General features: G+C 38.0%; 5 protein-coding genes across 6 annotated transcripts; all 5 read left to right on the top strand.

Moving 5' to 3' along the window:
- The first annotated feature begins 3,951 nt into the window (after nt 1-3,951).
- On the top strand, nt 3,952-5,004 carry LOC112541958 (putative G protein-coupled receptor 148). Its single transcript, XM_025173471.2, has one exon. The coding sequence runs from the start codon at nt 3,952-3,954 to the stop codon at nt 4,915-4,917; it is 966 nt and encodes a 321-aa protein (XP_025029239.2). The 3' UTR covers nt 4,918-5,004.
- Nucleotides 5,005-39,813: 34,809 nt separating this feature from the next.
- Nucleotides 39,814-61,637, top strand: ZBTB38 (zinc finger and BTB domain containing 38). The gene is made up of 2 exons (XM_088132285.1): nt 39,814-39,936; nt 57,426-61,637. Exons 1-2 carry the CDS (start codon nt 39,919-39,921, stop codon nt 61,020-61,022), a joined length of 3,615 nt encoding a protein of 1,204 aa, XP_087988411.1. The 5' UTR covers nt 39,814-39,918; the 3' UTR covers nt 61,023-61,637.
- Nucleotides 61,638-71,444: 9,807 nt separating this feature from the next.
- Nucleotides 71,445-138,907, top strand: RASA2 (RAS p21 protein activator 2). The gene is made up of 24 exons (XM_088132632.1): nt 71,445-71,617; nt 78,937-79,054; nt 83,212-83,315; nt 83,779-83,873; nt 91,068-91,144; nt 95,413-95,496; nt 96,964-97,036; nt 99,635-99,711; nt 100,897-100,995; nt 103,096-103,252; nt 104,876-105,024; nt 105,993-106,107; nt 115,411-115,485; nt 118,173-118,296; nt 119,224-119,330; nt 121,035-121,121; nt 121,201-121,278; nt 121,669-121,742; nt 122,958-123,064; nt 123,745-123,827; nt 127,745-127,953; nt 129,382-129,485; nt 130,638-130,827; nt 131,686-138,907. Exons 1-24 carry the CDS (start codon nt 71,554-71,556, stop codon nt 131,714-131,716), a joined length of 2,481 nt encoding a protein of 826 aa, XP_087988758.1. The 5' UTR covers nt 71,445-71,553; the 3' UTR covers nt 131,717-138,907.
- A 14,780-nt stretch (nt 138,908-153,687) lies between these two features.
- On the top strand, nt 153,688-158,547 carry RNF7 (ring finger protein 7). Of its 2 annotated transcripts, none has more exons than XM_007434303.4 (3): nt 153,688-154,026; nt 156,412-156,459; nt 157,837-158,547. In XM_007434303.4, exons 1-3 carry the CDS (start codon nt 153,856-153,858, stop codon nt 157,891-157,893), a joined length of 276 nt encoding a protein of 91 aa, XP_007434365.1. In that variant the 5' UTR covers nt 153,688-153,855; the 3' UTR covers nt 157,894-158,547. The 2 variants fall into 2 exon arrangements, with proteins under 2 accessions (XP_007434365.1, XP_007434364.1); XM_007434302.4 differs by having other exon boundaries at nt 153,688-154,033.
- A 142-nt stretch (nt 158,548-158,689) lies between these two features.
- On the top strand, nt 158,690-200,866 carry GRK7 (G protein-coupled receptor kinase 7). Its single transcript, XM_007434301.3, has 4 exons — nt 158,690-166,186; nt 166,751-167,188; nt 187,864-188,135; nt 198,296-200,866. Exons 1-4 carry the CDS (start codon nt 165,584-165,586, stop codon nt 198,618-198,620), a joined length of 1,638 nt encoding a protein of 545 aa, XP_007434363.1. The 5' UTR covers nt 158,690-165,583; the 3' UTR covers nt 198,621-200,866.
- Nucleotides 200,867-215,067: the final 14,201 nt, after the last annotated feature.

Genomic DNA, 215,067 nt, shown 5'->3' with positions numbered 1-215,067 from the left:
TCCAGACTCAAATGACTGAGTGAACAGCTAGATATTTAATGCCTTGCAAAAGGTCAACAATTTGTACTTACTCTTCTTGTAGCCCTTCTACTTTTTCTTGTACTCCCACTTCTTTCTTTTTCTTCTATATCCATCATTTCCCACAATCTATATCAAAAAATGGTCTCTCCCATATTCATAACCCCTCATCATCTTTGTATTCTTCACTAATTTGTTTCATTTTTCATTATGAACATTCGGATCAATCATGCTTTTTCATTTATATTCTCTTCTTTTGCCATATGTACATATGAATAGACATAGTTAAACCACATATTCAAAATTAAAAGAACTTCTTGAAAGCAGATACTCACTAGCCACCAATCTCATTAATTCTTGGATCTCTAAATGGCTCAGTAACCTTTTCTGTAATCTTTTGTTTTGCTCCAACCGATCCATTTATGTCACTTAACAGAATTACTTTTTTCTAGTCATGTTCTTTGAAAATGCTACATTGTTTTTCCCAAAATTCATCCCTGATTCCTTCATTGGCATTCACTGGAGCATAACATGCAATTATTATCAATAAATTAATTTCTATTTTCACGCACACTTGCAACAGTGTAGTACACTAACTCATACTTTATGACAATGACATACATTTGAGCCCTTTCATTCATAATGAAACCTACATTTTCATCTCCATATATGTATTAAAAAACTTAAATTCTCTGATCACCTTCACTCCCTTTTATTACATCCTTCTCTTTTGTCTCAGTTTCACAAACACACAACATACCTATTTTCTTCTCTTTCATTAGATTTGTTCATTCATCCTGTTCATTCATTTACTCCTCTTACATTCTAAGTTACAGTCTTCCATATACATGTTTGTTATTAGGTGAGCCCATAAAAATTGATCTTCGCTGCCCATCATTACTTTGGTCAACTGAGGCTTTCGCATAACTTTTTTAGTAATAAAAGAAAGAGTACACTAAACTAGCAGCTTTAGTCATATCCATATAATGTTCCATGCTAATGAGAAGAACACAATACAATAAGCTTTCAACACATTTTTTCAGTATTGTATTTCACATTTTTCCATATGCCACAAGTGTAACTAAGGCCCAGGTTTACCCTAAGCAGCATGCTCACTCTATTCTATGCATGCTAGGATCTTTAATCTAAGGTCTACCTTCAAACCAATGTACTGTTGACCATACCCCACCATCTAAGAGGTATATGCAGTGTATTGACACACAGGAATTTTCCATGTTTTTAGAGAAGGATCTTTAACTTGCATGCAATTAATAGTTGAAGAATCAGTGACACCCTGAACTGATATGAATGAGCTAAATAGCACATAGCATTGATGTCACCTGGTAGATAAAAGTTCCTTCTTCTTCTTCTTTTTTTTTTTTTTGCTGTGGTATTTTAGTACTCTGCTATAGAGAAGGAGAAACAATGTGTCTTACTTTCTGATGAAGTGAGCTGCAGCTCATGAAAGCTTATGCCTTTTAACAAAATTTGTTAGTCAGAAAAGTGCTACCTGACTCCTGATTTTTTGCTACCATAGAATAACATGGCTCTCCCCTTACAATAAGAGCAAAGAAGGTAAGTTTATATTTTGAATGCATTGCTTTTAACTTTTAAAAAAATGTTATTATGTTAGTGTCATTGCAATCAGCATAGTGTGAAAATACAATTTTAAAAACCTTTTTAAAATTTAATCTGACATTGTCACAAAGCTTAATTCAACATGGTAAATATGGTAACATAACTTAAAAATCCTAAGTTTTAAACCTGAGACCATGAATTTTTGGGGGGAGAGCAAATAAAGAAAAGGTATATGTGACATGAGTAGCAGAAAAAGGTAAGTATTTGCTCCTCAGAGATCATATGGAGGCAATTATGGGGATCAGCTGAAGTTCTGAATGTAAAGAAATACAATGTACATCATATTGCCCTAGTCAGTTGTAATGCGGATAAGGCAGTAAGTAATCAGATTCTAGGAGTGGACAAATGTATCCAATCGGAATCATTACTGAACTATGATGGGGCGGGGGGAGGTTGGCAAGGGAGGAAAAGAGACAGAGACAGAGAAAGGAAGAATTAAATGTAAGAATTAAGAATTAAGAGGAAGAAGAAGAAGGAACTTTTATCTACCAGGTTACATCAATTAAGTGTAAGAATTAATTGCCAACCCCAAATATCAAATTTCTGGGCAATCTCTTCTAGTGGTTTTGTATAGATTTGGCTTGAATATTGTCTTTATTCAAAAGATCTATGAATATTGGGGAATAAGCCATTTTTCTGTGCTGGCTGAGCTTCCATGAAAACAAGTTTGAATCTCTGTAAGTTCAAGTCTCTTCAAATCAAGCTCAGGTCCTGATGACTATATGTCTGTCTAGTTTTCTTGCAATGATGCAGAAGACAATACGATGCAGAAGTAGTTTACTACTACTTTCTTTCAGCCCTTACTAAATTTGCTATCAGTAGGCTTGAATCAATGATGGCAAAGCAACAACAGTTGTACATTTAGTTATCAGTACAACCATCATGTGTAAAGATTCTTAGCTTTTCAATTGATCCTTTTTTCCCCTTTTCTATTTGGGGGGAGGGGGTTCCACATTTGTAAATATATTATTTGCCTTCAAGATAAGCATGGCATTAAACGTTCCTATATAATCAGGATTCTGTACCATTTATTTTCAGTTAAGAATCTACTACAGCAAGTCCAGAGACAAGGTAAGATCTGAATCTCAGACATCATGTCAGATGGATTAAGAGTGATCAACTGGCTCAAAGCTATCCAGTGAATTTCCATGGCAGAAGGTGAACTTAAACCTGAGTTTCTGCTGCTTTAGTCAATACCTTAAACATTACACCATACTAGTTCTCTCAAGCTGAGAACTAAATATTTCCTTTGAAGGCATTAATAAAACTGCTGCTTTCACTTCACATCAAAGTTGGGTGTTGCAGTTTCCTCTTTCTGTTGTACAAAAATATTGAGCTTTTTTTAAAAGAAAGAAAGGAGTCCTAAAAGATGCATGTATTTTCTTTCTGACTGAAATGATAAGATCACTTGCTTTTTCCAAACACATTATATTGACTGTATTTTTAATAAATACTGAAATAATGCAAGCTGATTATACCAAAGGCCTGAGATAACTTATCAAAACTTTTCCCTTAACAGTTAGAAGGTTCATGAATATTGTATGACATCAGAGTAGTTAAACCATGAAGAAAGTATTGGCAAAAATAGTAAAAAAAAAAAAAAAAAACCTCTTTTCTGAATGAAATTTAGAAGTAATTTGTGTAATTTTCTAGGTAGAAAAGAAGGTTTTGTGTGCTTTCCTTGGATTTTTTAAATTCCCCTAGTAGCATTGCAAATCCTAGTACTATAGACTGATAGTGGTTTCTTTATTTGGAAAAAAAAATGGTGTATCTGAAGTTGGTTATTAAGTGTTAGCTCGAAGCATTTTTCTTCCTTTTTAGTTTTCCACATGTGACACAAAACTTGATTACTAATTGCTGATTCTTTCTATAGAGAGAAAGGGAGGAGAAGTTGATAAACCATTACATAACAAACAGGCAGAAAGATGTTAGCCAGGACAGTGTGGTGGTTCCAATGTTAGATTTAGGTTTGAGGACATTCAACTTTTAGTGTACCTTCACCCATGGAATTTACTAGGTGACTTTGGGTCACTCACTCTTTCTTAGTCCAACCTACCTCTTGGGTTTTTGTGGGGATAAAAGGAAGCGAGATGGCCATGTAACTACTTTGATTTCCTGAAGAAATGGTGGCATATATTTCTAGCAAATAAATAAAATAAGCAGCAATGAATGCATATTATAATCCTGTTCATATAACTCACTTGTTTGCCAGCAGGGTGCATACAAATAGCTGATTTTGATACCATTATTAATCTAATGCTTGTGTGCTTTCAGGCAAGAAAACATTTGTTGATTATGAATTCATCTAACCATTCTTCATGGAACAAATCTCATTTAATACAAACACTAATAGCAGTAAAAATAGGCCTTTATTTAGTTAATTTCATCTTCATTACCACTATGAGTATATTAATAATTAATATTGTAAGACAGAACTACAAAATGAAGGAAGAAGTCAGATATTTCTTTCTTTGCCATCATCTTATCAGTTCTTCTTTATTCTGTGCTTTTGGCATTATAAGCAATGCAGTACAAACATTTCAAGTGAAAATATTCTGGGTCTGGATCATCTTCAGAATACAAGCAGCAACTGGAGAATCAGTCCTCATAACTTTAGCTTTGATGGCCCTCAATACGTCCCTTGCAGTCTGTTGGCCTTTGAGATACTTGGCATTTGCGCACTCAGTGAAACACAAAGTGGCAGCTTCTATTTGGATTGGGACTATACTCAAATCTGCATTCTTGATCATTATTGAAGGTACAGATCAGAATCCAGAGGAAATTTTTGAAGAGGAGCCCTCTTGTCCTACTATGCTAGGTGGCAGTTTTGCAAAAATATCTGCTCTTCTTCTCATTTCACTTCTTGCGGCTGCCATAATGACTGGCTACATCTTCCTGTGCAGAGAAGGAAAGCTTGCTGGACATTTTAATTCTTCAAATAAGAAAGCCAGAAAAACAATCATGATTCACGGTTTTCAGATGAGTTTTCATATTCTTCCACCTTTGATTATTGCAGCCATTGGAAAAGGAACAGAGCATACAGAGATAAAATTTGGAGCCTTTGTTGTTTTCTTATTTGCACAAAGCTTTAGTCCTGTGGTTTATGGACTTCGTAATAAGGAACTGCAGGACAAGCTATGCATCAGACAAGAAGGAAGTCGAGACAGTAACGACTTGGTAAACAATAATAGCCGCCCACTGCAGCTTCAAATGACTGAAAGATCAGTCAGTGGAAAAACAACTTCTCCATGTACTGTATAAATGTCTCAAAGGTGAGTAATATTACATACAATAAACTGGATCTTTAGGTTTCTAAATATGTTTCTGAATTATAACCTGTTTCTGAATTATAACCCTTGGATACTTCAAAATTATAGAAAACATATACAGTGATTCAACTCAGCTGAATATACAAAATTTTAAAAAATTATATCCAGCCTTTCAAGGCCAATATAATAGCCTGTTCACAACTTGATAGAGATTCAGGACAGAGTTGGGAAAACAACAGCCATCTGCAAATTTCTCACTTATCCAGGAAGAGAAAAGCCAATTTGTTGGTTCACAGAAAATCTGTTACTAAGAAACTGAAAAAGTCTCTGTCTTAAGTCAGTTTCTAAAGTGAAAGTAATTCAGTTGCTGAACATTCTGTATCCTTATCTCATTCCTTTTCAATTCTACTTTTAATTGAGTATCAAGGGCTTGACAGCCAGACCCAGCTGGAATCTTGGAGTGCTACATTTTTACTTTAAAGAAGGGTTGGGCACAGATCCGGGTTCACAGAGTCCCAAGTCTCATTTTTTAGCCTCCAAACACTCCCAGATCACACTGCTCAAATTTGATGGTACAGTATTTGGGGCAACAGTATTTTTCATATTGTAGCTGGAGCAATATCTTCTTTCCCTTGGACAGTTTGTATATCCAGCCCTCCAATCTGATGTCTGTAAATCTCAGTGTGCCTTTGGGTACCTACAATATGTTGGCATCCACTAGGCTCTTTATTCCATCATGACTTTTTCTAAAGATTCTTTTACTGGCCTCATATATCCCCCATAAGCATTCTTAGAAAATATGGTGATCCAGGGCTTTGCTGAGAAGTGATGGGCAAGCTGAGGGTAACAGGGTCTTCTGGAGCTTGGAGCCTGGCTACCCTACAGGGCAGCTATTTGTGAGAGGGCCTACAACATGCTCTCAAAGTTCCAACAGTGCCTTCCATTTAAAAGTATTGTGGTCCCCTAACACAGATGGATCAGTAATTGGAACAATTCTTAGTTAAGCTATGCTTATGTCTTATCCTAGTTAAGTTCCCCCCCACCCCCGGGTGGTTCCCAGTGAATAGAGAGATACATTAAATAGTGATAGATGTTCTTTTTAAAGATGTGTATGCTGCCATTTCTTCATAGACAGTAACTACTGTATTTGATAAGATGCTCTTTTATTTTTGTCTTGTCTTTTGAGATCAATAGCTAGACTGCAATACCAGATAAGAAGAAGTATTTCATAATAGTTCACTCCCTTTCTCGGTATGATATCTTTCTTTAGGGCTGATAACACTCTCTCCTGCTTTGCCTTCTTTCTGTTTTCTCTGGCTTTTACATTAACCTCCAATTGTATTAGCATTGCAACTCTTAGAAGTCCATGCTAGAATACATATGTACTTTACCCAATTCTATCATTGTTAGATTTAGATTGTTAGAAGTCATAAGTCTGAGGACCTCAATCTGATTTGTATTTCTACATACTGGTTAATTAAAAATAACTGGGTGATTGCCATGTTGTAAAATAAATGCCAGTATCTAGTACTTCATTATTTCCAAGGAAGCTTCTGAATCCTACAAGATCCAGCAAGTAAAAACGGCAGCAGGCTGTACCCTAGTACTTTGTTTTGAAGCACATCAGATATCCAAGGGGTTTGGGGTGGGGAAAGAGAGAGAATTTTTTTTAAAAAATTATTATTTATTTATTTATTAAATTTGTATGCCACTCATCTCCCTCAGAGGGTGACTCTGCGTGGCTTACAATTAGAATAAATCCCAAAAACGATTTAAAAAATAAATACGCACATTAATTAATTAAAAATTCAGACTATATATTAAAAAAACCCTAAGCATAAAAAGACTAAAAACATTCAAGATGACGGGGGGTAGAATAAATTACCCCACAAGCCACTTCCACTGGTGCGAGCACCCATCTGGCCCCCAGGCCATCTGGCATAGCCAAGATTTCATGCTCTTCCTGAAGGCCATGAGAGTGGGGGCACACTGCACCTTGGGTGGTAAGTTGTTCCACAGAGTGGGGGCCATGACAGAAAAGGCCCTCTTCCTAGATCCCACCAATCGAAATACCTTGGCTGGTGGGGTCCGCAACATGCCCCTTCTGCCAGACCAAGTGGGGCAGGCTGATATAATGGGGGCAAGATTATAACCTGGTCCTGTGCCATGAAAGGCTTCAAAGGTGATAGCCAACACCTTGAATAGGACCCGGAAGCAAACCAGCAATCAATGCAGCTCACATAACAGAGGTGTTATATGGGCTCCCCTGAGGGCATTCAGAACTGTCCATGCTGCTACATTCTGCACCAGCTGTAGCTTCCAGATACTCTTCAAAGGTAGCCCCATGTAGAACACATTGCAGTAATCCAACTGGGAGGTGACCAGGGCATGAGTGACCATGCGGAGAGCCTCCTGACTGAGGAAGGGGCATAGCTGATGGACAACACGAAGTTGTGCAAAGGCCCTCCTAGCCACAACTGCCACCTGCTCTTCAAACAGGAGTCATGAGTCTAGGAGGACCCCCAGATTACACACCGGGTCTGTCTGGGGTAGTGCAACCCTGTCAAGAACCAAAGATGATAAACTCCTAGATCTTGAGGCTCCCCATGCCCATAGCCACTCCATCTTACCAGGGTTCAGATGAAGCCTGGTGTCCCCCATCCAGACCCCTACAGCCTCCAGGCACCGCGAAAGGGTAGCCAAAGCATGAATTGTCACCCAGGATGGAAATGTATAGTTGAGTATCATCAGCATACTGATGATTCCTCCTCCCATGGTGCTGGATGATCTCACCCAACGGTTTCATGTAGATGTTAAATAGGAGCAGCAAGAGCACCAAGCCCTGAGGCATCCCACAAAGTAGGGGCTGTGGGTTGGACCTCTCACTCCTTATCAACACCGATTGGGTTCAGCCCTGGAGAAAGGAGCTGAACCAGCACAGAACTGTACCACCCAGCCCCAGCTCCTGCAGCCGACCCAAAAGGATACCATGGTCGATGGTATCGAAAGCGACCAAGAGGTCAAGAAGAGCAAGGATGGATGCACTACTCCTATCCCCCTCTCACCAGAGATCATCTAAAAGTGCAACCAATGTTGTTTCCGTCCCGTAACTGGGCCTGAAACCTGACTGATAGGGGTCCAGATAATCTGTTGCCTCCAGGATCCTCTGAAGCTGCTGTGCGACTACCTTTTCCACCACCTTTCCTAAAAAGGGGAGGTGGGAAACCGGACAAAAATTGTCCAGAAGGGTGGGATCTAACAATGGTTTCTTGAAGACGGGGCAGACCAAAGCCTCCTTAAAAGGCTTCGGGAACATCCCCTCCTGCAAGGATGAATTGACCACCACCAGAACCCACCCTAAAGTCACCTCCTTGGTGGCTTTAACCAATCAGGAGGGACAGGGATCTAAAATACAGGTAGCCGCACTAACAGCCCCGAGGACCCTGTCCACTTCCTCAGGGCCAACAGGATCAAACCGTTCCCAGATAACTGGGTAAGTCTGCTCCCCAGGCATCTCCACTGGACCCACCTCATGCTTGGCCTCCAACTGAGAATGGATCTGAGCAATTTTATCCATCAGATATTCAGCAAATTCCTCTACACGGGCCTCTAGATAGTCCTCCGAGCCCTCCCTACCCAGGAGGGACTGAGTGACCCTGAACAGGTGCCAGGTAACACTCTGAGGATACAATAAGAATGGAGAAATAATGGTGTTTCGCTGCTCTTACCGCCACAAGGTAGGCCTTAATAGCGGCTCTAACCTGTGTTCGGTCAGACTCATCTCTAGTTTTCCACCAGTGGTGCTCAAGATATCTCTTGGCCTTTTTCAGCAACCTTAACTCCTCTGTAAACCAGAGGAGGTGATGGGCCAAGAGAAGCCACACAGGTGCGATCCTGTCCAAGGCCCCAGCCGCCTCCTTATTCCAGGCTGCAGCCAGGGCCTCCACTGGACCGTGCAGCAAGGCCTCAGGAACAGTCCCCAGCTTCCTCTGGAGCCCTTGCAGGTCCATCAGTCACTGGGGGCAGACCGTTTGAATAGGTCCCACCTCCCTACAGAGGGGGGCAGCATAGGAGAATCTCAAGGCCACAAGGGAGTGGTCTGAGCATTACAGAGGGAATAATATCAAATCCCCCACCAGATCACTCTGCCACTGCTCTGACAAGAAAACCATGTCTGGAATGTGACCACTGTCCTGATTTGGGCCATAGATGACCTGGGATAGGCCCACGGCTGCCATGGTAGCCATGAACTCCCAAGCCGCCATCGAGGCCAACCCCAGGGATGGCATAAAGTCCCCCAAGACCATAATCCTGGGGATTGCCACTGCCAACCCTGAGATGGCCTCCAGCAGCTCAGACAGGGAGGTTGCTATGCAGGAGGGAGGCTGGTACAGAAGCAAAACTCCTAACTGATCCCGTATGCCTAACCTCAGGAACAGGGTCTCACATCCAGCATCTTGTGGAGCAGAGCTCCAGAAGGCCAACAGAGATTCCCAGATGACCACTGCCTCCCCCCCTCCCCTGCCTTCGGGTCTCAGCTGGTGCCAAATCCTAAACCCAGCTGGACACAATTCCGAAAGGGCAGCAGCCCTTCTGGTGTCAGCCAGGACTCAGTAATGCATGACAGGTCGGCCTCCTCCTCCCCAATAAGGTCATGAATAAGGGGGGCCTTATTATGACTGACCTGGCATTCATCAGCAGCAGCTGAAAGCCCAGGCCTTTGTAGGTCTGCTGACCAGGGTCTGGGCTGGAGCCCAGAGGACCAGAACACGCCACCAGCATAACACATTGGGTGCGTCTTCCTCTGGAATGGCCTGCCCTCTGGCTCCCATCATAATGTCCCATGCCTGTCACTACCTGAATACCCAACCTGAATTGCCCAAGGTGATCCCCCCCCCCTTCTGGCCTCCAACCTAAGGGGCCTGCCATACGATAAAACATACAGGGCAAGAGGGTAATATGGGGGGGGAATGGGCCCCTTGGCACTTCAGCTATCTGCTGTCAGCACCAACAGGGGCTTAATCACCCCACTCCCCCTTCCCTAACATACTCCCTCTCTCAACCGGCCTCTCTTACTAGCCAGTGAGAAGAGGGCTACATCCACTCCTACCCTCTTCCTGCCTCACATCCGGGAATAGGGTAGCACATTCATCCAACATCCACACACCCCTTACTGACACAAGCCGCAACCACTCCAGTCCCCCCAGCCTCTTCCCTGGGGGAGGGGAAGTCCCCTTGCCACGTGAGGGGGCTAGAGCTCAGAACCCCCAAGATCCTAATGTCTCTATGGGTTTTGGGTACTGTGGGCCCTTGGGCTCTGGCCTCTACTCCACTGTTGCAGTCTGGTCTGCCTCAGCCTCGCCCTTGGTGCTTTCATCGCTGCCATCCCGCCACTGCTGGCAGTACTGTAACTGCCGGTGCTGTTGCCGAAATTGTGTTGGGCTTGGGCCTTGGCCCCACAGACATTCCCGGCCCAGCTGGACCAACTCTCGAATCTGTCGTCACCACACGTGGGCCCGGGCATCACTTCCGGCCTAGGCGGTGCAGCCTCGGCAGCCACCACCAGCACTCTCCCGCCACCGCAACCATCACAGCCACCATCATCCCCCTGGGTCAAAGCGCTGCCCACTGCCACACTCACCCCCATTGCCCACGTCCTTTCCTCACTGTCCTCATCCCAGACGCTGCCACCTCAACTCTCCTCCCCACCGCAACAGCTAGCATTGGACAGAGGTAACCCCACATTCACATTCAAATTCCATATCTCCAAATTTTATTTTATTTTATTTATTTATTTATCAAACTTATCCCCACCCATCTCCCCCCAATGGGGGACTCTGGGCGGTTTACAACAAATTAAAACAAATAAATACATAATTAAAATTTATAAAAAAGAAAAACATATTCACACAAAATGGAAGGAAGAGAAAAAATCCAAGAGGCAGATGGAAGCAACACCAGGCCTCTAGGGGGCTAGCCAACCCCATTTCAGATGACCTCCCTCCCCGCCCCAGGCCAGATGGCAGAGCCAGGTCTTCAAATCCTTCCGAAAGGCTGGGAGTGAGGGGGCCTGTCTCACCTCCGGGAGCAAGATGTTCCAAAGGGTGGGGGCTACCGCAGAGAAGGCCCGCCTTCTGGACCCCGCTAGTCGGAGTTCTTTTGCTGAGGGGGCCCAGAGCATGCCCTCTCTGTGAGATCGGGTGGGATGGGCTGAAATCATGGGGGCAAGGTGGTCCCTCAGGTAGCCTGGCCCCATGCCATGTAGGGCTTTAAAGGTGATAACCAACACCTTGAATTGGACCCGGAAGCAAACCGGTATCCAATGCAGCTCACAGAGCAAAGGTGTTATATGGGTCCTTCTTCAGATCCCAAAAATAGCTCGCACGGCTACATTCTGGACCAGATGAAGCTTCCGGATACTCTTCAAGGATAGCCCCATGTAGAGCACATTGCAATAGTCTATCTGGGAGATAACAAGGGCATGTCTGACTGTTTGAAGGGCATCCCGATCCAGGAAAGGGCATAACTGGCGCACAACCCGGAGCTGTGCAAAAGCCCTCCTGGCCGTGGCTTATAGTTAAAATTATATAGTTAAAGTTATAGTTATATATAGTTAAAATTTATAAATCCCATAACCCCCATGCTGGTCGTGGCTGGGAGCTACGTACTGGGCGTCTGCTCCCTGACACCATCTTGGATGTAATGTAAAATTATGTTGGAAACATCCTAAGGAATCTGAGTAGTAGAAAAGCATCCTTGAGGGGAGCAAGATACTTTGTCTGTGTTATCGTGCTTTTGATTTACATTTGTATTTGTTTTGCTTAATAAAGTTTTTGCTTAAAATAAAAATGTTTCGTTTGGCTGCTTTGTTACACGTCTCTCTCTCTCGGGGGGGGGAGGGGGTGTCACCTGGTCTGGCTTTTTGAATTGTTTCTGAAGAGCAAGTGTGTCTTTTGCTTGAGAGATGAATGTTCTTCTAAATGTCACTAGTTACTTGTCTCTCAACTGTTGTTTTCTGCACTGAAACAGAAAATGATAGGTTAAACAGTGCTTCTGTTTTATTTCATTTAATTTATTATCTTAATTCTTGGATAAGCTATTTTCTTTGCTGCCTCATCAGTTTGCTTTTTTGGAAATCTGCTTTTTAATGATAGGGCATGCTTCTCATGGCGGCTATTTTATGAAAGCACTTATGCTACCCACCATTCCAGATGTGTTTGTAGGCCCCAAAGATTTGGGAACCAGGCATCCAAAAGAACATTCCAAAATACATACTCATATGTAGCTCTGCAATTGAGGCATCCTTCAACCTCCTCTTTAGAAACATGCTTCAAGCAATCTTGCATTCAGTCACTGTTACTTGCACTGGAAGGGAAGGCAGATAGATGCCATAGAGATGATTTAGATTTCTTTATCCTTGGCCCTCAATATCCGTCCTGGGCAGGATATACTTGAGGAAATGAGTCATTTGCAGCGAGTGATGGACATTCAGAAAGCATTAGGAATTGATCTTCATACAATTAATTATAACATTAAGGTAGAATTGGAACATTTGGTGTAATTATAGATGAGGGACCTATTTACTGAGAATCTGGTCGTCTGGTATTCAATTCATTGGGTTTTTTTTTTTTTGTTCCTCCTTCATAAAATGCACGCCTAACATTTGTCACCAGAGGGCTCAGAAACACTATTCAGCAGGAAACTAAGAGAGATAGTAAGAGTTTGTGCATTACATGCAGTCTGGACTCAAAATAGTAACATGCAGTTAGCTTGCCTGCTGCTCATTCTCTTGCAGAGCAGCCATTCTTTGAAGCACTGAGTTTACGTGGAATTGATTTGCTGAAATTTAATGAAACACACAGCTGTTTGCATGGTACAAGTATAATTAGGAGAAAGGATGTAAATCACCTTTCTCTGTCTCCTCATTCAAATCAAGGTTAACCCAAGTCATGCAGATTCTGAGAGCCTGAGTTTTCTTCTCTTGTTTTTAAGCACAAGATGCTTTAAACAGTTCTTTGGTGCGTGTATTCCATAAGCATAATAGGCATTATTAGAATACGTAAAAGATAGGGTGGAATGGTTTATTTAGATCTCTTCCAGTCAGGGTTCAGGCCAAGCGTAGGACAAAAACTGCACTGGTCCCTCTGGTGAACGGCTTACACCTTGCCCTGGGTGGAGTGCACTCCTGTTGGTCTTGTTAGATCACCAGGTGGTATTCAGTACCATTACACACACACACAAATGTATCTGATCAACAGTAAAGAGTTGGGCAGCAAAATTACAATAGTATAGCAGAATAAAATGTAATAAAATTACAATAAAATAGTATAGCAGAATAAAAATTTTAAACATATGTAAAAGAAAATGAAACAAAAAGGATAGATCCACCAGTGGACAGGTAGACAGGTTAAAACACACATAAACACAAGAACAAGTTTGCCATTTCATTGGTCCAACAGTCCTGGACAAAATGGCCACGGAGGGCAGCAACTAAGGACTGGATGGAGAGAGGAGTGCTCACCCAGTACACCCTAGCTAACTGGAGTGGAGGCATTGCTTACAATGAAATGAAGCACAGCAGACAGACTGCACAGCATTGTTTGTTTCAGAAGAGGTTGGAAAACATTATTTTTGACACAGATCAAGAAAAGGCAGGAGGAGTTTGATTCACAGCAGGCCTGGGGTGGGTTGAAGACAATGTCATACATTCATGACTTCCAGAATTAGTAACTGGGCCATCCTTGCACCAGGGCAAGCAGGATGTGCAGATGAAGCCTTAAACTATTGTAAGATACTCTACATGAGGCTGCCTTTGAAAATGACCCAGAAACTACAGTTGGTACAGATGCAGCCTGCTGATGGAACAAAGCCACTTTCACAGTCTAGTTCCAATCTTTCGGTTGCTGCATTGATTGCCGGTAGGTTTCTGAGTTCAATTCACAGTGCTGGTTTTAAACTATTACGCTCTTTATGGCTTGGTATCTTAGGACCATATTCTCCAAATAGATTCTGTTCACCCTATATGTTTGTTTGGGGAAGAGATGCTTACAGTCCCAACTCTTTGTAAAGTGAGAGGGTCATGGACCTGGAAATAACCCTATGTGATCTCTCTGAGTCTTGTGAACACCTCGACTCTCTTTCAGTTTTTTGCAAAGCACTTAAAACCATTATTTTTAAATGGTGTTTAATTCCTGATTTTTTAACTTTGAACTATTAACTTTTAATCCTGAGATTGGACTCATTGTTTTGATTGCTAATTCTTCATTTTGATTGTTATACTGAGGCTGAGAAGAATGAGTGGGTATGGGTTTTAGAAGATGATTTACATGTTTTGGGATAGAGGAGTCTTGCAATGCCTGGAGTCTTGGGATAGAATGTAAAAATGAATGTCATAAATAAATATGGAAAGAAATATGTGAATGTTGGAGGGGGGCTTTCTCCATTTCATAACATAATTAACCTGGGCCATCTGGTGGTTCTATCTTTTATTCTGAAAATCAATCACTTTGCAGAATGGGAAGTTTTCTTTTCTTTCTGTCTCTGTTGCTGTCTCTCGTGGGTAGGGGAGGAGTTCTCATAATACTGTTATGCCCAATCTAATTGAATAAATGATAAAATGTTGCAGGGGTCAGAGTTATGTGGATTTTTCCCCTTATGATGCTGACAGGTGCTTACTAACATTTTAAATATGTGTCAATTTATGACTCTGCAGGTTGGGCATAATATTCAAATACTCCAAAAATCAAGGAAAATCGACTACAACACATGTCAGATCTCTAGCCAGCACCTCAACAGCCTTTTGTCTTTCAAGATACATGCCTTAGTTCTTCTTATCAGTGCATTCCTAAGGTTCTGTTATCTTGGCTCACCAGACATCAGATTCACAGAGTTCTGAAGTTTTAAGTAAAATCATGCTAAAGATGTTGCTTATAGGAATTGCAGTAACTTAAAATGTTATGCTTCTCTCTGAAATATAGAAGACAATTAAGAAGTAGCCTTGCTTTGACTATTGTGACCAAGTTAGGTAGATTATGTGTATAGGAGACATAATGTTGGGTGAGCCACCAGGACTCAGAGAAGCAACTCTGCCATAGCTTGTGCATGAGAGATAAGAAATTCGATAAGCAAAGCCAAAGTGGGAAGAAGGGAATGGAGGACAAATTGTGCAGATGGATTTGGGACTTCTAGAAAAATGAAAGAATAGATACAGGTGTCTGGGAGGAAGAACACAGACCAACATATGGCATGCTGAATGACAGAGATGGCTGATTCCAGGTTCCATAGGAGAGCCAAAGCCTAGGATAAGCAATTCCTCCAAAGTCATAAATAAATCCAAGTTCTCTGAAGTGAAAAACAGGAGAAAAAAATCTACAGAAAATGCAGCATGCATGGTCAATGAATAGAGTCCACCCTATGGAGGAGTGCCATGGTGCAGACATCATGGAACAGTTTAAAGAGGAATTGAGACCTCTCTTCAGAGGAAACAGATATTCATTGATTTGGTTCAGACCTACACATTTGTAAAGCTATTCTTAGCTGGACTTGCAAGATCATCATTAGTTATTCAAACTTGACCAGCCTCAAAGTTCAGTAGGTTACAGGCCTAGCACTTGGTCTAAATTCCTATAAAGTTAATAAGTGTTAAATAACAATACTTTGGCATAGACTGGGATTGTAGGTATTTTCTCCAATTCTTCTTGATATTTGCCTGAGTACAGTATTTTTGCTTGGGTCACAAAATGATGGCTACTAATGCAAGTATGCGCCTGCTATATTCAATAAAACGGTGTTGAGTTCCAAAATAAACTATGTCATAATAATCCACTCATGGATTTCTGGAGCAATGTTCAGAGATTACCTTCTTTTGAACAACGTTCTTGCTTTTCTATTTTAAAGCTTGCAGAATTGAAATCTGTTGACCATGTAATTTGTTTCTGCTAAATGTTTGATTGTAACTCTCCTTAGCCTCTTCTTACCATTGAGTTGATCATGGCGGGCTATATATAGTATTTTACTATTGATTTATGTATTTAACACACCCAGCTCATTACCTCTTTTCTTTATTGCTCTGAACACAATGAATTTGTGTGTATGTGTGTTAGTACTTCATAGACACTATTTTTATTTAAAATTCTTTAAATTTATATGTAAATTTACATTTATATTTATATGCTAGTACAGAGGCATGCAGTTTTGGGGAACTAAAGACAGCACTTTATCTTTAAGAGTCATGCCAGGAATGATACTCCAGGATATAAAAGTAGACAGGGCCAGGACAAAAACTGCATTTGGTTGAATTTAATTGAATTATTGATGTTTAAACAATTGTAATTATACACATTCCATAGTTAAGATGTTTATTTCCCATAGATTTGACAGTTTCACCTTTCTGACAAACCAAAAATACAGTTTGAGGGTTTGGGCCCCCAATTAAGGTTTTGTGTGCTAGAAGTTCTGCTGTCCTCAGAATCAACTTAACAAATGGCATACAGAGGTAGTGATTTAGAAAATCTGTGCATTTGTAGATAAGTTGCCCAACTTCATACATAAACTTGGGGTGGGGATAGGGAATACTTTTATATTGAAAGTAAAAGATGGAAAAATAGGCATAGTAAGGCACTGAGCTAGTTTCAAAATGGCATTTTGGTAATTCTGGTATTAAAAGGAATTAAGGGGTTCACACAGATATAGCAAGCATTTGCATTACAACTCAAGTATTTAAGGGAGAGACAAGAGGAAGAGATAAGACTAATACAATGCCTTTGGAAATGTGTCCTTCTGTTCCATTTTTATGTTTAAATGGCTTAACCAAAAAAGAATCAGATGAAAAGAAGGTAAATGTAATTTTATTTATTTCCTGCTTTTATTTTGTACAACTCAAGACAGTGTACCTAATGGTCCCTCTACTGTTTTCCCCACAACAGCCCTGTCCGTAGTTTGGGATGAAAGAGAATGACTGGCTCACAACTGATCATTTTGCTTCCATGTCTAAAGGAAGACTAGAATTCACAGTCTTCCAGTTTCTAGTCCAGGACCTTAACCATTGTACTAAACGGGCTCTCAGTTTGTTAATACCAAAAAGACCTCAATGTTGTTCAGGTGCTGTGTGAATGTATCCTAACAAACCATACATGTTGCACATTAAAAGGGCCATCTGGAAGCCAACTAAATCCCAGTCTCTGATATTGCAGTTTCCCTTTTTCTTTCACATGGCTATTTTGCTAGAAGGAAAGGATTCTTCATCAGCCATCTCTTCAGAGCAGGACATCTCTCTGACAGGGATGTAAGTAGACCTCTCTGGGCCCAAGGTAAAGACCTCAAGTGGGAGGGATGAGCTGTTGAGCCTGCTCTCTAATCAAAAGCATCAGCCACGGATAGCGGAAAGAGAAAGGGAAGAGGAAAATCATATGTTTATTCCTTCCCTGCTGTCACTGCAGCAACAGTCGGTCTGAGATGTGTGAGGGTCTCCCTGTCAACCAAAATACCCCTTGCGTCTCATTAAATTCCAGGGGACTCCTCTCCCCCCCCCCCCCCACATTCAGAGGACCCTCTTCCCAGCTGGCGGAAAGTCTTTCTTTCTTAGGCATACTGTTATCTGAGCAGAAAAATGTGGACAACCACCAGATAATCAAGAGGTTAAGTTTTCTGTATCTTGCTTATGCCATCTAGTGCTCTGAGTTCCTGCATCCCAGGAGGAGGAAGGAGCGCTTGCTGGGGAAGTTGTTATGGCTACCAAGGGTTCTGCTTTCAGTGCATGTGGTGCTGCTCAAGGGTTGGCTGATTCAGGAGTGCCATCAGAGGCAGAAGTAGTAACAGGAGCAGCGGTGGTTGCTCTTCTCTCATTCACATTCTCCTTTGTACTGTGCATTATTGCTTCTTTTGGGGTCCCATTACTAGGCTACCATATTCAGGCTGCAAAAATCAGGTATAAGTATTAGACGTACTGTATCAACAGCTGCAGAAAACTCTCTTGCTGCCATCTAGTGGTAAAGTAGAGTTTGCAGCCCAGATATGGTTGTATCATGCTTCTGAAGGTGCGGAAAAAGGAATGGGCAGGGAGGGCAAGCGTGGTGGGGATCCCTGTGGATGCAGGCCCTAAGGCAGTAGTCTTCATTATATTTATGCCACTGAGTTCAGGGAATCAAGATGAGTCATTTCTTCAGACTATCATCTAACCTCTTTGGATTATCTTGGCTCACATGAACACACATTACTTGAATACTATGAACTCTTTCATTAAGTCACAGGATAGGTATTTCACTGAAGGCCCATGCCACTGAAATCTGATAGAAACTTGAACAATCATTTTCTGGTCATTCTCTTCATAGCACTTGCTCCACTGTCAAAGCTTCATAATCGAGTCCAGCCAAGACATCTTGCAGTCCCAAGAACACACAGGAAGGTTAAATAAATAAATTTATTGCAGACAGTTAGGTAACCAAAAATACAGAGACATTCTTCATCTAACAACACCTCAGAACTCTGCCCTTTAAACATAGGCTGCTTCTTCTTCCTACCTTTTCAGATCAATGACCATATAGCTCCTTGTTTCCCAGTCTTGAAAACTGATGCATATTTATCTTGCTTGCAAAATGGCTTTCTCTGTTGTGAGAATCAGAGATTCCATGCTCACTAGCTCCAGCCTTTACACATACCAAGATTATCCATATGTGGGGAAGAAATATAGTGATCCTCAACCTGTATGCAAGAGAAAGTTCCCAGACTGATACAGATTAAAGAGACCATCATGTAAACAACCAGTTGCAAACTTTCCTATTACCAGCAAAGATATCCATCTCCTCACTGGTTCATGGAAGGCTGTTAGAAAAAGAATCAGAAAGTCTTTGCCCTAATGTACATGGGGATATATTGTTTTAAATTGAAAATAATTGTTTAACACCATCCCACCATCTCAATAAACCTTGCTAAAGAGAACACGTGTGAGAATCATGCCAGAAAATAATCACTTTTGGGTTAGGCAGCTACCAAAGAGCCTGACGCTACAGAGAAAAAATGCCAGGGGCTGGTGGGGCAGGGGGGATGCTCACAGGGACACAGACTAAGCTCGTTTACAGAGTACAAAAATAATGTGTAAAGGTTATACACAGATCAGTATGAATTTCCAAATGCAAAATGTCTCTGCTAGCCCAAGTGCTAAAATAAACCTTGGCTCTTTGTTGTATATATGTAATGTTGCATAAGGTATACATTTAAATAACTGTAGTTTAGTTTTATTGATGAACTGAAGTAAGAACATTAGTTCTCTCTATTTTAGAGGCCATGTAAGTAGCAAGTATGATTTTGAACGAAATGCTCGCAATACCTGTTGCTTATAACATACTCTGAGAAGCTACATAGCTAAACAGATGCATTTGAGTTTATTTTCTATAGCCATCAACCTCAAGGCCTGCCAAATGAGTTTCGGTACATCTGTTCTTGCAAGAGCCGCCCATGAGATGGCACACATCCTGCTAAGAAGGGTTAGCTTTATTTTAAGAATTATGTTGCTACCCAGAAAAAAATCATGCCATTATCTATATTTGATTACTTTGCAAAGACCAAGCAGAAGAAAATAAGTAATTTTTTTTACAATATAAATATACTCCATCCGACTTTCATTTTTTAAAAATATTATTTTCATTAAAAATAAACAATGAGAAGCTGGTATGTTGCAAAGCAACAATCAGCCATTATGCTGATTGTCCTTATTTAAAATAATGCCTATAGGTTCCATATGGGTCCCATAGGCATTCTTAGAAAACAAACATTATGTATCTATCTACAAATGCCCCACCTACACAGAAAATAGGCAGAGGTAAGTGCGGGGGGGGGGTACTGGAAGTGGTGGTGAGCAATCTTATCACTTTGCCTTGTGTAAATGGATGTGTTGTCATTGGCCACACCATTCTGAGCAACAATTTTGTGACAGCAGCCATGACCTGCTCTCAAAATTCCATTTGTACCTACCAAACCCCAAAAGTTCCTTATCTTTGGTTTAAATCTCTTGCTTCCCAACACTATGATCTATTCCTGTGAGCAAGGCTTGACTACTATACTATGGACTAGAGAAAAACTGTTCAGTCTCTATTCTCCATCCTGAGATGTCTTATTGGCTGGCAAAAAGGAAAGGTTCTGATGTCCTCCTTTCCCATTTCAACTATAAAAGCTAACCAGACTTGCAGCTGACTTTTATTAGGGGCAAAAAGGCAGGGTATAAATAATCATTATAATTCCACACTGGGCATTGGACATTTTCTTCCACAGTATCTAAAGACAGCAGGCTAGCTGAGGTATAGAGAACATTCTGTGTGACTCACACAATTGTGTCCTCCAGTATTTTATTGCTGTTAGGTAACCAACTCACTACGCCTAATGTTTTGCCAATCTTACGAGTCTCAGTTGGAGCTAGTCTTCAGAGACAGAGAATATTAATTGGGCAAGATACAGACATAACGAACCAGAATGTGTCTGATGTCAGCTGAGCATCACATAGTGATGTGAATTATTCAAGAAAAAACATTGAAAATGTTAGGTTTGCTGAACTGATCTGATTTGGCACATTTCATTTAAAACTTTCTATTCGATGCATGTTAACTTTATGTGCTGTATAAATATCTCATTGAGTTGAAATGGTTTATCAAGAAAATAGAAACCAATAAAGCAAATTTAATGGGGATAAACTATTATATTCAAACAACTTTAGAGCTCTATTTTGACTTTTTAAATAATAGTTTAGCGACATGACAGCTTGTTGACAGGCAATTACCTTAGTTTGATTAAGAAGGAAAATGAAAGCACTAAAAACTACTAATATAGCAACTGCTTCTAGAATACTCCTGGTAAGTGGCCTTAGGACAGCAACAACCAAGGAGAAAGCCTTAGAATGGTGCTGCTTGTGACCTGATTTTTCTGGAAAGAAGGACAAACAACAATACCGTTGTTATTCAGAGACAAGTATGTGCCTTGCTCCTTTAGACTTTTTAAGCTTGTTCCATTAGGTCTGTTTTGATACTTAAAAGTAGCAAATGATTGTATTGCTCCCATATCATTGTGAATTTTACATTATATTATAGTACTGTATTGCTTAAGTTTTGTAAGCCACTTGCATTTTCTACTTTTCTTTAATAGAAACATGGCTTGATATGTTTTTAATAATAAATATATTGACTTTGAGAGCCAGCTTGGTGTAGTGGCTAAAGATACCAGGCTAGAAATCCAGAAACTGTCTATTCTAGTCCTGTCTTCAACACAAAGCCATTCGGATGACTTTGGGCCTTCTCTCAATACTAGGAAGAAGGCAACAGCAAGCCACTCCTGAAAAGGTTGCCTAAAAACTACATGGATTTATCCATGGAGCATTCAGAAATCAAGACTGACTTGAAAGCACAAAAAAACCTCTCCTAACTTTAGCATATTGTATAATACGCTCATTTTATAATATGCTCATTTTATGATATTTAGTGACAGTCGCATATTATATAATTGTTCAATTATTTATTAAATAAATATTTTAATGATAATTAAATAATAAGTAATTTAACTATTAAATAACTTTGGTGCTTATATTTGAACAATAATAGCATACTGAAGAATTAAAACAGTAACCAACAGTGCCGGATTTAGGCATCAGCTAAACAAGCTATGGCTTAGCGCCTTGCAAGCCGCAGGGCCTCACGAAATTTCAGATTTTTTTTTTTTTTGGCTTTTAGAATTTTATGTGGCTTTTAACATGTACTGTGGTTTTTAAAATCTTGTGCAGCAAATTTTTATGTGTATTTTTAAACTGGCTTCATATGTAATTAATATAATGTGCATAGAAAGTGATAAGCTGTGTAGCATATCATTTGAGTGCATAATTCAGGATTTTGCTTTTGAGAAATCAAGAAAGAAAATGCTTTAAGTTGTATCTAATCTCAGTTTTCTGATTTTGCCAGTGAGTTCATTATTACTTATATTAATAAAAGTGATCCTGATTACTTATTTTGTCAGCATTTTGTATATACATTAATGTATCTTAAAATTATTTTTAAAATTACATTTAAGTATTGTTTCCAGGGTATACTATATTATAATCTATGAGAGAGATCAAGCCAGCCAAATGATAAATATATAATCAGTAAATGCATTCACTCGAAAATAATTTGTATTTTTTCACTTTAAATAGTTTGCTATTAAATAATTAAAAGGCATATATACATTTTCAATTCTTTTGTGCCGACCCATGGTCCTGTTTGGTACATACCTTTGTATAACTTTTCAACAAGTGGCCTCCAAATTTTATGTCGCTTAAGGCCTCACCAAGTCTAAATCCGGCACTGGTAACCACAGATTTTAGAGTTTTTAGGCAAATCCATTTAGTGGATATTATAAAAATGTACAGCACTAATGTCTAGGTAGCTGTGGTTTCATGGTGTGCTTGATGGTCTCATGTAATATGATTGATACTTGCCTAGTCAATAGAAGACTAGATTTTAAAGAAATTGTAAAATTGTAGACAGTTGTTTTCTTTAAAGTTCTGCTCTTCTGTTTAACTAGCTTTTGTGAATACCATGTTCCATCGGTGAATTATGTTCCTTTAATAAAATATTGCAACAGCCTAACATTTTAAGTATATAGGTGTTGCATATATAAAATTTGAGAGGCAGTTTGGTGTCGTGGTTAAGGCTAGAAACCAGGAGACTGTGAGCTGTAGTTCCACCTGAGGCACAAAGCCAACTGGGTGACCTTGGGCCAGTCACCTTGTCGCAGCCCTAGGAAGGAGGCAATGGCAAACCACTTCTGAAAACGTTGCCAAGAAACCTGCAGGGACTTGTCCAGACAGTTGCCAGGAGTCAAGACTGACTCAAAGGCACAAATATACATACACACACCCCTACATACACACATTATATATATGTTCTTCTGCATTATATTAGAAAATATTGGCATTATAGAATATTGGCATTATTTATCTACATTAAATATTATACTTTATATTTTTATTACTGTGCATTCCTGTCACATTGGTTCCAATTCTACTGCAACTCTTTCAGCAACTGTTTTAGGGTTTAATGCTACAGGTGATATATACCACTTGAAAATAATTTATACTGCATTTTCATTTTTGTTGAATTATTAAAATTTTCTTTTTGATTTTTTAAAAATGCTAAATAAGTTCCAACTCTTTTGACTCAGTTAATGAAATAATGTATTTTTAGAAACTGCTCCCTTTGTCTAGAACCTCTTCATGACATTACTAATTCATGTCATAAAATAAAACTTTTTTTGAAGAAAAAAATTAGGTGAAATATATGGAAGCGAAATGGTTTATAGAAAATCTTCTATTATGTAAAAAGTTTTGTTCTTTACTACTGGCTCCATAAATTTAAATGTGTAGTTATCCTAATTTGTAGTTCCCATGATCAACGAATAGCATTTCATTGTACAGAGGAAGGAACCATATTTCATGGTAGAGCAAATGCAAGAGATTCATGATTCAGTTCCTGCCAGTTTCAGTCAGATTCATATGATATGAAAGGTTTCTGTTTGAGTCTGGAGAGATGCTGGCAGTCTATTCCTGATGCTGGGCAATTCTAAGCTACAGTATGTAGAGAAGTAACCTGTCTCAATGTAAGGCTGCTTCCTATGTTTCCTACATACTGTACGTTAATCCTATGTAAACTGATCTATTTCTATTACTGCATCAAATACCAAACAAGAGAGTTTGGGTTGTTTGTTTTGAAAAAAAGGAGGCTTTGTACTGTTCTGCTTCTAAATTAAAAGGTGTATTGTAATACGTGAATTCTGCTGCTGCAAGCTGATATGGCAATATGTCCTATATAGTTTTATTTTGCTCAACCCATTCAATTTTGTCACTGGACCTAAAATAAATTTCCTCATTTTAAAACATGAACTATCTGCTGTGCTCAGTCTGCAATTGTCAACATGACCCTGGGAAAATTTTATTTATTGTACATAATATTTTGGTGTCACCAGATTATGAGTTATGAATCTTGCCTCTTCTTCATACACTTGAAATGCTTCCAGTGGTGATGTCAGAATTTTAAGTAGAGATGGCATATAATGAAAAAGCTGGATTTTGTGGAGTTTGATGTTCAAGTCAGGACGTTGAGGACAATAACAAAAGTTCAGTACAGAGCTCCTTAAAAGAGGCAGGGAATCAGAAACTTAAAAGGCAATCTTACAATCTTTTCTGTAGGATTGGAGATGATACTGTAAACAAGGCCTCGAACTGACAAATATTTATATGCCTGTGCTATGATTTCTATTTTAAACAGCAATAAAGAAAAAAAAATTAGGATCCTTTACATCTTTCCCCTCTATCACAATCTTTACTTGTTTAAGTAGAATTATTCTTCATTTACAGTGTAAGTGGAAAGCTGTGGCTGTTCTTATTTAATTCATGAACAAATGTGCTGAGGATGTAGCAAATATTTAATGTTAATGTTTCTTTTTGGAGACAGGCATTTGTACCAAAAAGGCATTTCCAAATCAACTGTTCAAGTGGCATAAACACATTGGTATCTGATGTAATATTCAGTGGATCTGAAACATTCAAAGACTATCTTGTAATGAATTAGAAATATGAGCACTTTCGAAAGATTCCAGCAGGCTTCTGTTTTGTGAGTGGCGAGAGAACAAAGCAAAAACTGTGACCCTCTGTAATCCTTTGTAATGGAAAGGGTTTCGTTCTTCTATAGTCAGGTAGGATTTAGAGTTATTTTTTTCCTCTCCTTAATACTTCAGTCTTAAGGGACCACAGCAGTGGTCATCATAAGCTGTTCTACTCCTCCCTATTTCCCCTGTGAGGAAATTCTGGCAATAAATAGAAAGCAAGACATGTTCCCATTCCAGACAGTTAAAAAAACATACTTATTTTTTTTCTCCTCTTTTTCCACCTTATATATTTAATGCAACGTGTACGTTTCTTTTTAACAAAATGGGAAGATTTGTTTTAAAACTCTTTGTCTTTATCTTTGTTTCAAAAAATCTGATCCTGCAGCCTCCGTTGAAAATCCATTCAGTGTCCCTAACGCAGTGAAACAAGATAACCTTCTATTAATGTCAAACGCAAGAGAAAAGCTCTTTGAACATGGTTTGTGACAGTGATTGCCGTTAGTGTTTGGGGTTTAGTTTAATTTAAAAAAAAAAAAAAAAGTTGGATCTGGGTCACTAAAACTGAGCATTTGTTGATGCTGCACTGCACTGACCTCTGTGATCCCAAAATGTCAGAGTACAACAATAGCAGAGGCAGTCTGTGAATAAAAAGAGTGTCAGAAACAACAGCAACAACAAACAAGAAGCAGTCTTATGTCTACTTCTTAACCTAAGATGGGTGCATGAACTCTGCCTTCAGCCTGATTATGGTCAATCTGCTTTTCTTTTCCTCTTCTGGTACAAGGATCACGTATCAGGGTATGCCACTTAAGTCATCTTAGCTTTTTATAGGTCACTGTGTTTAGGAGTGACATTTATGGTCTTTCTCCATGGCACAGAACAATGCAGAAGACTGTGATTCTTCATTTTCTAACAGGCACTCATTTCAGGAACTCTTTAAGGATGGACAGGCATTTTGAAACATAAGCTGTATCACAAAAGGGCTTCCGTTTAAGCCTTGCAGATATATTTAGCTGCAACTTTGCTTGTGGTTAAGCAGGGTGCAACACAGATGCAGACAGCTGATTCTGCAGTCAGACCTGATGCGCCTGTGATTTTGTCAATAAGCTCAGCGTTTCAGTAATCCACTGCAGAATTAGTGCTTTCGCAGCGGTGGTCTCGCCTTTTACATGCTTCACAACAACAGCCACAACCAGAGTAAATGATATGGCATAAAGAAAATAGGAAAACAGAACAATAGTTCCATACAGCTAGGACCTAATACGTACTATGTGAAATCTTCATTCGTCAAGAAGAGTATTGTTGCAGATTTTCTTTCCAATCCTCCCCTCCAAAGAGGTTTGGGCTTTTTTAAAAAAAGGAATCTTCTGTTTTTCTCAATAGAAGGAGATGGCTGCGGTTAGTAGAAAGAGATCTGCAGACAGGTTTTTGCCAGAGAATCTGCCATACTTAAAGGCTGCACTGATGAAGAAACTGGAGCTTTGCTGAACGCAGCACAGTGCAAATCACCTTGCATCATCAGTTGATGGCAGGTTTTTTTCCCCTTCTTCTTCTCCTTTGTTCCCTCCCACACAGTTGCTCTAAGACAGAGCATATTTGCAATGTCACTTAACAACATTAATCAGAAACTGCATTTAAGGTGAGCGGTCCCTTGCCTTTTCTCGTACTGGATCGGTGCTGCTGCTGCTGCTGTCTCTGCCTCATTCTGTTGCAAGCCTAAAATGGCAGGCAGGATTAATGCTGCTTGCGCTGCCTGCATGGTCTCGAGACTGAATTCATTATGCCCTGCCTAGTATTTCTAAAGGGAGCATGTAAAGGCTCTGTGTGCCATATCATGCCACAGTAAGGGCTTGGTCTTCCTAATGGACATCGCTCTATAAGCAGGCACTTTAGAATTCAATTTTCGGTGCAGTTAGTTATTAGCTCATCATTGCGCTCCAAAACCAGCATTTGGTCTATTTTTATTACTATTATATTATTTTAAAAAGAATTAAGCGAACGCTGCTTCCAGTTGGTGTCACTCTTTTTCCCCTTTGCCTTAGCTGCTCTTTAAATAATATATGTTGTATTGCTAATTAATGGCAATATCAAATTAAACCCTTTGAAACTGACGTATTTCTTATAAAGCCCATGCAATCTATTTTTAACTCTTACTGCGTAAGAGGTGTGCATAGGGCTTTGGTTGCTGAGTTTTTCTTTTCAGCAGGGGCAATCATCCTGGGCTGATGTTCAAGCAGATGTGACAAGGGGCCTTTGCAGTCAGTGGTCATCTTCAAGCCTTGAACCTTCAGAAAGGGAGAGGACAGTCCTGTGCTGCAGCTTTAAAATCAACCACCACCTTTCACCACCACCTTGGACGAGAAGATCTCTCCGCAGTCTACATCTCTCCTTCCCATTGATAAATTCAGCTATCTTGGTCACAGTCTATTCAAGCAAGGTGTTTTTGAAAACAGCTTCTTTTTTCCTCCAGTTTTTTTTTCTTTTTGAAATAGCCAAGCTTTCACAGTCTCTCCATTGCTTTAAACAGGAATGGCTGAGTACATTGCCATGCTAAGACTTAATTAAGCCACATAAACAGGTAGGTGAAGATTTGCATGCTTTTACCAATTGTTATTCCACAATGGAAGAATATGAAAATATAGACATTGACTCTGAGCTAGGAATCTATTAAATAAGTATATTTTGTAATGATGTACTTCTAAAATACTCTCTTTGTGTATGTGTACATTCAAGAGACAATTCTATCAGTTTAAAAACATATACCTCTTCTAAAATTGAAAATAGTATTTCTGCTAGATAATCAGGGCGTGGCACCGCTTATGCAACAGAAGACTTTTTAAAAAGCTCAACCATTTTAGAGGATTTGGAAGTCAACTATGAAAATGAATAGGCTTTTTGCGAAGATACAAAAGTCTAAGTTGTGAATATAGCTGTGAAAAAAATAAAAATATTCAAATTTTGTGCTAGAAAGCGGTCTTTTGGTATTTATTATAAAACTAACTTAATATTTATTGTTCTTTTATTAAGATTGTTGACATAAAGTAAGGATACATTTAAACACTGTATTTTTTTTTCCTTTTGAGATGTCAGATATTTTAAAAAGATTAGCATCTAAATTTATTCATGTCCCCTTGAAATGAATGCGAATTAGAATTAGACTTACTTAGCAAATTAAAACAAAACGTATAGACATAATCTGAGTTAATTTTTGAGTCATTGTATGGACATATAACATACACTAGATAGCTGCTTGATAATATAGTTGCTTCACATCAATATTGGGCCAACCTGTTACCTTGGCAACCAAATTCTGTTAAAGGATGCAATAACAGAGCTGCAAAGGCATTTAGTATTGTTTATTATTCCTCCATGCAGATGACTATCTCATAACATTTTTGCACGGCTATAATTTTTTAACTGATAGGAGATTTTAGCCCTGTAACTGTAATCTTTTTTGTTATCTTAACTTGATTACTTAAGCAATGCAACTACGCTGTTTATTTTCTCACTAAAACAAACACCATAGTATGAAGTACTTCATCATTACACAAATGTAGGATATTTATTTATACTTAAAACATGTTCAGCACTGTAGAAGCAGAACTAAGTTAAATTTAAAGACAGCTGAAATCTATACATTGGTTTAAAGCTTTCTTCTGTCCATCGTTTCTTTTAGCCAACAATTTTAGAGATTTTTATTACCTACCCATAACTTAATCTGACATTTTAACCAAACTGAACATGTTCTAAAATGAAGGATATGAGGAGAAAGCTGTGATGATACAGTTTGTGGTTTATTGTTACACTAATGCAAGATGAAGTGTATAACAATGTAACATCTAATGAAAAGCAGCTTATCTGATATTTTTAATTGTGTCTGTAAAAATTAAACCTAAGGGTGAAAGGTATTACTTGTAGTGTAAAATATTTGTCCACTTTTGATGCAGCTTCTTTAGAACACGGATTCTAGATGAAGCACAGCTCTTTGTAAAGATATTTTCAGCATAGAAGCCATCTTCTTTTCAAATGCTTAACTTCAAAATAATCAAAGATTGTCACGAACAGCAGTTAGTATAAATATTTAGTGGCAATATTAAGAAATATAGTTCCACTGGGCACAGGCACTTACAGCAAATATAAACAGCAAATAACAATATTAATTTTCTCTTGATAAGATAGCTTACAGTAAACATAATATATTTGTTCCAGGAAAACACTAATAAAACTTGTTTTAAAATGAAGTTGTAGAATAGGCATATTACTCTAAATGGTGTTAATGGAGAAATGCACAAAAATCAGGCATTTTTTAATTCATTTTTTAATAAGTTCCTTCAAATGCTATTTTTCAGTACAAGGATCATGATAAGATTGATTACATTTTTTTCAGGATGAACGATTTTATATACTTTAGGAAATACAATGTAAATATCAAGTCCTTGATACTGTTAGGAACATTATTATTCATTTTATTCACAGACTTTTCCTTTTTAAAAATCTTACACATCGCTCCAGTGTTCTATGTTTTAGGTCATTGTATTAAGCATTTCTAAAGGAGAACTTTATAAAGCACTTCTTGGCTTTCATTGTGCTTCCATCATGTTTCAGCATGACTAATATTGATGGAAGTCTTATTTCCAGTCACACCAAAGGAAGATTCTGTGTCTCGTTTCTCCTTGAAGATCAAATGATGGTGTCAGGAAAAAATGCAATTCTCTTCAGAAGTTTTCACAGGGCTACCAGCTCCAGGCTGCAGAAATCCAGATGATCATTAGATGGCAACACAAGTTTTCTGTATCTCTTTGCTGCCATATCTAATGGTTATCCCTGATTTTTGCAGTCTAGATAGGTTTTTTAACATGCGCTGCTGATTCTCATTTTTTAAGTATTACCAGCCAGCTACTATCCATCTTCCCATCCGTCCCTTTTTTCCTCAGCCATTTTAGCCTACAGTAATACCCAACGACTATGTTATGTCATAATGTGATTTGATTATTTGTGGCTTTGCATGCTGTTGTGTGAACCCGGCTACTGTAGAACCACAGCTTATGACTTAGTGTGAGGTGTGAATCATGTAGCTTATACAACAGACCGCAGTAAACAAAATTGTGGCAAGGTGTGATGGGTGAACCAGAGTATTGGAATGTACTGTTTTCCTCCAAATAGGCTATAAATATCTATTTGTTTTCTAAATAGCCATTCGTGTTGCATGCATCATCCCCATCTACCAAACTGTTTTCTTTAAGAGGCAGAAAAGAGGAGAGATCAGGTGATGTCCCACTTTCCATCTCCATTCTGCTGCTCCTTGTATTTAAAAGGGTTAATGATGGAATAATCAAAAGCACTCCCTTTGGGACTGTCCATGCTAATTACCCACAGTATTGTTTCAGTAGCTCTAGAATCTTCTATCCTTTTTGATATCATATAGATAATGTAAATTCTGACTTATTGTTTACATCTCTCTCTCTCCCTGCTTTTTTTCCTACATTTTACCCAGTTTTGCTAGTAAACTATTTTGATGTTTGCTGATGTTTACTAAATAAACATCAAAATATATATTTTTGCTGGCTGAACTGAGCGTCATGTGTGCTTCCTTTGATCTGAATATAGGAATTGACTGGGAGTGTGCTGGGCGCAAACTAAACTGGAAATTGCCCACAGTAATTTTCCAACAGAAGGGTTATGGTCCCAGGAGGGAGCCAGAACTAAACACTTATCACCCTGAGCATGCAGAGCACCCCAGTCACAAAAACATCCCAAGTTATTTCCAGGCTCTTAGTCAAGCATACAGCTGAACCAACGCTCAGAGCCATGTATTATGGATGATCATTAGGACTTAATACATCCTAACTGAGGAGCATTTATTTCATACTGTCAAAGCTTGCAAAAGTTTTTGAAAATGGCAGTGTCATCAGGACTGGAAAATCTCAGGCCTGAAGATGGGAAAGAATATAGCATACAGAGCATGAAAATAGAGGCACTATTTGAAAAGCTGAACCTCTCAGAATTTTTGGAGATGCCATGAACAAAAGAAGCCCAAGGCAGGGCAGCTTGGATGAAAAAGTGTAGATTACTGAAATCTGAAATAATTAATTCAATGAACTGTAAGTTGATTGAAAAGTGGGATTCAGGAAAAGAGACTTGGAACAAGCTAAGGTAGACATATGCATCCTCAGGAATGACCAATAATGCATTAATATTCAGAAAACTAGTACATCTGAAATTATCAGTGCATGGAAGTTTAATGGAAGATGGGTCAGAGTATCTCTCTATTCAGAAGACACTAAAATAAAATAGTATGAACCTTTCTGATGATTTGATCAAGGAACTGTTATTAAGATCATTACCAGAAAAGTATACATATATGGTAATTGCCAAATTGGAGATATACTAGCATGGTTTGAACAATGCAACTGAAGGGAATTCTCTAAACAAGATAAATGTAATCCGTTATTTCTGTAATGAAAGAGGACATATTAAAAAAAGAAAGCATGCTTGAAAGCATATTAAAAAAGAAAGCAGATTTTACAGGAGTATGGACCTATACAACAGAGAGAGATAATGAGATTGAATGTCCGAAACGAAAAGTCAACAGGGTTGCAAAAACAATGAGATACAGATAAACAATATTTATATGAGCAAATAAATGCTTATTTGAAATTAGACATGATTGTGAAAGGAAATTTTTTAATGTGTAGTGGTGCATCGTCAATAATCTGCAACAAAGACTGATGAATCTTATGAGAGAAAGACTAATTTAGTAAATGTGTAAAAGGCAGCATTATTTATTTATTTGTTTATTTATTTATTTATTTATTTTTCAAGTTTAGTCACCACCCATCTCACTCAGAGAGCTGAACTGAAATGCATATTAAATCATAATGAAATTAGGAATATTTATTTATTTTAATTTCTATAGCCTCCCATCTCAACCAAGTGACTCTGGGCAGTGAACAATCATAAAAACAATTAAAACAATTGCAATACAGTACAAAATAAATATATATGGCAGCTGAGAAAAATTATCCCATAATTATCAGTTTAGCTGGAAATGGGGCCCTTAACGTAATCTATTGTGTTCAATATATTATTGAATTCATGCTTCATGAAATATAGTAATATATTTCAAGAAGCATATTATGTAGCTTAATGTAGTCTGCATCCAATTCAGCTACATAATATGCTTCTTGAAATATATTACTATGTTATCTTATGCAACATGGCTGTAAAATTCTGATTAAAAATAGACTTTGCACTGTTACAATAAACTACCAATAATGTTAACAGGAAATTACAATAAAGCTAATTTGCTGGATCTTATGCTGGGGAAAAGCACAACTACTTATCTACCAACAAAAGATCTAGCTAAAACCCCATAAACAAAACCCTATTTTGTTTATTATTTTTTAAAATCTTTTTATTGTTTTAATGATATTTATACACTTTTGATTCTTATTATGTATTCTGCCCAGAATCACTATGTGAGATGGGTGCTATACAAATGTGATTAAATAAATAAACATAAATAAATAAGAGTTATAGAATGGGAGCAAACCCAAACTGTCACACCTAAAGATATTTGGATGCAAAGCTTATGTGTATATATCCCTAAAGAAAAAGTAATAAATTAAAGTGCAGAACCCAATTAGGAATGATGCTGGCTTATCAAATAGGAACAAAAGGCTACAGGATTTTGGACTTAAAAACCGGGAAAGTAAACATGTGCAATGTTGTTCCTTTCAATAAAGAACAAAGGATAAAAGAGTTGCAATATTTAAATACTAGTACAAGCCAACCTATTTTATCAATAGCATCACTACCCAGGAAGTTCACAAAGGGAAGCAGTGAATAAGAATAAGACCCAGAATTAGGGTTAAGAAGATCTCCAATATCTAATAAAGGAATCCCACTTGAGAGAATCTGCTGCACAGCTAAAGCAAAGGATGGGCCTGATCCCAAGTCATGGAAAGAAGTACAGTGATTGCCAGCAGCACAGAGGGCACAGAAATGGAGGGAAGCTGCATGAGAAGCAAAGGAATCCTTGCACAGAAACAAAACATGGATTTTAGCAGAGCTACCAAAGGGCAAGAAAGCCATAGACTATAAGCAGGCTTTCAAAAGAAAGCATGATGCTCATGAAATATGCAATGCCATAAAGCTAGATTATGATGAAGTTTTTGCACTAGTAGTTAAAGATGCAAGCATTAGAATTCTAAGTTTAGCAGCATTTCAGATATTACATGTGGAGCATTTAAGACAGCATGGTGATCTGAAAGAGGAGAGTTACATACACCAACCACCAAATTTTGAAGAGCCAAATAAAAACTGGTGTGTAAATTGCAAAAATTCATATACTGGCTAAAGCTGGCAGCCAAAGCATGGTCTGATAAACTTAATCAAATGTTGAAAACATGGACTTTGACTAGGGAAATGCTGATCCATGTTTATATACAACAGTTCAAAATGGAAGACACATGTACTGTATATTCTCTGTTACGTTGATTTAATTGTATGTGCAGATGATAAAAGAGACAGCTTGGAGATAGTGAGTAATTTAAATAAGGAAGTAGAAATAAAACATCTTGGGGATATTAGCCATTATCTTGAATTGAAATAAGAAAGGACAAAAGTGAAGCACACTCGCTTAATCAAAAATAAAAGAGAATATAGCTAAGCAAAGAAGTATCCCCATGGAAGTTGGATACCTAAACAAAGGTGGAAAGCAAAACAAGTTGGCATGTATAAGGCAGCCAAAGAAAAACTACTGTGCATTGCAACTTTGACTAGACCTGACATAGCCAGTGCAGTTGGACTGCTACGTAGAAAGGTCAGTGAGCCAACACAACAGAACTAGACAGCAGTAAAACAGTTAGGCAGATACTTAAAATGAATTTTTCATCTTTATTTAAAACTGGCTATAACTAATAATCTAAAATTTACTGAATATACAGGTTCAGATTGGTATGGAGATAAATCTGGCAGGAACTCAACTATGGAACACTTATTCTTTTATAGGGGCGTGCCCACCACCTGGCATAGCATGAAACAAAGCATTGTAGCCCTACGATCTATAGAAGCTGAATACTGTACTGCAGAACAAACTTGTAGGAAACGTATGTGACTGCCCAAAGGATTGCTAAACTTCAAAATAAAAGAACCAATCCCAGCCATGTTATTTGAGGACAACATGGGATATATCAGAACTGCAACCATACAGACCCAATATCAAACACATAGACATTAAATTTATTATGTGAAGGACATGCAAGAAAAGGGGCAAATAAAACTGATGTACTGCCCAGATGACACTAAGGTGGCAGTGGCTGTCAAACTTGAGGCTAGGAATAGCTGTACATCCTTCCTTTCCAAAAATTCAAGCCCACACTTAAAACTACATAAGAGCAAGAGCTGCTGTTAGAAAAGGTGCTTTATTGCAGAGCAGGAAAGAAGTCATATGTATGCAGAAGGTCCATCTACTGTAGAATGTAGAGATAAGTCCTCTATGCAGATGTCAACCCATGGGTTTTAAATCCTAAATTTCTTCTCCTCCCTTTCCTTGTCAGCAGACTTTTGGCTGTTCTTATCCTAATCCCTGTTCATGTAACAATTTTGTCTGGGATGATAATTATTGCTTCATCTCTTACTAGCTTCAGACTTTACAGTAGCTACTCATCTTTACTCTTTACTTTTAAGAAGGTGAGAGATCAGAAAGACTTTCTTCTACCTTGTGTCTGTGGTGACAGGTAAACTAAAATCTTTTCCATAGCAAGATTCTTAATGGGACACCATCCAGCTCATTGCTCTATAAATAAGCCACAGGACGCCAGAAGCTGCGTCAGACTAAATCAGATCATTGGCCAGTCTAGTTAATTAATACTAGATTGGCAGTAGCTCTAACAGAAGGCAAGGACAACTGAACCTGGGATCTTCTCTATGCAAAGCAAGTATTCTGCTGCAGAGCTACATCTCCTCATACAGATGTTTATTTTCCCAAATGGCCATTGCAAAGCATTTGGCTATGTGAATAAATCATATCAGGTTTCTACAAGTAAGGCTAATGGTGTATGGTACTGTGAAGCCCTTGACCACCATTGACAAAAGTGTGGATGTTTTGTAACATAATCCCCATATCAGGAGGAGGTAACCAGGAGCCCTCCAAAAGTTTTGGATTACAGCTTCAGGAGCCCAGCCAGCATAGCCAGTGGTGAGGACTGAGGGACTTATAGTTCAAAGTGGAGGAGATAAAGCAGCCACACATTGCTCTAAACTGTAATCTGGCTAACTTGGTTTCTGGCTAGTATAATCTGTGTTTATGGCTTGTAAACAATGGGTATAGTTGACTATGATTTGCAGATCAAACTTCTGTAGTTTGTTGAATAAAGCTATGGTTAGGACAAATCATTATTTTGTGCTATGTGTGAACCCAGCCAAAGACTTGGTTTGGGTTTTGTAATCATATTAGAATGTTAACTGCATCCCTGGAGACCTGGTGTGAGAGCAATGGCCTTGGTAGTCTTCTGGAGTATTGTGGTATGTTCAGTCTATATATTTATGAACAAATACAAATAGTATAAAATGCCAATCAGCTTCCAGTGGCTTCCTTCCAAAAGAAATTATACCCAGCTAGGAGCTGAGTATACCCTGAAACTTTATAGTGCAGTAGCAATAATAATACAGATCATTTCTCCCAATGTATCTCAATAACTAGAAGAGCCAGCAGTGAATCATAAAATCTCAGAATAAGCTGGCATCATTTATGCCATCACTCCAACATATTCTTTGTTGCAAGAATTCAAATTAAAGCCTCCCCAAAAAGTGGCCGTGCACCTGCTACTTGAACACATCCAAAGAGGAGGACGCTGTCTCCAGAGGTAATTGGTTCCATTCTCAAACTGCTCTTTCCATGTGGGCGTTTGTCCTGATCATCAAGTGAAATTTGCCTTCCTGCAACAACCTATTAATAACTGATGGCAGCAACTCAGAAGACAAGATTACAACCTATCCCTATATGGGTGTGTGAGATGTAGAATTCATTGGTATAGAAAATATTCACTTCAAGGCCTCCATCATGAAGACACCATTCTCTCAATTTCAGTCCTCCCCCACTCAGATCATAATATTGGGGGAATTACCACCTTACAAGTTTGTCTGTGAACACACAGGAAGAAAGTTGTAGGTATGCTCCACTTTAACTCGTATGATGGCAGAAGAGATAGAGGTGGTTATAAGTAAGGTTTTATCTATCCAGGAATCTCTGTATTTTAGTGGTCTTCCACAATTCTTTTAAATTTGATTATTTAGGAATGGTTTCTAAGCAACATACACTACATAAGAAACTCATCATCACAGTTTAAAAGACAACGGCATTCAGACTGAGCTTCCCTCTGAACATTCATAGAATTGCATTGCCAGGGTCACTTTTTTTTAGCATTTTCCTCTGAGTTGTGTGGGTGCAAAATCCTCAATATCAGATCGAGTTAATTGTTTTATTGTCTTAAAAAACATCCTGAAGAGGTCTCAGGAGCAGGATGCTATCTTGTAGTATTTAGCATCTGTCATTATTCCAGACTGATTAATTACCAAGGCAAAATGAAATCTGGATGAGTGGATAATTTTGACTTCAGTCGAGAGAGAGAGAATGAGAGAGAGAGAAATTACAGAAATAGTTTAAAAGGCAGCAGACAAGCAGGAAAAGGAATTGTGGCAAGTTTAAGAAAAGACATTGTACTGTTAAAAGCTTGCGCAACTTTTTTTGAAATAATTGTTCTCCATCAGTTTTCGTTTGTTTTGTTTTTAATGCAGGGACACTTCATGAACAGGGCAGTACTACTGATCGTTCTTGGAGGAGGGTGTCTAGAGTCCACATACCATTCATTGCCTTTAAAACTGAGGTACGTTGTTTATCTTGCCTCTTTTTAGTCATATAAAACAGGGGTGGGAAGCCCACAGTCCCCCCAACCTTTTTCAGCTATTAGAACACACAATATGGTGCTGCTGAAATTCTACAGTTTGGCAGTAGGAAACAATTAAAAAGCTGTGTAGTTTAGTTATAACATAGAAAACCATATATACACAACCTTCTTCCAAACATTATTCATTAGAAATTCTGTCTCTAACCAGCTCCGTGACATCACCAAATGCTCACCTGCCCACAGTTTGACAAAGATGCAAGGATAAATTCATTCAGAAATAACCGGTCATTAATGTTCATACATCCAGCAGAATTCACCACTTTAAAGCTGAATAAAAAATGTAAACAGGGCTGCAAAGGTTGAGCTATCTGACACCCAGAGGTGTTGCAAAGGTTCCTGGGGGCTGCTCCCGAAATGCCAAGGGATGTATTTTAGGGCAGTTCTGCTCAAAGGGATTCCTGCTTGTTGATGACATCTTCCATCTGAAAGCTGAGTGTGTGGTTTGTCCTAGCAGAGGTTCTGCTGTGCCTGGGATCCCCAGCTACAGACCCCTTGGCATGTGCACAAAAGCTCTCTGGGTAGAGCAGGGTTGCATCTAAATGATTAGACTTGCCTGCTGTACTGCCCTGGAAGAAAATGGTCATTCAACCACTACTCCCTCTCCACCATGCTGGCTGACCTCCAAAAGACTGTACTCCCCAAATCATCAAAGATGTTTTTGGGGAGCTTTTGTGGCAGCCACTGCAGTTTTGTATAAGCTCCTCTAAGCTTGCCACCAAGGCTGCAGCAGTAGAGAGATATCCCGCATTCCTCTGGAATTCCTTGGTCCAGCTGCAGACAGCACCATCTCCCTGTAGAGAGGCACCAGGGAGCAACTTTTGCTGAAAAAAAATATAAGCACCCCCGAAGTTCTCTTCCTTGACCAGGGGAACAAGATGGCTAAGCAACCTAGCTTTCAGGGAAGGAATCAGCCCAGGACAGGAGACGTATTCCACTCTCAGACCCTGGTGGTTCAGGGTGCCTCTCAACTGGTCTTGCTTCCTTTAATGGGAATTCCAAGTAAAAATACTGAGAAAATGGCTGCCTTATTTCCAGGCTGAAGAATGTTTGGTAGGTCTACTCTGTTTCTGCTGTTCTTAGAGGTACAGCATAGCAATTTAGTAACTAGTTAATTGCACAAACTGGACTGAACTTGCTAAATAATATTCCCGGAAGGAGACTAGCACATACTGAAGGAACGGAAAACCTGTGGCCCTGAACTACATCTCCCATTATTCATCACTATTGACTTGCTGACTGAGTCTGTTTGGAAATGTAATCTCCTACCCATATAGTAGCATATACAGCTGTCATGATGTGCTTTATATGTGCTTCATCTCCCAGAATTCCCAGAGAGCATATCAAAAGGCTGGTAATTTAGGCAGATGAATTCCCACAGATCCAGAAGGCACCCAATTTGGGAAGGTTGATGTAGAAGATGCATTGTTGGATCGAGGAAGCTCGCATTTAAAAACCTATCCAGAAAATAAATTCACAGAATAACCTTTACTTTAGCATGACTCAGTTCACTGGTTTGATATGCACTGGAAAATATTTTACAAATTTCTGGAATTAATTAATACTTAAGCACAATAGTGATTATTCATTTCCTATTTTATTTTCCAGCTGAAATTACCTTCTTCCCATTCGATGACTAAAAGCAGAGGGTGGATTCACATATTATGCGAAATCATGTTTTTTAAACATTGAAAAATCATAGTGGCTTAGTTCATACACTCTACACAAGGTTGCTGGTTCACACATTACTCTAAACTAAGACTATAAGATCTGGGCTGCAAAACTACAGAAGTTCATTAGATGGCACCAGTTACTTTTCTGTATCCCACTGCTGCCATCTAGTGGATGTGCAGATTTTTCCAGTCCAGATCATATAGGCCTAGTGTAGGGTTTTTTATGAACATTACCCTTGAAAGCTATGCATTTTTGAGATTTGTCATAATGTGGTCCAGGATGTGACTTGACTATGCTGGGCTTTTACATTCAGCCATTTCATTAGTGTGAAGATGCATGCTGTCTTCTTACCTCCATTTAATGCGGCTCCTTAACCATGATTGGCAGCTCCTCCCTACTTTAACATGACATGGGTGATAACTAATAATGGCAGAGCAGCCATTTATGATCAGCACTAACTGCAATTTAAATCCATGATTGGTTTCAATTTCTGGTTATTATTAACTTGGAAGTGAAGACTGTTCTGTTTTCACAGGTCACTTTAAATCAGTATGTAGAACTACATACTCTCAGAGACATAGAAAATTAGCTGAAGGCCAAATAAAGCTTGGTTTTCTTGGTTTCTAAAGTGGGATACAGGACTTACTACCTGCTAAGTATGCTCTGTTTGTCTATACATACACTCCACTTGTGTATGTGTAAATTAATGCTGTGTCAAAATTGCCTTGCAATTTCTTGAAAGGTTTATTCTCCTATGAAATAGGCTTCTATTTAGTTTTGTTGTTGTTGTTTGTTCTAGAATGCTTGAAATTATCTTTTGACTTTCTTTGGTGGTGATTTAGAATGTGTTTTATTGTTGAGCTGGTCAGCGGTGCCTCCGTGGGTGTCTGGTTTCTCTTACAAGTCTTTCCATAACGCTGAAGCCTCTCTCACTACCCACATGTTCCACTCTGAAAGATCCTAATAGGAACAGTTTCTTCATAATGTCTTTCCATGGATTTAGTTGAAGCAGCATCAGAAGCCAAGGAGGCTACAGACAATGAGAGAGATTCATGTGTAGGATACTCACACAGACACCTTGGCCACTTCCTAATTAAGTGCAAAAATACCAAACTCAACCTTTGAGAATTCTCTTCTTTTTTGAAAGAAATTTCAAAAACAATTTCTCTTTATTCAAACCAAGAGAGAACTGGTAGAAACAATGCAGATTTTTTTTTTTTTCAACACAGCAGTAAAGCTGTAGCAACCTTTCCTTAATACAGTATATTCTGATAACACAGACCTTGAACTTCTTACCCACTGGAGGAAGTAGAAAATATGTAAAACTATGCTGCAATTTGCTCACCAAAAAAAACTCTAAATAGACTTAAAATCTGGACAGTGTCTGACTATGAAGGAAATTATTGTTGCCAGACCTTTGGAAATAGTCTTTCCTATGCATTTTATGAGGGTATTATTTATATGATGTTAAATAAGAAAAAGTAGTTTCAGTTGTGAGGAGGGTTTTAAAAACATGTAATATATAAAAGTAGAACTGATACAACATGGAATGGCATACAATTTATAAAAGAAAACTGCAGGAAGATAAATCTTTGCAACTTTACTTTTTTTCAGGTTAGCAATGATTGAAATCTGAAGAACATGGCAAGAGGCAGCAATGACAGGAGGATCAGGGACTAGACCAGGAAGTTCTGCTGCTCACCTGTGACACTCTGCTGAGTCCCAGGCCCTGGCAGATGATGCCAACCCCTGAGGTACCCATGTATTCCCAATGTATTATACCTTTGCAATGAGGATTTTAATCCTAAACAATTTGGGGAGCTGATCTGGGCTGTGAAGCAGAATATAAATATAACATAAAATCAAGCATATAGACATGATTTTAGGTTTTGAAACAATCCCAAGCAAAGTCAGTACTAGGAACACATCTTGTGCCAAGACATAATACAGGTTTGTTGATTTATGGCTGACTTTGTTATTTATGAATAAGTAAGTTGCTAAGGTTTATTCAACAAATAATGGGTAAAATAAACTACAAAATAAACCATGTTTGATGTCTGAACTCAGTTGAAATACATGGAGATCTTTGTCCACTAACATGTTTTAATACTACTTATCCATCCTTGATTTGGCAGAAAATTATACAAGCATGAAATTTTCTGTCCCTGTCGCAAACCCTATCTTGGTTTTATTGTGAGTAAAATTATTGTGAGTGCCAGTCATCCAACTTCTCTCAAGGTAATGAGTGACCAAGCTTATTCAATTTTACACACTCTAAAAATGACTTTGGGTGGTGTTGGTTTAGGAGAGAAAATAGCTGAGTTTTTTCTGTTCAAACATCAACTCACCCAAGAGGGCAAATTCCTCAAAATTCCTGAGTGGTCTTGCTGACTACTTCATTTTCAAGAAGGTTAAATCAAGGGCATCAGCTGTCCTAGATTTGATCCAATTAACAGCTGCTTGAAGAGGTAAAAACAGAAAGGGAAAGTGGAGCATAGTTGTCAGTCCTTCAATGTAGGCCTGTTTTTAAGAGTTAAAAGGAGCATGTACAGGAACTGGAAGCTGGGTGATACACCAAGGAAGTGTATCACTGATAGTTAATATCTGCAGTAAGAAAATCAGAAAGGCTAAAGCTTTAAAGGAACTTAGGCTTGCAAGGGAAACTAAAGCAACAAAACAGGTGTGTGTTTTTTCTATGTCATAGTAAGGGAAAGAAAAAGATGAGGTAGGCCAACTGCCTTAAGTAACCTGAAGAGAAGGCATTGCTCCTTAACTCCTACTTTGTTTCAGTTTTCATCCCCAATGGGAAACTCTGTTCAAATGTTTGTGAGCATTTGGAAAATAATGTGTTGTTTGGCAGAAGCCAGCATGGATTTATCAAGAATAAACTAACCCTTTTTATTCTTTCCAACACAATGGAATGTTGAAAGAAATTATGTAAACAGAGTCAGGAATCTGTCTGTTTGTGAGCAGGATAACTCTCCACAGAACAGGGCCAAATTTGGTCAGGCGAGTGAAGCTAGCAAAAGAACAAGTTAAAAATCAGCCCGATCAGGTTCCAGTCTGTGGAGAAAAACATTGCCAAACCAAAAAAAAAATCCCCATTGTAACCCAATGGCAGAAGCAGTGGTGGAGCAAGTTGGAATGCTGCTGGCTGCTCCCTTCTAAGCCCCATTCCTCCTCTTCCTAGTCATGTGACCCAGAGCAGAGCATATGCAAACCATCTGTATTTCTCAATGCACACATATACAGGAAAGCACAGATGCAACACGAGGTGAGAGCAGAAACACACAGAAAGAGCAACATGTACGCAAACACACCCAGTCTGAAAAAAAAGTGCACATGCACAGACACGCACACATTACTTTGCTTCACAGAAGAAAATAGAAATGCCTCCCAGAAATCAGACACTGTGCTTGTGGGCTCACAAGCTGAACATGCAATCCAAGTGCAAAAAACAAGCAAGCACAATCCTATGCTGCATCAGCAGAAGTAGTGTTAAGTTCAAGAGTACTTATCATTCCTGTCTATTCTGCATTCGTTTGACCACACTTAGAAAATTGCATTCAATTCTGGGCAGCACATTTTAAGAAGGACACTGAAAAACTGGAACATGCCCATAGAACAAGCAGCCAAGATGATAGGAGGTCTGAAAGAAAAACACTTCTGATGAATGGATGGAAGCGTAGGGTATGTGCAGCCTAGAGAATAGAGAACTGCAAGCAGACACGATCATTGTCTTTAAGTATCTGAAAGCCATCATAGCAACAAGAGATGTGTTCCATGTTGTTCCAGGAAAAAAAAACCAGTCGGTTTAAATTATGAGAAAACAGATTTTGCTTGGGCATCAGGAAGAAATTTCAAACGACAAGGGCTGTTGGACAGTGGAACAGATTATCTTGGGAAGTGGTGAACTTTCCTTCCCTGGAAGTTTTTAAACTGAAGCTGGATGCCTTCTGTCGGGGATAGCATAGTTGAGGAATCCTGCACTAGGCAGAGTTTTGGACTACATGAGATGCAAAGTCCCTTCCAATACTAGTTTAACACCAGTACAGCTAAGGACCATCTAAGCCCCTTTTACTCATAGGATGGCAATGTGACGTAGACAACAGGAGAAAAAAAATGTAGCCAGGATTTGTTCATGCTATGGTTAGGTGCAAGTGAGGACACAGTTTTTGTCAGCTGAAGCAATGACTAATTGTGTGAAAATGTTGTATTAAAAATACGGTGGTTAGAATGCATAAATACAACTTCATAACTGTCAGTGGTGTTAGCTGGAAAATAACTTTGCAAAGATGAAAATAATATTGAAACTTCTACATCTACCATGGAAACAGCAAGATATATTCTTGGCATTGGAACTATAGGCCACATGGATTAATATTTTCATGTTGTACTTTGTTGCATGTAAATTAGTGTACTTGTCTAAGTTTCTTTCTCAAGTGTAGTGTTGGGGGAGACAAAAAAGGAAGCTGAGTGTATTAAGCTACATTTTTCTGAAATCAGTTGTCTATGCCTTCTGACTAATTTCAGTTAATATTGTAGAACCTTAAAAACCATAGATAAGTTTCCTTTTGATTCATTTCTAAAAGTAACATATTTGGTTATGAACAGCACATAGAGAAGAAAATATGCTCATAAGAACATAAACATTGCTTTGGTTGAATAAAAAACCAACCATTTAATCCAATGTTATTTTAGTGGCCAAGAAGATATTCAGGAAGCTGATAGAGAGATCATGCTATTTCTAAAATGTACCATTGTCCTCAGTAATCAAAAGAACACTGACTTTTGGCAAGGAAATTTGATTTATTATGTTCCTTGAATGTACCCAGTCTCCTTTTTGTTTAACTTTACTTATTGTAATGGTTCCCAGATTCATTGTGTGCAAAACTACTTTCCCAAATCAAGCTCATAAGGTGATTCCAAATTCTAGTGTTGTTGGACATGATAAAAAATTCCTTTTGACACATTTCACACCATTCATATGCCCATATTCTTTTATCCATTGATATATCCAATTAGAAATTAATTTTAGCAAACATCGCAAAAGTTTTAAAAGGCATTCCTCAAAGGCATTTTCTTTTATCTGATCAGAATGAAGTCTGCTGCGTATTTATAATTTGATAAGATAAAATTCACCCTTTGGTTGTTCTCAGTTTCTATCAGAGTGAGAATGTATTGAACATGTGATGTTCTCTGATATACAAATCTATCCTTGCCACATTTTGTTCAATAACACCTGAGCCTTTAATTGGGAGCTAAACCTGAAAGCTTGTTTATACAAATCTTGTCTTCTAGCAAACTATAGACCCTTGCCTAATTCTGTGACCCTTTGAATAATGCACCTGTTCTAGGGCTCATATGTTTTATTCCGATTCCAAAATACAAATATTGCATTAAATATGCATCCCCATTCTTGACCGTATTTATGTGTCACCCACTTCCTTAACAGCTTTGAGTTACTTATAAAGATATAATAAAAACATATTTTAAAATGTGACAGGTTTAAAACTAGAACAGTAGCATTAAAAGGCCTGGATAAAGGCCTGAATAAATATACATGATTTGTACCCCCTCCTAAGCTGTATTAAGGATGAAATTTTCTTCAACTCCAGGGGCTGTTGTTTATCAAATAATATAGTCCCATCATGGAAAATATCAGCAGCATTGATATGATTGTCTTCCTTGTAAATGTGGTTCACAGGTGGTAAGTGCAGGATGCTTTTGTATTGTCTTAGTTAATAATCAAGCCTGTTTTCTCAAATATTATTATATAGAGATATTTTAAATATTCTAGTTATAACTAGGTAGCTGGTGGGGAGGTTCTATGTCTAATTTTTATTTTTCCAGTTAGAATGAAAGAGTGCAATCATGATACCTATATGCCTGTTCATCCTCTCATTATGAAAGGCTGGAGGGGTTCTGAATATGAGCCTCTTGAGTTCATCCTCAAAAAAACAATAGTAATGAAGCATCTTGCGCTCTCTTAAATAATTATATTACTCCAAAAAACCTATGTCAAAATGTCCTAAATGTATTTTGTCTTTACTCCTGAATATAGCAGAAATGGAGATTTAGGTAGGTTGCAAATGGCAGAATGAGAAAACTTAGATAAATTATTCAGTTCAAGCAGGTTCCTCAGACAACAAAAACAAAAAACCAGTCGAATCTGTATTATACTTTTGTACAGCTATCTGTAACATCATAACTTTGTCCAAAGTCTTCTATGCCTTGGCATTATCTATGCCTTCATTTCCTTCTGACTTGATTATGCCAATGTGCTCTACGTGGGGCTATTCTTGAAGAGGTGCCTACCATAAGCTCTTATAAATACCATAAAATCAACAGGGTGCTCAGACTGCTTTTACATACAGTTAAGCACCAGTGTTTTCAAAAAGACCTCTGGGACCTATTGCTGTATCCTTGGCCACAAAGTCTGATGGTCAGTCAAATTTCCACTTGTTATTATGTGTCATCATCCTTGAAAAAGGCCTAAAGCGGGGTTCCTCAACCTTGGCAACTTTAAGACGGGTGGACTTCAACTCCCAGAATTCCCCAGCAAGCAAAGCTGGGGAATTCTGGAAGTTGAAGTCCACCCGTCTTAAAGTTGCCAAGGTTGAGGAACCCTGGCCTAAAGCATTCAGAAATCTAGTGACCTCATCACCATTCAAATTCATTCCTATAATAGTCTGGTACACCTCATAAATCCAACCCAAAAGATCACCTTTAGATGAGCCTACAATTTCAGCCAAGATGCTATAGGAGTTACTTCAGGCAATTTTAAAACTGGACTCTTGCTAAATAGCTTTTTTAAAAGTGTCAAGAGTCTGTTGGTGCTTATCTCTCCACTTTCATTTGGCATTTTTCCTTAAGAGTTTCCATAAAACCCTGGTAATGTCAGCAAATGTGATTACGTGTGAAATGAAAAGCTCCTGAATTTTTAATTGCTTCACGTTCCTTGGTGGAAGGATAGCATACAAGGCTTTTATCTAAATCAATTTTCCTTCCTCCTGGCTCCAATGTTACATTGCAGTATTTAACCTTTTGTTTTACTAGCTGTATTTTTTCCCACGATTTACCTTAAACCTAGAGTCAATACCTTCAAAGTCCTATTAAATACTTCCTATTCATTATTTCCAGACACTAATACAGTACAAGTAATCCTTGTTTAGCAACTGCCTCGTTTAGCAACCATTTGCAATTATGATGGTGTTGAAAAGAAACTTTGCAACCAGTCCTCGCATTTACAATCTTTGCACATCTGTAAAGCAAAGATTTTACTTACTTCAAGCTGAAGTAAGATCATAAAATTATGATGTTTCACTTAGCAACTACTTCGCTTAATGACCGAGATGTTGATCCCAATTGTGGTCACTAAATGAGGACTACCTGTATGATACCAATGTAATACAATCACAGTCTGCATTGTAGGGCAAGAGCTTAATCGCTTATAATCCCAGCCAACATGGCTAAAGAAATGCTGGCTGGGGAATTTGAAATCTACCAAATCTGGAAGATACTAAATTGGGGAAGGTTGGAACATAAGTTCCTCTTATGCATAGCAAGTTCTAATGCCCCAACTGCAGATTATTTATTAGAATGCAAAAGAATTGAAGGAAATGCCACTAGCCTTTACAATGGTACTAGTTTTGTCCATTAGAAAGCAATTGTCTATTGCCTTAAAGTAGGTATCAGTCCCAGAACCTCTCACAAGTCTTTCTAATGGAAAGAAACGGAAATTGCAAAAGTGGGTGGTAGGACAAGAATTAGAATAGGAAATTACCAAATTATCATAAAACTCAACTTTGAGAATTTTGTTTTAACTTAAGTATTAGCCTACAGACAGGATAGGAAACTATTTGCTAATCACAGACTTGGGTTTGGACATCTATCAGACCTGCCCCCATGCAAGCTCCTTTGATCAGCAGGCTTCTGCAGTGTGGAGTTTTGAAAGAGTGCTGATCCTGCATGGGTCAAGCTGCATGTCAAAACCCATTACTTCCCAGAGCTTGTGAATCAGCAAGCAGGTGGGGATGACAGCCAAAGCTCTCCTGTTTTAATCTGCTATTTCAAATCCATTGTCTGCTAGAGCCTGTTGGACAATTGATCTGCAGGTTATGGTTGGTGATGGGGACACTGAGGGAGCCCATTTCAAAGACCCAAACTCTCCCTTTCCCTAAAATAGAATGTCCTTGGAAGAGAGTGTCCAGGGGTTAGAATAGATGGGACCTGCTGAAGAACAGCATGAAGTAGGCAATAGGATGCTTGGTTGATACCTCCCATGTGGGACAGCTGACTGCCTCTGAGGTAATGGGTGGTAAAGCATAACAGATTTTACATAACTTACAACTGCTTCAAGGGGAAAACACCATTTTAATATGGAACAACTAAGGATGAGTTAAGGCTGTTTAGCTATGGATTAGGGATGAGATGAAGGCAAAAACATGAAGATATAAAAAAGAGTGTGTAGATGCAAGTGGGGAAAGGCGTTCTGTCCGCTTTTGTGTCTCCACCTCAGCTTCATATCATGACATACTGCATCTACGGCCTTATGATTCCCTCCACATTTGTCCAGTTAAAACTTCGGATTCCAATGAAATAATTCTATAGCTTCTTGCTAACTTGCTATACACCTGACCTCTTTTTTGGCCTTAGGTGTTATTTTGGTTTATTGCCATCTGGCCTTTTATTACTTCTGCTTATCTGCCCCCTCCCTTCCTCTAGAATTATTTAGACTTAGATCTACAAGGGTTTTTATCTTCCCTTTGCTCTTGTGGTCACAGTTTACTGTGTTCAGGCAATATCTTGTTTGTGGCTATCTTCCAGCATTTCATCACTTTAGATTGTCTGTGTGCTGGATATGGACTTTGACTTTTAACTAGCGTTCCCTTGAGGCATGAAAGGTAGCTGTTTTAGTATTTTATTCCTGTAGAATGCACATCTATATCTAGTTATAGTTTCATTGGCCTTATTATGATGATTATTAGGCAGTTTAGGGCCATTAGGACTTCTTTGTCACAAGAAAGTAAATATAAGTCATCAGAATTAAGTTTAGAATAAATAAATATATTCATTATTTTAAGGCAGCAGGGAAAATCTTTCTATCCAATACTGCTATAATATCCTAAGATTATACCTATTCTTATAGATACGATAAAGATTATATCTATGAAATATGAAATGAAATAATCAGAATGAAAACATTTTTATTAAATATAAAATGTAATAAATATTTTATTTTCATTTTGATTATTTTATTTTATTTTCATTATCCTTATATTTGCCTGTGTGCTTTATTGGGTACACAAATTGCCAGCAAATGGGCATAGTGTTCATACATATATTTTGAAGCTGGGGTCTCCAACCAAAGACTACAACTAAGGAGCAATTTATAGGAAAAACTGCTTAAATTAATTTCCTACAAGGGATTTAAGTATGCTTAACTTTTGTACTGAAATGAATGAAGCTTCAAAGCATTTGAGTCAAATTCTAAAAGCCAAGATGTTATCTTCAGCTGTTTTGTTTGCATGCTTCATAATGTTCATGTGGATTCTGTTAGGTCCTTCTTGTAAGAGGAACATAAGATCAGAATTCTACCCCTTCCAAGAGAGTTGCTCCGATGCTGTGCCTTATCAGAGAGGAAGGAAAATATGGTCCATCCTCGTCTAACTTTAAAACTGTGTATCTTCAGAGATAATACAAGTGTCTCAGTCAATTGTAGAACAATAACTGTTACACACTTGCTGAATCTCAGTCCCGTGATGACTATCATGACTCAAACAGTATGCAAATCAGTACCCTCAGATTTGTCACTGTTCTATCAGCCCATTATCCACATGTCTAATGAATATGACTACTAGATCTTCTTGTTTCATCAGGACCATTTTTCTAGCAGTACATTCTGCAGACAAGTATATGGATTATGATAATCTGTGGATAATTTTGATAAATGCCAGTATCTGATATTGGCATCTAATCAGTTATGAGTAAATAGAAAATATATTGATATGTGCTCATAATTTCTGGTGGCATAAGACAAATTCAGTCCATAGGAGGTGGTGGTGTTACAGTAAATAAAGCAGGATTTGTTAGTTACAGATAACTAATAAATAGTTTTGTCATCCTTGAAATAGCTTACTCATGTTACCAAAATTATATTTGCTATTTCCTTTTTCCCAGTAGTCTGATGTAGTCTTCTTTGAACTGAGCTCCATCTTGTGGTCACATATACAAGACAAAGAAAATGCAAGTATGAGAGACAGAATGAGGAAGTAGGGGCATAACAGGAAAAATCCCATTTAGAGATTCATAGAATAAATTCTGTTTCATATAAATTTAAGGCATTAATTACCCCAGTGATTAAGCTGGTGCAGACATGCACAAAACATGTGTGGTCAAACATGTGACCTGTTTTCTAGATTGAGTTTGGGGGGAGTCTGTTTTTCTACTGTGTAAGGAAGAGGCTGTGTGCAGAATTGATTACTTGGCTGTTAGGTCAATGAGGAAGCTAGCTCCTTCTTTCACAGAGTACGGTTTTTTGAAATATTTAAAAAAAAACTGGGGGAAGGAGAGAACAAAGAAATAAGAGGATTACTCTATGTGTAAACACACTATGCTATAGTGTAATAAAAAATAAATAATGCTTGTGGTTTTGAAAAGGGAAGTTGGGTAAAATGGTACAGAGGTACAGTGTGATGTTCTGAGTTTTAGCAGCTCTTTCAGAATTTTACTATTGATAAGAGAAATTAAATATGATAGCTTTTCAACAGCTGCTTCCCAAGGATACAGAATTGATAACAGAATAATAACTATTTTAACTAATAAATACATTTTACACAGAGAGCCAAACAAACTCTTATTAGTTTCAATATAAAGATTACTCAAATATTAAAGAAAGATGAGTGTCCTATATTAAAAGCAAAACAGATGCACAGGAATTCAAACACTTCCCCTGTATCTAACACCTGGGCATGTAAAGGAAAATCCTTTTCTCCAGTTCATCAGTACCATGAGGCTTCTCCCTTGCTCACACCTCTTCCTGAGCTACCTGTGCTGGCTAAAATAAGATAAGGACATCACTCCCACCAGCAATTTAAGTTCAGGGCTTTGCTTCTTGAACCAATTCATATATACTGTATCTAGTGATACTAATTTTCATGTGACATCTTTGGTGTGCACAGAAAGTTACTGGCTGAAATATTCTTTAAGGGAAACTACAGATTCCATTTCTAGACTTAGTGGATATTTTCAAAAGGAAGAAAAGGATCTAGATGTACATTTTTAAACATGTGCACAAAAAAGGGAGAGAAAAAGCCAAAAATATATGCTCCAACAAGGTCATAAGAATTGCAGCTACTGAAGTCAAACAATGAAGCCTGAACCTTGGAAACAGAAGGTTACATATAACACAACAAATGCCCTTTGACATAATACTTGCTGATGATCATATTTGGAGACAGAAGAGGAAAACAAATTTGTGAAGGAGAGACATCCTTGCAAGTCAAAAAAGGCCAGGCAGACATCAAATGAAGAGGTGTTTCTGTTGATAAACCATCAGCATCACTTCATCATGAAAAATCAGAGAAAACCCTTCAGACTGCAAGGAGTTCCACAAGCAATATTCTCATGACTATAATCCATACTATATTTGTTTGTATAGAGTTATGCTTTGTTGGATCATTTAGTGCCTTTCAGAGTTAGCTAACCACTATGTATTGTTAGTCGTACTCCTTACATTTTATAGTTTGTAATATTTTGTTCAAAGTTCTTTTGAAATGCTGGTGATAGTATAAAATAGAAAATGCAAATATGCAGCGAAAAATATTTTGCCTACAGAAGTTCCAGCAATCACAGCATTTTTTAAAAGTGAAAAATAGTTGCTAAAATGCAGGTTTATACATTTTGTGAATGTAGGTGTCAATGTAAAAAGAAAGTTATATCCAGGAAAGTCATTCAACATTCCTTGAAGATTGCTTATGGAGTTTATTAGTGAAATATATAGCAAATAATTTTGACTGTGAAAATAATAATATGCAGTTATTCCCAATAATGATATATAGTTACTTCAATGAAAATAGAAACTGATTTATTTAGAAAATTAAAGATATCTAAAGATATCAGACAATTATGACCTGAACATAACTATTTCCCCCAATCCTCCTTCCTATTCATTGTTCATTAGTCAACTGAAAAAAATAGTTTTGGCATGCTTAGAAATATTAAGTCAAATTAAATTATCAATCCTTTGAAAACAATGGAGCCCTGTTGTATTGTCAGCGAGCTATGGAAAGAATGGGAAGGGAAAGAATCTGTAAATTTTGTTAGTTTATATGTCAGAAGACAAAGTTATACTTTCCAGTTCCAAAGCTTGCTCAGATAGATAGATAGATAGATAGATAGATAGATAGATAGATAGATAGATAGATAGAAACTAATATAAAGTAAGAAAAAGTAAGAAGAAGAAAAGAAGAAGAAAGAATTCAAAGAGAAAGCTAAAAGAGCAAGAAAGGAAAAAAAAAAGAAAAATAGAAAAAATACAAAGAAGTAGCTTCTGGTCTTCTTTACAGCAGTTATAAGTACAATTATAAATTTATCTCTTACTCTATGGTTACAAAATAACTCTCTCTTTCTATAATCTATCCTGTCTAATCATCGAAACCATAAATCATAAGGTTTTTTTTTGTTTTATGCAAAAAGTCCATAAGGAGTTTCCAGTCAGCACTAAACATAGATATTGTCTTTTCCCTGATCAAAGAGGTCAATTTAGCCATCTCAGCAAGTTCCATCATCTTCACCAACCAATCCTCCTGCTGCAAAACCTGATCCCTTGTCTTCTTCCTGACAGGGTGCACTAAAACATCCCTTGGAACATTTCTTATTCTCACAAATTTGTATTTATTCTATATACTTATCAGTTTCTGCCTCTGTATCCTCCTCATCCCAGTCCAAAAAATTTGCTAAAGCTTTAATACCATTTTTCTAATATCACCCGGATTTGTTCCCAGTTGGAGGCCAAGCGTGGTGCAGGTCCTTTGGAGATGCCTGGGGAACGGACTTGCCCAGTTATCTGGGAAGAGTTTGATCCTGTTGGGCCCAAGGAAGTGGACAGGGTCCTCAGGTCTGTAAGCCCAGCCACCTGTGCAGTAGATCCACGCCCTTCCTGGTTGGTCAAGGGCACCTGGGAAGTGACATGTGGGTGGGTTCAAATGATGGTTAATTCATCCTCTGGCTCCTTTTAAAGAGGCGCTGGTCATCCTCTCCTCAGGAAGCTGTTGCTGGACCCCACCTTTCTAGACAATTTTTGTCCAGTCTCTCACCTCCCCTTTTTGGGGAAAATGGTAGAAAGGGTGGTGGCACTGCAGCTCCAGAGGATCCTGGATGAAATAGATTATCTGAACCCCTTCCAGTCGAGTTTCAGGCCTGGATATGGGACAGAAACGGCATTAGTTGCACTTTTAAATGATCTCTGGCAGGAGTGGAATGGGGGTAGTGTATCCATCCTGGCTCTTCTTGAACTCTCTGAGGTTTTCAATGACATCGATTGTGGTATCCTTTCGAGTAAGCTACTGTATGGGAGTTGCGGGTGGGGGGCACAGTTTTGTGTTGGTTTACCTCCTTCCTCCAAGGCTGGTCCCAATTGGTGTTGATAGGGAGCAAGAGGTCCAGCCCACGGCCCCTGCTTTGTGAGGTGTCATAGGGCTTGGTGCTCTCTCTGCTCCTTTTTAACATCTACATGAAGCCACTGGGTGATCATCCGTCACCACGGGTTGAGCTATCATCAATATGCGGATGATACTCAATTATACATCTCTATCCCAGGTGAATTAATTGATGCTGTGGATGTTCTTTCGTGGTGCTTGGAGGCTGTGGGGGTCTGGATGGGGAGCAACAGGTTCAACTGAACCCTGATAAGACAGACTGGCTGTGGGTTGAGGGCTATTCCATAACTGGGGGCTTACCATCTTGGTCCTGGATGGGATTGCACTGCCCCAGATGGACCCAGTACATTATCTGGAGGTCCTCCTGGACTCACAACTGCTAGGAGGGCCTTTGCTCAACTCCATGTTGTGTGCTAGTTGTGTCCTTTCTTGGATCGGGAAGCCCTTCTGTCAGTCACTCATGCCCTAGTCATCTCCCATATTGACTACTACAATGAGTTCTACATGGGGCTACCCTTGAAAAGTATCTGGAAGCTGCAGCTGGTGCACAATGTGGCAGCTGTGGCAGTTATGGGTGCCTCTAGGGCTGCACATGTAACACCTCTGTTGCATGAGCTGCATTATGGCTGTGAGCTTGATTGAAATCCCTTGACTCCCAGTCGCTCAACTCACAAGCTAACCATAAAAACCTTGGTTCCTGTGGTCTACTCATGAGGAGCAACTGTCTGGAGTGCAAGTGGGCAATCTCATAATCTCTCCTTCTTGGGGTGAGGGTGCTCCAGCCAGAATTCACTGTCTGGTCACTAATCTCTGCCATAATACCATCCTTGCTCCTTCAGGGATATCTAGTTCACCATGAATCCTCACCAGAAGCTCCCCAAATTACCACTTATCAACTTATAATCAACTTGTGAATATAGTAGTTTTGCTGATTTTTAAAAATGATTTAATGGCTGACATTCTAATCTAGAAATGACCATTTATAGAACGTAGGTCAGTTCTTTTTATACTTTCTAGTTCCAAAGCTTGCTCCTGAATTAATTTGCCCCATGAGTATTCTTTATGTTTTATAATTAGCATTCCTGTATTCCATACTTATAATACCTTTTTAAATAGAATGTAACAGACTTTGCTGTATCTGTTTAATTGAAATCATATGGGGTAAATTCTAAGCGATATGCACGTTTTATTGCAGAATTAATAGAGAAGTAGAGTTACAAAACAGTCCTACCAGAAGACTATAGTAAACAGTATCTCCGAATTACAGCAATTGATCACTGATGGTTTTCTGGTGTGTGGGATACTTTTGTGTGTGTTTCGGGGGGGGAATCATTGTAACATATTGAGGTCATTTTTTCCCAGCAAAAATAATCCAATAACGGTAATATTGAGTTTCTTTTCAGAAATCCAAAGAAGCCTGAACCAACCAACCCAAATCTATTGATTGTTTCCTCTGAGCTGATATATTTACTTAAACCCTCACAATCCAAAGAGGAATTAAAGGCTGTACTTTTGCATACAGCTGTGGCTTTGTTTCTAATACATTTTACTATTCAAATTAGATTTGGACAGGCAGGCATTTTGTGAATGGTCAGGGCTCCCCCCCCCACTCCCTTGGCAGCCATTTTGTGAAAAATCCCATCACATTCAAAATTCCAAACAATTCCTGACTTGTTACACAGTTTCTTTGTTCATGGTATTTCCATTCTGCTATCTAATGTATTTTCCAGGATCAATCTATTTTCTCTTATCACTTCCTGAAAGCATTTTTGCCTATCAAAGTAGAATTCAATAGCTCAGGCTACAGTCCTATGCACCTTTAACTAAAATAAATGTCAAATGTCTACAGTATTTCAGCAAAGTTGGTTGGAGGCAAATGGTCAAAGATTAGTGATATTTATTAACAAAGAAATCCAAAGTAACAGAGGAATTCTGATGTGTAACTTTTCCTTTCAAATGAGAATCTATATAACTACTATTCGAACATCTAAAATCTTGCTTACTTTCTCACGCACTGCAGAAATCTGTCTCTGGGGAGGGGGGCCTAGCCTGGACCTGCAAAAATGTTTGGCAGACAGTCTTACCACTATCTGAAACAACTCTTACAACAAGTCCCATTCAGCTAAATTGGACTTACTTCTGAATAGAAATGCATAAGATTGTATTGACAGTATCTAGCCTTTTACAACAGAAAGCATATACATCTCAGCCCAAATTATCATATTTATAATATAATATTCATGGAGTACCTCCAGCTACCCACATTCTAATATTGAATGTGCTTCCTTTTTCTGACTGAATTTCATAACTGAAGTTCCATTTAGAATACTTCTTGTTTTCATTGGATCTGCCTCTTAAGAACCTTCTCCCATTTGATGACTCAGCTATTTCAATTAGCTCACTGTGACATTCGGCCCTTTAACTGGAATAGATTCGCTTCATCCTTCAGAAGGATTTTTGGTATACTCTTAGCAGCCATAAAGACTAAGAAGGATTTTTTTTTCCAAAGAAAATATTCATTCACTTTTAGTTTTCCATCTGCTTCCAGCCAGCGCTTTTATTTAGGCTTGTAAACAGATTTTGACTGATAAAATTGGGAGCAAAATAAATGTTTTTGTTCTGATAGCTTTTTAAAATATAGCTTTAATTACTTTTGTAATGGGGTTTAAATTATGCTGCTATATTTATTTTTCTTTTGTTGGCCATCTTGAGCTCCCTTTGTTGGTAGAAAGGTTGAATATATATATACATGAAAAAACAAATAAAATTAACAGTACAAGCCAAGTTTCTTTATTTCAGTTATCGACCAGCAAAACAGCTTTAATAAAAGTACATTCCTACTCATCAGAGTTGGACAAATGCATTTGAACTGAGGCCACATTCTATCTTGTGTGGCACGACAAGGGTATAGACAAGAAAAAGAAGGCAGGACCAGAACAAGAGCAACATACACAGGATATAGATTCATCTAAATATATTACATACATGAATAAATACATATATAGTATAAATATCCAGTGGGACTTATTCTCAGTTAAGCTTTTATAGAAATTTAAAGAGGCATTTTTTAAAGAAGTTAATGAACTGTGGAGTCCTTGGGGTTCTCTGAGCCTGGTTGTTTTCTTGCAAACATTTTGTTACCCGGCTAGGTAATATCTTCAGTGCTAGAATAGAATGGGGTTTCCCTAACTGAAGATGTTACCTAGCCAGGTAACAAAATGTTTGGAAGAAAACAGCCAAGCTCAGAGAACCCCCAAGGACTCCACAGTTCAACCCTGAGCTACACATATTCTCTTCTATTGGTAGTTAATGGAGTGGCATGTGTCTGCAGACTTTCAAATAGTATAGGACTTCTGCCTGTAAATCTATCTTTCTATGTGGTTGCTAGGAGTCAAAAACAACTTTATGGCACATAATCAATCAGTCATAGGACTTCAGTGATAGAGGAAACACCACAGGGAGAACAGGGACAGCATGCTTCAGATCAGCAATTCAACCTGTACTCAGTCATAGCTTGCTTACAGGAAAAGAATTTCAGCTTCTTGCTCCTCCCTTCCTAACACATACTTCATTACTTTTCTGCTCTCTGTGTTTTTTTAGGCATTTTTTTAGTTATATAAACTATATATAAGTCAGCTATAATATGAAAATTATTGCTGCCCCCTCCTGGGGAACAGCTTTTCCCCAGACATTCAAATGGCCCCTTCTCTTTCGGCATTTAGGAAGTTTGTTAAAACTTGGGATTTGTTTTTTCCATGAGCAATTGGAAGTTATTACAGATAGTCCTTGTTTAGACACCACAACTAGGACCGGCAACTCGATTGTTAAGTGAAGCAGTCACTAAGTGAAACCGCAACTGTACTTATGATCTTACTTCAGCTTTCCTTTGCTTTACAGACCTGTGAAGGTCATAAATGTGAAGATTGGTCATAAAGTTACTTTTTCATCACTGTCATAACTGCAAACAGTCACTAAATAAGACAGTTGCTAAACGAGGACTACCTGTAATTCTATTTTGCCGATTGTGTTTCATTCCTGGGTCTTATATACTGTAGATGATTCTATTGATTATGCTGGATGGCTGTATGTTAACTTTTATTTTTATCTGGATTTATAGAGGGGGAATTGTATGCCACTGGGGTAAATTCTAATTGAAGCAGCCTGTAAGGCCTGTAAAATAAATAAATAAATGTATGTATCTTTACTGGGGTTTGTGCTATAATTGCAGGAGGCAGCTGCAGACCTCTGTAAAGAGTTGCAGTTGCTTTAAGAAGTTTCAGATATGTTCTTCAGTGCATATCCTTATGTGTTCTGAAGCAGCAGTAGTGGATGTGAGTAACATAGGAGTCACGTATATGAGATGGGTGGCCATATAAATGTATTAAATAAATAAATATGAGGATCTCCCCTCATCTCAGTCGCCTCAAATGTCCCTTTCCCCTTCTGCTCAACCTCTCTTTGTTCAGCCTCCTCCACTTACCCACCCAAAAAGCTCCTATTTAGGCATACAAGATCTGGCCTGTAAATCTACAGTTACCTCTAGATGGTAGCAAAGAGTAAGCTTTTCTGTATTTCCTTCTGCAGATAGTGGTTGTCCAAATGTTGCTGCATAGATATGTATGTGCTATCATGGCTATGTTGAAGCTATGGCACAAGGTACAGGATGTGAGAGGGAGTCTACCTGTCCTACCTTCACCAAATGTATGCCATTGTTTTAATTCACAGTCCTATAAAGCCTGCCCATGTTATTTGCCTGCCTATTTAAGCAGCGTGTATCAAACTCTTGCTTTATTTTGCCTCCTGGTCTGTGAGCTTAAGCAAATCATTATACTGTCTCCTCGCACTACCACATACCTAGAGGGTTGTAGCTCTTGGGCAACGCAAAACTATGTCATCATGCCATAATCACAGCTTTTAGCAATGATTTATATGCAAGGCTAACAGTTCATTGATGACCAGGCAGCTCTTCTCCCATATCAACAATTCAGATTTTGTTTTGTGGCAAAATAGTCAGATGAATGCACAGAACACACATTGAAATCATGGGGAGAGAGGGCTAACATTTTAATGGTGGTGGTGGTTGCCTTTCTGTGATTTTTTTTCTTTTTTTCTGTTACTCCAAGAGCTTCTTTGGCAAAAGGGGCTGGCACTGACTGACTGTTGATTTCTGAATTCTGTTGGTCAGCTACTAACAGTGCCACTGCTCTGGAATAGTCTCCATTGGAGATCAGACTCACCATTCCCTGCTGACTTTTAAGAAACTCCTGAAAACAGAATTATTCTGGAGGTATCCTCTTAACTTAATATTTGTGCCACCTTTTCTTTTTTATTCTTTTTCATTGTTTTTTCATTGGAGATTTTATGATCTCATTATTTGTTTTAATTTACTGCAGATGTTTTAATTTTTGTTATATACTCTGTAAGTGGCCAAGAGTCATTAGTTTGTGACAGGGAATGGCATAAATAAATAAAAAAAATAAAAAAATTAACTAACTAACTAACTAACTGTTGAGTTTTACTGGACAAGAAGTAACTTGGTATTTGATCCTGTTAATTTTTAAATCTCTTCTTTATTTAAACAGATGACCATCATGTCCCACTTAAAGGATCTCAAAGATAACTTCCACAGTGACACAGTCCTTTCCATCTTAAATGAACAACGCATTCGGGGCATTTTATGTGATGTCACAATCATTGTAGAAGACACCAAATTCAAAGCCCATAGTAATGTCCTGGCTGCTTCAAGCCTTTATTTCAAAAATATATTTTGGAGTCATACAATCTGTATTTCTGGACATGTGTTGGAACTAGATGGCCTGAAGGCTGAAGTGTTCACAGAAATACTTAATTACATCTACAGTTCTACAGTAATTGTTAAAAAACAAGAGTCTGTTGTGGATCTTGCAGCTGCTGGAAAAAAATTGGGAATATCTTTTTTAGAAGATCTTACAGAAAAGAGCTTCTCAGGTTCCCCTTGTCTGTATTCATTTTGCAATACTGAAAAAAATGATGTTAAAGAAGAAAAAAGACAGGAAGACTCAGCCATTACAAATGGACCAAGAATCACTAATGCATACTCAATTTTTGAAACTGAGAATAGTAATCATTTGTTTTCTCCTCTTGACCTGAGGGCGAGTTTTAAAAAAATACCTGAAACAAATAAAGCATCCAGTAGTGATCTGGACAGAACTGATGTGTGCAAAGAGGTTGAGAGAGCCAGTACATTAGCTGAACATTCCTATGCTGTTACAACAGGTTGTGATGCTTTGCAACAAAATTCCTTTTATTATGAAAGCACTCCACTTTATAAAACAGGTGAAGATTGTTCTGAAGCTGCCCAGTCAGTGCCTCTAGTTAAATCAGTAACACAGTCATATAATGCATCAAAGGCTATATTTAACTCCCAGATCACAGATGCTCCTATTGTAAAAATATCAGCCCACAAGGGAACCACTTCAGAGGGTCCCCATAAAGTCATAAATGATCACAGCCATTCTTTTCAGAAATCCCAGCCAAACACAGCCAATATTCTCTCTTCTAAGGAAGATGAAAATAAATCTGATAATCTTTCTGGATCAATAGTCACAGCCATTCCACATCCTTCTAACTGCAATGGTTGTACTAAATCATTTAATGATAAAACTCAGTTTAGCACTCATCTTAAACTTCATTCACAATCTCAAGAAACTTTAGTTTGCAAATACTGCAGCAAACAATTTGAAAATATTACTGGACTAGAGACCCATGAACAAGCATGTAAGGGTCTGAACAATTTGTGTGGTCAAAATGAAAATGAGCAGAATAGTCTGGATAATTTTGCTCCTTCAAATGGAAAAACTGGCACCTCATATGTAAGCCCAGAGCCCACAGAGGCTGAAAATGAGCTTACTGATTATCCTGGCACAAATGGTACAATGCCAGAAATGGACCACTTTGTTAAAGTTGTTGATGGACAGATACTTTATACTTGCAATGTTTGTAAACGTACCTATGTTACCTTGTCTAGCCTCCGAAGACATTCAAATGTTCATTCTTGGAGAAGAACTTATCCTTGCCATTACTGCAACAAAGTCTTTGCATTAGCAGAGTACCGCACCAGACATGAAATATGGCACACAGGCGAAAGACGATACCAATGTATTTTCTGTCTTGAGACCTTTATGACATACTATATACTCAAAAACCACCAGAAATCTTTCCATGCAATTGATCACCGACTTGGTGTAAACAAGAAAACAGCTAATGGCGGCTTGAAACCAAATGTATATCCTTACAAGCTTTATAGGCTTTTGCCTATGAAATGTAAAAGGGCACCATATAAAAGTTATGGAAACTCATCGTATGAAAGTATACAAGTTAATGAAGTCCCATCTAGCACCTGTATTATTCAGAATACTGTCACTTCTGAACGGTCATCCTTGAATTTTTCACACAATATGTTGCCAAGCTCCAGTATTTCCTTGGAAAGTTCTTCATGTCGTGATGCTACAGGAACACCTGAAAACCCTCCAAATATTTCTTCCTGGAAAATTGCATCAGGGACAGACCTTAAAAATAATACTAATACTAACAGAAGGCCATTATCTTCTGTTGAGGATTCTGGTCCTCAGGAATATGATTCCTCTCTTCAAACAATTAGTAATGTTAATTCCCGTGAGAATTCAACCTCTGTTATTAGCTATAACAATTCAGCATCTTCTGTTATAATGCATAGTGGAAGAGTTTCATCTGTGATCATGCACAGTAATGCTGTCAATGCAGTAGGAAGAAATGATAAGGGAACTTCAGATATTACAATCAGCCAAGTAGCAAGCAATGATCTTATACATGAGTCAGACAATAGCAATACTAAAACAAGAAGCAATAAAGAAAAGAAAAAGGTACCCCTGTATGACAGAGAAGCAACATCAAAGGAAGTAAAATATACAGCAAATACAGGGATAACTTCTAACACACCTACAAATATCTTTGAAACTTCAAGTAAGACTGAAACTTATATCGCAAAACCTGCACTGCCAGGAACCTCTGCTGACAGCAATGTTGCTCCACTTTGTCAAATAACAGTTAAAATTGGAAATGAAGCTATTGTGAAAAGACATATTTTGGGGTCCAAATTGTTTTACAAAAAAGGCAGAACATCTAAATATGAATCCAAAGGAGATGAGACAGTTCAAGTTGCAGAACGGGAAAAAAGAGAGAGAAGTATGTCTCGAGTTTGTCGATCAGACTACATTGAAAGTGAAATGGGTGACGATATCAGTGACCATGACTCCAATGATAAACCTTGGCGACCATATTACAATTACAAACCAAAAAAGAAATCTAAACAACTAAGGAAAATGAGAAAAGCAAAATGGAGAGAGAAATACAGGAGCAGAAATTCCTGTGAAGAAAGTGAGAAGACCTATGTCACCACTTATGCTCTTCGGAATATTCCTGAAGAAAAGGTCTGTAATCAAGAAGGAGATGGGAAGATGACAGATCTTTACTGTGAGCTCTGTGAAAGGGAGAATACTTCTACGGAAGCACCCCATGATCACTTACACTGGGAGACCACAGGGTCTCAGTCTTACACTTGTGACTTATGCCAAAAGCATTTCCAGAGCCCTTCTACTCTAAGGATGCATAAGCGGGGTCATACAGGAGAGAAACCCTACCTTTGCAAAACCTGTGGGAAAAGTTTTTCAATCTCTAGCAATTTACAGAAGCATGAACGCACCCATTCTGGTGTCAAGGATTTCATCTGTCAACATTGCAACAAGGCATTCACTCTCAACGAAACACTCAAAATACACGAGAGGATCCATACAGGAGAAAAGCGCTACCATTGTCAGTTTTGCTTTCAGAGCTTCTTATATCTTTCCACCAAAAGGAATCATGAGCAAAGGCATAAGCGTGAGCACACTGGAAAAGGCTACGCATGTTTTCAGTGTCCCAAGGTTTGTAAGACCGCAGCTGCTCTTGGGATGCACCAGAAGAAACATTTATTCAAAACACCCAAGCAAGAGGATAGAAAAGACTATTTGTTTAATGAAAGTTCTAAATCATGTATAAGTCAACATTGCTTTGATTCAGAGCAGCAGGAAACAGCTAAACCTGTGCTAACTAAAAGTATAATTGATGCAGAGGGTTGCAAAGCAAGTAGTATTTCGAATACCACATTGGATGCTGGACTCTGAGTTAGAAAAGGGTGCAGCCACAAAGAAAATAGAAAGATGAAAGGCCATACACGCAAGTAATTAATGCAAAAAAAAAAAAAAATCCAAACTTATGGAAGTTCTTAAAACTTGAGATATATATTTTTTTCATATAAATATATTGCATACTTTACATTTTAAAATGTGCCATAAAAAGCAAAACTTGGGAACTATACTGAAGTTAATGAAGCCTAAAAAAAGTATAAGGAGATATTAATGTCCCTCAGAAGAAAGTTTACATAAAAAAGAATATGCTTAATTGAAATGTTTAAAAGGATATTATACAGAATTCACTGTTGAACTGGAATATGCCTACCTTGTTAAGAATATGAACCATTTTGGACAACTAAACAATGAGAGATATCAATTCAGAATATAGTAAGGTTAAAGCGTTTCTGCTAGAAGAAATTACACCCTGTATTCCTAACTGGAATGTACTTATAATGTGTTCAAAGGTCAACACTATTTTAAAAGTTTAATTTAGCCCTAGTCTAATGTGTACACAATAAGCATCTGGTTAAGATTTTAAGATTTGTTATTTGAATAGTACATTCACCCATTCCGAAGTCTGAATATGCTGTTACAGAACAATTTTGTGAGAGGTTATGATTATTATAATAATAAATATTTATATTCTTAACATGTACTACATGTGTCATGAGCTCCTTATATATTAGTGCCATCTGATTTGCAGACTGATAAACAAGTGAAGTTTAAATATTTATAGCAACATACATGATTCCCTCATGGAATAAGATCTGTACCTTGCTGAAGAGCCTTTTCTCCCCTTCCTTCCTTCCACCCACCATCAGTCTGTGGCTCTACAAGCATCAGAGCATCCAGACCATCAACTCAATGCCCATGCATGTCTGCTATATACAGTCATTTCTCCTCAGTGACTTGGTCCAGAGGTGACTTGTCCTCTGAGAAGAAATAACTTGCAAGGATCTGATACAGGAAAAGGGTGGCTGGATATATTATGGAATTTCTCCATGGAATCTTCCTGAAAGTTACAGCTGACATTCCAGAGTGTGATTGCCTCTAAGTATGTGTTCAAGGCTCAGAAAAGGAAGAGAAGAGGAACTGCACTCTTATCCTAAAATAAGTTCGTGCTTATCCTATTTTAGGTATACTGCTGCACTCATGATTGTGAGGACCTTGATTTAATCAAAGGCCAATACTTTCATATTTGGATTTGTACTCCAGGCTGATTTCCATAGTGTTTTACACAAATAGTCATCCAGCTAGTTTGTGTGATGTACCACAGAATTTAGATGCTCTATTCCTAACCTCCAGGATTTATAGAACTGTCTACCTGAATAATTTAATAAGTGGGTTTTCAATATTATTTTATATTTTCTTTCTGTTTATTTAGTGGGCACACTATGCAGTGGGCACCTTCTCTCTCATAATAATAATAATAATAATAATAATAATAATAATAATATACTGATTACTGTAGTGTAAAAATTAGGACTGTTGTAAAAATGCATCATTAGCTAGAAATGGCTCAGGCCTTCATAGAAACTTTGATTATTCTGCATAAGGTGGTTCTTCTGTAAGCTTTTTCTATGGAAGCTCTTGTTACCATCTTCACTGCTCAAATTGCTAGCTATATTTAAAGAGGGTCTGAATTATGTGCATTATATTAAAAAGAGAAGACTTCCCTACCCAACAGGCTATATCAATGTCAATTTTGGGATGCTTTATACTCATATGAAATTGAAAAGAGAATAATCTTACTTGAGGAGATAAAAAGTTTCTAAGAGGAGATCATCCTTTTATATTGTAGCTGTAACTCTTTTAGTCTAATGGACTATTAAGATTTTGGGTTGCATCCTCTATTAACAGCTTTGTACCAACCAGAAAATTAATCAGCTATACCTGAAAGGATTTTGGTTCTTTTTTTTTTCTTTTGCTGGGGGGGGGGAGATTTTTCATCTGAGCTTAACATTAGTCAAATAAAGAATACCTCCAGCCTTTATCCATCAACTATATGTTTATTTGTGTTGGTCAAGCTAAATGGTTGACATAGATTAACAAGAAAAAAGATCAGGTGTTACAAATGAATATCAAATTGGTATGGAGAAAAAAGCCAAGTTTTGAAGAAAACTATTTTGAAAGAGTTAAAGTTTTATTAGGCATGTTGGTGACTGAAGAAAAGAGAACACTGAATCGATGAAAAAGGAAATGACAGTGAAACCCCAATTTAATGTACCAACCAGAGGGTAGGGGTGCCCAATTCTCTGTGTCCTTATTATCAAACTTATATAATTTGCATATTATGCAAAGATGTTAGGCAAATGGAACAAATTGCATTGTTTGTGTCATTCTGCATAATAATGCAAGAACAATTATGTAAATTGCCACAAATGATGCAAAACTGATGTAAATTTATTTGTCTCATTCAGATTACTTTGAATACAGTTGACTAGTCTGCTATTTTGGGAAATGTTTGGACAAAAATGTGTCTGTTGCATCCAAATTCCACCAAATGGTGGTCCTTTAATCAAGTTTTCTCTGTAAAACATCTCCAAGTTTTTAACAGTTTGAAAAAGTAGAAAACTGCACTCCACATTTTATATCTGGAAAGTATCCTTTAAAGAATACCTCATTCGTTACATCTAATTTTGGCCTTTTATGCTCATGTTTCTACATTATATAAAATAAATACTCATAATTCTGATAACATATTCTTAACTGGTCTGATGTCATTTGCAAGTGACTAAACAGAAAGTAGTTCTCCCACAATTAATATAACCACTGAAAAAAATCTAACTGTATACATAAAACATTTTTGGATATGAAAAACTATCACTTAGAAAATTATACTTAGTATGAGCTGTTTAAAATAAGCACATTATGAGACTTTCTAAAACAATATTATCTCAATAATTCTAGACCAAAGCCAATAATGGTTAATATTTATATGTAGCGATAATTGTACAAATATTTTCTATAATTGTTTAATTCATATGGAAAACAATAGCTTCTGTTATGTTTGAAGGCTTTGTATATTTTGATAAAAACATAACTTTGTAATTCTGCCTGTTCACTATAGTTTATAGAAAAGCAATTTCAATATGACAATATTATGTTTATAATTCGTTACTGGAATTTTATTGATCAACATAATGGACAAAGTACTACTGACAAATATAGAATTAAAGCAAGTATAAATAATGTAATTGTTAAGGATGATTGTCTGCTACACAATGGCATATGCATTTTGTTTTAATAGAACTATTAAAAACTGGCATTCAGAATGATTAAGAGAACCAACCTTTTTTCCCCCGTGCAAAATTACTAATTATAATAATGGATCTACTTCATCAAAATAGCCACAAATTCTCCTCCCTCCCTCCCTCCCTCCCTTCCCTAATTTCTTTCTCCATCTATCATTTATATACTACCCAAAGTGTATAATGGTTGTCATGTAATAATTACATCGTAATTGTGCTAAATTATTTTGACAGCACCTGGTTGAAAAAGCTTATTCAAAATTCATCGTAAAATGCTTTGAAACCTGAGAGGATAGTGATTCAATGTTTCAGATTTTACATATGTTTTATATACCAATATAATCTTAAAATCACCCACAATGCAAATAATATGACCATACATCTTACACTTCAAACTTAGAAAAAAGTTAAATGATGAACACATAATAATGATTAATGGATATAACTAGAAAGACTTTCTGTGATTGGGTTCATCAATTGTTCTAAACCATGATTCACTGAACACACCCCAACTGGCTGGGCTAAACCACAACCCAAGAGTCCCAGGCTTTGGGGACTAGTGGGATTTGGAATTTTGGTAACGTCATGGATCTCTCACAACATGGTTGTTATGGAGGGTATAGCTGTTCATAAAATACCCGTTTACCAGAATGCAAACTGTTTAGCACTTTGATTTACCTTTTTTTTTTTCCTTTTCTGGGGAGGTAAGCACCCTTCAAAAAAAGAAAAAAGAAAAGCACTGAGCAGCAATCACTCGACACTTAAGGATGATGCTTGATGCTTTTCAGCATACTAGCTTCCCATTTAGTAGGTTTTGCAATAACATAATCTAAATAAAATAAAATCAGTTGGGCTTGAAGACTGGTGGGAACCAAGGGATATGAAACTAAGTACATTGGCATCTCCGGGGACTTAGGTCAGGGACCATACTTTACAAACCACAGTGATTGGATTCAGTCAACATATGAAGCCCAAACAAACAAACCACATTATGGCTTAGTTTAATGCCTCTACCCACCCTGTGTATATGTTTTACTTTGCGTGTGCATGTGCAGTGTGTCATTGCCATACTTGGAACTCCTTGGGTTACAACAAGAAGTTACTCCTTGAAAACTTTCAAATAGAACAGAGATCCTCCACTGCCATAATGTGGAATTCAGCGTGGGGAGCTCTTCTTCAGTATAGAATAGAGTAAGAATAATTCAGAAATGAAATTCTGCACTCATATCAGAGCTCCAGGAATTCAGTTCCAGGATACCAATTGCTAAAGCAACTACCAGCCTGTTACTCTGTTGGATTAATTGTGCTTGTTCTTGGATTTCAGTTGCTCTCTCACTGGTGCTATTTGCTTGTCTTGTCACCCTTGCCCTAGGGCAGTGTTTCTCAACCTTGCAACTTCAAGATGTGTGGACTTCAACTCCAGAATTCCCCGCCAGCATGGGGAATTCCCCACCAGCATGGGGAATTGGGAGTTGAAGTCCACATATCTTGGTTGCCAAGGTTGAGAAACATTGCCCTAGAGGTAGAATGGCAGAACAGTTGTATACCAATATAAGAAACTGGCTGGTTCACACATTGTGTTAAGTTGTATATTGCTCAATCATGGTTGGAATAATCCATAATTCACTGGTTCCATACAACACACTAAGCTATAAATCATGGTTTACAAGATAGAATAGCTGAGTTCATTTAGCCCAACCATTTATGTATTTATTTATTCATTCATTTATATAACCACTCATCTCACATACGTGACTCTAGGTGGCTGTTTTATCTAAAAATAGATAAAATACATGCAGTGTAAAAAATAAAAATTCTTCCCAAATACATTACACTGTCTCCTCATCTGTATTCTAAATTAATGTTTTGCTCTGTATCTGAACTATTGTTTTAGCAAGGAACAGGGACAGCCTGTGCTAACTATATTCAGATGCATTAAACATAAATACATGATTTACAAATACATGACAGGTCCTTTTCCTTAGCAGTAAATGGAAACAATGCTATTAAAACTATTAAAAGAAATTACATTGGCTACAAAGAGTGTGGGTTACTGAGATCTCCACTGTTTCCATGAAAGCTAGAAACTTTTAAATACATCTGACATTTTGCAGAACAGGACAGAAATTGCAGGGGAGGAGAGGTACATTATATCATGGCATACCAGCTGTTTCTGATTCTTGGACAGTTGGCAATTTTTTTAAAAAAGCTTTTGTTCTTATTATGCAAGAAAAATGTAGTGTTTATTGTAGCGGTGCAGCTAGAGAATTTTGTGCTGATTTTAAATTCCACCCCATATATAAATCCAAAGGATATTTTCTAATTTCTAAATTAGAAATCCTAATTTATGCTATATTTTGGTAGCCAGAAAGAAGCAGATAGCAATAGGGAAAAAAAGGCAAAATCCATAATGGGAAGACAGTATTAGGCTGGTCAAAATATAGCACCAAGGAATGGACAAAAGAGCCGATTGTCCAATATCTGCTGTGATTTGATATTTAAAGGGCATGCAGACCCTATGATCCATTTAGAGTTAAGCTCCATTCATAACTTTAGGAAAATTCAACAGGTACTAAATGTCTCTCACTGAAATTAAGGGAATTATGCTCTGAATCAGAAGTTGGCTATCCAGAACCCACGAGTGTGATAATGGCCACCAGATCTTGAAGAAATGCCTCCAAACTCCTAAATGTGGTAAAGACATTTTAAAATGTTTAAAGCTTTCACCTGGAGATTTTCCTTTTGTGGCATTACAGATATTTGTGCAATGGAGTCTGGGCCTCAACAAGATTGTTGACCATTGGCTATGATACAGGAGTACAGCATGTAATTGGAATTTCTTCTCAACAGATATGCATTGGATCTTGTTGGAAAGAAGCCATAAGCAACCAGGTATTCTCCAAATTTTCTGGATTTTAATGTCCAACAATTATAAAATATGAAGAATTATTAATTAGGACTGCATATAGTCTTTAAGTAATTGATACATTACATTGTATATCATTTAATTTATTATATATTATAATATAATATATATATTATATATATATGCAATATAATATATATTATAAATTAAATAAATTTAATTTAATTATAATTTTCTTTTACACATCTCATGTTTCTTGCTATGAAATATATTGTGAGATTATATAGAAGTATTAGTTTTAACTTGCTAAGGCAGCAGTCTTTTCCACCTTTCCCTGCTGTAAATCCCATTAAACCTGATGAAGATTTCTACTAAGTAAGATATATTAGATTGACTTTTATATGTGATTTCACTTGATGTCCCTGATTACATACAAACATACATACATACATACATATATAAGAGTTGGCACATGTTTTTTCATTAAGAAATATGTATTTTTCTTTACATAATATGAGTCATTTATTTTTTTTCTGCAACCAGCTTCTCTGATTCAAAATCAATTTTAATGGTCAGGAATGAAATAAGTTTAGTCCAACAATGTTTGAACAAGCTACAAGTTTGTGAATCCTGATGCGTATAAATCTGTGTTATCTAAAAATGAACAAAAATGACTTTTAGCCAGCATTACTATGGTTCAGCTTCCCAAGTTCAAGATTAGTGTGTTAAAGTATATAAATTATTATGCTCTTCTAGAAACAGATAGAAACTATAATGCATTAGTTTTGTAGCATAGAATATGAATGCTTGAGATGGCCTTAAATATTTTTTTTTATCCTGCCTTATTACTTCATAAGTAATTCAAGGTGGCAAACATACCTATTTTCCCCACAACAACAACCCTGTGAGGAGGGTTGGGTTGAGAGAGAGAGACTGGCGCAAAGTCACCCAGCCGGTTTTCATGCCTAAGGCAGGACTAGAACTCTCAGTCTCCTGGATTCTAGCCTTGCACCTTAATCACTAGCTCAAACTGGCTCTAGTATTGCTAAATAGAATAAATTCCAGGAAATACTGACTGGTAATTGATACCAAAATTGGCTGGCATGACTTCAAAATGTTCCATTTTTTTCTGTTATATCCCATTAAAAGTTTTTTTGTTATTGTTAACATTTCTTTTCCAAGTGAGTTGCATCCAAAAATTACATATCCATCTGCACTCAGTGTTCTGAAACCTTCTGTTTTGTATCCTCCTACTCCTGTCTTGCTAAAAATGTATCTTCAAAAAACATCGATCTTTTAAAAAATCGCACAGTATTAATGTGGATACATATGCTACATTTGAAACTCATTCAAAGCAGGCAACACATATCTTATAACTTTCAGCCTCTTTCTGGATCTCTGGTTGCAATGGATGAATGGACGTGATTGGGAAGCTGAGTTAGAAATTAAACAAGCAGTACATATATAGCACAATACACTAAGCTATGGGTTATTACTTATGAAGCCAAAAGCAAACCACATTATGGGCTAGCATGTTATATGTGGACCTAGCCATGTAGATTTTGCTGCTGGTGTTTCTTTTCATTCCAAATATATTTTAGGTGGTACAACTGCATATGTAGTTGTACCTGAAGACAATTTTAAGTACAGGTCAGGCCTTAATGATATGATTTTCTCTTAACAAAAAAATATTTTTCTATCATTCTAAATATATCTGCGTTGATTGTGATAGTACATCACTGAAAGAGAAAATCCCATTGAATACATTCAAAAGCATTGTCTTCAGCTTTAGTTTTCTTTATTACCTTACCCTGAATAGTTTATGGACTGAAATATGATCTATAGAAATGTAGAAAGCTGTTTTATTATAGACCATTAAACATTGCTAGAAATCAAGCAATACAGAAGACAGAGGAAGATAATTACCGTAGAGCTCACTGCTCTTTTTAGAAAGAGATTTTCATTCACAGGTCCATTTTAGTGTCAACAATTGTGCAAACTCTTACAATTAAAAATTAGATTGTATTCAACCTAATGGCTAAATGGCTAAATGAGGAGCCACTGTGGTTTATAAGCTATGATTTTTTACTTCTGCTACAGTAAATCCAACTGTTTCCTGAATAAACCATGATTAAGCCAACCATTGCTTAGTGCAGTTTGTAAACCCCACATAGCAAGGACACACAGGTCACTGTGGTAGAAATCTGGGAGGTAAAAGGACAGGCAGTTAGAAGACTGCTTCCTACAACACACTATTCCATAACATAATTTGTATGGTTCTGGTTTAGTGCACTATGTGAACACAAATAATGGTTCACTAAACCATGGTTATACAGTTTAATAAACTGTATACATTTTGATTCAAATTATGAATATTTGAATACAGTATTCAAATATTCATAATTAAACTATAGGTTGGCATAATGTATGAATCTAGCCAGCAATTTCATATACTAGGGCTTTTTTTTACAGCTTCGAAAATGTGCATTATCTCCTAACGATACAGAAGTGTCCACAAGGTAGGGTCAAAAAAGGCAAGATGGTAGCCACTGAGGCGTGATCAAAGCTGCACCTACAGTGATGTCATCTTGATTTTTTTGACCCTACCCTGTGGACACTCCTGTTTATATATAGGAAGCTACAGTTAGAACCCACACTGCCAGCATAAAAAGCAAAGAAAGTTCCTCAGTTGCCATTTCTGTACTAGTTTGAGGAATCTTTGGCAAAGCAATGATGATTTCCATACAGCAATTTCTATATTTAGCACCATCTCTGTGAAGTTAAATCACTGCAGTACGGCTACCATATCTGGGCTGGAAATTTCAGTGCATCCACAAGATGGCCACAAAGAGATACCAAAACAGCTAACTCATTGCCATAATCTGGTGGTCCTACAGATATTTCCAGTCCAGGTATGGTTGCTTACGGGCCATCAAGATTTTCTCCGTGATGACCTATCCCTAACTTGTTCTTTCAGGTCTCTCAATGGTGCCCTCATTGACACTATAACTGAGTCCTTCCACCTTGCTGCTGGTCATCTTCTCTTTCCTTCCCCTTTCCCAGCATTAGAGCCTTCTCCAGAGAGCCAGGTCTTTGTATAACTAACGTATCTGAGTAGGGTAATTTGAGCCTGAGTCCAGATACGAGAGCCGGGTTTTTTATCATCCAATCAATGCCGGGGTGATCCTATACATTTTTCCCCACTGGCATGTAATCATGGCACAGACATGCCTGGCAAATAGCAACTTTTTTCTGCTGAGTCTCCATGAAGCTGCCTTCATCCCATTCCTAGCTCAGGGATGAGCTAGGCTGACCTCATATTTAGATGTACCAGTGTTAAAATAGTATCTTCTCCCTCATTCCCACATTATTCCACAGCAGTCTCAAGCAAAATCTGCCAAGCTTTGTTACCCAGAAGTCAGCCAATTGGAGTGACTTAAAGAGGCAATATAGGACACAGGTTGGCAAGGAGCCCGTACATTTCTCTGATTTGGGGACAGATAGTTTGGACTTAGAGAGCCAGTTTGGTCTAGTGGTTAAGGCACCAGGCTAGACACTGGGAGACCGTGAGTTCTAGTCCCTCCTTAGGCATGAAAGCTGGCTGGGTGACTTTGGGCCAGTCACTCTCTCAGCCCTCGGAAGGAGGCAATGGCAAACCACTTGTGAAATGTTGCCAAGAAAACTGCAGGGACTTGTCCAGGCAGCCGCCAGGAGCGAAGACTGACTCGAAGACACACGCGCACACACAAAGTTTGGACTTAACTGAGCAAGGGAAAAGACCCATCACTAAAGTAGAAATGCCCAATTAAGAGCCTGGTGCCTTTTTAAAGCCTCCCGTCGTCATAGTATGTACTGTACCAGCCTTTTCCGAAAGACACTAACCGCTCCCCCCTCCCCGTTTTTTCAGAACTGCTTCCACTTTCCAAATCAACATCGGCTTTGGTGCGCAGAGGGCACTGATTCTTCAGTGCGGTTTAGGTCTGGATATGACGCTCGGTCCGCATCGGATTGTGTAAGAGCTGACAGTTCCGGCCGCCCTGACTTTCTCTTAGTCATGCCTAACGGAAAGATAAGGCAGTTGCCTTCTGCAAAGGGTAGGGCGACGCATCACCCTGATAGCAACAACCCCTCGGTCCAGCCACTCGCTTTGCCGAGGAAAGGAAAGCAGAAATAGCACGCATGCGCACATTGCACCCATGCTCTGCCGTCCTCCCTCGACGCTCCCAACCAATGGAAGAAGAGAAGAGCCCGAGGGCGGTGGGCGTGGCTGCGGTGGTTAGGGCTGTGCCCGTCAGTACCGCGACGGGGGTAGGTCTCCGCGGTTTTGTACACAGTCGAGCGCGTCGGGGCGCGTGCGGAAGCCGTTTGGCCTTTCTCTGGGTCGCGCGGCGGGTGGCCCCCGGCTATGGCTGCTGGCGAGGGGGGCGACGAAGAGGTGCGAGTGCTGCAGACTCTCCGCGGAAAGATTTGTGAGTCACTGGGAGGGGTCGACTAGCAGGACCCGGTTCTCTGTATGTATGTACAAGTCCGTGGCCAGAGAGAGGCAGCGGGAGGGAAGGAGGAGGGAAATGCGTGTGAGGGCGGAGGTCGAAGACAAGGCGGGCAGAGCCGGAAGGAAGGGCCTGTGCCTTGGAGCGGCCTCTCTGACTCATCCGCCCCAGCCCCTGCTGCTTCCCCTGTGCTTTCATTGGGGGGGAGGTAGGGAAAGGGTTAGTCCGCCTCGTGGCGAAAGGCCACGAGCAGTCGGAGCAGAGGTGCATCATTACAGTAATTGTAATTATGATTAATGTATTTGTTGCTGTTCCTTCTTGTTTTGATACATTGCTTTTACAGTAATCCTCTTATTGGAGGGCTTTTGTAAGCCGCTCAGTCTTCATGGATTAAAGCGGCCTAAACCCCTGGAAAATAAAAATAAATAGTGAGTGGGAAAGCAGTGAGAAAAATCAATAAGCACATGCACTCACCCTTATGAGAAAAGGGGGAGGAATGGCTGAAGGTGGGAGTTGAAGTGAAAGGAGAAAACAGAAGGGACTTCCAGAAGAAAGGCTTTGCAAGTGGGTATAGCATTACTATTTGGGGTAGCCAAATAATATAACAGGATGGCCGTTTAGCTGGGAATGTGGAGGGTTGTAACCCACTAGGATCTGACAGCATCAGGATGGGAAAGGCTGGCATCTAAAGTAAGATCTGTTTGTGTAAGTTTCGGAACTACAAACTATTTGGTGAAAGATTTAGAAGCGAAGCAAGGCAGTTGTCCACTTTTTCTCTTGCCTGAAGCTAACTCTCATTTCCTAACTGTTACTTGGAAGCTTTTATTGTGTGCTATGTTTGATAGATGTTGCCCAATTCTGACTATGTGGAAACTGTTCTCTTGTGGTAACACTTAATGTTTTTAGGTATATATTTGATTTTGGTTATGTAACAAAGTAATGTGAAAAACCCTTGAAATTTCTCTTCATAATTAAATTTCCAGGGGGCTAGGTTTTTTAGTCTACTGAGCAACAAATAGTATTTTGACAGGCTTAAAAATAACGTATCATAAGAGTACTTACTAAGGAATCCCATGTAACTTTAACACCTGTAGGTTGTGTCATGTCAAAATAATATTTGACACCTATGGCCCACATATGAACTATTATTGCCATTGCTGTCAAGTCAGTTCATCTGACATGCGTTATAATAAGTTACAAGTTGATGTCATGGGAGAGAAATGAAAGTGTGAATGTGCTGTGACATGAAGCTGTAACTAGTCTTGCATTTCTAGTAGTATAACAAGATTTCCTTGATCACACTTTAAATGCCAAGAAAAACCTCTGATTTAAATTGAGCTTACTATTGACAGGTCTTCATGTATTTGGTAAATAGTGTAAATCTGATTGTATTAATTCACAGATCACTACAGTAGTTTTCAAATCATATTTGTATGTGTAATAAAATTTACATACATGTATATAAAAATGCAGCTCCAGGCCTCAGGAATCATTAGAACATTCACATATGAAAAACAATGTATATCAAAACCTGAAAATGACATATATAATGTGTATAGTATACTTCCATGTTTAGCAACCCTGTTGGTTACTGACCAGCAGCTGTCCTTAACAAATGAATAATCACAATTTAAAATGTATCTTCTCCTGAAACTGTTGTAGAAATCAGATTTTTCCTTCCCCACTCCAAATTTATTTGTAGCTTGAAATAGAACTATCACTTTTCCTATTTTTTCTCCCAATTCTTACACATTTTTAAGCTTTATGAAAATATTACCAAATAATGCAAATGTTCTTTCTGTGTCTACAAAGAAACATCTTTGTAGCTGAAGGAAGGAGACTAATTAAAGTGCCTAAGCAATGGTTTAGTTCAAAGGGTTTGACTAATGATTTTCACCAATTCACAGGAGTGAGCTTCTCTAACATCTTATCCTTAGCCTGAAGTATATTATGACTGAAAAAAATTGAACAGCATGCCCATGTTTGATGGGTAGATAACAGTATATTTGTTTAGGACAGAACCATACATTCATTTGTATTAATTTAAAAAAATAGTATATTAAATAGATTTAACCGTAACCGTAACATTTTAACATTTATTGATTTGCTCATATCTGTTCTGTAAAATTGAGACCTGTTTGACAAGAAGTGTTTTTCAAGTGGGACATGTTTTGTTACTTGCATGTGGTTTATCAGGATATTTTATAAATGACCACAGTATGGGAAGAGGGAGCATGTTTTATTTATATATTATTATTAAACTTGATATAAAAGTGACTATCAAAATGGGTTGAAAGTTAATAGAACTTTGGAGTCCTTGGGATTCTCTGAGCTTGGTTGTTTCGTTGCAGACATTTCATTACCCGGCTAGGTAATATCTTCAATGCTAGGACTTAGTAATAATAGTAATAATAATAATAATTAATGGGACATGTTGCTGGTTAAGAACAAAGATGCGTCTTAACTTGAAGGTAGAAAATGTAAAAATATGGTCTGAGATATAAGAAATAAAAAAGTGATAATGTTATGAGTCAATTTTAGGGTAACCGGAACAAACAGGATGTAGTGGTTTTGTTGAAATGGGAGGAACTGAGGTACTTTCATGTAAGTCAAATGTAACCCATTTCCTTTCTCACGCCTTTATTAGTTTTTTTTTTTAATTGGTTTACACCATGGATAACTTCCATTTGTAAGCAGAACAAGATTTCATGTTTCAGTTGAATTGCACTGAACAGCGAGGTATTTAATATGCATATAAAATAATGTATTAAATCTTATCCCTCAGATTCATTTAAAATAATTACAAGAAAAATAGTTTCAGTGAAAATGTATCTTGAAATATAACCTTGTATTCTAGATTTGGTTTAAAAAATTGCCTGCTTTCAAAATTTTTAGTATTTACAGTGTATTATTACACTTTCAAAATGTTGCTTTAGGCTTGCTAACCAGTTGTATTTGATTTTATCCCGTCAAATCTCTGTACTGTATCAGTTTCTCTTTGAGATGCTGAATTTAGTTTTAATAAACAAGAACCTGTCATAAAAGCATATATCCCAATTCCTACAAATCTTTTTTAAAATAAATACTGCATTTCATTCTGCTTACGTATTTTAATATAAATTAGTGAAATAATTATTTTCATCATATACATGTATGTGTGCATTTGGGATTCTGATATACATGCCTGACATGTTGGATAACCAAAGGATTTATATTGCAACATGCTTTGCATGCTAGTAATCTGATTTTTTTTTAAAGTATTCTTTTCTGTTTTACTTCCATTTAGAATTTGTTAGTGCTGCGTAACAATCTAGATTTGAAGGGAGAAATGATTCAGAGTATGTATGTAGTACCTATGGTGCTTTCACTATCAAACATGTCTTTTTCTGGCCACATAAGGCCCGCATGCATTTTTTTAAGGATTTGCTTAATGAATTCACCCTGCGTGTTCCATTTTATTTTTTCCCAGTTGAATCCAGATCACTACAGAATCCCAATATTTGTATAGTGTCTTTGTAATGCTTTTGAGATAATAGGATTACTGAGATAATAGGTTAGGTACCTTAAATATTTCTCTAATAAACTAGTGTTATCTTATTTGTAGACTTTTTAATATGGGACTATACAATTTTTGTGCACTGAGGGTCACACTTGTCCTTAAAGTGGATTTCTGTGAGGTGCACTCCTCAGAATAGTTGAAGCCTGAACAAAAATTAGGTGAGACTTGGGTGAGATTGAAATATGATGTAATTTGTATTTAAGCTGAATTAAATGGAGTTCCGTAATTATCCCCATGTGATATATTAAATATGGTTTTTAAGGGCTGTACTCAAGGCAGGTAGGAGCAACATTTGGCTTTGGGGTCTCAGGTTGTGTGTGTGTGTGTGTATTAAGAGAAAATGAGGGGAAAAAATCCTACTGGTAATTAGATAATCTGTTGTAGTTTTTCACAATCCTGTGATTTTCTGGTATGTGTTTCCTAATTAAACTGGCTGGGATTTATGGAAGTTGTGGTTTGCCACTTCAGGAGGACTCCCAAATTTTGGTAAGCTAATTTATAGCAGTAAATAAGACAATGATGTTTGTTAGTTACTTACTCCACTGTGCTGTTCTTTTTTTTAACATGATGAGAATAAAAGCTTCACAACATTTCAGCAACTGAAATTAAAAAAAAAAAAAAAGCCTTAGTAAATTACAGCTAAAATGTGTTAATGATGGATGATGAATCCAGATATAATTCATAAGGGCTAGAAAGCAATCTGAATGCTTCTTTCTGCCATCCATTAATAGTCTGTGCAGTGAGAGGACAATCCATGTCAGACAATAAGTATGGATTGCAGGAAGCTACTTTGTACTAGAAGCAGCCCCAAATGACTGGTCTATTAATAAAGATTATGAGATTCTTTTTGCTTTAAGATGCTGTCTCTCCAGTTATCCAAGAAGGGCCAAGATAGAACTGTGCATTGTATTACAGTCAAAGTACAGTGGTACCTCTAGTTACGAACTTAATCCGTTCCGTGACTCTGGTTGCAACTCGAGTTGGTTGCAACTCGAGGTAAATTTTCCCATAAGGTTCGATGTAAATACGGTTAATCCATTCCGCCCTCCAAATTTGGTCGCACCACGAGGCAAATTTCCCCATGAGGTTCAGAGTAAATAAGCCTAATCCGCCCTCCGAATTTGGTCGCACCCTGAGGTAAATTTCCCCAATAAGGTTCAATGCAAATACAGCTAAACAGTTCTGAAACATATGCATTTTATTTTTAAACCTCAAAAACCTTCCAAACACCACAAAAACCTTCCAAACGCCACAAAACACACCACAAGCCTCACCGAACGTCTCCTTGCTACCGCGATCTCGCCCACAGGAAGCCGTGACCGCATGGCAGCAGGGAAAATGGCCGCGGATCCGGTTCGTAACTTGAGGCGGAGTTCGCAAGTAGAGGTAAATTTTTGGGGCCGGAGCTGGTCGTATCTTGAAAAATTCATAAGGAGGGGCGTTCGTAACTAGAGGTACCACTGTAATTAGAATACTGATTATAATCTGATTGCTGGATATTCTCCTACTGAAAAACACATAAGTGTAGTAATATCATTGATTTATAATGAATTACTGTGAAAATCAAAGTGAAGTATTTGTATATATGTTGTCCATCTTCAGAAAGCATATGTATAGTCTGTTCATGCATGTGAAGGTTTTTCAGACTTCTGGTGATCTGTGAACATTCAGTTTTGGACAAATTTAAAATATCGCCACTTGACCTTACACTTGATTTATTTTCTTCTGGTGATTGAAATCAGAGCCATTCTGATCAGGACTAGATTATTGAATAAACCTCTCTGATCTTTATAATATGGTATTGATCTTCATAATATGTTGCTGGTGCAGTCTACCATCATATTCCTTAAAATTCACATGGGTTTGCTCAGTAACTTGGCCTAGGACCTGCTTTTGTAATATAGCACTGTTTTGACAGTTATACTGATGCTGAAGAAAACTTAAATAGTATTAGGAATTTCTGTGTTAACTAATGATGCACAATAGTGTTACTGCTGTCTCCACGTATTACCTTTAGTTGTTTGTTATCCAAGACCTCCGTTCCCCCCACTGAGTTTATGTAATGTGCATAAATATGTACAAGCTTTACCTACACATTTTCTGCACGTGTATTACTCATATGTTACTTGGATCATATGAAAAGGACTAGAAGGAGAAATGGCTAAAGCATTTTATTCCAACCAATTTCCTTAAGAGAACTTTTCCAAATAGCTTGTCTGACAAATTCCAATGCACAATTATTGTTTCTGAGTCTTATGTGAATTAGAATTTAAATGTGAATTTAGAAAACACAATCTTCTAAAAATTATGTATGGCATCAATTAATTTTGTTGAGCCTCTGTATTAATCCATTTTAACTAAAAATGTGACTTCATATCAAATGCTATTCTACAGCTGCACACTGTGAGCCAAGATTATCAATGATATATCAGTTTTCCCACTGAAGTTTCTCCACTGGCCCTCTCATGGAGTGATAAGTACATTTTTTAGGAAAACCAAATTATCCAGTTACAAAAAGCCCCCCAGATGTACATTATAGATATCGTGTTACTCACTTGGGAAAAAGTAAACAACAAACTTCTGTCCATATTCATATGTTGGGAGGGAAATCTTAGGTAATGAGAAAGTGTGACTCAGTCATGTCATGTGTATGTTGAATGGATGCCATCTTGAATCTCTAAACTTGATGATTATAATATTTGAGTTAAGTAGATGCAAGATAGCATTTCTTTACAGAATTCAAATAAAAGTGGTTCTGAAATGCAGGGTTTGTGGCATGCAAGGTGTATTCTTGCTACTTAAGATTTTTTCTTCAGCATTTGTATGAATATATCCTGTGCTCATCTTGGTACAAGGCTTCTAATTTTGAAATAATAAAGCTCTTGGCAAATATATTTTGCTTATAGTGATAAGAATATGGATAAGCGGGGTGTTCCTGAGTATAAGTGCACTGTCCAGCAAGAATGATTTTCTGAAGAGCTCATTTAAAATAATGTGATATCCTGTTTATAATAACCTTTAAGGTATTTGTATATTTTTCTGTTGTGTGATGGGGTAAACTTCATTTTGACTTCAGCAAAGTCATGTCTTTGTAATTAATGTGTATAACATAGAAGTCTTAAGCATTCAGTACAGTTGATAGAGGTGAAGACATATGAATAAAATTAATATGAATCAAGATTTTGTAAGAGATAATGAAATTAGTGTTTTGTGAAAAACTTCTAGAGATAGGTAGCAGTTAAGCTCAATTATTTTGTATTATGACTTGTAGTTGCATCACTTTCAGGCATAAGTATGCCTGATTTAAACAAGCTGTGTCAGCCTAACTGGTTACCAAGATGGGATTCCCTTTAAGCAAGTATAGCTATTGCAAGAAATGATGTTAATGAGGTTTGGGGTGGATCCCTTCTCTTACATTAATAGTGAACATGGTTTTAGCACGTGATGCTGTTTTGGTTAAGGTGGATCCTGCTCTGGAAAGCACAAAGTAAAAATCCTGACTAATAATACAATGAACTTTTTTTTAATATTGGTATTTCAATAATATGGTAACTTTTTGTGTTGTGCTATTATCTTTTAATTGTTTTCATTTAATTCAGGCATAAATTCACTAGAGTCTTTAATATCAGGTATCTTTCTTTTCTAAATTAGTATTCTGCTCTGTGATTGGAATTTTGCAAATTGATTCTATCATGGTTTTCTTCCACATGGAATTAAAACTATTTCATTTTGTCATTAGGTCAAGCCAAAAACTTAGTGCCATATCCAGGACCAAATAAAATGAGAGACTGCTTTTGTACAATCAATCTGGATCAAGAAGAGGTATTTCGTACTCAAGTGGTAGAGAAGTCTTTAAGGTGAGCTTCTAATCATGATGCCAGTCTTACTGAAAGCAAGCCTTAGTTAGAAAGCAAATCTTAACTAAATCAGAAAACTGAAGGGTTTTTTAAATTCATTATATTTATGGTATTAGTATGCTGTTGATTGTCTAAATTATCACATCATTTAGTTCAGTAGATATTCATCAGGGCTCTGATTGGCATATTGTGTTTATATTAATTGGAACTGAGCATACAAATAGAATAGGAATGTGCAAAATTTGTTGATCCAGGAAGAAACTATTTTAGCCAACTCCATTTCTTTCTGAACCATAAAGTTGTGAGAGAAGAGAGGGTTGCTTGGTAGATTCTAGAAGTAAATCATGGAATGTAAGGGTTGGAAGGAATTCTGAGGCTAGAATCATCTATCTCATCCAGCCTCCTTCCAGTCCACTGCTGCACATCTCTGAAAGATGTGCAATTTAATACTTCCAGTAAAAGAGTCAACCACCTCCTAAGGCAGCCTATTCTACTGCTAAACATCTGTTACTGTAAATAATTTTTTCTGGGGTCCAATTAAAGTCTGCTTCTTTGTAATTTAAAGCATAGTTTCTTATCTTGTTCTCTAGTACAACATAGAACAAGCCTTCAGTTATTTGAAAACAGCTGTTCTATCTTCCCACAGACCTCTCTACTCCATACTAAACATCTCTAACTTTTCCTCGTATTCTTTTTCCTTCCACGTTCTTTGTGATCTTTGTTGCTCTTCTCTGGATATATTCTTGTTTGTCAATATCCTAAACTTTGGTGCCCAGAAATGAATGCAGTCTTTTAGATATTGTCTGACCAATGCAAAATAGAGAGAAAATCATTTATCTTGATCTGGATACTATACTTCTCTTGATGTAGCCTTGGATTGCACTTAATTTTTTTGCAACTGCGTCACACTGTTTGGTCAATTTAGTTAGGGACCCAGTAGGACACCCAGATTCTTTTTACATATATTACTGCCCAGTATGATCTTCCCCATTCTGTGCTCATGCCTTTAATTTTTCCTATGTAAATGAAGGACATTATATTTGTCCTTGCTGAAATCTGTCTAGTTGGTTTCAGTCAGTTGTTCCAGTTATCAGGTTCCTCCTGAATCTTGACTGTCCTCTAAGTTGTTTATTTGATCTTTGGTCAAATTAGATCAACATATTTTCTAACCTTTCATCAATCACATATAAATACATTGTGTTGTACAGGGCCTAGAATGGAGCCCTGCTTTATTTATTTATTTATTTATTTGATTGATTGATTGATTGATTGATTGATTGATATAGCCATCCATCTCACATAAAGCCAGTTTGGCATAGTGGTTAAGGTACTGACCTAGAAACCAGGAGCCTATGAGTTCTGGGTCTAAAGCAGGCTGGGTGATTTTGGGCCAGTCACTCTCTCTCAGCCCAACCCACCTCACAGACTGTTGTGGAGAAAATAGGCAGGAGTATTAAGTATGTTTGCCACCTTGATTTGACCAAATGTATATAGTGGGAGATGATGATGATGAAAGAATCCTCCTCCTCCTCCTCCTCCTCCTCCTCCTCCTCCTCCTCCTCCTCCTCCTCCTCCTCCTCCTCCTCCTTCTCCTGGTGGCTTACAATAAAATCACCAATTATACCAATCATTACCTCTTTCCAGATTGACACTAAGCTACAGCTATTAGATACAGTTGTTCAACCAGATTTGCATCCATCCATCTGTGGTAGCATAGTCCAGCCTGTCTTGTTATCTTCTCTGCTAGAATTTCGTAGGAGACTTTGTCAAATGCTTTTCTGAAGGCAAATTACACTATGTTCAACATACTCAAACTGATCAATTTATTAAAAAGGATAACTGGTTGGTTTGGCATGACCAGTTCTTGATAAATCCATGCTAGCTCCTGCCAAACAATACATTATTTTTCTGAATGCTCAAAAACTGACTGATGACTTATCTGTAATTACACCCCCCCCCTTTTTTTTTCTCCTTTGAAGATAGAAACATTTGCCCTTCTCCAGCCCTCTGGCACCACGTCAAACCTCCATGATTTCTCAAAAATCAGAGAAAGGGATTCTGAGAAAACATCTGCTATGGGTTTCTTCAAGATTCTAGGATGTAACTGATCTTGTTCTGGGTCCTTGGTAGACAGGTACTTCTTAGCTATGACTGATTATCTTGGATTGCAACTCTTTTTTAGGGCAGTTGTCTGCTTAGGTCCATTTGAACACATTCCCCTGTGGAGAGAAGAAAAAAGCAAAGTAAGAGTTGAAGAACTTTGCCCTCTACCATCCCTGTTTCTATCCTATCATCTTTTCCAAGCAGTCATACCCCTCCTTTTCCTTCTTTTACTACTGACATTGTTTAACAATTACTTTTTGTTCCTCAAATTCCTTTTGTGCTTTAGCCTTCCATTATTATTTCTAGAGATACTAGCTAATTGCTGGTATGCTTTCTTGATGATTGCACCTATTCTCCATTTCCTAAATGTTCCTTTTGATTCTTAGCTGAGCTGAAAGCTCTCTATGCATCCACAATATTTTTCTCTGTGGGCCTCATTTTTTTTCTTTTCATTGGAATAGAGCATGATTGTATATTCAGTACCTTACTTTTACGAAGTTTCCAACTCTCCTGTATTTCCTTTGGCCCAAGGATTTCTGTCCAGGTGAACCTGCCTAGCACTTCTCTAAACTTCTTGAAATTGGCTCTCCTAAAATCTAATGTATATGCACAACCATATCCAGTTTTTCTTTCTGTATGTTGGACTTCAGCTGGCAAGGCAGGACTGGAACCAATTAGGCAAACTCAAACAAATCCAAGCATTCCTGATAAGTGATTTTTCTTTTGGAAAAATTACAAAGCCATAATGACAGAATTCCAGCAATGACAATGTTTCAAGTACAAACACTATTTATAGATTCAACTTTTAGACTTTTTTCCAGTTCATTCTTTTGCTTGCCCTACATAAAATATTACTTAGCCTCACTTTGGGGAAGGGGAAAGCCTTGTCCTTTATTTAGAAAACAATCTGATTTGTGATCATATTGTGCATGAGATCTAATTCTCCTACTGTTAAACTTCACAATGATAATGGTCATTTCCTGCCAAGATTCCTAGTGCTTTTAGCTCTTCACTGAAATCTTCCTTATTGGTTAGATCAAATTAGGACAGCCAGTCTCCTCATATCGTCTTCAGCCTTCTGGAAAATGAAGCCATCAGCAAGACCACTGAGGATTTTTTGTGACCTTGCAGTATTGGCTGAGTTGCTTTTCCAGCAGAAATATGGGTATTTCAAGTCTTCCATTATTACTGCATCTTTCCTCCCAGAAGGTTCTGCATTCTAACTTGGGAGGGCATTATCCAGATCTTCTGCCTGACCTGGCAGTCAGTAGGATGTCCCCAAGATAATATTATTGCTGTTTACCTTCTCTGTATTCTTATGCAAGCACTCTAAATCATACCATTGTGCTCAGATTCTTGGATCCCTACACATGTATACTTCCCTCACATACAATGCCGCTTCTTCCATTTTTTATGGCCTATTCTTTTTCATTAAGTTGCACTCTGCTCATGAGTTTCGTGTCACCAAGTTTCAGTAAGGCCTATTGAATCATATTTGCCTTCCTGCATTAAGACTTTTGGTTTTTCCTGTTTGTTCCTTATACTCTCCTAAGGAACAATCAGCCTCATAAGTCAGGGATAGCTGCCACTCTTATGGCCTTCTGGAAACAGATAAAAACTTGGTTATTTTGAAGGGCCTTTGTGGAGCAATCAACACCAAAATTAGTTTTATTGTATTGTTGATGATGATGATATAGATATAATAATAGTCAGCTGCTCAGAGTTCTAGCAGATTGAGGTGATTAATAAATTCAATAAATAACTTGGTAGGGGACAGTTCCTGAACAGTTTCTCGAGTTTTTTATATAGAGAACGGCATCCACAAGGACAGTGTAAGGCCCTTAGAAGTTCAGTTCTAAATATGTTTCCTTGGGTTGAAGTCTAATGTGTAATTAGGAGAGCTATACTAAAAATTAGCAGAAATAATAATTCCTTGAAAGGGGCTTATGTTCAGAAGGAAAATCCTTTTATTGAAATTTGTAACTTTCAAATATAAAGCAGACAAGGTGATATATTGCAAAGTAATCAGATAGTTTGCTGATTTGTTTTCACAGTCCATTTTTTGGAGAAGAGTTTTACTTTGAAATACCAAGGATATTCCAGTATTTATCGTTCTATATTTATGACAAAAATGTTCTACAGAGGGACCTGCGTATAGGTAAGAAATAACAAATTGTCATGTTAATATTCGTGGGTTGTTTTGTTATATTAAATCTGAAATTGTTGATATTAAAGACAGGCATCTTATTCTTTAAAATACATAATTTTTGTCTTACGTGATGTGAAGGCTCCAGTGATCTTCCATCCCAAATGACTGAGTTAATGCATGTCATTTCAAATATCATCAGTCTGTCTGAATAAGATGTTCTGAGATAACCTGCAAAAGCAGGCATTTTACTGTAAAACTTTGACTTCATTCATCTTCAAATAGTGGTAGTACAGTAATATCTACCACTGCTTCCTAATCTTGGAATGCAAAGTACTGGTAGACTGCATTTAAAGAATGTTGTTTAGGATATGGACTATTCTGATGCAGATCTTCTCTAGAGTTGTGTTAGATACACATATAATACTTTTTTTTTAATTAATACACCCATTTGATTTGTTAATTTTCCCTTTAGGTAAAATAGCTATCAAAAAAGAAGATTTGAGCATATATTCTGGCAAGGAAACATGGTTTATACTTCAACCAGTTGATTCTAACTCAGAAGTTCAGGTAAAATTAAATAAATATGAAAACTAATGCTGGTATATATATGGTGGTGCTTAAAAGTTTGTGATTCCATTTGAATTCTGCATAAATATGACCTAAAACATGATCTGTTCTCCACACAAGTCCTAAAACTAGATAAAGAGAACCCAGTTAAACAAGAGTCAAAAACATTCTTGTTCATTTATTCATTGAAGAAAATGGTCCAAAGCTACGTATTTGTATGTGGCAAAAGTATGCAAACCTCTAGGATTATCAGTTCATTTGAAGGGAAAATTAGAGTCAGGTGTCATTATCAGTGTCATTATCAGTCATTATCAATGGGATAATAATCAGATGTGATTGTGGGAGGTGCTGCCTTATTTAAAGAGCAGAATTCTGGGGATTTGCTGTCAAAGTCTGATCTTCACAATGCAGTTATGTGAAAGTGTGTCATGGCTCGAACAAAGGAAATTTTTGAGGACCTCTAAAAAACAGTTGTTGATGCTCACCAGGCTGGAAAAGGATACAGAACTATTTCCAAAGAGTTTGGACTTTACCAGTCTACTGTCAGGCACATTGTGTACACATGGAGGCAATTCAGGACCATTGTTACCCTCCCTAGGAGTGGTCGCTCAACCAAGATCACACCAAGAGAAGGTGTGTAATACTGAGGGAGGTCTCAAAGAAGCCCAGGGTAACGTCTAAGGAACTGAAGATCTCTCTTGCATTGGTGAATGTCAGTGTTCAGGAGAACACTGAGCAATGATGGTGTGCATGGCAGAGTTGCAAGGAGAATGCCACTACTCTCAAAAGTGAACGTGGCTGCCCATCTACAGTTTGTGAAAGACCACATGGATAAGCCAGAATGCTTTTGGAAGACTGTTCTGGAGACGTGTGAGACTAAAATAGAACTTTTTGGCTTGAATGAAAAGCATTGGCGAAAGGCAGGCGCTGCATTTCAGCATAAGAACCTTATCCCATCTGTGAAACGTGGTGGCAGTATCATGGTTTGGGCCTGCTTTGCTGCCTCTGGCCCAGGGCAGCTTGCCATCCTTGATGGAACTAATAATTCTGAATTGTACCAGCAAATTCTACAGGAAAATGTCAGGGTATCTGTCCATGAAGAGAAAATGGACCATGCAGCAAGACAACGATCCGAAACACCCAAGTCATACCACCAAAGAATGGTTAAAGCAGAAGAAAGTTAATGTTTTGCAATGGCCAAGTCAAAATCCTGAACTTAATTGTATAGAAATGTTGTGGAAGAACGTGAAGCGGACAGTTCATGCGAGGAAGTCCACCAACATCCCTGAGTTGAAGCTGTTCTGTAAGGAGGAATGGGCTAAAATTCCTCCAAGCCAATGTATAGGACTGAGCAACAGTTATCAGAACATTTAGTTGCAGTTAGTACTGCCAAAGGGGGCCATACCAGTTACTGAAAGCAAAGGTTCACATACTTAAGCCAGACACAAGTTTGAAAAGTTCTGTGTTTTCTCTCAGGGGAGTGAGGTTAAATAATAAGCTAACCTTAGGCTGCAACGCAAATGCACAGCTGAGGTAATTGTTAGTGTCTACTCTGCTGTTGGCCTGCTTTTTGGCCAGTCTGTCTGACCTGTGGAGCTCAGCCCTCTGCTGTTGGATCTTTAAAGCACATGTCTGCTTGGGACTGGTTGGGTGAATTTCAGAGTCTGAGAGGCTGTCAGTAGGCGCATTCAGGGAGTCCTGGGGGCTTGCTGGATCTGCATGAATCGGAGTGGAGTTATTCAGTGCTTGAATCACCTCCTCTAGGATTATTATCCCTAGGTGCCCCAGGCTCTGTTTTTTCCTTCTCATCAGAAGACAGGTCAAACAGGGCCATAACAATATATTGCAAGTTGTTATCAGATGGTTTTTTTATATGCTGAATAGAAATTTGTAGGGGTGTGCAGAACTCTTCATACACAGTTGCTCAGATCGAAACACATGTATTTTATCCAGAGCGGAAACATTGTGTCCCTTTATCCTAGAATGATGAAATGCATCCTGTGCATGCTAAAGTTAAGACAACAAGAATAAGACTTGATATGGGAGTCCCACAGCTACATATTACCTGATGAAATAATTAGTACTTTGTCTTATTGCCACTTTCCTGAAATCATCTCACAGAAGGCTTTTGATACCTTGTAGATGGGTGACATATATACTCTCAGTCTTATTTAGAGTAAAATTTACAAAGATAAGTTTTAACATTCATGACACAATAATTTTTGTACTATTTTTCATGATTTATGTGCTATATGTGAGAGAGTTGCTTCTGAATTACTTTATAAATGCTCTAAAAGAATCATGAAGCAGATTTTTAATTCAACAATTTAGTTGTCCCTAAAATAATACTGCTATTTGTGAATTACAATATTTGTGAATATAATAAGTATTTATGCAAATAAGCAGCAGGATATTTTAAGAAAATATTTTCATCCTAATTATAAGCCAAAAAAAAAAGAATTTTGTTTGACTTAAAGCTAACTGTGCAAACTGTTTTGATTTTGAATTCCAACCTTACTGGAAATGTCAGCCTAAGGTGAAAGCAGCTGTTTCAAGCTCAGAACACTTCCAGTGAGGTTTTTAAAAAAGCATTGGGACATTTCCAGTGAAGTTGAAGCACCCTGTTTCAAACTGCTAATAGCTGTTTCAACCTTTTAACGAAGTATTTTATATTTGAACCATTTTGAATTCAAAGTATTCTACATACCTCTACTTAACTCTGTAGAATTGTGATCTGGGTATGATACTCAACCAAATGTCCCTCCTACACAGAACTTTCAATTAAGATGTTGCTTTGCCTTGTCATTCTTTTCAGTATATGTTTCAAATTGTGCACCAGACTAAGTATTTATTTATTGTAAAGTCCTTGGGGCTCTGAGCTTGGTTGTTTTCTTGGAGACACTTCATTAACTAGACGAAATGTCTGCAAGGAAACAACCAAGCTCAGCAAACCCAAGGACTCCACAATTCAACCCTGAGCTACATACATTTTCTTCTATTGATATTTATTTATTGTCATAAGTATGCTTAGTTGTACATTAGTTACACTGGTATAGTTTAAGTGTCTTACATTATTTCCCAGCAACTTCTACTTTCTGCTCACCAGAGGAACAAACCTAGAATAATTTTGGGCTCAATTCTGAACACAGGGCAGATCAGAAAAATGATTATGATGAAATGGACTGTTTACTAACACTGTGAAAATAAAGTATGATTGTATTTAAACTTAATGTGAAACTGTAAGGCTGATTTTGTAATGAATGCACCTGCTTGTTCCCAGTTGCTTTACTAATGAGCGGATGTGGCTTGCAACTGTGAGTTGGCTTCCCAAACTTAGCATGGTATGATGGTGATAATAAACAATAGGCATAGGTTAGTATCAGTCATATTCTTTGAAAGCTGTCTGTCATGTTTTAATAGAAGTGAGAGATGACATTCCCTGATGATATATTCTAAGACTTAGGGTTTCTAATGAGTTCTTCTGTAATTTATGTTAATGAGTTCTAGGCAGACAAAGCCACAGTCCTACTTTCATACATCATGCATGCTTGGCTGATAAAGTCATAGATATTTTAAACTTGTATTTATTGCTAAATCAGTCACATAGGCCAGTATAACTTGTAAAATAACTAATGCCAGAAAAAATTGATTATATATTAAGGATCTATTTTGATTTCATGAGAACAGTATTTTTTGTAACCTGGCCCTGTTTCAAACAATTGTTACTTAGTAGTTTTCACAGATTGAGTAACTAAAGCATCTTTGAAAACATGCTAATAGCACTTAATTATAGAGATGTTTAATGTCTGTGAGGCCGGAAATGCTCTAGCAGAGTCTTATTTATTGCTTCTTAAATTGTTAATCTGTCTTCTCTAGGGTGGGTACAAATGTCTAAGAGGGGGCAGGGCTTGAGCTTGTGCACAAAGCCATTTTCACAGCAAGAAATATGAAACAGTTGCAGCCTTCCCAAGCTGGTATCATCTAGAACTATCATCTGGAATTATCAGTTCCTTGAAGCTTTTATAATAGAGTTAATGGCACCACTGAGAGAAGTTTATGGAAAATATAGTATTGTAAAACACATTTGAAGATATCAGTTTCTGAAAGACTAAGATACTGCATTGTAAAGTAGCCCTCCTTGCCTGAAATAATTCTAACGGTAAGGTTTTGATCTTCACAAAATAATTACAGGTAGTCCTCATTTAATGACCACAGTTGGGACTAGCAATTCCATTACTAAGCAGCGTGGTCATTAAGTGAAACATGTGGTTGCCCCGGACTTATGAAGTCAGTTCTGCTGTGGTTGTTAAGCAAATCACCTACAGTTGTTATACACAACATTACATGACCACAATTTGTGACTTACTGCCGGCTTCTCCATTGACTTTGCTTGCCAGAAGCCGGCTGTGAAGCTTCAAATGACGATCATGTGACCGCAGAATGCTGTTATAATGTGCACCAATTGTGAAGCACGTTCTGATGCTGCAACAGTTGTAAGTTCGAGGACTGGTCATAAAACTTTTTCAGTGCTGTCATAAGTTTGAATAGTTGCTAAACAGGGCAGTTGTTAACTGAGAGCTACCTATAATATCAAATTATCAGTTCCTTGAAGCTTTTATAATAGAGTTAATGGCACATACATGTTCATTCTTAATTTTTAAAAAGCCTTAGTAAAGTTGTCTAATAAAGGAAGAAATGAGAAGACAAACATTTATACAAATAATTCCAAATGTAAGCCATCTTTGAAATAATGGTTTCAGTGATTTCTTTATGAGAGGATAGCAGTTTTCTGGATTAGGAGACTAAAAATAACTGTAGTGTGTTTAGCACGTCTGACAGTGGCTAAATTAATAATTATTCATAAATCTAACTCATGAAATATTAAACAGATGCTATAATTATGGTAGGATGGACTATTGTTTTCAGGCTGCTCTGTGCCATTAAGTAGTAGTTGTAGTCTATACGCCAAATGAGTTAGGAGAAAAATAAGCCCCACAAAGGTGAATATGTGTAGCCCTTGTTTGCAACCACAGTTGGGACTGGCAACTCAGTTGTTAAGCAAAGCAGTCGCTAAGTGAAACCACAACTGTGCTTACAATCTTCAGCTTTCCTTTGCTTTAGAGACCTGCGAAGGTTGTAGTCATCACTGTCATAACTGCAAACAGTCACTAAATGAGGTATTGCTAAATGAGGACTACCTGTATTCATGATTCTCCCTTTGGGACTAATACAGTGGGGCAAAAAAGTATTTAGTCAGCCACCAATTGTGCAAGTTCTCCCACTTAAAAAGATGAGAGAGGCCTGTAATTTTCATCATAGGTATACCTCAACTATGAGAGACAAAATGGGGAAAAAACTCCAGAAAAATCACATTGTCTGATTTTTCATGGTGGAAAATAAGTATTTGGTCACCTACAAACAAGCAAGATGTCTGGCTCTCACAGACCTGTAACTACTTCTTTAAGAGGCTCCTCTGTCCTCCACTCGTTACCTGTAGTAATGGCACCTGTTTGACCTTGTTATCAGTATAAAAGACACCTGTCCACAACCTCAAACAGTTACACTCCAAACTCCACTATGGCCAAGATCAAAGAGCTGTCGAAGGACACCAGAAACAAAATTGTAGACCTGCACCAGGCTGGGAAGACTGAATCTGCAATAGGCAAGCAGCTTGGTGTGAAGAAATCAACTGTGGGAGCAATAATTAGAAAATGGAAGACATATAAGACCACTGATAATCTCCCTCGATCTGGGGCTCCATGCAAGATCTCACCCTGTGGGGTCAAAATGATCACAAGAATGGTGAGCAAAAATCCCAGAACCACACGGGTGGACCTAGTGAGTGACCTGCAGAGAGCTGGGACCAAAGTAACAAAGGCTACCATCAGTAACACACTACGCTGCCAGGGACTCAAATCCTGCAGTGCCAGACGTGTCCCCCTGCTTAAGCCAGTACCTGTCTGGGCCCATCTGAAGTTTGCTAGGGAGCATTTGGATGATCCAGAAGAGGATTGGGAGACTGTCATATGGTCAGATGAAACCAAAGTAGAATGTTTTGGTCTAAACTCAACTTGTTGTGTTTGGAGGAGAGAGAATGCTGAGTTGCATCCAAAGAACAGCATACCTACTGTGAAGCATGGGGGTGGAAACATCATGCTTTGGGGCTGTTTTTCTGCAAAGGGACCAGGACGACTGATCCGTGTAAAGGAAAGAATGAATGGGGCCATGTATTGTGAGATTTTGAGTGAACACCTCCTTCCATCAGCAAGGGCATTGAAGATGAAACGTGGCTGGGTCTTTCAGCATGACAATGATCCCAAACACACCGCCCAGGCAACGAAGGAGTGGCTTCGTAAGAAGCATTTCAAGGTCCTGGAGTGGCCTAGCCAGTCTCCAGATCTCAACCCCATGGAAAACCTTTGGAGGGAGTTGAAAGTCCGTGTTGCCCAGCGACAGCCCCAAAACATCACTGCTCTAGAGGAGATCTGCATGGAGGAATGGGCCAAAATACCAGCAACAGTGTGTGAAAACCTTGTGAAGAGTTACAGAAAACGTTTGACCTCTGTCATTGCCAACAAAGGATATATAACAAAGTATTGAGATGAACTTTTGATATTGACCAAATACTTATTTTCCACCATGATTTGCAAATAAATTCTTTAAAAATCAGACAATGTGATTTTCTGGATTTTTTTCCCCATTTTGTCTCTCATAGTTGAGGTATACCTATGATGAAAATTATAGGCCTCTCTCATCTTTTTAAGTGGGAGAACTTGCACAATTGGTGGCTGACTAAATACTTTTTTGCCCCACTGTATGCTACCATATGTTATGTTTGACAATTTTTATTAATATGGTTCATAAGCTTCCATGTTATAAATTGTTCATTGCGGGAAGTAGAAGCAATATCTATGGTTTGTTATGCCTCAGTGCTTAATATTTGACATCACAGTGGAATTTATTCAGTGAATAATAATTTAAATCCAAAATCTACAGAAGAGAATACTAATTTGGTAATATTTGGGATTTTATTACTTTATGGAAGAGTTTTCAGTTTTTCTGCTAAAATGTCTGTAATCTGATGATAAGTATCAGAAAACATTTTGAAGACATGTAGAACAGTATTGGCTATATAACATCAAGGAAAATAATTTGACAGACTTTCAACTCAATTTTTTTCCTCTTTATCAACAGGGAAAAGTACATCTCGAATTAAAACTAAATGAACTGATTACAGATAATGGATCTGTGTGCCAGCAGCTAGTAGTACAGTAAGGATATTTATTAATTCTTTTCAAAAAAATGGTTTGCTTATGGAAACTAAATAGATAAATTAAAACTTTTGGTACTGAAACGTTATCTATAAGTAACTAAGAAAATCTCCAAGTATAAAATCCAAGCCCTTGGATTTTACTTTTGTTTAATAATAACTGCATTCCTAAAACAACTTATAATTCAGTTTTCTAAGCTTGGGAAAACATCTACTTTTTCCAGCCTTGTTTTGAGAATTTTGGTACCTAACATGAGATCTGTCAGTTTTCACTTGCTTTCTCCAACCAGAAATTTCATATTTGGGGGATAAGAGAAGATACAATTAAAGCAAGCTTTGTATACCTAATCTTTAAGGTCCCAATATTTGCGCATGTTTGAAATTTTCATTTCCTGTCAGTTACATAAAATTTTATAACTTCATCTGAAAATCTAATGTGATTTGGGAATAGTACTTGAGTACCAAAACCGTAAAGTGGGGCTGTTTCTTACCTCTAGCCAGTTCTTGCCCTCTTCCATATCTTTTGCCCTCAAAGCTAAGTTTAAGCAGTTTTCAGATGCTGGAACTGGAGAGTACTGTGCACATGTGACAAAAAATTGTGTTGAATACAATCATGTGAAGTAATAAATGTAGTTGCAATTGTCACAGAACCACCATCAGCATGAACTTCAAAGTTCCATAAGTTGCTAGTCAGAATTACTTTAAATCCTAGAACCTAATGATAAGCTAGTATCTTATTTTACATCCATGAGCACTAAGAAAGTTTGCCTAGTCACTAGTGCTTGCTTCAACCCACTGAGTAGCCTGTAGATTCAATAGTTATTCTTGAGGGAATATGCTCCTTAGGTAAAGTAATTTAACTGGGAAATGCATATAAAAGCTGTAGCTGGCAACGAAATAAACCAGAAGCCCATTTTTACAAAGATAGAAAATGAAGAACCAAGCTGAAATTCAAAAATTATTTAGGAGGGTAACTGAAGCATGCTAAATTATGTATCTTTCATACCTGGAAGAGAAAAATGAACAAAAGGAGGGGAGAAATTAAACAAGATGACATCCTCTCATCTTAATTCCATTTTTGTACTCTCCCTCCCCCACTGCAGAAGTATCGTTGTGTATGCAAGCAAAAAGCAGATGCACATACAAGCTGGATTCACATAAAACCCCTAATCTTGGATTGGTAAATCACAATTGCTGTGGCTTAATAGCTTAATATAATGTCCTGGTTTACTCGGTGTAAACTACCTACCTCCAGCTTGGTCTCAGCTGATATTTTGTGCTAATCATTAATAAGAAAAAAATAGTAACTGACAGACATCCTGAGGGGAGTCTGTCACCATTTTTAATTAAGAAACATATTGCAAACTTTCATGATGACAAGCATTCTACTCTGTGTTGGTCCTTATTTTTTGTACTGTATCACTTTTATGAAGGGAATTATTTGGACAGGAGATGTGATTCAGATTGTTCCATTCTCAAGATCTTCCTTTTATTGTTGTTGGGCTGAATGGTCACAAGCTTGTTCTTAAGCCAAATCTTACCTGTAAAAGCTTGATTTTTAGTAATTTTATCTCTATTGCTACTGACTGTATTGGGCTTGCACTTACTTAGTCTGACTTACCTGATTAATTGGAAAAGGGATAAAGACACATCAGGCAATCACTAAGTTAAATCATGAAATTGGTGAAATTATTTCTGGTTTGGGACTTCTATAGCTTTAAGATAAGCTTCTAATATTCTCTTCTACCTTGATAAAATCACTGTTTATATACCACTAACAATTAGTATCCAGGTAGGCCATTCATAAGGGGGACGTGGTGGCGCAGCGGCTTAATGACGCTGAAAGTTGCCGGCCAGAAATGGTCGACGCTTCAGCGGTTCGAGTCCAGCCTTCGCATTAAACAGGGTGAGCTCCTGTTTCCTCCCCAGTTCCTGTCAACCCAACAGTTCGAAAACTTATGTGAGTAGATAAATGGGTACTCTCACTCCGGTGGGAGGAAAAATGCTGGCGGCGCCTTGCAAAAAGGAGTTGGGAGCAGTTGCCGGTAAGTGCGAAAAACTGCGCGCGCCCAAAAAGGGCGCGAAGCAACGGAAACCCCGCCTCCTGCACTTGCCAGCTGGGCTCTGCCCTAGGAAGGAGGCTCTGGCAAACCACTTCCGAAAAACAATTGCTTTGAAAACTGCAAGGACTCATCCAAGCAGTCACTGCAGGGTCAGCAATGATTGAGCGCAGACAAAAAAAAAAAAAAAGGGCATTCATACCAAAGAGAAGCCCAGTAAGTTTGGGAAGTTCAGAATACCAATTAAAATATCCTTTTTAGAAATTGTTCAGATTTATTGTAGAATTGGCCAAGAAGGGAAGTAAGGAGTGCATACCTGACCCAGTGATATTTGGGGTCTTTTATGTATTTAAGGAAATCTAAGTTTGCATTTGATTAAAAGTAAACAAAATATAGAAAGGAACAAAAAGATAAAACTTACGAAGATTTTATTTTGGTAGATAATGTGATAGATCTTGCCAGATATATATGCAGTTTTTCTTGCAGGTAATAGTTTTGATCTCATGTCATTTTTAGAAAGTTGCTATAGTTGTTCCCTCTCTGAGAACAAAGGACACATGAAATAGAAGGATGACAACCCCATGGGCAGCACAATCTTACCTAAATAAAACGTTGTGCTTTCTTTGTGGTTCCCTGTCTATTTCACGTTACAATTTCTGCCTTTTAGTAGAGAAAACCAGTTAGACTGGAAGAGGGAGGTATCAAACACTTTGGATCTGAGCCCATCTCTATCAGATAGCTAGCAAAGAAATAATTGCATGCTCAGAACTGATCACAGAGAAAACGTAATCAAGTTTTCTGAAGTTCTTATTTTTCAGAATGTCAAACGTTATTTTATATTTTCACAGGGACCTTGAACAAGCCAAACATTAATTAGCATCAAATAGCCTACAGTATAAAAAGAAAGGAAAGATGGGTCATTTCTAGAAGAGATTAATCAAAAATGAAATGTGCAACTTATAGAATGTACCATAACCACTTGGCATTGTGTTGCACTATGATTTTTATCCATGTTGTTAAACATACTTTTTTCACTGTGGTGTATCCCAATGGAAAGTACCTTGAAATTCTATATGTACTACATCTGTGTTGGTTCAGAACTTCAGAGGATCCAGCAACACATTTCCCGTAAATTCTTTCTCTTTGTTTCTTAAGCAGATAAAGGAAGAAATTCCTTTTAGCAATGCTAGTTCATAAATATGTACGCCACCTGAGATGAGACCTGTTACACTGCAGGAGAGTTGTGAAAACCTGCCTTTTTAAGAAAGCCCTGGGGGTTGGGATCTAGGGGACGTTGAACCCCCATCCTTACTTGTGGTTGAATGTTTTGTTCTCAGCAGGCTTTAGTTTGTTCTTCAGTAATATTTTGCTATTGTTTCATTTTATTACACTGTTGTTGTATTTTAACCCTTTCACTGCAGAAGAGAATGTAAGCTACTCAGAGGCCTGTTGGATTAGATCAGCATATATAAGCCTCAACAAATAAATGAATAAAGTCCTGTTTTCTGTAAGAGTCAGAACCCTTCTTTATCGCTCAGCAGTGTGCTGTAAAATGCAGTTTTGTGTACCACATAGTGGGTTTCCTTGCTAGCATAACCGATTATCATTAAATCATAAGAGTCAGGCAGTGCCATTTAGGTAATTTTTCCAATGCTCAGTGCAGGAATCCAAATTAAAACATCTTAGACAAATGGCAGTTTAGTTTGCTTGAACACATCCAAGGAAAGGGAGCCCATCAATCTCTCTGAATAATTAGTTCTACTGTTAAGCTCCAGTTGCCATTAGAGAGTTCTTACTAAATGCAGTTGGAATCTGCCTTCCTGTAACTTAAGCCTGTTATACCATCCCCTATGTTCTGGAATGAGAGATGACAGGTCTTGACCTGTGTGATGTCTTTCAGGTTTTTGAAGAGTGCTATCATATCCCTCCCCCAATTTGTTCTCTCAAGATTAAATGTACCCAGCTTCTGGTGTGGAGCAGGTGTAAGAAAAGTCATCATCCAATGGCTTCGAATCACTGGTAGATGTTGCTAAAAGTGACTGACAAGACGATAAAAAACTGAGAATATAATATGTGGCCTAGGTCAGCTGGCAGTTGGATTAGCACAATTTATTTTTGACTTACCTGTCAGATATGACATACTTTAAATAAACTGCAACTGGGCTGATTTGTAATTTCCTTTTTCTTTTCTTTCTTTTTTTAATTCTAGCTTGAAGGAATGTCATGGGCTGCCTCTTATAAATGGGCAAAATTGTGACCCTTATGCCACAGTATCTGTTGTTGGTCCTTCAAGGTAACTAGTTAAAATATATTGAAGTAGCCAATAATGTAATAAAATTAGGTTGATAGAAGAATTAATATGATATTGATTAGTAGCAGAATCTGTGCACCAGTTTTCAGTTGATAAATGTCTCATTAAACAAAATGTACAGGGTTAATACAGATTTTGAGAGAGCTTATTATATAATATGTTAAACTGAATTATTGCTCTGCATGTTATGCATACGCCATGTAAGATAACATAGAGGCATGTTTTACAAAGTGCTAGTATGCATATTGCATATGAAAGTAATCTGGATTAAGGCTCAGGTGGGTAATATTGTGCCTGTAGACCTCTCCTTGGCTTTTTGTAGGCTTGTTTGTTTGTTTGTTTGTACCAGCCATGCCAGTGTAAAGCCAGTGGATAAAGTGCTGTCCTAGGGCTGGGCAACTTGCGTTCCACTCTGCTTTTGGGTACAGAAGCTGACTGGGTGTCTTTGGGCAAATCACTACTTTAAAGCCCAATTTACATACAGGATTTCTGTTGTGGGAGGAAAAGTTGGATATGTACACTGCTTGAGTTTCTGGAAGAAAGATGGGATACCGATCTTATAAAAGTACACATTAGGCAATCTCCATCCTCTTAGCAGCAGTATTATCCACAACATTCATCTGGAATTCAGAATATGCCCATTGGCTAAGCTAGAAAACCATGTATTAAAAGAATGCTAGTCACTGCTGTTTCTAAAATATCTTTATTCATTACATTCACTTTGTTGTTCCTCCAAAAATTTCTGGTGTGTGCTAGTTTCTCTTTGTGCAAAGATTCCCTCCCTGCTGACATTCATATTTTAGGTTATGAGAAGGAAAGACTAGTCTGCATGGTTCTATTCTCCCCTCAGACATTGATTCCATGCATCAAGAAAGTATTTAATAAAGGATTATTGTCTGAAATGTTTATGAAAACATACGAATATGTGAAAGTAGTGCTGTGTAAAAGAGTTTATAAAATGCTAATGTAAAAATAAATCAGTGGTTCCTGTATCTCATGCTTTTCAATCTGTTTATGAGTGCAATACATAAATAATATTTCATTTATAAATGATTTTATAAAATCTGTAATCCTAAATCTTCCTTGAAATTTTCTGCTTGCTTTAGTTTTTTTTTCCTAATAAGTATCCCACATAAGCAAATTGCAAGCAGTTTTTAAATCCCTAGTGGCCAGAATCTTCCAATGTATAGAGAACAAAGTGTATGTGTGCGTGTATATGTACATATATTTTTCAGACACAAATATGAACCTATTCTAAATACACCATACTTCTTTAATTTTAGTGGGACTATATATTTTCAAATGATCAATGATGCACTTGGTTAATTTTTTGAAAAGCTAGTCCTTTAGTTTAAACTAAAAAAAAAATGCTTAATCACATAGGTTGATCCTGTTAATTATAATCATGTTTTAAGTCCTGTATGGTAAAGCTTTATTATATTGGAACAGGAATGATCAAAAGAAGACGAAGGTAAAGAAGAAAACAAGCAATCCACAATTTAATGAAACATTTTATTTTGAGGTAACTAATTTCTTATCAATATAATATGTTTGATATTGTGCCTAACAATTTATTCTGTACTGCTTTTTCTTTCTTAGACACTTAAATGGTAGTTATGAACCATTTTGTAAAATTTGAGCATCAGTGTGCAGTGATACCTTATGTATTGTCTTAGGGAAAAATCATGGAGAAAATAGTAGAGGAAGAGGCTACGAAGAGCAATGTAGATAAAAAATTAAAAATGAAACTAAAAGATTTAGAGAAATTTTGAGAGTGGAAAGGTATATAGATTCAGATTTAGAAATGAGACTTAGAAGACTAAAATGGGCTTCAGAGGAGACAAGAAGAGATAGGCTAGACAGATAATGGAAAGCCCATAGAAACATTGAGCTGGACATAGCAGGAAATGGAAAGCCAGTGAAAGGACTGTAGTGTTAGATACTGTGATGATATTTTGTCAATAGAAATTTTGATAAAGGGTATGATTACAGTATGAAGGAAGATACCCATAGCAGGGAAGATTCAGATAAGACAGAAGATTGCAAGAGTAAGAAGAGTTATCAATAAGCACTTTTTAAAAAATTATAATCAAACAGCAGCTGATTAAACATGGGTAATATTAGAGAAAATAAATAGATGTACAGCTATTAATTTCAAGAATTATACTGGTTTTTCTGGTTTACAGTCAAAATAATAAAACAAATCAAGGACACAGAATCAAATAATAAATTAGTTATTCCTGGTTACTTCAGTGCACAGTGGCTAGCTATGCACATCACCATTAATCCATAGTTTATTTTACCATGGTTTGTTAAACCATAATTTGCTTGATTTGCACAAGGTGCTATACAATAAACTGTAATTTGCAAAACAGAATTTCTGGATTCATGCAACATATTAAGACAAAATCAAACCCTTTATATTTTGATGTATATATAAATTCAACTAGTGAATGAAGGGTAAAAACAAAAGATAAGTAGTCCAATCCTGAATATGTTGAGTTTGAGGAAATAGTGGGATAGCCAAGTATATATATATATATCAGAGAAGGGTAGGTAAAGATGTAATCCCAACCCTAAGGGGAGATGACATGGGTAGAGAAATATACCTGGGTATCAGTACCATAAAAAGTACTCTCAAAAACTAAGTGATTTGATATTGTCACTTACAGAGGAAACGTAGGAAGCAAATAGCACAAGAACAAGAATTATGTGGGTTGTTACTTTGGGATAGTGATGAATAATTTTTAGCAAAACTAATTAGCATTGTTTTCATAGCAAGTGGGGCGGTTAGCTAACCCTGGATGTATTCTCAAAAAAGCTAAGCAGAATTGGAATTTATGGATGGGAATAACCAATAAAAAATACAGTTAAAAGAGAAATTTATGACAGTGAAAGTTAATACCACACTTCAGGGGTTAGGACTTAAAAATAAAATAAAGCTAGTTTCTAGCAAAAATAAGAATGCAAATGTTGACATTTATATTAATTTTTGTAACAGAAAATGTAAATTTAGACATCCAAATCTAAAATAATGTGATAATATAATTCTGTCCATGTATTCAGTTCAGTGGATTTTAATCCCAGCTAAGAATTACAACCTAGGTAATTGTTTGGCTTTCAGAACTGATTTAAATTTCTGAATGTTAATTAAAAACAACCCCATATATGGCTTGAAATGTAGTTTTATTATAGTTTTCAACACATTGTGTACTGTAGTTTTGTGACTTGGCTTTCTCAGAATTTTTTATGGTAATCTTTGATACTGAAACAAATTCAATGTTTATTAAAGAAAACAAGTTTAGTTACTTGCCAGATATTCTTTAGCCAATATAGTTTGCAAAGTTACATAACCAAAACACTTATTTTTTCAACAAAAATAGTTCAGTATTAGAAATACAGAATTTCATGTGTAATTCAATATGTAGCATTAACATTTAATTCTAAGACAGTTTCTTGTTAAAATGGATAATTCACAAATAAATATATCGTTGTTACCTTTGATCAGTATATACAGTTTCCACTATAACTAGCAAAATCATCAGATAAATGCTCATACACAATAGAAATGAGAAAATAATTATATTTGCTGGATGAGTTGGTTTTTACTTGGCTAAAACTTTGATATGGAAGGCTCAGCTATATATATGCTGAATCACTAAAAAAACTTTACATGAACAATTGTGGTCCTTTTACATCTGAACCTGCAACTTAATCCAAGGTTTTGTACTGGTTCAGAATAAGATCATAAATAGGAACTTTTAAAAGCCTTTAGAATTCAAGGGGTGATTAACTTTATTTTCCATGACATCAAAACATGGACCTTGGGCTTTGATCAAAAGGAGTCAAAGGTTAAGCATGGTTTTCTTATCTTTTATATAGTTTATTTAAATGATTTATAGAGCCGCCCATCTTACAACAGTGACTCTGTTACTATGGATACATTGCAAATATATTTAGTGTAATTGCCTTTCTTATATTTCAAGATACATTGGATTTTTACTTAAACTTTTGATCCATTTTCTAGTAATAAATAATATTAGAAAGGCATAGCTGTTAGACTGGGTTAAATGAGTACTGCTAAAAGAGAAACAAATTACTTTGTAAGTTTTATTTTCAGGTAACTAGGTCCAGTAGTTACACCAAGAAGTCACAGTTTCAGGTAGAAGAAGAAGACATTGAGAAGCTGGAAGTCAGGTATATTCTTCAGCATATTAAGATCAATTCAGATGTTGCAATCAAAGCAGTCAATGATTTCTATAATAAAAGTAAAAAGTTGCTCTATAACTGCTGAATATGATCAGAATTATAAAGTTTGGGATGAGATTCAGTTTAAAATCTAAATTGGCCTTGAAAAAAACATCCCTGAAAAAACATAAGAGGTTGAAGCATATTCAAAAAAAGTAGCTTATTACATCAAAGTATATTACTTGCAGTATTTATTCTAACTGTATATAATAATCATCTGTGGCTAATGAGAAGTAAGTCATACTTAGTTTAGTGCTATTGATTTTCAAGTACATCTAGATAAGAATACAGTCCAGATATTTTAACTGGCAAGGGTCTTACCATGTTTCTTACTATAAGACAAAAATACTTGCATTTGGGAAAATATATAATGATGGAGTGGACAAATGCATATATACTCCTCTCAGTGCAGTAAGTTTTGAGAAGGAATTATAATTGGAATATTTGGAGGAAAAGAATACACTATTTCTTAATCCGACTTCAACAAAACTTTTTCTGTAGGTTAAGTTAAAACATCTGAATTCATATCACAGTAGGTGTAACATTTAGGGAGACAAGAGAACTTCAGTCATGCCACAACACAACAGATTTTTTTCTCTTCTTAATATATGTGCTGTTTAACAGAAATATTGGTGAGGTAAGACTCAACAACCCAAATATAATGTGTGTATATGTTTTTAAGTTATGAATACTTGAACTGTCTTGGCTAAAAAGTAATTTTAAAGAATACATAATCAATGCATGTGTCATTGAAGTGTTACAGTTTAATCAGAATAAACACTAAATGGGATTAATAAAAGTAAAATAGGAATAGTAAATGCCTGAGAAGAAAATGTACTTATTTTTTCTTTGAATGCCTCAGCACCATTAAGTATTGCTTTTTCCTTACTGATAAAGCTTCAGTTTTAACCACTAGGCAGATTCTCACGATTGCCTTCTATAGAACTAAGAGATATTTTTCTTCTTAACTCAAAGAAACTATTAGGTGAGAGATAATAACCTTACTTTCATGCATGCTGAGTTGGTGTGCTTCTCTGTGTGATAATGTTAAATAGATGACTTCTCTTAAAAATTAAATGAAAGATGTTATGAGAGATAACATGTCAATTATTAACTCTGAGACTTAATTTTCAGGATTGACTTATGGAACAATGGCAACTTGGTGCAAGACCTTTTCCTAGGAGAAATTAAGATTCCTGTCAAAACATTAGGAAGTGATACTTTCCAAGCATGGTAAGAAATTCAGCACAAAATTGTCATGTTGGTAAAAGGAAGAATAGGTTTAACATCACAGTTAAACTTGGAAATATAACATAGCTACTTCTTTACTGACTCTGGTCCAAATGAATTAATCCAATATAAAAGTTTAAGTCTTACTGTTTTCAGTGAAATAAGCAGAGCAATCTTAATTGCAATCAAAGACAGGAAAAATCAGATTGTGATCAATAGTTTGGAACTGTGTTCAAAAGCCATGTGGACATAGTGTAATATCCAGCAACATGCACAGGGTAACCTTAGATCCTAGTATTATTTAAAGCTTTAAAACTATTGCATATAAAACTGCCCTGCTCTCTGATAGTCCTATAAATCAAGCCACTAACCTTTGACAGCTTGTAGTGTTGTTGTCTTTTCAATATTTTTCCTCTAATATTAATGTTAAAGAAGTTTCCACAAGAACAGAAAACAACACCAAAAACATATTATGAAACAGGGCTTTCCAAATCTTTTTAGGCCAGAGAACCTGTTAGTTTTTGGAAAAAAAACATCCTGAAGCTCCCAATCAAGAGGCAAAGCTCTAGTAATAGAAAATTGTCTGCATTTGAATAAGTATGGTTTTTGGTTTTGCCCTTGGTCTCTCACAGAACCTAATCAATTTTTTGCAGAACTCTAGGATCCTGTGGAACACAGTTTGAAAAACCCTGCTACGTAGAACACATGAAATCAATCCAATTTTTAACATGATATGAAATAATTGTTCATTACATTCATAAAGACTCAAGCCACAAAGAAAGTTACATATCTATAATCACGGCAGTGAAATATAACAGCAAGCAGCACAAGCAACTATAGTGCAGGTTGAGACACAGTTCCAGTCAGACATGATAGAAACAGCATCATAAGGCCTCTGGAATGAGAAGAAATACTGGGTTTCCCTAATGGCATTTGAAGAGAACTATGGCCAAGGTTTTCGAGATTTGTAGCGGGAATAGGGAATGGCCTTAAAGGACAGGAGGAAGAACTACTACCAGACAACAGTCAGATAAGTGGAGCTTAAGCCTGGACCAAGAAACTAACTTGAGAAACATCTCAGAGCAGCCTCTCCCTAGTTTACACAAAGATAAAGTGAGGAAAGGGGAAAGCACATTCAGACTTGCAAGACTGTTACTATAGCTGTTACAATAAAAGTCCTGACCATATGACATTGGTTTCTTAGTCTGGTCTACCTTGTAGGACTGACAAGATTGTTGACTAGATGATCTGACCTCCAGTGACATTGGCCTGCACCCTTATAACATCTGAGCACTTTTGTGAGCAGTTTGGATGATTCTCCACAGCTAATAACACTTAGGGTCACTTGGTATTTACCAATCTCTTTGCATAATACTCTTATCTAGGGTATACAATATCTAATAAAACTCTCCTGTTCAATTTCATTCATCTCCTGAGATATATAGTTCCTGGATATATTGAGGAAACAGATCATTCCCTGACCTGACCTATAAGATCTCCTAAGGATTCTGTCTGGCCAGTGTTGTAATGGGTTATTAGTACTGTAATGGATCATTTTGATAGACAGAATTCCCTACCACCTTAAAGGAAGTCCATGCTCAGGAAACCATCTTTGTACACAACAGATTTTTACAGCTATTAGGCACCTTTTATGGCTCCTGGCATGATACAGTTGAATCAAGAATTTTGCTTTCTTTGTGGTAGACCCATCTTATGGAACATATTGATGTAATTTAAACAAGCACCATTTTATTATATTTCAGGACATAGTTCAAAACATATACACATGCCTTTTATTGTTTACAATTCTGGTTCTTGCAATTTTATATTTTCCTGTATGGATAATGTTTTAATTGTTTTATAGCATTTTTGTATGCTACCCAGAACCATAAAGTGAGTGGGCAGCATATGCATTTTCTAAATATATGAATAAATACAAATTAGCAACATCCACAGTCTCTTCAGTGTTAAGCAGGCAGGCAGGCTGGAAGGAACTATTACTCTTTCATTCTCTGTCTAATCTTACTTAGTTGCTTAATGCTGCAGTTTGCTCAGTCTGTCATTTAGAGCATATCTTAAGCCTTGCAGTTACTTCTTTTTAAGGTACCTCCTACAACCAAAAGATAATGGAAATAAATCTACTAAAAGTGAAGATCATGGATCCCTTAGGCTGAATATATATTATGCTGAAGACTATGTACTTCCATCAGAGTACTATGGGTCTCTTAGAGACTTGCTGCTGAAATCATCAGAAGTGGAGGTATTTTCCATTTTTCAAGTGTCTTACCAATTTAAGCAGTTAATGCAGTGCCACTAGCCCACCACTTCTATACTGGATTTGTTGGGAAGTGGTGCACGTTTTCCTTTCAAAAGGACATCTAGATTAGATTTATGTTAAGAATCCAAAAAGCAATATGAATAATACTGCACAGTCCTTAGAGCAGTTAACTTTTAAAAACAACCTGTTATACTTCATGAAAAAGTCAAATTTTAGGTGCTATTTTATGTGGTTGTCATGCATTTGCTGTTTAGGAAAAAAAAACACCTTTGAGCTGTACAAAGGTTCTTCCACATGCTTAAAGAATTTCCCTAGTTATAAAAATTTTTAAAAGCTGCTTTATTTTGATCTGTTCAATACTGAGAAGTATGTATACTTTCCAGGTTTGATTCAATGCATCCTTTTTTTTTTAGATAAGAACAAGTATTGTGTCATGCACCCATCAAGTAATCAGGCTTAGCTTCTATTCCAGCAAAAGTCAGGAAGAATACATGTGATGTCCCATACTGATAACATAACCATCTCAGTTCTTGCTCCTGGTTTTATATTTTATTGGTGTACAGAATTTTCTTGAATTTGGCACAGAATTACATCTAGTTTATTCAAAAGAAGGATCTTTATTTAACTTTTTTTAAAATTTGTTGCATATTTATATTATTCATATCTCCCCTTATCCCTTTTGATGGAGGTAGCAGAGAATTATTTGGAATTCAGTATGTAATAAACATGGCTGAAGTCTGCTTCAGACCTCTTTCCCGTTTAAGAAATTAGTGTTTTGCGGAGGCCATGCTCATAACCATCATTGTGAGAGTGCATTGTAAATAATAGGGCCAGCAAATACTTTGATTTAAATTGCTGTATACTTTGACTTATAGAGTCAAAGATATTGTCATAAAGGGAGTGGGCCATTAATTTGGACCCTATCTTGGGTTGATTTAAAGGTGAGAAAAGATCCTATTTCCAAGCTGCTATCTACTATTCCCTTTCAAATTTCCCTAAATCCAAATCTCTTTTTGGCCTCTTGAAGTAAGAGTTGAAATGGCAACTTTGTGGACTTCTGAGAGGTAAACTATTTCAATTTGTACCCTTAACCTCCTCCTCAGAGCTAATTTGCTGATGAATTTTGCAACAGTATCTTTGTTTGCTGGGAGTGCAATGTAATGTGAGTCTTGAATAGCCTACCCTATTATAGAGGATATTTATATGGCAAATTTTTGAGGCACACACAAAGAACTGATTTTGCTTCTATTGACAGTTCTTTTTACAGTTGGATACTCTGTCTGATATTAAAAGTTAAGATAAATATGAACAACAAATAGTAATCTTGAGATATCTTCTCTGTCTTCTATTAACTGAAAGGCTACACACACACACACACACACACACACACACTGTGAGTTTCTCTTCCAATCAGCAGGCAACAGACCTAATTGTAGTTCTTGAAACTGGAGGAAAACAATTGTTATATTTATGTTGACTTTTTTTTTTTAAGTTAGGCTAAGATTTACCTGAAAAATGTCTGCTTTGTTATTCTCTGTTAACTTTTCCCTGCATATTTGAATATGAGGGACTATTTATATTGATCCCATTTCCCCCTTTTTATAGCCAATTTCTGCATCAGCTGCTTACATCTTGGCTGAAGTGTGTCGAGATAAATATGATAGTATTTTGCCACTTGTAAGATTGTTGCTGCATCATCATACACTAGTACAGTTTGTTACTGCAGTGGCAGAATTAGAACTGAAGGAAACCCAGTAAGTGCTTAACTTTTTTCCATTCTCTCTAGTAGCTGTGTTTGTGATAAAGATACATGTGTAAACTTGTCACATACATTTTTCTATGAAATTATTTTTGTCAGTAAATACTACAAATCTTCTGATTTGGACTAAGTAATTTAGAATCTTTTTAAATGAATATTAATTTGTATATTTCATTACAAAATATATAATTTACAGCAGTCTTGAAATACACTATTTTTAAGTATTCTTAAATTCTGGGAAGATCTTGTGATTTTTCTAAATCTGGAAAAAAACAAGTGAGGTTTCCCAAAGCTTGTCCTTCCTATATTCGCTGAAGAGTCCATCCTGTCAATTATGCTGTGCCCTATCACTGTTAAATGCTGCTTTAAAGATGAGCATGACTCAGTACAAGATTTCTTCCTCCCTTCCCCTGTTGGAAGGCCAGCTGAGCATGAACTGGTTTTATTATTAGTTTTAAAATTTGCAAATTCTCCTGTTTTTCCTCAAATCTTTTATTAATGATTTGATTTTAAAAAGCAGAAATGGCACAGCACTACCAAGATTATGTAGAACCAAAGGAGGATGGAAGAGTTTGTTCTGCTCTATAATGGTGTCATATTTCTGAAAAGAAATTTACATCCCTAGGTGCATTTTTGAAGATAGTGCCTATTCTGGTTGAGTATTTAGAAAAAGATGTCCAGAATTAAATTATGCCTTTAGTACCTTCAGACTGGTTGTATAATATTGATTGTATATAGTAATTTGAATTTGGCAGTTATAGGGGCCACCTAGAAGACACGGGTAATCATTTGATAATCTGTATCCATATATACTGTATATCTCTAATATTGTTTATAGAGATATTTTAAAATTTTGTATTGTGATATACTGTGTATGAGCTAGAAACTCTGCAGCAGAGAACTTTGGTTGTTGTTTTGTGTGTGTGTAGCCTTGAAATTCTAATTATTTGTATTATATTGCAGAGAAGTAAATACAATCTTCAGAGGAAACTCTTTAGCTACTCGATGTGTAGATGACATGATGAAAATAGTGGGAAAGCACTACTTGAAAGTTACTTTAAAACCAGTTCTAGATGAGGTATGATAAATGTATGTGTTGAAATGATATGTATTAGGAATAATGGAAAGATCCCTACTGCCAGAAGTTCATGCTGGTACTACAGATGTCAGTTGTTTTCAGCTTTGTGCCAGGTCTGAAATGTCTGTATTGCTGTCTTGAGACTGCATGAACTATTCCAGCTGTGATTATGCCAGCATCCTGCAAGACATTTCAGTATGCTATGTAAGAATGCCAATCACTTTGCAAAATGTTTGAAAATTGTTTAATAGATTGTTTAATCTATTCACCTTATCTGCATATATTTATGTGGACTGCTTACAAAAGACTGAGAACTTCATACTAGACTCTAGCACGCAGTACTATTTCATTCACCATTATCTTCCCTTTTCAGTAGCTTTCTTCAGCTTGGCTGGTCTTAGATTTGAAATTGAATCTTCAGTACCCAAACAAAAAGAATATTTATCCTTACTACTGTCATTTCAGTGGTCAGAATTCCAAGGTGTGGGGGACTTACATTTCAAAACTATTAAAAAATGACAAAGAAACACATCCTAGGATATAGTATTATGCATAAATATAACATTTTTGCTACTGCTCAGCCTAGGGTATTTCCAGTCATTTGTGGCATATCACAGTGGCAACAGAAAAGAATTATGCAGTCTTTCTTATGGCTTCGGCTACTGGGCAGGAAGGGGATATGATTTCCCTCCATTCTGTATTGATTCTATGTGAAGATTGGAGTAAAAAAGCAACTTGGCAGCCCATATGTACCTGGCTCACATTTCTGTCTCCGCAAACACAGATCAGATTTGAAGACAGATTTATCCATAGTGTAAGAAGATGAATATCTTGATACATGCTTAGATTAAGACCCAGTTCTGTTTTCTTCCCCATTTTTGATGAGATTGGTATTTTTGGGTGTATATGTCTAAATTGCTATTATAACTTTGGCAGATAGGCAGCCAAACCTGTGGACAAACAAATCAACATGTGTTTATTCCCAGAAAGAAAGGGATCTAGATATACTTTGAAAAGGGTATAAAAATATATACTCCTGCTAGCTGCTGTGAGGACTTCCTGCCAGTAATCACCAGTGATTAATTCAATCTGTCTGGCCATGTGGAATGGCTTCTGCTAGGCAACTCCAAAACACAGTTTGTCAGATTCTGTCTTGGTTGAAGTCCACCTGCTCCAGTACTGCATACTCGGTTTTATAACCTGACCTCCCTGTTGTGAGATTTGCCCCGTTCGACAGAGAAACTCTCGTGACACGTGTGGTTCACAAAGAAGGTTTACTCATGCGTAACGTAGTAGTCACAAGCAAAGCCAGGACTGGCTTGGTACAATTGCATCACTTGTTATATTCCCCCCTTCCCGCGCTTTTTCCCGCCTCGTGATCGCGTTGCAGCTGTGGGCTATTAGGCCCCCCAATGTCCCCCCTGATCGTTCATGATGGCAGGGTCGGTCAGAGTCCATTGTCCTTGATTGCCAGTCCCCCTCCGGCTGGGTTGGTCCCTCCCTGCTACGTGCAGACCCGCGGGTTCTGTGCTGCGTTGCGATCTTGTTTCGCTGCCCTGCGGCCCCGTTCCTTGCTTGCTCGCGCCGTTATCAGTTCATAGTTAAAAGCTTCCGCTGCGGTTTTCCTGTTTAGCTGGCCGCAGGTGGCTCGTTAATTAGCGGCGCTTTCGGTTCCTCTTTTCCCCGCTAGCTACCGCTGGTGGATTCCGCGTGGTCTGGTTGCGAGCTTCCCTGCAACCCCGTGCTTCCCTGAAGCCTCGTGCTGACCGAACCTGACATGCCGCCCCCCTGACGACAACTCCCCCCCCTCGGTCCTATTTCGGCTTCCCGGGGTATTTACTGTAAAAGTCCCGCACTAGGTCCGGCGCCCTTATGTGGGTTTTACTCACCCATTCGCTGTGGGACTTGGGGAAATGTTTCCATTGCACTAGGAGCTGGGTCTGCCCCTTGTGCCTCCGGGCGTCCAGTATCCGGTTGATTTCGAAATGCTGCTCCCCCCCGACCATGATGGGTGGTGGTACTCCCTCCGCCTTGTGCCAGGCGTTCCCCGGCTGGTGCAACTTTAGCAGGCTGCAATGGAACACCGGGTGGATCTTCCCGAGGCTTTTCGGGAGCGTCAGCCTGACGGTCACCGGATTGATGACCTCCGTAATGGGGAACGGCCCCACAAACCTCGGGCTGAGTTTTTTCGATGCCTGGTGCGTCTTTAGGTTTTTGGTTGACAGATACACCTGGTCCCCCACTTCCCACTTTTCCTCGGGGAGCCTCTTGCGGTCCGCGTGCTTCTTGTAGTCGGCTTTGGCTCTCTGCAATGCCGCGTGCGCCGCTCGCCGGGTCTCGTCGATTTGGGCGAACCAGGCGTCCAGGGAGTTGATCTGGGATTCCGGCTGAGGCAGCTCCGGCATGGGGACGAAATCTCTCCCGGTGGCTACTTTGAACGGAGAGAACCCGGTGCTCTTGTGGACGGCGTTGTTGTATGCCACCTCCGTGAATGGTAGTAGCTCCGCCCAATCGTCCTGTTGGTGCCCCACGTAGCAGCGCAGGTACTGTTCGAGCCCCCCGTTCAGGCGTTCCGTGGCTCCGTCCGTCTGCGGGTGCGCCGCGGAGGATAGGGCTTGTTTCGTCCCCACCCGCTTCAGGAACTCCCGCCAGAACCGCGCGATGAAGTTGCCGCCCCGATCGCTGACGATACGTCGAGGTGCGCCGTGGAGTCGGTAGACATGTTGCACGAACAGTCTCGCCAGCCCCTCGGCCGTGGGGACTCGCTGGCACGCTACAAAGTGCGCTTGTTTGGAGAATAAGTCCGTGACCACCCAAATGGCGGTCTTCCCCTTACTCTCCGGGAGCTCCACTATGAAGTCCATGGCGACCTCTTGCCAAGGGCCGTCGGGTTCCGCTACCGGCTGGAGTAGGCCTCTAGGTTTGCCTTTGGCTCCTTTCGCTGTTGCGCACACCGGGCAACCACCCGAGTACGCCTCCACGTCCTTCCGGAGCGTGGGCCACCAAAACTGCCGCCGGATTAAGTGGAGTGTCTTTACGAAGCCGTAATGCCCCGCGCTCCGGCTGTCGTGGGCTCTCTCCATGACCTCCCGTCGGCAACCCTCGGGCACGTACAGCTTTCCTTCGTGCCACCACAACCCCTCTTGGCCGGTTAGCGCCTCTCGGTTCTGCTTGAGCCAATCGTCCCGCTCCGCCGCCTCCGCGAACCCTTGCCTTACTTCAGACGCCGCGTCCTGTCGCTCCCCCTTGGTCTGGCTTCGGGTCACCGCCTTTGCAGCCAGCCTGCTGGCGGGGATGACGGAGTCCACGATCTCCTCCCGTAGGCTGGCGTGTTGGGGCATGCGAGACAGTCCATCCGCTAAGAAGTTGCGCTTCCCGGGGATGTGTTTCAGTGTGAACCTGAACCTCCCGAAGTATTGGGACCACCGTGCCTGTTTGGGGGATAGCTTACGCGGGGTCTTCAGGGCCTCGAGGTTCTTATGGTCCGTCCACACCTCGAACGGTTCAGTTGCCCCCTCCAGTAGATGCCTCCACGTGGCCAGCGCCCACTTGACCGCGTACGCCTCTTTCTCCCACACCATCCACCTCCTCTCCGTCTCGGTGAATTTGCGGGAGGCGTAGGCGCACGGGTGGATGGCCCCCTCCGGGCTGGGTTGGAGCAGGACTGCTCCCGTTGCCACGTCTGATGCATCCACTTGGATTATAAACCGCCGGTCTGGGTCGGGATGGCGCAGGATCGGCTCCGCGGTGAACCGCTGTTTTAGTTCCTCAAACGCCCCCTGGCATTCTGCAGTCCACGCGAGTGCCATGCTGGGCTTGGGGGTTTCCCAGTGCCCTTGGTTTTTAGCAGGTCGGTTAGGGGAAGGGCGATTTGGGCGAAGTTCGGGATGAACTGACGATAGAAGTTCGCAAACCCTAGGAAGCTTTGGAGTTGCCTCCGGGTTCGCGGCGCTTCCCAGCCCAGGACATCCCTTACTTTCGCCGGGTCCATCTCAATTCCCCGGCTGGATATTCGGTAGCCGAGGTAGTCTAGTTGCTCTCAATGGAACTCGCATTTCGAGAGCTTTGCGTACAGCTGTGCCTTCAGCAGTCTCTGGAGCACCGTGCGCACCAGGCTCACGTGCTCCGCCAGGGTCTCGGTGTAGATGAGGATGTCGTCCAGGTAGACCAGGACGCCCCGGTAGAGTAGGTCGTGCAGCACCTCATTAATTAGCTGCATAAATACCCCCGGGGCCCCTTTTAATCCGAACGGCATCACGGAAAACTGGTAGCTTCCGAGCGGGGTGTTGAACGCCGTCTTCCACTCATCTTTTGCGCGGATCCTGACTCTGAAGTAGGCTTCGCGCAAGTCCAGTTTTGTGAACACCCTCCCCTTCGACAGATGCGACATCAAGTCCTTCATCAGGGGGAGGGGGTATTTGTACTCCGTGCTGATTGCGTTCAGCCCCCGGTAGTCTACGCACATACGGAGCGAGCCGTCCTTCTTCTCCCGGAATAACACCGGGGCCGCTAATGGTGACTTCGCGGGTTGGATGAATCCCCGCGCTAGGTTCTTGTCTATGAACTCGCGCAGGGCCCCCATCTCCCTCCTCGACAGGGAGTACATTTTCGGCTTAGGCAGGGTCGCTCCTGGCTCTAGCTCGATGGCGCAATCACTGGGCCGGTGTGGTGGGAGCTGGTCGGACTCCTTCTCCCCGAACGCTGCCGCCAGGTCTCGATACTGCCTCGGGATTCCGCCGCCCGTCGGGGGTTCCCCGGGTCCGGCCCCTCGCTTTGCGGTCGCCTCGCCAGTCGCCGCTGCCTCCCTCGCCTCGGGATCGTGGCGGGTCTCCGGGGTCCCGGCGCTGCTGCTGCTGCTGTTGCTGTTGCCGCCCGGGTCTCGGGCCCCATCTGCTCTCGCCCCGTCTCCCGGTTTCCCGGACCCTCCGCTTGTCCGCCGGTGGTTGCGGCTGCCTCCGTCTCCACGGCTCGGTCCCCTCTGCTCTCGCCCCTCGCCGGTTTGTCGACCCCGAACCGCACTGCCTCCGCCGTCCAGTCGACTCGTGGGTTCCGCCGCCGCAGCCACGCCAAGCCGAGTACCACCGCGTAGTCGGCCACCGGGACCACCACGAACCTCAGTTCTTCCCGGTGACTCCCGATCGTCATCTGGACCGGCTCGGTGTAATACTGAGCTGGCCCCCCCCCGCCAGCGTGCCATCTAACTGGCTGAATGAAATGGGCTCCCGGAGGCGCCTCAGCTGTAGCCCGAGCCCCGAGACCACCGCTGGGTGCATCAAGCAGTGGGTGCAGCCCGAGTCCAGTAGCGCCCGTAGCTGCGCCTCCCTCCGGATCTCACCCCCGGACGTGTATCCTCACCCGGAACGGTGGGCAGTCCTCGTCTCCTATTGGGTCCGCGCGCCTCGACTCCCCTGCTCGCACTGGGACGCCGTTCAGTGCGAGCGCGCCTCGTTTCCCGCCGGCTCCGAGTCCTCTCCGGAGGATGCTGTCTCCGGGGTCGACCACCCCCGCGTCCTTTCTCGGTCACCGCCGCCACTGCCCCCTTCCGCGGTCGGTCACCGGTCCTTTTCCCGTTCGCACGCGGGGTTTTGACTTCGGGCCGTGGTGGGACGCCTTCCCGCTCCGTCGGGCACTGCGCCGCTCGGTGGCCTCTGCCTCCGCATCGGAAGCACAGATTCGGGGCTCTGGTCGCCTCTCGCCTCCCGGTGGACTGCCGTCGACCGCTCCGTCTCTCCTCGGGGGTCCTCTCCCTCGGCCGGTCCCTCGCCTGGTCCCGTCGTCTTGTGCTCTGTTGGATCTGCCGCCACGCCGATTCCGCCGTTCCGGCCAGCCAGATCCAATCCTTCACTGTGGACGGGTCGTCCCGCCCCAGTGCCCGTTCCAGGATCTCTGGGTTGAGTCCCCTCTTAAAATACTTCACCTTCAGGGACTCCGGCCAGTCCGCGAGCTTCTCGGCCAACCTCCGGAACTCCAGGGCATATTCCGATACCGATTTGCCCCGCTGTCTGAACTGTAGGATGTCGTCCTCCGCCCGCTTGGCGCTCAATGTGTCCTCGAATCTGTCCCGGAGCGCCTGCATGAAGTCCGGGAAACTCCGTAGTTCCGCCGCGTTGGCATCGTACAGCCCGATCACCCAGCTGGCTGCTTGGCCATCTAGCAGCTCGGCCACGTAGGATACCCTGTCCTCGTCTCTAGCGAATAGGTGACCACCCCTCTGCATGAACCCCCTGACGTGCGTCAGAAAGTGCGGCAGCTGTTCGGGGTCCCCTGAGAACTTCCCAGTGATACCTCGAAGTCTCAGGGCGTCTGCCGCCCGTTGGTCCTCCGACCGGGGCGCCGTGGGTGGTGCCGGCGGGGGTGTCGGACCGCCCCCCGTCGCTCGCCTCCTCGTTCACCGCCGGTGGCCCCACTCTCTGTAGTAGGGTCTGGAGCATCGCCTCCACGGCGTCTAGGCGTCGCTCGACTCTCTCCTCTAGTCGGGCGAATTTCTCGCTCCACTCACGGTTCCGGAACCCCGAACCTCGGGTCATCGTAACACCTGAATCGTCTGGTCCTTGGTTCACGCCCATCGACCACCGCTCGGATGGAGTGCGCCCGGCCCTGGCCGCTGCCCCGTCGCTCCCGGGCGGCTCCGACCGCCCTTCCGCGAGCCTGGATCCCTCGCGCTCCAGCTGACCCACGGATTCCTCGTCGCTGGTCATGCCTGTATTGAGAAAGAAAACGCTCCTCGGTGGTACCGGGTAGCGCTGACGGTGAGTCCTGGCTTTATGTGAGATTTGCCCCGTTCGACAGAGAAACTCTCGTGACACGTGTGGTTCACAAAGAAGGTTTACTCATGCGTAACGTAGTAGTCACAAGCAAAGCCAGGACTGGCTTGGTACAATTGCATCACTTGTTATATTCCCCCATTCCCGCGCTTTTTCCCGCCTCGTGATCGCGTTGCAGCTGTGGGCTATTAGGCCCCCAATGTCCCCCTGATCGTTCATGATGGCAGGGTCGGTCAGAGTCCATTGTCCTTGATTGCCTGTCCCCCTCCGGCTGGGTTGGTCCCTCCCTGCTACGTGCAGACCCGCGGGTTCTGTGCTGCGTTGCGATCTTGTTTCGCTGCCCTGCGGCCCCGTTCCTTGCTTGCTCGCGCCGTTATCAGTTCATAGTTAAAAGCTTCCGCTGCGGTTTTCCTGTTTAGCTGGCCGCAGGTGGCTCGTTAATTAGCGGCGCTTTCGGTTCCTCTTTTCCCCGCTAGCTACCGCCGGTGGATTCCGCGTGGTCTGGTTGCGAGCTTCCCTGCAACCCCGTGCTTCCCTGAAGCCTCGTGCTGACCGAACCTGACACCACGTACCTGTGTTAAGAAGATCAGACTTCCATAGCAAATACTCAGAATTCTGTTCTTTAAATAAGGCAGGACCTCCCACACTCACACCTGATTATCATCCCATTGATTGAAACACCTGTCTCTAATTTCACCTTCAAATGAACTGATAATCCTAAAAGTTCACATACTTTTGACGCACACAAATATGTAGCTTTGGATCATTTTCCTCAGTGAATAAATGAATAAGTGTAATGTTCTTGACTCATTTGTTTAACTGGATTCTCTTTACCTTGTTTAAGGTGTGGAGAACAGATCATGTTTTTGTGGCATGTGAACACAAGTGGCAACTGAACTCTGGCATCACACACCAGAACTACAGTGACTTGGGCAATCCTGATACTAATCTTCTTACATTATTGAGCAACTTGCCATCCCCTCAGTTTGATAACAAAGATTGCTAGACAATTCTTGTTGCAAGATAGCCTGTTGTTCCATTAGTTAGGTCAAGATCATTTATGTTTCCTTTGTTCTGATCGCATATAGCATTTTCACCACAATATGACAGGCTTGGTTTTGGGTTATCTTCATGAAATTCTGGCTTCATTAACCCTAATCCCCTCCTTCTGCAGGTTGAACACAAGATATATTGGAGGCTTCTGACATGTTCAGGTTTCCTAGCCACAAATTGTAGCATGCTCTGTCGTTTAAATGTTCATTCTCTATGTGAGATGGCATAGCTAATCATGCATTTTTAATTTTTAGATTTTTAAATTAAAATTATTTTTAAAAAAAATGTTTGATGATATGTAACAACCAAAAAATCATAAACAAAACATAAGAAAACGGTTGTTATATAGTAAAAATTAATACATAGTAATGATCAAAGAGAACTGAAAAAAAAGAAATAAGGATCTATGTAATATTAATATAGAAGTAACTCAATCCTTTAACGTATTATTGAACCTAGAGCATAGAGAAACATTTGGGATAGCTATTATTTTTTCAGTTTTCTTTCCTTGACCTTTACCACTAGAATCCTAGACTTTTATTAGACTCATTATTTATGAGGTCTGACTTCCTATATGTCCAGAATTTCATTTCAGTGGATATAAAGTCTGGTTGCCACAAAAAGGGTTATCTGCAGTTGTATTGGATTAATAATATCATATCATCATTTACTGTGTGTCTAATTTTATGTTCCCAGAACAGTTCAGGCTCATTCAACAAAGATTATTGACACTCCTGTGACTGCATTCTGATATTTCCCTGCAGCATATCATCTAGCATTACCAGCTGCAAACCGGAGCAAGATCAGATATCTCTTTCACAAGACAGTATATAGCTTGCTAGTTACCCATATGGGTGATGCATAAAACCCATAATTTTAAAAAACAGCAGTTTTGTTCCTGTAACTATGGTCCTTCAAACGGACATCTTTGCATTTACTGCATAGGTAAACCTTTCCACACAAATTGTTCTATATCATTTTCAAGAGACTGAAGTAAAGGAGTGTTTTTCTCGGTGTGGCAAAAGCCCAGATACAAATAAAGGTGAATGTATCGATGACCATTTGAGCAACCATTGTTATAGGTTAGCAATCTATTTTTTACCTTTTTTGACATCTGATCCAATAAGAAAACGTTGTTGTTGTTTAGTCGTTAAGTCGTGTCCGACTCTTCGTGACCCCATGAACCATATCGCGCCAGGCCTTCCTGTCCTTCACTGCCTCCCTGAGTTTGCTCAGTTTCATGCTCATTGCTTCAGTGATGCTATCTAACCATCTCATCCTCTGCCGTCCTCTTCTCCTTTTGCCTTCAATCTTTCCCAGCATCAGGGAATCTCTCTTCGCAGAAAACATTGTTAAGTATTATTAATTGTCCTTTTATAACTAATAAAAGCTTTATTCTTCTAACTTACCTGAGAACAAATCTAACTGAACTCACTTCTGTGTAGACAGGTATATAATTATGCTGCAAACTTTAATCTTATTTCAGATATGTGAGAATCCTAAACCTTGTGAAATTGATCCCCTGAAACTGAAAGAAGCAGATAATGTAGAAATGCACAAGGTATGCTAAAAGTTTTGTGGAGTTTTTTTCCCCATTTATATTTATGGAGCTTGTAACTACTAAGCATTTTCTAGAATGTAACAGTCCACAATAATTTCAGTAACAAGGAAATATATTGAGAATCTGAGCACTTTTTCTTTCTCTTATGGTTTTGCCTATATTCTGCTCTGTAATTTCATTATGTAGAACTCACTGTACTCAGTATAATTAAAAACAACTGCAGAACAAGATTTAATATTTGGTATGTATCATGGCACACTTGAAATCAGACCTTGTCATTGAAAGCTGCTACTGCTTAGTCTACTGTTAAGAAAATGGAAATTTTAACTATATTAATGATAGTCAGATTATAAGCCACTTTGTATCTGAAAAGTGCTATGCATTAATATTAACTATAGTAAGCTTTTCTGTACTTGACATGTGAGCTCTTTTTTAGCTAATGGATACCACTGACTGAATTTAAAATACAGTGCTGTGTTTGTCCATATTATCAGTACTGGGAATGAAAAGTGGATTTGGACACAATCAAGTGATTTTCAGTTTATACATTGTTTAAGTGATTTTCAGTTTATACATTGACACTATGACAGCAATTAAACATCCACAATAAATACAGTAATAAAAGCCCAACAAAAACAAGGAATGCCACCATAAAATAATAAAAATAGTAATGACAACATGCATTAAATAAAAAAACCCTCCAAAATCATCTGGTTGTCCATAATTTTCTAAAAGCGGTGAATCTGATCTCAGAGGTGATTCCATTCCAAAACAATGGTGCCACCACTGAAGAGCAGCATTTAGCTTTGAGCTCCTTCACCTCCCAAAAGTGCAGAACCACCAGCAGCTACCACCTACAAGATTTATAAGTCAGGCCAATTCTGTTTGGAGCAATCAGTCCTGCAAGTACTAAGATGCCAAGTCATGCAGGGCTTTATAGTCCACACCAGTACCTTAAATTATATCTAGAAACAGCAGCCGATGCAGGACCCATGAAATTGGAGTATTATTTTCCATCGCTAGGAGCAGGTGTGTATGCAGGCCACCACATTCTGGACCAGTTGCAGCTTCTGAATAGTCATTAAGGGCAACCCTACATAAAGTTTATTGGAATAATCCAGCCACATGAAGATGAGGGCATGAGTTACCATAGCCAGGTTTTCCTGCACCAGGTCATGTTGCAGTTGGCACACCAGCCACAGCTGAGCAATGGCCCCTAGCCACGTTCTCCACCTGTTCTAGAAGGATCTGTGAGTTTAGAAGCCCCCCCCAACTGCAAACCTGCTCTCTTGTGGATAATGCCTGCCAATGCTGGTGTCAATAGAAGACCCCGTTGTACAAATAGTAACTCTGTCTTACTTGGGGTTCAGTTTCAATCTGTTCTCTCTGATCCAAACATACAATAGTCTTCAGGAACCAAGAGAGGATGTCAACAGCATCTCCTCTGTGGCTCAGAATGGCAGTGTAAAGTTGAGTGTCATCAGCATATTAACGATACTGTAACTGGGCCATTGGATAACCTCACTCGCTGACTTCATATAGATGTTAAAGAGCAAGGCAGAGAGGACCAACCCCTGTGACACTCCACATATCAGAGGCCATCAAGCCAACCTCTCCTACCTCCTGCCCTCACTGACTGGAACCACCAGTTCCCAACCCCCATAGGCAATCCAATAAGATTCCATGGTTGATAGTATCAGAAGCCAACAAAAGGTGTGAGACAACGAGGAAAAGTGCACTACCCCTCCTTAGAGTTCCAAACCAGCTCGCCCAAGAGGGCAACCAGTGCCCTCCCTCTCCCATATCCAAGCCTGAAGTCCAATTGAAAAGGGTCCAAATAATCTGTTTCATCTAGGGCATTGTGAAGCTGGTCTGCCACCACTATCTTGAGAACAATGAGGAAATGTTGGAGACCAGATGGTAGTTGGCTAAGACCCCTGGGTCCAGGGCCAGCCTCTTCAGAAGGGAGCACACCACAATAACTTGCAAGACTTCAAGGAACTCCCCTTCCCATAAAGAACTATTGACAATCTCCCAGATTCAGGTGGCAGACAACAGCATAAGCATCATATCAACTTCCCTCAAGGTCACAAACCAGGAGGAATCCCAGTTAACATCACAGAAGCTTGCCCCAATCACCACCAAGGATTGCCCATGTGGGGTCAAAGCTTCAACAAATCTGAGTGACATTATTAGTAAAGTGTCATGGTATGCAGGAAAGACCTTGGGAGATGGTGGGAAGAGATGCTACCTAGGGAACGGTCAGATAAGAGACAGCATAGGCTCAGAAGGGACCCTGCCTAAGTTCTTGGTCTGTAAAGATGAAGCGGGAGAATTGTACTTTCAGACTTGCAAGTTTCTGTTAATGTAGCTTTACAATAAAGTAGAATTAGTTTATCTGGTCGTGTTTCCTGTCTGGTCTGCCTGGTAAGGCTGACATAAAGTGATAATAGTACTTTATGTGTGGGGAAGAGAGAGAGAGAGAGAGAGAAAATTTGGAGGGCCTTTTTAGAGTATTGCAAATGCACACACATAGAGTATGTGCATTTATTCTTTTAAAAAAGCCACTGAATGCTGGGATGGTAAGTATGTATGCAAATTTGTTGAAGAGATTTTTTTCATTGATAAAATGAATTTGGTAAACAATATAAAAGATGCTAACTTTCTGAAATTATTTGTCTGTACAGGAAAATCTTCGCTACTATGTTGACAAAGTTTTCAGTACAGTTGTACAATCAAGTATAAGTTGCCCAACATTAATGTGTGATGTGTTATGTTCTCTGAGGCGCTTGGCTGCTGAAAGATTTCCTAGTAAGTGTGTCAGTGTCTCAAAATGACAATATGATATATGGCCTGAATAAAGGGTCTAATTCCATGAGAATGTTACCAAAAATAGGTTCTATAGCATTCTAAAGAGAGGGAAATGTGAATTGTTAAAATACCAGTTGTAGATACTGCCTGCTTTCTGTTGATACACATTTGTTAATAGCAAGCAATTGTACCTGTGTTCCACACTGATATTATACTGAAGGGATAGGCAATAGTGGTTTTGGACTACAACTGCTATAATATTCTGTCACTGGATATGCAGGTTGAGGCTGAGGAAAATTATAAGCTAAAACTTCTAGAGTTCACTACATTGCCTTTTCCTGCTATATTACAGAAAAATAAGTCATATCGCCTCCCTATAGGGAGTAAAACAGTCATAGGAAAATATATTTAATATAATAGTTGACTATTGCATACACCAGCCTCAGGTGCCTAAATTCATCTCTACCTTTATTTCTAAACTAAGAGGAAACAGGCAGGCCAATGAACAGATTTTTGCTAGTGTTAACTGTGGTTTAGGGAAACATATCAAACTTAAAACTGTGTCTTTCGAAGTATCTTTGCATAGTTAAGATTAATCATAACAATAGCCCATTGCTAAGTAAATACAGAAGTGGAAACTTGCAATTTCATTCACACCTGTGACAGAGAAAGAGGAAGGGGCACAATCCTAAGTTTACTATAATTAGCATGTAACATCAAATAAACTCTAACAATTCTGATATGTGCCCAATAACTCATGGCCATACATGTTGCATCATAACTGCACTTTCATTTCACACTACTTGCTACTTTTCTATTTTGCAGAAGAAGAATAACCATTTTTCTACTGACGCCCTACTAAGGTTTTTCACTATCTTCATTTTCTGCTAAGTTGTACATTTCATATTTCATGGTTTTTCTCTGCAGATGACCCTCATGTACAGTACTCTGCAGTGAGCAGCTTTGTGTTCCTTCGTTTCTTTGCTGTAGCTGTAGTATCGCCTCATACTTTCCATTTACGACCTCATCATCCAGTAAGTTTTGATAATGTTATGTTCAAACCAGTAGGTAAGCTTAGTGAGAAGGATGTATGCAGAGATAAACTTATAACCAGAGAGCTGAGTGAGCATGGAGAACATTTAACATCTTAAAAAAAAAAAACTGATCAGTTATCAAACAGTAAAGCATTCTGGGACATTTCCATATGTTGAAAATACTTGCCATTAGAAACTTATATGACTAAAACCAAATTAAATATTTGGCTAGTAGGAATCTAATCACTTAACATTTCGGGATATATTTCCTGCTTTCAGTAAAATTAGGAAAAACTAACGCACATACTTATGCTAGTCTGTGACTGTAATAAAGATTTGATTTGAACACACATACTGGAGAGCCAGTCTGGTGTAATGGTTAAGGCACCAGGCTAGAAACCATGAAACTATGAGTTCTAGTCCCACCTTAGGCATGAAGCCAGCTGGGTAACCTTGGGCCATTCATTGTCTTGCAGCCCTAGAAAGAAGGCAGTGGCAAACCACTTCCAAAAATCTTGCCAAGAGAACTGCAGGGACTAGTCCAAGTAGTTGCCAGGAGTCAACACTAACTCAAAAAAAAAAAAAATCATACTAGGTCATGGCTTGTATAATTCAGTTTGTTGAAAAAATTAACCTTTTTAGTTGATTTAATATTGACTATATTGCTCAAAAGCCTTTAATAAAGCCCCTTTATTGAAAAAAAAGATTAATTCAGATGTTTACAAACAACACAAATCAATAGTTCTTTGCTGCAATCAGGTATAGATTTCTCCTCCCAGTGTTGCTTTTAGTTAGTCTCCAGGCCTAAATATCCATAATCTTTGATATCAGGATAGATTCCAAATACTAAGGATATAGGCAAAAAACCCCACATGTATCTTTATCATATAGTTTTGCAGGAAAAAAATATCTCTGTTGTGTTTGGCCAATTCCTGATTTGGTTTTCCTCCAATAATAATAGCTTTGGTCTTGGTTAAAGATTTGAGAGCACAACAAGCACCTAGTGAGGTAGGCTGGGCTTAGAGAGTGCCTGGCCAAAAGTCACCTAGTGAGATTCCATGGCTGAGGGTGGACTTGAACCTCGATCTTGCCAGTGCCACTCCAACATTTAACTACTACATAGCACTTTTTTTTTTTTTTGCGCCATGCCTATCAATTCATTTTCACTTTCTGATCTCAGTTCTCATTCTTCATTAATGGTAAAATTGAAATGTATTATGTATTATGTTTCATTTACTAAAGGATTAACTTAAACTTGTAAAGGTATGGAATTACAGACTTATAGAACTAAAGCGTTCTCTGCCCACTAATTAATAGTAGGTGGTGAAAGGCTATTTTCTATATGTTCTTTTTTCTTCCCTGAAAATCTTCTCCAAAGGATTGAGGAACTTTCCAGAACACATTGCCAAAGACTTCTTATTTCTTTAGAGAGAATTACCCTGGATGTAAGGCCCTTGACTGTGCAGTACAGTTAGGACCACCTCTTTATATTTGAAGAAAAACAATTCCTGTTTCAGTATCACAAGGCTTATATGAATGCCCGTGAAAACTCTGTTGTCACATATGTATGGTTGATATGCTGGTGTGTCTGCCTGTTTCATTGTAATAGTTTGTCACCAGATGCAGCACATTTGGTGACCCTATTATGCAGCCAAGTTGAACTTCTATCGTATTGAATTTGTTTCTTTAAAATGCCTCTTTTAGGATACACAGACGTCTAGAACATTAACTCTTATATCAAAAGCAATTCAGACACTGGGAAGCTGGGGAAGTTTGTCCAAAAGCAAGCTAGTAAGTATCTCACTGAAACTACTTTTGTCTACTGACATGTCTCTGTTAAGATTTACTTCTATCTATTTTCTATTTTTAGTCAAGCTTCAAGGAGACGTTTATGTGTGAATTTTTCAAAATGTTTCAAGAAGAGGAATACATTGAAATAGTCAAAAAGGTATTGTTTCCTTTATACATAATATTTGGCTTTCTTAAAAAATGTGTTTTCCTGATTTTCCTGCAAAACCTCAGAAAGTTTTACCACATTTACCTTTCTCTGTGAGACACAGATTAAATCCAGGCTGTCTAGCACAGGCCTCTGTATGTTACATTTAAACTCCACTTGTTTTAGTAAAATAATTGGAAGGAATGTTTTAAAAATAAAAATACAGTATCATGTTTACATCACAAATACAAAGGAAAAAATAGAACAACTTAAAACCATTGAAACATGTGTTTAACATAACAATAAGTGTATTTTAATGTTCTGTATCTTTGCTAATTTTTAAGGTTCTGGGTAAGAATGGGAAAATAATTCCTATTATTCTAATATATTCTCCATACTCAGTTTTTAGATGAAGTGTCCTCCACTGAAAGTAAAGAGCCAAGTGTCATGAGTGAGCCAGTGCATCTAAAAGAAGGGTAACTTAATACAAAGTACAGTGTGTTGAGAAGTGATTTTTTTTTTAATATATCTTTGTTATGTGTCACTTTGACTAGTTCCAAGCAGAATTCTGGTCTTTCACAACTACTTAAGTGTCCACTTTCTTTGAAGAAGTTGCCCTAAGTGTTAAAATTTGGGCTTTCTGTAAGAATCCCTATTGACCTAAATATAAAATATCTTGTTCCCATGACCATTGTACCCAGATTGCTCTTCCTTCTGCTCAGTGCAAAATTGCATGATGAGGCTAGTTTATTATATATTATATACATCACCTACCCTTTTACCATAACTGTAAGTCAAGTATAGGCAAACTTTTCAAGTGCTAATTGCTATTATTATGTTGCTCAATGATATGAAGGCCAGAAAATAAAAATTAACAAGTAATTAAGTAGTTTAAAAATTACAGCCTTGCATGATTTCAGCTGTGTTTTGAAGAATTTTGTGAACAATATTTGGAGATGGTGTGAGTATTACGTTGTTGACCTTACTATAGTTTAGTATTCTCTGAAGTTATTCATAAATGGGACCAATCTGTATAAGGGTGTACATTTATACAATAGAGGAAAATGTGTCAAGAAAATTGTCTTGGAATTTTGTAAATGTTTCCTGCTTTATACAGTAAATAATAGTTGGGGACCCTAGATCTAGTAATATTACTGAAAACTGAATATAGTCAAAGACCACAGATATAAACTAGAACAATGTATGATTAGTAATTTTACTATTATTTGCTGTATAAAGCAGGAAACATTTACAAAATTCCAAGACAATTTTCTTGACATCAGGAAAAAATTTTAAACATTGCCAGAGGTTCATAGCTAGCATAAAAGATTAGACGAGCCCTGTATCCCAGTTTTTACATGACACCTCTCTCATAAAAAGAGAATAGAAAGCAGAAAAACTGAGAGGGGGGGAGAAAAAGAGGTGGAGGGAAAAAGAAGAGCACATACAAAAGAGGGGAAGAAAGAAAAACGCATTAGCATAGGAAACAAATTGCAGGACATTTAGTTTAGTATGACTTCATGCTGAATCAGAGAATGCAGTCCTAAATAGTATTTTGTTTTGGACACGGCTGATTTGTTGTAAGATAAGGAGTTGAATCCATTATTCTAACTTGTAAATGAATGCATCTGGATAGCCTATTAGAAAGATTTTGAAAATACCTGTGAAAAATGCTCGTGTTTGTTTCACAGGGAGATGTTCAAAAGAGCACAAGGAAGAACTCGTATTGGAAAAAAGAATTTCAAGAAGCGTTGGTTCTGCCTTACAAGTAGAGAACTCACTTATCATAAGCAACAAGGTATTGCTCCTTTTTTATTTTAAAATTTCAAGTTACAGAGCATGGTCTGTTGGTATTGCACTGATTGTGTTCTTCAATTCCACTGGTTAAGAGTTTAATTAGAATATTGTATTCGTTTATTTGTATAAAACAAAGCAGTAAAAGTACTCTTTCATGTTTTTAATTACATAATTGTTCAAAATGTACAAAGTTCCCAAAACTATTTGCCCATTGGGCTTGTATATGTGGGTTAACCAGGACAGTGCAGACAAATGTATACTTTTGTGACAGGTAGAAGATGTAATATCAGAATATTGGATTCTGCTTCCTACAGGAATATTCATTCATTCATTTATGGGATTTGTAAAGCTGTACAGTTTGTAGTTTAGGACTCTGGGTAGCATACATCAAAAATCAAAACCTGTAAAAATCCACAAAAACAATATAAAACCATAATAATGAATCACAGTCATACTCATGCACATAGTGGAGGCTGCGCATAATAGAAACTCTCCCAGCAGAATAGTTAACCATCCTGGCCAAATACTTTGCCATCCTGGTCTTCGAACCATGGCTCTACGAAAGACTAATAGGGTCATATATAATGTGTTTCACCAGGTATTTATGCTTTTTGTTATCTTAAACAGTTAAGGTTTTATTTCTAGTTAAAGTATTTGCTTTTTTTGTTGTTGTTCATTCAGATAAAGAACCTATATTCACCATTCCAGTCAAAAACATCCTTGCAGTAGAAAAACTTGATGAGAGTGCATTTAACAAAAAAAATGTAAGTTGCGTAAATTTTGAAATAACAGTCAAACATGGAGAAATCTAAAATGTCACATAAAAATGAATAAGCAGTTTAATGCCAGGAAACAATGCTTTGTTCAAATTCTCATTACATGTACTGAAAAGGCACTTGATTTTGAAATATTTCCATGAGACATTCCTTAACTATAAGATGTCAAAGTTACCTCTCTTAATGTCCTTGCTTGATGACCTGGGATAAGCATGTCTTTCTTCAGATACCTGTTCCACCAGATTTTGTTAATTCACTAATACAGAGTGAATTTACTTTATGAGTTGCTGGCAGTTATGTGTGGATTTACATGCTGGCAAACAGGACAGAAATGCCTTGAGTATTTACCTGATCCTTCTTCACAAGAAGACATTAGAAGCTGTTTCTAAAACACATGCCAAATAATTGTTTTCCCTACCAAAAGAAATATATTTGGAAGGGAGGGAATGTACTTTCCCACCCAAGAGGAAGATGTTGGGGGACAGATGCTCTGGATATATTTCCCTTGCCAGCTGGCAGAACTCAGACAGAACATGTCTCCTGGTCACATGGTCAGATACATATTACTTCAGCACCTTCCTCTTCTAGCAATAGATGTTTGATTGATTATGTGTCATCAAGTCATTTTCAACTCCTAGCACCCACATAGATGGATTTTCTCCATGACGATCTATCCCTAACCTGTTCTTTCAAGTCTCCCAATGGTGCACTCATTGCCACTGTAACTGAGTCCATCCACCTTCCTGGTGGTTGCCCTCTTCTCTTTCCTTCCATCTTTCAGCATTAGAGCCTTTTCCAAAGAGTTGGGTCTTCACATAATGTGTCCAAAGTAGGATAATTTGAGCCTGGTCATTTGTGCCTTGAGTGAGAACTCTGGGTTCATTTGTTCAGTGATTCATTGGTTTGTTTTCTTGGCTGTGCACAGTATTCTCAGGAGTCTTCTCCAACACCAAAGTTCAAAGAGGTCAATACTCTTCCTAACCTGCTTCTTGCTTCCTTAAAATCCAGTAGATGTTTATGTGCCCATTTAAAATCAAGGGTCAGAATTCAGGAAGAACCTTACATACTTTATTGTTATGATTAATGATCCAGATAAAAGCATAAAACTATGTAAAAACATAATCAGGAATACAGAATTTGATGGTGCATTTTAACCAACCCAGAACTTAGTCACAGTGCTGGTAATGCTAGCCTTAGAATCTGAAAGTATAAACTTTAAGATCAGTACATTCTGGATACTGTCACATAACAGGTGCAATAAGAGAATTCCATATGTTCCTATAGAAATTACAATACAGCAGTACATGGGCAGTGGTTTCAATCTCCTCTGACCCTCAAAGGCAAACTTATTCCAGTAAGGGGAATTTGGAGTATTTGCTCAATAAGAGTACTGATGGCAACACAAAGATGTGTTCCATTTAAGATCTGAGCTAATATTTTAGTTTTAAAAAGTTTAAGAGTGGCAAGCACTAACTCATTGGAGAAAAAAGTGTCTAATAGCAGGAGAAAACTATAATGGTACCTGAGAGGCATAATCATGACATGCTTTCAGGATCCTTTGATGTCGAAGACCACTGCAAGATATTTAAAGGTGTGAACCTGTTCAATCTTAATCCTATCTTTAAAATCTTATGAATGAATAAATAATATTGCAGCCCACTAGTTAGGATTCAGTTTTATTGCTTCTGGTAGAATTTGGTCAATGACTTGAACCATCCCATCTTCAGAAGCCTTATTAGTTTCTGATAGCGAGACTAGAAGCCATGTTTCAAATTCCACTAGTCCTGTTACAGAGCTATGTTTGATCTTATAAAGGGGGAATGATGGTTTTATAGCTCTTCTCATCTGTCAAACTGATTTCCTTTAAAGAGTCTTTCAATATAGCTATTATGAGGTATGTGCTATAAGCAAAACTTACCTGTGTATAGAGTCCTCATCTGGTGTTGAAAATTGTTTATCATTGCACAGGGTCCCAGGGGTAGGTTGGTTTCTCCAGTGATGAATTGTTGACACCTTCCTCAGAAAGTGGTTGAATATTAATAGAAGAGGGAGGCTCCCAAGTTATTATTGCTTTAGATCTGCTGTGCATCATGTGAGTGTTGGAAAAATACTCATAGTTTCTTTCCTGGCAGTCATAAGCTTATCAATGTTCAGCTGTTTAATAGACTGTCCAGCTGTCTGCTCAGCAGTGTGCCACCAATTCCATCAACAGTGTTTATGATTTCAGAAGGCTCTAGTTACATCTTCTTTTCTCAGTTTTGATGAGGAATGGAATCTTAGTTGAAAGTTAAGATCAGGTAAAGGAGTGGACTATCTAAAATCCTTGGTTTTCTGCACATTATCTGGAGCTCATTAGAAGGACTGCTATTCCAGCACCATCTTGCCCCTCCTTCCATGTTCAGGGAGGAAATTCTGGGAGAAGTCTGGGCTGAAGCTGGACAAGAGTAGGAGTTTACTATCTCAAAGTTAAAAAGCAGTTTTACATTTATTTTTGTAACACATGTTTTTTTAAAAACTAAAACTTGATTTTTTTTCCTCTGATGAGATAGTTTGTCAAGGAGGAGAGGAAGAGTTGAATCATCTCATCACATGCCTCTGCACAACTCAACCAAGAAATTGCACTATTGAAAATTATGTTTGTTTGCATTTTTGCCTTTTAATTGCTACAAGGACAAATTGTGGCAGCCCTGCCTCTCTCACACACTGGGCTAGGAATGGATGGTCAAATAAAGCATCCCGGGAAGAGAGGTGGTGGCAGCACAGGCACTGTCATTCCAAAGAAGCACTGGGTTTTTTCTACCCTGAGTCTGTATACACTCTGTATGGCTTTGGGGAGACTTTGATGTGTACAGAGCATTCAAGATCTATAGCTATCACAAATGATTTTTCAGGCATACTGACACTTTTGTTACCCTTTACTCCATTTGTTGGGGTCAGAGTGGTAATGGGGAAACGTATAGCCCCCTATTAATTAGTTTGCCACAACAAGGCTTTCTCCATGTAAAACTGCTATGTGGACCACATAAAACACCTTTGCTGAACTATGCAGATTGGACACATTTTCTTTTGTGGAGGCAGACTTGTGGAGAAAAGTGCTACAACAGTCTTCCTCCCTCATTTGTTTTACCTACTATCATACATCCTAGATACTAGGTTACATATGCATACTTCAGTGTTTGATATCTCTTCACATTAAACTGAAAATAACATTAACAAAGTAGCTCTTACAAAAGACTTGTTAACTGAATTGAGTTGCCACTGTGGCATAGCCAGGTTACAAAATAACCATAGACATGAAAGTGAACTAACATTGTTGGATGTAGCATACTAGTGGAGTTTTTGTGGGGTCCAAAGATACTACTGTAAATAAATACTTTGTTAGAGGCTGGTGCTTTGCTTTGTAGTTGGGTGATTTATTATTCATTAAATCAAGGGAACGAGTTTGGGTGGCACTAAAAAGGAAGTTTGGTGATTGATCTCTAAATCATCAATGTCTGACTCTTCTTTGTCATACCTATTAATTCAAGTTATGGCAGAGTACTCTTCCTTGCATCTCTTCCTTATTGTACTAGGAATAATTAGGAAGGGATTACTTCCTCTCCTTTCTCTTTTCCTCTGCCTTATGGACTCCTCAAGTGTCTGATGTTCAATTATGGGATGAAATTGGGCAGAGTTTATCAGCCTAGAAGCAAAAATGGGATTTACCATCCTGAGTAAAATGGAATTTAATGCATTGACCAATATCTGTTACACCAAGCTAACCAAAACTATTTAGTTAAGTATCCAGTGTTCCATTTTCAAAGTTCTTAAATAATACATAAATAAATATAAACAATTTTGCTATTGCTCTTTTTTCTCCTCTAAATAAATTGTTGGTTGTTGAATACAGCTATTTTCTTTTTCAGATGTTTCAAGTGATACATGTTGAGAAACCACTCTATGTGCAGGCAAATAATTGTGTGGAAGCTAGTGAGTGGATAGAAGCTCTCTGTAGAGTGAGCAGATGCAACCAAAAGAGATTGAGTGTCTACCATCCATCTGCTTTTTTGAATGGAAATTGGCTTTGCTGTAAAGACACATCAGAGAACACAGTAGGCTGTATGCCATGTACTGCGTAAGTAACATCTGCAAGAAAAATAATACATGCATGTTTTGGAATAGAAATAATTTTGCTTATGTTGCTGTAACTCAGGTTATTTATTGTCATAACTGGTGACCCAAGAGAGACTCATGTCAGAATTATGCATGTGCTTGAGATTAGCAAGTAGCTCTCAACATTATTAGATTTGAAAACATACATATTCATATTGATGCCAACTATTTATCAGTTCTGATTATGAAACAACATAGATTATTAATCCTATAATAAATGAATTTATTTCTATAATAAATGAATTTATTTCTGTAATAAATGAATTTATTTCAATTGCCGTTTGGAAATGGCAACTTTTGTTCTTTGCATCCTGAGTGTGTATCAGTGCAATGCCCCTCCTTCCCTCCCTCCCTCCCTCCCTCCCTCCTTCCTTCCTTCCTTCCTTCCTTCCTTCCTTCCTTCCTTCCTTCCTTCCTTCCTTCCTTCCTTCCTTCCTTCCTTCCTTCCTTCCTTCCTTCCTTCCTCACTGCCTCTTAGGACCCTAGGCAGCTCACAATAAAATCCACCAAAACCATCAAAATATACTATAAAAATCAACAAGAACTTACTATAACTATAAAGTAAAAACGTATATGGCTTCCATAATACATTTATTGGTGGAAGCAAGAATGTTTTGGAAGGGAGGAGAGATGTACTGAATGGGCTTGGCATAAATTAGATTTAACAGTATTTCTTTTTCATTTCAAGCTTTTGATATTTTTGGCTTAATATTTCTTATTCTCTGTGCTTTATATGTTGCCTGCTCAAAAGGCAATAACATGATGGTTGTATGTGTATGTATGTATCTAAGTTTCATTCTTATTCCTGCTTATTCTTTACTAAAGAGATGGTTGCTTGATGCTTGCTCAGTGAGCCTTTCTCTGCCTGAAGCACAGACAGAATGGAAAGTGGGATTTGATGCATTTCCTACTTTTCACCATAAACTTATATTGTCCCAGCATCAAATAATATGACTGTTGTCTACATGGTTATTGCATCATATTATGAATTAAGAAGTTGCAGTTGACTAGCCTTACAGATGGGTTTGCTATAGCTTTATGGGCTGGTTTGATATCTGTTTCAGGTTCACATATTAAGAACACTTACCTATCATGATACAGCTATAAGTGTAAATGATCTAGAAGTTTTGCACATCTGCATTGCTTGCTTGCTCTTTTACACTTGTTTGTGAAGTTGACCATTTTAAATATTTGCTACTTAATGTATTACTCAAAGGAGATGACAGTGCGCAGTACTTTCATACTAAGTTTTATATCATGTTTTAGGAATATTTGTTTTAAATGTAACTATTTAGATTTGTATATGCATTAATATATAGCTAGTTAAGCTCCTTTAAAAATAACCTATTTTGCAAAATGAAGAAATATACATTTATGCTTCTAATTGAAGAGGTGTACCTGCTGACATTCAGATAGAAATAGATGGAGATCGAGAAACAGAGAGAATCTACTCACTCTTTGCTATCAGTATGCCAAAGCTCCAGAAAATGCAAGGTATGAAAGTCTCATTTGTCAAAGTAACACAGTCAAATTTGTAATATTAATAAAGGGGCAATTAGCTATTGTCCAAATCTATAATCTTATATCCATTCCAGGTGATTTTAAAATACAATGGGTTGGCTCAGAACAAAATCACATGGAACAAGAATGGTAGAGTTAGACTTCTTCCAGGCTTTTCCCAGCTCCTCTCCTCCCCAGCACCATAGTCCCCAATATTCATTTGGGAGTTCCTGGTCCTTGGGAGTTTTTTTTTAAAGGATGTGGGGCTTTATTAGGTATAGAAGAGAATGGAGACTTCTGCCGGGCATCTCCCTTGGCTTTCTTTGCATTCCATTCATTGTAAACACAGTTACTTATTTCAATTATTAAACAGAAAAACTCTTCACTTAATATCTTTCAATTATTTAAGATATGAATCTCAAAGTATTCTATCAGTGTACATCTCAGTTACTTGCATATGTGTTAATAAAGTAAACCCTAAATGTAATAAGCTAATAAGTGGAAGGGAGGGGTGTCTGTTGAAGCCAAATGTCCATTCAATCCAAATAGGTTTTGTTTGAGCCTTCTATCCAGCTATAGCAATAGTGGAAGTGGTGTATGTGACTTCAAAGGCCCTAGTAGATCTAAGCTATATATACGATCACGGTAAATTGGGATTATAAGTATTCCCCAAGTAGTAAATGTGGGGTTGCAGAACCAGGGAGTGACCATATTTGATGTTCATTATTTGGGAACCAAGTTTTATCCAACTGGGCTGCTGCTGTTTTTATCCTGTACTTGAGGTTAGATTTTATGCAAGAGATTACATGACTCAGTGCCATCTTCTGGACTTACAGACTTGATAGAACTTACAGGCGTATGATAGAAGAACACAACACTGAGCCTTTTGGTCCTTTTATTTTTTTCATGGAAAAGTTTGTACTTATCAACCCAGATAACAAATAATTTAAATTGCTTAATTTATGTTGATGAATTAGTGCATTAACAGGGAACAACTTTGTCTTATGCCCAGAAAATACCCTTCTTCATTATTTTAAACATCCACATTTATGATACAAGTCCTATGTCTGAAAATGCAGAACAGCAAAAGTTTGTTCCTTGAACATTTAAAGCTTGTATAATACTCTGGTGTTTACTTACTTCTAGAGGCTTGTGGAAGCATAGCAGTCTACCAAGGTCCACAGAAAGAGCCAGATGATTATTCTAATTTTAAAATAGAGGACTCAGTAGCAACTTTTCAAACTCTTCAGCAAATAATATCAATTGTAGAACAACTGAACATACATCATGATAGATATCGGGAAAAAAGATCATCTAGCGCTAAATATGGCAGTGAGTAAGTATTGTAGGTAGTTCTACCATTACAACAGGTTTGTGTTTTAACAAACTGCAACTATATGTTAATGTCATTCTTTGACCACATAGTCATCTAATACATTATTATGTATTATTCAAAATCATGACAATGAGTTTTGGCTGTGAAAAATAGTTGAACTAAATGTTCACGTATCATCATTCACTATATATTTAACATAGATGACTTGCAATCCATTCAAATTTGGGGGCAGGTGATTAGAGATCAAGCAAGTGGATTTTGTCCTGCTCTATACAACATATTGGAAGATGTCAGTTGGGAAGAGAGTTAATTCTGAAGGAGATTGAGCATATCATAACTAAATGCAGTCCTTATCAATACCCAACTAATTTTAAATGAATATGACTAGTTTTATGGATGAGATGTGTTTAGAGTTGTAATGCAAGAACACATCCTTCGCTCTGCAAATCGTAATACAGTAAAACCTTGATTTAATGGACTAATTGGGAGAGGAAGTGTTCAATATTCCCAACTGACTGCTAAGTGTGAAAATACATTATTTGCACCAGTTTTACTCATTTCCATAGGAATGTCATTATGCAAATTATATGAATTGCCTCAAATGTCATAAAATTAAGATAAAATTAAAGTAAATGTAGCTCCCTCATTCAGACTCTTTGAATGCAGCAGACCTTTTCTTTATTTGTGGGGGATATCCAGGTGGATATTTGGTCTGTTGCACCAAAGTCTGCTCAGTGGGGATCTGTAAAATTGTAGTTTTACTGTGGTCAGAAAACAACACTAATTGTAAGTGAAAAAATAATTTTTAATCTACTGTTTCTACCAGATAATTAGATAAGGTTCTTTTTTCTTTTCTAGAGAAAACCCAATTGTTGGAAAAATTTCCTAAACAAAGACACTGCAATAGAGATGGATTTTGAAGGAAAGGAATTGGAGCAATTTTCACTCTTTAAAAAGAATCTGGTTATGTGATTATTCAATGAATTTAAGAATATACATTGCCTGCAAATTAGCTGCGTTTACGGGCTATTTAATATTTAACAGTGGAAGGAATAGTGTGGAATCAGATTTCTGCAGGGATAAGGGAAAACATGTGCATATTGTTTAAAGAAGAAGATGCAAGAAAACAAGGTGTCTAATGTTGGAAAGATCTTCTAAAGAAATAAGCTTTCTAAGGAAGAAAACAACTACCACCTCCAGTTGGGATTTTATCTGCCAGGATAATCATCAGCTTCTGTGACCATCATTAGTATCCTCTGGACAGTACTCTTGGCAAAGAAATTCTGACAGGTGACAAAAGGATTTGAAGCTTTACATTCAGTGCACAGCCACTTTTAGAACTTCCTTTCTTAATCTACAATACAAATGTTGCTTTTTAAAAAAAAGAAACAAAATGATGGTACTTCTTCAAAATGTGCATTGACAGTTAGCAATGTTATGTTATTTAAGTGATATCACTGAAGCAGGACAAGTCAGGGAATCTATATGTCTTGTTTACAGTTGGAGTGAATAGTGAAAGGTGTGATATGGAACCATTGTGTTTTTCTTTTTGAAATAACACATTATTAGTATTTTTAGTGATTGGGGTTGAGGGGAGGGGAATATAAGAATTTAATGCTGTTCAAATAATACTATAGCTGAATACCAAGTGGCATATCTATATCAATACTTTTTAAAAATTCCCTAAAGGTAGATGGTATACAGTGAATGTTGCCATATCCAATTGTAACTAGTTGTTTTTGAAAATCACTCCAAGCACTTTACATATCTGGTTAGCCCCAGATTATAATTCTAGATACTTTATAGTATCTAATCATTATGATCAGTTGAATGATCACTACTGTGGCTTAAAACAATACTTTTATGAAATTTTATATCTAGGGTATTTTTTACTTGCCAAGTAAAGTTTTGAACTAAGCTTTACCTTTAGAAACTCTTAATCTTGCCTTGTTGTATTTGTACTAATAGGCTGATAAAAAGATTGGTATGTAATGAATATGAACAAACTAACACTTGGGAGAAGAAAAGGCTACGTTTTTAAAATCAGTATTATACAAAGTCACCCGAAGTCAAGCCTAGCTCAAAAGAGACTTTACCTTTTCATTACTGAATGTGGTACTACAGAAGACTCACCTTGGGAGCAATTTGCTAAGCACTATAAAAATCATTGTATTTCCACTGAAGTTACATTCATGATATCTGTCCATTGGTCTCCTTACCTTTTAATACTGCTATTATTTGCCACCATTAACTAAGACTGTTTTCACTGTTTGATAGAAATCTGGAATAATGATATTTAGAAGATAAAACTGGCTTAAATACTACATGAGTTCTAATAGTATTATACTAGCAAAATAAATTCAGAGATCTTGCCATTAAATTAAATAGTCTGATCCTAAGGCTGGACTAACCTGTAAATAAATGCACCGAATAGGACTGCTTTTTTCCAATAGCTGGTACCCATGCCTTATCACTAAATGTTTTTGATACTTTTGTTAAATAATTTGCTATAAGGCATAGATATGGAACCTGATTAAAAAAAACAAGTTCACTGGGTATATGAATCTGTCAATGCAGATCATGGATTTTGAGTAAAATGTAAAGGAAATTATAATGATTTAGTGACAGAATGAATGACACAGATTGTATAACAACACAAGAAATATAAATCTAGAAAAATTACAACTAGATTATAACTGGTAAATATAAAGCAACATGCAAGTGTGATGCAGACAAGACTAATAGCAGAAAATTGTGTCCATGTAGTCATCTGGACTTGAGCTTGAGTGTCTACTTTTTACGCACAATATCAGAAAAATTACACTTTCATATGCACATACATTCATACACACACTTTAACACATGTGGGAATCTACTTGTAAACTATTTTTTAATGTAAGAAAAAATGAAAAATATTAATGTTAATAATTTAAGCATGGAGATAAATAATCCTTTGAGTTTAAAAAAGAAACTGGCTCCTTGAAGTGTTTCAAGTTCATAGATAACTGTAAAATCATCCATGGACATCCATTCACCCACAGAAATTCTCTACAGGTGGCAATGAAGCTTCCAACATCAGGGCTTCCCTTTCACTCCTTCCCCTAGATTGTCAAATAGGAGACAGTCATGAGTCAGCCGAAAATCTGCTAAATTGTAGGCCCCCTGTTTATGAATATGTGCCCAAACAGAGCCAGAAAATTACCAGCCCAAGAGCTATCTCCCTGGATTATACCAAATCGATAGGGTGTAGTAAATGTGGGTTCCTACAACACCAATTTAAGATTGCTCTATCCAAATATTTATATTGTAGAAATGAAAGCCTTATTTTGTCCTGAAAAATCTTGCCTTTGAATAATGAATGAAAATAATTTATAACCATTGGGATTGCATTTTGTCTCTGTTTAGCAGGGGTTTTTTAATTACATGCATCTATGTAACTATAACACAAGAATATATGTACAGAAGCCCAGCCAGCCAGCTGCCAAGTATCATCTCCACCTCAAATAGCTAATATGCTATTGAGTATTTAGTGCCCAGTGGAGGGGGGAAGCTAAGTTGACTTCCCCCTACTTAAGATAACATTTTTATCTTAAAATGTTTGTGTATTCATGTTGGGGTTTCCTCAGTCCTCCAGGTAGAAGGATGGAAAATGACAGTTCGATGATCTAAAGATTTAGATAACCATTGGCCATCGGTACATATGATTGACTTGGATTATCATCTGAGGCTTTCAAGAAATCAATCCATAGTTACAATTTTGAGATACTTGCTTATATTCCGAGTTACAGCATTACTTTGTTCCATCATCACTGTGTCATTCATTCTGTTCTAATATTGGTTGAAGTAGGCTCTATCCATGGCACTTTAATAACCACATAAATGTAAGGTGCTACTCGATTCTTACTGTTATAGGTACTTGTTCCACTTACCCCTTTTGATTCTTGATCATGATGCTTGCAAAAGCTATTCCCTTTTTTATAATAGGACTTGCAGTAAGTGTACCGATGCCATCTCAGAAAGCATGACATTTAATATTGAGGGTTTCACTCTGCAAATAGTATTAAAAGGTTGTACATTTATAATAGTTATTGTTAAAGAAATGAGAACTATGTTAGTTTAGTTTGGGCATTGTTGCCTACATGTTATCAGCTTCATGAAGTAATTGTTGAGGGCAATTAGTGGGAAGGATTTCTAGAGAGATAGAGATGAAGAGAAAGGCCCATGAAGATACTCTTAAAGGCATGCTCCGACTGGACTGTTCTCCTCTATCACCTTCCACCAAAGGACTGGCTCCACCAACTAACTGCCCTGTAGGAAGGATTCCAGGATTTTTTTAAACAATTATTTATTTGGTTTTTATTTATGGTTGATACTGCTTGCAAGCTGCCTTGTAGATAATTTATCTTAAAAGTCAGATTATAAATAATTGGCATGAGAAATAATTTTATCCTACCAAAATCATGATTGATTTTTGGGCTTTGTGCAGGTTTCATGCTTTTGGATGGGTTTGTATATTAATATTGTGCTGAAATCAGCCTTACTGTTAATGAGTATTTTTCCCCTGCAAATGATCTCATCTTTTCTACCTTATAATTGAAATTTTATTTTGTGTTTATCTTCCTGGTGGTTTTTTTAGCTTTCAATATAGTTGACAAAAAGGTGGTGGTTTCTGTTTTACATATCTGCATTTCAGTGCCTACACATTCCAGTCTCATGAAAGCTGCTAAGCTGCAAACTGCTGGAGATATTATTGTACAGTGAAGAACAGGGCATTTACCCTGTGACCATCACAGCTCAATAGGTATGAAAACACCATTCTCCACCCAAGTGAATTTCACCAAAATTCTCTCCTCTGAAATAAATTTTGAAAGCAAATTATTTCATTAAATTGAACTAGAACTGAGAGGGGGGGAAATCAGAATTTTTCAACAAGGTATTGTGCTAAATGAAACTTTATTTGGTATTTAGATTGCAGTGTGCTGCCCACTGTTCACAGAGTCAAACGCATATCTCTCATACAGTGATTTATCCTTTTCTCTGTTCACCAGAAATCCTGGTTGCAAATTGATTAGGTTGTTGAGCAAATGATGCACACTATCCTTGTTTTTGTATGATGCCTTTTTATATATATGTATGTATAGTATACCTATCTGTAAGAGGTAGAAGGAAGACAAAATTAAAGGACTTCTTCGGGCTATCTGCTTGTTCTCTCAAGGATGGGGGCACAGCAGTAGCATCTAAAGCAAATTAGTGTCCTTAAAGTCTTCATCCCAATTTTAAATTGCAGGCTTTACATTAATGTTTTACAAATGTCAGCTTGGCCTTATTGGCCCAGAAAGAAATGTTTTATCAAATTCAATAATTATTTTCATTTGGAAAACTAGATTTATAACTTACTATTACAAGAAAAAAAGCACTTTCAAAACATAAGGTACCACATTGTGCCAATAAAATTTTGAGGCAGTGAAAATCAACAGAACAGCACTGAAATAGTTTAAATTTCCAGATACCATATCAGTGTTGTCAGATATGTGACCAAGTGCCAGAGTTCATTCTAGACCTGCCCATGCAATTCTTTTTGGCAATTGTGTATTTCATAGGCAGTAGAAAATCCTACATTACATTTTGTACAAATAGGTGAGAAATATTGAGAGGAGTTTCTATTTGGAGTAGCCCTGAGATGTCTGCTCACTACTTAGCTTTGGTTGACAATGTAAATTTAACAATGTATTTTAATTTGTTAACAATGGTATATTGAATGTGTTTTATTTAAAGTTTATTTTCTTAATGAAGTATTAAAGTACAGTAGAATTGTTTGAAACTTGAATATTGCAGTTTATTTTAATGTTCATTATATACATATATATTTATTATATATATATATGTATATAAAATGTAGATGAATTTTCTTCATGTAGGGATGTTTAAAATCATTTTACTTCATTCTCTGTCTTATCAAAGAAGCCAGTATGCTATTGAAATCAAAGTTAAATTATATAAGTATTTTCATTAAAATCTTCTGTTACATGATGAAGTGTTTTGCCAACACATAACTGTATGACAGTTCAAATGGACTAAGCAACTTTTAAGATAAACTGGGATTTTATTCATTGAAACCATTAGAATTGCTTTACAACAGCTATGATTTTGTACAAGTAATAATTGACAAGCTTAAACTAAACAGTTATTTCCTTAACACAATACATTTCTTCAGGATTATAGTTTCAGAACTTCTATTCTGATTAATATAAAGGAAGAGTTAAGAGAAATATTTGAGGTTTGCAATGTGCACATACCACTATGATACAAACATGATCCATTGAGTAAAATCACACTGTATTTAAATCTGGGTTCAGAAGATTACATGTCATTATTGAAGATGCTCAGCAATATTGGAGATTATTTGTGATCTTAAGAGTTCCTGTTGCAGTAAATAGTACTGGTTTAAGTAGACAGGGATCTCATTTAGGTAAGACAGCATCTCAGGTTCATGGATGTAGTGTGGTGCCCTCCTAGCACACAGTCCATGCCCAAAATTACCTTGTCAACTTCTTCCATGTATAGTATCCCATTCTAATGTTACTGAAACAGCATGAGATGTTACCATGGGAGACTGTAATTGCCATTTACTTTAACAAGAACATCAGATGTCATCATTTAACCTTTAATTTACTCTTCACAAACTTTGCTCAGTTAATTGGATAGTGGTTCAATTAATTAATATTCACATACTGGAATACTTGGCTTTTTAATTTTAATATTTAATGTTCAGTGTTCTAAAACATCTTTCAGTCAGTGCATATATCTGCATGTAACAGATGGTTCTAGCTGGGTGGATAATGGAATCTGAAAGTAGCATGAGGCTATTTCAGGTATATAAGAAACACTTGAATTATTTGTCATAATAAACTAGAATTTGTTCATTTCCATCCTTTACATCAGGGTTCCCCAAAATGTCAGTATAGACCCCCCAGGGGTTGATAGGACTATCCAAGGTTGATGGTGTTATGATTCGTAGTACTATTAATATGGGGGTTGATGAACAATCTGAAACTTCATGAAGGAGTGGATGAGCTGAAGAGTTTGGATACCCCTACACTACATACTTGATTTCAACCCCCTATCTGCATTTGCTCCTTGGAATTACTGAAGGCTACAAATTATAATTGAACTCCAAGTTGTTTGTGGTCATTCAAAAAGTTGTGAAGGAAAAATTGAGTAAAAGTTCTTTCCCCAGTTTGATAAATTAAGGCACTGTGCCCTTATCTGCATATGAAGGATCAGAAATCACCGATGAGTTTGGGTGCTTCTGTACATTTGTTCCTTGAACACAGGCTGTGTCCGTGCAGCGCATTTGGGGATAGTAGACGTCACCCATTGGGACAGAAATATACTCATTGCTGCTAACTGGATTTAAAGTTGCCTGAGAAATGCTGCTCTATGTTGGCAAATACATTATAGCTGCAAATCTTTTGACTATATGTGGTAATGTTGGTAAAGGGGGGAAATGTGCTTCAGACAATACCAATGTAGAGCTCATAGTCTGGATTCTAAGCCATCATTTGGTTTGCTTGTCTGTAGCTTAGTAAATTGTGACTTACTATAAAACTAGTTAAGCAAATCTTAATGTGGTTTATGAATACAGCCATTCAATTTTGGGTGTCATATAGGAAGGAGGACTGTACAATGCTTCAGGGTGCCTAGGGGTGTATATGTAGCATCTTTCTGCAACTCTCTAAACAAAAGTCACCTTTACTGAGGATTTGCTGCAGCTGTGCAGAGTTGCCCCACCATTTTGGAAAAAAGTGTGTTTGGTTTCAGGTGCTGCAGTTTGGTCACGGCGAGCACTTTGTGCACTCCAAAGCTGCTTTTTCCTTTCAGAGCCAAAGCCCTTGCATAGCCCTAGAACAACTTATTTTAAAGTCCACCTTTGCCAGTGCAATGTATCCATGATAACTGGCAATCCAGATTCTACTTATCTTCAAATAAGAGGCCCCCACTTTCCAAGGAGCTGTTCTACCGTTACCTTGTAACTTCATGGAGTTGTTCTTAATGTTTAAATCCTGTGCTATGCCCTTACCCACTGGAGAATTTGTGATTTATATATAAGCTCTTCAAATATTTTAAGATGGCTATCATACCATCTTTTAAATTTCTTTTCTCCATATTAAATGTTGTTGTTCAGTCGTTAAGTCGTGTCTGACTCTTTGTGACCCCATGAACCATATTGTGCCAGGCCTTCCTGTCCTTCACTGCCTCCCTGAGTTTGCTCAGTTTCATGCTCATTGCTTCAGTGATGCTATCTAACCATCTCATCCTCTGCCGTCCTTTTCTCCTTTTGCCTTCAATCTTACCCAGCATCAGGGTCTTTTCCAAAGACTCCTCTCTTCACATTAGGTGACCAAAGTATCTGAGCTTGAGCTTCATTATCAGTCCTTCCAATGAGCAATCAGGGTTGATTTCCTTTAAGATTGACTGGTTTGACCTCCTAGGGTCCAGGGGACTCTTAAGAGTCTTCTCCAGCACCACAGTTCAAAGGCATCAATTCTTAGGCGCTCAGCCTTCTTTATGGTCCAGCTTTCACAGCCATACATTACTACTGGAAAAACCATAGCTTTGACTATGCGGATCTTTGTCGGCAAGGTGGCATCTCTGCTTTTTAATATCCTATCTAGGTTTGCCATAGCTTTCCTCCCAAGGAGCAAGCGTCTTTTAATTTCATGGCTGCAGTCTCCGTCTGCGGTGATCTTGGAGCCCAAATAAATGAAGTCTGTTACTGCTTCCATTTCTACCCCTTCTATTTGCCAGGAATTGATGGATCCAGATGCCATGATCTTAGTTTTTTTAATGTTGAGTTTCAAGCCAGCTTTCGTACTCTCCTCCTTCACCCTCATCAAGAGACCCTTTAGTTCTTCTTCACTTTCTGCCATTAGGGTGGTATCGTCTGCATATCTGAGGTTATTGATGATTCTCCCTGCAATCTTAATTCTGGCTTGTGATGCTTCCAACCTGGCATTTCTCATGATGTACTCTGCATATAGGTTAAATAAGCAGGGTGACAGTATACAGCCTTGTCGTACTCGTTTCCCTATTTTGAACCAATCGGTTGTTCTGTGACTGGTTCTAACTGTTGCTTCTTGGCCCGCATACAGATTTCTCAGGAGACAGGTAAGATGGTCTGGTACCCCCATCTCTTTTAAGAATTTGCCAGAGTTTGTTGTGATCCACACAATCGAAGGCTTTTGCATAGTCAATGAAGCAGAAGTAGATGTTTTTCTGGAACTCTCGTGCTTTCTCCATGATCCAGCGAATGTTGGCGATTTGATCTCTAGTTCCTCTGCTTCTTCGAAACCCAGCTTGTACATCCGGTAGTTCTCGGTTCACGTACTGCTGAAGCCTAGCTTGTAGGATTTTGAGCATAACCTTGCTAGCATGTGAAATGAGTGCAATTGTGCGATAGTTTGTGCATTCTTTGGCATTGCCCTTCTTTGGAATTGGAACGTAAACTGACCTTTTCCAATCCCATGGCCACTGTTGCGTTTTCCAAACTTGCTGGCATATTGAGTGCAGCACTTTAACAGCATCATCTTTTAGTATTTTAAATAACTCAGCTGGAATAGTGTCATCTCCACTAGCTTTGTTGTTAGCAATGCTTCCTAAGGCCCACTTGACTTCACTCTCTAGGATGTCTGGCTCAAGGTCCGTGACCACACCAGCGTGGACATCAGGGACATTAAGATCTTTCTTGTATAGTTCTTCTGTGTATTCTTGCCACCTCTTCTTAATCTCTTCTGCTTCTGTTAGGTCCCTGCCTTTTTTGTCCTTTATCATGCCCATCTTTGCACTAAACGTTCCTTTGATATCTCCAATTTTCTTGAGATCTCTAGTCTTCCCCATTCTATTGTTTTCCTTGATTTCTTTGTACTGTTCATTTAAGAAGGCCTTCTTATCTCTCCTTGCTATTCTCTGGAAATCTGCATTCAGTTGCTTATATCTTTCCCTTTCACCCTTGCTTTTCACATTCCTTCTTTCCACAGCTATTTGTAATGCCTCATCAGACAGCCATTTTGCTTTCTTGCATTTCTTTTTCCTTGGGATGGTTTTAGTTGCTGCCTCCTGTACAATGTTACAGACCTCCGTCCATAGTTCTTCAGGCACTCTGTCTACCAAATCTAACCCTCTAAATCTATTCATCACCTTCACTGTGTACTCACAAGGAATATGATCTAAGTCATACCTGAGTGGTCTAGTGGTTTTCCCTACATTCTTCAATTTAAGCCTAAATTTTGCAGTAAGAAGCTCATGATCTGAGCCACAGTCAGCTTCTGGTCTTGTTTTTGCTGTCTGTATAGAGCTTCTCCATCTTTGGCTGCAAAGTATGTAATCAATCTGGTTTCGGTATTGACCATCTGGTGATGTCCATGTATAGAGTCGTCTCTTGTGTTGTTGGAAAAGAGTGTTTGCTATGACTAGCTTGTTCTCTTGACAGAATTCTATTAGCCTTTGCCCTGCTTCATTTTGTGCTCCAAGGCCAAACTTGCCTGTTATTCCGATTACTCCTTGACTTCCTACTTTAGCATTCCAATCCCCTATGATGAAAAGGACATCTTTTTTTGGTGCTAGTTCTAGAAGGTGTTGTAGGTCTTCATAGAACCGGTCAGCTTCTTCAGCATCAGTGGTTGGGGCATAGACTTGGATTATTGTGATGTTGAATGGTTTGCCTTGCATACGCACTGAGATCATTCTGTCATTTTTGAGATTGTACCCCATTACTGCCTTTCCCACTCTCTTATTCACTATGAGTGCAACTCCATTTCTTCTAAGGGTTTCTTGGCCACAGTAGTAGATATAATGGTCACCTGAATTAAATTTACCCATTCCCGTCCATTTCAATTCGCTGATTCCCAAGATGTCAACGTTCAATCTTGTCATCTCATGTTTAACCACATCCAGCTTGCCTTGGTTCATAGATCTTACATTCCAGGTACCTATACAATATTGTTCTTTACAGCATCGGCCCTTTTTTCGCTTCCAGATACATCCACAGCTGAACGTCCTTTCAGCTTTGGCCCAGCCGCTTCACTCTTTCTGGAGTTACTTGGAAATGCCCTCCGCTCTCTCCCAGTAGCATATTGGACACCTTCCGACCTGAGGGGCTCATCTTCTGGTGTCATATCTTTTAGCCTTTTAACGTCCATGGGGTTTTCTTGGCAAGGATACTGGAGTGGGTTGCCATTTCCTTCTCCAATGGACCACATTTTGTCAGAACTCTCTGTCATGACCTGTCCATCTTGGGTGGCCCTGCACGGTATAGCTCATGGCTTCACTGAGTTACGCAAGCCCCTTCGCCACGACAAGGCAGTGATCCATGAAGGGGCCATATTAAATACATTCCCTGTTTTCTGACTTTCTTCATAGTTCTTTGTTTCTAGGCCTGTTGCCATCTTCATCAAAACTACATGCCCTCATAAGTATCTTGGTTTTATTCCCTGCCTTTTTCATAAGTGTTGCAGTCTAAAAAAGTACAGCAGAGTGAGTGGGAGAGATTTAAATTTGTGGATCTTCATCATTTCTTATCCTCAAAACTGTTTATCACAAACTACTACTGAGGGGGAAATTTGTGAGTGGCTATATTTCATCCAGTTGAGTGGCCACACCCGGTTGACTGGCTGAGCTTGAAAACTGCTAAGTAGAGCTGAATCTGGCTAAATACTTGGATGAAAACACCAGGAAATACCCGAGCTCTGGGATACATTTTATTTTTCTTCTGTCCTACTGATTGTTAATCTTATATTTGCAGCCCAGAATCACAACTGGCAAGATGGACAGCTTATAAACTGATATTTGAATACACAGATACATGCACACACTGCAAAGCTGAAAATAATTCCTATAAAAAAAGCAATGCCAAACTGTTTGTGCACTGTCCTTGAGGGATTAAATGGATGCATCCACTATTGGCCATACATATTTGGCGGCTCAAATATGGTTTCCTTAGTCTTAATGAATATATAAAAAGATTGTTTCTTGCTCTCTATCATTACTTGATTAATGTGTGGGGCTATCTAATTAATGGGGTGTGGGTTGGGGAGGATCTGCATAGCTTCTCTTATAGTGCATTCAGAAAGTATTCACCTTTTTCAATTTTGTTATGTTGCAGCCTGATACTACAATAGTTCAAATTCATTTTTTTTCTCATTAATCTACACTCAGTACCCCATAATGACAAAGTGAAAACAGAAGTTTAGAAATGTCTGTAAATTTATTAAAAAGGAAAAACTGAAATTATCACATGCACTTAAGTATTCAGACCCTTTACTCAGTACTTTGTTGAAGTACCTTTGGCAGCAATTACAGCCTCGAGTCTTTTTCGGTATGACACGACAAGCTTTGCACACCTGGATTGTGGGATTTTCTGCCATTCTTTTTTGCAGATCCTCTCAAGCTCAATCAGGTTGGATGGGGACCATCGGTGGACAGCCATTTTCGGGTCTCTCCAGAGATGTTCAATAGGGTTCAAGTCAGGGCTCTGGCTGGGCCACTCTAGGACATTCACAGAGTTGTCCCTAAGCGATTCCTGTGTTGTCTTGGCTGTGTGCTTAGGATCGTTTTCATGTTGGAAGGTGAACCTTCGGCCCAGTCTAAGGTCCTGAGTGCTGTGGAACAGGTTTTCATTGAGGATATCTCCGTACTTTGCTCCATTCAGCTTTCCCTCAACCCTGACCAGTCTCCCAGTCCCTGCTGCTGAAAAACACCCCCACAGCATGATGCTGCCCCCACCATGCTTCACTGTTGGGATGGTATTGGGCAGGTGATGAGCAGTGCCTGGTTTCCTCCAGACATAACATTTAGAATTGAGGCCAAACAGTTCAATCTTGGTTTCATTAGACCAGAGAATCTTGTTCCTCACAGTCTGAGACTCCTTCAGGTGCTTTTTTGCAAACTCCAAGTGGGCTTTCACTTGTTTTGCACTGAGGAGAGGCTTCCGTCTAGCCACTCTGCCATAAATTCCAGATCGGTGGAGGGCTGCAGTGATGGTTGTCCTTCTGGAACTTTGTCCCATCTCCACACAGGATCTCTGGAGCTCAGTCATCGGGTTCTTGGTCACCTCTCTTACTAAGGCTCTTCTCCCCCAATTGCCCAGTTTGGCCGGGCAACCAGCTCTTGGAAGAGTCCTGGTTGTACCAAACTTCTTCCATTTGAGAATTATGGAGGCCACTGTGCTCTAGGGAACCTTCAGTGCAGTAGAACTTTTTTTTGTAGCCTTCCCCAGACCTGTGCCTTGCAATAATCCTGTCTCTGAGCCCTGCAGGCAGTTCCTTTGACCTCATGGCTTTTGCTCTGATACAGTATGCATTGTCAGCTGTGAGGCCTCCAGAGAGGTGTGTGCCTTTCCAAATCATGTCCAATCAATTTAATTTACCACAGGTGGACTCCAATCAAGGTGTAGAAACAGCTCAGCAACCATCAAGAGAAATGGGAGGCACCTGAGCTAAATTTCAAGTGTTGTTGCAAAGGGTCTGAATACTTATATCAATGTGATGTTTCAGTTTTTCCTTTTTAATAAATTTACAGACATTTCTAAAATTCTGTTTTCACTTTGTCATTATGGGGTACTGAGTGTAGATTAATGAGAAAAAAAATGAATTTGAACTATTGTAGTATCAGGCTGCAACATAACAAAATTGAAAAAAGTGAAAGGGGGCCTGAATACTTTCCGAATGCACTGTATGTCCAGTTTCTTCCCAGTATATGAAACGTTTATTGTAGTTAATTAGAGATGCTATGTTCAATACATTACATGTTAATAAAAACGTTTTAATGGATTCTGTTTCCTGGATTGTACTTATAAATGTGGTTACCATATCAGGAAACCTGGCTGCAATTCTCTTACACTTTTACTAAGAACTATTCAGATTAAACAATATCAATTGGGACAGAAATTCTAGGGAATTAAATTCAATCCTCTAGTTTCTACACACCTTGTAGGTTTAGAGTCACCTGTAAAATGTTTAAAATATGATATATTTAAATAAGTAAAGACTGGCTGGGGAGATTTGATTTAGGTATACATTTAAACCTGTTGGGTTTAGTTCTTGGGTTGATTGACCACTTTCTGAACACTAACTAGGTTGACAAGATGTAGGTGGCAAAATTCTAGACAATTTCTAGATAGCAGCAAAGATTTCAGTGGGTGTCCTGATTTTTGTATAGCCCCACATTATGCCTCCACTGTTCCAGTTAAGTGTGTTATGGGAATAGGTCTGCAATTCTGTAGTATGAAAATTACACATAAGTAATAATAAGCACCTTTTTCCTATATTAGCCATGTTCTAATATTGTATGCTTTCATTCTAACTTCGTCTAACCAAGCAGCTCAGAGCTGGGTTATAACTGGATTATAAATTATTAATAGTCTGGGCACCAAAGACACTGAAGCTTTAAAATAATACACAGATGGAAAATATAAAATTTTCAGGTTAAAGGAGAAAAGCTATTTTCCTAGTATCTTAAAGGAGCCTATTCAGGGGAAGAACTGGATGGGGAATATTGTAGCCAGGAATTCATTCTTTTGCCAAAACTGCCTAAGTCAACAACAACCACCACAAATCCTCTCTGTAAGAGGTCCCTAGCTCCCTGGTACTTTGAATATTGAAATAAGTGACAGGAATTTAGGAAATAGAGTTTTCAAAGATCCCTGTGTTTATCCCATGTCAAAGAACTCTGTATTTGGGATGTTCTTATAAATGGAAGATAATTTGTTCTACCAGATCCTGTTCTAAATCTAGCTAATGGAAGTTCCATTAGTTCCAGACAGGATAGAGGAAAATCTGATGCATTTTGTTATTTGCATTAGTGGGACACTATTTTGGTAACTCTTTAAACAGATTTCTTGTAGAAATGAGCCTTAAGATATGTGTTAATCCTCTAAGCAAAACTCATCTATTTTGCTTTCGCCTCCCACCTCTCCAAGGCCAACATTTTTTGGTTTTTCCCCCTGGGGATATGTCCCCACATCATCAGCACATCCCATGAGATTTTATGAAGTCGAGCTTAAAAAAACCCAAAAAAAACAGCTTTTGTCCACAAAAGTTTTCCAGTTCATGATTTTCGGAGTGTTTTGACTGAGAAATGGCTGACACTGCTAAAGGTTTAACAAACAACACTGTAGCAAAAGCATACATTTTATTCCAGGGAGGCTTTTAATTAATTATAGAGTCTATGTTAACAATTTAAGAATAAGAGAAGGTTAGGAGAAGCAATAGTGGGTGTTTGTGTTAAAGATTAATTATATGTATAAAATTATGTTCATTGTTAAATTTGAACCTTCTCACTACTGAATTTGTTGAGTTTGTCACATTTGATATATCAGAATTAAAGAAAAATACTTTCAAACCACCAACACCATTGATAAATACTTTTTTTCACGCTCTGAGGCTATCATCCTACAGCTGGATGGATGCACCATTTATCCATTTTACAAATTAGAAATAATAAATCATGTATTAAATCTCTGAATTAGAGAGATTTAGAAAGACTTTGCCTGTCTGATTTATCTTGGATATCTTGGATTTATTTTGTTCCTTCAGTCGCAGCCTAAAGAAACTTTAGGCTATAACAAATATCACAAAGTAATTTTAAATAGTTTTCATGAATGTAATGAGCAATACTTACAAAATATATGCTAGCACTCAAATCTGAAAACATCATTATCTATTATTGGATGTTTCAGACATGCAAAGGGAAAATATAATAATCAATAGTTTTTTTCTCTTTGTAAACCTGTTTAATAGAAAATGTGTTTAAATGCATTTTGAGTTTATTTTTAATCACATTTTAATCCATAAATTATGCAAACATTTTTCATTAGGCATTATTTTTACTGGGAAAAGTCAAAAGTTACATTAAGCTTTCTTTGTTTTCCACTGACAGTACATAGGAAAACATATGCTTTTCATTGGTTTGATATCACATTTTGGTTATGGAATATCAGGGGACTTTAGTAGTCACAAAAATAAATGGGGATTTCCCCCCTCCCTTCCCTAAGACGTTCATTATAGATTTGGGTCACTTCTTGGGCTTATTGCTTAAAAATTGGCCCAGAAGGATCCACAATATCTTGAGGGACTCATATTGTCTATATGAACCTACATTCTGGCCCAGTTGTAATTTCACCACAGGTCACACTACCTTACAGACTAAGCAGAGCGCAGCTTTCTCAACAAAAATTTGTATCAGCAGCACAGTTTTCCTTACATATTTCTCCCTTCAGAGGATAAATTATATATTCAAACTAAATACAGAACTCTGAAAGTGTTTTTTTACCTACAGTTGAATGAAGATTTCATCTGAGTTAGCTTTCCTTCATTTCATGTTATTTATTGACTACTATGAAATGAAGATTACTTCACCTGCCTAATTGTAATCAAATACCATAATGAGTACATTTTGTTATAGGAAGGGATTTCTAAAGTATTACCATGTTGGTGCCCATGTGACCACCCCTTGTCTATGCTATGTTTTAATAATACATATAAAGACTTCTACAGATAGCAGGGCTAGTCTTGGTGGATTTGGCAAACAGGTGCTGACCAAGGTTTCTTTGCCTTTGCCCATCAGCACTAGTCACTCTATGAATGCTCATTTGAGGGCTCTGGACTTGGGTCATGATTTTTGGCCCTAGCTGTACCCTGTTCCTCTTCCAAACCCAGGTTTCAAAGCAGTTGCAGGGGGATTTTTGGTTGTATTTTATTTCTTTTATTTATTGTTTTAGTGCCTTTAGTGTCTACACATTTTTTAAATCCAAACAAATACTGTAGAAATATGTGGTAGCATGGTAAAAATTAGTCTGCATGATGCCCTCCTGTGAAATGTTCCTTTCTCTCTCAATTCAAGAGTTTTTCATTACTAGCAAATCTTAGCAGACTCTTTGCTGTGGTGACAGAAACAGTTGGCGGGTAAATGATGTATTGTCCTAGTTCTCTTTGCAGCAGCTCGGTATTTTCATAAATCATAGTCCTGAGACAAGACAAGACAAGACAAGCCTCATGGGACAAAAAGGTAAACATGGGATTACACTGTTCCAATTTCAGTGTAAATTAATGAGGCTCTAAGCCTTTTCATATATAGCTCTGTAAAGCCAAGCTAAATTAGAACAAACAAAAATAGAAAATTCCGACACTGACTGGATCACTGTATATTTTAGCAAAACAATAGACATTCCTTACAGACAATGAAGATCATCTCTTTACAGATGTGGATATAATTGTGCCAGAAGACCACCTTCTGAATTAGAGGGAAACCTTTTACCTGCTGCATTGCTATGAATGCAACTAGTCTAAACTGTTTTGATTTAGGACTTACTGGTGGGTTAATATTAGTGACACATGTAATCCAAACTGGCATTTTAGAAGTTTTGTTAAGAATTTGAAACTCTTGTTACATTGAACAGGTTTGGAATTAATGCCAAGCTATGGATATGTTGTTAGTAAAACTATGTTATGAAAATAAACAATAGCAAATAGGCCATAGGCACCTTTCTTCCTTTCCTCCACCATGACCATGAGAAGATGGGAAAAATCAATTTCTGGGTTAAACTACCTACAATTTTTCATTATATTTGAACAGGGAAGTATGGTTAATTTAACTGTAATTTGTAGAAGCATACCAAAATCATAAATCACACTTTGGCTTGTCCAAATATAACAAAATAACCTAGACAGGCAACTATTTTCAGCTAAGGGCCATACCTTCTAAGGAGGATGAGATTAAGTTGGTTTAAGATGGTCCTGTGAGATTTTTTATGGCTTATAGCTTAGCATACAAACAGCCTTGGATAAGAAAGGAAAGCAAATCATTTGATGTACATCACTCAGTTTACCTCATCCTTGAAGATATCTTATGCACTCATGTAAATTATTTTTTAATAATAAAATTACATTAGAAGTGTAGATTTACTTACTATGCACAAGAACAGTGCTTTATAATCTGCTGCCCTTTAGATTTCAAGTACAATTCCACTGATTGGAGAACTTTAATATCAGATGCTAAATCCATTAAATGTTCAACAATTTCACTAAACGTTCATCATTTAAGAATTAAAATACAGTATATGAAACCAATTATGTGGAAGTTTTGAATCTTTGGCAGGAATTGTGCCCAGTAGTGAAGCTCCGCTCTTATCTGTATGATGTCCATGGCAGCTAATGTACATCTTTCAGCTCTATTTTTGCATGACAATGACTGATGAAAACCTTGCAACAAGCTCCAGCCATCTTTATTTTAAAAAAATCAGAGAAGTCTGCATGGGTTTATAGCTCATTGTCTCTATGGTCTCTCATTCTTCCATTATTCTAGGAAATAATTTGAAAGGAAGGATATAGCTAGATCCATTTATTTATTTTATTTATTTACAGAACTTACATGGCTGCCTATCTCATATAATTATTCTAGGTGGCTCACAACAATCCATAAAAGCAAAGATAAAAATACAGTGGTACCTCGAGTTACGAACGCTCTTCCTTACGAATTTTTCAATATACAACCAGCTCTGTATGTATTTACATTGAACCTTATGGGGGAAATTTACTTCAAGTTGCGACCAACTCGAGTTGCGACCAGAGTCACGGAACGGATTAAGTTCGTAACTAGAGGTACCACTGTACATACAGTTAAACAGTTCTGAAACATATGCATTTTATTTTTAAACCACAAAAACATGAAAATAGTCGAGATGGTCGACTTCGCCATCTTGTACTCCAAGGCCAGATCAGTCACACGAATACCACGATCGTGCTTTTCTATAATGTCCTTCTTAAGTTCGATCGTCACTTTTTTCTTTAAAGCCTTATTCTTGCCAAGCCTGCTCTGCATTTTCTTTGGAGCCATACTGACAAGCACACCAAACACCTTCCAAACGCCACAAAACACACCACAAGCCTCACCGAACATCTCCTTGCTACCGCGATCTTGCCCACAGGAAGCCGCGACCGCGTGGCAGCAGGGAAAATGGCCGCGGATCCGGTTCATAACTTGAGGCGGAGTTTGCAAGTCGAGGTGAATTTTTGGGGCCGGAGCTGGTCGTATCTCGAAAAATTTGTAAGGAGGGGCGTTCGTAACTTGAGGTACCACTATATTTACATTGAACCTTATGGGGGAAATTTGCCTCGTGGTGCGACCAAATTCGGAGGGCGGATTAGCCGTATTTACATTGAACCTTATGGGGAAATTTGCCTCGTGGTGTGACCAAATTCGGAGGGTGGAACAGATTAACCGTATTTACATTGAACCTTATGGGAAAATTTACCTCGAGTTGCGACCAACTCGAGTTGCAACCAGAATCACGGAACGGATTAAGTTCGTAACTAGAGGTACCACTGTAATGCATCCCAGACTAACAAGAGAATCAGCATTTGTGTGAACAGGTGTGGCATATATTTCATCCAGGTAGTAAAATTAGAATAAACTGGAGATGGAAGAAGACTCTTGATTCAGTCAGTCTTCCCTTTAAACTGATTATTAGTGCTAGAAATGTCAATCTCTTTAGTGCACTGAACACACACCTCAACTGCTGGACTAGAATTTTCAGCTGATAAAAATAAATGTGTAGCAATCATTATCTACTTGTATGATTTTATTTGTTTTTTGACATGGTGGGTTAATCTTCAACACCCAATATGCTATTACAATAGCTCATTAGAATCTGCTCAGATATTTTTACAAGCAACCAAGTGATTGTAAAGTCTATATGCACTTTCTGACAAAATTAGATTGAAGATTAATATCCTCATGATGTATATGTTAAGAAACATAATGTTCTAGATACATCATGTTCCAGTTATGAAAATGATCTGTTACATTACAGTTTACCATAGTTTCATGATATTTAACATTTATAGGCTTCATTTAATAGACTAAGGATACATATATAACTGCCTGAAAAAAATACATTGCATTGCAAGTTATGCTCTTCTAAATTATTCTATGTTTAAGTGGTTTGTTGCTCACATATTATTTATAGATGCGTAAACAATACACTGAAAAAATCACATACCTCTATGAGCCCTATGTTCTTTGTTCATTCAAAGCTAGGCTCTTATGTTCCTTTGGATGAGAAAAGGTTTCCTAAAATTCTAATTCAGACTTACTTGTCCTAAAACAGAATGACATGTTTTGTAATAAAGGAGAATGTTTACAAGGACAGCACTTACTCTTTTCACTATGTTTCATATAAATAATTGAGTCGTGATTGGAATATAAACTACATACTTTCTCCCTTGAGAAAGTTTAGAATTTTGAAAGGCACCAGAAAAGTAGACAGGAAGAAGCCTTAACCATCCTCCTCCTTCCTGTAGTTTATTCTGTTTATGTAATTCTATGGCTGATCATTTTTTAATGAGAAGTGGAGCAGTATATACTGTAGACCAAGTGCCTAGGCCAACTGTTACATATCTGCAGCATTAAAAAAAAAAAAGAGAGAGAGACAGAATGACCAAGCAGCTGGTTCAAGTCTTTATTAGACTTATGTGGACACCAAATCAGAAAGACTCAAGACAGTGTACATTAAGACTTAATAAAAACAATCAAAATAGAAAAGGTATAAAGATTAAACAATGCCATGGAAAAATACAGTTTCAGTCATCCCTCATCAGTGATAGCTCAGTGGGATCACAAAAGATCTCAGCCAGTGATCTGTTCAAAAAGCCAGTTTTTCAATGCCTTTCTAAAGCAGTGCAGGGATGGGACCAAATGGACTTCTGGAGGAATGGCGTTCCAGAGGGCAAGTATGGCTACAGAGAAGGCATGCCTCTGTGATCCCACAACATAACATTCCTTAACTAAAGAGACTCAGAGTATGCCCATCCTCTCAGATCTTATTGAATTGCTAAGAATACAAATCAGGACAACTGACAATGTTTTGATGGGATGATTTTTTTCTGATATAAGAGTACATCACCTCTAAATAGTCTCACTGGCATCTTGTTAACTTTAATTTACTTTACCTGAAATATGCATCTAAATAGCAGTAAGTTTGCAAGATATTATTAAAACTATGTACCATACATTTGAATGTAGGCAGGTGTGATGGAATGGAATTATGAAGGCCAGGCTCAGGAAGAAAAACATTTTCTTTCATCTCCTGAGGCGCGTGGGAAATATAAGAGGATGAGACTGGCACCTCCCTGAGGAATTCACAATGTTGTGGCTGGCATTACTTGGGAGCTGGGGTTTCAGTCTGGGAAGATTCTTGCTAGAGGTTGTAGCTAATAAACACTGCTGGACTGAATTTGCATGGTCTCTTGGAGTTCCTTGGGCTAGGCCTGACAGCAGGCATTTCATCCAAGTTAAGTTTTTGATATGATTCTTAGTCATGTTAAGTGAATTATGGCAATTATGGACCTAGGGATGAATAGATGCTAAATGTTTAGCAGAACTGCTGTCTCTTTTCCATTCATCTCTATAGCTTTCACAATTGCTTGGCAAGATCTCAGTGGACAAAAGTAGCCATTATTTTCTTCAGTTGGTGCTTGTAAAATTTCTACCTAAAGAGCTGTGATGTCAGATGTATGAGAATTCTCATATATTCCTAGAATCAGAGGTCTCCTTACATGAGTCTCTTTGCATGTTTCTGTACAAACATGAGTATGGGGCTTCTCATGACTCCCTTGGGCAGCGTGATCTGGATGGGCAGAAAGTCTCACCAAAAACATCAATTGCAAATGGTTGGAACTCAGGTGCCTCTTCTCTCCAACACAAAGCAGAAAAGAGATCTCATACACTCCTTTAAATTAGGTTAGATGGGAGTGACAACTGATGAGCCTGGGATTTTTGCTGCTGGGTGCAAGAAAGGGAAAATCATTGCAGAATCATTTCTCATTCAGAATGTTCTGTTACCCGTAAAGAAGTGTAGTATGAGAATTTTCTCCTGAGCTGACAGTGAAAAAGAAGACTATAAGAGTGGATCATTTCCCTGACTGTACCCTAAAAGACTCTGAAAATCTAGCAGGCAGAGGAAGACAGCTTCATATTCAGTCCCTAAGAAGCCTACGAAGAGATATGTGCATGCCTATTGATTACAGTTCTGCTTTACCTGTTTCACCAAAACTTTTCACTCGCTATGAATAAGAGTATTTTGGCAATGAAGGAATGTGTGTGTGCCCACCAGACCCCTTTCATGTAGTGGCCAAGGCCATGCTCCCTTCCTGCAGGAATTGCATCAGCTGGAGAACAAAGTTATCACCAAGACTATCTAATTCAGAGTTTCTCAAAAACACCCAGTTTCAATGATGACAAAGTACAATACTGAACAAATGTGCACTCATGCTGCCACTTCAGAGAAACTTGATTGAAGCTACTCTCTCTTCAATAGAAGCCACTGCTGGCTTTGGGATCTGGCATTAGGATCCTGTTTGCAAGCCTAATCACAAAAGCATTCACTTTCTTCTCTCCCATGCCTGGTGCTTAAAAGTTTGTGAACCCTTTTGAATTTTCAATATTTCTGCATAAAAATGACCTAAAACGTGATCTGTTCTCCACACACGTGCTAAAACCAGATAAAGAGAACCCAATTTAACAAAGGAGTCCAAAGCATTACACTTGTTCATTTATTTATTGAGGAATACGATCCAAAGCTACCTATTTGTGTGTGGCAAAAGTACAGTATGTGAACCTCGAATGGGTCTTAAATGACCAGATTCAACTACTTACTGAACAGCCCCGTATTCAGCGCTGCAAATCCACATAGGTGTTACCATCCAGTTTAGGAAAACTAACGTAATCTCATCCGGCCCCCACACTGCTGTATTTAAGACGCCGCTATACCCTCGCTCTTCTAGGGCAAATAACTCCTCGCAGATCTGCCCTCTCGCCGGGCTGCCCCCTCAACGTTGCCTGCACCGAGGTCGGCCCACCCGCACCCGAGTGGTCCGGGGCTCCTCGGTCTGCCGCTGGGGGGGGCCGGAGCTGCGTCGGAAGAGCCGGGCGGGGCAGCCAGGCCGCCTTCGCCGCCGCCTCCTCCCGCCCCCAGCCATGGCCGACGCGGAGGACGGAGACGAGCCCGGCGTTTCTGCTTCTCACTTGGGTTCTTCCGGCGCCAAGGCGGGTGGCGCCGACAAGATGTTCTCGCTGAAGAAGTGGAACGCCGTGGCCATGTGGAGCTGGGATGTCGAGTGCGACACCTGCGCCATCTGCCGGGTGCAGGTCATGGGTAAGCAGGGCGGCGGCGGCAGGCAGGCTCGGTCGGAAACGAAGGCCCCATCCCGTCACCCAACCTCGCCGGGGTGGGCCTCGCCGGGCCAAGTCCTCTTCCTCCTCCGCCCCCGGGTCGTCTTCCGTGGTCTTCCCGCCGTCCGTGTCTCGGGGGCGGCGGGGCCCGCGGCTTTAGCCTGCTCCTCTGCTGGGAGTTGACGAAAGAGCGGCCCTTCTCTGCTGCCCGGCGGCCTTAACGAGGGAGGCCTTTGGGCGCCGCCAGGCGCTTTCGACGCGCAGCCTTAGTTCAGAGGGGTCGGTGGGGATCTCCTTTCCAGGCTGCTTTCCTTCCCGGATCATCTCTTTGGTTATGAGCGCTTCTTTTTGTTGTACTGCCTCGTTCTTTCTTTTTCCTCCTCAATTTAGTGCAGCTGGGAGAAAAACCAGGCTACGTTTGGGCGATTGTTATGCCTTCTTATATGATTTTAAGGGATGTACTGTATAAAGTTAGATTTAAATTAGGGGTGGGGAGTCTATTTCCTACCCAGCATAGCAGAAGGTTCCTGAGTTCAGGTGGTAGCTGAGAAACGTTGTAAACCAATGGCACCAACCCCCACCTCTTTTTAAAAATGTATTTTGAGTATTGAGATATCCTTCATACATACAGTACAGTGTTTAGTTGGGTCTTTGAAAAGCCCCTAATAGAGGCATTATCACGAAGCCAGTGCTTCATATTCATGTAATTAATTCATGTAACAAAACGCTTTAAAGGTATGTTATAACAGACATAATTCTTACTAAATCTGCATATGAAATGAATGAGTAAGTGTTAATGTGATTAACATGGTGGCATATAAAAATCATGAGGACAGGCCTCAAATGCATGTTTTAACACAACAGCACCTGAAATTGTGGAATTCATAACTGCAGTGCTCGGTCCATGTAGATCGAACTGAATTGTGACTTGCCAGTGCAGATAGATGTGATGACAGTTTGGGGTGGATTCTCATGGATCAGATTTTTATTAAGAACTCCTTTTCCTTTCAGTATCTTTTTATGGAGGATTCTTTAAGTTGCATGCATTCATTTCCATTTTAGTCTATTCCTCCCTCTTGTTATGTGGGTGTGTAAACTTTATATTTCCACAGGGAGATGGTAGTGGTACGGTTTGAGCATATTAGCTATATTTGCACAACACCCCAAACTAAGCTGTGGGGATCCCATCTGTATGATTAGTTTATGGTTCAGTCTGTCATACTATACAAAAATTGATTAATTAATTAAGTAAATTGTAATTCAATTAAATATAGGTGGGGGGGTTCTGAATTTGTGTGTACTGAGTAATTGAAGCATACAAACAGCTAGGTCTTTGAATGGCCAGAGTGCAACGTGACTGATAGTTATTTGCCTTCACCAGAATATGCTTATCTTTCAACAATGTCAGAAAAATGCAAAATTATATAGCTGATTGAGACTGTTCAGTTTCATTGTAGGAAGAAAGCTGTGTTAGTCTATACGAGACCCTTTTCCAAATCTTATTTAAAAGCATACTCTGTTGTATAATGGAAGTGAGCTGCAGCTCACAAAATGTATGCCTTTTAATAAAATTTAGAAAAGGGGCTACCAGACTCCTCCAGATTTTTTGTTCAATTTCATACTGATTCATAAAATATTTTCAAAAATAACTCCATGAGTGACATTTTATCTTACGTGGAACATCCTAATCAATACTCTGGAGTCAAAAGTCACATTTTCTATCTCTAGGGTGAATTTAGGTAATCCAAAATGTATGATTTCCTTACATAATCAGCCTTGTTGTATAGAGTGTGTGCACCACAGGTGTATGTATTTGCCCCAATATGTTTAATCCATGGTACTTTTGGAAGTGATAATAATCTAAGAATTGGTATAGAATTAATATTTGTTGAGGCACATAGTATATTTCTCTATATAATCCTGTAGGTAAAAATAAGGAAAGGAAGGGGGGAAAAGCCATCTACTTTTGTTTATTTTAATCAGGCTTTTATGCTTTCTTATAACTGCTCATTCATAACTCTTCAGTAACATAGCACATCCTGATAAAAAGTGAGAATTGCTACCTCATTCATGAAGCATAAGAGACATGCAGAATCTTATCAAATATCCATTATTCTCTTCCTACAAATTCTACTAGTTTTTAAAAGCTAACTGCTATTTAGTTGAAAGAAGTAAGATTTTCATGGTGTGGATGAAGCTGAATGAATAGAAGGGCATGTTTTAGGGTGAGTTAAGTTATAAATTACTTCATAATATGGTATGCATAGTCCATAAATGTTTTTTTAGTGAATTGTAGATTCTTTAGAAAACCAGTTATTAAAATTGCATCCAAAACATAATCTTGCTCTTGTTTACATCTAGATGCCTGTCTTAGATGTCAAGCTGAAAACAAACAAGAAGATTGTGTTGGTATGTTGTGAGTACATAATGTTGTTATTCATTAAAAGGCTTTATCTTAGTGGGGTGCTTTTTAAAGCTTCAAGTAAATATGTCTCAGTAAAGCTTCTCTTGAATATGTTGTATAAAATACTTGGAAATATTAGGTTAATCCTTTACGTATGGGTATATGTTATATTAGTATTTAATTAGAAAAATAACAGTTGCCACTTCTTTCCCTGTATCTATTTTTTGTTTTTAAAAAGGTTTGTTGAAACAGTTAAGCATTTTAAATTAAAGAGAATGATTTGGTTTCATAACTTATTTTCTTTGGCTGAGGAAGTTTCATGATTCCTGTTTTTGTATTATTATTGGAGGGGATGGTTATGTTAAAAGATAAGTTCAGCATCATTTATATGGATCACAGGTGGAACATTTTAAAAAATGGAGGAACTAGCAAATTTAGGTTAAAATAGTTTTAAGTTCTCATCAGTGAAGATATTAAGTATATACTTAATTTTTTCCTACTGAAATTGATTCATTTTACTGCTTGATTTGTTAGTTTATGGTAGGACACTTGAAAAATAATTCATTCATGGATTTTTTTAGAGTTTGAAAATGAGCCCAGAGTCTTCCTACAATGCAGTTAGATATCCAATAGGTATGATAAAAGAATTCACATGTATTGATTTAGTATTGCATACATGGCTACCTCAGATGTAAAAAAGAAAATAATATGTGAGGAAGACCAAAAGGTGCATGGTAGTACTGCCTCTTCCCCCACACTTCCTGTGACAATGGGGAAATTATTTACAAAGGGTGCAGTCTTACCCAGAAGTAGAAACCCTAACCGTACAAGACTCATAGTGTCAGGATTGTAAATGTTGTCCACATGTATTTTTTAATGACTGAAGCATCAGGTTTTGATGTTCCTATCTCATCCTTTTCAAATGATACCTTAGCAACTAACAAAACATCATGATTTAAAATAAATTCCAGATTCATTAAACAATGAATGTGGCTTATTTAGCTAGTTAGATTTACTTTAAACAAACTGTTGATACTTTATAAGAAGTCAGGAATCTGAAAAAATTATCAGAATCATGCTTTATTCTTCATTCTAGTTATAGGGGAAGAAGCAGAAAAGGGGAGTGCTCAGGTTCATGAAGGCTTATGAGCACTGCACATGTAGTTCATATTAATTGCTCAAATATATTAACTGTACGATACTGTAGGATCAAGAACATGAAAAGTACTGGCTTGACATCTCTACACTGAAAAATGTACAGTAATTCTTTTTAATTTATGAATGTTTACCATTCTTTAGGGCAGTGTTTATACTTTGAATTACATATTCTCATAAATGATTTCTAAACTGCAGTCTCAAGTTTGCTTTTCTTTTTCTTTTAGTGGTCTGGGGCGAGTGTAATCATTCCTTCCACAATTGCTGCATGTCACTGTGGGTGAAACAGAACAACCGTTGCCCCCTCTGCCAGCAGGACTGGGTAGTCCAAAGAATAGGCAAATAAAATTGCTTCCGGTTATTGCACTGAAGTTGTTTGAAATGTTACACAACTAACGGTATGCTTTCTCTGTGAAAGAAGGAAGAAGTCACAGTGTGGCAAAATCCATCTTATTTATTTATGTCTACACAGGGACTTAGATCTGAAATTTTTGTGTTAGTTTACTGGTTTGTTGGTCTTTAAAAATGTTCCATCAGGAACTTAGCTGCAGTATTTAAGAATGTATCTAAATATTTAATATGAACACAGTTCATTAATTTAGGAATTATTTAGGGCTTATAGGTCTATGATTATTAATACAGGTAATTTCAGCTTGAAATATTGCTACTTTTTCTCAAAATGAAGTTATTAGTTAATAAATAATTGATGGTGCATTGTTTTTATTTAGGTATTGTTTATCATTATTTCTTTAGGTATTGATAAATACTTGTTTCCATAGTACTTTAAGATGAAATTGAATTGATTGCCTTTTCAAAGTATGTACCTTCTCCACGCATAATTAAACCTTTTAACATTGTAAAATGTGTAAGTTATTTGTCCCTATAAGATAATGTATTTAAAAGTTTCATATTAAAAAGTGTGGAACTTGGAAGCATAATCTTGAATGGATAGTAATTAGGAAATTATACATTTATCTGTTACATTTTACTTTAATATATAGGGCAGGATTCAGATGTTTGAGCTTTGTTTCTCTGGTAGAGACAGGCAGAAGTTGTAGAAAGACAACATGCTCGGACTGAAGTTATGGGCAGATGATATTCTAAGCTGTCTATTTGAAGATGTTAGTTTTGAAGTGTTTGGGGTTTATGTACTGAACATATTTATATCTTGTTCTTCAGTAAAAGGGCTTTCAGAAAAAGATAGTCATTGCTTTCAGACTTAGAACCTCTAAAGAACAACAGAAGAAAGAAAAGGAAAACAAGAACATTCACAAAGCAATTCTTAATATGTATTATTTGGGTTTTTATGATTTAACTGAAATGCTGCAGACATATTTATGCTGACTTTAATCCTTTCTGGAAAATAGGCATGATACAGAATTGCTTTCATCTTGCTCATTACACCAAAATATGATTAATTTAAAATTAAAAATAAGGTTACATTAAAGTGCAACTTACTGTGTATCTTAAAATAAGGTGTGAGACTTCAGTCCTGTTTCATCTGAAGTAATACTCATCTTTGACCATTTATAACCCCAACATTTTGCCCCTTTTCTACAATAGGCCTTCATAAAAGCTGCTACTGTTTTCTGAACATATTGAGAGACAAATGCTTCCTACTGCTGCATGTGTATTAGACTAAACTGTACCACAGAACAGTTTGATGACTGAAATTTGTACATATTGTAATTTGGGGCTGATGCAAATTAACCTGGCTAGAAAATATTTATTCACTTATAAAAAGATGCACCCAGTCTGCTTGTACTCCCATGTTAAAAAATGCCCATTTGGAAGTATAAAGGTTCTTTAATTGTGGAATCACCTTTTATGAAAAGTAGTTAATCTTGACTGGACCTTCATGAACACATTTTAATAGAGAATTTAGATTATGGGCAAATTAAATGGATCTTCAGTGCTATGTCAGAGCTGTGAACATTAAAGGATTTTAACTGCCATGAGTTGAAAATATTTGGATAGAATTCTTACTGCCTTCCTGATATTCTAGATTGGTTACTCCAAACTCTGGTTTTTAGCCAAAAATAAATCTTATACAAATGTATTTCATAGAATCGTAGATTTGGAAGATTTGCCATTGAGGCCAGCTCCCTGCTCAGTGCAGGAATCCAAATTAAAGCATCCTATGTGGCTTGGACATGCCCAGTAAAGGGGACCTTACTACCTCTGAGGAATTGCTCTTACTGTTACATGTTTCTACCATTCAACTGAAATCTAGTAACTTAAATCCATTATTTCATCCCTTCCCCTCTGGAATGGAACAGAGATGTCAGCCCTTTGAGGCATGCAAGGTCAGGAAAAAGAGCAGCAGAGGTTTCAGGAATGCTTTATTGTTACAGGGTATAATAACAGAATCTTAAAACAGAAGCAATTGTTAAATACATCATTTAACGCTGGTTATACCGAATGATACTAATCAGTCATTCCATTTGGTTGATAGGCAGTTTAAAAGCAGAGAGCAAAAACAATCAAAAATTGTAGTTCCAGGGTGACACAGACTTTCCATTGTAACAAAACCTTTTTTGCTATAACCCATGATCAACAAAGCCATTGTTTTTTGTACTGTATATTGATAAATTGTAACTTTAACATATAGTTGAAAATCACATAGATACCTTTAAAAGTTAACACTTTTTCCAGAAGCATATTAACAACCATAAATATTAAGTCAAAATGTGACTACAATAAGGCAAACCCATATAGTATTTGTAAATGGCTCCTGTATTAGTTTACTCTTCCAGCAAAAGGGAGATGACAACAAATCCTTATTAAACATTTTCTGAAGTGCCTGAAAAAAATAAACACTTTTTTAGCCTAAATTAATCTCATGTTAAGATCATAAGAAACACATTTAATATTTTTAAGATTATTGGTTTGTCATTATTTATATTTCAAATTTGGTCACCGCCCATCTCACTAGGAAGTGACTAGGCAGTTTACATTAAAACAAAAATACTAATTAAAATACAACAACAATACAATAAAAACCATATTCATACATAAATACTAATATCTTCCAAGGTGCTGCTGGTAAAAAGGATATTAACATACAGGAGCATCTTCAAAGTGCTAACCATCCCCAGGGTTGGTTGCCCCTTTTCTCGCCCCATGTAAGTTGGCAGAGCCAGAACTTAACCCCTTTCTGGAAGGTTGAGAGAGTAGGGGCCCGCCTCACCTCTGGGGGGAGGGTATTCCATAGGGCAGGGGCCACGGCAGAGAAGGCTCTCCTAGGCCCTGCCAGTCGACATTCTTGCATTATTTCATTAATTATGGGAAATTCCAAATCTTTGTTCGAAGTTCTTGCAAATAATTTATATTCTTTAAATGATATTTAATAGATTGGTTTTTGTTAAGTCAAAAATTTTGGGCTTGTCTCTATTGGATTTCACATTGTTACTTTCAGCTAATTTCTCTAACCTGTCAAGATCGAGTTTTATTTCTCTTTTTAAGTATTAGCTATCCCACTCAATTTTTTATCATCTGTAAATTATATGTATTTTTTATATTTCCATGTTGTTATGGTATTAGGATCAGACTACCAAGGATATACACATTCAATCCTTAAGTAAAAGAAAAAAGCCCTAGAAATTAAAATTTTATTCAAATTAAATTAAGGAGTGGAATACATTACATAGTGGTGGCTTTCAACTCCGACTAGTCATTAATATATGGTGGTGGCAAACTATAGCAGAAAATTTAACAATTTTATATGTGAGATGTATGTTTCTATCAGCTAATAAATAAGATACTTAAAAGATGTTTTTAACCCTCTTGTAAGCCAGAGCTGCTTGGTAAGTAGGTAGCCTTAGAAATTGAATAAGTAAAGAAACAAGTCATCTGTGCATCCTGGGAATTCAGCTATTATTGGGATGATATATCACTGTAATAGGAGTACTATAAAAAGATGGACAGCATTTCTGTTTGGTCAGATCCCCATCAATAGATGTGGGGGACAGATGGATTTTTCATTAATATTTTCTGAAAACACATCTCTGCTGCTAGCAGTACTTCAAAATATGCCAAAGAAAAATGCTCATGTTAATTTCTGGGTCTCCAAAAACTAAAGATGAGACTGAAGCCAGATTTTTAAAATCAGGTAACTGATTAGCCTCATATCACCTTGTCAGTCCACATTGTGAATCCATTATTTTATTGTCTCTGTAGCTTTGCTAAACTCTAGTGGCACCAGAAAACTAGGAGAGAGGCCATATCTCACCATGGTAAGACGCTGTGGAAGATTGGGAAGAATCAAGCAAAGCAGGAGCAGCTGGGTTTCCTCATCTATGTATTTAATAAGCATTCCTTTGGCCTTTTCATCTATATCGTTAATGACAATATTGAAAGGGAGGTGCAAGTCTGGTCCTTGTGGCACCCCATGATACCGCTCTTCAATATAGGGGCCACTGATAAGCACTGAATACAATTTTTGGCCCAGCTGTGTATCCAGTTAATTGTCATGCCATCCAGCCCATACTTAACTAGACTGCTAATTAGTGTGTTGCAGAATACTTTGTCAAATGTTTTGTTGCAACCAAGATATATTAGTCTGCAAGATTCTCACAACCTAATAGGGAAACTACCCAATCATAAAATGGGTAGTGGCAAGATTATGCTGGCAAGATTTGTTCTTAACAAATCCACATTGACTTCTGATAATTGCTGCACTGTTTGAAAAGTACCTATTGATGGATCTCTTCATCACTCTGAAATCTTCCCAGGTATCAACATCAGGCTGACTGTTGCATAGTTTGTTTTTCCCTCTTTGAAGATAGGGGCCACATGTGCTCTCATAAAGTAAGATAACCCTAAATTTAACATCATGCTATGCCCCAAAAAGGAAATAGAGGGAAAAAACCACAGGCAAAACTTCCATTTTGATTTTGTCAATCTAGGGGTGCTAGCTCCAGCTGAAACTACTCTTGGAGATTTACCATCACACAATAAATGTGCATGACAACCTTGTCCATACATATGTATGAATACTTGTCGGACATATAGTTCAAAGAAAGGTCTTGTTTGGAATACACACACACACACACACACACACACACACACACAGTGCCTTTGAGTCTATATTGACTCCTGGTGATTGCCTGGACTAGTCCTTGCGGTTTTCTTGGCAAGATTTTCAGAAGTGCTTTGCCATTGCCTCCTTCCTAGGGCTGAGAGAGTGACTGGCCCAATGCCCCCCAGCTGGCTTTGTGCCTAAGATGGGACTAGCATTCAATGTCTCCTGCAATCTAGCCTGGTCCCTTAACCATTTCACCAACCTGGCTCTCTGGCTGTATAGTTGAATGAATTATTAGCAATTTAACGTAATTGCCTGTAAAGGAAGGTACCTCATTTTAAAAATTAGTTGGTCCTGAATCATATATCATTTTGTTCTCACATGTAAAAGTCATTCTTACAAACAGATGCACAAATGCATACATGTACATTCCTATCCCTTCCCCCCCCCAATAAAGAAAAAGGATGGAGGTGACATAAGAGGAAAAGATAGCTAGAAGGAAAGGGAAAGGAAGGGGGTAACAAAGCTGGATGGAGATGAAGGGAGAGAAAGGGAAAGGATAACTAGATAGGAAATGAATGAGGGAGGGCTGCAATGAATGAAATCAGGACATCTGTAGAATATTTCAGAACTAAAGAAGAGTTGTCTTTGCTAATCTCTTGTTTAAGTCTTGTGCCTACTTTCTTTGGGGGGGGGGGCATTAATCTAAAACTATTCCTCAGGAGTTAATTTGGAAAATAAGATACATTAACTAGACTTTTTCTTTTTGGTTCACATGCTAGCTTTTCCCAGCAGTTACACAATCTTGATATATAGGTTTGATTCAATCATTATGCTAATTTTTGAATAAGGAAACAACTAAAATGGGGTAAAAATAAGTTTTTTTATTAGCAACCTTACTGGAAACTGGGAAGAAGTTTGTAAATCACTGCTTGTTCTTAAATTTATAATTTCAAGAACTTCTAATCTATTTTGGCAAGTCATTAAGACTATATAATTTCTAGATTGAACTACATCTCTTTAAAATTGTATTATATTAATTTTTTTTAGATTTTGTTGGAGAATTTGTAATTTAATTGATAGATATGATTATCTCTGTGGACAATGTACATTTGATTTCTTATTTTTGGCTAAATGTTTTAGAGGAAGTAGGAAAATAACAATATTGCGTAATTAATTCTAGTAGTATAGCTTTTTTGTCCTTTTTCCCCCTATAAATGGTGTGACATAAATCAATTTTTTTGTTGTCATTAGCTGCCAAATGTACTGTATCAAAATACTGGATAGCTAAAATAAGTCTTTCCTTGAATCAGTGATATTTAACAGTGTGGAAAATAGAAGAAGTTAACACAGAACATAAGAAATTTAGAAAAATTCTTTAAGGACTGAGTTACTCACATTTTATGTCCATTTTCTAACTGTATTAACAAATAATTCCTACCAGATCATCTATACAAATAACTATTTGAAAAAATACATTACGTATCAATGTGAAAAAAATAATATTTTCTAAAATTATAAATGTTTCTCTGCCCTCTGCTTATTTAAATATGGTTTGCTTATATATCTAGAAGTTTAAACAACTGTAGTAGTTGTACACAGTGCTTTGCACAAGACATGTTTTGGCATCATATCTGAACTGAACCAGCTTTGAAGTGGTACTAAATCATTTTCTAATTAATTATTGTGATTTCTGAACCGCAACTTAGTATTTATTGTGTCCAAGTGAATGTTATATTCCAGGAATGGTGTACCTACTGGTGAATATTGTGAATATTTTTGTATTCACTAATACTTTTGGCCACTTGCTTAAGTATTGGAATTTTTTACTAGCATAACCTCAGTGTGACTGGTAAATCCAAATGAGAACAGGAACATTTATCTTTGTATGGTATTAATATGTACCCTGAGCCCTTTGGACAACAGAATGCTATCCTTCATCCCCCAGACAGTGGAAATATGAGAGCCATTAAATCACAACAGTTTCTTACAATGAAGTGTTAGACTATCTAAATATAGGCATTTCTACCAGCTCCCTTTGTAATCCCATTAGTTCAAGTGCTGAACTAAAAAAAAAGGTGTCAAGAATTGTTTTTAATATCAGCTACTGGATTTGTTCTAAACACTATGTGAGATATTTCTTTCTCTGCCAGGTTATGAGAAATTATTTGAATCATATAGACTCATTATTTATAGAGCAACAGTTATTTGCATATACTTTGCCTAAATTGATTTGAATTCAATAAAGGGAGCTGTGGATGACAGGAGCAAGCTTTTAGTGGACTATAAAGTTGTAGCTTATAATATTGGCATTTCTTTGGATAAGTTCCTCATAAAGAAGCAGGTTTAATTTAAACTAAATTGTGATCACTAAAACAAATTATTCTTCCCACCCAAAGTTGCTGTTTGATACACAACTCTGAAGACAATTAAACTTTTGTGAAATGCTGAAAATCCTATTTGTCTTAAAGCCAGTTTTAAAGTTATGGTGGGCCTGCTTTGTATAACAGTTTTTAGAGTGGGTTATGTGTGTTTTGTCTGCTTTAGGGCAGATACTGAGATCAGTAGGAGGTACAAGAAGGGTGTATATAGAAGGACCTGGCATTTCTAGGCATAAATTGTAGAATCAAAATTGAGAAATGAACAGCAGATAGTGATGATAGCAGTGAGGAGCTTTTCCTGGGATGGCATCCATTTAGCTATAGATAGCAAAACCCAAAGCTCCTTACAGAGAAACCTCTTACTAGCCATTTTCCACAAATGGTACATACACCTTAAAGGTACTTAGTGAAAATCCTTGAGAGGTATTTAATACTAAAGTCAGCAGTCTCCCTCCTGTTCTCTGAGGCTTATACATATACCAAGGCAGTGGCACAAAAAAGCAAAACCCAGGCAGACACTCTCCAGTGCTTTTACCCCAGCAAGCTCTGCTACTCTAACCAGTTGCCAAGATGTGTGATATGGGGGGACTTGATAATCTGATTGCCAACACAGCATACTTACAAGCCAGGAAAACTGGAGATGTAGATGCCAAGGATATGCAAAAACGGCGCAAGAGCCTTCTACTACCCAAGGCTGAGGAATGTGTTGAAGTCAGGCAGTCCATTCCTGTGGATTATGAGAGCATTTGTGAGCAACAGCCCATTGGCAAGAAGTTTTTCAGAGAATTCCTGGAGACCGTGCCTGAATACCAATTGGCCCAAGAATTCTTGGATGAAATTTCTGCTTGGGAGTTGTCAGAAGAAAACATCAAGAGTAGTCTCCTAGAGGGCATGGTCAATATGTATCTGAAGAATGTTAGCAATACTTACTTGAAATTTCTTAGTACAGACCTATCCAACAAGTGCCAGTCAGCCTCCAAGAGTGATTTTGAGAACATCCTGCAGTCAGCCAGGGAAGAGACAAACACCTTTCTTAAAGGAAAACCCTTTGAGGGCTTCCAGGCCAGTCCATTCTATGAGAAATTCTTGCAATGGAAAAGCTATGAACGGCAACCTATAAGTGAGAAATTCTTTGAAGAGTTCCGAGTATTAGGCAAGGGAGGCTTTGGAGAGGTAAGGAGCAGTTACTCAGTCTATCTGCTGTGCATATAGATGAGCCTTGGTAGTTTAAATAAAGAGCCTTCGTTAGACAATGGATCACTAGCTATATTCTTGCATAAACAAGATTGCTTGACATATATGCCTATTTCAGCCCTTTTCACTGGTTATTTTCTCTGCAGTAACATGTATTCAGCCCTGTAGTTATTTCTCCCTTTAATTTGCTCAGAGCTGCTTCCATGAATTTTTTTTATTTAATTTTTCATGGTATAGTGAATAATGCTATTATTTGTTGCTTATTAAATTTATTCCTTGCCTTTCTGCTTATATAAGCACTTAAGGCAACTTGTAACAGTAAGACAAAATGCAAAATATAATTCGTTACTTTTAATTAGCATGATGCAGTGTAATTAGTGTAATGTAAAAGGCAATAGTAAAAGAGCTAGAAAGTCAGTTCCAGTCAAAAGACCTTATGATCAAAGTTAACTGAAGCCCTTCAGAATTTTCATTGCCACCTCTCTGCTTCCCAATAGAGATAGCTCACTTGGACTTTTTCGTTTTGCATGGAACATGCTGTAGGTTTGTGCTGTCCAGGTGAAGAGTACCGGGAAGATGTATGCCTGTAAGAAGCTGGATAAAAAAAGATTGAAGAAAAAAAAAGGTGAAAAAATGGCTCTTCTTGAGAAGGAGATACTTGAAAAAGTCAACAGTCGTTTCATTGTCAGGTTGGCCTATGCTTATCAAAGTAAAACCTCCTTATGTCTTGTCATGAGCCTCATGAATGGTGGGGACCTCAAATATCACATTTACAATGTGGGTGAGAGAGGCTTGGAAATGGATCGGGTCATCTTCTACTCAGCTCAGATTACCTGTGGGATACTGCACCTCCACTCCAAGAAAATTATCTACAGGGACATGAAGCCAGAAAATGTCCTCCTGGATGATAATGGCCATTGCCGATTGTCTGATCTTGGTTTGGCAGTAGAAGTCAAGGAGAACAAAAAAATCACCAATAGGGTAAGTGAGAGTTCACTGCGCAGAGTTGAAGATACAGTGGAGCATTGAATCCAAGCTTTAATTCTTTCAGATTTGCTCCTCACTAAATCTTACATGCTAACTTAATTCTATGTAACAGATTGGTAAGAGGATTTACTTAATTCAATATTTATATATTCTGTATAGTGCAGCAATTCAGGTACCATGCCTCCTTAAAAGAAATCGACAGTATATCTTGCCAAAAGTTGCCATTTTCTTCCAAGGCATTACATATTTTCTGGTCGCTGAGAGAGAAAATAAACAAAGAGGTATATTATGTAATGAATAGTTGGGAAATGAAATATTAATGTAAAATATTATCTTTATTATCCGAATATAAAACATAGTTTATAGAAAGTTCTCTTGTATAAGCCCACTGCAATTAATAGGAATTACATAAGAATATTAAAGTTTGTTTAAATGAGGGAAAATAATAAGCATTTTAAATAATTATTACAATTGGGGAAGACAGTCCACACCTGACCTTTCACAAATTGGTTTGCGCATTCCAGATCAAAATATAGAAAATCTAGAAGCAAGGGGGTTGGTGAGGAATAGGACATTTGATAACACGGAGGTCCTTCATTACATAAGAAATTAATTCAGTTTTTGTACTTAGTTGTTGGACTTTTTATTAAAAAAACTCTAGAAAATTAAAGTACATTTTTCTTTAAATCAATGATGTTTAAAAGTGCAGAAAGCATTGACTTAGACATTAACATAATAGCAAAGAGTCTTGAAGAATCATTTAATTAAATATTATTTTATTCACATTTAGGCTCCATTTTTAGTTATATCACTAAAACAAATCCTAATAGGATACTTCTTCTTTTTTTTTTTTTTGCATAGGAATATATGGTATGAATGTATATATGTATGTATGGTATGTTTGGAATATTTATAGGGTATGTATGGAATGTTTATATGGTATGTATGTGTAAAATGTATGTCTCCTTAAGATTATAGATCTATTTATATATATTTACAAATTATGTGGATTCTTTTTCTGCTGTGTGTATAGTTTTTTGTTTTTAGTTCTTGGATTTAGTTTTGTTTTTATGGTTTTATGATTTGTTGTTTTATTACTGCTGTGAGTCGCCTAAAGTTAGTGATATGATTATCAGTGGTAATATTGTTAACAATTATCAGTTCATAATTAGTGCTGGGAGTCTTAATATGCTATACAGTTTAGAACTACAGCAGCAACAGCCAGTATCCTGGAACTCTATCCCTGGATTACATACAGTATGTACACTCCAACAGGGGAAAAATTATGTGGACAAATGCCATTCATTCCAAAAGACAACCCAGACAGGGCCATCCCTGCAAAGGAAATAATAGACAGAAAAAAATTATCTGCCTCCATTATACATTCTTTGGAAATCTCATGTTAGACCCACTCATGTTAAATCACTTGGGGGAAAAAACTCAGACTTCTTTCAGATAAATACTATGTACCATATTTCCAGTACCCAGTACAACTTACTGTACTTTTCGTAGTCAACTAAAGTCATAATGAAATCAGGATTAGTTAATGGCTAATAATTTCAACAAAAATGCTACATAAATGAAATATACATTTTAGTCTGTGATATTGGAATCATAAAATATTTTCATTATAAGAACATTTTGTTATTTAAGAAATTTCTAAATAAAATAATAGCGTTGGCATGCATTTTGCTGTTCAGACTTCTCCATCCATCCCCATGCCTATAACAGCTGTTTTAAAATGTGGACTTGGTCATCACAGATACTCAGCTTATATAATTAAAATATCTTTTAATGAAGGTGGGTCTTTCCTGCATTGACATAAAATGTAAGTATATATGGGTATAACATTGTCTGCAATGTGTCTGTATTTTTCTATTAAATATCTGCTTAGTCATGGTTATATAACTATAGTAGACTAAGTTCAGTTCAGTGATTTGGGAGTGGGGAGTTTGCAGTTCTGGTCCAATCTTAAGCACAGAAGCTCACTGGGTGATTTTCCCCCAGTCATTTTCTCCCAGCTCAACCCAGCTCACAAGATTCTTATTGCAGGAAAAAATTGGATGAGGAAGAACTATATATACCCTGGAAGAAAGACAAAAGAGAAAACTAACAAATAAAATAAAATGTTCCTTTGGAATTTAAGGGAATGGGATGGTATATAGTAACTATAAATAAATGCCCTGAACGTAAAGTGATATTCTGAATCTGGAGGCCTACAACTTGTGAGTATATAAAGAAAGGAAACTATCCTTTTTTAAAAATTGTCTTCTTTTTTCAGTGATAAACAATTGTTATCCATAAGCATACATGTCACTTGACTAATTAAATTTTGTCTTTCCTGAATAACATCTGACATGAGGCACAAAAAGAAAGTAGATGGTTGACAAAATATGACGTTCTCCTCAGAAAAATTAGTTCATGATGTAAGAGGTGAAGACATCAACATCAGACCATTGTTACAGTCAGATCACTATTTAGTCCCCTTTGGAACATTTGGCCACCCTAATCTCTGTAGGGAGGATAGATCTATTAGGCTAGTCCATTTTAGGTAGCTGATTAATCCAAATGGTTTCCAGTGAGTGCTGGGGATTTTCCCAGCAATCAAGTAGGCAACTCTGAGGCTAGCCTGGTTGAACTCTGGAACTCCTGAGTGGCTCCTGAGTGGCCTTTCTGAGGGTGCTGATCCATGGGGTTCCTTTACTGAGGAGCTCTGGGAGATGAAGTACCTAACAAGATGGCTACAGCAACACTGGAAAAAACAAGGACCAACAATGACTAGAAACAGGTACAAGCCCAAATCTGGGTCTAGACTGTTATGGTAAGAGATATAAAGTGTCAATATTTCTCCACTCTTATTGCATCCTCGGAGTGCTGGCCAGCAGCATTACTTAGAGTGACCTGGGATCTCAGAGGACACTCCTGCTGGTCTTTAGGAGCACTTTGAGAACAAAATTGGTCATACTTAACTGTGCTGGATGGGTAGAATCTCATGAGATGACAGAGGTAATATTTTGCAAGGTTACCTGGGATTTTTTTTGAGCCAGTGACACCCAAGGAAGTAGAGAGGGTCCTCTGCAGAATGAGTTCCTATGTGGGATACCCCAGGGCTCAGCCTGCTGACTAATCTTATTTAACATCTACATTTAAACTTTAGGAGAGGCCATCCATTGGTTTAAGGTCTGGTGTCATCAATATGCTGACAATATTGCTTTACATCTCAACACCAGGCTGAATAAGTGATGTAGAAGTCTTGATCCAGTGCTTGGAGGAGTGAGGGACTAGCTGGAGTGAAAATGACTGGTTGAATCCCAGGAAGATAGAGTTACTATTGGTACAGAAACCACTGGTTCCAAAGCAGTTCTATCTTAACAGGTATGCACTTCCCCACAAAAAGCTGGTGTGTAATCTGGATTGTCCTGGAGTCATGGTTCCTGCTGAAACAGGTAGAATCTATGGCCAGGAAAGCCTTTGGTTGGCTTTGTAGCTATGCCAGTAATACCCATTCCTGGACCAGGAGGCATTGACTGTAAGGCTACTGCAATTTGCTGTATATGGGGCTACCCAGAACCCAGAAGGTGAAGCTGGTACAGAAGCAGCTGCTGGACTGCTGGCGTGACCAGTGCTAGCTGGTTCAGCAGCATAACACCTATTCTGCAAGAGCTGCACAAGTTGTTGATAGGTTTTCAGGCTCAATTCAAAGTGTTGGTTGCTAACTATAAAGCTATACTTGATTTAGCCCTTCTTACATTTTGGACTATCTTCTCCATGTAATAGGCCTGCCCTACATGATATGGACAGGAGAAGGGACAGCAAGTACAGGTTGTCCTCACTTACTGACCAGTCCTCAAACTTATGGCCATCACAGCATTCCCCATAGTCACATGATTGCCATTCAGGCACACATTTATGATAGTTGCAACATCCCATGGTCACATGATCACCATTTGCAAGCTTCACAGCTGACTTCCAACAAGCAAAGTCAATGGGGAAAGTAAGACGCAAGTCACAGTTACGTGATGCTGTGCTTAACGATTGCAGTGGAACTAACATTGTAAGTCTGATGTGGTCATGTAACTTAATGACCACATCACTTAGCAATGGAGTTGCCAGTGCCAATTGTGGTCAGTAAGTGAGGACTACTTGTACTTGCTTCTAAAGACATCAGGGCATGGGAACCTGGAAACTGGTTTCTCAGTGGCAGCTTCTTCACATTGAAACAGCTTATTCTCTGAAGTCACACTGACTTCCACCCTTTAATCCTTCAGGAAACATGTGAAAAACTTCCTCTTCTCCAGGGCTCTTTGGGACTGAGTATTATGAAAGACAGCAGCAGATTTTAAAATATTTTAATATTTATAGATATTATGGATGTTTTTAATGTGCTGTTGTAAGCCATCTAGAATTGTTTTAGTAGGTAACATACACATAATTATAATAAATGAATAAGTAAATAATCTCTTGTATATATTGAAGATGTAAAATTGTTATTTTATATTTGCTAATAGCTTCTCCACCTCTTGGTAATAAACCATCATCATTTCATAAGCTGCAGGAAATGTAAAGTTCAGGTCAAGAAGCAAGACAGTTACTCTTATTTCAGTTATACTTGGTGTATAATTATTAGACCACTGTGAGAACTTCACTTTGATTCCTTATACAGTAACATTATAAATATAATTCATTTATCTCTACCCAATTATGCTGCCTTTCTTAACCCAATCTCACAGGCTGTGGTAAGGAAAAACACCACCTTGAACTTCTGGAGGAAAAGTGGGATATAAACCTAATAAATAGTTAAATATATAATAATGTGATTGCCTTTATTTAATTTTCTCTGAATATGACACTTTGGAGAGTTAATGTCTCTAATGCACTGCATATATGGTGCATTTTTTAAAACTTTGCATGTATATACCATCTTTTCTCAGCTCAGACAGCTTACATGGTGATGTTCCTTTATTTTATTCTGAAAACAACCTTGAGAAGTAGGCTGGGCTAAGAATGCCTTTTCTTTAAGGGAAGACTAAAATTTTTAGACCATCCAACTCCTGGGTAACTTCACAAAGTTAAAATAAACAACATTATATAAAATACAATCATCTGAGGGAGCAACATAACATATTCTCACATTGCCCCTCTCCTCCACCTTAAAGGTTGTCCCCCAAAACATCCCAACTTAGGGCTATCAGATATCTGAACATGCAAAGGAGGACACAGAAAATTGGAAAGGAAAACAAATGTGGGGAAAAGGAGGACACACTAACATTTAAACTTTCATGGCATTCACGACAAAAATTACAGCAAAAAACAGCAAAAAAATTGTGCTTAGGCCTAAGGGTATATGAACTTACTTTTTCCAGCATCAGAAAGACTGGTTTTTCAATTGCAATATTTTTTCCACAAATCTTTATTTTTAAGAACATATGCTAGCGATAATATAGAATCAACAACAATGTGCTTTCCAAATTTCACCATAGATATGTATGATGAATCATGTGATCTACAGGCTATAGTGATCATAAATTTGAAGGGGCTAGATTGAAGCTGATTGCTAGAAACAGGAAATAAAACTAATTAACATAAATCTAGGCTGTTGAGTCTGTCGACAGACAAGAGAAAGAAAGAAACGGACAATTTACAAGGTCACAATACACAACTTTGAACAACTGCTGTTGTGAACACAGTCCAAAAAAACCCCAAGAACTTAAAAAGCTGGATAATATTTGATTTTAAGGCTATGCCTGATGAATGGAGGACGTGAGGACAAAAAGGAGGACATGTCCTCCTTTTGACAGACATCTGCTAACCGTACTCAAGATTGCTTGATGATAGACAAGATGGGGTCATATGGATCTCCAGAGGATGTTGTTCCAAAAGAGGTGCAGCAACAGAGAAAGCTAACTTCCTGGGTCCCTCTAGGTGGGACCCAAAGCAAGCCAATCCTGTTGGTACACATAGGATGGGCAGACATTACAGGAGACAGGCAATCTCTCAATAGTTAGACCCAATACCATTTCCCTGATCAAAGTGCAATACATTCATACAAATCCATTCCCATGCACTCACATAACATTCATATGCACAAACATACAGATTCATGCTCCCTACTGTGCTCTTCCTAACTCTGTCCACTTTGCTGCCCAACCTCTGTAGTAATGAAAAACAATAACACATGGACGAAGGCTAGATCTTTGGCTGGGGAAGATTGGATTCTAGGGTGGAGAGCAGGAAGGAAAAAGAAGCCTGAGCGCTTGGGTGGGTCCAGGGCTGGTAATGAGAATAGCATTGTAGATATTGTTGTTAAGAGACTTTTTAAAATAGTTATCTGATAGCTCATTTGGCTTCTTCCACATCTCTACCTTGCTTTAAAAAAATCATAGTTCCTTTTTTATTCCACTATTAAGGTTTTTTTTCTTTTCCTTTACATCTTTTCAGAAAATGGAGGTTGGATGTTCCTATATCTTTTCCAAAAGGGAAAAAGAAATGTATCATTAACCTCTACCATTCCAGGAGGAGGATGTTAAAAAGCCATAGATAAGCATTTGGATTCTGCTGGTGTGCTTGATTATATGCCATCGAGTTGTTTTCGATTCCTAGTGACCACATAGATAGATTTTCTCCATGACGATCTATCTGTAACCTGTTCTTTCAAGTCTCCCAATGGTACTCATCGCCACTGTGACTGAGTTGATCCATCTGTGCTGGTCATCCTCTTCTTCTCTTTCCTTCCACTTTTCCCAGCATTAGAGCCTTTTCCAGAGAGATGGGTCTTCACATAATGTGTCCAAAGTAGGATTATTTGAGTCTGGTCATTTGTGCCTCGAGTGAAACTCTGGGTTAATTTGTTCAATGATCCATCTGTTTGTTTCTCAGGAGTCTTCTCCAACACCAAAGTTCAAAGGTGCCAATACTCTTCCTATCCTGCTTCTTTAAAGTCCAACTTTTGCTTCTATAGAGTGTCACAGGGAATACCATGGCTTGCACGATTCTGATCTTTGTAGGTATGGACACATCACAGCATTTGAATATCTTTCCAGGGTGTTCATGGCTGCTCTACCAAATGCTAGTCTGCGGTGTATTTCTTGACCTCTTGTTCCTTTATTGTTAATGGTTGATCCTAACATTTTAGTCTAGTATGTTATAGACCAAGCCCATCATTCACTATGTCATGCAAACCCATAAAATTGGTTGAGTAAACCATGGTTAAATTTGCAATAAGTAGGCACATCCAAATACAGCTATAGTCTGGGATCATTTACAGATTTCTGAAAAATATAACTAAAATCCACTAATCTCTGCATATTATATGTTATTTTCTTCCCTTGAAAATACTTTTCCTTTAATTTTCTTTGGGATTTCAAATTTACTGTCAATAAGGTTGAATTCCATCATAAGACCATAGTAGAATTTTATTTAATACTAGTTTAGTATGCTGCTGTCAGTAAATTTTGAGCATCAAATGACATTAAAAGCAACTTCATATAATCTTTCCAAAATTTATTTAATAAATTTTGAAAGATATTACAAATAGAAAAAAAATGTCTTGACTGAACTTGAGTTCAAATGTCCCTGTCCCCACCCCCACTCCAATATTGTTTGCCTCTGAGATTTAATTTCTTAAAACAAACATCAGAACAGCCTTTCTGAAGCTCTAGGTAATTACTCTTTTAGTTGGAAAATCAAGTGCTAGATAGAAGTAACGACTATGGACTTGCAAGTATATTCATTTGGATACAGCATTCTCTGTTAATTAGTACATTATATTTTATACCTGTTTATTAAAAATTTAAAAATCCTTGGTTCTTTTAATCTCTGAATTACACTGAAAGTCTAATTAGCAGTAATTTATGCAAGATATCCTGCCTAAAGGAAGTACTATTCTGCAACAAGACACCATTGGAAGTCACCCAAGATTATTTTTGGCTTCCAGAGGAAGAAATGGTGGACTGGAGATGGATCTTGCTCTTCAAACCTCTTCATACAAAGAGAGGACAGAAGATTACCCACAAGTGCTCCAGACAATTCCTGGAAATCAACAAATCAGTTCATGCTTTAAAAATCAAAAGGGAATTACAAATAATAAATCAAGACAGTGACCTGGATAATTCTTTTATACTTGGTTTACAAAAGAGGTTTGTTAAAGCTTGGATGAATCTTGTGAGAAAGGGTAAAAAATGAAAGGAAATCAAGTTCTACAACATTACTTGAGTGGTCTAAAGATCAAGATAATTAGAAGTAAAAGGAAGGAATGTAAGGTTGGTTTATTTGATCAAAGTTAAAATAGATATGTTATTTCTGACAACCCTTAATGGAGTTTTGCTGACACCAGGACTGATATGACAGTGCTTTATGGATTTGTTTATAGATAAGAGGTGAGACATCTCTTGGGAGAAATGGGATGAAGAGATGATTGATTGTAAATTAAGAGAAGGTGAAAAATTACCAAAATACTTGTTATGATGAAGCTTGGAAGTAACCTCTTTATATATTTCTTTTCTTTTTCTTTACTATATTTGCTCCTTCCTTCCTTCCTTCCTTCCTTCCTTCCTTCCTTCCTTCCTTCCTTCCTTCCTTCCTTCCTTCCTTCCTTCCTTCCTTCCTTCCTTATTTTCATTTTCATTTTCACTGTTTACTCTTTCCTTCTACTTTTCTTTCTTTCTTTTGTTATTAGTTTTTACTATTGCAATTATAATCTTTAATAAAATTATTTTTTCAAAAAAGGAAGTCACCCAAGATTATTTTTCCAGAAACACAGATACAGGTAGTCCTCAAGTTACAATGGTAATTGGGACCAGAATTTCCATTGCTAAGCAATGTGGCGGTAAAGCGCGATGTCATGTGACTGCATTGCTGTCAAGGCCAGCAGCTGCCTCCATAGGGTCAGGCTGGAAATGCCTTGTCAGCAGTGGGAGAAAGACAGCAAAGGTCAGCTGGGCGTGGCAGGGCCTGCAGAGCACAGGATGGCGGGGGCAGCTGGGGCTTTGCGCTGTGGTGTTGGGTGGCTGGCCACAGTGCGGGGCTTGAGGTGGCACTCCTTGGTGGTGGCAGCATTGGGGTAGAGGCCCAGGGATGGTGATGGCCAGCTGAGACTGCTAAAGGTCCTGGGCCTCTACTTTAGCCCCCGTGCTGCCACCACCTCCAAGGAGTGCCACTGTGCATGGGGGGGGGGAGATTGGCAGGTGCGGGGAGATGAAGCACCCGCACAGTCATAAGTACAGGTGGGCTGCCAAGTGTCTGAATTTTGATCACATGACTGTGGGGGCACTGCAACGGCCAAAACTTTGGGGACCAGGCATAAGTACCATTCGTTCAGTGCTGCCATGACTTTGAGTGGTCTCTGAACAAATGATTGTTAAGCAAGGACTACCTGTAAATTCTCTGATTAATAGGTTTAGTACTATACTTAGTAATATGTATATACCAAATAAAAGTTAAAATGAAGCATAGTGATATATCGGGGGGGGGGGAAATCAAGTTGTCTTTCATGAAAACATTAGACTTCAACAAGGAAAAATTAGCAAAGGCAGGCAATAAATAAATAGTATTCAAATACAAGGAGCTAGGTGCTTGCATGCTTAGGAAGCTAAGTTCTATATATTTTCTTGGACTTAAATCCATTAAAAATGGATTTCTGCTGTGGGAAGCCCTTTCCCTCTGTGAAAGCTTTCTGTGCAGTGCAGAATCCTGTAGACTGAAAATACTCCCCATTTTATAAATTAGCTTTTAGCATGCAAGATGCTTACACAGATATAGGATAGGGCTAAATTGACAGTTCTGAAACTTCCTGAACTCTCGTCTCTTCACCCCACTAACACCACCCTTAGTTGTACAAAATAAAGGCAGAATATAAATCTAATAAATAAGAGTTCTTTCAGCAAGGCTTCTTTAGCAGGAAGTGTATGTAGAAAGGGAGGGAGGGAGGGAGGGAGGGAAGGAAGGAAGGAAGGAAGGAAGGAAGGAAGGAAGGAAGGAAGGAAGGAAGGAAGGAAGGAAGGAAGGAAAATATAGCCATTGCATGTAGTTTATTTGCAAGTATAGATCATGTCATAATATTTAAGTTAATATTTTCCTTAAGCTAATAAAATTATCTGACAAAACTGTTTCTGTCTTGGTGACAAGGTTTCATTATTCCCTTGGAAAGAAACTGTACTCAGCCCCTTCTCTGCTGGCTTTACAGCAGGCAGGGAAAATATATTTATTCTAGCAGGTGATGTCATGGTGGTGTAATGGTTTACATTAGATTTAAATGGCCCTTGCTTAGAGGTGGACTTGTAAAAATTACTTTCTGTTAATTATAATTGCTTCCACTTCAGAGTTGGAGAGGTAGAATAGAAGGTACTGTATCTGGTTACTTAGATCAATATTTTTACTACACAGTTGTTTTGCTAACTGAACTATCTTTTTTCAAACAAATAGAGCAACCTCCCATTTCTTATTAATTTGCAAAGAGAAAGGATATTATCAAAGTTTTGTGAAGTTGGTTTAAGAATATTTTCCAAAGCCTTTGAGATTTTGCAACTACTAAAAGAAAAAACAGAATATACCAGTTGCCTTTGTGGCAAACATCCCCAATGTATAGATGTTTTTTCAGAAGTGGCTTCCCATTGCCTCCTTCCTAGGACTGAAAGAGAGTGATTGACCCAAAGTCACCCAGCTGGTTTTGTGCCTAAAGCAGGACTAGAACTCATGGTCTCCCAGTTTCTAGCCTGATGCCTTAACCACTACACCAAACTGGGTCTCATAGATGGTAGCAATATTGGTGTATGAAAATATAATCTTCTAGTCAAGCTCAAATCTTGCTGACTTCATGAACGTGTCTATGTGGTTCTTTGGCATCAGTATGGAAGTGGTTTGCCTTTCCCTTCTTCCAGGACTTTTTTCAACTTCCTAGTCTAGGCTATAATCCTTTTGAGATAGCATCGGGTCAGGCCTGGTAGTCTTTCATCCAAGTAACCACCAGGGCTGAGGCCAACTAGGGCTTGCCAACTAGCTGGGCTGTTCTCTAGAAGACAACTGCAATTCTTAAAAAGAATTATCAGCAGCACAGGACAAAAGGATTTGTTGCTAAATGTCTTTGAGTGAACATGGTTAGGTATTAGGCTGTATAAAGTATATCACCCACCGATGCTTTCTGCAAATATCCATCTCTAAACGTATTTCCATAACTACCTCCAATCAAGCAATTTGATGTAGTTGATTTCACAATTTTGCTAGAAAATTTGACATTGCTGGCTTGACTTAGCTTACTTATTAGTTGACTGTGACATAAGATACACACAACAGGCACAATAAGGAGGAGGAGAAGGAGAAGGAAATCTGAATAACAATCAAAGGTTATATAACAGAATGATACTTTTTATTTATTACATTTATATTCCACTTTTGATTCAAGAGCTCAAGGTGGCATATACAATACTGCTTCCTATTTTTCCTACAACAACCCTATGAGATAGATTGGGCTGAGAAAGTGGTTGACCCAAAGTCACTCACTGTGGCTGAGGCTGAACAGAAACTTGGTTCTCCCACTCCTAGTCCAATACCATAACTACATTAATACTAAAATTGGCTCTTTTAAGGCTTTTTGCCATAAATTTGAATGGAAAATAGGGTGAGTGCATATATAAAGCCAAGAGAAATTGAGAAAGAGAGAGAGACACAGAGAAAGAGATTTAGGCAGTATACATACATACATACATACATACATACATATGCATACATGCATACATACTACCTACACTGAATATATGTGTGTGTGCACATGTGTATGTGAGTGTGATATATGTATGTATGTATGTATATCTAGGATGGAAAAAAAAAGAATTGGATTTCTCACTTTCCATGTGTAAGAATATATTTAGTATGAACAAAATCTGCCTTCACACATCTTTTTTCTTAAGAGGTTCCTTACCTCATGTTGAGAAAAGCCTGCAAAAATAGTGAACTCATAAACAGAGCAGAACTACAGTTTGCTCAGTTTGCAAGACATGCAGCAGAAAAGAAGGAATGCCAGATATTTAAATCATTACTCTAATTATTGAAATCTACAGACTTTATGTACTATAGCAAAATTTATCAATGAGATAACAGGAAATGTCATCCTTTCAATGGCTAGTGGAATGCTGAACCAATTATTACTGGTACATTGTCAGTGAAAGGAAAGGCAAGAGTCTTGATTTCTTACACAATTCATGACAGAATTAATTGTAAGCAGAAATAAATCTTTGAACCAAACATACTGAACAGCTTCCTGTGGTCCAATGTTACATTCCTCCAAGGTCTGTTAAGGCCACTACTAACGAAAGATGGAACAGTTGGAATGGAGAACAAAGCAGTCAGTGGCACCCTGTGAAGGAAGGGAGGAGTGAGCTCTATAAAATAGCTGATAGGGCTAAATTCAGCTTGTTTTTTCCTCCTGTTTAACAGTTCTTTTGCCATGGCAAATAAAGGCTGAACGCACAGATTGTCATCTCTGTTTGGTTTATGAGACTGATTGCGTTTGTTTTGTAAAGAGCTGTGGGAAAATGTGAGCCGATCTAAACCAGCATTTTCCTATGCTGATGGAACCCCTAAGGACAGCTGCTTTGTGACCAACCAACTCTACCCCAATTTTTGGAGCTTAAATACCAGAAGACTTTAGACAGGACTTTAGGAGAACACTTCATCAGCAGGACATTTTTCCCCCAGTACATGAAACAAGTTTGAGTTCTGCTTCTTCAGATTTCTGAAAAATTATCTTATGTATACTGGTTTATTTAGTATTGCTAAACTGAGTCAGTTTCTTATTTGGTGCATGACTTATAAAAATAAAAAATTTTTCAGCAAAGGAGATGCTACCAAATTTATATTCCTGTAATGGTACATGATATATATGGGGTGATTATATATGTGTGATTTTATAATACTAGATAAGATCAGAATGCAAGTGTAAAGTGAAGAAATAGTGAATGCTTTAAGAGGGTTGATTGCAGCTACCATAGTATCGGAGATATAATTTAGGAGTTGGGGAATATGCATGCATTGTCTGCATTTATTCTATTATTGCTAAATTTGGGGCTGAAATCTTCAGGAATGTTACCATGACTCCAGTCTGATCACTGCATGTTAAGGATGCATATGTTCTTCTTGGCTATATACTTGGAATATACCAAACACCTAGAATATACCAAGACATCCAGAATTTTTGGACTTTTTACACCCAGGGGGTGGTTAAAAATGATTATACAACACTGGACAGTTAATTTACATCTGATTTGCGGTGGTGTTGTTTATAAAATATTTGAATTAATCTTTTTTGACAAAGAGGAAAAGAAGAGAACTTTTGAGGACTTTTGTTTAGTATCTATTTTCCAGCCTCCTCCTTGTTAATTTTTTATCATATTCTTAAAACAATAAACTGTATATGTTTTTTTTTTCTGAGACTTAGCTTGATACAGTGTAAGAAGTTCAGTGAATAGAAAAATAATCTACAGCAGGTGCCAGCACCTAATTGGCATTGGCTGATCTCCCCAAAAGCTGTGCAGAGTCAGACCTAGTTAATATTTGGATGGGAGACCAACAGAAAATTTTCCAGTCATTTGTAGCTATATCAATGACTGGGAAAAGAAGAAGGAAAAACCCTGATGGCAACTGCAAGGCTGCTACAAAGACAACTGCACAGATGTGTCTACATAGCACCAGGAGTCAAGCTCAACTTGAGGAAATCTTTATATTTACGTAGAATAAAATTAATAGGTAGAAAGCAGGAGTGGGCAATGTGCAGTTCTAAGCCCATAGTCAGCCTTTGCATTTGAGGGGGAGGGGGAACTTTGGAGTCCTAACCAGTTACAGTTGCTGAAAAACACAAAGTGCAACTGTAGTGCAATCCCGAACAAAGGCTTACTAGAGTTTTAAAAATCTCTCCCTGTGACAGAGACTCTTGTAGACAAGAGTCTACTAGACAGAGAGTTGAGATGCTGACTAGTGAATACTGTAACAGAAAGCAAATACTAGACCCTCCAAGATATAGAGAACCTGCAGAAGTTTGTTTCCCCCAATCTCTTGAGCATTCAGGGAAAGGGGTTGAAAACAAAAACAGACTCTTGGAGCCTCAGCAGGCCAAACTGAGAAGCCAAAGAAATGTTCCAGACAAAATGCCTAACCAAGGAGATAACGTGTTCTGACTGTAGCGGTTTGAGGCTTGCTTTCCTGCTCTCTCACCAACAGTCTCAATAAGCCTGCCAGGCTCAGCTGTGGGTTGTAAACAGCTCCTTACTTGTGTTGTCTCTGGCACCCTTTCTTCTCCCCTGATGTCCCATCTTGAGAAGCCAGCTTTATTTCCTGCCTGATCAGTACGTTGCTTCAAGGCCAGGCAGCTTGGAAGGGTGGGGGAGTTTGTTTGTATGGGCCTGATAAGGGTAGTCCACTGTTTCCTAGTCTTTAGTTTTCTTCTTGCCAATCTCTGGTATCTGCCATCTCCCTCATCCTTCTTCTCCAACCCCCATCCCTGCTCCTTCCTCTGAATAGCCTTTATGCTCAGCACGCACTGAGTCTGCAAATACCAATTCCCTGTTGCTGTGGCTTACTGACAAGGAGGCTGTGGTTTTCCCTTCACCACATCCCCAAGGGGGGGGGGGGATGTGGTGAAGGGAAAGATAAAGAAAGAAATTCTTTAAGATGAAGAAAGATAAAGATATCTAAAAGATAAAGAAAGAAATTCTAACCATAACTACATGTATGATGTGGCCCTGACCATTTTGCACAATCAGTAATCAACCCATCTAATACTACAGTCTTTAAAGCTACTAAAATATTAAGTGTGGCCCTGATCATCCTGACATCAAATACATAGCTATATGAAATGAGGGAGATATGCTGCAGTCTAGTTTTCCTCCCTTTTTCACCCTCTAGCACCTAACTGATGCTGGCTTAGCTCAAAAAGCTAAGTGGAGTCATATTTGGTTGATAATTTAATGGGAGACCATCAGGAAATCAATGGATTGTAAAATGATGTTGAGAAAAAGAAAGAAGAGAGAGAGAGAGGGAGAGGGAGAGGGAGAGAGAGAAGGAGGGAAGGAGGGGAGGAAGTCTGGCAAACCATTTAATATTGCCGAGAAAACTATGCAGGTTTCCATTTAGGCACCAGGAGTCAAGCTCAGCTCAAGGCTTTATTTTTACCTTGGTCCGTTTACTGTCCTTTCCAGCAGGGGTTAACCAGTGTGCAAAATGTCAGGCTTCTTGGACTCATGGGTTGTGTGACTCTTGTGAATGGAGGGTACAAGAAATTGCTTCTCACTCCTCCACCCCTTTTGATTGCTCCAGGACCATCTGTCTCTCTCCCCACCCCAGGCAATCTTCAGTGTCCTGTTCTTGGTGCCTGATGCAGGCATTGTTTAGAACTTTTCATCACCTCTGCACTGGAGCCCACAGCTATGGTTAGAGGTTTTGGGGAAAACACCTTGCTGTAAAGCTGATGACAATATCATGCTATCTTCACAGTTCTCAGTGAGACTTTCAGTACATGAGGGATGATGGCTTAGTAGGTTACAACAACCCTTTTTGTTTCTGAAAATGATCAAACGCTCATTTGTATTCAAAACATGGGTAGAAGGGTGCCAGCAATGCATTTTTCTTTCATTTAGTTTATGAGTGGATTTTTATCACTTCAGGATTTGCAAAAGCTTGGATTTTGCACTTTTCTATTGACCACTTGGAGAAGAAACATTGATATGGTACTTCACGGCTCTTCTCTACATTGCAAGGTTTTCAGAAGTGAAGATGATTCCATGGCCAGCTTCAACGTGATGTGGAAGAATTAGGAAACAGAAGCATTTCATGCTGAAGTATCCTAAGAGTCCTGAAAAGGTGCATTTGGATTTCCAGTCTTATTCCACTCTGTTTATGACAAATAAAAATAGGAATTTTACAATGTCCTTTCTAAAGCCATTAGTATGCAATGTGTTATAGCTGAACTTCAATTGCACAAATGATTATTTTCTGTTACTTAATTCTCTTTAAAAGTCTGCTGACAGATAAACCCTCCACTGTAAGAAATAACTTTTATTTTCTGAACCAAAGGTCATCTACCTGGTTTCAATTATGAAAGGATTAAACATGTGTTCTGAAGATGATGGTGAAACACTAGCCAGTATCATTCTAACTGGCTTAACAGTGCAAATGTAGGCCTGCAAATTCCAATATAATGACTACCGTGCTTCATTTTGCATGGATGTTTTAGCACAGCAAATTAAGGACATCATACTTCACACATAATCAAATATATCTGCATGATATTATTTTTATTTTCTGCACATGCAATATCTCTGGATAAGAAAAAGTCCTTCACTTTTGTCTGTGCCAACTGGACTGCTTTCACAGACATTAAAAAAAAGAGCCTCTGCTGCAGATGCTAAAGTACAAATACTAATGGTATTCTGGGGCATCATTTTAGTACAGAAAGGTAGTGGGTGTGTTTTATTTTGCAGATCATCAGAAGTATTGGGAATGCCACTGTGCTGCTTTTTGTGTGAATTAATAGATTTTTCTCTCTCGCTCTTCCTTCCTCCCTCCCTGCAATTTAATAAAGCAAAAAAATAACCACAGGGTAGAAAGAAAGATAACCTTCCTTTTCTATAAAGCAAAAAAGTAAATAAACTAATCAACATACCTTTATGAACATACTGCTCAGTGTGATTATGGTTTGCTTGAGCAGATAAGTTTAATTACTTTCCAGATAAGAGTAAGCATACAGTCCCTTAATCAGCCAAATGAATTTAGTATTCTTTCGGAGAAAGGCAAGCAAGTGCCCTCCAAATATTTTGTAGTATAGTTCCCATTATCCTTTGCCAATAGCCATGCTAGCTGGGAACTGAACTTCAGAACAACAGGAGAGCACTAAATTGTCTATCCCTAGAATGTCTTTCCAGTGTTCCTTAGTTCATCAGCAAGTCCTTCTTGAAACTGGTCAATCAGAGCCAGATCATTCCACCCCGAATCAATGGCAAATAATTGAAAATCTGATATGTACTTACGAACTCTGTGATTGACTTGTTCCAGCTTGTGAATCTCTCAGTTTGCTCTTGCTATCTGAGCTGATTCATCAAATGTAACTCTAAATCTTTGCATGAAGTTCTGGTAATTGTTCTGTAAAGGATCGTTGCCCTCAGTGAGGGGCACAATTCTTTGGCTGCCCCTTCTTTCAGCAGACTCAGATCAAGAGAATTTGTTGGCCAACATGCCCTAAACAATTCACAAAGACCAAGATCAGAGTCTCTGGCAAACTCCCATGAAAGTGAAAAAATATCAGTTGGGCTGCATTGCCCCTGGCTATGGCAAGCCTTCTTCATGGTTATCGATGTACACCTCTGCACCAGATTAGAGGTGAAATGGTAGATTTTTGTATTTTATTTGGGGGGTGAGTATACACAATGTACACATGTACACCCCATATTTACGCAAAAGGAAGACACCTTTAAAGACAATTTAAAACTTAATTGCTCCTTTACTATATTCTCTGCTAACAAATGGCCCTTCCATTTTAACAACAAGGTATTTGGGGAAGAACTATTCCTCTTTTTAGATAATTATCGTGTTTGGCCATACTGGTTAATATGAAGGAAATGTGAAACATACACTTCGCTGTTGTGATGAGGGGATTATATAGAATTTCACAGGATTAGGCCATCTTTCCTGCCGTGGAGGTAGCCTGTGTGATCCTGTAAGCAGTTTGACAGTTAGTTGAAGAGTACTTGGTATGTTAAAAAGTAGGATTTTGTATCAAGATGTCCTCAGTTTTCTGTATTTTTGCTTCTAATATTTTCATTTGTTTGTTCCATATGTATCACACTTTAACCTTTGTTCCAGGTTGTCTTTTGACATATCAGCAATTCCCGGTGGTGTAGATTAGGTTAATAATTATTCCTTTTAAGACTGCCATTGAGCTTCCATCGTTGATTATGAAAAGTTTTCAAACAACATGCAACAGGCAAGAAGAATTCAAATATTAAGTTGCTTCTCTGTAAGGAAAGCAAAGCATCATGGAATCATGTATTATGTCTATGAGAAATGAGAGATCAGGATCTCTTAGTGCAGAGGTGCCCAACATGCAGGCCGTGGACCACAAGTGGCCCACAACACTCCTGGGTGTGGCCCAAACCAGATTAAAATACGTTTTGGAAATATTTAACAAAATAAAATAAAAATACAATAAAACATACGTACATAATATTATGTTACCTGAGGGACCATCTCACCCCCATCACACCGATCCGTCCCACCCAGTCAGGCAGAGAGGGCTTGTTGCAGGCCTTGTTAGTGAGAGAATGTCGGCTGGAGGGCTCAGGAGGAGAGCCTTCTCCACCATTGCTCCTGCCCTTTGGAATATTCTCCCCTCAGAGGTGCAGCAGGCCCCTACCCTCACAGCTTTCCAGAAAGAATTAAAGACCATAAATTTTTCTAGACTTTTCTGCTAGCTAAAGAATTTTCCTTCCAGAAAGGATTAAAGACCTGGCTCTGCCAGCTTGTGTGGGGTGACAACAATCTTACCCAATCCTGGGGGTGGCTGGTGCCTTGATGATGCTCCCTGAGTGACTGCCAATTTTATATTTATCCTTGGATCTATTTATTTTCTATTTATTAAGATTATTGTATATTGTAATTTTAATTGAGTTTAACTGTTTTGTAAACTCCCAGCGTCATTTCAACGAGATGGGTGGTGACAAATATATAAACAAATAAATATTACATTTTAAAACTAAATAATAATAAATTTAGTCAGCTCTCAGCAAAACTCCAGGCTCGCAACTCACGAGGAGTCCTGCACAAGTTTGCCACCTTGGCTGCTTGGCAGAGGACTGCTTGGCAGTGCCGTGGCACAAGCCACACAAGAGTACCACCTAACAGGAGTTCCTCTCAGTCTGCTCTGCAGCAGCCTAAAGTACCCCAGGCGGCTGCAATTAAGCTGAGGCAGCGAGCTTGTGCCTCTTCCCCAGACTGCAGACGGGCAGCCTTGTGTTGGTAGCCAACATCCTCCAGACCCCAGAGCTTCCAGTACACGAAGGAGTGCCTCTTTCCAAAACAGGTTGAATTCATTTCTCTCTTCCCTTCAAAACAGGTTGAATTTCCCTCCTCTCTCCAAAACAGGTTGAATTCATTTGCCTCCTCCCTCCAAAAAAGGTTTAATTAATATCTGTTCAGTTTCAGGCTGCAAAATGTCTGTGATTGTTGTTAACTTTATAAAACATTCAATTTTTAGGTTAATAAAGATCAAAGTTTAAATACTGTAAGTTCTGAATACATTCAGAGAAGAAGGAAAGAATGGGGTAAATATAAAGAAAGGGGCAATCTACCACATATACTTGCAGATAAGCCGACCCTTGAAATGTTTGTATGTTTTAATTTTCACAATTTATCAATGGGTAGCACATTTTTCATGGCATTTTGGTTAAAAATATGAGAGTCAACATATCCATGGATGGCTTTTCTGCAAGTATACTGTATATAGGATATACTGGTACTTTAAAAAAAGATGAGGGAGAACCTATCATATATACTTGGGGATAAGCCCATCTGTGGATAAGCCGAACCCAATTTTTGGGGCATATTTTGGCATCTAAAATTCTCGGCTTATCTACAAGTGCATATGGTAAATGTTTTTGCATTATGCTTATCTTCCTTCTTTCTAAATTTTTCTTTCATTACAATATCAAATTCCAAAAGAAAAAGAAAAGAAGACATTTAAATGCTTACAAAATATTGATTGCAGTTATCAGCAACTGGTAAATTTATATTATAATCTGTAGGCATGTATTTGTGGAGCCAGTTTGGTGTTGTGGTTAAGGTGTCAGACTAGAAATCAGGGGTTGGTGAGTTCTAGCCCTGACTTGTGCGTGAAGCCAGCCGGGGACCTTGGGCCAGTCCGTCTCTCTCAGCTCTGGGAAGGAGGCCATGGCAAACCACTTCTGAAAAATGCCGCCAAGTAAAGTGCAAGGGGCAGTTGCCAGGAATCCAAAATTACTTGAAAGCACAACTTTCAAGGATATACAGTACATGACATACTATTATACTTTCTAGTTTCAATTTTTTAACTAAAAAATATGTAAATATTTTAACATGTCACTATTATATGTATTTACAATTTACTCATATTCTTGTATTGTGGCACACAAATTTGTACTTGGCTTGGGAAATTCTGCACAAAACAATTTTTTTCCACTCATGGGGATGTCATAAAATAGAGGGAGCATGGCAGGGAGGTGTTAAGTGTGAGTAGGAGGTGAGAAGCTGTTCTGCACAATCATTTGTCAAGAGGCCAGGAAGAAATTCAGCTTGGGGTAGTGGGGATATGTGTGTGTGAGTGTGTGTGTGTGTGTGTGTGTGTGTGAGAGAGAGAGAGAGAGAGAGAATGAAGTGTTTGCAAATTGGATACATGTGCGTGTGTTCCTAATTGAGGAATCAGTGCAGTACCCAAAGCCACAAATGTTGCCCATCACTGTTTTTAAGCAACCATACGTAATACTATTTTTCAGATTACTTTGCCAAAAATTCTGTGTCATGCCTCAAATCAAGATACTTTTTCATGACTAACATTTAAATGGAGCTCTGTGGGATTCATCCAAGGAATGAACTGCTTCTCATACAAAGACATCACTAATTTGGAATACTTTCATTAAAACTATTTTATGTTGTCATAGGCTGGCACTAATGGATACATGGCTCCTGAAATCTTAAAGGAAGAAAGCTACTCCTACCCTGTAGATTGGTTTGCTATGGGGTGCAGTATTTATGAGATGGTTGCTGGTCGAACACCATTCAAGGATTTCAAAGAAAAGGTTGATAAAGATGAAGTAAAAAGAAGAACCATAGAAGATGAAGTGAAGTTTCAGCATGCTAATTTTGATGAGTCAACAAAAGATATCTGTAAACTTCTCTTGGCAAAGAATCCTGAAAATCGTTTGGGAAACAGGTATTTTTTTCCCCCTTTTGACTGAGTGGCACTACCATAATTTTTTAAGGAACTGAAGTTCAAATGCCAATACTGTAAAGAGCTAAAATCTGTTTGGGTGCAAAAATAATCTAGCCACAATAATCCCCTTCTCCCTGGTTGGATTACTGTAATGCATTGTGCATAGCTGCCCTTGAAGGTTCCTTGACTGCTTCCATGAGGCAGAATTCTGCAGTCAGGATTTTAACTGCTATAGACAGTTTTGTTCTCTTTATCCCAGTGAGCTGGTTGGTTCTTTGCTTCCAGACTCAATTCAAGATGTTGATACTTATTTAAAAGTCATAACTATTATCTCTTCCCATTGCTCCTAAAGAGTGTCTCTTCTCATATTGGCCTTTCCATATCTTAAGATCTGTACAAGTTCTTGACAGCCTGGGGATCAACAGGAACTTGTACAAAACCTGGAGTAAGTTTTGACAGATGGCTGCATCTACACATCTAAGTCATCAGTTAAAATCCACCTGCCCCAGGCCCTGTTAAGGAGAATAATTGATGGATATTTTCCCACTAACTGATGCTTATTGGGGAGGGAGGAAATCAAAGCAAGAAAAATCCACCAATCCATTTTCTTAACATGGCCTTCACACAGTAAAGAACAGCACCATTTGGTGATATCCTTCCTATAGTAGGATAGGAATCCTCAGCAGCAGCACATTTTATGCCAGCCTGGTTTTCTGCTGGCTGAAGGATGTGAATAGCATTTTAACTGAATTGTGGGGAAGAGCCCTTATAGAGCACATAAGAGAATCTGAGAAAATAGTGTTGTTTGGTTTTTGCTGAATTTGGACCTGGAGAGGCCCAGGTTCAGTTCCACCACTGAACCACAGAGTTCATTGGATAATTTGGGCCCAATTTCTCACTCCAAATTCCATTTCTCACAGAGTTAATGTGATAAAATATGGGGAGGCATCCCCCACATGTGCCCTGCCCTGCCCTGCCCTGAGCTCCCAAGTGAAAAGATGGTATGTAAATGTAATAAATGAATAAATGCCACATTATGGAGAAAATGGTTGAATAATCATATTCTCAGGTCTAAGACATTTTAAAGGAAGTTGGCATTGGGAGAAAAATAATAGATGTTAAATAATTTCACAGTAGCAAAGCCTGTTGTAAAATACACAATCAGAGAAGGAAAAATCTTGACTTACACTTATTTATTTTATTGTGCTTAGAGGCTCTCCAGTCACAAAGGACTCTGCCATCATATGCAATTTAAGCTTTGGTTAAGTTGAGGATGACCCAAAGCGGAAAGTTAGGGTTTGAGGAAGAATTCTTAGGACAGATAGGTGGCTGGCATTTTATACATCCCAATTCAAGTATTCTTTTTTGAAATGAAAATGGTAGCTATGCTAATCACTCCTCTAAACATGGTTACTAGGGAATGAGCCTGTAATGATTGTAGCCTGCATGCCAAACTGTAGACTCACAGTCTACCTCCCCCCAACTGAGACATGAGTCTTGGTCATGTATATGGAGTCAAGGACCCAATCCACTATCTGTGGGATATAGAAAAGACTTGGTTGTCCATGGAAAGAAGCTAGTTTCCATCTCCCAGACATTTGGAATCTCAAAAAAGCTGAAGAAGTCCAGGAACACTGAAGCAGATACATTTGCTCTGTAGAAACTGTAAACTGTATAGCTAGGAATTTGTGCTAGGCTTTGCTTTCTGTTTTCCACATTGCAAGAATTTCATGTCCTTTACCTCTCTGAACAAGTTATGAAACTGGGTGTTTAATTTTAGTTTCCAATCATATTTCAGTCTGTATTCCTAAGGATTTTTCTTTCTTTAGAATCTCTTGTGATGTGTAATAATAGCTTGAAATCCACTCCTAGAGAATTTGGGCAGAGTGCTCTTCATCTGAGGGCTCTTCAACTCTTGATTTTTTTCTTCTTTTTTTGTATTGTTTGTATTGCTTGTGTTTTTATCATTGTTGTTAGCTGCACAGAGTTGTGTGCCACAAAATGGGCAGCCATATTGATCTTTTAAATAAATAGATAGATAGATAGATAGATAGATAGATAGATAGATAGACAGACAGACAGACAGACAGAGACAGACAGACAGACAGACAGACAGACAGACAGACAGACAGACAGATAGATAGATAGATAGATAGATAGATAGATAGATAGATAGATAGATAGATAGATAGATAAATCTGTAGCAGAACGGGTGAGACTTGGGCTGAAGGCTGGTGATGGCAGCAGGAATCACCAAGCTGCTACTCCAAAGCAGGAGATGAATCAAGATCCTAGAAGAGGAGGCTTGGGACTTCTAGTGTTTCATCCTGCAGGCCTGCCACACTACAAAGCCATATTAAACTAGAAATAGTTTTGAATTTTCTTTTTCTTTTTTTAATGCCAATTTAATCATAGTGGGTAACAATTGTGAGAAGGGGGGCAATTTTTTTTTTTTTTTTTGAAACTGGCACATTGCATGTTGGATGCTTTGTTTATAAAATAAATGAAACAAGCACCCATGTTTGGTGTCATGTGTTCACTCACGGTCCTCTGTATATCATTGGACTTCCATGAAGCTCTGATAACATTTAGTGGCAAAGTTATGCAAAAATTCAGACAATCCAAAAGGGAGAAATATTTTTCACTGAACTGTAGAGAAGTCTTTAACAGTGATTATAGACTGCTTCAAATGTCAAATGCAATGGCTTATAAATATTTAAATAAACCCATTCTGCTTGAAGAAAAGGGCAACATCTTCCATACACGCAAGAAGTTTATTCAGTCACAGATATCATAATACAATATTTATGGATACATTCTTGTGTCTAAAGAATTAATATTCTCTATATCAGAATTTCATAAACGTATGCCTTCTAGATTGTGTTGGATACCACTCCCAGCTCACTAGCCAATGTGAGGTAGGGCAAAAGTTAATTTTAACCTAATTTTAAAAGCCCCTAAAATGCAAACTAGAAAATATGAAATTTAAAATGAAATAATAATAAGTCCATGTATAGTAAACTGGAATAGCTGTAAACCATAATCAGATTTTAAAAGTCCTGAAGAACCAAAGCAGTATGAAAGTCCTAGAAATAAATAAAATGAAAAGTTGGAAAAAGGATGCAGTCAGGCTGCTAGCACACTAACTTTTTAAAAATGGTAAAAGGAAGACATGGGACATTGGTATAAATAAGGCAGCCAAACATACCTCTGACGCAGAAAGTTTAAAAACAAAAAGAACCATCAAAATAAACAAAGAATAAATATATTTTGTATCCTTATACTATTCTGCTTGTGGCTAATGCCTGTTTTTAAATCCTACCCTATCTTTTTCTTGGGGAAAAGTTGTCCCAATTATTCAGCAAAAGGGCAGAGATGCATTTTAATGCCTGCGCATTTTAGATCCTGTACCTTCTGCTCCAGTTTGTTGAATGTTGTATTAACCTCTAAAGGATCAGAGAATTGCCTTGCAATTATTATTTGTGCAGATGTTTTTCATGCTGCTGTTGATACTGCCAAATGTGCTGCTTTAGCATTCTTTACCAGTTGTGATCTTTCCATGTCATGGCAAAGAGGTTTTGCTTAGCCCCTAACGATTAAACTGTGTTTCAAAGCCAATGATTGGAGCAATCGATGCAGGGTATACAGAAACAGAAGGAAATGCTGGAATTAAAATGTTGATTGAAAATACTAACTGCAAAGCATAGATGTCTTAGTCACCATAGTTAATAATTTGAAGTATACTATTTATTTATCTCTTAAATTTATATTCTTCCTCTTTGCCAAAAACAACACCCACATGGCTAACAAGTGAAATACAGATGAAAATGTTACTATGTTTATAGTTAAAACATTAAAATAAATACACTAAAACTATGATTGAATGCATCAATTAAAAAAGTAAACAGCACTCTTAAAAATCTATTTCAGCAAGCAAATATGTTTCAGTCCCAAACATTTCTTGAAGTAAAAATATCTTGATCTGTATGCAGAAGACAACAGAAAGAAAGAAGAGGCTTGGCTTCTTCTAGCTTGAGTTCCACTGAGAAGGTCCTCTGTCTCATTCTCACAAAATGTGGGCCCCAAATAGGCAACTTTTATGGGAATCTTAAATCTTGCATATGTTCATATAGGAAATGTGGGCTTCCAAAAAGCTTACACTCAAAGTGAATAGAGTATTTATAGATTATAATACATTTTTCATTGTGTCCAGAAACAGTCTGATACCCACAAGTATTATCCATGCAGCTATCAAAATCCATCAATGACATGCTTGTCTGTCATTTGCTTTTCACTGCCACTATGTGTAAGATATTGTGACTGAGGGGAAAAAACATTCATTGTATATTGGAGGGAGGAGAAATCCTGTCTATGCTTGTTACACTAGAGATATTGTTCAAGAACAACTTTATAAAGATTAACTTAAGATTCTGGTAAGGTCATTGAGCCCTTGGGTTATCTGTTTAAGTATGCATTGCATAAGTCAAAGCTTCTTATAGGCAGCTTTAATTTGCACACTTGACCCTCTAAAAAGGTTCTGATTAACAGCAAACATCAACAATCCAAGGGTCATAAGAGGTGAACTATTTCATCTCCTGGGTACAACTATGTCACATTTGTAGAACTAGGTTTTCCACAGGGCCATGCAAAGAGAAACAGATCACTAATCAGAAAGAAGCAGAAAAATATTTTATTTCCCTTTCTCGTGTATATGAAAAAAAAACATATATGTAGGCACTGGAAACTGATGTTAACAGGTTAATCCAAGAAGAGTTGGATTTAGTTGTTGCTTGATACACACCACTTTTCAAAATTAATTTACAAATACAGTGTAACAACTGAAACAACAAAGGAGACTAATTAAACATTGGTCTCCAGCAGGTTATTAAGTCATTATCTCCAAAGCTGAACACAGTCAATAAGTATTTGTCAGTTTCAGAAAAGCAGCCTATATTAGGCCCAATATACTGTCCAGAGAAAAACATTATTTTTGTTGGGGCAAGCACTGAGAAGGCTGTGCTCCTAGCAGATGCCAAGTTGTAGCATTTGAAAAAGACTGGGTGAATCTCTTTCAGTAGATATTCCCTAAATGCCACAGTAGCAAAAATACTAAGTGGGATAAGAAAGACAAATATACAGTCAGGTCCAGAAATATTGGGACATTGACACAATTCTAACATCTTTGGCTCTATACACCACCACAATGGATTTGGAATGAAACAAACACAATGTGCGTTAACTGCAGACTGTCAGCTTTAATTTGAGGATATGTACATCCAACTCAGGTGAACGGTGTAGGAATTACAACAGTTTGCATATGTGCCTCCCACTTATTAAGGGACCAAAAGTAATGGGACAGAATAATAATCATACATCAAACTTTTCCTTTTTAATACTTGGTTGCAAATCCGTGGCATTCAATCACAGCCTGAAGCCTGGAACGCATAGACATCACCAGACGCTGGGTTTCATCCCTGGTGATGCTCTGCCAGGCCTCTACTGCAACTGTCTTCAGTTCCTGCTTGTTCTTGGGGCATTTTCCCTTCAGTTTTGTCTTCAGCAAGTGAAATGCATGCTCAATGGGATTCAGGTCAGGTGATTGAGTTGGCCATTGCATAACATTCCACTTCTGTCCCTTCAAAAACTCTTTGGTTGCTTTTGCAGTATGCTTTGGGTCATTGTCCATCTGTACTGTGAAGCGCCGTCCAATGAGTTCTGCAGCATTTGGCTGAATGTGAGCAGATAATATTGCCCAAAACACTGCAGAATTCATCCTGCTGCTTTTGTCAGGAGTCACATCATCAATAAATACAAGAGAACCAGTTCCATTGGCAGCCATACATGCCCACGCCATGACACTACCACCACCATGCTTCACTGATGAGGTGGTATGCTTAGGATCATGAGCAGTTCCTTTCCTTCTCCATACTCTTCTCTTCCCATCACTCTGGTACAAGTTGATCTTGGTCTCATCTGTCCATAGGATGTTGTTCCAGAACTGTGAAGGCTTTTTTAGATGTCGTTTGGCAAACTCTAATCTGGCCTTCCTGTTTTTGAGGCTCACCAATGGTTTACATCTTGTGGTGAACCCTCTGTATTCACTCTGGTGACGTCTTCTTTTGATTGTTGACTTTGACACACATACACCTACCTCCTGGAGAGTGTTCTTGATCTGGCCAACTGTTGTGAAGGGTGTTTTCTTCACCAGGGAACGGATTCTTCGGTCATCCACCACAGTTGTTGTCCGTTGTCTCCCGGGTCTTTTGGTGTTGCTGAGCTCACAGGTGTGTTCCTTCTTTTTGAGAATGTTCCAAACAGTTGTTTTGGCCACGCCTAATGTTCCTGCTATCTCTCTGATGGTTTGTTTTGTTTCTTCAGCCTAATGATGGCTTGCTTCACTGATAGTGACAGCTCTTTGGATCTCATCTTGAGAGTTGACAGCAACAGATTCCAAATGCAAATAGCACACTTGAAATGAACTCTGGGCCTTTTATCTGCACGTTGTAATTGGGGTACTGAGGGAATATCACACACCTGGCCATGGAACAGCTGAGAAGCCAATTGTCCCATTACTTTTGGTCCCTTCACAAGTGGGAGGCACATATGCAAACTGTTGTAATTCCTACACCGTTCACCTGAGTTGGATGTACATACCCTCAAATTAAAGCTGACAGTCTGCAGTTAACGCACATTGTGTTTGTTTCATTCCAAATCCATTGTGGTGGTGTATAGAGCCAAAGATTTTAGAATTGTGTCGATGTCCCAATATTTCTGGACCTGACTGTAATTACACATACTATGGCCTAGTTATATAAAAGATTTTGTTTACATGCAAATCAACTGCCATGCACAGAATTCTCCCACCTATGTTCTCCCACATAATAGAAAAAAAGATACAATCCTTGCTAACCAACAACCCTCACTTCCCCACATCTCCAGAATTGATTGTTATGTCAATGAAACTAGTACAGTAAAGAAACAGTTGTACCCCAATCTAGCTCAGAAAACTCTAATAATACAGCATGTCCAAAGAACAGCTAAACAGACTTCAATATATTCATTTTCTAACTTCATTTTTTGAGAAAACATACAATGTGCCCATGATGAAGTTAAATAAAAATCTTTTTCACCCAGAGCTTGAATCTTGATGTTTTCATCAACAGATCCATGTAGTTTTCTTGGTCTGGCATGAATGCAGCTGAGTGTGCTCAACTTCCAATGAATCTGGGGGGGGGGGGGGGAGCAGTGTTCTAGAAAATATAATTTCAATGGTCTTCTTATAGATGATATGATAATTGGAAGTAATACAAAAAGACAGTTATAATGCTAGAGAAGAGGTAAAGGTGTTTGGGGATATCGTTTCAAAATGTTTACCAATCTGCATGTTTACCAAATAAAAGTATAAAATAAATCTGATTATTAATCTAGCAAATGAATTAAACATATTAAAGCTTGTTTATGGGTTAGCTCAATGTGTGATCCAGCCAACTATGGCTTATTCAACAAACTGAGATTAAAGAAACCATCACTAGACTTCTCAATCTAAATCTGCATCTGGTAGAACTCCACCGGTCAACAAACAAACATTCTCTAGCTATACTCCCCTTCACCATGCTGTTAGGTGACTCTTGTACATGCATACAAAGGCCTAGTGGTGGTGCTAAAATGTCAGTTTCTAAAAAGGGAGAAAGTTATGGCCATTGAGTTTCCTTTAAGAATTGTTCCCTAACACAGCCTGCTGGCACACAGCTCAGAGGAAAATATCAAACAGACTTGGATGTCAGTACTGAAGAACCTGTGGGTTATGAAAAAAGAAGCCAAGATTTTATAGCTGGGCACTTGAATCTAATTTGGGTGATTGTGTTTTTATCACATCAGCATTAAAAGGAGGGAATGCATAGAAATTTACACATTTTTTTTATTTTACATGATTATGTCTACAGAAAATCATGTTCTTTAATACTACTCAGTTGCATCGTTTGCTACCTGTTTTGAAACACTTGATTTTTTTCCCCCAAGTAATGAAATTCAATGATTGGAGTCAATTCTATACCATTTTATTCATTCTGAGATTTATGTAAGTGCACATCTCTGAATCTGATTCAGGATGTATCCTTTCCATCCTAGATGGGCAAAGGCAAGGAGCTTCTTTCAAATTAACTGAATTTATTCGACTTAGGCACTGTCCAACTCCAAACGAATCTGTGTGTCTCACCATGTAACAAAAAAGATAAAATATAACAGTTCAAAATAAAACCAGCAAAACAAATAAGTTAAAAGCGGATAAAGAACAATATGACAATTCTGACCAACAATAAAACTCGTAAGAGGCTCCACCGCCCTAGGCCAAGGCCTAAGAGATCAGCCAGGTTTTCAAGATCCCCCAGAACCCCATCAGAGTGAGAGCTACCCGGATTGCAGGGGAAGCTTCATTCCAGAGGGCAGGTGTCATGACAGAAAAGGTGCTCCTCCTGGCTTATCCAGCCAATAAGAAGCAGGGTTGAAAACAGTAGAAAACAAAACAAAAACAAATAATGACATCCATCTCAATGCACCTACACTCCAGGAGTTGCATAGTTTTCCATCTTGTCTTCAGATGCTTTATGGAACTGCCATATCTTAATAGAACTTCAAAGAGGCAGCCTGAATAACAGGGGACAACATTAGTTTTCAATATAACTTTATTTGAAAGAATGTTGTTGTTGTTCAGTCATTAAGTCATGTCCGACTCTTCGTGACCCCATGGACCATATCGCGCCAGGCCTTCCTGTCCTTCACTGCCTCCCCGAGTTTGCTCAGTTTCATGCTCATTGCTTCAGTGATGCTATCGAACCATCTCATCCTCTGCCGTCCCCTTCTCCTTTTGCCTCAATCTTTCCCAGCATCAGGGTCTTTTCCAAAGAGTCCTCTCTTTGCATTAGGTGACCAAAGTATCTGAGCTTGAGCTTCATTATCAATCCTTCATTTGAAAGAATGCTTCTTATATATAGGACCATTGTTAGATTAAAACAAAATGTAGCTGCAATCAAATACATTATTTGGAAGTATGTCCAGAAAAAGAAGCAAAGATAAAGTAGGGTGAAAAAATGACATACAAAATGACCTGAAGTGCACCAACCCTGTCAGTTATCAGCTGTGCAGAAACCAGGGGAGACAAATAATTGGACTCCATGCCATGCAGGGCTTTATAGGTCATGACCAGCACCTTGAATTGCACCCGGAAGCAGACTGGTAATCAGTGCAGCTCATGGTTTCTCCAGCAAATCAGTAATCATGCCAGATTTGACCTTCTCACCTACGAATAGAATCTTTGGAATGCATTGCTTGTTTTCTGATAACTCATTTAGTTCCTTTGAGATTCTATACATGGCCACTAATACCAACTGCAGTTCTCTCACACCTATACATTTCAGACCATAGATTAAAATAGAGACATGTTTATAATACTTAGAGATAACTATGTGCATATTTTCATATTTAATCTCACAATACCATTCAATATCACGTGGCAACTCATAATTTCCAGTCAACAAAGTTACTGGCTGGGGATGATAAAAAGTACAGTCCACAACATCTGTAAATCACCAGTTGAGGGACAGCTAATATATTGTTTCTTTAATGCTGCTCAAGTTATCCACAGGGAAAGAAGGCAGTGCTGTGTTTAACTAAGGAATACTAGACATTCTCAGCAAAAGATCTGTCAGGATGTGATATAAGCTAGATAGAATCTGTAGATGGGGCTATCAAACCTTTTGTTAATGTTTTCAAAACTAATGAGGGAAAACAGGATTAAACTGTAACAAATTTAAAATCCATAATTGCTCATATTTTATGCTGGAAATGCTTTTAGTTTCTGCTTCTTTTAGACTGTTGGTATGACTAACACATTTTTATTGTATTCTGATCTGGATGGACTGGGAAAATATATGTGTATTAATCTGCATAAAAGCTTATTTATGGAGTATTTTTCCCCACTGAGTTATTAAAGCTTCTAATTTGTAGAGAAAAAAAGACCTCGAACTTAATTAACTAACATACCTTTGATCATTTCTCTCTGATCCCACTGGTAAACTTATCTACAATCGGTGTGTGCATGAGTACAAATTTGCTATACAGGAGTAGTTTCTTCCTGCTTGAAACAGTTTCTTGTTTTGTTACAGGAATAATGATGATGATCCCAGGAAACATGCATTCTTCAGATCAATAAATTTTCATAGGCTGGAGGCAGGTATTATTGATCCTCCCTTTGTGCCAGATCCATCAGTCGTCTATGCCAAAGATCTTTCAGACATTGCTGATTTCTCTGAAGCTCGGGGAATTGAGTTTGACGAAAAAGACATTGAATTCTTTAATAAATTTGCTACTGGTGCTATCCCAATACCCTGGCAAGAAGAAGTTATTGAAACAGGACTCTTTGAAGACCTGAATAATCCCAACAGAGTGGTTGAAGGTGACTCCAAATCTGGAGTTTGTTTACTCCTATAAATCTCAGATTAGTAACCTAAAAGGTGGGAATGTATAACTGAATCTTCCAAGATTTCAAAGGCTGAGAGAAGTTTAGCAAGATCTCACTGACACCATAAAGGCAAGCTGAGTACTATATGTCCTTTTCTGTGCTGGAAATTTTGCAATAAAGCTTCAAGATTCTTTTATGATAGTGAAATAATTTAAGAATTTGTGATGGTTTCTGGACAAACAATCTTAGCTATTAGGACACAGCACTGTATTTGGAACTGCCACTATTTTATTATAATTCCATATTAACACACACAAATTCTTTATAAAATGGACACCACTCTTATGAACAACAACGTCAAAATTGATTTCAGTGATGTAGAGAACTTAGAACCCTTATTTAATGTGCTTTCAGATACATGACTAATAAAAAAGCATTATGCAACTCTTCACCTTTTTTTCCTTAACAGATTTTCTCTGAAAATAAACATTACAACTGGTGGGAAAAGGTGGGAAGTTTACAAATAAAGGAGAAAAATGTCTGGATCTCATATAAAATGCTGTGAGACAGGGCAAGTACACAATAAAATTCTCACCTGGAAGAACTACTAACTAATCCTTATAGTTTATGTGCATTATAGATTAAGCATTAATTTGTCAAGTAATTTTTAATACTGATTTCAATTTCCTATCAGATTTCCTGATAAGATCTTTTCATATTGATGAAAGCTGTAGTTTAAATTAAACAAATTAACCATGCCAGTTTGTAACTGGTGTTTAAGTAGAGAAATACAAATGCAATAGAAATGTTTATTCAGTGAGCAGTGAATTTAATACAATTTGTTAATGATTTTTACAAGTGCATTAAAACACTGAAAAATAATATAGTTGTATTTGAATAGCATAAATATATACAGCTGGTTCTTATAAAATGCTTTGTGAATGTCTCATATCCAAAATCCATTTTTGACATTCTGAAACTAGTTCACTCACTCACACAAAGAGTGTGCACTAGAAATGTTGGAATTCTTCACTGAGAGTAAACTATCACTGACACAAATAGCTTGCTTGAGAGTAAATTTCCATGTTTGCACTGGAAATTATTTATACAAGGAAACGTTCACTCAATTCGCCCTCCCTAAATTCTCATTTATTTTTTTTAATATGTGGCAACTCTACAGAACAAACAGTTTAAAAGCAATTAGACATCTTAGGGGGGATGGACGGATGGATGGAGAATTTGCAGAGCTACACCCTCATTAATATAAAATAAAGCATATCCACAATGATGTTTCAGAGTACTTTCCAACTTGTTTCCAAACTTATTTACACACATATTGCTACACTGTTTGACAACACAAACATATCAAAATGTTTCCAATTCAATACAAGACTCAGTGAAATAAACACTTATTTCAATTTATAATATTCTTCATCAATTTATTTCCATGACTGATGTTTAGTTAAGCAATTTCAGTTAAGAATGTATTAGGGCTACAACATCTTAGGATCCAAGAAAGACACATTAATTTGCATAAATATTTATGACTTCTGCATAATTTGCAGAACATTTTTAGTCATGTGGCTTCAACACCTTCAGTTTATACCTCTGGTTGGATTTTACTATTTCTTGTCTTCCATCTTGTGTAATGGCCTTCTTCAAACAAAAGCAAAACCCCTTTTCCCCTTACAGGGCCAATAATGCTATCACAGTTCCTAAATGGCCACCTAAAGACTGGGAGGGAATCCAGAACACCAGGGTAGGAACAGTGTTAGACCCAAACACAACAAATAGTGACCCAGTTCACTGTAATTTTTGATAAGCTGATGTGCTAAAACATTATACAAATACCCCAAAGTAAATTAAATATAAAATCTCTGTCCTTTTCTCTTGTTTCCTGTTGTGCCCACACACACATTTCTAATATTTGTTGTACACTGCCCAGGGTCACCTGTGATGAGATGGGTGGCTATATAAATTGGTTTAATAAATGAATAAATAATCAGAATACTTTTGGTAGAGTTGGATTGTTCAGAAAATACACATACTTGTCTGTTCTTTTTGCATTTCAGCCCATCCCCCAACTCACTTAACCACCAACCATATACAGTACCTAATGCTTACAGTGTAATTACTTGAAGAGTAGGCTGTTTGGATAAAAAGAGATATCCACTGGCGTAGTTGAGGAAAGTACAGCAAAGGGGGCAGAGGAGAGGAAGGTGGAATTAGAAGGGAATTATCATGAGCTTTGAATGCCTTACATCACTGAGTTTCCTAAAACATTATGTCTTGGATTGTTAAAAGAAGACTAAAATATTCTGTAGATTAAATATTTTAGTTACTTAAAACTCTACATGTGCTGGTAGTCCTTTTTTAAATGTATGTTATAGGGCACAGGATGCAAAGAGGACCTAAATAAACATTCTCCCCTTACTTTTTTGGTAGTTCTGAAAAGTCATTGGGTCAGCCAAAAGCAACATGAAGCCTAAATAGTCCACTTGTTTCTTGAAATACTAGAGTACCAAACCCTGAACATCTTGCATGCAATTGTCTCTTTCTTAGTCTGGTCTGACTACATCAGAACAAAATATAGGCATGTAGCATTTTATTCAGCTACTGAGCACTCTTTAGCATTTATCTTAATCAATGACAAACTAAATGACATGTTTTATTCAGCTGCTAAGTTCTCTAGACTTCTATTTATGCCCTATAACTTTTTTAAACTAAAGATTATTGTACTTGAATATTCAGAATGCACAGTATTTGATCTACTACTGAGCTACGTGCAGGCATCATCATCGTTATCGTCATCATCTGTTCCTACAGTGCAGCTTTCAGGGTTGGCCCAAAAGACTCAGCATTGCCAAAAACCCAAGGCGTACCTGCATTCCAACACCTAAACAGAACGGTCGTTGATTTTTACTACCGTATTGGAAATGGGAGAGCATTCCTCACCTATCTAAGATCAGGTTAATTAAAGGGGTACAGGACACTCAACTCTGTCTTTCTCAAAGTGCTACTAGAGCTCAGGATTTGCTACTTTATTGTAGCTCACCTCTTTTCTTTCTTTATAGCACACTAAGGTTCTTTAGTTTGTGAAGGACAAAATGTGGGTGGTTTCCGTATAATATTAGTAGTTTGGATTGATTTTTAAAAATCTCTTATATTTTTTTTCTTCAGCCCTTCCTAATTCATTTCAGTGATACACCTTGAACATAGTATATCTAATATGTTTTATAATGCAATTGGGTTCTGTAATAAAGTGTAAGTTGCAACCTTTTGGATGAGCAAGCAAAAGTAAATAGATTTTTCCATTCCCCTTAGCCTCTTACAGAGCTAGTGTATGTCGAGAAACAATGCTAGAACTCTTCTTAAAAGTACATTAATATAAGAGTTGGCAGATATTATTCTGCTGACCTCTGGTTTGGGATCAAGACTGAATGTCTTTTTCCCAGCATATTTTTGTCACCATGAAAACAATATGTGTTTCATTGTGCTGGGGAAGCTGGCAGTGCACGCCACGTTTTCAATTGTTGCTGCAAGAAATCTGTAATTAGACGACGTTGCAACCTCATTTGGGAGAAGTAAAATTATTAGGCAAACTTTTTTTTACTTCATGCACAGAGAAGGTGTAATTTGCATACAAGAGGGCAAGGCTGAAAGCTTCATTTCCTCGTTGCATGAAATGTAATGAACGCATGAAGTATTTCTTCACTGGGACTATCTGAGGTGATGAAATCCCAGCTGAACATGTTTCTAAGTTGCTGCATCTTGAAAAACAAGGTCATGCAACCAATATTGTGCTGCTTGAACAGGCAGGTTCTGCAACAAATAACATTTTATTGTATAGAATGTATTCTTTTAAACAAACATACCCTATATTTGTGAAATTAATGCTGAAAGTAAGAACTGATCGTCAAAATCCCATCAGGCAACACAGGGATTGAGGCAGTTTTTTCTCAACCTTAGCAACTTTTAGATGGGTGGACTTCAACTCCCAGAATTCCCCATTCCATGGCTGGCTGGGGAATTCTGGGAGTTGAAGTCCACCCGTCTTAAAGTTGTCAAGGTTGAGAAACCTTGGGTTAAAGCAAAACACTTTTCCAGCTTGAAAATTACAGCAGCTGTAGATTTGCAATTCCACTCTTTCTCTCTAGAGGTCCCAGCAAGGTATTGTGGGTTAACTATACAGTATAATTCTGTTTCCAATAGGGCATCCTATGGCCGATAGGACATAAACATTATAAGGGCAAGGTTCTTGGCTTTTCTTTCCTTTCTCCCTTAGAGAGCAGGGAGGGCAGCACAGTGTGAGAAACGCTGTAATTAGGGACTTGATTTTCAGTGTCTGCTCAGTAGGCTGTACAGGATGTTTTCTGATTCTGATTACTCACAGTACTGAGTAATAAAAACAGTAAAATAAAAGCAAGTTTCTCACACTGTGCTGCTAACCTTGTTTCTTAAACATTTTTTTCTCTCAGGACCTCTTCCTACTTTTAAAAATGTTGGAGGACCCCAAAAGAACTTTTGTTTTATGGGTTATATTTATCAACATTTACCAAATTAAAAATTAAAATTAATGCACTCATTTTAAATCAGTTTCAGAAGATGATTGAGGTACACAGAAGGTGCATTGTTCATGCCCTCTAGGTTGGATTAATGTTATTGGATCACAGTAATGTTTTTGCAGTACTGCTGTGATGACTCTGGTCCCTTGTTATAACTTGTTAACCCAGTTGACAATAATAGGCTAACTGTTTAAAACAGCAGTGATTGAAATGGATGATTGAATTATGTTTTCTCAGTGGAGTTCTGTAAAAACATGCTAGAAAGATGTGCTAGATACTGTATATCATCTAACTCTGATTCCCCACAAAGAGAGAAATCAACTGCATTCTCTGTGTTCTTGCTTGCCAGCTCTTGTACTGACACACACTATGTGTGGGTGAGGTCTAGCAAAACCAGCTTAAGCAATAGCATTGAGCAATCCTGGATTTTCTCTCAAACAGCACTGTTGCTCTTAATTCTGCTTTTTAAAAACATTATTTTTAGTTATAGACATGTCTTTCACAAACTGTTAATTCTTTTAACAATGGGAATTTCTAGGGCTTCCATGATTTGAGTATTGGCCTGCTGTATCTAGTGGAGAAGACAGCAGTATAAATTATGAGAATCTGAAAACATGAATTGTTGAAAACATGAAGTAATGAAAAGTCAAAATAAAGAGGGAAGGGGAAGGGGGAAATTCACTGCCTTTGGGGAATGGAAAAAGTGAATGCGGTAAGCCAAAACTTATCAGTAATGTCCCTCCTTCATAAGTTATTGAAGACCCAGTTCCTCATCTCATGTTATATGTAATTAACTCAGAGTTACATTTAAAATGGCTGGTTTCATATTCTAGCTTATTCCACCTGGAGTCTTGTTTATGAAACACCACCATCACATTAATTATGAGATCCCAATGTGACGCCCACAGGCATCAATGCTCCTCAGATATCCTCCACATGGTGCCTCTCAGCCTCCCTTTCTGATCTGAATTTTTAAAAATTAACAGTATTTCTTCTTTGGTTTAAATGATGGTTGCCATGTTGGAATTCAGTGTCAGCTTCCAACAGCATCTTTATTTTCATTCATGCTTCTAGCCCCACTTGATTGGAAAAAAAAGATAAAGGGGAAGGGGTAGTATGGCTTATTACCATTAATTAGAATATGAGGATATGGAGCAATTTTATAAGTTTGCCTTCTGGAAAATTGATGTTTTGTGACTGGCAGCCATTTTGTGAGTGTCTCAGAAAATTCCCAATGTTTATAACATAAAAAGTTAATAACATGGTTTTGCATTGTGAGCCCATATAAGCCAGGAGAAGAAATAATATGAAATGCTTTTCAGGAAGAGCACAATGAACAGTTGTCAATATGGTTTATTTCCAGATGTGCCTGCCTGGGATTGAAGACTATAGGCTAAAACAAGTATGATGGGGGCAACTAAAAAAGCTCCTGCCATAAGAAGCTTTCTTCACGTAAGCCAATGTATACGAGTCACTCTCACTCCATTCATATATAAAGTCAGTACAGTTTCACTTGGTGTCTGGCAAAGTAACCAGTTAAGAGGCTAAGTCTATACATGAATCCAATAGTTCATAAAGTTAACTGTGTTGTATATTGGACCATGGGTGGAATACTTACACAAACAACAATTTTACCCATGGCCGTATTTTCTATTATAACTGTTTAATACCAAGCTATTGAGGAGCAAAAAAGATGCAGGTTATTTTGCCTCCTTTTTTCTTCTCAACATACTATCAGGAACAAAAGAAGGAAATTTGTTACTCAAGTATTTACAAGAGGAATGGTCCCAAGGGATATTTTCTTTCTTTATAGCCCAAACATAGTATGCTACATATTGCTCAAGCCAGCCTGAGGGTCTCTAGAGATTTTGGGACTATGACTTCCAGAATTCTCCTGAATGAAAGGCAGGATACAAATCTAACAAAAGAACAAATAAATTCCCACCCATTCTGGCTAGTGTATCTGGAAAATACAAATTGAAGAATGTTGTTGTATCGTGATAAATTAAGGAGTGTGTGTTAAGAGATTCTGAAGAAACACAGTCAGAAAAAAGAATTATTCTAACAGCTAGTTGTCATCTGAAGCAAACAACTACTGTTAGCTCTTGCTCTTTCCAGTAAACTATATGTTGCGAGAAAGAAGAGGAAGAAGAAATAATAATGAGCAAATTTAATGATATTGCATTATGTCATTCTACACGATGAAAAAGATTGAAATCAAGGTCAGTCCTATCAAATCAGGATAGCAAACTTGAACTTCAACATTTTTTCCCTCATTCTACTGGAGATTAAAAAAAAAAAAAGTTAAAGCATTTTGAGAATCTGGGATGTTACATATGCTAAAGGTAGGATTGTATTTTATTTTAGCCTATATTTTATTTTTTATTTTATTTATATTTCAAATTTGTCACTGCCCATCTCGCTGTGGAGTGACTCTGGGCAGTTTACAGTAAAAGTAGAATAAACATTAATTAAAACAGATAAATATCAATCAATCAATCAATCAATTAATTAATTAAAATATGCTAAAAACAAACTTCCTTTATAATAATTCCAAGAGGCTGATGTTAATTAGGTGTTAATAAACTCAGGGAGCATCGTCAAGGTGCCAGCCATCCCCAGGATCGATTGTATCTTTCTTCATCCTGCACAAGTTGGCAGAGCCAAGTCTTCAATTCCCTCCAAAAAATTGGGAGGGTAGGGGCTCCTCCCCTATCCTCCCAATTAGGGTATATTAGCTTGCTGCTCCCATAATATAATGTCACATGTATTTCCCTGCCTGATGCCCTTTGGAATGGCATGGTGGAAGATTGACGAGGAGATAGTGATGTAAACCACGTTTTCCTTCACATATATAAGATATATATGTATAGAATAGGTTTCTTAGCCAATGGAAGTAAATCGTATATAACTTAGCAAGTTTTATATTGTAAATTCCTCCACATGTGTATGCTAAGAAATTACTTAGCAAGCTTTGCAGAATGCATTATTGTATTGTAAATCACTCTCACCTTTGAGCCTTTTCCTACTGGTCCCAATTAAGAGAAGAAGGACAGCATGAGCTCCCTAATCAGATACTTACTGAAGGGAGAGAAAACAGTAGCAGCATACTAGAAATTATGTCTCCCATAAAAATATTCTTAGCAAAGGGTCAACTGACTTAGTTCCCACATTATTGACAAAGTATGTCATTAGATAATCCACAGATATTGTCTGCTAGAGACAATGCCATTTAAAATATCTCTGGCAGAAGTTCAACTGCCTGAAGTTATGACCAAATCACTGATTATGATGTGATCACTTTTTATTCTCTGTAACTCTCTTAATATTTATTCAATACAATTTTCTGGGTATTTTACCTTGGTTTGAGCCTATTGTCCCTGAATCCTAAAGAACTTATTGGCTCCCAGCTGGCCACGGGGTGGCAGCACCCCCTCTGACCATCCAACAAGTCAGAAAGGCATCAAATTGAAGAAAGATGACCTGTTTTTTCTTCACCCTAAAACAATGTCAGTACATAATATTATGCAAAATGGAGAGCCTTTGCTTGGAGCAAACAAGACAAGCAATCTACTCTCCAGAAGCAATGAGTTGCAAAACTCAAAAATGCAGGAAAAAAGCTGATCTCTTGGGTTTGGTGATTAAAAATAACCAGTTTGTTATAATCCCCATAGTGAGAGAGTTTCTTCCCATCAGGTCTTCCAGGCCTGATTCTTATGAACAAGCAATGTAGTGAGGGGAAAAATCATTAGATGCCCTGCACATGCTTGAAACTATAGCTTCCATAGATACCAGCCAGTATGGCCCTTGGAAGGGCATTATAGGAACTGTGGTTCAAAACATTTGGAGGGTAGCAAGTCATTGCCCCTGACCAAGGTGATGCAATGGAATCTAAAGCATATGGCCACTGTTTCATGTGATAATTTTTATAAGTTAGTGAACCCCACAAAGGCTCACAAATCTAAATTTCAACAACTGACCTCACAGCTTTCCAGAAAGCTTGTGCTCACATTATGAAATTGGATAATTAGCATAGTAAGAAAGTAGCTACACATATATAGGAAATGGCTGTTTGCTTATAGGAGAGGGCAGATAAGTTAATACAGAACAGAAGCATTTACCTAATAGAGGGCAATATCTTTTTATATTGCTGCCAAAATACAGTAATTTTCATATCCACTATTTCTCTGCTCTAATATTGCTCGTACACCATGTATTTAGTGTTAAATTACCATGATTCATTTACTTACATTTTATAGAAAGTAAGAGCAACATTGTCATTCCTTTTGTAATCCTCCTGAATTAGACCTGCAAGATCTGGGCTGCAAAAGTCTAGACAACTGCTAGATGTCAGCAAATTTCTGTATTGCTTTACTGCCATTTAGTGGTCATCCCAATTTGGTATCCTGAATATTTCTAATACTTCTTCCATGATTTGCTTTCCTTCCTGCAAGAAATCTTGCGTTTTTTGATATCCTTAGCACAACACTTTTGTTTTTTAAGGAAGTTACTCTCTTAAGCATAATAGCTGTTTCATTATAAGTGATTAACTTCATCTAGCCTTACAAGAACATGCACATTTGGCAGGAGTTTTGAAGATGAGTTGTATGAACAACAATCTGATCTTTTACATATCTATTCTAAAATAAATTTATGGAATGAAGGGATATGCAGACTGACGTATATCCATTCTATTGTGTTGCCCATGTTTTGGGGGCAATTATCTGGCCTGTTACGTTTTCTTTTAACTCATTTAAAAAGCATGTTTTTGTCCCCAGAAAAGTTGCGCAAGAGCAGACAGGAAGCAGGCTACCATTCCCTTCAGCTGCCCAAGGAAGGAGTGCCAAAGCTACCTCCAGTGCCCCCAGGTCTTCTCCACACCTCATAATACTTGTTGATAGGATAACAAGAAAGAATATGCATGCATAGGCCCCCAGAAGGCTGTGTGAGGGCACCAAGCCTCTAAGATGGCTTAGCTGAAGAGAGTCCAGGTATCCCTATTTATAGGTCTGTTGTAACTGTTTCCAGGATAATGTATGTGAATCACTTTGACATTTGAAAATATTGTGGTTGTCATTACAATTATTATTTTCTACTTTACTAAGAAAGTATGGCCTTAGCTATCAGGACCATTATATTACAGTCCAGCATATCTGCAAAGCACCAGATTGAGAAAGGCTGCTATAAATCAAGTAATATATTGGAGACCTTCAAGTTTCATTGTCTCTCAAGCTATCACCAAATCCATTCATTGTTTATAAAAACAGTTTTTAATTATCTGTTATTCTCAAGATCTTCCTGCTTGCTTAAAAATAGCAACTATCCTATTATTTCCAAAGAACAATGAAAAATCTATCAGTACTAGAAAGGAAGTATTATTTAACAGGAAATATATTGTGACTGGAAATATTATTGCAATAAATGCTCAAATAATTCCTATCTTACTTCAGTCCATCAGGAAAGTAGTCTTCCATTCTTTTCATTTCTAGATAACTAACCATTTTAAATTAGGTAATAGGGGAGATATTTGCATTTCATGCCTCAGTCTACTGTAGAATGGTATCATAGGAATATTGCATTATCAACAGAGCACTGTAAGACTCTCACCATTGACTTTAATGAATCTATTGCAGGATCATAGCCAAAATGTGCATTATCATAAAACACCATAATTATCTAGGTAAGCCATTAAGTAAAAAAGAAGTATCCATCAAAAGGTTTTGTTTTTATTTTTTTGAGGCAGGAGTTGTGCCTAGTACAAAACAAACAATATAGGGAAGAATTTTTTTTCTACTTAAAACTGTTTTCAAATAACAACTTTCACCAGCCTTTATTATATTTCCTGCATCTGTAAAATCAATACCAAACATTTTATTAAAATACAGATACCAAAATATACAGTAATTTAAAAATTAGAGCCATTAATACATGCATTAAACTTCACAGGTGATTGGTAGTCAGTACTATTCAGCACTACTACCAGTTATCACATATACATAAAAACAGACAGAATGCCCACATCTACAAAAAAGTGTCTACCTAAAAGTATACGCACATGCACAAACATGCAGATTCATGCATAAACCCATGCATATACTCAGAATTGAAGTTTCTTTCTTGTATCTCTCACCTCTCCCCATTCTCAGAAAGCAGAATATCTGACATGGAACAAAATCCCACATCACTTACATAAGAAATATTTCATTCCTCTTCTTCCTGAAGGCTTTTCAAATTTGCTCCCCACAGTTTGAGTCCCCTCCAAAGGAAATTGAGATAAAGGTGGGATGCTTCAAACAGTAATGGGTTAATTCCTATTACTGATGAGCTAATGAAGCCTACTGCATTTGTGTAATTAATTAATTAACAGTTCCTTCCTTGTGAGCAATCTAATCTCTTTGGCAAAGGAGATATCAAGCATTCATGGGTGGGTCAGGGAGATAAATTAATGAGAACAGATTTTTTGTAAACCAGGTCAGTTTCAGTGTGGCCAAAAATCTATTCACTGCCTCTAAAATGTTGCTATTTACATTTTCTAGTCTTGCTCAAGCCAGAGCTTGTTGAGGTTGGAGTGGCAGCCAGCAGGAATTTGTATAGACACTTCCTCTTCCTTCAGAGCTGAAGCAGAAGTTCTGCTGGGCTTGGAGCTTCAGATTTTAGAGGTAAAGAAGCTAATTTTGCAAGTGCCTACCCTTCCCAACTCCACAAATGGCTAATGCATGATCAGTGGTTGTTCTAAGAGTTCTGTGTAAACTCACTGTATCTGATCCTACCTGTGTACACTTGGTGTACAAAGGATGATGGATCATAATGGCAGGGCCTATATTCAAACAGATTGATATATCACTATATATGTTTACGCACTAGATATGTGAGGGAGAATCATAATGCAGGGACAATGTCCCCAGTGTTGGCATTGCCAGGTGACCTGAACCCCAGCACTTGCTTAGGGGATTGGGAAAGAATGGTTGGATGGTTTTAACAATTTAGTTCATACTCACATTCACACTCACACGCAGAGAGAGAGAATAAGTTCATTTCCACATCTCCACATCTTTAATTTATAAGATTAGAAGATCACAAAAGTTGTGCTGGATCAAACCACAGATTTAGAACACCTTTTGTTCTAATAATGGCCCACCGGAAGGTGATCAGAAGATCAGAATACTTTATGGAATAACACTCCCTCCCACTCATGTTCCCCAACATCTGAGATTCAGAAAGCCATGATTCCAGTACTGGAGCTAATATTTAGTCACCATGACCAATAGTTAATACGAGCTTTATCATACATGAATTTATCTAATCCCCCTTTGAAGCAACTCATAAGGATGAACAAGCTGTTGGTTAAGAAGTAACATCTTTAGCAGGTAAGATATAGTAATTTGCCATCTATATCTCAAGCAAAGATTAGTTAAGGTTGTGGTCAGTCAATATAGTCAAGAGTTATTTATTGTTGCTATTAAAAAGATTGTTCAATAGGAAGAAACAAAAACATCATAGAAACAATGTACCAATCTCAGTTTTAAATTAGATTTGACACTGAGTCATTATGCTTCTTTCACTTCAAAGGAAGGGGCTTTTACTGTTCTTCTTTCTTAAATTGTTTTCTGAAAGCCCATTTAGTAAATTAATAAAAGATGAGGATTGACAAAGATGATAGCACCAGAAGAGCCATTAAAATAGTTTCAGAGAAAAAGTGCTACCAGGAATCAATTTGCAAAATATTCCTAATGTTTGTAAAGATGCTTAGTTTGGAGGCCACTCATTTTCTTTATATACTTTGAATATATTCTTGCCTTATGATTTCAATGGTATGTGCTTCTGAACAGTTTCTTTCTTTCCCAATCAATTAAAATTTACAGAAATACCCCTCTCAGATAACCTAGATAGGACAAACGTAATGTGCATAATAAATTCAACCTTTTTAGTCATTTTCTGATGCCATAGAACAAGAGCAGCCAACAAATCCTAAGGGCTGCCTATAATTCCCAACCATTGTTTGTTTGTTTGTTTGTTTGTTTTTGTCCTGGAATCACAATAGTGAAAAAAAAATCAGTGTCACAATTTCCTGTTACTGTGAAATGAGAAAACTTGTAATTATCCACTAGTGATTTACAGCATCTTTTGGAGTCTTTCAACTATCATCGTGCCAGAATAACAGTAATGAGGACAGACTTCACTTTCACTTCAGAGATGGCCGACTGACATAAAGATACTGTAAGTTGCTTATCAGATAATAGTCTCTCTCTCTCTCCCTCTCTCTCTCTTTCTCTTTCTCTTTCTCTTTCTCTTTCTCTTTCTCTTTCTCTTTCTCTCTCTCTCTCTCCTGGGGATGACTTAATTCACTTGGCTCTGTTTAACACTTGGTTGCTGGAACTCCACTTTCTTAGAAAGTGTACTTATTCCATGAGCCAGCTCTAGATCTATGCTCTTTACTAGCTTCCTTCAAATTAAACTGATCGATTTAGACTAGTGACTGAACTACTTAGCTATTAGTGAAAGGGATTGGAGAATGATGGATGATTAGGGAGAGATTTTAAAGCAATGCTCTTTTCATCAAAACTTTTGAATTTAATACATGTGATGCTGATTTATTTTTGGATTAAACCAACAATCAGTATATTATTGATTATATGAAAGTCTGGTTTTAAATAGTTATTTAAAGTAGTAAAAGTACTTGTAGAATAAGAACTGATAAAACAAGGCTCAAAGTTCACCTTGCAAATTCTTTACCACTTTGTTCTGAACTTTGAGAACAGATCAGGTTTTCCATGTATAACTTTTTGAAAGCCTTCTAGCAGTCATCCTTCTCATCCCCCCAATCCCATTTTTAAACTCATATGAGCGGAGATATTTGAAAGATAATATTCTGATATACAGAATGAAACTATAGTAAAATAGTGGTCATCACTGATATCTTACTGGTCCTTTTATCCCTACTAGTTTTCTTTTCATTTGTTACATTGCAACATGCTTTAGCTATTCCTTTAAGTAACATAGCGATAATCTTCTCTTTCTGCCATTTATACTGTCCTTTTTGACTTTAGAAAATAAACTTTTTCTATTTCAATAGATGCTGTCATTAAAATGTCTATTGTTTTTATTTATATTTGTGAAAAGGCATCTGGAATTTTTGCTGTGCCACATTTACAGATAGCTGAATTTTTCATCGTAAGCATACTTTCCATTGAGTTGCAGTTAGGTAACTTAGAAAACCTGAAATAAGTCAGCATCCATATTAACTTGATTAACTAATTCAATATCTTGATGCAGTTATTATATGCTGCTTTAATTTTACACATTAGCACATTTGCAATGCTCAGGCAAAGATCCAAATATAGGTGGTCCCTGCTTAACGACCACTTGTTCAGCGACCATTCAAATTTACAACAGCACTGAATGAGTGGTACTTATGACCAGTCCCCGCAGTCACATGATCAACATTTGCAGCCTTCTTTGTTGGTTTCCCTCAAGCAAAGTCAATGGGAAAGCCAGCAGGAGGTCGCAAATGGCAGCCACATGAAGTCCTCATCTAATGACCCATGGTGATTCACTTAACAATGGCAACCAGGAGTGCCAGAATTTCTGTTGCTAAGTGGCATGGTCACGTGATGTTGCACTTTACAACCACATCACATAGCGATGGAAATTCTGATCCCAATTACCGTTGTTAAGTGAGGACTACCTGTAGCAAATACATTATATGGGCTGATTGTGACGATCATTTTATAGTTAAATAAGTAAATCTGACAGAGAATAACTCACACTGGTGGCTTAACATCTTCCTTTTGACTCTACAGTATATAAAAGCTACCTTCCATCAATTAAACCCTTGTTAGGGATTATTGCATGTATGCATGCAGGGTCTATTAATAGTCCCTCATGACTCACAAGTGTTCATTTAGGATGCTGCTAGATCATGTTGCAAAAACTCAGCCCTGTAAAACTAAGAAACCCAACTAGTTATGTTTGCATAACATGCTTTAAACCGAGTTCTGCCGGAATCTTGTAACATAGTAACTTGATTTTTAAACATGACATATCAGCTATTCTTACTATTTATGAAATTATTTGTAAAGCTAATTAATTATAGGTTTTTGAAAATGTATCTATTCTCACCACCACTATCATTTCAACTTGCAAAGTATAGTATAGAAATAGCTGCCTTAAAAACACAGTGAGGCCTAGTGAAAGTGATAATGTTTTACAACCACAGATGTAAATAAAGCAGCTATTTTAGAACAGAATTGCTATCACATTTAACTGAGCATTGGAATCATTTTTTTCCCTGTGGGTTACTAGGATTTTTCACCATTTTTCTGATGTCAGAACAGAACCTTGCCTCAGTGCGTAGGGAGAATTTATGGGAATTTATACAATGATTCCATTTTGCTGGACACTACTCATCTGATTCAGTGGCAGCCAGCCAAACTTTTGCTTTCACAATGACACAGAGGTTTTCATCCTTGCTTTAGAGTGGGAAGTCTTTCACATTGTTGTGGATAGTTTGTAGAAGCACGTGTCTCATAACTTCTACCACGGTTTTTTTACATGCAACAGAAAACTATTTTTCATGATTTCTCATTGTCACAGAGATCACAGAACTAACCTTTCTTCTGTTTGCCCCGTCCCTTATATTTCTTTGCTTCTTTTCTTACAAGAGGATAAATACTGACATCAGAAATTTAAGTATTAAAATCAACTTCACACATTACAAAATTTCTAAATGTAAAATGTTTCTGTGAAGGAATTACTACAGAATATGTGTTTCATGTAATTCCATACATGTATAGCTTATTTTGCATGAATAAAAACATACATATGATTTGCAAATGGTAATCTACATGTGAGTGGTATACTGTTACAATATAAAAATATTACATGACATAAACAGTCCTTTTGCAGGATTCAAAAATGCTAAGAATCAATAGCAATTTATAGTTAGAAGCAGATAACTTGGCAGGAACATCCTGTTGTAGATTGCAGTGTTTACCCATATTATGCCTTCTCCCTGCTCCTCCTCCTGTATTTCTAATGCTGCTTCTCACTGTTTATATTACTATTTTCATCACTTGCTAATCTTTGACAGATAGAATGAGTTCATAGATTGTGAGAAGTTCATGGAATATGATAACAAATCTGTTCTACAATACTGTGTCATACTAACAACTTTTCCACACTGCACCCTTCAACTGCTTTCCTTCCCATGTATAAACTGGCTGGAAATGAAGCCAGTAAGAAATCTGTTTCTGGATTTCAACACCTTCCTTTGCTTTGGCCATGGTGATGGCTTGGTGTTTAGTGTATTCCCCTATACCCTACTTCCTTCCCCTTTCTAAAGGAAGGGAGGGAGGCAGGCAGGCAGGCAGGCAGGCACTTGGGCTAGAAGGGGAAAGTGGCAGAATTCTTATCACTTTCAACTGGGTACAAAATAAAAACAAGCCTATTATTCCATTGTTCTAAGAGTGAATTTGTAAAACAAAAACAAAAAAAACAGTTCTCACCGTTCCAATGGTAAACTTGTTTAAAAAAGAAAAACCAACCAACCAGACAGATAGATAGAAAACATTAATTTTGATGTGGAGCTAGAAAATACAGATGGAGGTCAGTGGAGGACCAGGTCATGCATCCCCATCCTTGAAAAATGATGGGTAGGTTGTGCTCGTGCTGGAGTAAGCTGGAAGGGCGGACCCGCCCTGCGCCTCTAATTAGAAGTTAACTCTGTGTTGTGTCTGGAATTGTGAGAGAGAAAAGAAGGAAGAAAGTAAATCAGAGACTTCCCTAAAGCTTGGAAAAGTACTCATGGGCTGATCCAGCTGAATCAATAAAGTGGTTTAAGAACATTTTGACAGGTGATGGCCAAATTTTGCGTTCCTTGCACCTATAATACACTTTTAAATATAGTTTGGCT

Source organism: Python bivittatus, unplaced genomic scaffold, assembly GCF_059951505.1.
Source record: "Python bivittatus isolate LINGU-HERP-01145 unplaced genomic scaffold, Pbiv_v1 ctg000980_np1212, whole genome shotgun sequence".
In the NCBI taxonomy this organism is placed as follows: Eukaryota; Metazoa; Chordata; class Lepidosauria; order Squamata; family Pythonidae; genus Python; species Python bivittatus.
This window is presented reverse-complemented; position numbering and strand designations above follow the sequence as displayed.

Bases quoted from the DNA above. Each gene is read 5' to 3' on its own strand.
- LOC112541958 (XM_025173471.2), top strand. From the start codon at position 3,952: ATGAATTCATCTAACCATTCTTCATGGAACAAATCTCATTTAATACAA.
- RASA2 (XM_088132632.1), top strand. From the start codon at position 71,554: ATGGCTGCTGGCGAGGGGGGCGACGAAGAGGTGCGAGTGCTGCAGACT. The intron at 91,145-95,412 runs GTAAGGATATTT...TTTTAATTCTAG, and splicing joins TGCCAGCAGCTAGTAGTACA to CTTGAAGGAATGTCATGGGC. The intron at 97,037-99,634 runs GTAACTAATTTC...TTTTATTTTCAG, and splicing joins ATGAAACATTTTATTTTGAG to GTAACTAGGTCCAGTAGTTA.
- RNF7 (XM_007434302.4), top strand. From the start codon at position 153,856: ATGGCCGACGCGGAGGACGGAGACGAGCCCGGCGTTTCTGCTTCTCAC. The intron at 154,034-156,411 runs GTAAGCAGGGCG...GTTTACATCTAG, and splicing joins CTGCCGGGTGCAGGTCATGG to ATGCCTGTCTTAGATGTCAA. The intron at 156,460-157,836 runs GTATGTTGTGAG...TTTTTCTTTTAG, and splicing joins CAAACAAGAAGATTGTGTTG to TGGTCTGGGGCGAGTGTAAT.
- GRK7 (XM_007434301.3), top strand. From the start codon at position 165,584: ATGTGTGATATGGGGGGACTTGATAATCTGATTGCCAACACAGCATAC. The intron at 167,189-187,863 runs GTAAGTGAGAGT...ATGTTGTCATAG, and splicing joins ACAAAAAAATCACCAATAGG to GCTGGCACTAATGGATACAT. The intron at 188,136-198,295 runs GTATTTTTTTCC...GTTTTGTTACAG, and splicing joins GAAAATCGTTTGGGAAACAG to GAATAATGATGATGATCCCA.